The following is a 288,358-nucleotide window of genomic DNA, read 5'->3' as shown; positions in this document are numbered from 1 at the left end:
GAATTCTATCATCTCTACCCACACCTGGCATGTAGCAGACTCTTAACAAATATCTGTGGAATGAATATACACTATATGCCAGGAACCAATCAGCTGGCTCCAGTCTTCCCCAAGAACAGTATCAAAATCAAAAACCATAGTGATCAGGAGATGCTGGAAGAAATGGTGTGGGGGTTAATGATCACTCCCTAAGAGCATCACAGGGAGGGCAAATCAGCCACCTTGCATTCCACTCCGCTTCCTGCTCCTGCCATGTGTGTCCTCCAGAAGCTGATGGGGTAGTGAACACACAGCATGTAGTCATTGCTGGTGCTGTGTGGAGACGCAGAGCTGGGTACATAGAATTATCAACAGAAATCTAAATGGTGATAGAGCATCTCCATTTTTACAGAGGAAATATCTGTCTCAGAGATACAAGGGACTTCTCCAAGGCCACACAGCATTACTGATGAAGGTGAGATTCAAACCCAAGTCTTTGGGCTTCAGATCAGAGCTTAGTCCACTACCGCACTTGTGGCTTTTGTACGTGGGCCAGCGGCAAGGGAACCCTGAGCCCCACCCTATTTTAAGCCAGGAAGAATGGGGAGGGCACGAATTACACGGGAGGGGGAGGCAGGGTTTACCCCTGTCATTGTAAGACACCATTCACAGCATCGTCTATGGAAATCCATGGTGTCCCCCAGAGGTGTGCAACCCAGGAAAAGGCAGTAAGTATCTGAAAAACTCAACAAGCAGGATGACAGCTAGAACAAGAGATCTGCATTTGGAGGTGATAACTTTTGGCTCCATCACTCACTTGTCTTGTGTTTCCTCTTCAGCCTCAGGTTCCTCATCCATGAAACAGGAATCACATCTACCTTAATTGTTGAAAAGTTTTTGAGAGGATAAAATGAAGGGACATAAAAGGATTTTGTAAATATGTAAAGCGTCAAAAAATCTTAGGCATTGTCATTCCCTCCATATCAAATGATAACTCTGTGACCCTCCTAAATTGGACGCACTCCATCATTAAGATCTTTCTTGGACTTTCCTAGTGGTACAGTCGACAAGGATCCGCCTGCCAATGCAGGGGACATGGGTTTGATACTGGTCTGGGAAGATGCCACTTGTGGAGCAACTAAGCCCGTGACCCACAGCTACTGAGCCCACGTGCTGCATGCTGAGCCCGCATGCCCCAGAGCTCGTGCTCCTCAGCAAGAGAAATCTCCGCGATGGGAAGCCCAAGTGCTGCAACGAAGAGTGGCCCTGGCTTGCAACTCGAGAAAGCCTGCAGGCTGCAACAAAGATCCAGTGCAACCCAAAATCCCATTAATTAACTTTATTTTATTTTATTTTTAAACTTTACAATATTATATTGGTTTTGCCAAATATCAAAATGAATCCGCCACAGGTATACATGTGTTCCCCATCCTGAACCCTCCTCCCTCCTCCCTCCTCATACCATCCCTCTGGGCCGTCCCAGTGCACCAGCCCCAAGCATCCAGTATCGTGCATCGAACCTGGACTGGTGACTCGTTTCATATATGATATGATACGTATTTCAATGCCATTCTCCCAAATCATCCCACCCTCTCTCTCTCCCACAGAGTCCAAATTAACTTTTTAAAAAGAGCTTTCTCTAACAACAAATACGCATCACATAGCCTCTCTGTGCCCAACTGTCTCCTACCTGATGTAGAGAGACTTAAGGAGAAGCACTTGGCACAATACGGGAACCCTATCTCATACTTGCTGACTCATAAACTTGATTTTGGCCTTACAACACTTGCTATACAATGAGAACTGGAGCTAGATTTGTCATTTTCAAGCTCAAGTTTAAAGAGGTTCTGAAAATACTGTATTGCATTTCATTATTAAGAGTGGACTTTAAATGGAAAATACACACACTCAACTGTATCACATATTGAAAATTAGCACATTAGATACCTTTGATGCTTTAACTCAAGAGCTTGTTGATTTTAGAACATGAGAATGTTATAACTTTGAACTTAAGAGATTTATTTAAATAATTTATTGCTGTTATGTCTTACATTTTGGGGTCCCACAAAAACTTTTTTCTGAAAAGGAAATATACTGATAAAAAGAAGTTTGAGAATCACTGATCTCAATGGCCTTCAGTTCAGTTCAGTTCAGTCACTCAGTTGTGTCTGACTCTTTGTGACCCCATGAATAGCAGCACACCAGGCCTCCCTGTCCATCACCAACTCCCGGAGTTCACTCAGACTCATGTCCATTGAGTCAATGATGCCATCCAGCCATCTCATCTTCTGTCATCCCCTTCTCCTCCTGCCCCCAACCCCTCCCAGCACCCGAGTCTTTTCCAATGAGTCAACTCTTCGCATCAGGTGGCCAAAGTACTGGAGTTTCAGTTTTAGCATCATTCCTTCCAAAGAAATCCCAGGGCTGATCTCCTTCAGAATGGACTGGTTGGATCTCCTTGCAGTCCAAGGGACTCTCAAGAGTCTTATCCAACACCACAATTCAAAAGCATCAATTCTTCGGCTCTCAGCCTTCTTCATAGTCCAACTCTCACATCCGTACATGACCACTGGAAAAACCATAGCCTTCACTAGACGGACCTTTTTTGGCAAAGTAATGTCTCTGCTTTTGAATATGCTATCTAGGTTGGACATAACTTTCCTTCCAAGGAGTAAGTGTTTTTTAATTTCATGGCTACAGTCACCATTTGCATTGATTTTGGAGCCCAGAAAAATAAAGTCTGACACTGTTTCCACTGTTTCCCCATCAATTTGCCATGAAGTGATGGGACCAGATGCCATGATCTTCGTTTTCTGAATGTTGAGCTTTAAGCCAACTTTTTCACTCTGCTCTTTCACTTTCATCAAGAGGCTTTTTAGTTCCTCTTCACTTTCTGCCATAAAGGTGGTGTCATCTGCATATCTGAGGTTATTGATATTTCTCCCAGCAATCTTGATTCCAGCTTGTGCTTCTTCCAGCCCAGCGTTTCTCATGATGTACTCTGCATGTAAGTTAAATAAGCAGGGTGACAATATACAGCCTTGATATACTCTTTTTCCTATTTGGAACCAGTCTGTTGTTCCATGTCCAGTTCTAACTGTTGCTTCCTGACCTGCATACAGACTTCTCAGGAGGCAGGTCAGGTGGTCTGGTATTCCCATTTCTTTCAGAATTTTCCACAGTTTATTGTGATCCACACAGTCAGAGGCTTTGGCATAATCAATAAAGCAGAAATAGATGTTTTTCTGGAACTCTCTTGCTTTTTCCATGATCCAGCGGATGTTGGCAATTTGACCTCTGGTTCTTCTGCCTTTTCTAAAACCAGCTTGAACATCTGGAAGTTCACGGTTCATGTACTATGGAAGCCTGGCTTGGAGAATTTTGAGCATTACTTTACTAGCATGTGAGATGAGTGCAATTGTGCAGTAGTTTGAGCATTCTTTGGCATTGCCTTTCTTTGGGATTGGAATGAAAACTGACCTTTTCCAGTGCTGTGGCCACTGCTGAGTTTTCCAAATTTGCTGGCATATTGAGTGCAGCTCTTTCACAGCATCATCTTTCAGGATCTGAAATAGCTCAACTGGAATTCCATCACCTCCACTAGCTTTGTTCGTAGTGATGCTTTCTAAGGCCCACTTGACTTCACATTCCAAGATGTCTGGCTCTAGGTCAGTGATCACACCATCGTGATTATCTGGGTTGTGAAGATCTTTTTTGTACAGTTCTTCTGTGTATTCTTGCCACCTCTTCTTGATATCTTCTGCTTCTGTTAGGTCCATACCATTTCTGTCCTTTATCGAGCCCATCTTTGCATGAAATGTTCCTTTGGTATCTCTGATTTTCTTGAAGAGATCTCTAGTCTTTCCCATTCTGTTGTTTTCCTCTATTTCTTTGCATTGATCGCTGAGGAAGGCTTTCTTATCTCTTCTTGCTATTCTTTGGAACTCTGCATTCAGATGTTTATATCTTTCCTTTTCTCCTTTGCTTTTCACTTCTCTTCTTTTCACAGCTATTTGTAAGGCCTCCCCAGACAGCCATTTTGCTTTTTTGCATTTCTTTTCCATGGGGATGGTCTTGATCCCTGTCTCCTGTACAATGTCGTGAATCTCTGTCCATAGTTCATCAGGCACTGTATCTATCAGATCTAGGCCCTTAAATCTATTTCTCACTTCCACTGTATAATCATAAGGGAATTGATTTAGGTCATACCTGAATGGTCTAGCGGTTTTCCCTACTTTCTTCAATTTAAGTCTGAATTTGGTAATAAGGAGTTCATGATCTGAGCCACAGTCAGTTCCTGGTCTTGTTTTTGTTGACTGTATAGAGCTTCTCCATCTTTGGCTGCAAAGAATATAATCAATCTGATTTTGGTATTGACCATCTGGTGATGTCCATGTGTAGAGTCTTCTCTTGTGTTGTTGGAAGAGGGTGTTTGCTATGACCAGTGCATTTTCTTGGCAAAACTCTATTAGTCTTTGCCCTGCTTCATTCCGTATTCCAAGGCAAATTTGCCTGTTACTTCCTACTTTTGCATTCCAGTCCCCTATAATGAAAAAGACATCTTTTTTGGGTGCTAGTTCTAAAAGGTCTTGTAGGTCTTCATAGAACCGTTCAACTTCAGCTTCTTCAGTGTTACTGGTTGGGGCATAGATTTGGATTACTGTGATATTGAATGGTTTGCCTTGGAAATGAACAGAGATCATTCTGTCATTTTTGAGATTGCATCCAAGTACAGCATTTAGGACTCTTTTGTTGACCATGATGGCTACTCCATTTCTTCTGAGAGATTCCTGCCCGCAGTAGTAGATCTAATGGTCATCTGAGTTAAATTCACCCATTCCAGTCTATTTTAGTTCGCTGATTCCTAGAATGTCGACATTCACTCTTGCCATCTCTTGTTTGACCACTTCCAATTTGCCTTGATTCATGGACCTGACGTTCCAGGTTCCTATGCAATATTGCTCTTTACAGCATCGGATCTTGCTTCTATCACCAGTCACATCCACAGCTGGGTATTCTTTTTGCTTTGGCTCCATCCCTTCATTCTTTCTGGAGTTATTTCTCCACTGATCTCCAGTAGCATATTGGGCACCTACTGACCTCTTTCAGTATCCTATCATTTTGCCTTTTCATACTGTTTATGGGGTTCTCAATGGGCTTCCCTGGTGGCTCAGACGGTAAAAGCATCTGCCTGCAATGTGGGAGACCCAGGTTCGATTCCTGGGTCGGGAAGATCCCCTGGAGAAGGAAAAGGCAATCCACTCCAGCACTCTTGCCTGGAAAATCCCATGGATGGAAGAGCCTGATAGGCTACAGTCCACGGGGTCGCAAAGAGTCGGACACAACTGAGTGACTTCACTATGGGGTTCTCAAGGCAAGAATACTGAAGTGGTTTGCCATTCCCTTCTCCAGTGGACCACATTCTGTCAGATCTCTCTACCATGACCCGCCCGTCTTGGGTTGCCCCACAGGCATGGCTTAGTTTCATTGAGTTAGACAAGGCTGTGGTCCTAGTGTGATTAGATTGACTAGTGTATCTGCCCTCTGATGCCCTCTTGCAATACCTACCATCTTACTTGGGTTTCTCTTACCTTGGACAAGGGGTATCTCCTCACCGCCACCCTTCCTGACCTTCAACATGCTGAAATAGCTCTTTGATTCTGTGGGTGTATATAGCACAGAATTCTTGCCTTTAAAGAGAATGTCATCTTCTTGAGAAGATAAAAAGAAAAATAAGACAAAACACACCGTGAAGCAGTTGCACAGGCTGCCTTCTTCCCACCCTTTTCCCACAGCACTATCTGTATACACGCTTGCCCAGAATAAAACCCACACTTCTGAGTCTGCTTTGCGTCTTGGTGTGGTCATAGGACCAAGTCCTAGAAAGGGGTGGAAATTGTAAGCTTGTGCATAACACAAAATTCTCAGCAAATGTACTTAAAAAGAAGTCTGTCTTTCTTCTGACCTTTTCTTCTGCTGGCTAGACTATGGACTTCATGGTTGGACCTATAGCAGCCATTTTGGATCATGAGTCAGAAGTCGCATGTGGAGGATAGCAGAACAATAAAATAGAAGGAACCTGACCCCTGACCATGATGGACCACCTACCTGGACTTTCACATGGGTGAGAAATCAATATCCACCTGATTTCAACCACTGTTATTTAGGGGATTTCTGCCACTCACAGCCAAAACTAATCCTAATACAACAACCTATCATTATGTACTTAACTTCCCCTCAGCAGCAATAAGCTGTCTGCCATACCATCCTCTTGAGGCCATGAAATGTGATCCTTATTTGTGCTTTTTATAGAAGCCATCACTAGTTCTTATGAGTAAAAATGACTATCAGAGCTGGTTCTTCATTCTGTTCTTCTCTGAGCCTCAGTTCCTGCATGTGCAAAATGGGACAGTAATTCCTAACCCTGTTGTCGCAGGGAGGGGTGTGGTGGGGAAGTCATTTGATCCAAGACTCAGCTTCACAGAGGGTTTCAGGAGTAGCTTTTTCATATCATCTCCAGGTGAGATACCACTTCCATCACGGCAATACACAATAGGATTGGCAGAAGACAGCCGTCGAACACCTTTGGACAAGCATCCTGTCACCATCTGTGTGTGTGTGTGTGTGTGTGTACCCTGTATATATATTTTGATCAAGAGCAAATTTATCATAGAGTTAATGACCATAAGGTTCCAGGCCCCACCCTCACACAGATCACTCTCGAAGGCCACAGGAGCGTTCCTTGAAATGTATTCTGATCCTCACGTGTTTTTATAAATTTTGCAAAAGTAGCGTATTTTAGCCAGAGTGTTGAGGGTTCTCCCTCATTCCAGTCACCCTGGTTCTAACTTCCCCTCCGGTGGTAAAGGAATGGGTGCAGGCATCTCGGGATTCAGTGCAGGGAAAGCTGAGGTGGTGATACATTTAGGTTTGGGTTTTTTGGGATAAGTTTGTGTGGTTTGCAATCCCTTGTATATTTACTGCTAGAGGTCCTAGTGTAGGAATGTCTCCCAGGATACACCTAATAGCATCAATTCATAGAGTATTTTAGAACAGTATATAAGAAAAACTTAATGGAGGTGTTTCCCAATTTGGTGACATTTGAAGCCATCTGTGTGACCTCAGGGAAGTTAGTCAACCTCTCTCTGTCTCAGTTTCCTCATCCATAAAATGAGAACTAAAGCATCTACCTCATGGGGTGGTTGTACAGATCAAAGGCATTAATTCATATGAAGCACTTTAAACAGGGGCCTGACCTCAGTAAATGCTATTTTTATTATGGTCCTAAAAATTGAAGGAGTCTTCCGTCTGCTTCCTCTTTGGAGCCTAAGAGGTCCCAAGCCTGATATTGAAGTTTTCCAGTGTGTCACCATTAAAAGGCCAGTCCTTTGCAGACATAGGGAACAGACTTGTGAACACAGCCGGGGAAGGAGAGGGCGAGATGAATTGAGAGAATAGTACTGAGACATGCATATTACCATATGTAAATTAGATAGCTAGTGGGAAGTTGCTGTATGACGCAGGGAGCTCAACCCGGAGTTCTGTGACAACATAGCGGGTGGGCGATGGGGTAGAGGCTGGAGGGAGGTTCAGGAGGGAGGGGACATATGTATACTTATGGCTGATTTTGCATTGTTGTATGGCAGAAACCAACACAATATCGTAAAGAAATTATCCTCCAATTAAAAATCTAAAAATTAGGTAACAAAAAAACCCAGTCCTTGCTGCCAAAATGAAACATGAAACATCACAGAAATATCAGATGAGAGTTCAGGAACATTGCTACAGCTTTACCTTTCATGAAGCTGCAGAAAATCAAGCACCCAAAACAAACACACACCCCAGATCTCACCCCAAGCATCTCACAAGACAATTCAACACAGCTATTCAACACAGATCAGTTTAAGTCCCCTGTGAATATGGAGATAACAGGCGTGGATATTTTTTGCTGAACATGAGACAATCACCACATGGGTAAGCAAGTCTTATATCCTTTACACAGATGACACATCAGGCTTTTCCCTTAATTTATAACATCCACTCCACTTAATTCAGTGTTTCAGTATTAGAAAATATAGCTCTCCATGTAATGAAAGAAATACCAGGAACTGTGATCACAAATACAACAACAAGAAATATGCAGAATCAGTTGGTAGACCCCTCTCCCAAGTCTCTTGTACAGCCTCAAGGGTCTACACACATTCATAGGGAGAAATGCTGTAATGGCTATTTCTCTTTAAATAACTACAGGCCTAAGGGGAGGCCTACATTCCACCTCTGACTGTGGAATGGAAAGAAAAAAAAGAAGTTTGGGATGTGGAATCACTAAGACTTTCCCACTGATTGGTTGTGGGTGATGGCTTTAAGATCAGGAAGAAATCCAGTTAGAACTGTTAGTCGCTGACTTCTAGCCCCTGCACTTTCAGCTCTGCCTCTTGTCTGCTTGGAGCTCTGAGCTCCTTTTCCAACCAAGAAAGGTAATAATACCTCTTCCACCTAATCCATGGAGTGGTGCAAAATCCAGTGTCTTTTTTGTCACTTGTTACTTGTTTTTGTCACTTCCCTGGTGGCTCAGTAAAGAATCTGCCTGCAATGCAGGAGACCCAGGTTCATTCCCTGGGTCAGGTAGATCCCCTGGAGGAAGGAATGGCAACCCAGTCCATATTCTTGCCTGGCGAATTCCATGGACAGAGGAGCCTGGTAGGCTATAGTCCATGGGGTTGCAAAGAGTCGGACACGACTGAGTGACGAACACATTATGTCAGGTGTGACACCAGATCCATTCCCCAGTGGCATGAAAGCATGGTGTCTAAGGAGCACGCGGTCCTGCCACCCCATCTGAGGTCAGCCCTCTGGACAGGAGTGTGGCCTGGTCAGGACAGAGAGAAGACACCCTCTCTACACGGAGAGGAACTCGCAGCTCCGCTGGGCCGCCCATAGCCACCCGCAGAGGAGCCGACTAAATGGCGTCTAAGGAAACAGTTTACCTGCCTCCAGGATCTGGCCCACACAGAATCCACTAATGAGGCTCTTCCTATAGGCCTTTCTCAGGCCAAATTCCCAGGGACGGCTGGCCGTCCTGGTGCCAGAGATCTATTAGGGTCCCCATCGGAGCAGCATATGTCTTCTGTGGCATTTCTTCTACTTTGCATATACAGGCAAGCGTGGTCTCCACTGCCATCTGACTGGAGTGCTGAATTGATGGATCTTTTTTTTTTCCTATTTAAAAAGGACCATGTATTGATTGAGAAAACAGATAAACATAGTGGAAAAGCCACCACAAAAAAAAAGACCATGAACTATCACACTTAAGAAGATATCTCCAGGAAGGTCCAATGCTTAATAAATTTAATTTAGCCAGTGTTCAGTGAGAGCCAACTATGTGTGAGGTGCTGTGCACTGCTCCATGAAAATGGCATATTATGAAAGCATTGTGGACATTTTAACTGAATTTACTACATTTCAGTTGATTGACTCTGCCATGACAACAACACCTAAGCGGTGCATTTGAAACATTGAAATGGTCTATTATGCAACCTGGGATACATGTATGGAAAAAAATTTTTTTCCAATATAGGATTTTTCCACTGTCTTTTTTTTTTTTTTTAAATCTTGTGATGCCCTGATAGCTACCAAAATAACCAATGCCTGCAACATCTGGGAGACCAAACAGACACAGGAAAAATACAGCCGAGGGGGAAGATCCATGAAAACAGGAAATATGGAGAGGAGAGTCAAAGATGTCAAAACAAAGGCAGGCTGGGCGGGCAGCAAGGGAGGAGGCCAGGAGAGAGGCTGGGAGTTCATCGGCCGACGCGAGTTCCTCGGGAGTCTGCAGGGAATTGCAGGGTGACGTCGGCCCTGCCACACAAAAGAACCGCAGCCTTTCACCTCTGTTTTACACAAAAGACACGGCCTCCTTCAAAGCCAAATAATAGCAGCGCCACCAACCTCCCTGCCCAGGGACACAACCATGCCTGTCCTAGCCTCCCACCCCACAGAGGTTAACAGAGGTGGAGCAGCAGCAAAGCCCGGGGGTCCCCAGGCAGGGGGGCAGGGACCTTGTTCCAGCATTGCCAGCCTCATCACACAGGCCCTCCGCCTGCCCTCACTTGTCTCCTTCACCCCCCTATTTCTGCATGGGCACTGGGCCTGGCCCATAATAGATATTAATGTTGCTTAATTAATACTTGACCAGAAGGTACTGGGAGTGGCTTTGACCACACCACCCAACACACTTACCACATCACTCCCATCTCCTGGTCTGTGTTTTCAGTTCCAACTAGAGCCAATTCCTCCCACGGCTGAGAGGAGCAGTCCCCTCTTGCCCAGAGTGGGCATGCAAGGGACAAGTCCAACTTTACAAGTTTGATGTGAAGTGAAAGTCACTCAGTCATGTCTGACTATTTGTGACCCCCCTGGACAGTGTAGTCCATGAATTCTCCAGGCCAGAATACTGGAGTGGGTAGCCATTCCCTTCTCCAGGGGATCTTCCCAACCCAGGGATCAAACCTAGGTCTTCCACATTGCAGGTGGATTCTTTACCAGCTGAACCACAAGGAAAGCCCAAGAATACTAGAATGGGTATCCTTTCCCTTCTCCAGAGGATCTTCCCAACCCAGGAATCAAACCAGGGTCTCCTGCAATGCAGGTGGAATCTTTACCAGCTGAGCTACCAGGGAGACCAAGAATTCATCAAGTCCCACCTTCTGCTCAGGCCTGAATCCTCAATCCATCATTAAAAGAGACACATGATTTCATAAGTCTCCCATATCAGGACATCAGTACCCAGCAAGGGACACTTGTCCACTTCCTACTATGAACAAAGCAATGGCTAAATGCTCATTTCTCTTTATTTTTTCTCCAAATCACAAAAAAAAAAAAAAACCTATCACCACCTCCTTCTCTCTTCCTTCTTCCATATGCCAAGAAAAAATTAAAAAACCGTTGCTTTCTGATTCTACTTTTCCAGTAGTTTTCTTTGTGAACTCTTAGGAGAGATCTGATCTCCTCTTGCTTTAGCAATTAGCTCTTCTCAAAGTAGCTGCTGATGCCTTGAAAAGTTCTTCTCCCAGGAGAAAAGGAAGATATTGCAACCCAACAGCAGGATACTTAAACCACGGAGTGCTCACTGTCCACCCTCTCAAGACAAAGCAAGACAGGGCAGAGGGAAATAGATAATACCCTGTTGCCTGACCTCTTGGCAATTTCTTTCTCTACTCTCCAAACTGGTCACCACCCTGTATGAGTGAAATGAGAAGAGATTCAGGCTGGTTCTATGATCTCCCAGTAGTCATGCCACCTGGGTCTTACCATCAAGTTCCCTACCCCTGAGACCATGGAGCATGAAGCCATCAGTCATCAGGATCAACGAGACTTTCATGACCCCAACTGCACACAGACCAGGTCCAGGAGCTGCTCTCTGGGAACTCCTGGCCCTTGTCACACTGCCCTGTAGGTTCATTGCTACATGTTTCTCCTCGCTTGTTGTGGTTTAGTAGAGCGAGTTGACACTTTCGTCTCTCTTGCCTGCTGGACTTCTCTCTTGCCTCTTGGACTCCAACAGGAAGGTGATTTAATAAACTGGTTGCCAGTGTCCGGCTATAAATGTTTATTAACCTGAGACATGAAGAGAGAGGCCAGCTGGGTATGGCATTCCCAAAGAGAAGGTCAGTGAACTAACTTGGTGTTTAGGGAAAATGAGGCATCTTGAGACTAAATTCCCAAATCAAGAGCAGACACACTGAGGGGTGGGGGGTGAGGTGTTAGGTGTCTCCTATATCCCATGGGAATCTTTTTCTTTGGCCTGTTTAAAGTTAAAGCAGTGGCTGAAGGAGCCAGGCTGGACACAATGCCCAGTGTGAATGGGTTTCCATCTCTCTGGTGCCCCCATGGGAGGCCCTCAGACAGACTGGTGGAGAGGTCCGTGCCGGGAGCTTTTCCACACAAAGCGACCTCCCTCTTGAACCCTTCTCACTTCAGGTCCCTTTGAGAGGGTGCCAAGGTTTTACTCACTGGCACAGAGACCAGCTTCTTCCCTCAGACACGGTGTGTGAAAGGGAGGCAGGAGGAGCTTTTGTCGTCTGCGTGACGGGAGGGGCCAGGGGTCCGACGGTGAGACCCCAATAGAGGAAGGACCTCAGACAGCTGTCTGCCAAGGCACAGAAGAATGTCTTTCTCACTTTCAGAGAAAGAAAACAAACAAACAAACAAAAAGATCTAAGGAAAAGGGAAAGAAAGGTAACCATGGAGCTTTTTTCAAGGAGCCTAAGACAGCTATCTCTGCCAGCCGGAGAGTGGGAAAAATTCAGCTTTGTTCTGATGAAGGGATATGAGGCTTATTTCAACAAGAAAAAAAAAAACCATCCACTGAATAATCAGATGCCTCTGGACTGGCTACAGAAGGCTGTATCTGGTGGTGTCCATTCTGCCTGCTGGCTTCCTACGGAGATGAGAGCTTGCCCCCAAGAAGACTGCCATTCTCCCAAAGTGGAGTTCTTGGCACGGAGTTGGGGCCCTTGAGATAAGGGATTAAAAGGTCTAGGGCTTGCTCTGGCCTTCTCCCTGCCAACCCCACATGAAATTAAAATGCCTCCTCAGACATACCTCCCACTCAACTCACCACTCCCACTGAATCTGTGACCCCCTGGGTTCCCTGAAGATGGAGACAAGATCAAGGCTATTGAGAGATGCCTCACTGAGGTTCCTGGGGAGGAATCATTCCATCTGTAAGACAGAAAAAGGAAAACAAGTCCCAAGATGAATTTCACCTCCATACCTATCAGTCCTGGCAAGTTCCAGAAAAAGAACTTGCTTCACTTTTGTTTTGTTTGTAATGGTACTGTAAAACAGGAAAAAAAAAAAAAAAAAGGTGAGGAGGACTTCTCTTTCACATAGCTCCAACTAACACCTAAGCTAAGTCACTTCAGTCGTGTCCGACTCTGTGCAACCCCATAGACGGCAGCCCACCAGGCTCCCCCATCACTGGGATTCTCCAGGCAAGAACATTGGAGTGGGTTGCCATTTCCTTCTCCAATGCATGAAAGTGAAAAGTGAAAGCCAAGTTGCTCAGTCGTGTCCGACTCTTCTCGACCCCATGGACTGCAGCCTACCAGGCTCCTCTGTCCATGGAATTTTCCGGGCAAGAGTACTGGAGTGGGGTGCCATTGCCTTCTCCGAACTAACACCTAGCCAGCCCTGATAACAGGCTCAGGATTGGGAGAGGGAACTCTTAGTGATTGGAATCTTGGTCTGTGTAATAGGAATTTTTAAAGGGTGTGATCAAATCAGAGGAGGAAATGCCTTCTCTCGTGACTCTATCAGCTTATTCAGCTCCTGGAAAAAGTGCTGTTAGCCTGTGTCCACGCACTAGCAGAGATCAACCAACTTAGAGTTTCACCCAGCCTTTCAGCCATGTGGGTCCATTCGCAGTGTCTCTAAACTTGCAATGTCAAGACCAGAGGGGCTTCCTCCCTCCTTGTCGTGGATCTTTCCCTTCTCATCTCTCCTTCTCTCCCCTCCCCAACTCCATCCTCACCTCCTCTCAGTGGTCCTCCCACACCCAGAGGTCCAAGCAGAACTGCAGAGATGGCTGACTCCCAGCTCACATTGAGCGGATACAACACAGACCATGAATTCAGGAAAAGAAATGTCTTTGCTTTCCAAGAAGTCACTACTTTCCTTACCCATCAAATGAGCACCCCTTTAAAAAGGGGATTTGGCAAAATGCCTTTTATAACTAAAGGAGCTCAGTGATCCACATTTTTGTCTCCAGCAAATTCTATGATGGTGTCACAGTTCCAGAAAATAGTGTGAGTAACCTCTGGTGGCTCAGGTGGTAAAGAATCTGCCTGCAATGCAAGAGGCCTAGGTTCGATCCTTGGGTTGGGAAGATCCCTTGGAGAAGGGAATGGATACCCATTCCAGTATTCTTCCCTGAAGAATTCCATGGACAGAGGAGACTGGAAGGCTACAGTCCATGATGTCTCAAAGACGCAGACATGACTGAGTGACTAACTTTCACCTTTCAACCTCTTAGAGTTGATGGTTAATATGAGCTGACCCCTAGGCCGCATACATTTTCAGAAATCATTTGTTTACAGAACAAGTATGTCTCAAACACCCTCTGAAGATGTGGACATTGTGGAAACAGGATTAAAACAAATAATATTGCCCTCAGAAAACCCACTGTCTAGTAGAGACAACAGATAATAGACACACAAGTAAAGTTCAATAAATAAGTAAACAACTTTTATACCAAAAAATTTCAGACAGTAGTAAAACTATCTGGCCTCCCTCATAGCTCAGTCAGTAAAGAATCTGCCTGCAATTCAGGAGACCTGGGTTTGATCCTTGGGTTGGGAATATCCCCTGGAGAAGGAAATGGCAACCCACTCCAGTATTCTTGCTTGGGAAATCCCATGGACAGAGGAGCCTGGCAGGCTACAGTCCATGGGGTTGCAAGAGTCAGACACGACTTAACGACTAAACCATCACAGTAAAACCATCAGTATAAAGCAAATACAAACGTGGTAATGAGCTAGAGATGTGGGTGGAAGGGTGACCACTAACTGATCTTTGGAGGACAGAACCAGTCTCTTTGAGGACAAGGGATTGGTGCGAAACCTACATAAGGAGATGACCCAGGCTTGGAAAGATCAGAAGAAGGGATTGTCAAGCAGAGGGAAACAGCAAGAGCAAAGGGAGATTGGGGAAGAAGTGTCAGAACCAACCTGGGTAAATCAGTCTCGCCAATTAATTTTTCAGCAATACCAGAAAAGTCCCCTCACTTTCTGAATGCTTTTTCCTCCCAATAGAAATCAATTATAATTATTTCCCCCCAATTTCTGAGCTGCCAGGGCCTCTTAGCTTGTATCAGCCCCTTCCTCCAACACCCTCCTTGCCACAGACACACATGTACACACAGAGATACACAGCTGCTAGCAACGCAGGAGCTGCCCAGAGAAAAAGAAGTTCCTTCTTCAAAACCAGAAGACCACCCACGAGTCATCCATGTGACCAGGAACCTGAGTGGGATTCCTGGGAAGAGGCCCCCAGGGCTGGAGGCACAGGCCAGGCTGTCGAGGGAAGCAAGGAAGCATCAGTGAGGCTTTTCACAGGGTTTTATTTCATCTCCCTTGGTTTCTATCAACAACACTGATTAATAGTGTTGTGGGGGTTTTTTTATTTTTGTTTTTAGCAGATTAAGAGCTAGTCTGAAGCAAAAAAGTGGCTGCAAAATTGAATGACTTCTTTCTTTGCCCCATTTGAGCAATGCCTCCCTCCTCCTCAGGCTCCCATGTCTGCACCCCAGGTCCCTGCAATCTTCCCATTTCCTGCATTTTCGTGCAAAGGAGCATTCAGGAGACCAGCAACAAGGGTTTTATTCAACTTGATCATCTCCTCAAAAAAAAAAAAAAGAAAGAAAGAGAAAAAAAGATGAAGAACAAAAGTTGGGAGAGGCCAGACTAAGTGGATATGATCTGAATGCATATTTGTGTTACAACTCATACAACCAGCATCAGAGAGGGACCAAGATCAAATAAATGGTAAAACCTGACAAAGAGAAGAATAGATGGTATGTGGAGCCATCTGTTTTGGAGGACACCCAAATCTGTCTGAATCTGCGAGGCCAAACTACCAGCTATTCTAAGACGCCCCATTCCAAGAGTGGCCTAATGCGTATCTACACAATCAGTTTCTCTCACCATCACTTTGGCTGCAACTTTTTTGTGCAATTAAGTAATTTATTCCTTTCTTCAGCCTCCTGATTCTAATGAATCCGAGCCACAAACAAGCCTCAGTTGCTCCTATTCAAGGAGTCTGATTGCATCTGGCAGTGATTGCTGAAAATCCTGAAGAGGAAACAGGGAAGGGAAGCATATTGTTTGGGGGGGTAATAGGTGAAGACCTGCCTCTCTTGACCTATAATACATTAGTGTCAGTGAACATTTGGCAGCCTTCAGATGATTAGCAATGAAGATGAATCAAGCAAAAAAGAGGTAGAAACCTGCCTCATCTGAATCACCAGAACTGCATACATTTGCATGCTGATTAGCTGTTCTTTTGTCTGTGTTCCTAATTATTATGACACATTATGTCTTCATCAGGCAAGATTCTGATCTGTCTTGTTCAAAATGCATGTAGAAAAAAGTGCTGTTTATTGATTCAACATGTAACTTTTATTTTTATGTTTGCTTTAATTAAATACATATTTGATTGCCTTTGACTGCTGTCCTTTTTTTTTTTTTTTTTTTTTTATTTATTTATTTCATCTTGTTGACAAACACACAGGTAACCTTCCTTTATCATTCTCAGATCATTTGGTGCCCACTGTCTCTTCCCTCTCTGGCTCCCTCTCTCTCTTTCTAAGGTGCTCACTTTCATTTTCTCGAAGAGGCAAAACAAAGGAGGAAAAGAAAACAAAACAGCATCTCTAGTAAAGAGAGAGGAGCCGAGGGCAGGAGGGCACACAGGCGATGCCCAGAGGACGGAGGGAACACGACTCGGGCCTTAGTAGAAGAGAAACGTTCCTGACTTCGAAGAAGGGTTTTCCCGAGGACCGTGGGCAGGAGAAGGAGGGTAGAAATAACACGATCCTGAGAAAGAAGGAGACCCTCTGTCATTCCCAGTTGTCTTCACATGTTACTGACTGTGATGATTTGAGAAGAGAGTGTGAAAATGCCTGTCCCATGGGTCAAGCCTCCCTTTTTCCCACCTGGCCAATGACTTTGATGGATATCTAGAAAAGGAGGGAATATCTATCCCCAATGGCACTCCTTAGGCCAACTCATGCCCTCTTTCTCGGAAGCGAAAGTAGTGAGGGAAATTCAACATCTATCTGAGCCACACCCCACAGAAAGCAGCCAGAAAACCAAGTCCCCAGGGGCCAGGGCACTAGTCAGAGAACTTTGCACCAAAGGGCCTCCAGCCTTCTCCTAAAAAGAGGCAGCGTGTACGACTGTTGTACCCCACCGCTTGCTGGGCTTAGTCTCTCTGAACAGGGAGAAGTGTGGGCAGAAAGGAAAAGGACAAGGTATTTGTTTCCTGCTGCTTACAGCCACCCCAAGCTCTGATGTCCTTATCATCCTCCACCCAGGGATATGCTAAACAGCTGTAGTTAGCACCAAGCTATTTGGTGAATCCAATCAAGACACTTAGAAAGCAAAAGAGCATCACAGAGGAAGAGCCGGATGCAGGAGTAATTGAGTGTGCTGAGGGTCCGTGGATGCTCAGAAAGAAAGCAGGGCCCAACCAAATGCAAATGGCTCCTCACTGAAGAGGCATAATACCCACCGCTCTTTCCTGCTAATGGGCAATGATTGGCTGGAAATGTAATCAACAGCTCTGCCCCCAACATCTATCCCTAGTGAGGGATGATGGAAATCCATATTCATGAGAAAGCAAACCGGCAATGTTTACTGGGTGCAGAAGGGGGCAGGGCTGGCCTGGGTGAGACTGAGGTCCCTGGAGAGGGATAATGAGACTGGAATCGGGGAAACTGGTGTCGTTAGAGCCCCCGTCTCACCCCGACACTCCCCTCACATTTCTGCCTCTCCCCCCTCCCAAAATGTACACATATTGGCTGAACTTGAGACTAAGAAGAACTCCAGTGTGGCAAATCCATAATTTCCCTAAGCAAAACTTCTCCAGTGACAGTGGCCTCCTATCCTATCTGGATGCCTGCATCTCGCAACATCTTGTATAAAAGTTCTTACATCCTTTCCCGCCAACCCACCCTCTCAGTGCAGCATATCTGTTCCATAGGTAGGAAGGGACACAGAGCCAATGATGGCAAAATTACACATATGCCAGTGGCATCCTGAAATCTATTTCGAGATCCCTCCATCATACAGCAGTTTCTCTAAGCTAAACCTAAAGGATACCAGTCCTTGCACTGGGCTGAATATTGTCTATATTATTTCTTGGGCTGCCATAACAAAATACGACAGATAAGGTGACCTAAACAACAAAAATTAATTTTCTCATAGTTCTGGAGGCAAGAAGTCCAAGATCTAGGCCTTTCTCATTGGCTTGTAAACAGCCCTCCCGTTACATGTTCACGTGGTCTTTCCTCTCTGTGTGCATACTCCTACCATCTGTAATCTCCTCTTCTTATAAGGACACCCATCATATTGCACTGGGGCCCACCCACAAGACTTCATTTTAACTTTACCTTTAAAGGCTTTATCGCCAAAGTCATACTTAGAGGTACTGGGGGTTAAGGTTTCAACAGGTGAGTTTTGATGGAATGCAATTCAGCTTATAACAGTGTGTCCCCAAAATTCACATCCACGGGAAACTCAGAATGTGACCTCAATTGAATATATGGTCTTTGCAGATGTAATTAAAGTGAGATGTTACTAGATTAGAGTGAATCTTTAACTCAATGACTGATGTTCTTAAAAGAAGAGGGAACGAATGCTGGGTTGGCCAAAAAGTTTGTTTGGGGTTTCTGTAAGATATGGAAAACCTGGCCAAAAAGTTTGTTTGCTTTTTCTGTAAGATATGGAAAACCCAAACAAACTTTTTGGGCAAGGATACTTGCTCCTTGGAAGAAAAACCATGACCAACCTAGACAGCATATTAAAAAGCAGAGACATTACTTTGCCAACAAAGGTCCATCTAGCCAAAGCTATGGTTTTTCCAGTAATCATATATGGATATGAGAGTTGGACCATAAAGAAAGCTGAGTGCCAAAGAACTGATGCTTTTGAACTGTGGTGTTGCAGAAGACTCTTGAGAGTCTCTTGGACTGCAAGGTGATCCAACCAGTCAATCCTAAAGGAAATTAGTCCTGAATATTCATTGGAAGGATTGATGCTGAAGCTGAAGTGCCAATACTTTGGCCACCTGATGCAAAGAACTGACTCATTGGAAAAAACTCTGATGTTGGAAAAGATTGAAGGCAGGAGGAGAAAGGGATGAGAGAAGATGAGATGGTTGGATGGCATCATCGACTCAATGGACATGAGTTTCAGCAAGCTGAGGGAGTGGGTGGTGGACAGGGAAGACTGGTGTGCTGCAGTCCATGGGGTCACAAAGAGTCAGACACAACTGAGCAACTGAACTGAATACAAATACAGACCCACAGGGAGAATGCCAATTGACAACAGAGGCAGAGATTGGAGGGATGCAGCTGGAAGCCAAGGATTGTCAGCAAATCACCAAAAGTTAGGAAGAGGCAAGGAAGGCTATCGTAGAGCCTTCAAGGGGAACATGGACCTGCTGACACCTTCATATCAGAATCCAGCCTCCAGAACTGCAAGAGAGTAAGTCTGTGTTACTTTAAGCCACCTTGTCTGTGGTCATTTGTTATAGCAGCCCCAGGGAACTAAGAGAAGTATGATGACTGAAAGCCATAGAGGATCCCCAGATCTCAGTGCAAAATTAGATTATCATTGGAGCCAACCACTTGCTCACCACAAGATGACCACAACACAAACAAGTCTGCATTTCTCTTCCTTCCTCTGCCTCCCAAGCCTCCCTCTGGTGGTGGAGCCAGTGAGCAGTGACAAGGATTGAGAAGATCCACAACCAAGACAGTGGATCCTAGACATCTGGTCACCCACTTTCTGAAGTCAGAGCCCAAAGAAATACAGGAGAATAATTGTACCCAGTAAAGTCAGAAGTCCAAACCACAAGCAACCAAACAGCCTTTTGTCTCTAGACTGAGGTTTAGAGTCCTGTGCCAATCCACAATGACCCTCATTGAAAGAAGAAACATAAAAACAAAGCACTGAATTTGTGTAAAACTAACTACGTTTAATTCAATGGACTCTCCATTTATTCTGAGAGCATGTCCTTTTTATATCTTGGATGTCCTACCTACTATGAAATGATAGCAATATGAGAGGGAAAATTTTTTTCTAATGTCCATTTTTAGCCAAGTTAAAATATGGCAATTCTCTGACTGGTCCTCACTTAAAAAATAAAAATCCATCACCTGTTACTCTTTCCAAGAAGCTTCTCCACATTCCTCCATTCTTTGGCACTGATGCATAAATCTTGTGTTGCATTTTTTACTCATTTATATTTAGTTCTATAATTATTTCCTAGTGAAGTGAAGTGAAAGTCACTCAGTCATGTCTGACTCTTTGCTACCCTATGGACTATACAGTCCATGAAATTCTCCCACCCAGAACACTGGAGTGGATAGCCTTTCCCTTCTCCAGGGGATCTTCCGAACCCAGGAATTGAACCCAGGTCTCCACCATTGCGTGTGGATTCTTTACCAGCTGAGCCACAAAGGAAGCCCAAGAATACTGGAGTGGGTAGCCTATCCCTTCTCCAGTGGATCTTCCTGACCCAGGAATCACATGGGGGTCTCCTGCATTGCAGATGGATACTTTACCAACTGAGCTATCAAGAATCATTCCCTGATTCCTTCCAAATAGACTGCAAACAGATCCTTATCACCCAAGGATAAGGACCATGACTCTTACATCTTCTATTTTTACTTTCACAGAGTGCAGAGCAGTATACAGTCAACAGATGTCCAGAAAATGCTGATGAGTGAATAAAAGAATAATCAGATAAAGTGGTTAAAAAAAAAAGTCCAAGATGTCTTCACTGGGTCCAGGACAAAGCACTAATTTATAAATTGATAATGGGATTTGATAGCTTCTTAAGTCCCTTCCCACCACAATCATCCATAGTTCCTGTCTCTGGACAAACTATTGGGATGAGGAATACACCCCAAGTCAATTGAAATGATAATGAGAAAGGGGGTACCCATGCCATAGGCTTAGAGAATTATGGACATTTCCATGCTGAAACCGAGGCAGCCTGATACATCCCCACAATCCAAATGCTTCTCACTGCTGCTGCTGCTAAGTCGCTTCAGTCGTGTCCAACTCTGTGCGACCCCAGAGATGGCAGCCCACCAGGCTCCCCTGTCCCTGGGATTCTCCAGGCAAGAACACTGGAGTGGGTTGCCATTTCTTTCTCCAATGCATGAAAGTGAAAAGTGAAAGTGAAGTCGCTCAGTTGTGTCCAACTCTTAGCAACCCCATGGACTGTAGCCTACCAGGCTCCTCCGTCCATGGGATTTTCCAGGCAAGAGCACTGGAGTGGGGTGCCATCGCCTTCTCCAAATGCTTGTCACTACCTTTGCCCAAACCATCTTCATCCTTCACTGTAATGCATTCACCTCTAAGGTAGTTAGAATACTGGCCTTCCAAAAGATGAACACGTCCTAATCCCCAAAACTTGTAAATATGCAACTGTACGTGGAAAAAAGGACTTTACAGATGTTGAGGCAGGGAGATTATCCTGGATTGTGTAGGTAGGCCTAATATAATCACCAGGGGCCTTATACAGGAAAGAGGAGGGTCAGAGCCAGAGAAGGAAATGCGACAGTGGAAGCAGCTGTCAGAGGAAGAGAGATACTGGAAGATGCTGTGAGAGAGAAGACGCTGAAGACTTTAAAGATGGAGGAAGAAGCCAAGAGCCGAGAGATGCAGGTGCTTTTCAGAAGCTGGAAAGGTCAAGGAAGTAAACTTTCCTCTTGCACCTCCAGTAGGAGCACAGTCCTGCTCATACCTTGGTATTAGGACTCGGACCTCCATCACAGTAAAATAATATACATATGTTGTTTTAAGCCACTGAATTTGCGATAATGTGTGACAACAGCAGTAAGAAATGAATACACCCTCCTTTCTGGCCTTTCTGTTTCTGCCCTTGTCCTTCTACAGTCTATTTCTAAACACAAAAGCAAGGGCAATCCTTTTAAAATCTCAGTCATTCGTCTGCTCAGTATCTCCCCGTGCTGCCCTATCCCAGAGCGAAGCACAAAGTTCCTAGACGCCCGCACAGTCCTGCCCGACCCAGCCACACCACCTTCTGAGGCTTCCTCCCCTGCCATAGCCTCGCTCTCATTCCATTGCAGCCTTACTGGTCTCCTTGGGGTTCCCAGCACCCCCTTGTGTGAGAGTCTTCACATTTGCTCTGCCTGCTGTTTAGAAATCTCCTTCCCAGACATCAAGAACTAGATCCAACTTCCTTCACATCTTTGCTCAAACGGCAGCTTCTCAGAGAGGCCTTCCTTGAGGGCCCAATTTAAAGATGAAACCTCAAAATTAAAACTCCCTTCCACTCCCAGGCCTCCCTCCAGTTTCTAAGGAAACAAAAAGGCAGTCCCCAGCCTTTTTGGCACCAGGGACGGATTTCATGGAAGACAGTTCTCCCTGGAAGGGGTGGTGGGGGTGGGGGGTGGTTTACTGTGCACTTTATTTCCATTACTGTTAATGGGTGCTTCCCTGGTGCCTCAGACAGTAAAAGGTCTGCCTGCAGTGACAGAGACCCGGGTTCAATCCCTGGGTTGGGAAGATCCCCTGGAGAAGGAAATGGCAACCCACTCCAGTATTCTTGTCTGGAGAATCCCATGGATGGAGGAGACTGGCAGGCTATGAAGTCCATGGGGTCACAAAGAGTTGGACTTGACTGAGTGACATCACTTATATTGTGGTATATAATGAAATAACTATACAACTCACCATAATGCAGAATCAGTGGGAGCCCCGAGCTTGTTTTCCTGAAACTAGATGGTCCCACCTAGGGGTGATGGGAAGTGTATTGTGCTCCTATGAGAATCTAATGACGCCACAGATCTCACAGGAGGCAGAGCTCAGGCAGTAACATCAGTGACAGGGAGCAGCTGTAAATACAGATGAAGCTTCACTCACTCCCCAGTCACTTGTCTCCTGCCGAGAGGCCTGGTTTCTAACAGGTCACAGACCAAAATCAGTCCATGGCCCAGGGGTTGGGACTCTGGCTCTGGAGAAGGAAATGGCAACCCACTCCAGTATTCTTGCCTGGAACATTCCATGGACGAAGGAGCCTGGTAGGCTACAGTCCATGGGGTCGCAAAGAGTTGGACCCTTGCTCTAAAGGCACTTAAATCCTCTGAGGTGGCTGGAGTGAATAAAACAACATAACCAGTGCCGATACCAACAATCTTGCTACTCGAAGCTAAGTCCTTGGGTATTTACCAAGCCAGGCATTGCGGCCAGCGCTTTACATGTGTTAACTCAGTTAAGCAAATCACAGTGGGTCTTCACATTAGGGCCCCTCCAGAGAACTCAAGGAGCCACAAGATTCAAAATGTAGGGTGGGAATAGCTGACTTCCCACTAAGGTCGCAACTGATTCAGGACAAAAAGAGGAAACTGTTTACTGGACAAAACTGATGTCATCACAGGAGTCCATAAAACAGAGTCTGACTCAATAACCCTCCAGCTCTGGAAAGTGTCTGAACCGTTGTCAGAAATAGTCAGAATCTGCTAATTTGAGTGTTTTTTTCTTTTTTTTAACCAAAAACCTAATGTCACCTGCCAATATGGAAAGAGAAGGCTTTTATCTCAACAGAGTTGAGATACATGGAAAAACTCAGAAAAATAGGAGATTTTGGTTCAACAAGCCACACTTCTGAAAATCCTCCAAATTCCATCCATCTTCTCATGTCACAGGCCCACAGTGCGGGGGTTGGTAGGTAAGAGTATAGATGAGAAGTAGACCAGAGAAAGGGGACGGCAATGAGATGAGACGGGGGCTCCATAAAGGGGCCTGTGTGTGTTCAGTTGCTCAGTCGTGTCTGACTCTGCAACCCCATGGACTGTAGCCCACCAGGCTCCTCTGTCCGTGGGATTTCCCAGGCAAAAATAGTGGAGCGGGTTGCCATTTCCTTTTCCAGGGGATCTTCCTGACCCAGGGATCGAACCTGTGTCTCCTGAGTCTTTTGAATTGCAGGCAAATTCTTTACCCGCTGAGTCCCTGGGGAAGCCTGTAAGAGCTCTTATTCCCCAAGGATTCACAGACGGGGAAGTGTGACCCACACTGCCATGTGAGTGAGTCTGTGGTCAGGTGACGGAGGGAGGCTGGATAGGATGTCTAGGAGGTGTGTCTTCTTTCTGGCTCTTCCCTTCCCCATTTCCCACCACGGGTCTCCTCTGGGAACATGTTTCGGAAGCAACAGAAACTCATCTACAACCCATGCGACTCAGCTTACAAGCCTCAGCATCCCTGAGGGAGAAGAAAAAGAAATCCCCCCTTGAGGCCACATTAAGGGTGGGGATTTTCCTTTGTTTGCAATTGTAATCCCAGTAGTCACTCTAGTCAATAAACAAACAAGTGAAAAGACTCAGCGAGGTGTAAAAATAGATTTGCACAGGGCAGACAACTGCGCATTCCATTTATTTACCTCTTCTAACAAACCGATACCTGGGGTGACATTTATTAATAAACGGCATTACCAGGTGCCTGCTATGTGGCTCACAGAAATTAATTACCCAGCCCATGGTAAAACCATAACAAGCCTGCAGCGCTGTAACATTTGTGCTAATTGAAAATGAGATAAGTGCTGTGGGTGCAATTTGCATTCAATGCAGTGTATTAATTATCTTCAGTTCTCTTCATGATAAATATACCTGACTGAATCGCTCTCCTAATTTACCGGGTAATAGAGTCATAAGTGGATTCCCTTAGGTAACCCAGGGAAGGCATCGAGTTGTGGGCAAGAGGAGGCCCTCCACTTTTCCAGGTACTTCCCCAAGCTTAGCTCCAGTACTTCACCACCTTGCACCATTCCTCTGAGTACAGCGAAACCCACTTGTTAGACTCACCAGAACTCCCAGCCTCGGGCACCTCAGGCCCTAATCCTTCCCTCTTCTTCACCAGGCAGACCAACTGTTCTAGAAGCTCAGAGAGTGCTCAGACACATGAGTTAGAGATATATTTCAATCTATTGAAGGACTCTTCTGAATACTGAGTGTTACCTGTCAAGGAAGGGCCCTCTGGGGCAATTAATTCATTCATCATCTTATCATCTCAAATCACTCAGTCGTGTCCGACTCTTTGCGACCCCGTGGACTGCAGCCCACCAGGCTTCTCCGTCCATGGGATTCTCCAGGCAAGAATACTGGAGTGGGTTACCATTTCCTTCTCCAGGGGATCTTCCTGACCCAGGGATCGAACCCGGGTCTCCCGCATTGGAGGCACCTCCGTATTAATTCAGTATTTAATTGCATTCAGTTAAAAATAGACAAGAATTGAAACTTGTACCACTGGGTTGGCCAAAAATGTTTGCTAGGGTTTTGCTGTAAACTGTTAAGGAAAACTCCAAATGAACTTTTGGCCCACCAAATATAACAACCAGGAAAATACATATCGAAAGATACTGGGCAGTCGCAGTAGACTGATGCTTGAGGGTGATGGTTTGCAGAAAGGGCTCCAATGACAAACCCAAGCTGAGATGTCCAGCAAAGCTGCTTAGTACCAGCCAACAAGGAAGGCCTGCCTTTCAAGATGGAAAAAGGGAAAAGACATCCTCAATGATTAGGAACCTGAGCTCCCAACCTTCCGGTGCTGGCACGCCTGCAAAGCCATCACCACTTCTTCGAATTTGGTGAGGTTTTCCTGTTGCCTTCATGCACTGAGCAGCATATAATGGGGGCAAGGAGACAGTTAATAACAATAGCAGTTCCCATGAATTGAGGGCTTACCAGGTGTCAGGCAACAAGCTAAGGACATAACTCACATTATCTAAATTAATACTCTTTTATAAGCCTTCTTTTATTTTTTTAAATTTTTTTAACTTTATTTTATATTGAGGGATAGTTGATTAATAATGTTGTGATAGTTTCAGGTGAACTGTGAAGGAACTCAGCCATACATATACATGTATCCAGTCTCCTCCAAACTCCCTTCCCAGCCAGGCTGCCACATAACACTGAGCAGAGTCCCCTGTGCCATGCAGTAGGACCTTGTTGGTTATCCATTTTAAATATAGCAGTGTGTACATGTCCATTCCAAACTCCATAACTATCCCTTCTCCCCATTCTGAAGTGAAAAGAAAGTGTTAGTCGCTCATTCGTGTCCGACTGTTTGTGATCCCATGGACCATAGCCCGCCCGGTTCCTCTGTCCGTGTAATTTTCCAGGCAAGGATACTGGAGTGGGTTCCTATTCTCCTACAGGGGATCTTCCCGACCCAGGAATCAAATCTGGGTCTGTCTCGTGCATTGCAGTTGGATTCTTTACCATCTGAGCCACTAGGGAAGCCCTTACCCCCATTCTAGAAGTAACCTCCAGGAAGAAAGCAAGGTGCTGTCTTGAAAAGTTATTGTGTGTGGTGTGTTAGGTACTCAATGGCATCGGACCTTTTGTGACCCCATAGACTTGCAGCAGAGCAGGCTCTTCGGTCCATGGAATTCTCCAGGCAAGAATACTGGAGTGGGTTGCCTTTCCCTCCTCCAACTGTGTGTGGGGTGGGCTCCTTTTAGAAAGCCCGCTTTCTCTGTCTAAATCACCTCCTTGTGCCCCACCCGACCCCTCCCTGCACACAGTAACTTTTCAAGACAGCACCTGGCCTGCTTCCAGGAGGGCGCTGTTCCAGTCTGTCATCGCCTGATTCCTTTACTGCCTCCTCCTAATTAGCATACAAGCTTCTGAAGGTAAGAGCCCTAGCCTGTCTTCTTCACTCCTACTATGTGACCAGCACACAGGATACTTAACAAATATATATGGAATGAAGGAAAACTTATAATAATCTGAAGTAAGCAGACCAAAACTCATTGTATGACTCAGACTGAGTAATGCATAAAACCCATTCCCAAATTAACAACTTTATTAGATGTCCCACCCCACATGTAGCACTCAGAGAGACCAGGAATCCCATGGGAGAAGAGCCAGTGGCACGTGGAGGCCTACTGTGAAATCCCACATACCCGCTAGAGGGGAGACTGCAGCCCGATGCTGATCCTTCTCATGAGAGGAGGAAAGTATAGTGGTCAGTGCCTATAACGCAAAGCCAACCAGGAGCCCGAGGGAAGCACAACCATTTCTGATCCTCCCCCGGAGGGAAACTTCTCCTGAGGACAGAGAAGATATTGTTCAATGTCCAGTCACACCCATGCAGTAAGGAGACTGCTGTCAGCCCACAGGTACTTCTGCATGAATGAGCAAAGGGCACACTCTCCAGGCCAGCGTGGCCACGAGGGCACAGGGCTTGGCAAGAGGAGTCCGGCTGCGTCTCAGCCCTTGCTCCCCCGCTTCAGCGGGAGCCCGTGCACAGCCCGGGGGCAGCCCTGATGAGGATCTGCAGGAACTGTCTCCTCCGAAAGCGTCTCATGTTATAGTGCAGTCTGGCAGAAAGCATGCCCTCGGAGGCCCCTGGGCTGCGGTCCTGGTCCCCCGGTAGATGTTGCCACCACATCTAGAGCAACTCTACTAAGTTACACCTCAGTATGAAAAATGATGGCAACTGCTGTGTTTCTCCTAAGAGAGGGGTGACAGATTTTATTTTAGTTAAATAAGCATACTCTCCATTCTGTTTTCTTTAAAAAAAAAAAAAAAACTGAACTCTTAATATGTCACTTCCTTCCTGTTATGGACTGAGTCTTTGGGTTCCCCCCAAATTCATATTTTAAAGCCCCGCTCTCAATGAGACAGTATTTGGAGACAGAGCTGTCTTAGAGGCCATTAAGGTTAAATGAGACTCTAAGGGTGGGACCCTGATCTGATACTATTTGTGTCCTTATTAGAAAAAAGCTTATCTGTCTCCCTACATGTGAGGACTTAGCAAAAATCTACAAGCTAAGAGAGGGGGCCTCAGAATGAAACCCACCTGGCCAGCACCTTCATCTTGGACTGTCAACCTCTAGAAAGAATTGTGAGAAATAAAAATGTATTTCTCTTAAAGCCACCTAATACCGTGGTATTTTGTTCTGACGGCCTAAGCTAAGACACTGCCATGTGGGAAATGGGCATCTTTGTATAAGAGAATAATGCATAGCAGGATGCTGAAGACTACACTTAGGAAAAAAAGAAAGACAGGGGACAGGAAATTATTTGTTCTTTTTTATATCCCCAGTAATTTCAATAGTGCCTGGCACATAATAGACACTCATAAGTATTTCTTAAACAATGAAAATTATACATTATTATAAGATAGCAGATAATAAAACAGCTCCATGTATTGAGCAATGAGCTAATCTTTGTACATACATCATACATATATACAGTTGGCCTTAAACTGAACTCTTTACACACCAGGAACACAGCTTTAAGTACATCATCTAATTTAGTCCCTACCACAGCCATCTGACACAGGTGCTGTTATTCCTGTCTTATAGATTAAAAAAAACTGAAGCTCTCAGAGTGAGTCACCTACACAAACTCACAAAAGTAGTAAGGAGTGAATTCGGTTAGGATTTAAACAGAATTCTGTCTGACTCCAAAGTCCATGCTCTTAAACACTCTATGAATCTGATACAATCCAAAAAGTGGTGTGGAAATCAGATATCTGTAAAATAAATCTTAACTGAAATACACCAGGAGTATTTACTATTTAAAGGGAACTTGTAATCAATTCCAAGTTGTATATTTTAAAAAACAAACAATACTTCTTTTGAAAGAGACCTCTCATGTATTTATTTGTGATAAATATGCCAGTTTTATCTTAATCCGGGACACATTCATGATCCCAAAGTAATTTTCATTTGACTCTGCAATATAACGTGTGACATTTCCACCAGGAGACTGACCTTCCTAATTAGATTTTGCCCAGGCTAGTATCAAAATGGATTTTTACTCCACCCCCACACAACACACCATTTGGCAGATCCAAGATACAACCATCAAAAGTTTGCTCAAAAGCCCACCTGATTACTTTTTCAAAAAAGATGTGTGAAAGAACTCACATGGTATTGAGAGTGTCAAAAGAGGACTTTTGAAAATTATTGTTGGGAAATGATCATCATTATGTTCCTTTAAATATAAGCAGAAAATCAAGTTTTCCTCAGGCAGCTCACCATTCCATCACATCATTTAAAATCATTGTGATTGAAAGCATAGAATAGCATAGGGACTCACTGACTTCATTGATTTTCCTGGCTGAATTACTGGGCTCGGGTAGTAATTACGCACTGTACATTTTTTAAGGCCTATGTTTGTCCCCATTTCAAATGCAGAAAGACACTATGCAGGGGTCAGGTGAGTGGACTGAGCCCTATGCAGCGGGATTCACAGACTTTCTGTCCAACTCTTAACTGAATTTGAGTATCACTCAGAATTGAGTCTTTTAAAATCGCTCCTATTCTTTAGTGCCCATTTGATATTATATAAAACATTACTCAACTGAATGCCATAATATCCTACTTAACTTCATTTGGGGCAATTCATATGGTAGAAAAAACATTCAAAGGGCCTTTATTCCCCTAAAGTAGTTCCCATTGCTGTTAATGGAAGAAACCTGGAGGGGAAAAAAAATCCCTGTGGTCAAAAAGCTGGTGTAAATAAATTTTACTTGAGCAAGTGTCTCTATAGCAAGATTTCTCAGCTCCTTTAATAGGCTCACAGGCATCTTAGCCCCAAGGTCAGGGTGTCTTGCTATCATGTACCTCTAACATGTTTGACAACAGAACATTCTTTAATCAAGAACCTAAGGATTCCTGTTCCGTAGCCAAGGTTTTAGGAAAGACTGCTTCAGGGAGTACATCAAATACTCTAAGCTTTAAGAAGGTTACAATTTACTTGAAGGGTGCTACAAGTTGAATCATGCCCCCCCAAAAGAAATGTTTAAATCCAAACCCCTGTTATCTGTGAAAGTGACCTTATTTAGAAACAAGATCTTTACAAATGGAATCACGTTCAGATGAGGTTATTAGGGTGGGCTCCTAATTCAATATGACTAGTGTCCTTATGAAAAAGAAGGTCATGTAAAAAGGCAGAGACAGGCAGACAGAACACACATGAAGACAGAGGCAGAGGCTGGAATTGTGCCACCAAAAAACTGGGAAACCTGGAAGCGGCACGGAAGGGTCCTCTTCTAGAGACCTCAGAGGGATCAAGGCCCTGCCGACTCCCTAGATTCAGATTTCTAGCCTCCAGAATAAATCTCTGTTGTCTTAAGCCACCTGCTTAGTGTTACTTTGTTATGGTAGCCAAGGGATCTGATGCAGGAAGATGAGACGTATGAATGACCAACTACAAAATGGAGATTAACACAGTAAGAGGAGAGGATGGAAGGAGGCGGTGTAGACGGGTGTCCGAAATGGATTACAGACAACAAAGATGCAGGGCTTGAAAGGAAAGAGTTCTCTGGTGACTGGGGTGATCAGAGATGGCTTCCAGGAGGTGGGAGAGGAAGGGAGGAGTAAACACAATCTGGATTATCAGAGGAGCTAGCGCGAGACACACACACACACACACACACACACACACACAGTCCTTGATGGAGTCACTAGAATAGACTGACATCCTGGCCTTCTGAGAGACTTCTTCTCTGGGCAGCTTATTGGTCATCCCTCTAACCTGAAGGCACCATGTAAAACCTAGTCATCTCTCTCGTGTGTTCTGTTATGTGCTTAGCTGCTCAGTTGTATTCAAGTCTTTGCAACCCCTCAGATTGTAGCTCACCAGGCTTCTCTGTCCATGGGATTTTTCAGGCAAGGATACTGGAGTGGGTTGCCATTTCCTCCTCCAGGGGATCTTCCTGACCCAGGGATAGAACCTGTGTCTCCTGCATCTCCAGCATTGTAGGCAGATTCTTCACCCACTGAGCCATGATTGCTCTCTCATAGACTTACCAAAGGAGTTTCAGAAAACACACACACATTTCCCATTTTTGTGCATTTTCAGGTTTTGCTTGCATATGATGAAAAGAACAGCTAAAACAATCATTCTAGATCAAACCAGTTACACAACCATCTCGTTTCAATAGGAAGACCTAGAATAAAATATTGCTGAAAATTTGGAGCAAAAAATTTCCACTGAATAAAATAGCAGTGGAGATTTGCCTGGGAGAAGGGAAAGAAATCATCAGAACCTTAACTTTTAGCATGAAATGCATCTGTTAAATAGACCTACTAATGGTGTTATTGTAGCTAAAAACAGCGACTTGAAAATGTTGTGTACATTATTACTGTCATTATCCACCAACTGTAAGAATGCTATGTTAAAACTAACTCAAAACACCTCGAGAAAGGTAATTGCTACTAATGGATCTGAAGTGTGCAAAATTGGACATCATTACCCTGTCCTCACGTTGTGGGGCTGGAGAAGCTGCTCGAGATGGCGGTTAGTAGGCTCCCTCATCTTTCCATCAGGATGGAGATTTGAAGAGAGGGCCAGCTCCCTTTCATTCGAAAGCGCAGGGAAATTCCACACTGCAGAGCGCTACAGGCAAGGGTTTATGGGGCAAAGCCAAGGGCAGGAGGTGGAGTCTTAGCACCATTCTCCAAACTTTCCCAAGCTGATTCTGTGCTTGGGAAATACCACAGATGCTTCTTTGCTGAAAATCTCCCATGCGCCAATTTGTCAGATCAATTGCCACCAGAGTTAGGTATTGCTGACCCTGAAATTTCATGGAATAACCCAGCATCCAGGGTTATAAAAGCTAAATGGTCACCTTGAGTCACCTTCTGCTCCCAGACACCCTCATGCTTGAGAAGAGAGTGACCCAACTGTTCCAAGTGAAGGTGACACCCCGCTTCCCTCCACCCCCGCCGACACCTGCCTCTCTTGGGGCTTTTTCCTGACATCTGGCCTAACCTCCTTCAGCTGAGCTGAGTTCCCCATCTCCTCACCTCACACATTGCCTCCTTTATCCCACGCTAATTGATAATTAAAGACAGAAAATTCTCAGTCCTTAAATGTTTTCCAAACTTTCAAAATGAATGCCCCCAAACTGGACACGCATCTGAACATGTAAGCTTCCCTCCTCTGCCCAACTATGCAGTCCACCACCAACCCCATGCCCACCAAGAAAAAAGAAAAGAAATCCAGGGAAGCTGATTTGGAACAGGAATTTCAACCTCTCTTCTCACTAGAAGTCTGACAACTTAGGGGAAGAGCCCTTCTTCCTTCTGGCAAAATACAAGAGGGAAAAAAAGGGCCAAAACCTAGAAACTACATAGGTAATCTCTGACCTAAAGAGCTGCCGATATTCTAAATTAAAAAAATATATATATATTTTAAATCCTAGTTTGGGATTAACATACACACACTACTATATATGAAAGAAACAACAAGGACATGCTGCACACCACAGGGAACTACACCATTTATCTTGTAATAACCTATAATGGAAAAGAATCTGAAGAAGTGTTTGTATATACATATGTGTGTGTATGCATACATATATATACAACTGAATCACTTTGCTGTACACTTGAAACTAACACAACATGGTAAATTAACTACACTTCAATTTTTTAAAAAGTTCTTCAGCCCTGTGAGTACAGTAAATTCTTCCCAGCCCCAACGGCTCTGGGTGAGCAGGAGTCCCAGTGCCCTTGCAAGTCTGTGATCTTGAAGCTCTGAATGAGTGATTTTGCCCTTATTTCTTCACCCGAAGATTGAAAAGCAGGTACCTAATGATTCTTCAGTTCCCAGGGTGAACAAACAGCACAGGGACAGATAAGTGCACCTCAAGATGAAATGCTCTTGGGGGAAGAAATCTGGCAAGCAGTCTGACTTTTAAAACAATTTTCCTGTATGTAACCTCAGTATAGATAATATAACTTACTTCCCCATTCAGGTTATTCTTTTGTTTATTCGAGGATTACTTATTTAGCATCTCCCAGCAGCTTTCGTGCTCTAACAGTATCTGCAAACAAAGGAGACACAGGTACCTGGTGCATAGATCTGAAACCTACAATGAATACAGAACTTCAGTTCTGATATGCGAAGGCAGATAATAGACATATCAGTGTCCATGTCAGGCCTTGATCATCTTTCTAATGAAGAAAACTTTCATAGAAAAGGATGACAATGTGAAGTGCTCTTCTACTTACTTATTTTTAAATCATTGTATTCATGTATTTGTTTTTGGCTGTGCCGGGTCTTCGCTGCTGCGCACAGGCTTTTCTCTAGATGCGGCCACCGCCCGCCCACCCTTGGCTGCAGCGCTCATGCGTCTCAGCGCAGCAGCACCTCCTTCCGTGGAGCTCCGGCTCTGGAGCACAGGCGCAGCAGTTGTGGCACATGGGCTCGGTTGTTCCACAGCATGTGGCACTTTCCGAGATCAGGGACCAGACCGGTGTCTCCAGCACTGGCAGTGGATTCTTTACCACTGAGCCACCAGGGAAGCCCTGAAGTGCTCTTTTATAATGGGTGCTCAGACTCCCGATCTAGCCCTCCCCCTCCTTCCCCCACTGCCCTGGTAACCGTAAGTTTTCTCTGTAGGAACAAACCATAAGTCTGGGAGTTTTGGAGTTTGGGGGTTTGGGATGGACATGTGCACACTGCTGTATTTGAAATAGATAACCAACAAGGACCTACTGTATCACACGGGAACTCTACTCAATATTCTGTAATAATCTAAATGGGAAAAATAATTTGAAAAAATAGATATATGTATATGTGTATATGTACATAAATGTATATGTAGCCATTCCCTTCTCCAGTGGATCTTCCCAACCCAGGGATCGAACCTGGGTCTCCCGCATTGCAGGTGGATTCTTTACTATCTGAGTTACCCAGGAAGTCTGAGATATACGTGGATGAATAAGTGAACCACTCTTCTGCACACCTGAAACTAACACAACATTGTTACTCAATCATACTCCTAACTATACTCCTAAAAACTATACTCTTTATATAAAATAAAAATTAAAAAATAAACAGCCCCCCTCCCCTGTCAAAAAATGAAATGGGTGCTCAAGACATGCAAAAAGAACTGAAAAGAAGTGAGATCTCTAGGGAACATCCATCCTTCTGGGGAGAGGAAGAGGAGTGGAAAGGTCTTGGGCAGGGAGGGAGCCTGGGGAGCTGAGGAAGGACAAAAACCCTGGGGGCATGGAGCACCGGCCAGGAGGAGAGTGAAACGGGGACTCAGGCAACAAGACTGACTGACTGGGCTTTAGGGTTAGGACCTCGGGAGGACCTGGCATTTTATTCTGAGGGAGATGAGAAGCTGCTGGAAGGTCAGAGGTCAAGAGAGATAAGGTCTGACCTATTGTTTTCTTCTTTTTATCTTTTTTATTTAAAAAAAAAGTTTATTGGAGTCTAGTTGATTGATAATGTTGTGTTAGTTTCAGGCGCACAGCACGGTGATCCAGTTGTACATATACATGTATTCATTCTTTTGTTAGATTCCTCTCTCATGTAGGTTATTACCTGTTTTAAAAGGATCATGATGCCTGCTGTGTGGAGAGGAGACATCACAGGGACAAGGAAGGCACTGGGAGGCCAGTGAGAAAGCCACAGCAGCCATCTAGGGGAGAGACTCAGGGGTGGGAAGTGGTCAGACTCCAGGGGTGTTTTGAACAAGAGGCCAACAGGTACTGCTTGTGAGTGGGAGGTGGGGGGTGAGAAGGAGGCGGACTGACTGGCTGGAGTGCCTGGAAGAACCGGCAAGGTCAGCAATCCAGTCCTGCTCCATCACCACGGGCATGACTTTGAACAACCTCTCAGGGTCTTCATCTCAAAAGTCAGATGGCAAGACTAAAAATTTCTAAATTTCCTGGGGACTCCGACATTTTTCACTTCACTTTTACCATGAGGTAAGAATATAAAGCAGATCCTGTTTAAACACTCAGTTACGGCGTCTGTGTTCTTATGGCACAAAGAATTCTCTTTTCAAATACCTATACCGTCATCATCCCTTTCAGTTGTCTCTTCTTCCATTTTCAATTAATCCAGCTCTACCAATTCTCCATTATCAAAGGCTTTGCTCCATGTCGCCATCAACAACTTGGTAAAAATCTTGATCCCCTGCAAGATTTGCAACTTCACTTTGCAGTCTATATTTTGTTTGCATTAGGGTTGTCAGATGTTTCCAATACCCTGAAATTAGCTGAGATGAACTGAGAGCCAAAAATGTTAAAGATATTGACCCAATGGGCAAGGTTAAAACTCCAGTGTTAAACACGGAGGATGGTTTGAGTGAAGACTGATTTTATAAGTGGTCACATTATTACTAAGAATTTCCTTGTTAAAATGGCTTTTCCTTCCAGATGCAACTGTGGACTCAGATAATGAATACTCAGAGAACAAAAGGATCCTTACCCCAATAAAAAACAGCTTTAAAAAGTTTCCCATAATGGGTCTGAAATATCATTTAGCAGATAGGCGTGGTGTTTTAACACCTAGCTCCATCGTGGCTCAGAAAGTAAAGAATCTGCCTGCAATGCAGGAGACCATGGTTCAACTCCTAGGTCGGGAAGATCCCCTGGTGAGGGAAATGGCAACCCACTCCAATATTCTTGCCTGGAGAATCCCATGGGCAGAAGAGGCTTGCAGGCTACAATCCATGGGGTCTCAAAGAGTCGGACACAACTGAGTGACCAACACTGCAAATCTTTATGTGTGTGTATTATAATTATGAGTACTAAATATTCATGCAAGGACTTCCCTGTTTGTCCAGTGGTTAAGAATCTGCCTTGCAATGTGGGAGACACGGGTTAGATCCCTGGTTAGGGAACTAAGATTCCACATGCTCTTAAGCCTGTATGCCACAACTAAGACCCAAAATATTCCATGGCCCCAATTGAGAAAAGATTTTGGAAAATCTGTCCCTAGACTTATCATATTTATTATATAGACATAGATAATAAGGATGAAGAAAAATGTGGCACAATGCACTTACTATTTTCCCTTGTAAATAAATTCTTTTTTTTTTTTTTAAATTTTGGCACTAGCCCATGGTCATTATACAGCCCTTTACTACTCAGAGCTGGCACAGTATTGACTTGCTGGCCACAGCAACATGAGAAGGTCCCAAGAAAGTCCTGTGCTCTCTGGAATGAGAGAGGCTGGGGGCCAGCCAGAGGAACACTGATGGGAGAGAGAGACAGGAACTGGTAAATAGACCATGGAGGTCCTGCTGGGGCTCTCTTGTCCCATTTACCATTTCACTTGAGTCTCCTAGTACAGATTCTATGGGGAACCCATCCCAGAGTCCTGGCCAAGAAAGAGCCCCTTTGGAGATCCTGCAGGTCTTAACACCACTTTCCCTAAAGCAATTGATGAGGAAAGGTGGTATCCATCCTGGATGAATTAAAAAAAAAAAAAAAAACTTAGAGCAAGCAGAGGAGGGACATTTGTATCATTCCCATTTGCTAGTTTAGGTATTTTAAGACAAGAGAGAATTCTGTGTAAGGCAATGGAATCTGGGACCTAATAAGAATAAAGTTTTACTTGGCATCCAGAAGAGTAAGCTAGGGAAAGAGAAACATAAAAGGAGATGATGCTCCATTAACACCTTTATTTTCCTTGAAAACACATGTCACAGGGAGGAAGCATATGGTTAGTTCTTTGGGACTCGTCATGATCAGGGGAAAGCACTTCAAAACCTACATCCTTCTTATGGGAGTGCATGTGAGAGAGAGCCGATTAGCAATTACTTCTATTGCTTGAATTAATGTGGCACTGACAGTCACATTAGCTCAGAGATGGAAGAATGAAGACAATAATGTGCCTCCACTTCCCTGACCCACAATACACACACACACACACACACACGCACGTGTGTGCACGCAGGCATCCCATGACAGGCACCATGCGACTTCCATGTGAGCTGCAGGCATCAGCACTCGGAGGAGAGCTTGCTCAGCAGTGCTTTGTAAAATTCTGTTGAATGCATGGATTCCTGCCCTCTTCTTCCCTGAGCCTAGAGGCTGACTTAGAGTCCTGCTCAGTGCAGCGGTTGAGTTCTAAGAAGTTTTCCAATCAAATAGCCATGGCACACAGATTAAAACCTTCCTTGGTCCCTTCACAATTAGCTAAATCATAATGCTCTCCCTTTAAATGTTGCAATTTGTATAGAAAATATAGGTAGATTCCTGGGTTACTTTGAGCTCCATAATGACATCCAAGTTAATTTTATCTTGTTGTTTTCACTGTGGGGCATGCAGCTTCACATATATTTGTACACAACAAATTCTATTTGAAATATAAAGCCTATATAATAGGTGCTCTCATAAGTCACTATTTATCGGTGCTGCTTACACATATTTAATAATTATGTTTTTCTCTAATTACTGTGTTTGGACTATATCTTAAGATCTCTCTCTCTCTCTCTCTTTTGGTAATTCAGATAGACATCATGATGCTCAACCATATTTCCAGTTCTCTTTCCTCTCTGAACATACAATCACATTTTCCTAACCCCAGGTAATCAGGTGAGGTCACGTGCTTGATTTTGACCCAAAAGCTATCACTGTATGTCACTTTCAGGTTGAAGCACTTAGATGATGCTAAATTTTCTGTGTACTCATCACTTGCCTTGGTCATCCTGAAATCACGTTTTAATATCAAGGTGCCATAAAATCCAAGCAGGCTGGACTGTTGGGTCATACTCCATTGAACGACAGCCACCTGAGTGAGAAAGAAACCTGATTATGTAAAAGCACTAAGCTTTTGCTGCTACTGGTTGCTATAGCATTACCTGCTGCTGCTGCTAAGTCACTTCAGTTGCGTCCGACTCTGTGTGACCCCATAGACGGCAGCCCACCAGGCCCCCTGTCCCTGGGATTCTCCAGACAAGAACACTGGAGTGGGTTGCCATTTCCTTCTCCAATGCATGAAAGTGAAAAGTGAAAGGGAAGTCGCTCAGTCGTGTCTGACTCTTCGCGACCCCATGGACTGCAGCCTACCAGGCTCCTCTGTCCATGGGATTTTCCAGGCAAGAGTGCTGCAGTGGGGTGCCATTGCCTTCTCCATAGCATTACCTAGCTTATCCTAAAACAGTAATGATGAGGTCTGTCACTTGTGATGGAATACCTGTCCCCTAATCTCACTCCAGTGCGATTTAAGAGCAGCAACCTGATTCTCAAAAGTTACAGGTCAAAACAGTTGACGAGAGACCTCCCTGGGTAGTTCAGTGACTAAGACTCTGTGCTCCCGATCAAGGGGGCTTGGGTTCAATCCCTGGTCAGGGAACTAGGTCCCATATGACACAAAGAAAATTGAAGATCCCATGTGCTGTAACTAAGACCTGGAGCAGCCAAACAAGTATATAATTTTTTTTTTATTAGTTGATGAAAGAGCAAAGCAAAACAGAGATGAAGGTAGAAAGGGCTGGGGACTCTGAAGAGGGGAGCTGGCAGGGACAAAGAAAGATAGCCAGAAGAATCCGTTACCAGGAAATTTGTGGTAATGCACTTGGCAATGGGATTTGTCCTTACCCAAGACATCAGAAACACTGATGCCATCTAAGTGAACCCCCATCTGTCACTCCTAGCTTCTCCTACTCTCTGTTTGATGCCTCCCTCAAGCTTAGCTATGGGCACAGTTTCCCATTCGCTGAGTCAAACTGAGCTAAGCAGAACTCTCAACTGATTGAAGCTGGGGTTTTGGACTCTGCACTTTTTAACCAACTAGTTGCATAAAGCCAGAGCAACTTTCTCCAGGAGTAAGTTTCTGGAGCCTTACTCTAGAAATTGGTTTCGCAAGTATATTGCAAAGTGTATCTTAAATCCTAACGATCTAGTAATAAAGAGTTTGCATGATTTCAGACTGTTCCCAAAGACAGGCTCCAGGAAAGAAGACCCATAGCATTATTAGTAGCAGCAAAAGTTGGAAATAGTCTAAGTAATCAGCAAAAGAAGAGTCATCAAGAAAACAGCAACAAGAACAAAAACAGAGAATAACCATGTAAGAGAATATCATGGATAATGCAAAATGATGTTTTCAAAGAATGTCTCAAAGGATGTGAAAATAGCTTATAATGTTAGATAAACAAAAAGATGCAAAACTTTCTAAACAGAATCATCTCAATTTTACATAACAACACATTATATGCATAAAAAGACTAGAAGAAAATATATTAAAAAGGTTACCACTGAGTATCTCTGAGTAATGAGTTCTTTTTATTTCTTCTTTGAAAGTGTCTACATTTTCACATTCTTATTAATGAATATATGTGATTTTAAATTAGAGGAAAACTTTTATTTTAAACAAACTGAATTTGTATCAGGACTTCAGCGATTTTAATTATTCCAGGGTATGTTCTAGGGTGAGGAAAGCTTTGGCTCAACCTTTTATACCATCTAAATACAATTCTAAACAATTGCCTTTATTGAACAACATGATGGCTCTGTCAAAGGGGTGTTTTATTTTTATACTTTTCAGTTGATATACTAATTAAATAAAATACAAAACACTATTCAGAGCCTTGTTGTTAAATTTTTTTACAAAACCTTTGGTTTATATAAGACTATCCTCAAGTTAGCTGTTCTGAAATCCAGGGGTTCGTAAAATAATTCAGCGTGGCTGGGAGGAAGGTGCTGGATTCTCTAGGCCTTTGGCCCATCCTACACTAACCTTTGTCTCCACACAGCCCTGTGTGGAGAAGAGGCAGCCCCACCCTAGGGCGGCACCACAGGCCGGGACCCAGGCAGCCAAGCAGGTATGAAATCTGCCCTAATGTCCAAGACCCCTCAGAGCTGGAAGGAGTCTGGGGTGGCACTGAGATTCCAGAAGTGCTTTAGGAACGGGAAGAATCTCAAAGGTCAGTTTCAGTCTGGAAACTTTTGAGATGAATCGCATAAGGAACACTGGATGTTGTTCCTGGGGCTTCCAAACAGGTTCGAGTTCCCAGGCACCAAGCAAAGACTTTTCCTTACCTTCTCCTCTCCCTCCCATCTTGGAGTTCATCAGGAGCTCATGGCATGGAGACCCCTCTGCTCACGCTGCTGCCTGGCCTGCTGAGGACCAGCCAGTTGACCAGAACTTACTGGACAGCCAGCACCCGCCAAGCACTGCGCCACACTTGAGGTAGACAAAGCAGAAAAGCTGCATCGTGTAGTGCTTCTCAGACTTCCTAAGTATGCCTGCACATCACCAGGGGACCTTATTAAAACTACAAACTCTGTCCCAGGTTAGGGCCTGGGAGTCTCACAAGCTTCCTGGTGACCTTGTTGTTTCTAGGACGTGGGTAGTATTTCAAGTGTCCAAGATCTAGTGGGAGGGGAAAATATATACGGAAATATACATATATAAATATATATTAAAAATATAAAGATTTAGTGGGAGGGGAAACTATACAAAAAAACATAAGTGGTTGTTGTCATTCAGTTGCTGAGTCATGTCCAGCTCTTAGTGACCCCATGGACTACAGCATGCCAGGCTCCTTTATCCTCCACTGTCTCCCAGAGTTTACTCAAATTCATGTCCACTGAATCAGACATATATACAAAAAGAAATAAGCTACCATTATTAAATACCTCAGTTCAGTCAGTTCAGTCACTCAGTCATGAACCGCAGCATGCCAGGCTTCCCTGTCCATCACCAACTCCCAGAGCTTGCTCAAATTCATGTCCATTACATCAGTGATGCCATCCAACCATCTCATCCTCTGCCGTTCCCTTCTCCTCCTGCCCTCAATCTTTCCCAGCATCAGGGTCTTTTCCAATGATTCAGTTCTTTCTATCAGGTGGACAAAGTATTGGAGTTTCAGCTGCAACATCAGTCCTTCCAATGAACACTCAGGACTGATCTCCTTTAGGATGGACTAGTTGGATCTCCTTGCAATCCAAGGGACTCTGAAAAGTCTTCTCCAACACCACAGTTCAAAAGCATCAATTCTTTGGCACTCAGCTTTCTTTATAGTCCAACTCTCACATCCATACATGACTACTAGAAAAATATGCTGCCTAGGTTGGTTATAACTTTTCTTCCAGGTTTCATGGCTTCAGTCACCATCTGCAGTGATTTTGGAGCCCCAAAAAATAGTCTCTCACTTTTTCCATTGTTTCCCCATCAATTTGCCATGAAGTGATGGGACCAGATGCCATGATCTTCGTTTTCTGAATGTTGAGTTTTAAGCCAACTTTTTCACTCTCCTCTTTCACTTTCATCAAGAGGCTCTTTAAATCTTCTTCATTTTCTGCCATAAGGGTGGTGTCATCTGCATATCTGAGGTTAATGGTAATTCTCCTGGCAGTCTTGATTCTAGCTTGTGCTTCACCCAGTCCAGCATTTCTCGTGATGTACTCTGCATATAAGTTAAATAAACAGGGTGACAATATACAGCCTTGACGTACTCCTTTCCCAATTTGGAACCAGTCTGTTGTTCCATGTCCACTTCTAACTATTGTTTCTTGACCTGCATACAGATTTCTCAGGAGGCAGGTCAGGTGGTCTGGTATTCCCATCTCTTGAAGTATTTTCCACAGCTTGTTGTGATCCACATAGTCAAAGGCTTGGGCATAGTCAATAAAGCAGAAGTAGATACTTTTCTGGAACTCTCTCAGTTTATCAATGATCCAGAGGATGTTGGCAATTTGATCTCTGGGTCCTCTGCCTTTTCTAAATCTAGCTTGAACATCTGGAAGTTCACGGTTCATGTACTATGGAAGCCTGGCTTGGAGAATTTTGAGCATTACTTTGCTAGTGTGTGAGATGAGTGCAATTGTGCGGTAGTTTGAGCATTCTTTGGCATTGCCTTTCTTTGGGATTGGAATGAAAACTGACCTTTTCCAGTCCTGTGGCCACTGCTGAGTGTTCCAAATTTGCTGGCATATTGAGTGCAGCTCTTTCACAGCATCATCTTTCAGGATTTGAAATAGCTCAACTGGAATTCCATCACCTCCACTAGCTTTGTTTGTAGTGATGCTTCCTAAGGCCCACTTGACTTCACATTCCAGAATGTCTGGCTCTAGGTGACTGATCACACCATCATGATTATCTGGGTCATGAAGATCTTTTTTGTACAGTTCTTCTGTGTATTCTTGCCACCTCCTCTTAATATCTTCTGCTTCTGTTAGGTCCATACCATTTCTGTCCTTTATTGTACCCATCTTTGCATGAAATGTTCCCTTGGTATCTCTAATTTTCTTAAGAGATCTCTAGTCTTTCCCATTCTGTTGTTTTCCTCTATTTCTTTGCACTGATCACTGAGGAAGGCTTTCTTTTCTCTCCTTGCTATTCTTTGGAACTCTGTATTCAAATGGGTATATCTTTCCTTTTCTCTTTTGCCTTTTGCTTCTCTTTTTTTCTCAGCTGTTTGTAAGAGCTTTTCAGACAACAATTTTGCTTTTTGCATTTCTTTTTTGGGGGGATGGTCTTGATCACTGCCTTCTGTACAATGTCATGAACCTCCGTCCATAGTTCTTCAGGCACTCTGTCTATCAGATCTAACCCCTTGAATCTATTTGTCACTTCCTGTGTAATTGTAAGGGATTTGATTTAGGTCATACCTGAGTGGTCTAGTGTTTTTCCCTGCTATCTTCAATTTAAGTCTGAATTTGGCAATAAGGAGTTCATGATCTGAGCCACAGTCAGCTCCCAGTCTTGCTTTTGCTGACTGTATAGTGCTTCTCTATCTTTGGCTGCGAAGAATATAATCAATCTGATTTCAGTATTGACCATCTGGTGATGTCCATGTGGAGTCTTCTCTTGTGTTGTTGGAAGAGGGTGTTTGCTATGACAAGTGTGTTCTCTTGGCAGAACTCTATTAGCCTTTGCCCTTCTTCATTCTGTACTCCAAGGCCAAATTTGTCTGTTGCTGCTGCTGCTAAGTCGCTTCAGTCGTGTCCGACTCAGTGCGACCCCATAGACGGCAGCCCACCAGGCTCCCCTGTCCCTGGGATTCTCCAGGCAAGAGCACTGGAGTGGGTTGCCATTGCCTTCTCCAATGCATGAAAGTGAAAAGTGAAAGCGAAGTCGCTCTGTCGTGCCTGACTCTTAGCGACCCCATGGACTGCAGCCCACCAGGTTTCTCCATCCATGGGATTTTCCAGGCAAGAGTACTGGAGTGGGGTGCCATTGCCTTCTCCGAATTTGCCTGTTACTCTGGGTATTTGTTGACTTCCTGCTTTTGCATTCCAGTCCCCTATAATGAAAAGGACAACTTTTTTGGGTGTTAGTTCTAGAAGGTCTTGTAGGTCTTCATAGAACCGTTCAACTTCAGCTTCTTCAGCATTACTGGTCAGGGCATAGACTTGGATTACTGTGATATTGAATGGTTTGCCTTGGAAACGAACAGAGATCACTCTGTCGTTTTTGAGATTGTACCCAAATACTGCTTTTCAGACTCTTTTGTTGACTATGATGGCTACTCCATTTCCTCTAAGGAATTCTAGCCCACAATAGTAGATATAATGGTCATCTGAGTTTAATTCACCTTTCACTTTTCACTTTCATGCATCGGAGAAGGAAATGGCAACCCACTCCAGTGTTCTTGCCTGGAGAATCCCAGGGACGAGGAAGCCTGGTGGGCTGCCGTCTATGGGGTCGCACAGAGTCGGACACGACTGAAGCGACTTAGCAGCAGCAGCAGCAGTCCATTTTAGTTCGCCGATTCCTAAAATGTTGACGTTCACTTTTGCCATCTCCTGTTTGACCACTTTCAAGTGAATACCTACAGTGTGCAAACGCACAGTGTGAGAAGAGTATTACGAGAGCTCTGACCCTGGGTTTCTCCAGCCTGAATCCTAGTCACAGGTGTCTGGAGGGACTCTAACACCCCCTGGGACAGAGAGGAGCTGCCTGTGGTCAAAGCTGTGCCCTGTGCAGATGAGCCACAGTTAGAGCAGTTGGCGTGTTAGCACACCCAGCACACCTCAACACTTCCATCAGGTGCTCACTATGAAGACATGATCCAATCATCTCGGCAGCTGAGGCTTAACTCGTAAGGAAGCCCTAACAGGAATATAAGCACTACAAACAGGTCTTTAGATCACTTCTTAAGTCCTTGCCAGTCCTAGGGCCCTGTGACTATAACAGACCTAGAAATGCATAAATGGCCATTAGCCAACTTCCGGCCAAGCAGAGACACTGTAAAAGCATAAATGAGCAGAGCATATTACTCCTGAACAAAGTTCATAATGAAAGCAAACATCCTGCATGCTAGAGACTTTCTTCTAATGTCCGTTCACATCGAGAATGAAGTGCTCAGAAGCTGACTGGAAGCTCTGTGTGGGTGGACGGGCTTATCTATTGGGAAAATCTCAGGCCCTACCCTAGATCTACTGAAACAGAATTTGCATTTTTAACAAACCCCCAGGCGATGTGCCTACACAAAAATGTGAGAAGCACTGAACCCCGTGCCTTTTCGGCCCTGTTTGCCCCTGCACTCCGAGGGCCATGACAATGTTTAGCATCCACTAGCTGCCCAGTGAATACGTCTTGACTGGCCATTATATGGACCATAATTTATAGTGAAATCTCATCCTAAATTTTAATTTTAAAAGCAGCAAAGTTTTTCTTTTTAACTTTTTCTTTTATATTGGGGGGTATGGTCAGTTGGAGAAGGCAATGGCACCCCACTCCAGTACTCTTGTCTGGAAAATCCCATGGATGGAGAAACCTGATGGGCTGCAGTCCATGGGGTCGCTAAGAGTCGGACACGACAGAGCGACTTCGCTTTCACTTTTCACTTTCATGCATTGGAGAAGGCAATGGCAACCCACTCCAGTCCTCTTGCCTGGAGAATCCCAGGGACAGGGGAGCCTGGTGGGCTGCCATCTATGGGGGTTGCATAGAGTCAGACACGACTGAAGCGACTTAACAGCATAGTCAATTAACAAACAATGTTGTGATAGTTTCAGGTGAACAGCAAAGGGACTAAATCATAACATATACACGTATCCATTCTACCCACAAACTCCCCTCTTATTCAGGCTGCCACATACCTTTCAGCAGAGTTCCATGTGCTATACAGCAAGTCCATGTTGGTTATCCATTTTAAATACAGCAGTGTGCACACGTCCATCCCAAACTCACTCACTATCCCTTCCCTCCATTCATCTCCCCCCTGGCAGCCATCAGTTTGTTCTCTAAGTCTTTGAGTCTGTTTCAAAAGTAGCACAACTGTTGAACCCAACCCCTAAAAGTTCTGAGGAACCAAACAGCCTCACATTCTTTCTGGTGGCATTGTCATATATATGAGCAGGACGCTGGAGCTCTGCTTCTTTAAATGGATCTCCACTTTCCTCCTATACTGTGCTAAAATAATGTGCAAAGGAACGAAGGACAAAGAAAACAGGAGAGAAGATAGTCACAACAAATATTTCCAAACATTTGCGGATGGAAGGTTAGATGCACGAGTGATAACTGGTTCAGTGGAGTGGAAAAATACGACACCTAAGAGCCTGTAGAGAGGAGGCCCCAAAATGGGGTTGCTTCACAGTAGAGGCTCAGGGAGGCTCAGGGGCCTTCCTCAGGAGGAGGGCCAGGGTGGAGTAAGGAGGGGAGAATTGGCTGCTCCCCAGCCCTACCTGTGGCAACCTAGAGATCACTCCTCCCCAATTCCGCGAATTTGGGAGATTTATTTTTCACATTATTAGATCAGAGTGGCTCTCATGAAGACCCAGGCACTACAGAGGAAGAGGTGAGATGCTCTACTGACGCAATGGCATTAGGTGAGCACTGACAGCATCCCGGCCTCCTCCACTGCCTCCAACACTGACAGCCAGGCTCATACACGCTAAGGAGACTGATTCTTCTCTGAAGAACCCGAACTAAGAAGGACAATCAAAGATGCTGATCTGGGACACATCCCCAGTAAGATGACCTGCTCCTGTCAATCACCCTTCAGTGAAGTCTACCAACAGATAAGTCTGGCCCCACACACAGACCTTACAACCAAACTCTAAGGGCTTTGGTTTTAGTAAACAGGTATTAGAGAAAGTCTTCACCATGAAACATGGAGAATAAACCAAGGGAACTTGGAGCAGATCACCACAATATTTCTGTTCTCACATTTAAAAAAAAAAATTTTGCTCCTTCTTTCATTGAGAGGTGGGATTTATATTTTCTTTCCTTGAATCTGGGTGGAACTCCAACCAACAGAGCCACCTTCGAGCCAATGGCCACGAGGCATATGTGGCTATCAAGCTCTTGAAATGTGGCTATTGCAACCAAAGAACTGAAATAATCATTTTATTCAATTCTACATCATTTAAATTAAAAAACTGAAGCCATAGAAAATATTTTACCAATAACTTGATTGTTTGGATAGGACTGTGCTTCCCATCAACTATTGAAAATTTTGCATCTGAAAAGAAAAATTTAGTATTTGGATTGAGATGTGTTATAAGTCTAAAATCTAAACTGGGGACTTCCCTGGTGGTTCAGAGGTTGGGAATCTGCCTGCCAATGCAGGGGACATGGGTTCCATCTCTGGGCCAGGAAGATTCCACATGCCACAGAGCAACTAAGCTTGTGTGTCACATCTACGGAAGCCTGCATGCCTAGAGCCCATGCTGTGAGACAAGGAAAAAGCCACCACTTTGAGAAGCCTGAGCATCACAGCAAAGAGGAGCCCCCACTCGCCACAGCTAGAGAAAGCCAACAACACAGCAACGAAGACTCAGAGCAGCCGAAGATAAATAGATGAATGTTTTTTTAAATAAATAAAATCTAAACTGAATTTTGAAGACAGTATGAGAAGAAAGACTGTAAAATATCTCATTAGCAGTTTTATATTAATTATGTATTACAGTATTTTGTATATATTAAATTAAATATTAGAATTCTGATAGCAGTCCTCACTAATGGGTCTGAGACTGCAATTTGACAGGAGTTGGATAATTTGAGGGAACAAGTCAGAATCTGATCAAACGATAAGACTTATCCTCCCTGTTGACAAAGAAGAAGAATCCTAAGAGACTCTAAGTAACTAAAAATTTCCTGCAGGGCCCTCAGATGTCATAGCCCTGTAGCTGTTGGTCCCCAATTCTTGATAAAACCCGAATTTCCCATCCAATGCCTGTTAAACCACAGATCTATTCCTTTTCATTCCTCTACTTCCTCCCATCTTACTGATGCTCTGGTCAATCTCCTTCTATACCTGCTGACTGGTTTTACTGTCTGACCACTTTGTCCTCTCGTGGACAAAGAATGCAAGGGGATAATGAACAATTGAAAACCATTGTTGTGTTAGGGTAGTGAGACTATTAAGACTTTTTTTCTAAGGCAATTATATTATCTTAGCAGTAATTACATCTCCTAATGGAAAAGGGTAGGCATGTATTACTCTGTTCCTACCTCCCTGGTGGCTCAGATTGTAAAGAATCTACCTGCAATGTGGGAGACCCAGGTTCAATCCCAAAGAAGGGAATGGCTACCCACTCCAGGATTCTTGCCTGGAGAATTCCATGGACAGAGGAGCCTGGTGGGTTACAGTCCATGGGGTTACCAAGAGTCAGACATGACTGAGCGACTAACACACTCAGAATTATAACCACTCTAAGAAAAGATTTCCAAGAACAATGTAAGAATTCTGTTTTCCCCAAAATTACTCAAGGTAAGTCTTGAGTCATCTAGAATATTGATTTTTTTTTAACTTTTTCTTTACTTAAAAAAAAAATAGCCTGTTTCTTCAGTGGAAACATGAATATTTGGTTTAGAAATGACCAATGTCTCAAAAAGCTTTGATTTCTTGCCACCTACTCTTCTCCAAAATGCCAAATTAATGGCATCTGATCCTAACCAAGTAAGGCATCCACAGCTAAAAACGTCTTTATAATGGGGGTAGGGAGAGTGGGGGGAAAAAGCAAGGGTAATTTTTTTCCCAATATGTTTGTCATTATTATAGGTTATATATACAGAAGGAAAGTTAATTAAGCTTTAAAAAAAAATCCATCACACATCAATGGCTGCATTTTAATGAGTACAAAAAGTTGAGGTGTTTACTACCAATTAAAGTGGTTTTTAAATAAGCATTAATTAACACAGAAATTCAGAAGAAAGTTATACCTTGTCAAAGAAAGGCCAGTGCAGGCTATGCCCACTTGTGCTCCCATTCATATTCAGATAGTAATTACCACCAACCCTATATTTTCCATAATAATGAGGAGATGCTGTCATGTCTATCAAACAACAACACACACAAAAGTGGGAGAATTAGAAATTCTCAACCTGAAGTAAACTTTTCAAATTTTTTCCTTCTGGGTTTTTCCCTCATCTGTGTCAAAGTTATTCAAAGAGGAGGTTGGCCTGATTTTAATGGTGAGGTTTCTGTCTTTTTCCCTCTTTTGCAAAGAACACTATATAAGGAGTACTCATTGCTCAGTCTACATCAGCAAATCCAAACAATTACCCAATCATGATTTAAGAGGGCCTGCAGTTCTTCCTTCAGAGAAGGCAATGGCACCCGACTCCAGTACTCTTGCCTGGAAAATACCATGGGCGGAGGAGCCTGGTGAGCTGCAGTCCATGGGGTCGCTAAGAGTCAGACATGACTGAGCAACTTCACTTTCACTTTTCACTTTCATGCATTGGAGAAGGCAATGGCAACCCACTCCAGTGTTCTTGCCTGGAGAGTCCCAGGGACAGCGGAGCCTGGTGGGCTGCACAGAGTCTATGGGGTCGCACAGAGTCAGACACGACTGAGGCGACGCAGCAGCAGCAGCAGCAGCAGCAGTTCTTCATTTGTTTCTTCATGATAATGTTAATTTGCATACTACTACTGACTGACTACTCCACTTCCTTTTAGAAAATTATTGTCTATCTTAAGGTGGTAAGGAGGAGAAAGACATAAAACCTGTAAAGCCCACAACCTAACTAGCACAAACTTTGATGGACAGTCTCCTCCTTGAGTGAAAAGTAATGGGGAGCATATTGGAGTCTGGGCAGCACCTAGGAAGATGCCACAGGGTGGTCGCAGGAAAAGGGTTCTCAGGCACCTCAGGCAACATGTTCCAGAGATGGATCCCCACCTCACAAATCAGGTTTTCTTACAGATGAACGTATTCTTACCAAATTCACGTAAAATTAGCCAATAAATCAGTGTATTAATGTACTAATCTTTAATAGAGGATTTAAGAAACTCTCTTTCTAGAGCTGGAATTCTCATGTTTCCTCTCCCTTCCTAATATCAATGTATTTAGGAAAGAATGCTGAGTTACTAATCAGAAGGCTCCTTGGTGAATTCAAAATCAGATCAGGAAAGCAAATGGTGTGGGAGGGTTCTGCCCAATGGAATTTCCCCTTCACATAACAGGGAACCTCTTTCTTGTAGTCAAAATACTGTGATCCTTTGAAAAGAAGTGCCTCTCACTTATTCAGTGTAAACAGGTTGACTTTGGTCTCTCTGGACTCCAATTTTCAGTGAAGATTCTTCCTCTATTTCACTGGTACATATCTTGCTTTATCTACCAGTAAAGTTCTTCTCTTTGCAGTAATTTAAGTAGTCAAATTCTCACCATGGGAGAAGCTCCTCCCAGCCAGTCTTTAGTGATCCAAGAATAGAACACCCAACAAGAAAGGCCAATTCCAGGAGTCTGCATTGAACATGTTTTCAATCAAGTTGGCTAAGTTGCTATAGACTCGATTCTTGAAGCTAAAGGGTGAGAGGGAACAGTGGAAGAAATTCCATCAGCTCCCAGAGAGGGGTGGTTTCTCCCCAGTGTGCAAAAGTTAACACCATGTTTCCGAAAGTTTGCACAAAAAAGTGGGAGGGAATCTACTGGTCTTCTTGAGCCCTGAATTGCGCATGAATAAAGAGATGGATGAAGAGATGGTTTGATTATGCAGCCCTTTAGTTGCCAGAGTGTATTTTCAGTGCACACCCAGTGTAGCTTCAGAATTTCTATTTATAAAATAGGTTTAGGGAGCAATCCAGTTGGAAGGGGCTTAGAGAACTTGTCTGGAAGCCACATTTGCAAAGCAAACATGCCATTTTTACCTAGATTGAATGTTTCTTGGAGTGGCCTGGGGGTGTTGATGAACACTGAGGGAGGAAATGAGGACTCTGCCCGTTGCTATGGGATTACTGAGGGCGGGAGCCAGGTCTAATTTATCTTTGAATCATGTAAATGCCTAGCAGGATGAGTAGTACAAGTGTTCAAAATGTTTATTAAATGATTGATGAGTGAGTTTTTAGTTCCATGTTAAAGATGGTAAGTTTATGCCTGGGTTTGATGCTTTATAAGCCCACTGGCTTGCCTCTAGTTTTATGACTAGTGATTAGGCTCTTAACTTGTACCAACCAACTGGTATACCTGCCCTTGTCACAACCAGGCCCAGGAAGAGGCTGATAATGGACCAGCAAAAAGCTACAGAGAAAAAAAAATCTACAAAACCCAGAAATTTAGTTGGAAAGAGAACAGGCTGAATTGACATACAAGATAAGGAGGGGCTGGTAATCAATGAGGAGTAGGAAGCAGACTGTGGCCCATGCCTCACTGATGAACCACAGAGCACAGATATGCTGCCATTCAAGTTGCAAGTGCTCTCCATCATACTTTTTTTTAAACTGTTCACAGCTGATGTTCACCTCTGTCTTATCTGATCCCTTTGTACAGGAATAAACAGTCTCTGAAGAACACTGAGGTACCAATGTGCTTCTTAGGAGAGGATAGTAATAGGCTGGCAATGCCTCAAATTCCAGAAGTATGAAAATCTCCTACCTTGACTGCCACTTTGGTCTTTGCTTTTTCTCATTCTTTTCACTGTTCTTGCCTTTATAGGAAAATGCTAGTTTGGGGGCACTGTTTAAACATGCAGTCAATTGTACTTCTTTTTGGCAAAGTGTGCAGTTTTCCCCCATAGCATAGAGAAGGGTAACATACCTCCTTGGTCAAGTTTGGAAAAAGGAAATGTCTCTTTTTCTGCAGCTCTTCATTTATGTTACCTTTATCTGGCCTTATTAAAATGGAAAGAACTTCCCCTATGTGTGTCCCATTCTTCTATTTATCAGACTTGGGATAGATTTTGCCTTTCCACTCAATTTGGACAATGAACTGAGTTTCATTTTTATTTATGGGCTTCATAAATCCGTTTCACTTGCTGCTTTTCATGCCCCAGTTCCATGCTGTTGTGTTGGGATTTCCCACCCTGCCAGGCAATTAAACAAAAAACTCATGGAAAAGAAATTTCTTTACAAAACTCTTTTAAATTCAAAATACACACAATCATCTCCATTTCAGATCCAATATATTTAATGGATGGGGCTTTTAAGTCTTTTTTTTTTAAGCATCCAACTCTCCAAATTAATTATTTCACTGTCATAGCCAACTCCTCATTTGAGTTCTAAAGATTAGTTCAAAATTCCAAGACAGAAAGCACACTTAACTTTAAACCCTCTATTTGCAGACCAGGTGGCAGGCATGTGAGAAGATACTACAGTGGCCACGTGGCTGATGAGTTTGAAGAACAGGAGGGGGCTGCACATCATGGTCACCTGAGCTCAGAGCAGGATAAGCCCAGAAACCTAGGGCAGCACCAATAGTTACTTGTCCTAGGCTGGATTAAAAAAAACAACAACAACAAACAAGAGCAGCCAAACTTAACCACACAGACCTACACTATTAAAGGAAGCACGGAGAGATGTAGTCCCCTTTCTCAGTGCTGTGTCACCCTCAGAGGAAATTACTGCTATTTCTTTAAATACATGACCAGACAGCAAGTTTCTGCCTGACAGGGCTGCCTCCAATAGGACCCGATAAATCAGAATCCCATCTAAGAAAATTTACAGATTGGGTTCAAGCATAGTTCAGTCCAAGAAAAGAAATCCAATAAAATTTTATTTAGACAGAGACCCAGTAATCTGAGTCTCGCATTGCTCAGACACAGGCCAAACTACAGTTTACTTTGATGCTTTCTCTGATTTCCATCTCTCTCTCACACACACATACTATAGACAGATGATAGACAGACAGAGATATGCCAAGTAGAAGTGGGCAAAGAATGCTAAATCTGGTCCTTCCAGGCTGTAAGCTACTTAAGACCAGGAACCGCTGCTGGTTGCCCCCTGTGTCTAGTCCATGGAAGGTGCTCCAAGGCCGTTAGATTCATTTACCTGAAATTCTTTAAGTGTGAAGTGAGCAGGCTGCTCCAGCTGTCGTGTCACCAGTCACTAGGGTTGACCCAGATGTTCTGACTGTGAAGGTGTTTCCTTTCTCCCTCTGTGTGGAGCCGAGGAAAAGATACACTAGAAAGCAAGAATTCGTAAGTGTGTACACTGCGCGATGTTGACACGGTTGACACAGTGTTTTGGTCCAGCTGGCGGGTATCTCCCTGGAGTAGACGGGGGTGGACCAGAGTGTGATGGGAATGTCACCAACCATTAGGATCATCCACTTCACTTTGTGAACCACATAACTTCCTGGCTTCAAACGTACTTACCTAGTAGGGAGAAAATAGAGATAAGGTGAGTACCTTCATTCATTTAGCAGTTACTATTATAATAGGAAATTAATCAACTGACATTCAAATTTATATCACGATCTTTTGAACCTTTGCTACTGTGGATCTATCCCCCTGAACCTGATGAATTATGATGAATCAAGTTCTGGACCTGGCCAAGATGGGGTCTAGAGCTCACCTTTGTGCTAACCAGAGCAGGGGTACAATACCATCGAATTTCCTGCCTCTGCAGCCATTCAGCTCTCTTAAACCTTTCTAACACTGAAATACTAGCTAGAACAGCACTTTGTCTATCCCACTGGATTGCTAAATTGCACTGAGGTAAAATCCCTCAAAAACCAAAAAGATGTTTGCCAAAAAAAAAAAAAAAAAAAAACTTTCTGTAACAACACTGAACAGAAACGAACCTGAAACAATGTAGAGATTCGAGGCCATTTCATAATGTTGAGCAGGTTGTGCACCATACAAAACCACCATCAAAGAGGCACTTTTCATTCATAGTCATTATTATATATTTTTGTATTTACTGGCCAATAGCAGCAAATGCCCAAGGAAGCGCTGACTTTTTCTAATGTGATAAAGACTAGCAGAAGCTCTGGAGAAACTTCGATCTAGTAAGAGTACAAGGTAGCCAGTACCCTCTATTTCTATTTATACATTTATAGGAAAATACAGAAATAGAAATAGCAATTTTATGTTTATTTATGTATTATATTTGTGTGTATATATTATGCATATATATACATATTATCCATGGAGAAGGGATAGGCTACCCACTTCAGTATTCTCCTGCCCGGAGAATCTTAAACATGGACAGAGGAGCCTGGTGGGCTACAGTCCATGAGGTTACAAAGAGTTGGACACAACTGAGCTACTAAGCGTGCACACACACACACACACACACATATATATGTAATATCCCCAAGAAGTCCCTCCGTGCACCCTACCCAATCATAATCCCTCCCTCCCCCCAAAGGAACAGTTATCCTGTTACAATTTTAACTTCTTTGCATTTAAAAAATCATTTTATCACCCAAACATGCATCTCTAGATAGTGCTGTTTAGATGTGCCCTTAAAAACTTCAGTAACGTTTCTTTTCATCTAGCATTTTCACATCTCCATTCATCTCCATCATTTTCATATCTTATAAAGATATTATCTGCTGAAGACTTCAGAACATTTGACATATAGTTCCCCGGTGTCTTGATGTTGCTGACTACATGCGTGTGCCTGTTCAGTCGCTTCAGTCATGTCCAGCTCTTAGTGACCCCATGGACTCTAGCCTGCCAGGCTCCTCTGTCCATGGAATTTGCCAGACAAGAATACTGGAGTGGGTTGCCATGCCCTCTTCCAGGGGATCTTCCCGACAAAGGAATAAAATCTGCATCTCCTGCATTGCAGGCAGATTCTTTACCCACTGAACCAACTGGGAAGCCCCTGCTGACGACATCCTTATGGAAAAGCCCACCTGCCTATGACTTCTGTGTTCCCAGCAAATGGCAGGCTCAGTCCAGTTAAGTATCAGGCCACTTTTGGATCCCTTCATGAAGACTACAGGTGGTGTCTGGCAACATTATTAAGAGTCACAAAAATGTCTGGTGGTCTTTCTTTTTATAATCTTAGCAGCCATTGATGTTTAATTCTTGTATCCATCCATTGAGGGTTACAAAATGGTGATAATCTAATTCTATTGCTTCTTTTTCATTCTGTAGCTAGAATGACTCTGTAAGAAACTCTGTCCCTCATTTAATATCTGGATACCCAGAGATATAGCTCATATAAAAATCAGTGTAAATGCTTGATTCTTTTCCTTTGTTTCCTTGTTTACAAGATAATGAATTAGTTCTCTATAATCTCTGAAGATAATTCTTTTTAATATCCTTATCAAGTCATGGATTAAACATACATGATGGGCTTCCATTTTTCTCAATATTGAAGGTCAAATTGTTCCATCTTTGGCCAGTGGGAGGCTCTGTGTCTTTTTGACATGATCCGAGAAGTCTTTTAGTATATGTGCTGCCGAAGCGAGCACCGAGAAGTCTTTTATAGTTTCCTTCTTATATAAGATGTTCCAGTTTCATTTCACAAACTTTCTACCTCAGACTTATTTCTCTAAGAAGCCCTAATTTATTTTATAGAAAAATGGTATTTCAGAACCAGAGTCTGAGTGCTAGAGATGTTCTTTGCTAAATTAGACATATTTTCTAGGACTTTTCAGTGGAATAAACTAGGAAATACTATCAATTCAAAGAAAAAAATCTCATAAATGCATGTTGACACCTATTCAAATTCAACACTACAGAGCTTTTACCTAACCACTTCTCTAAACATTGGAATCTTCTTTCGTCCATTCTGAGAATTCTGGTTCTTAAAAGCAAAAAGCACAATAGACTTAGAACATCTCCAAATGATCTGTTTATCCCATGTTACACAGCAGCAATATCAGAATGACAGCAGTGATGTTACCACAAATGTGATTGTCAAAAATATGTTTCAATTTTTGTATATGCTTTATTTCCCCAGTAAAAAATGGATCTGTTACATTTACACTGTCAGAAAATATTATCATTATGCACGATACACTTTCCCCCTTAGTCCTAATTCTACAAGCATCTGTTTATTTAATGTTTAGGCTTACATTGGTGTCTTTTTCATCACCTCAGTCATCTACAATATATTCTCTAGTAGATTTTTTAGGAAAAGCTCATGCAAACAATACTCTGTGAATACTCACATGTTGATCACTATTGTGCCCTTTATACTTAAAAATTAGCTTTGTTGGGTGTAAAATCCTTGGCACATTTTTTTTTTCCCTTATTTTAAATACAAAGGTTGAACAACACAAAGTTGGGGGCTTGACCCTCCACACAGTAGAAAATTCAGGTATAACTTATATTTGGTACTCCATATCCACAGTTCCTTCATATCCACAGTTTCACACCTGCAGATTCAAAGAACCACGGATGGTGTAGTACAGTAGTATTTAGTATTGAAAAACGCATATACGTGGACCCGCAGAGTTCAAATCCGCCTTGTTCGAGGGTCAACTCTATGTTGATTCATTTCTCCCCCGCAATAAGACGCTGCTGTTGAGAAGTGATTAATGATAAACTTGTCTCCTTTGTAAGTCACGTGCACTTTTTCTTCTAGAAGCTCAAAGGATTTTTTCCTTTTCTTGGTGTTAATCATACTGTTGCCATTCCCAGGTATGCAGTGTGCTATTTCTGTATTTAGCTTCAATTTCTTTTAACTTTCAAGAAAGTTTTCTTGAATTAGCTTTTACACTTCAATTGCCTTGCTTTGATTTTCTTTGTGATCTCCTACCAACTATATATTCTATTTCCTTTGCCCACTTCAATATTTGGGACATTTTCTTGAATGCTTTTTATCTCTTTCTCTCTTAAATTTTTTATTTTTAAAAATTTTCTGGCACTCAGTTTCCAGTTCCACAAATAAGGAGTTTAGAAGTCACCACTCTAGCCAGACCACCTGACCTGCCTCTTGAGAAACCTATATGCAGGTCAGGAAGCAACAGTTAGAACTGGACATGGGACAACAGACTGGTTCCAAATAGGAAAAGGAGTATGTCAAGGCTGTATATTGTCACCATGTTTATTTAACTTATACGCAGAGTACATCATGAGAAACTCTGGGCTGGAAGAGGCACAAGCTAGAATTAAGATTGCCAGGAGAAATATCAATGACCTCAGATATGCAGATGATACCACCCTTATGGCAGAAAGTGAAGAGGAATTAAAAAGCCTCTTGATGAAGGTAAAAGTGGAGAGTGAAAAAGTTGGCTTAAAACTCAACATTCAGAAAACGAAGATTATGGCATCTGGTCCCATCACTTCATGGGAAATAGATGGGGAAATAGTGGAAACAGTGTCAGACTTTATTTTTCTGGGCTCCAAAATCACTGCAGATGGTGACTGCACCCATGAAATTAAAAGACGCTTACTCCTTGGAAGGAAAGTTATGACCAACCTAGATAGCATATTGAAAAGCAGAGACATTACTTTGCCAACAAAGGTCCGTCTAGTCAAGGCTATGGTTTTTCCTGTGGTCATGTATGGATTTGAGAGTTGGACTGTGAAGAAGGCTGAGCGCCAAAGAATTGATGCTTTTGAACTGTGGTGTTGGAGAAGACTCTTGAGAGTCCCTTGGACTGCAAGGAGATCCAACCAGTCCATTCTGAAGGAGATCAGCCCTGCAATTTCTTTGGAAGGAATGATGCTAAAGCTGAAACTCCAGTACTTTGGCCACCTCATACGAAGAGTTGACTTATTGGAAAAGACTCTGATGCTGGGAGGGATTGGGGGCAGGAGGAGAAGGGGACGACAGAGGATGAGATAGCTGGATGGCATCACTGACTCGATGGATGTGAGTCTGAGTGAACTCCGGGAATTGGTGATGGACAGGGAGGCCTGGCGTGCTGCGATTCATGGGCTCGCAAAGAGTCGGACACGACTGAGTAACTGAACTGAACTGAACTGAACTCTAGCCTAACAGCATGTAAAATTCTATACAGAGTGAGAAACCAACAACTCTTAGATTTGTAAGAGAGGGGCAAGGACACAGGGAAACTGGTGTCCCTAAGACTGAAGAGACAGACAAGTGAATGAAGGGAGTTGTGGCTTACAGAGCAGAAATTCACATATGGAAGACTCACAGCTGGGAATCAAGGTTGCGGTAAGAAAATCTGAATCATAATTGACAAGGTGATAGAGGCTCAGTGTGGACAAGCTTGAGATTTAAAGTCTCCAGGGGACTCAGTTATCGGGGTCCCCACAATACCATGAGATTCACCTCCAAAAACTCAACCAGGTTTCCATAGCACACACCAGAGAAAAAGTCCCTTGTGTTTTCATGTTCCCAGCAAGGGAGCAAGAAAGGAACCATTTTGTAATATGTCAGGGCAGTCTGTTCTTCTTAACAAGACATTTCCTTGGGGGAAACTAGTTAACCCCAGCATAATCTGCTGGGATATTATCAGAGCCTAACTGATGTGGGGAAGGAAAATAACCAACTTCAGCCTCCTCTAGTCTTCCATGTGGGAGAATAGAAATACTAACTCCAGTCTAACCACCCTGTCCTACCTAAGGAGGTTGAAAAAAACTAAGAAACTCCATGAAATTCACAATCCAGAAGCATAGTTTCACTAAAAGAATGAGCCCTAATCACAAGACTATAGAGTGCTTCCTTTCTTTCCATACCTCACAACGACATTACTAAAGGCCTATTTACAGCAGGCATCATGTCTGGCTATTAAGAAAAATTACAAGGCACGCCAAAAGGCAAAAAAAAAAAAAACCACCCACCACCTGAAGTCACAGAGCAAGCAACAGAACAAAAATGTTGGCATTATCATATTGCAAATTTAAAACAAGCATGATTAATATAGTATGGATTCTAATGGGTAAGACAACATGCAAGAACAGATAGGCAGCGTAAGCAAGCACATGGAAATCCTAAGAAAGAAGCAAAAAGAAATGCTACAGATAAAAACAAAAACGCTAAAAGAAATGAAGAATATCTTTGATGGGCTTCTTAGTAGACTAGACGCAGCTGACAAATGAATCTCTGAGCTAAAGGATATAGCAAAAGAATCCTTGAAAACAGAAAAGCAAAGGAAACAAAGATTGGGGGAAAAAATAGAATATCCAAGGAGTAATTACAAAAGGTATAACACACGTGTAATGTTAATACCAGAAGGAGAAGAAGGAAATGAACAGAAGAAATATTTGAAACACTAATATCAGAATTTCTCCCAAATTAATGTCAGACATCAAACCACAGACCCAGGAAGTTACATCTAGAGGAACAAAGATACAACTCACATCTGACTTCTCCTTAGAAACCATGCAAACAAGAAGAGAGTAGAGTGAAATATTTAACATGTTGAGAGGGAAAAAAATCAGACTAGAAATTTGCATCCTGAGACACTAACATTCAAAAGTGAAAGATTAAAAAAGACCCTCAAACAAAAATTGAGGGAATAGATAATATTCAAAAATCAATTAACAGGGACTTCCCTGGTGTCCAGTGGTTAAGAATCCACCTGTCAATTCAGGGGACACAGGATCAATCCCTGATCCAGGAAGATCCCACATGTTGAGGAGCAACTAAGCCCATGTGCCACAACTACTGAGCCCACACTCCAGAGCCTGGGAGCCACAAATACTGAAGCCCCAATGCCTAGAGCCCACACTCCGCAATAAGAGAAGTCACCGCAGTAAGAAGCCCTGCACTGCAACCAGAGTAGCCCCCACTCTTAGCAACTAGAGAAAGTCTACGCATGGCAACAAAGACCCAGCACAGCCAAAAATAAAAATAAATAAATAGTTTTAAAAGAAATCGATAAATGGATCCATCATATCAATAGGCTGAAAAATAAAAATCACATGATCGCATCAGTTGATAAAGAAAAAACATTTGAGGGGTTCCCTGATGGCTCAGTGGTAAAGAATCTGCCTGCCAATGCGGGACACACGGGTTCAATCCCTGATCTGGGAGGATGCCACGTGCCATGGAGCAACTAAGCCGTGACGAGAGAAGCCACCACAATAAGAGGCCCACGCATTGCAACTAGAGAGGAGCCCTGCTCGCCGCAACTAGCGAAAGCCAGCATACAGCAGCGAAGACCCAGTGTAGTCGAAAATAAATAAATGAATCGTTTCAAAAATCTTAAAGATAAATGAATAAGAGTGTATCTTTAAAAAAAAATAAGAGCCATTTGACAAAATCTACCCCACATTCATACAGACTCTCAGAGAAGTAGGAATAGAAAGAAGCTTCCTCAGCTTGAAAAAGCGCATTTACAAAAATGTCTATAGTGAGGGGTAAACTAGGAGATTGGGATTAATATATACACTCTACAGTATATAAACTAGATAGCCAACACAAACCGACTGTATAGCCAGGGAACTATACTTAGTATTTTTAATAATCTATAAGGGAAAAGGATATAAACAAAAAAATATATATTATATATCATATATATGTAACTGAATCACTGTGGTATATACCTGAAACTAATACAACATCATAAATCAATTATACTTCCATTTTTTAAAAGTACAAAAAAAAGAGATGAAAGCAAATAAAGTATTCGTTATTAAAAAAATATCTACAGCTAACACACTTAACAGTGAGAAACTCAAAGCTTTCACAATAAGATCAGAGAAAAGAATGTCGCTTCTCAGTGCTCCTTTTCAAAGTCCTTCTGTAAGTTCTAAACTTATGCAATAATATAAGAAAAGGAAAGAATAGGTATGTAGATTGGAAAAGGAGAAATAAAACTGTATTTGTTCACAGATAACATGATTGTCTATGCAGAAAATCTGAAAGAATTGACCCCCTCAAAAAAAAATTTCCTGGAACTAATAAGCAATTATAGCAAGGTGGCAGGATACAATTTCCTATATACCAGCAGTGAAAATCTGAAATTTTAAATTAAAAAGCACAATACCATTTACATTAGCATCCTCCAAAAATGAGATACTTTAGTATACATTGAAAAAAAATAAAAAGACAAGATCTTTGTAGAAGGAAAACTATAACATTCTTTTGAACAAAATCAAAGAACTAAATAAATGGATAGTTTATGATATTTCATGGATAGGAAGACTAAATATTGTCAAGATGGCAGTTCTTTCCACTTTGATCTATAGGTTCAGTGCAATTCCAATCAGAATCTCACTCAGCAAACTGATTCTCAAGTTTACATGGAAAGGCAAAAGACTCAAAATAGCCAACACAATATTGAAGGACAAAGATACTGACACTACCCAATTCAAAGATTCACTATAAAGCTATAGTAATCAATTCGAAGATTCACTATAAAGCTATAGTAATCAAGAAAGTGTTGCGGTGGGGCTGGGGCGGGTGTGGAATGAAAGTGTGGTATTGGTTAAAGAATGGACAAATAGATTATTGAACAAAGTAGAGACCCCAGAAGTAGAACCACAGACAAAGCAATACGAAGAAATATTTTCAACGAATGGTGCTGGAACAAGCGAACATGCAAAAAAACGAATCTAAACATAGACCTTACATCCTTCACAAAAATTAACTCAAAATGGAATGACAGGCCAAAAGGTAAAATAAAAAACCATAAAATTCTTGACTATAACACAGAATAAAAACCTAGATGAATTTAGGTACGGCAGTGACTTTTTGATACCAGACCAAAAGCACGTTCTATGAAAGAAAGAATTATAAGCCTAAGACTTTGTTAAAATTTCAAATTTCTGCTCTGCAAAAGACAATGTCAAGAGAATAAGAAGGCAAGTCACAGATTAGGAGAAAATATTTGCAAAGTACATATCTGATAAAGGACTGTTCTTCAAAATATTCAAAGAACTCTTAAACTCAACAATAAGAAAATGAGAAACCCAAGTTTAAAAATGGGCCAAAAACCTTAACAGGCACCTCACTAGAGAAAATATACAGATGGCAAATAAGCATGTGAAAAAGATGCCCCACATCATGTGTCATTGGGGACATGCAAATTAAAACAATAAGATACTACCACACACGTATTAGAATGGCCAAAATCTGCAACACTGACAGTATCAAATGATGTCGAGGATATAAAGCAACAGAAACTTTCATTCATTGCTGGTGGCAGCACAAAATGGTACAGCCACTTTGGGAGACCATCTGACGGTTTTTTAACCAAATGAAACATACTTTTACCATACAATCCAGCAATCATTCTCATTAGTATTTATTTAAATAAGTTGAAACTTATGTCCACACAAAAATCTACATATGGATATTGATAGCAACTTTATTCATGATGGCCTAACCATCTTAGAAGCAATCAAGATGTCCTTCATCAGATGAATGTATAAATAAATTATAGTACATTCAGATAATGGAAAATTATTTAGCATCAAAAAGAAGTGTAAAGTGTTATTCACTCAGTCATGTCCGACTCTTTGCAACCCCATGGACTGTATGGACTGTAGCCCACCAGGCTCCTCTGTCCATGGCATTCTCCAGGCAAGAATACTGGAGTGGGTTATCATTTCCTTCTCCAGGGATTAAAAAGAAATTAGCTATCAAATCATGAAGACACGGAGGAAACTTAAAAGCATATTACTAAGTAAAAGAAGCCAATCTGAAGGTTGGCATCACGTATGATTCCATCTGTGACATTCTAGAAAAAGCAAAACTATGGAGACAGTAAAATCTTCAGTGGTTATCAGATGTCAGGAGTCGGAGGAGGTAAGGAGGGATAAATAGGCAGTTGACAGAGTATTTGGGGGGCGGTGAAAATACTGTTTATGCCATAATGATGAATACACATCATTATACATTTGTCAAAACCCATAGAAAGTGCAGCACCAAGCGTGAACCATAATGTTAATTTGGACTTTGAGTGGTAAGTGAAAAGAAAATGAAAGTGAAGTCGTTCAGTTGTGTCCAACTCTTTCCGACCCCATGGACTGTAGCCTACCAGGTTCCACCGTCCATGGGATTCTCCAGGCAAGAACACTGGAGTGGGTTGCCATATCCTTCTCCAGAGGATCTTCCCCACCCAGGAATCAAACCCAGGACTCTCGCATTGGAGGCAGATGCTTTAACCTCTGAGCTACCAAGCAAAGGACATGATGTGCCAAACCACCCTCATCAGTTGTAACAAACGTATCAGCCAGTCTAGTGGGCGGTGTTCACAGTGGTGGAGGCTATGAATGTGAGGGCAAAGGGCATTAGGGAATTTGTAACTTCCCCTCAATTTTGCTATGAACCTGAAAGTGCAGTAAAATGCTTTAATTTTTTAAATTAGTTTTTCATTTTCGTTTTATATTTCTCTTATTATCTATCATGTTTATGTTCATTTCTAAAATAGTTGTGTTTTTTTTTTTTTAACCTCTAAGTCTTTCCTGAGTTGTCACCTCATTTCTGAGTTTTCTACTTAACGATTTCTGTCATTCTTTCATGTCATATAATTTTCTTAATGTCTTTCCATTCATTTTGAAATTGTAAATTTTCATCTGTTTCGTGAGAATGTCTTTCCGGAATGCTCTCATTGTCTCTAAGGACTTTATTCTAGCCTGAATTCTCTTTTTTCTTATAATAACTTTGTATGGGACTTGATTATTTTCTGTTGTGTATTTTTATGTGAAATTAGTTTTCCTAAACTATGAGAATGAAGCAGGTTAAACTTTCAAAGGCTCTAACTCCACAGAGCTCCTTCTGTTGTTTTTGTTAAGGTTTTTTTATTTTCTTTTTAAAGTATGTCATCTTGCTTTCTGCAATTTCCTCGCTACTCTACCTTTCCTTTAAACTGGACCTTTCTTTTGTCCCTACTCTGCTCAGTTTTGATTCCATTCCCAGCGATTTCTCCTCATTGTAGGGTCCTGGACTAGAAGGCGGCTCCGGCAGGTCAATTTTGAAAGTTCCAGGAACCTGCCCCTTTAATCTCTTGTCTTGCAAGCTCTCTGCACTTACCCGGTGTTTAAGCAGGCGAAACACCTTCTCCTTCAGCTGCTGTTCTCAACTTGGTCCAGTGAGTACCAGCTGGCTAGCTAGCAATCTCCTGTTCTCTGGTCCCGTCAGAAGCTAGACTTTTGCTTCCTTTTGTTTCCCACACGAATTTGCTTATCACACGAGTCTTGTGGTTCTTGGTATTTTGTCCCCAGCTGCTTGCATTCTGGGGTACCAGGTACCTTGTTACCTAGTTTTATTGTGAATGTCACCCGTGAATTTTTGACCTCGCTAATCTAATTGCACCGTTACGTTTTTACATGGGATTATGAGAGCAGTGTGTTACTGCCATCATCACCACCAACTTGCCAGGATTTTCACCATCTTTTAATTCCAGCTAATTTTTGCTTTGTACTTCCTCTTGATTCCTTCCTTCAGCCTGTCACAGGAAGAACTTGGCTTCAGCTTGTATTAGAGTGTGTGTGCGTGTGTGTGTGTGTAGCTGAGCTGTATGAAGACAGGGTCATGAATGAGTTGAGGCTGCTGCTAACTGGGGGCACAATTGCAAAAAGTTAAAGACACAGTCCCTGCCCTTAGGTGTTTACAACCTAAGAATGCAACACACACTTGCTTAGTGAAGCAGAACTTTAGCTACCTGGTTTTCAATCACAGCTCTTATTAGCTTGCCATGCCAAATAGGGGAAGGCAACTCTTAGGGACTTCAGTTCCTCCCTTTTTAAAACACAGCGCATCTCACTGCCCTGTTCAGGTGTGTAGGTTGTGGGGGAAGAAATGAAATAACAGAAGCATATATGATCTGGTCATTCACAGCCTGCGTCCTGGGGGGTGGGGGCAGCGACTGTGCTGTTCTTCATCCTTGTCTCTGCCCTTCAGGGCCTCACAGAGTGCTTGACACATTCTGAGTACTCAGTGCTTGCATCTTGAAAAACAGTATTAACAGCCCTATTATGGGATTATTAATTTAAAGAGTTCCTTGGCCGCATCAGCAATAACAAAAGTTAATCAGCCCATGTTTGGGACTCGAGAGGGTAACCTCCAGAAGGACCCTTCACATGGAAGAAATGGCCTTCACTCCAAAAGTCAAGCGTCAGAAGACAGGGAAGAGCTGAATTTTTAAAATGCATGCTTTATTATTCAGCCTTCAGCAGAAATGTCACCTTTCTAAAGCAAGCTGTTATCATGCACTCACCGTGCCAAACAGGCGCCTCTGAGGAGCAGGATTTTATCTCAACATTTTGAGTGATTTGTGTTTCCCTTTCAAGGAGCTCCATGCCTTAAGGCAGCTGAAACACTAACAGCGCAAGAAGGTAAGGTTACGGGAGGAGCAGACTCCAACAACATGAAACAGGGATTTTTGCAAAACAGGTCTAGGATCGGCATCAAAGCTCTCGTCTGCAGCCGCCCTGCCCAATAATTCATGCCCTCGCCACGCAGCTCATTGTTTTCTGGTGGGCTCCTTGGTCGACACCATATTCTCAAAGAAACTCCGTTTTGTGACAGGGCCCCCATTAGCAAGCTCAGCCACATGACAGGCCTCGAAGCAGCCAGCACAACTGCCGGCGACGCTTGCCAATAAGCCAGATGCTGCCACATATTGGCATCTGGGTCCTGGAATCGCAACCATGTTCTCAGTCTGGCTAGGGATTCTGACCCCAGCTACGGAAGGAGACAAAGGAAGGAAAGAAAGAGATGGAACGCGGGGAGGGCGCGCAGGCTGTGGAAGAGTCTCTTGGTAATTTCCCTACCATGGATTTAGAGCCTCCACAACAAAAGACTCCTTGGAAAGCTGCTACCAATGCTGCCATGGGCGGGAGAGGTAGAGATGGGGAGCATTTTAAACCCAGCGAGCTGCTTTGGCACCTGGGGAGTGGGGGTGGCTGATTCAAAAGGAGACAGCTGCAGCAGGCAGCCACGTTCTCCGGGCTCCGGGCACTGAGAGAGCCCACAGTGGAGACCAGCCACCGGATGGGGCTTTGATCTGCAGCTGGGGGACTGGGGGCAACACCAGGACGGCTATCGCTTTCCATTTTCTGGGTGCCAAGACCGACCGGTGACGGCAAGGCCAAAGAAACGGCCAGGGCGAGATTCAGACCGGCTGTCTTCAGGGGATCCTTTCGATCCAGAAAGGTGTGATCGGGGTGGAGGGGGTGCCGGTTTGAGCAGACGAACGGGGTGCAGGCAAAAAGAAGCCCTTTGCCTTCAACTGATTTTTGATGCCACAGTGACACCAGCCCAAGTGAAGCTTCGGATCCTGCCAGAGTCCTATGAGGTGAAGGCATGGCCCAGGAGGGCTGGGCTGCATGAGGAAAGGATAGGGTCCGAAACGAGAGGTGAGAAGAAAAAGGAGGCAGAGGTTCTTCTTTCTTAAAAATCCCCAATTGTACCCAGCACCCCTTTTTTCCCCATCATGTCCATCAAGAGGTGTTCAGGGCCTTAGGCTTGAAATACAAGTGGGAGGAGCAAGAGAATCAGAGTCGACGTGGTGGAAAGAGCCCAGCTTCTACTGTCAGAAGACTGGGGAGACAGCCCCAGAGGACACCTGCCCACGGGAGGGCTGCTTCTCTTGGGGCACACTGGCTGTTTTCTGCTCATCAGATACTGTATCAGAACTAGAATCTCGTGGTGGTGCCTCTGCTCACAGTTTAGTGGTGAGGAGGAGGTGTTAGGGGGAACCTGTCTGTCAGGGCTTCCCTAGTGGCTCAGATGGTAAAGAATCTGCCTGCAATTCAGGTTCGATCCCTGGATCAGAAGATCCCCTGGAGTAGGAAATGGCAACCCACTCCAGTGTTCTTGCCTGGAGAAGCCCGTGGACAGAGGAGCCTGGTGGGCTACAGTCTGTGGGGTTGCAAAGAGTTGGGCGTGACTGAGTGACTAACGCTTTTCTATCTACCAGTGAAAAAAATTCTTCAAAGCATGTTCTACCAATGGTGGTTAAGCAACAGTGTTGCTTTTGAAAAAGGCTAGCACATTACTACTGAGACTGAGTCCCGCCATAGCAAGACCGTAGAGACACGTGAAGCAACTGCCAACACTGAAATCCCACCGCCTGGAAACATGAAATTATCTAAACATCTGGCAGATGCATACACATGGTCAGTATATATTTGGTCAAGATATATTTTATTATATATACTTTATTATCTCATCTAATAACCTTGATACCTTATAAACAAAAGGAGCTTCAAGTGAAAAACAGGAAAATAGTGGGTCACCCCCATCCCTTTCACGCCCCCTCCACCTACACACACACACACACACACACACACACAGCCTTCAGGGAACAGCTAATGTATTTCTCTCTACTCCTGTGAAGCTTGGTGCCCCTTTTCAAAAGGCAAAACCAAGTCTACAGAGAGAATGTGCTCAGCTGAGTCCCTCAGTTCTGGAGAACACTGAGCAGCAGCTCTGCAAGCCTCCCAAATTCGCCTGGAACTTTCTGGTGTCTTCCTCAATCTTGGTTTAGATTCTTTACACTGAGATTTTGAACAACACAGGGTCTAAATACTAAACTTCCACTGCGGCTCTGCTCAAGAATAAGCAAATAGTCCAACAACATACACCAAGTAATCAAAAGAATTGCAATGATAATGTTTATTCTGTTCAGTGGATGAGTTATTTGAATCCAGAGAACTGCGACAGAAGGGGCTGAGTCTCTGTGAGGGACCAGATCACAACCCACCACGTACGCCTCCTTCTGCCCCTGCCTCTGATGTCTTCTTCATCCAGTTGGCTCTTCCCCTTGACTTTTCCCTTCCCCCTTGTTGACTTCCTTATCTATCTTCTGCTGTCACCTGTTCCCACTGATGCAAAAACTCCTTGGGCCAGCCTCCTGGGAAATAAGCTAAGTGCTGGGAAATGTCTTCAAATTAAAAAACACACACCAGAAAAAAAACAAAAACCACACACCACACGGAAGGATGTTGGTGTTGATGCAAAGCACAGGCGATAAGCTGACAAGGAACTAAGCCAGTGGTTCTCAAACTTCATTGTGCATGAGAATCACCTTGAAGGGTTTGTTAAATAAAATCGATTGCTGAGATTTGGGATAGGGTCCAAGACTATGCATTTCTAACAAGTTCCCAGGTGATGCTAACATTGATGGGCTGGGGACCTCTTTTTTTTTTTTTTTTTTTCCATAAAAAACTTTCTTATTCGGGAGTAATTTCAAATTTAAACTCTCAAGAAGAGTAAAAATCTCGCTGTTCCCTTGACTCAGATTGGGATCCCTTTTTGAGGACCCCTAAGACTCTTGAGAGTCCCTTGGACTGCAAGGAAATCCAACCAGTCCATTCTAAAGGATATCAGCCCTGGGATTTCTTTGCAAGGAATAATGCTAAAGCTGAAACTCCAGTACTTTGGCCACCTCATGCGAAGAGTTGACTCATTGGAAAAGGCTCTGATGCTGGGAGGGATTGGGGGCAGGAGGAGAAGGGGACAACAGAGGATGAGATGGCTGGATGGCATCACTGACTTGATGGACGTGAGTCTGAGTGAACTCCGGGAGTTGGTGATGGACAGGGAGGCCTGGCGTGCTATGATTCATGGGGTCGCAAAGAGTCAGACATGACTGAGCGACTGAACTGAACTGAAGCTAAGCTATGTCTGAGGAGCAAACAATCCCCTGGCAGGACACACCGCCTTATAAGAACAGGAGCGGAGTGCTATCCACATAGAAAGCAGACCAACTCTTTAGAAGGTGGGACAAAGTGTCACAAAATGATGAGTGAAACTGAGAGGAGGTCCCGGGGGTTTTAAGCTCAGAACAGTGAACAGCATTGGCAACCAATGGGCGGAAGTATAGAAATTTCTGGTTTGTTTCTCTGGTGATTCCTTAGGGGTGATTTTCAGTTCAGTTCAGTTCAGTCGCTCAGTCGTGTCCAACTCTTTGCGACCCCATGAATCGCAGCACACCAGGCCTCCCTGTCCATCACCAACTTCCGGAGTTCACTCAAACTCACATCCCTCAAGTCGGTGATGTCATCCAGCCATCTCATCCTCTGTTGTCCCCTTCTCCTCTGCCCCCAATCCCTCCCAGCATCAGAGCCTTTTCCAATGAGTCAACTCTTCACATGAGGTGGCCAAAGTACTGGAGTTTCAGCTTTAGCATCATTCCTTCCAAAGAACACCCAGGACTGATCTCCTTTAGAATGGACTGATTGGATCTCCTTGCAGTCCAAGAGAGTCTCAAGAGTCTTCTCCAACACCACAGTTCAAAAGCATCAATTCTTCGGTGCTCAGCTTTCTTCACAGACCAACTCTCACATCCATACATGACTACTGGAAAAACCACAGCCTTGACTAGACGGACTTTTGTTGGCAAAGTAATGTCTCTGCTTTTGAATATGCTATCTAGGTTGGTCATAATTTTCATTCCAAGGAGTAAGTGTCTTTTAATTTCATGGCTGCAATCACCATCTGCAGTGATTTTTGAGCCCCCCAAAATAAAGTCAACCACTGTTTCCACTGTTTCCCCATTTATTTCCCATGAAGTGATGGGACCAGATGCCATGAGTTTTCTGAATGTTGAAACTACAGATCCGTATCTCCTAGGATAAACTGTCTTTGAAAAAAAACGAAAAGTAATTATTTGCTAGGGAAACTCTGTACCTGAGAGACACGGACGAGGCATGTACCCCTCTATTCTACTGCCTGAACTCAGGACTTTATCTCTTTCCTGGATGTCTGCAGTTAACTCCTAACTGATCTCTTGACCTCTTATCACCCTGTCTCCAATTTATCCTCCATTCTAACCCTGAAGTTACCTTTTTAACAGCAGGCTGCAATAATGTCATCTCTCTGAAGCCCCCTACCACTTAGAGAAGGAATTCCAAATGTCTCTAGGTGGCATTTAACCTGGCCCCAACCTACCTTTCAAAAGCATATGTCTACACACCAGCCTCAATAGAATAGGCACAGTTACACCTTTTCCTAGCTCCAGGCCTTTGTACACAACTGTTTTTTGTTCCCCTGGAGATTTTCCTTCTTCCCAAACAAAATCTTGAAAAAGAGAAGTCCTTATGTTTAAAAATACTATTCAAAGGTCAAGGTTCCATTCCAATATAGGCAGCCTTCCTGCAGTTGCTCTGATCTCGCCTTTGTAGGCTCACCATACTCTATTTGTACCTTCTAACACTAACACGTCCTGCCCTACTTATTATTTATGCTTTCTTCCCCGAGTTTCATAAGGTCCTTGAAGACAAGTACCGTGTCTTTTGTTCAATGACCAGAGAAGCCCACAGGAGGCATGGTGGGCAGATGAAGAAAAGATGAAGGGAGGAAGATGGAGAAGAATGAGAAAAGGCGAGCACAGGGAGGGGAGGTGTTCAGTTTTAGTTTTCTTAGGCTTTTAGAATGCTTTGCTGAAGACAGATCCTTCAAAAATCTAATACATTTTCCTTCCAGAACAACCAAGACTATAAAGTTGTACAGATTTTTGTTTTGCCAACACTTCACGTCTTTTTTTTTTCTTCCTTTCTATGCTGCTAGATCATGGAAAAAGCAAGAGAGTACCAGAAAAACATCTATTTCTGCTTTATTGACTATGCCAAAGCCTTTGACTGTGTGGATCACAATAAACTGTGGAAAATTCTGAAAGAGATGGGAATACCAGACCACCTGACCTGCCTCCTGAGAAACCTATATGCAGGTCAGGAAGCAACAGTTAGAACTGGACATGGAACAACAGACTGGTTCCAAACAGGAAAAGGAGTACGTCAAGGCTGTATATTGTCACCCTGTTTATTTAACTTATACGCAGAGTACATCATGAGAAACGCTGGACTGGAAGAAACACAAGCTGGAATCAAGATTGCCAGGAGAAATATCAATAACCTCAGATATGCAGATGACACCACCCTTATGGCAGACAGTGAAGAGGAACTCAAAAGCCTCTTGATGAAAGTGGAGAGTGAAAAAAGTTGGCTTAAAGCTCAACATTCAGAAAATGAAGATCATGGCATCTGGTCCCACCACTTCATGGGAAATAGATGGGGAAACAGTGGAAACAGTGTCAGACTTTATTTTTATGGGCTCCAAAATCACTGCAGAAGGTGACTGCAGCCATGAAATTAAAAGATGCTTACTCCTTGGGAGGAAAGTTACGACCAACCTAGATAGCGTGTTCAAAAGCAGAGACATTACTTTGCCAACAAAGGTCCGTCTAGTCAAGGCTATGGTTTTTCCTGTGGTCATGTATGGATTTGAGAGTTGGACTGTGAAGAAGGCTGAGCGCCAAAGAATTGATGCTTTTGAACTGTGGTGTTGGAGAAGACTCTTGAGAGTCCCTTGGACTGCAAGGAGATCCAACCAGTCCATTCTGAAGGAGATCAGCCCTGCAATTTCTTTGGAAGGAATGATGCTAAAGCTGAAACTCCAGTACTTTGGCCACCTCATGCGAAGAGTTGACTCATTGGAAAAGACTCTGATGCTGGGAGGGATTGGGGGCAGGAGGAGAAGGGGACGACAGAGGATGAGATGGCTGGATGGCATCACTGACTCGATGGATGTGAGTCTGAGTGAACTCCGGGAGTTGGTGATGGACAGGGAGGCCTGGCGTGCTGCGATTTATGGGGTCACAAAGAGTCAGAAACGACTGAGTGAATGATCTGATCTGATCTGATCTGATGTCACTATTGAGTCTGTCTATTCGATGTCACTATTTTATGTCTGTCTCACATGGGATAAGGGCAATATCACATTCCAATTGTTATTTTGGTTCCAATAACGAAACAGGTTGAAGTCTTTTTACATGTGTCAAATCCCCTTTGACATTTGCCTCTTTGGTGGGGCTGGTCAAACTCCTACCTTGTGGTTTAGCTTTAGAAGGAATTTGATCAACATGCCCAGAAGAGTTACCTTTTTGATATGAACACTTTTTTGAGATTTACAAAAGCAGGACGCCAACATCTCTAAGTGTGACCAGAAGTTGGTTTGCTGGCCATTCTTTCTTATTCACTGAGATGTTTTCTTGCCCAAAGAAGTCAAAGCAGCTCTTTGGAGACACTCCTGGCCTCTTCCTTGACTGCAGACATACCAGCTGTCCTCTGCAAAAAAGCAGAGCTAGAAGCAACTCTGGGTAAGTGAGTCATTTAATTCTTTCCAGAAGGCAGTTTAGCATCTCTTTTCCTGGAAGAAGAGGAACAGTTTCTGTTTCTGCCTAACTCTCGCTGGGGGAAGAACAAAGAATAGCACTTCAGCTCGAAAAAGCACACTCATTGTTCCAGAAACCTGGGCCAACACACCTCACCAGCCCTGCTCTCACTCTCGTAGAGTAACACTCAAGTCACTTTCTCTCCTGCACCTCCTCACGTTTTCTCTGTCGCTATTTCTCCCTGTGGTAGACCCCTGGATCAAGGGAAGGAGTCACACGGCAGGGACAAAAAAGGCGGGCTCTGCCATCTGACTACATATCACCACTATTATAAATCTTCCTAAAAAAGGAAGCTTGTCCTCTGGTTTCCTATTTACTGAGAGTAAGTGCTGCTGAATCATAAACGCCTGTAGTACTTTCCTTCCCGTTTCCCTGCTATGTTTACAATCTTACTGAGAAACGACTGACTTCACAGCTTTTGCCATTTAGTAACCCTTCAACATGGACTTAATATGAAATCCTTAAAATGAGCTGAGTAGACTCAAAAGTCCAAATTACCTAGATTGGTAGAGGTTAATGTTCTCCTGCATTAAATAGGAACAGAAGGTATCAGTTTTGTACTCCGATTGTGCCTGCCCAAGAAGTGAGTCAAATAAGCATATGAAACATGATAGATGAGGACAACAGGGGTAGGAAAACCACCCGAGTTGTGGAGAGAGGTCTGAGAAGTAAGCAAATGTAGGCGTGTCCTGCTCCTTTCACCTCCATGCACTTCTATCTAGACCTTCTACTCTCCTTTTCCAGCGCAGAGCTGACAGAGACACAGCCCTTTAATATTTCAATCTATTTTTAATTTTTATAGCCACATAACCACCAAGCACTGTGCTACTGAGCGAATGCATGGCAGCAACCCAAGTACCTGGGATTACTAAAAAAGCATTACAAGAAAACAGTTAAGTACCAATTTCAAAGATTTTCATTAACTTTGTATTTTTACAATGTTGGTTTACTCTGAAAAAATCCACCACATACTTGTGACGCTTAGAACTCAACTGCCTTTTCATTCTATAGGTAAGGGAACAGATCTAGAATATTGTTATTAAAGCTAAAAGGCTAGTCACAGAGGTGGGACCAGATACCACCCTAAGACTTTCTATTATATTTCACAATCCTTAAAGAACTTGAAATACCAGGTTTCATGACCCAGAGCATTTAGATATACCAGAGGTTAAATCCACTACTCTAAGAAAAAAGATGACCCATTTATGCCTTGGCCTCTGCTATAAAGTAATCCCTGTGTGTGCTAAGTTGCTTCAGTTAATGTCTGACTCTTTACGACCCCGTGGACGGTAGCCCACCAAGCTCCTCTGTCTAGGGGCTTCTCCAGGCAAGACTACTGGAGTGGGGAAGTGGGGATCCTCCAGGGGATCTTCCTGACCCAGGGATTGAAACCAAGTCGCTTACATCTTCCGCTTTGGTAGGTGGGTTCTTTTCCACTACTGCCACCTGGGAAGTAATCCCTAAGTGAGCCCAATAAAGAAGCTAGAAAAGGCTCCCTGGGAGGCAAAGAAATTCTCAGTGCTACAATTAGGTTATTTTTCTATCTAGAGTCATAAATTATGGGCAAGTGGAATTCAACTAAGGCATACATTATGTGCAGGGTCCTAATATAGTGTTACTGATCGTAGCATGAATATTATTTATAGATTTTATCTTTTTCATTACACACATTATACGAAAGCTAAACTTAATCTTGGTTCACAATATTCTGAAATAAGACAGGGTAGGAAAAGCCTGAGGGTCAAAACACAATAAGAATTATAGCTGTTTAGACAGGCTTAAAATACAGGTTTAAACATGTGAACAAGAGGTCAGTAATTATAACAAGTAAATTGAAGACATACATGTCTCCCAAAATCTTAACTCATACCATTGTTAAAACAAACTGTTAAAATCACAGCATTCTTTGTTACTTTTAGGGACCTTAACTTACCCCTTTTGTGAAACAGAAATGGTAGATATTCATAGCATATCTGAAGATAGGTGGCATTATGCCAAATTATTGGCAACCTGCAGGAAAAGCTCTTTTTAAAGAATGTAGTAAAATAACAGTCAATGGCATTGGTAATTTCATACAAAAATATAAAATCAAACGAGAGTAAGGACTCAAACGGTTATCTGTACATCAAGGTTCTTGAGGACACTGCTTACAACAGCCAGAAGGTAGAGATATCCAAATGTCCACCGACAGATGAATGGATAACCAAATGTGGTATATACATATAATGGAGTATTATTCAGCCTTAAAAAGGAACGGAACTCTGGTATGTGATACAGCATGGATGAACCTTGAAAACACTACATCAAGCAAAATAAGTCTGACAAAAAAGAACAGACATCGTATGATTCCACTTCTGTGAGAGACTTAGAAAATAAGATTCATACAGAAAGTAGAACAGTGGTTACTAGGGGGTGGAGGGAGGAGGAATGGAAAGTTCTTGTTTAATGGGTAAAGAGTTTCAGTTTTAGAGATGTAAAAATTTTGAAATGCAGTGGTAATGGTTGGGAAAAAATGTGAATATACTTAATGGCATTGAATTGTATACTTAAAAGTAGTTAAAATGGTAAATTTTATTATGTAAATTTTGATACAATAAAAAACTAATTGAGAAAAAAATTTTAAAAATCAAATGAGAAATGTAAGTGGTAAGTTCTCTGATTTTGATTTTTCTAATACATGTCATCAAGTAAAAACAGACTTGGGTCACCACCTCAAAGCCATTTGTCCTGTGTGTTTATTACTCTATAATTCATGTCCACCATGATTATGAATGATGTATTTACGTTAAGTACAAGTTCCAAACACAGAAATAGAGAAACTGAAGCAACGGATTTATGTCAACACAATTCCATCTGTTAACACTGTCCTTTGAACCCAGGGACGAAAGTCATGTGGTAGGGCTGGGAGCGTCACCTTAGCTGTGAAGTCCTACTTTATGTCATAGGGCACTTCTGGAAGGAAGCTCTGGAATGACCAACTCTAACTACTTGCAGATTTCCTACCAGTCCTACACAGGAAGGAATTCTTGTGTCTCACCTGCATGAGTTCCTGTTTTGAGACCTGGGGGCTGGCGAGTTGAAATCCAGTTCCAGGGAGTGATGTCATCTCAACTGAGCTATGATCCTGGTGACCTGCTCCCCATCCTGGTGTTGTTGCAGCCCTCCAGCTGGGGTTCAGGTTATAAGGGGACCAAAAAGGAAAATGGGGGAGAAGGATAACAGAACAAGGAAAATGCTTGCACATTTCCTTCGTTCCACTAAAGCTTTTTCTGCTTCCATTTAATGTGATGGGCGGGCCTGGCCAATGGCAGCTGGAAGCTGCACAGAGGCTCTTGGGGTGGGGATAGGCTCTCTCACAGATCTTGAAAATACAAAGAATTAAAACATACAGAAAACTTTCATTATGTTTGTGGCACCATTTGGAAATGGTGATTTATTCTTTCATCTTTGGATAAAGTTTAAAAAAAACATGCATTAACTTAAAAAGTTTGTATTCTGTTGTAAACACAGTATGACTACAGGAGCGATCTCAGCAACAGAAAGAAATAACAAACACAAATGTATAAATACTCATGTTCTTTCGACACAATGTCAAGTGGATGAGGAGGTCAAATCTCGAAATCCTGTCAATACATAATAAAATAGGATTGCCGTTCAATCCCACTGAGATGAGATCCTTTGGTTCTTAGGATACTCAGCCAAAAAGCTAAAACAAAGTCAAACACAGTAAGAAGCAGAAACTGCTAACCTTTCAAAATGAAAGGAAGAGAGGTCTTTGAATAGAAAAAAAATTGTAAGCAATTAAGAGAAAGAGAGACTTCAATCTTTAGTGCATTTATTTTACATCATGATTCTTTAATTCTTATTAAGTTGATACAGTTTGGGGAAATAAATACTCCTTTCCCTTTTTTGCTGCCTATGTATTAGTAGCGGTAGGAAGAACAGAATATGACAATAGGCAAAGGGTGTAGAAAGTGGAAAGATAAAGATAGAGAGAGAGAGCTGAGAGCTCATATGAACCCTACTGTTAGCAATACCAACCAAGAAAGTACAGAGTTGACAACAGGAAGTGTTTTTTTAAGTGGACTTCAGAAAGAATGAATATGGGACCACATTCGATATACATTAATTATATAGCATTGTGGTTGAGTTTCCTATCAGACATGATGTGTATCTTCCTTTTTTTCTCATTTTTTAAGCTTCATAGATGACACTACTTGTGAAGCACTTTTAGTATATATATCTTGGTTAGCGAAAAGCACAGTCAGCTGCCATGTAAAGGTCATCCTTTCAAGTAACACTTCATTCTACACTCGGAGCTTCATCTCAGAGGAAGTTCTTGAAGGTCGTTCCTCTTTTAGTTGGGTTTACAACTCACCTGCACCACTAAATGCAGATAAAATAAAGATCACACCTTGGTTTGTATGTAACAGCCCCTTGCAAAGGTAGCCAGTATCTTGTCCAGACAGTAACTGTAAAGGAATTGTTCTCTCTCAGGCCTTTTCTCTCCATTTCCTCTAAAGCTCTTCATCCCAATGCCTGGTGTCCCGTGAGTGAGTGTGAGGCTGAGCTGCCTCCGTGCTAGAGATGCCTGTCGCAGAGAAGGCCAGAATGTGTGCAGAGAACTCTGCGTTCTGTTCATCTCATCAGCTCTGCCCAATCCACAGGGGTAAAAAACGGATGAGATTTGATATCTTCAACACCAGCAACTCCAGCACCAAGCCGCTCCACAGGGTTGAACTGTAAGAGCTAAAAAGGAAGGATTTAAGTGAGTAGTGGGAATCTAACTAAAGAATCAAAGGAAAATAAAAACATAATGAAAGGAAACTACTTCTAAATTCAACCTCAGTAACAAATGGACTTGATGACAGCCAACTGACTGTATTTCCTTGAAAGAGGATTGTGTCTGTAACACCACCCTAGCTATGGGGTGCTGGGGAATATATCTGAGTTTATGGCTTTTCAAATGATATCACCTTGAGTAACTCACTTTGTTACTATATACTATATGCTGCTGCTGCTAAGTCGCTTCAGTCGTGTCCGACTCTGTGCGATCCCATAGACAGCAGCCCACCAGGCTCCCCGTCCCTGGGATTCTCCAGGCAAGAACATTGGAGTGGGTTGCCATTTCCTTCTCCAATGCATGAAAGTGAAAAGTGAAAGTGAAGTCGCTCAGTCGTGTCCGACTCCTAGCGACCCCATGGACTGCAGCCTACCAGGCCCCTCCGTCCATGGGACTTTCCAGACAAGAGTACTGGAGTGGGGTGCCATTGCCTTCTCTGATATACTATATAGCTATAGTGTATCTAGTATATCTATCTATACTATACTATATATCTATATACTATAGGGTAGTTCCACCTATCAATTTCCTACTCCAAAAGAATGATCATGACATTAATTAGATATTGCACCAAATTCTGAGAGATCCAGCTACTCCTTTCATGGTTAGAAAGTCTGAGAGGCACATTAAGTCTTTCAACCTCTAGTGAATTATATATGCCCTGGGACTAAATTTACCTAAGGTCTGAATGTGTGTGCTAGCTGCTTCAGTCATGTCCAGCTATTTGTGACCCTATGCGCTGGTGCCCATCAGGCTTCTCTGTCCATGGAATTTCCCAGGCAACAATGCCCTCCTCCAGGGGATCTTCCCAACCCAGGGATTGAACCTGTGTCTGTTGTGTCTCCTGCCTTGGTAGGTGAGTTCTTTATCACCAGTGCCACCTGGGAAGCCCAAGGTCTGAATAAGCAAATTCATATTCTAAAACTGCTTTCTTTTAAACAGCTGCCTCACATGGAACAATTTGATCCAATGAGTGAAATGTGTTTCAACTTCTTCACTAATAGCAATAAGGCTAAAATAAGTTAATAATGTTATTTGCAACACGATTTGTGTGGGAAAATAAAAGTAGTCATACACAGTAACAGATGACGCTGGTCATACTGAAAGAATGTGTTACTTAAGACATTCATGTATCCTCAAATTTTTGTTTTAACAACTTTACTGAGAGATAATTTATATAGCACGAAATTTATCTATTGCAAGCGTACAACCTAATGACTCTTGGCAAATTTGAAGAGCTCCCTAAAATGTTTCTTCATGTGGTTTGCAGTCAATCTACATTTCCATCCCCACCCCCAGGCAACCACTGATTTGCTTTCTATCTCTATAAACTTGCCCCTTCTGGACATTTCATATAAATGAGATCATAAAGCAGCTGCCTTCTTTCACTAAGCATAATGTTTCTGAGGTCCATCTGTGTTGTAGGTGTTGCAGAAGGTGTCAACAGTCTGTTCCTTTCGGTTTCTGAATAGCATTCCACTATTTGAATATGACTACTTGGGGTTCCCTGTAGCTCAGACGGTAAAGAATCTGCCTGCAATGCAGGAGACCCAGGTTTGATCTCCGGGTCAGGAAGGTCCGCTGGAGTAAGGGAATGGCAAGCCACTCCAGTATTCTTGCCTGGAGAATCCCATGGACAGAACAGCCTGGTGGGCTACAGTCCATGGGGCTGCAAAGAGTTGAACACGACTGAGCAGCTAACACTCCTGCTCGTCTTTGGATGGAACATATTCTGTGAACTTTGGATGGAACATATTCTGTGAGTCTGTTCACCAGTCGATGGACGTATGGGCTCCCCAGGTTGTGGCTACCATTAATTGTACTGCTTTTAACATTTACATATATGGCTTCCTGCAGACGTGTATTTTCATTTCTCTTAAGGACATCCCTAGGAGTGGGGACAGTCGGTTGTGTTAAGTTTATGTTTAGCTTTTTAAGAAACTACCAAACTTTTCTAAGGTATCTGTACCATTTTACATTCCTGTTAGCAACGTATGAGAGTTTCAGTTTCTCTATATCCGCATCAACACTTGATACTATCTTCTTTACTACAGTCCTTCTAGTGGGTATTAATTATATCTTATTTTGGTTTTAATTTATATTCCCTAATGACTAATAACACTGAGCATCTTTTCATATACTTACTAGCCATTTATACAGCCTCTCTGGTGAATCTTTGCCCATTTTTATACTGAGCTGTCTGCTTACTGAGTTAAAGGGTTTCTTTACACATTCTGAAAACATGTCAGTTACTTGATGTGAATGTATTTTCTCCCAGTATGTGGCTTGTCTTTTCAATTTTTCACTGTTATCTTTTGAAGTGCAAATGTTTTTAATTTTGATGAAGCCCACTTTATCATTTTTCTTTTATGGATCATATTTTGGTGTCACATATAATCATTCTTTTCCTAACGCAAGGTCATGAAGATTTTCTCCTATTTTTTCCCTATGATTTTATAGTTTCAGCTCCACATATAGATCTATGAGCTACTTTTGAGTTAATTTTTGCATATGATATGAATTAAGAGTCTTAGTTCATTTTGGTTTTAGCATGTGAATATTTTATTTTCCCAACACCATTTGTTGAAAAGACTATTTTTCACCAAATTATCTTGGCATTTTTATTGAAAAATCATAGGATGCAGAGGGACATGAGAGGGAGGTTCAGGATGAGGGTACACATGTGCACCCATGGCTGATTCATGTAGATGTATGGCAAAAACCACCACAATATTGCAAAGTAATCATCCTCCAATTAAAATAAATAAATAAAATTTTTAAAGAAGAATAAGAAAAAGAATATTAAAAAATGAGTACAGTTAATGCAGGAAGCCTAACATCCAACTAGTAGGTGTTCCAGGAAAAAGAAACACATGGAAGAGAAGAAACTGTCAAATAAATAATACTTTAAAAACTTCCCAGGACTGAAATAAACACGTTTACAGATCAAAAAAACAAAACAAAACAGTATACTACTCAGTTCCAGCCAAAGCCATGTATCATCATAACAGAACACCTTCTTGAAGTATGAGTATTTCAGTAAAAAATTATCATTATAAATTTTTATTAAGCATTTTAAGAGCTTTTAATTGACAGTATACAATTTATCATCTGCTATCAGCTGTTAGGTTATTTCTATAGTCTCTAGTCTGTACATACTCTGTACTAAATAAATACTCAATTCCAATTGAAAAAAAAAATTGTTTTGGATACTCTAGGTCCCTTGCCTTTTTTAAAAATTGATTTATTTAATTGGAAGCTAATTACTTTACAATATTGTAGTGGCTTTCCCCATACATCAACACAAATCAGCCACAGGTGTACAGGCGTCCCCCATCCTGAACCCCTCTCCCACCTCCCTCCCCATCCCATCCCTCAGGGTCATCCCAGTGCACCAGCCCTGAGCGCCCTGTCTCATGCATTGAATGTGGACTGGCGATCTATTTCACATATAGTAATATACATGTTTCAATGCTATTCTCTCAAATCATCTCACCCTCGCCTTCTCCCACAGAGCCCAAAAGTCTGTTCTTTATCTCTGTGTCTCTTTTGCTATCTCGCATATAGGGTCATTGTGACCATCTTTCTAAATTCCATACATATGCGTTAATATATTGTATTGGTGTTTTTCTTTCTGGCTTATTTCACTCTGTATAATAGGCTCCAGTTCATCCACCTCATTAGAACTGATTCAAATGCATTCTTTTTAATAGCTGAATAATATTCCATTGTGTATATGTACCACAACTTTCTTATCCATTCGTCTGTGGACAGACATCTAGGTTGCTTCTATGTCCTGGCTATTATAAACAGTGCTGCGATGAACATCGGGGTACACATGTCTCTTTCAGTTTTGCTTTCCTCGGTGTGAATGCCCAGCAGTGGGATTGCTGGGTCATATGGCAGCCCTTCCCTTACCTTTTTAAAATACTCATTTCTGAAGTCAGCTAAACATTTCCCAATTTTGCTAATCTTTTCAAAGAACCAACCTGAGATTTAATTTGTCTCTTATTTTTATCTTCTAGCCAATGAAGATTTTCTCTTCACTGATTTCTGCTTGTTTTGGATTTATTTTGCTTTTTACAAAATGCTTTTTATCTTTCTAGTTTCCTCAATTACAAGGTGAGATTTTCATTTGAGACCATTATTTTCCTATAGAGATTTCTAAAGCCATACATTTTTCTCAAGAACTGATGTACCTGCATCCTGTAAATTTTGATATACTGTGGATCTGTTTTCATTCCATTAAAAACATTTTATGGCTTTTCTTGGGATTTCTTCTTTGACTCAGGCTATTTAAGAAGTGTGTTGTTTAATTTCCAAACATCTGTTATGGACTCACCAGATCTCTTTCTGTTGATGATTTCTAACAAAAAATTGTTACGGTCAGTGTATGCTATGTGATTTCAAGTCTTTCAAATACTGAAACTTGTTTTATGACATAGCAAATGATCTATCACAGACAATATTCTGTGTGCATGTGATAAGAATGTATTCTACAATCATTGTTCTATACATGTCAGAGTTGTTTGATAGTGTTGTTCAAGTCTTCTCTATATCCTTGCTGATTTTCTATCAATTATCATGAATAGGGTATTGAAGCCTCCATTTATTATTGGAATATCTATTTTTCCTTCAAAAATAGGACTTAGCTTCATATGTTTTGAAGGTGTTATTAGAACATATACATTTATAATTGTTATATCTTTCTTTGTATTGATCCTCTCATCATAAAAAATCTTAGTCTCTGATAAGTCTCATCTTCACATCTATTTTATCTGATATTTAATAAAACCACTTCATCTCTCTTGTGGTCACTGTTTGCATCGTTTATCTTTTCCCACCCTTTTTCTTTCAACCTATTTGTGTTTATTAATTCAAGCATGCCTCTCATACACTGATAACTGGATCTTTTTTATCCAGTGAACAATCTTTGTCTTTCGCTTCACGTGCTTCGAGGTTCACACTGAATGACACGGTGAGTTCCCATTTGCCATTTCGCTATGCTTTCTCCAGTTACTGCCTTTTCTATTCCTCTTTACTGCCTTGTTTTGTGCCAAACACTTTCTACTGTACTGTTTCAGTTCCTCTATTAACTTACTATTTTTTGAGTGGTTGCTATCAAGATTATAATATGCTTCTTAATTTATCACAGTCTATTTCAGATTAATGGCAATCCACTCCAGTACTATTGCCTGGAAAATCCCATGGACAGAGGAGCCTGGTAGGCTATAGTCTATGGGGTCGCAAAGAGTCGGACACGACTGAGTGACTTCACTTTCACTTCACTTCAGATTAATACTTATTTACTTCTTCCAGTGAAACGAAGAAATTTTGCTCCACGATGGTTCTATTCCTTCTGCCTTCCTTTGTCTTAAGTACTGCATTGTTGTTGCTGTTTAGTCGCTAGTCACGTGTGACTCTTTGGTGACCCCAAGGAGTACAGTCCACCAGGCTCCCCTGTCCATGGGATTTTCCAGGCAAGAATATTAAAATGGGTTGCCATTTCCTTTTCCAGGGGATCTTGCCAACCCCAGGACTGAACCCAAGTCTCCTGCATTGGTAGGCAGATTCTTCACCACTGAGCCACCAGAGAAGCCCTAAATACTGTATATTATATCCATATGTCATTAAATACTACATAGTCATTAAATACTATATATTACATGTGTTATAAACCAACCAGCATAGTGTTATAAATATTGCTTTGTTCAACCTTATGTTTTTTAGAAGAAGTTGAGCAGAGAAATGAGAAAAAAAACATATTTAGTCTTCTCTATTAACTCATATTTATCTTTCTAACAGTCTTCATTTCTATGAATTCAAGTCACTATATGGTAACTTTCAGCCTAAGGACTTCCTGTGTTATTCCTCATAAGACAGGTTTGCTAGGAATGAATGCTCTGTCTTTACTTGGAAATTTATTTATTTCATTTTTATTTTTTGAAGGATAATTTTGCTGGATAAGGAATTCTTGGCTGAAAATTACTTCCTTTTAACACTTTAAATATGCCTTTCCACTAACTTGTCTTCCATTGTTTCTGATAAGAAGTTAGACATCAGTGTTCCTTTGAATACAAGTTGTTCTTGGCTGCTTTCAAAATTTTCAAATTGTTTTTGTCTTTCAACAATTGAAAGATGAAATATCCCTATGTGGATCTCTCTGTATTTTCCAACTTAATGTCCACTAAGCTTCTCGAATGCATTTTAATGTTCTTCATCAAATTTGTGACGCTTTTAGCTATTATGTCTTAAACATTTTTTGCTGCCCTTTTCTCTATGTTCTCTCTTTCTGGAACTCCCATTATATGTATTTTGGTGTATTTAATATCATCTTACAGGTCTCCATATCCCTGTTCATTTTTCTTCAAACATTTTTAATCTGTTTTCAAATTGAATAATTACTATCAATCCTGGTCTTCAAGTTCTTTGACTTTTCCTTTATCTATCTAAAATTTGCTGTTGAGATGCTCCAGGGAATTTTTTTCACCTATTTAAGTCTTCATTTCAATTATTGTACTTTTCAACTTGAGAATTTCTATTTGGCTCTTTTTTAAAAAAAATAAGATTTAAATATCATTGAGAATCTTTATTTATTGATTCATTATTGTCTTAATTTCCTTTAATTCTTTTTCAATTAATTATTTTTGGTTGTTCTGGGTCTTTGTTGCTGCATGCGGGCTCTCTAGCTGCAGCAAGCAGGGGCTACTCCCTTTGTCATGGTACACAAGCTTCTCACTGCGGTGACTTCTCTTGTGGAGCACAGGTTCTAGGCGCACGGGCTTCAGTAGCTGCAGCACACAGGCTCTACACTGCAAGCTCGGTAGCTGTGGTGCACAAGCTTAGCTGCTCCATGGCATGTGGAATCTTTCTGGAACAGGAATCGAATCTGTGTCCCCTGCATTGGTAGGCAGATTCCTATCCACTGTAACACCAGGGAAGTCCTCCTTTAAGTTATTTATACACAGATTCCTTTAGTTCTTTGAATATAACTATAATAACTGCTTTGAAGTCTTCACTATATCCAAAATCTCGGGACACCCAAGAGCAACTTCTATTGACTGCTTTTTTTCTCTGCCTATTCTGTTTCTGTGAATATCTTACAACATTTTGCTGAAAATGAGACATCTTAGACAATATATTTTAGTGACTCGAGTCATTTTTTCCATGAAGATGGTTATCATTGCTGTTTATTCTTTGTTTGGTAACTTTTTTTCAGCTAGATTTGTAAATCTGCTTTCCCCCACCCCCACCTCCAACTATAATAAGCAGAGGTTGACAGACTTGCTCATTTTTTTTTCTTTTCTTTTTTTTTAGTTTTTTAACTTATTTATTTTTCAATTGAATGATAATTGCTTTACAATATGTTTTTGTTTTCTGTCAAACATCAACATGAATCAGCCAAGTTTTATATTTTCATTTTTAAGCTTGGTTTCTAAGGGTCACCCCTGTGCCTGCATAGCTTAGGGGCCAACCAGTGATTGAAAAGGGCTGCCAAGTCTGTCCAACTTTATAATTTCCTTTTTTGAGAAGAGAACTTTCCAGCCTTCTCATATATGGCTAGTCATTCACATCTGAGAATATCCCTAAAGCATATAATTTTTTTCTTCAGAATTTAGTCAACTAGAATAAAATATCTGGATGATTACATTAATGGTTCCACAACTGTAGGAAACCCCAACACTCAAATTAAACCTACACATTTGTTTCTTCTTTTTCCTTTATTTCTATTTTTTTCTTTCATTCACTAATCATTAACTTAATTATTTATATAAAAATATCAATTGATTTCCTATTGGGTGCCAATCCAGTACTTTTCTAGGCCTTTTCAACATATATTACCAGCAGTAGCCTTACTCTTACACTGGCAACCCTATACTATAATTCAAATACATACTTCATCAAATTATAAATTACTACATGTCATGAGCTCTCAGTGCTGCTCTATCAATAATAATAATACAAAATATTTATGTGACACTTACTGTGTACTAGGCATTATTCTAATTGCCTTGTATAAATTAGTTCATTGAACTCACAACAACTGTATGAATAGTTACTATAATTATCTCTGTTTTATAGATGAGAAGATAGAAACTTGTTTAAGGTCATATTAGGCAGTAGACAGCAAGGATACGATCTGAATTCAGGTACTAAGTCTCCAGAAGCCATGCTGTTAACCACAGCATCACACTGCCTTATGAGTGTGTGATCTGCAAATGCCAAGAATCTATTACTTTACTTTGATATTACCAAATCCACAAGGGCAGTGAAGTATACACTTCAAAAGACTGTATTCTCAGTCTTTTCACTTGAAATTACTGTATCCAGCATTCAAAATGACTTTTTATTAAAGTGTATTGAGTACAAAGAATTTTTATATTAGAAGTTGCTAAGGTGTGTTAAGAGAAAAGCTGCTCTTATAAAACAAACATCTAAGAATATTCTAACATAGCAAATCCATTTTCAGAATCAGACAATTCATATCTACTGATTGAGATGTGGAAGGCATCAAACATTTGAATATAAAACTAAAATACCACACATTGGTAAGAATTAACTATAACTATAGCATGCTTTTTAATATTTTGGCAAATATGTAAACATGTAGGTTCTCTCTTTCTTGTTACAATTGGTTTTTCCACCCCCATTCTCTCCAAACCATGACCTCATTATGAAATTCCAATGAAAGTTCATATTTTGACTTTTATGAAAGTCAATTTACCTTAGTTCGTGAACTCTTCATAAACTTGTAAGTATAAATCCATAGGCAAAAATATAACTGTTTCACCCATGACTGTCTTGCTTATTCTGCCATTTAAAATATTAATACTATCCCAGATCTTCTGAGAGATTTCACAAAGATTGTTCTGCTAAGAGAATGTGTTGACCAGTGGCAAAACCAAGACAGTCTCTGCCAACCTCCTTTCTCTTAAAGAGCAGACAATAAAGCTGAGCAATGGAAGCACAGAAATTTGTTTCGCATATAATATCTTTCAACTGACAAAGCAATTGTGTCATAAAGAACTAAATGTACACTGCGAAGTACAAACATACATGCTCTGAGCACCTGTAAATTGTAAATATATATTTTGTAAATTGCACTCAAAATGTAACTTCGCTTACTTTAGCACCATTCACTTGGACTGGGATGACTAGACCATGGGTACAGGGAATTATGAACTCTAGAAGAAAGCAAGCAGCTAAAAAGACCAAAGAGAGGAAAATCTCCTCAAAGTGGACTAATTCTTTCCATATAAATTGTTTGATGATTTTTTAAAATAACCTCTATGAACTGTGAGGTAGTGGAAGAGGAAAGTCAAAATGACAGATTGCTAATCATGCCAAGAGACCGCTTTTCCCTTTCCTGACGATGTTTCCTTAACGTGAGTGGTAGTTTCCTTAGGCAGGCCAGGGACAGAATGCTGCTTTACTATATAAATATACTTATATAAGTATATTTTTATATACTTATATACTATAAGATATATATATATATGTACTTATATACTATATAAGTATACTATATAAGATATGTACACATCTGTATAGGGGAACTTAACATATCTTAAGCTCAGACTCCTTACAATATAAATTCTGATAGACAGGAGCAGCAGACGTTTATTAATTAATGTGGGGAATTCTATTCTCAGTATTTGTCATGATGACTACTTCTTTAAGAAAGAGAAACAAACAAAAGCAGTTGCTGCTGCTGCTGCTGCTAAGTCGCTTCAGTCGTGTCCGACTCTGTGTGACCCCATAGACGGCAGCCCATCAGGCTCCCCCGTCCCTGGGATTCTCCAGGCAAGAACACTGGAGTGGGTTGCCGCTAGCCCTCCTTAAATTAATAGACAAAAAAAATACTTTGAATTTACCTTGCTGTTCCACAACAAATAAGAGGAAAATAGAGGAGGAGCTGTCCTTTCTCTCCATTAGAATGAAATGCTTTATGAATCTTTACATTACCTCTTAATCCTTGTACAAAGTGCTCAGGGTACTCTCATCTCACTATTTTCAACCTAATTATGTTTCTTTGTATTTTACATACTCTGGACAAATGAATCTTCCTGAAGCACAACTCTGATCCTTTCACTCTTTGTGCACAAAAACTTCAAATCTCAATTTTTTACTGAATTAAATACTATCATTCTCTTTTGGTATTTATGATAAGAGAATCCCAGCTTCTCTTTCCACACTCATTTACTACTGTTACTCATCCCTATATTCTCCCTGTACTCTAGATAAACCAAACTTTTGATTTCCCAAATGAGTCTTTCTGACTCAGTCCTTGCCTTCATTCAAACTTTTCATCCCTCCTAGCTATTCCCCTACATCTAACCTTCCAATGCCAAAATTCTGGCTAAGGCTCCACAAAAATAACACTCACTACACAAAACCTTCCCCAATACCACCACTGCATCAGTTATAACATCTCTTTATCCTGACTTGCCAAAGTATTTTTTAAACCGCTCTGATAGCCTTTACCAAATCCATCTGTGATATAGCTATTTGTGAGTCTCAGGTTTGCAGCTTATGACACCATGCCTTTATATATATTTGCTGAATGGAACCAAAATCACTGCCTAAGAAAATACTAGGTAAATCTTTTCTTAATATATTATCCCCTCCTCTTTTTTTTTTTTTTTTTTACAAATTTTGCTTTCCCTGATTTAAAAATAATTTGTGTTTCATTAAACAAAAATTTTGGTTCTTGATCTTTTTCAAATAAGTTTTCCATTGATATTTTCCCAAAAGTGTAAGGGATCACAGTTCTGACAATTCTTGCTGATCTGTGGTGAGTCTGCCATAAAGCTAGACAAGCATTTTAAATGTAGGGAATCAATTTAAGGAGCTCACTAGAGTAAGCCTACCTCTGGTATACCAAACTTTAATTATCAATAGTCTCTTTTTTCAAAGCCACCAGAATACACTAACTGACAGCAATATTCAAGTTCCATGACTGGATCTAAAGTGATTTAACTTGGCAAGATTTTCTACCATTTCTCTCCCAACCAGCCAATTCTTAAGCTTATCAATATGAATTAAAGATTTAAAATAGCCATTTATGAAATGTCGAGACTAGCTCTAAGGAATAAACACTTCAATAACTTTAAAAAAAAAAAGGAAAAAAGGAGCCATTCATATATGGTTACAAAATATAAAGCAGCTATAGACAGGCTTAAAAGCAATACTTAAATCTCACGTCTACACAGATATATGTGAAGTGAAGTGAAGTAGCTCAGCCGTGTCCGACTCTTTGCAATCCTGTGGACTGTAGCTTACCAGGCTCTTCCTCCATGGGATTCTCCAGGCAAAAGTACTGGAGTGGGTTGCCATTTCCTTCTCCAGGGGATCTTCCCAACCCAGGGATTGAACCCGGGTTTAACCTCTGAGCCACCAGGGAAGCCCCCATACAGATATATGGAATTGACTAAACATTAGCCTGGATTTCAGAAATAAAAAAATAAATAAAATACAACTTTTAACTGTTCTGACATCACCAATACTTAGATTATAACAGAAGCCTAAAGATACACAGTACTAGTTCTGAACGTGTAATTACAATGGGTCCTTCTTGCCCAAAACTAATTTCTTTAAGGTTTTAGAGCTGTGGGCTCTGCCAATTTGCATGGTTGATATACTTGGCCAATAGGTCAATTAAATTACCTGTTGAATGAGTGAGCGAGCCTCTTCAGAGACACATTCTGGCATGTTCAAAGTGGTGTGAGTATTTATTCCTGCTGGATGGCACTCAACCAGAGTCTGAAACAATCAATCACATACACTGCTTATCCGAAATAACATCATATTCTGTTCCATCACAGGGTTTACAGACAGCAAATACAGACAGCTCAACAATCACCCTAGCCGCAGTGCCCTCTAAGCAGTCTAGGACAAAGGCTATGAGCCTAAAGAACTTCTAACTGGAAAAAAGGCAGTCATCATAATCACATCATAAGCTATGCCACTTGCCATTTTCCCTTAGATATAAAGAAAATGGTCCATAATAGAAAGATTCCATTACAGCCAAAACTTAAAACAGGACTCGGTATCTTGGAAATTTTTTAATGTTCTTAAAAACGTCCAAAGTCGAGAATTTGTTAATAATAATGTTTTATATATGTATAGCACCTTATGGCTCAAATGTATTAACATCTATAAGTGATCTGTATATTTCACAACAATGTTAGGAGCTCAGTATTAACTACATATTTAAGGTAGATGGCTGCTTACAAAGGTAGGATTGTTCATTTCTTCTATTTTAGTCCCAGGAGGCAATTTGCACAATACTCTATTAGAATCTATTAACCTCAAATATCTTACTTAAACATTATTGATCAGAAAGAGTATGAATTCTGTACTTAAGACAGAACAGAATGGAAAAATTAAGTGTTGAGAAAAAAAATCATGCTACCTTTAATATCTACATTAATTTTCTAAAGTGATAATTCCCTCCTGATTTCAGACAGGTGTTTAAAACACAGAATTCTAACAAATCCTTACACAACCCTTACAGGTTTAACTCTGTTAAAACTGAATCGCAGAAAAGGAAGAGAAAGAATGTCTAGTCTTCTATCTCGCTATGTACTGACACTGTGACATAACAGAATTTTACTATCAATTTATTCAATGTAATACAATTCTGCTTTTTAAAACCTCTGGAATCTTGATAAATTTGCATTTTTCTGGTATCCCATCCCTTTTGATATCAAGGTTTTCTTACTTAGTCCCCAACCTAAAAACTAAAGGCAAAGGCTAAATATTCTCAATTTGAAATCAAGGTAGCATCTGGATAAACTTATTAAACCTCCAGGTCACTGCTTACCTTGCCAGTGAGAAGTTCAAAGAGGACAGCACCCAAACTCCACCAATCACAGGCTTCAGTTTCTTCCGTGATTGCTCCAACCTCTAAACACACCAAAAAAGGTTGATATTAAAATTCCAAAGGTCAATTAAACTCTCAAAATTAACATGTATTAGCAAGGTGACCTTTTTAATGCTGAGAGAGCACATACTAAATACTACTGGGCTTTCAAAATTCCTGAAAGTTACTTATCCCTTTGGTCACCTACTGTGGTTGCATTTTTTTTTCCTATGCAGTCATATATTAAACTGAGACATTTGTTCTTTAGTTGATAGAGGGACACCTTCAAGATGCTATACTTAAAAGTTACATGAATCTACTAGATCAGCATTTTGCTTAATTTTTCAAATTTGAGAATATACAGTCAACTCTATCTCAGAGGTCATTTTTTGTTTTAGAAATAAAGACTCTAGGTTTCAGAAGGAACTTCGAAAATTATCTAAACCAGTATTAATTATCCTTTGAGTTACCGAAACCAGAAAGGTGAAATGTCTTGTCCAATGTCATACAGTAAATCAGCAGCAGAACTAAGACCCAGTTTATGGTATCACCCCTCTCCTATATAATCAACTGTTTTCAACTAAAGGAGCATGTGAAATGCAAACTTGTTATTCAGAAGTACAGACAGACACGGTGTCTTAAGCCACAACTGAAACTACTGGCTAAGGTAAAGGCTTTTGGAGTATCTCCAAATTACAGTTTATCTGTGTTATCCCTCTCTCTCACCAGCACAAGTTCCTGAAATGTAATCGTTTTCAGGCGTAATCTTTCAGGTTTCTCCGTAAATCAGCAGTAACTCCTCATTTCACCATTTTTGAGGTTTTTAGCTAACTCATGTTTTGATGTCTTCTTGTCCTTTCCTAATAAGATCCAACTAGTCCCTAAGCCTGAATATATCTGCCCTTTCATTTCCATTAGACTGATAAAACATGCTTGATTATTTGTCTGCAGGTAGCCCACAACTCACAATAATCATGTTGAAAAGGCTTTGTAAGTAGTTAGGTTGGAACTTGGACAATAATAATAAGTGGAAGAGGTGCTCAGGTGCCCAGTCTTTTAACGGATACTAAGTGAATCTACTATGTTGGAAAATCAAAAAGACTTGTAATACAGCTTGAGTTTTAAGTCTTAAAGGTCACAGGCATCAGAAAAAGAGCCATTTCTATGCAGAATACTGAAATTATTCCACTGCAGCAACCTTCTTCCGTATCCCTACCCCATTCTGGGTTGCTAAAGGCCCACGTTCAACTACGCCCTCCACACTAGCTCCCACGCAGTCTTTTCTCCCCCGGTGGTGCTACCCACCAAATGACAACCTCTATTCTCTAACTCAGCTGCTCTCAGCTAGGTGGTAAGAAGAAAACACAGATATTTAACCAACTCAAATTACTGTGTGAATGACCAAAAGTCTCCTAATCCCCTGAGAGCCCTTTGCATTCATGAAATAGCCAATTTGTTTGAAAAACTTAGAACTACCTTACTATCTGACAGCAAAGGGTCAGTTACACATATATTGGCACATCAATGGAACATTACTACGTAAGCATTTTAAATGATGTATTCACACAAGGTTGAAGTATGTAAGTAAATGTCTGGATATGTTAAATTTTAAAAAACAAGCTATAAAACAATAGAATCTTAATTTTAAAAATATTTTTTTTTTTTTAAGAGACTGGAGCGAAAATACAACAAAATGTTTTAGTTTTTGCCTCTGGGATGGTGAGATCTTTATTTTCATTCTATACTTACTAACCTACACGAATATCTAAGTGGTATGATTTTAAACATATAGTGAAATGACATGAAAACTTCATTCAGGCTTGTTGGAGCAGGAAAGATGAAGCTATTATAGGTCAGTCCTCCCTAAGAATCTGTCTGCCTACAGTTTGCTCTACAATGTTACACTTGAACTTAGCCAAAAGACTGAGAAGCTATCCTCTACTTTAACGTGTTATATTATTTGAGACAGTAGAGGACTAGGAATCAAGAGTCCTGGCCTAAGAACCTTGAGGAATTCACTTGATCTCATCCTAACATGAGGATTAGATCTGAGGGCCCCTAGGTTAAATTTAGCTGTATAATCTACAATTCTGACATGGATTTCCTGAAGGAGATTTTCTTGAGGGACCATTCCTTGGGGGCTCTCATTCAAAGTACTTACACTACCCCTCCCAGATTCAAATACACTACCCCCACCGCCATTCCCAACATCCACACAGAGAGCCACCACCACCTTCAGAAGAGTGCTCTAGAAACTTTGGAAAGGATGTGTGTTCTTAGAAACGTTTGGGAAGTAGAAGAAACTTACCACAGCCCTGTCATCATATATAACCTTTTGCACATTTCCCTCTAGCCTACGGCAGGCAATGGATTGTATCACTTACCTATTCAAAATTCTAAAATGGCTTCTCTTTCTCACTAAACATTCAGTAACATTCAAATGTCTTGCTTAACCAGGCATGTATACATTCAGGTCTCCATAATGAGGTCTCAATGTATTTGATTCATTCAAACCAACACTTACAAGCAGTACAAACTAGGTCCCCTGCTAGGCCCTATTGCTCTGCAGAACTCTATGTACTTACTATGTTGCTAAATGATGTGAAGCTAAAGTCAGTTTCCCCCCTGGCAGGGTTAATGGATTTCTTTTTAAATATCTTGCTCAAGAATATGTTATGTCATTTTCTTTAATCATATAGCAAGTACTATATACTCCTTACTTTTATAAAGGTGTTATATGCTCACAACTCAAGACCCCAAGTTAATGACTAGCCATGTGTTTTGAATGTGGCACCTCCAAGTCTAACTTTCTGTGTATGAATGTTGCTAGTGGGCATGTATTGCAATGATGATAGTTGCAACAATAAAACAGTAGCTAACATCTGCTGACTGCTTACTATATGTAAGGAACCGTGTTTAACATTTTACACGAATTGTTTAACATTTCCAAGCATCCTTATGGAGAAGTTCCTTGGGTAGAAAGACTTTGAAGGAGAAAGAATACTATATTTGTGTGTTCAGGGAAAGGGGGAACACCTGATCCCGTCAGCTCAGATTAAGTTGTGAAAATCAGACATGTGTTGTACGGGTCTAACAACATGCCCTGAGGAGCTCTAGACTAGAATCACACCCCAAGCCTCGCTCACAAAGGTTTCCTGTCACAACTGAGCGAAGGGTCACTGGGGTAAGTCTTGGCAAGGTAATCAATGGCTAATACAAGTTATAAAGGGACCTTTCAAATTCAGCTAAGGTCCAAAGTGCCATCACCCGCGCAGCCTAGACAATCAAACACTATGTGTTTGCCTGCTTCCCAGATCACTGCTAGGAAGGCGACTGGGGGTGAAACGTGTTACCACGTGTGTGTGGGGGGGGCAGGGGGGCTCCTTGATGCTACCATAAGCACAGTGCATCTTCCTGAGCATCAAAGATTTTTATGTGTGGGAGGGGGCAGGATGTTGTTTTATTATTAAAAGAAACACAGACCCATCATGGAACAGAATGTAATCCTTGCATGGATCTGCAAGATAAAAAGACTTCAAAGCAACATCAGGATCATATGACTAGTCTCAGAGGTCCCCATTTCATACCTCCTCTACAGTCAGAAATACTTGGACAAAAGTTTGAGAGGCACTTCCGGAGACAGACAAGGTGCTATGTCTCTATTGGTTTTCTGCAACCTCGCTAAACTAAGGCGTCTAAGAACAAGGTTCACTGGTTTTTATGCTGCTTTGAAATCTCTCACAATTTTCTGCCCGAGTCCTTAATAGGTAGGTAACAACCAACATAGTGCTTCAAAACGAGCCTCAGTCTGAACGTGAGACAACAGAGCCAGTAGCCAGAGACCCAGACAGGCCCTAAAGCCAACGCACTTCCCATCTTCAGTGGGCTCACTGTACAGTCCAGGGCGCGCTACACGGCGCCTCGTGGGGCCGCTGGCGACCCTCTAGCGCCATCAACCTTAGTCTACTTCATCTACTCCCCGTTTCTTCTTCCACCTTTCCTTGACCTTCCCCTCTTCCTTCTTCCACACACAGCCTGCTTCTTTTCCCCTCCCCTAACTCTCGCTTTCCTCCCCTCACCCCTTGGCACCACTGGTTAAGCGGGATTTCTAAAGCACTTGAGCCTAAAGGAACGACTGAACCCCATCTAAGAAACGTGCTCCTGAAAATCGGAGGCAGCTAGGCTGAATTTCATCTTGAATCTGACTGGACTAATAAATAAAGACAGCAACTTCGGAAAGTTAACTTTTTTTCTCATGGAAACCTGGAAAAAGACACTAAACAATTTTAAATCCATCCCCTTAACAATGCAGCTTGAACTACTTCAAAATGAGTTTATATTAAGCAGGGATTCATTAATTAACGTGAAACTGACATCATAACCAACTGTCCTTGATTTTAACAGATAACTCTGAACTACAACAATAAGATACAAAGAACTTCCCAACGGCTAAGAAAATGTAAATGTTAAGAGAGTTGTAAAATTTCTCCTTTAGGGTTTTAAAACAGAATCTCACTTTCTTTTAATAATCAGAATAAAATATTTTGGTTGTCTTTTTGAAATTCTTTAACATTCAATAATTCTTAAGATTAAAATGTTAAAGATACACTCTGAAATCTCATTGCCAAAAAGAAGACTGAGGTTGTGCAATTGTCAAAACTAATATTCTAAGACTGCTTATTTGTAAAGTCTATACAAAATTTCAAGCATTAAACAAGAGTGCCGATTCATATATAAAGCTACGTGATAGCTACTACAAACACAAGGTGAATAGGTATGTATATCTAAAGTCAAACACAGAGAATATAAAGAAATATCAAATAAATCTGTGAGGCTTCTTTTAAAAGCTCTTATACTCTTACACTCTTTTAAAGTATAATGTAGTTAAAGCTGAGAAATTCCTTTAAACTCCCACCTTGAATTTTTTAAATCTCTGGAGGGGGGGGTGGGCGGGAAGCAGAAAACAAAAAATTTAAAGGATAAATTCTACCACTGCTTTGTCAATTTTCAAAATATCTTCCCTATAAAACCCAATGTGTTGAGTTTCCACGTGGACCCCTCCCCCGACACTACATTCTGTATTTGCAGTTTCCAGGGTGGTTGAGCAGTCTCCCCAGTCTCCATAAGTACAGCAGGGCTACAGGCATTAACCAAAGTGATGGGGGTTGGGGTCGGGGGGGAGGAAGTACACTAATTCCTACGAAACAAACAAATTCTCAGGTTATTCCCACGAAAACTCAAAAAGAGATAGTGATATCAAAGGATGCTGGATTTTTGTCTTCCAATCAAAGAAATGCACCGATGGGTCTAGTTCTGCTGCTGTTTGAGCCCGGCTGGGTATTTCAGCTTCTCTGAAAATGAGGACAGCCAGACTTCTAACACTCTTTCTACCTGTAATTTTATGATGCTGAAAGTGTTTTCAAAAGCACTCATGAGCCTTTCTTATAACTTCTCTCTCCATTAACCTAAGACGCCCAAAGAGTGGGATTATGCTAAAAAGAGCCAGCATTCCACAGTCTTTCTTCTCCTTTTTCTCCACAGTGACTCTTCCCTTCCCCTGAGACCTGATGGTGAGCAAAATCAATCAGTGTCACTAAATCTAACCGCTATCATCATTTAACGTAATGGAGATACAAACTCAGCTCCAGATTAGATTTCAACTCATCCAAATTTTTGAAGGACAGCAAAACTCCTTAGTAAAATTCTAGAACTCCCACTTTAGCCCTATCAATCCTCATATCCTAACAAAATAAAATCTCACTGATTCACACTAATGATTCAAACTACCAAAATTCACAAGTAAAACAAGTTTAAATAAAACAATAAAGATATCACAACATAAAAATTGTTTACCTCTGTTTCACTCATGTTTAACTCACAGAACACTTCAACAAGCTAGGATATTTTTCAGAAAAATAACGCTGCTTTAGTAACCCATATTGTCAAAAGGCTTGCTAAAACATAGAATAAGAGTTTTATAGTCCTCATGACAGTCAGAGTTTACTGTCTCCTTCTTACAATCAAAAACAATAGTGTTAACCTGACCCCAAAACTGTGTTATAAGCAGCCTCACTCCAGAAAAGTAAAAAAAAGCAGAAACCCTGGACTCAGGAGACAAAAAAAATATCTCTATGTGTATCAGAAGAGAAGGGAAAGACGCAAAGTATACACTCTTAGACTACATGAAGTCTGAGACGCTGGAGAGGCCAGGTGATCCCAACATTACTGAAATCACACATGTACTGTCTACTGACCCAGGCCCTGCCTTTTGGGGCTACACAATTGAAGCCACGTGGATCTGTCAAAGATATGACTCAGAAATAACTGTAGATAATACTAAAACTAAGCGAGAAATTGTACAGAAAATTTTAAAAGCTAGAAAATGTGTCTCAAGCCCAGGCTTTAAAAATGAACACCAACCTTCCTATAAAGCTTTATGAAGAAGGAACTACCTTGCATTTAAACTGTGAATTCCCAGAGTTAGAATTTACTTTTCTTTAAGAGACATTGCTATGGTGCTTGATAAAGAAGGGAACCTGATACTCTGCATTTAGGCTTTGATGTATTTGTTACGGCACATTTTCAGACTGGTGACGTCACTTGATTCTGTTCCCTGGTTTTTCCACTAAGGGAGACCCACACATGTCATCGCATCCTTCTCCTTACCTCTACTGATAACAACAAATAGCTACTCACCCACATTCCAAAAATACTAAGAGACAATTCCTTGACCTCCCTCTGGCAGTATACTCTGTTGCTGCTCTCTTCCATTCAGGATATCATAGGAAATACAGTAAGTTCACATATAGAGAAATTCTATTGAAATTTAGAGTATTTAAATATCTCTCCCAAACTCTTTCCCTTAACGACACTTCTTTTTAATAAATAGAATCTTAGACGCTTCATTTCTCTTCACTCTCGAAGTTACAGTAATTGTGGAACTGTTACTAAGAGGTCATATAAAACTCAATAAAAAAAGCAACTATTATTGCAAATAAATATAATAGTCAAATTAAACCAATATTTAGATGCTAAAAGAATTAGTCACATAAATGATGGAGCACTTGATCCAAATATCAAAATGATGGAACAATTTTAAAAGTATACACCTACAGAATACATTAAAATGATAATCAATAGTAAGTATACTTTGAGGGGAGGTGGGGGGGGAGGGTAAATGCAGTTCTCTAATGTCACAGGATTTTCTTCCCAAAACAATTCTTTAAATTTTGAAGTTAATTATATGACTCAAGGATTCCAAGTCTCTCTTTTGGGGAAAAAAAGGTAAGAAAAATATATAAGCTTTTAGAATAAGAGAGAGATCTTTGGTGAATAGGACAATATAAAACTTAAGCCACATTCTTACGAACCTTAAAATTAAGCACCACATATACTTTTACAGTATCAAAAAAAAAAAAAAAAAAAAAAAAAGTGGTATTTGAATTTTCCATAAATTCTGTAAGTGTTCAGTAAAATTTAAAACAAATAGTTCGTTATCTTTCTTCCAGAAGAGTCAGACTTCATTAATGGCCTCAGAAATTTCTATTTTAACGTGATCTATCATTAGTGATACATGTGAACCAAGGAAAAGAGCATCTTTCTTCTGCAATGAGCATTCCATGTCAGCTAGAGCACGGAAACATTAGTCCTGTGTTTCTACACAGTCTTTCCCTGCAGCATCTGTTGCTAATTGAAAGGAACTAGAATTACAAAATTCTAGTCAATTTCTCTCACCAGCTCTTGCTGTGTATAAAGATTTTCTATGCAGGGGCTGAGCATTAGTCTTCCACCACAGATAATGACTAAAGAGCTAAGAGAAACACGGAAGAAAACATTTCTTTTCTCTTTATATATCCAACAGTATATGGAACTAAGCTGTGAGAAGAAGGATAGCTAAGCATATCTTCTGTTAGCTTGGTAAACTACAATTCTGGAAACATAACTATTCACCTATAAAGTGTATCCGTGCCCCAGTTAACTGTGTATGTCTACGGTTTGGGCTGTCTCTTCACACAAATCTTCAAAAGTAAATGTCAGTATCAACCAAATCTGCCTTATCTCCGGCTCTGGGGCACAGCGCCCGGCACGTGGGCAGCACGTTAACAGGCGTGTGCAGAACCACCATCTCCACCTCGTGTTTCGCAGCACGATGCACTAAAGACCTGCAAAGGCTGCACTGCACGCGTTTTCTTGAAGTCTCATTGAGCAGAGATCTACAGCAAGTCTTTCGGCATTTTTCATGTGGTAGGCCAGAAAGTTTTAAATGTTATCTAAAGCATCGCTCTGGCTGCTAGATGAAACCCCGATTAGAACAAGGTAGAAATGCAGGTCACTGAGCTAAGGACTGCAACAGTCCAGGGAAGAGATGACGGTGGCTTAAAGAGGGGTGGTCAAGTGGACACCTTCCAGGGCTCCCCTCTGCAGAGTGTGACTGCTACAGTCTGTCCCAGCATGGATAGCATGTGGTAAGGAAAAGGGACTGGAAAGCCCTGGGAGTAGGGAGAAGAGAGAACTGGGAAGTAAACTGAGCTTTCCTCTGCCCGCGTTCAATGGAAGGAATCTAGACACAATTACATGAAATGTGCTGCAAATGGGTAAGCTGGAGATAACCCCTAACTAGAGCCTGGAAGCTGCATTTCCTAGCCCGTCCTTTCAAATGGGCATTTTGCTCCTTTGTTATTTAATAAAGTTTTATCTGTATTTCAGAAAATGTAAGCTCCCCAGTTATCTGGCTCCATACGCCATAAAGTCCTTCAACATTGTACTCAACCAATTATTCAAATACCTTATTGTCAAGTAGAGCATATGAACCGCTTAAAAGTTGCTGCTGTTGCATCACTCGGACTCATTAGAGTGTCACCAGAGAAGACCGATGACAGGGGCTCGCACTTTCCAGAGGGGAGAGTTTGCAGCGGCCGGGCTCTATACTTCTCCTCATGCCTCAGGTGACGGGAGGGAGGCGGGGCTCCTGCCCTCTCTCGGCGCATCCCAGTCTCTAGCCTTGCTTCCTGCCACCACAAGACTAATTCGGGTGGTTTCCAGGTAATCTCATGATATGAAACCCTGGGCCCTGGGTTGTATTGTGGAGACTTGAACATAAGTAACACACCACACTAAGACAATTCAGGGGAGGTCTGACAGACTTCTGCTTCTCTCACCACCCATATTTTAATTCCTTGTTGTCGTGGTGACCTGGCAACCATGTTCTGAGCTTTTACACAATTATCTGCACAACTTGGGTCAGGACTCCTTGATTTAACTAGATGCAGCATTCCAGAGCCAAAAATCACTTGTTCAAGGAAGTTTATAGGTACCGTTACTATATAGTTTTCTTGTGAGATAAAGTAAGAAACAGGTAACTACCAGATGACTTCTGGTTGACTGACTGATTATAATTCTGAGCTCTGTACAGTCCTGCTTACTTAACTCTCACCCTGCATTTCTGGTAGGAAAAAAACCAATAGCATGCTCCACTTTCCATTGATCATATCACAACAACTCCATTCTGAATAGCCATCGGGTGTCACAGTGTTACCCAACCAAAGCCATTACGGTTGACTGATGAGAAAAAGGCTAACTGAAAACTGTGAATATGACAGGCACGGCTTTCCCTCTCCCTGCTGCTCTGTTGCTGTGTCAGGCAGGCCAAGCTACATGCACTGCTATGAAGGGAGCTTCAGGAATTCTATTTGCTTTATCATCAATTTTTTTAAAATCTTAGGATTTTTAAACATTTATTTGAAGGAAGTATTTATGAACAACTGTTTAGAAGGCATCAGACCTGGTTACTTCCTGGCGATTCAAACTGACAAGATTTTACAAGGTATAAAAATTGAGGATTTGGTCAGAGTAGCTTGGCAAGAGCTCTGGTATGTAATGTTGAACTCAGCTTTCATCTTCGGGTTAAGTATCAGGAGTGAAAGATAGTTCCCTGTCTTCTTCAGAATAATATGGTGGTAAGGTCAATTAACTGAACAATTACCAAAAATACATTTGGTCTTCAGAAGCATTAAGTGTTCTTAAGCGTTAGTCGCTCAGTTGTGCCCGACTCTTTGCGACCCCATGGACTGCAGCTCACCAGGCTCCTCTGTCCATGAGATTTTCCAGACAATGATACTGGAGTGGGTTGCCATTTCCTTTTCCAGGGGATCTCCCCACCCAGGGATCGAACCTAGGTCTCCTGCACTGCATGCAGATTCTTTACCAAGTGAGCTACAAGGGAAGCCCGATGCAGCTATTACTTAAAACTATTTAAGTATCTAATCTCATGTTCCTCTTCTAAAAAAGAAATTTGTCTAAGATCATAAAGAGAAAGATTAGGAGGAAATAAGAGATGAAAATTAACTTTCTTTTAATAATCTAAAGCTTGAAGTAAACCCCTTATTTCCCCAATATCAGGTAGTACTAGGAAATGGACAGACATTGTTTTCACACAGAAGAGGTGAAATACAGTATCAATTTGTTTACCCTTATCAATTCTCTAGTTCTAATAGCTAAAAAATTTCTTCTCTTGAGAGGGACTAATATAGTCTTTACTCAAGTGCCAAATAACAAAGACTAAACACTCTATTACTCTATCTCATTTTTACCACTAGATCCAAATCACATTCTGATCTGATAAGAAGTATGGTTTCAAAATGGGTCTATTTCAGTACCGAGTGACCTTAATGCAGAAGTGAAGGTGACTGGCCCATTATTAAGGGATTCATGAAGGTTTCAGAATACACCCTGCCTAGGGATCGATCCCAAGGTTCCAGACCCTCAAACATACGTAAGTGAAAGCAAAAGTCGCTCAATCGTTTCTGACTCTTTGTGACCCCATGGACTATATACAGTCCATGGAATTCTCCAGGCCAGAATACGGGAGTGGGTAGCTGTTCCTTTCTCCCAGGGATCTTCCCAATCCAGGGATCAAACCCAGTTCTCCTGCATTGCAGGTGGATTCTTTACCTGCTGAGCCACAAGGGAAGCCCAAGAATACTGGAGTGGGTAGCCTATCCATTTCCCAGCGGATCTTCCCAACCCAGGAATCGAGCCACTGCCAGCGGATTCTTTACCAACTGAGCTATCTAGGAAGCCCAACATACATAAAGTAACCCTTTAATCTTCTTTCCATCAGAAAGCTCTTGCCCTCCTGGACACGGTTAATTAAGACTTAAGTTGACTTGAACCTCTTTTTGCTTAACCTAATATTACTCAGGGCACAAGCTTCATAGTACACAGTGGTACTGATGGGGGTTGAGTGCACTGACGGAGGGAATTTTCCTCACGTAAAATTTCCACTATTCTACGGCAAACTTGAAAAGATACTGCTTCTCTCAAAGAAGATATAGATTTAGTTTTATAACATTAGGAACTAAAGGCAAAAGATTAAAAGTACTTGCTAATCATTCAAGGAAAACATTAAAACATTTACTATGTACAAGAGAGCTACTGTTGAAGTTTTGCTTAAGGGTAAATCAAACAAAAGAGCTTCTGTTTGAAACATAACGTTTAAATATTAACCACAGATATTTCACTCTTTTAAAATTACTTCTATGGTTCCCTCTTGCCTTTTTCTTCCTTTTCCTATGGGGTGGAAGACTAGACCAGCAATACAGCCATACTTCCTGGTTATAACATTATTATTTCAAAATATACATCTATATTCGTCTGCTTTCTCTATCAACTTCGCATGCTTAAAATTAGATTCCTCAGTCATGGTGAAGTTACCTAGGACCCAGAAATTCTGAGATCTAAATGATTCTTCTTTTAGACAACTTTGTTAAAAATCTTGGCATTTAAATTTCACACTATTCAAGAGCTGTCTTGGCTCTTTTCCTCCAAATGAAAATATTTTCCATAAACTCATTTCCATATTGCATATCATTTATGCACAAATGATACATGAGTAAAAACAGAATACTTAGAAAGTCCTCCAAGTGAAATAATTTTTTAACTTACTGATGTTAGACAAGAAATCAGTATTTATTCCTCAGGGGAAAAGTTCTTGCCTTAATAAGATGGTCTCCAATTTTGACTAAACTTTGTATAAGAAGGCTATTAGATCATCTGACATCTGGCATCTTTTCAATATTCATGAAATCTACTTCGGGTAGATATATGATAAAGCAAATATTAATATTATAGGATGTTAACTGCAGAATCTAGGTGACAGATAAATATGGGTGTACAATTCTTCCAACTTTTCTGTATGTTTGAAATTTTTTCAAAATAAAATGTTAAAAAGTTTTTAAAAATCTATTTCACTACTGATAAATTAAGGCCTAAAAAGTCGTCTTAAATAATTTGCCTATGTCATGCAATGAGTTAATGGCTGATTTCAGAATATTGAGTTTTGATAATTCTCAATTCCATCATAATATTCTAAATCTTAAACCTATGATGCCCTCATGGTATTTTTAAACCATCCACAGTCCGAGTCTCAGATCTAATTATCAAATACATAACTGTCACACGGAACACCATGCTTAAAAGGCAACTAATCGTGTATAAAGCACGCTTATGGAGAAAGGCAGGAGAGACTATGCCCCAAAAATATATTCATGGGTTATTTGACAAAATCAGGCAAGAAGAGCAAAGAGTGGTAGTAAATAAATGTCATGCTCTAAAACTGAATTTTGCAGATAGTTTTCAGCATGGTTTTTCTGTTTCGCTTTTCACTGTCAGCTGTGAGCTGTTCCCAAGTGTGAAATCGCCTAAGAGAGGAAGCAAAGCTGTCATTTGACATCTGGGAGCGTGGAGATTGGGCTGCGGTAAAAAGCACTTCGGACTTCTTCAATTTACACACACATTCACCTATAAATTCTCAAGTGTGAAAAGTGTTCAATGAGAAATATCAATGTAAATCTCAAGCATTTATAAAGGCTCATAATAGGCTGGAAAATAAAGGTGAAGAACACACTGACAGGATACCATATCAAGTTGCTAACACTGGAGTGGGAGACTTAAGTGACCATGTTAGCAGAAAAACGACATAGAAACAAATTTTACTCACTTGTCTTAATTGCATATTAAACTTTCAAATCCAGTCTTTTGTGTTTTTATATGCTTAGTATTCTAAGGACTATTTTCTAGCTGCCTTTTTATGATAAAAGACCAGACCACTAAGAAAAAAATACTGGTAAAAGAAAAAAATACTTTTTTGACATTGTATTTTTCCTCTATATTTAAAATAGTGTAACAAAAATTTTATTCTATATTATGATAAGCTAATAGCTCCAGTAATAAAGCACATAAAATCTTTTACATAAATCTGTGTTTGTAGGTGTGTATATACAAACAGAAATAAAATGAGTAACTAAAAGGAAGCCCTCTGGAGAAGAGTAACTAGTTAACTCCAGTTTTTCTATAATACTCCAGATTATCCTAAAATCTCTAGTAACAAAAAACAGGAGACTGATGTATGGCAGAAACCAACACAATACTGTAAAGCAATCATCCTTCAATTAAAAATAAATAAGTTTAAAAAAATAGGAGAATCTGTCTAGACATCTCTTAATATCTAAAACTCTCCTCAGATGGGCACTAGATAGTGCTATACTTATACTGTCATGTTATAAAATCTATTCCCACTTTGGGGACTATTTCTTCACTCTTTCTTTTCCTGAACTCTGTTCTGTGTTTCTATGGTATGAAAGGAACCCATTTGCCATGAATGATGTTTATTTAAAATAAAACCTTTCTAGAGAATCATCCTAGATAATCTAAGGATACAAGTGAACATAAAAGGAATGGCTTCTACTTTGAAAACAGGGCTGAGTTTGATCAGTGAATTCGTATTCTCAAGACCCTCTTGATGGGCCTGCAGCTGCAGCCATTTATTTGCTGGCTTTTTCACAGATGTAGACAGAGAAAGCTCCATGGTTTTTGTCTTTTTGTTGTTGGATTTATTTTCTTTAATATAAAAAAGTGACAACTTTTTAAGTTCTTCGTTTCACTATAGAAACTTGTGAACATCAGACATCCCCGGTAGTATATATATTGCTGAAATAACTGACTTTTTAAAATCTAAGATCTCAAAGTTGGCAGAAACTATACTTAAATAACAGAAGGTGATCATTTGCATTTCAAAATTTATCTATCTTGCTTTTCCCCTCAATTAGACCAAAACATGTTGATTCACAGGTTTCTCTGTGTGTGTTTTCTTTTTTAAACTTATTTATAGAGCAGAATAATGGCCCCCCTGCTAGTCTGGCATTTGCTCAAGTTTCTGTCGAATCTGTTACTGGAAAATTTTCTCAAAATATAAAGGCACATCATCCACAAGATAAAAAGATACACTGCTGATATTATAGAGTACAGGGCAGGTGGACAATGTTTTTAGGACAAATGTGTGATAAGGATTCCCAGGAGAGACGAGTGGTGAGGGAGAGGCTACACGCTGTTTAAACAGAAGTGAGTCGTTCTCATCACAATCTTCCGACAACTTTACTTTCTAAGCAAACATCAGCTGCTTAACCTGCTTCAGAGTTACTTGGGCAATAGTACTAAGGTCAGAGCTGGGAAACAGGAGGGAAAGGGGGACATGGGAGAAGTACTTCAACCCTTACTACTACAAGGAGTAGATCAAAAGATAATTTAGTACTCTATGTCCCCATGTGCTCACTGATTGTGATTTTAACCACTGAAACGTCAGCTTCTTATCACTGCTTCCACCCCTCTGAGAAGAGGAGCAAAGTCTACTTGTATTTTTATCAGCAGCACTGCTATTCAGTTTTGAAAGAAACAGTAAATCACAAATTTTTGCTCCTTACAAATGCAATTCCCCTTCATCATAAGCAATGGGCAGGAGTACACAAACTTAACTTTGAGTTCTGCAACTCTAGGCTTCAAATCATCTGAACTAGAATACCAGCATTACTTTTCAATTAAGGCCATTACTGATCTGAGTTTTATCCTATTGATAAATTAATAGGTCCAAGGAATGAAGAGACTTCTCACATTGTTCAATATATGCCTCAATACTATAACACTTTTGTAACTCATAAAGCCTGCAGTTCTTTTATATAAATAATTAAAACAAAGCCCTTCTTCAGACGACAGCTTTTTTCAAATGTTAGTGAAGGACAACCTAGACCATGACAGCAAAAATCCATTAATGGTAGACTGCCACCTGCTGGTGAACTTTGGGAACTGCTATTTCTGGGAAAAGGCTTAAAAATTAGAACTTGGAAACTGATCTGAATTAAATTCAGTACACAAAACTGTATTCAGCTGCATACAGAGCCCAAAGTATGTATGTGCTGATGAACGTCATATGGTTTTGTTCCACATGTATTAGAATTCTCAGGGGGTCAACATGCTATGGATGTTAAACATGTCTGTAGTTTGAAGAAAAATAATCTGCTAGAAAGCCAAAGTACAACCCTTCAGATAGTTTTCAACAAGAAAGTGAGAAGAAAAATAGGAAATAAAGAGTCAGTTATAAACATTAAACTACTTTACAAACATCTGCTTTTGATGTGAGATTTATACTACACTTAAGGACTTAACAGGTTTTACTTAAAAAAGAAAAACAACTCCCAGATTTAATGTTGACCCTAAATCCTTGAATCTGAGCAAACTCCAGGAGATAGTGAAGGACAGAGAAGCCTGACATACTGCAGTCCATAAGGTCACAAAGAGTCAGACACAGCTTAGCTACTGAACAACAATAAAACCTTGAAATTCATCATATTAACATACATATTTATATACATTGGTGCCTAAAATATTGTTTATTATCAAATTAGAAAGGAGGAAAGTCTGTCAAAAAATAAAGCAGATAACCATAATAAAGTCATTTCACTATGAAATTTTTTTTGTTATCCCATTAACTAAATCATACTAATAAGATCAAAAGCCAGCGTAATATTATCTATCTGTGAGAAACAAAAAAATGTAGGCATGTTCTATGCTTTATAGCCCCTAGGAAGAAACAAAATCAAACAATCCTAATTTGGGGACAAAAGAGAAAAGAAAAGAGTATAACACTAAGAAGAAAATCTAAATCATTGTTTTCAGGAAATAGTTTGAGGATATCTGCTTGGCATATTGAAAAACTTTTCTATTCCCCAATAAAGAAATAATTCTTAACAATGAAAATTACAACTAAAAACCATATAGCTCTTTCAATCCTTGTAATTATTTCCCATTATGCAGGGAAACAATGTTAACATCAACAAAACGCTGGTTTGCTAGTAAGCATTAAACACTGTATTAATCAACAACTAAGCTGATCATGTCAATACAATCCAGAGCGGTGACGAGTAAAGCAACTTTGGCCATCCAAAGGGGCTGAAAGTGAAAGTCGCTCAGTTGTGTTTGACTCTTTGCAACCCCATGGACTATACAGTCCTTGGAATTCTCTAGGCCAGAAAACTGGAGTGGGGAGCCTTTCCCTTCTCCAGGGGATCTTCCCAACCCAGGAATCGAACCCAGGTCTCCCTCACTGCAGGCGGATTCTTTACCAGCTGAGCCACAAGAGAAGCCCAAGAATACTGGAGTGGGTAGCCTATCCCTTCTCCAGCAGATCTTCCCAATCCAGGAATCGAACTGGGGTCTCCTGCACTGCAGGCGGATTCTTTACCAACTGAGCTATGAGGCAAGCCCATACTAGGCAAAAGGTGAACAAACTGGATTCAAACACAGCCCCATCTGCACTGATGACAGAGAAAGTAACTCAAACCCAATTCATATGCTTAAGAGACCTGTAATTATCAGCAAAGGACCTAACAACCCCAGAGAGTCTCTAATAAGTCTCTAATTTTAGAAAACAAAGATAATACAGTAAAAGAAACGTGTTGGGTCAGATATTTGGTTATTTCAAAACAAGAAGAATATGCTTCCTAAAATTTCTCAAATATGGAAAGAATTCTTTAAAATCTGTTCTAAAATGTCAGGATGGCTCATCACTGAAGTCACAACATTGTTGTTTTTTTTTTTAATTTCAAATTTTATCCATTTATAGCCTTAGGAATTTTATTGTTTTAGTCATCTACCTCTCACATCATAAAAATGATCCATTTGAAGAGGTTCAGGAGGACTTTCCTGGTGGTCCAGTGGTTAATAATCTGCCTTGCAATGCAGGGGACAGAGGTTCAATCCCTGGTAGGGGAACTAAGATTCCATTGGCCATGGAAAAAACTAAGCCTGCCTGCAGCAACTAAGACCCAATACAGTCAAATAAATGATTTTCTTTTCAAAGAGATTCAGGATACTTAAAGGTCTTTTTAAACACTAAGAAGTTAAGACATTTCTACAAATTCATTGCCAGTTCTAAGAGAAGTATAAACCCATTTAACAGCATACACTAACAAATATACATTACACATATGCTATGGACCATATAATGATTTTATCCCCCAAATAATCTTTTTTAAAGGGTTAAAGAGATAACCAGATCCAATATCTTGTCAATGGCTAGTGAAAATACAACTTGGATAAAGAAATGAGAGCTGCGGAACTACTTTTGCAAGTGAGACATTTAGGAGACGGCTCTAACCTGGGGCACAGTACATTCTCTCTATGGCATCGCTGTCACAGGAATCTTCAACCTCACTCCACCTGCTAAAATACGTTAGCTGAATGTGTCCTAAAAACAAAACGACAGGAGAAATCAAAACATTTTTCTCTTCCATTTTCTGCAGAAGTGAACTGTAATTACTCCTTTTGTAGCTAAAAACAGTATCATTAAGAATAATGGCATCATTAAGTACTAGAAGCTATTACTGGGGGTGAATTTGCTGCACTGATAATGAAGCTCTAGACAGGAAATGAAGATACTAATTACAAGATAAAACGCCTACTCAGTTAATTGGAAGCAACAGCGAATAAAAAGAAATGCATTTGCAAAAGTTCCTGACCTCTATCATTCAATAAGATGTTGTTTGGGTTCAAATCGCGGCACACAATCCCCTCTCTATGTAAAGCATCAAGGGCTACCACCATTTCAGCTGCCCATCTTTGAATGCAGCCTTCTGGGATGTAAAACCTGGAGTTCAGTGCTAATTTTTTATCAAGGTCCTCAAAAATCTGGTGTATTTCCTTGTCTCCTTCTTGTGCTAGCCCACTCTCTTGCTTAGGCTCCAAGTCTCTCTGAAATATAGCGGGTTCCTCTTTAGCCAAATCATCAGCCTGATCTGTAAACAGCAAGACTTCTTCAGTTTTTAGAGTGTCTGTATTTACGTTATATTCATTAGCACCTGAGAGCGGGTCAGAAATGTGGAATAATCTTTCTTCCGTGTTGTTTGCAGTTCCTGGTGACTCAACCGCGCTAAGTCCTTGGAACTGAGACTCTGAACTGTCTAACAAAGACATGTCTCCCGTATTACTATGATCAACAGCTGGTAAAAATAACATCCCAAGATCCCCCTGTACGTAGTGTTTCTCTGTTATACTGTGGGCTTCAGGCCCACAGGGATCACTCAGTTCCTCTGTGCCTTTTTCTTCCTGTGCTTGGCACTGTTCAGTACTAAGCCTGAGGCATAAAACATCAGGGGTTTCCAACAGTTTACTCTCTATTATGCCTATATTAGTCTGTGTGAACTTAGTAGGTCCCACTGCCACGCCATCTTTCATTGGCTCCAGTTCACCAGGCAGATTTACAAGAAGATCAGGCCTTCCTTCATCAGTACCACTGACATCATCAAAAGCAGCATCTTTAAAAGAAATAACGGGGACTGAGTCATCTGAGCCCCTGCTAATCGTGTCCTGAGCTACACACTCTACCTTGCTTTCACTCGTCCTAACGCTCCTGGGAGTGCTTTCTCCGTCTGACAGAGTGAAGAACGGTTTCAAAGGTTCTGACTTTAGACTATACAATTTTTCTCCAAAATCAAGTCCTAGGAGTTCACTAGTGCTGTCCTTACTATCTATCCTAAAGAATTCCATGGGGATGTTTTTAGATCTACTGAGGGAATCTGATGTTCTTGGAGAACTAGCGGCTTCAAGGCCATCATCTCCAGGGAAGAACTTCAGCTGTCTGCTGGGGCTGTCGCCGTCAGTAGCAAGCTGTCCTGGGAACTTTTCTATAGCTTTGGTATCAACATCATTCCTTTCAGCCTTCATGAAAGGTTCCTCACTCAAAGACCCTGGTTCAATCTTCTCTTGCCCGTACTCATTGCATAATGTTAAGTAGCTAGTAGTGCACTCTTCCTCGGAACTGGAGCCGGAGTCTGGCCATTGTGGAGAGCTGTCTTGCCCACCATCATCTTGGTTGCTATCATCCTGAGAGCTTGGAGTAAGACTAGTCTTCAAAGGCAGAACTTGGAGCGTGGCTCCACCATCACTTCCTCCAGATTCAAAGCTGGTGCTGTCCTGGGGACTACAAGCTGGCTGCTGCAGGTGAACTTTAGCAACTGAAGACTTTTTCACTTCTTCGATGTCAAAGCTTTCTTCAGGACTTCTGTTGAGAAACTTACTGATATATGACCAGAGTTTGCCACCTGTGAACAAGTACAACCAAAAAAATAAAATTAAGAACCCCAAATTAATAGTTACATATTGAAGCCATTAGAAAAACCTAAAAAGTATTCTAATAATCAAAAGCAAGTCAATGATACCCATTAATGTCAAGTACGCTGTAAGAAGCATTTTAATAAAAATGCCTTCTTGAAGAACAGTTGCTCATGGATTTGGGATTCATGACAACAAAGAGTTTAAATAGAATTTCTGCAATGAAAAAAGAAACTAAATAAAATAGTTTATAAATGGTGAGTACAGTTTCAAGCATATCTCCTAATATCAATTATTTTATAAATATCAACCTATTTCTCCCTTTGAAGAACTGGTTATAACAAAAACTAAATATGAAATTTCACAGCTAAAATTCTACTTACAAATAATTAACTCTATAAATATCTATGTTCTACTTTGTTAATAATTTTTTCAAGCATGGCCACCGAAGCTCTACTGACAAGAAAACAGTATTACAAAAAGAATAAGTCTGATCCATAAATCTTAAAAACAGTAATTATGGGAACATACTTTGTGAAGATACAACTATTTCTTCCAAAATAGGAAATAATGCACTAAAAATGAAACCCTGTACTAATAAGAAGAAGGCAATTTTTTCAGTACATTTTTAAATGTTGCTATTAAACATCATGTAACAAAGGTAACTAAATCTTAGGGGAAATAATCATTGACAGTCAATTATATCTGTAAAAAGTCAATGGAAGCATCTAAAAACTCTTTCTCTCCTTGGCATCTCACTTCATTTAAAGGAACTCAGTAAATAACATAAATATCCAACATGGTGCCTAGCACAGAGTAAATGCTATGAAGGGTAGTTGTCATAATATTATTCCTAGGATACCCAGACATCTTCTACCAGTGATTTAGTTTATAGACTTATCCCATTTTTTTAATTCAAACATTGTGGCTTTTAACTTTTCCCTGTGGCTTTTTCTTAGCTAATCTTCTGTCATCACTAGATTATATGCAAGAGTCTCATTTCCCCATATTCAAACTACTTTAAGGATTCATATATGGCTTTCAAATTCACTCACTCACACACAAAATAAGCTATGCATTGATTCCATCTTTTTTCATTTCTTTGACAACAACGATGCCATTCCTCTGATCACAAATACCTTCACCAGCACACTGATAATAACGCCAACCGTGGGACTCTCCTGGTGTTCCAGTGGTTAAGAGCCCACCTGACCAATGCAAGGGACATGGCTTTCATTCCTGGTCTGGGGAGATCCCACATGCCACAGAGCAACTAAGCCAACGAGTCACAACTACAGAGCCCCTGTGCTGCAATTACTGAAGCCTGAGGGTCCAGAGCCCATGCTCTGCAACAAGACAAGCCACTGCAATGAGAAGGCTGCGCATCACAATGAATGAATGCGAGCTCACCCCACTCGCCAAAACCAGGGAAAGCTCGGGGGCAGCAACAGAGACACAGTGCAAGCAAATAAATAAGCAATGCCTACCCTGAAGCTGGGATTCTTGTGTGAAATCCAAAAAATCACGTTATCTACTGTTTTCAGTGCTCTTAGATTATAACCACCATAAGGACAGGACCAAGTCTTTTTCATCTTTCTATACCTACTGCCTGGAGAAGGTGATGGCACCCAACTCCAGTACTCTTGCCTGGAAAATCCCATGGACAGAGGAACCTGGTAGGCTGCAGTCCATGGGGTCACCAAGAGTCGGACACGACTAAGTGACTTCACTTTCACTTTTCACTTTCATGTGTTGGAGAAGGAAAGGGCAACCCACTCCAGTGTTCTTGCCTGAAGAATCCCAGGGATGGGGGAGCCGTCTATGGGGTCACACAGAGTCGGACACGACTGAAGTGACTTAGCAGCAGCAGCAGCAGCAGCAGCAGCAGCAGCATACCTACTGCTGATACGGTGTGCAGGAAATGACAGGCATCACTCAATGCTTGTTAACTCAAATGGTTACTCATTTGTGATGAGATACGCCATCACAAAGTGGCCACTATCTGTAGCTGTAACGTTCCAGTAATCAGCAAGGAACCTAATAAAGTTCTAAGACAAGTTGCATTTATTTTTAGGCTAATTGGGCTTCCCTAGTAGCTCAGACAGTGTAATAAAAAAAAAAAAAAAGCATCCACCTGCAATGCAGAAGACCCAGGGTTGATCCCTGGATCAGGAAGATCTCCTGGAGAAGGAAATGGCAACCCACACTAGTATTCTTGCCTGGAGAATTCCATGGACAGAGGAGCCTGGTAGGCTATAGTCCATGGGGTCGCAAAGAGTCGGACATGACTGAGCAACTAACACACACACACACACACACACACACACACACACACACACACACACACCCTGGATGAGCTGCTCAAATCTAAAACTGATTGTGCTTAAATTCTTTATTTTTGCTCCCCAGATCACTTCCTCTTTCTGACTTCAGAGCTACTGAGGCACAAAAGCTTTGGACCATCTTGGACACTTTCTCTCCCTGTTCTTCCTACATCTGACAGGTTTCAAAGCCCTATAAGATCTACACATGCTTCCCACAGTCCTCCACTTCTAATTCCTCCGATCACTCTGTGCTTCCTGGAATAACGTTACAGCTACAACTAGACCTCTACTGTCAGTCCTTCTTGTGGCGCCCTGCCATACTAATTGCTACCCAAGTAAGCTTTTCACTTTAGCACAGATCTTATCATGTCATTTCTCCAAAATCCCAAATCCCCCTGCTGCCTACCTACTGAATAATGTACATCCTCAGTCATTTCAGTCATGTCCGACTTTTTCTGACTCCATGGACTGTAGTCTGCCAGGCTCCTCTGTCCATGGGATTCTCCAGGCAAGAATACTGGAGTGGGTTGCCATTTCTTCCTGACCCAGGGATTGAACCCGCATCTCCTGCATCTCCTGCATTGGCAGGTGGATTCTTTACCACTGTGCCACCTGGGAAGCCTCACTGAATGATGTACCAACACCATATGGGCATTTAAACCCCTACTAATGCAGTATCAATCCATGATTTGGTTCTCTCCCTCAAATTACTATGGCATTTTACCTGAACAGAATTTCTCCACATATAACCCATGCTGGGTTTTTGCTCAAATGAAAGCTGAGTGCCAAAGAATTGATGCTTTTGAACTGTGGTGCTGGAGAAGACTCTTCAGAGTCCCTTGGACTGCAAGGAGATCCAACCAGTCTATCCTAAAGGAAATCAGTCCTGAATATTCATTGGAAGGACTGATGCTGAAGCTGAAACTCCAATACTTTGGCCACCTGATGCAAAGAACTGACTCATTTGAAAAGACCCTGATGCCAGGAAAGATTGAAGGCAGAAGGAGAAGGGGATGACAGAAGATGAGATGGTTGGATGACATCACCGACTCAATGGACATAAGTTTGAGTAAACTCTGGGAGTTGGTGATGGACAGGGAGGCCTGGCGTGCTGCAGTCCATGGGGTTGCAAAGAGTCATACACGACTGAGCGACTGAACTGAACTGAATTGATATTTATACCACTTAGAATTTTCTTCCCTTTTAGTTTCCCCAATATCTGCTTGTCAAAATCCTATCCATTCTTGAAGGTCTTTCAGAATTTGTTTTCTTTTATCAATTTTTTTACATGTCCTCACTGGATACAATTCCTATCTTCTTAGAATCCTCTGTATCACTTCATCCCTCTTATTACATTTACAACATCCTATTTCCTACTAATATTACTTTTATGCTTTCATCAGCTCCTTTACCAGACTGCAGGGTCTTCATAACTACAAAGAGAGGATTCTGTGTAGTAAGTAAAATAATAGGAATTAAATATTTATTAAATAGAGTTTTAAAACAATGATATTTTTAAAAATTTTTGAAAATCTTTCAAGGAAAAGCTTATGCACACTAAAAATGTCATTATTTTGGTCATATTTTCTTCTTATTCTAAAACTGATACATATAATAGTTTTACTATGAAAATAAATTTAAATACAGAAAAGGACAAGGAGAACAGCAGAAAATTCAGAATACATAATTCAACCACAAACAGTATTAACCATTAGTATATTTTTTTCAGACTTTTCATAACTAACATCTTATCATAAGCATTTTCTCATTTCATGAGAATACAAACCTGAATGGCTACAGAGCATATCCATGAGATAGACAGATAAGGTGTTTAAATGTTCCTCTACTGTTGAACATTTGCTTCCAGTCTTTTAAATTAGAATTTAAATACTGTATATTCATAGTTTAATTTACAAATACTTAACACCTCTGACTATTTCATCAGGACAGAATACCAGAAATGAAAGTGGCAGGTCAGGAAGTATGAATATATTTAATGCTCCTGATATGTGTCATTAAACTGCTTTACAGAAAGGCTATGCCAGAATCCACTCCTATTACAACGTGTACCAGAGCCATCTTCATAGCATCTTACCTAGACTGAACATTAGCAAGTTTACCAATTTGATTAATCAACTATGGCATCTTATTTAATTTCCATTCTTTTCATTATCAGATAAAATTTTAATATAATTGTCGGCATTTTCTTTATGAAATTTGTTACTAGCCTAAATGAGTACCCTAACACAAAATATAAAAACTGCATTTTCCAGAGAGAAGAAAACTGTTTCAGCTCATCTCCATTCTATTTGGGGGCCCCAGTTAGATTTAATGCTCAATATAGAGCTACAGAAACAAAAATTTGGTCCTATGACATACTTTTTTTCAATTACAAAATCATGAAGACACATAACTTACAAAAAACATATTATTCCACAAAGTTCCTGATCCACAGAAGCTGAATGGGTTTTACTTACTACAGAGTTAAGATCAGGCCTAATACACAAGCTTACACAAACATTAACATTATTATTGTAACATTAATGACATTAACCTAGAAAATCCCATTATTGCTAAATCACAAATATAAATAGAAAATATCTAAAAAATGTATAATTTTTAATACTCTAATATAAATGACACTTTTCTAAGCCCTGTTGAAGCATATAAAATTGTAGATATTAGCTATTTTAAGCTACAAAAATAGCAATCCATAAAGTTTAATAAGAATTCTCTCTCATTAAGATTTTCATCTATTGGTTTTCTACAAGATTGCAAAGAAAATCTGTTCAATTTACTTATCAGAATTCAAATTGTTTTAATACATATGATAAAATATTTCTGAACAAATGATCAAAAATCATCTTTTGACCCAGCAGTTCTACTTCACGAAAATTTGTTCCATAAATAAACAATAATTTATTATTACTTAATTAATTCAATTTTAAATAAATATTTATACACTTAGGTTATTTCATTTAATTCTAATAAATTATTGGTTATTTAAATAATTTATTGTAATAAATAATAATTAGAATAAACTATTATTTAAATAACTCTCAAAACAAAAATGTACAAAGATGTATAGGGACAAGTACTAGAAACAATTTAAACAACAATTGACAGAGGACTACTTAAATCAACTACAGTAAATCAGCACAGCGAAATAAATACCCTGCATCTACTCAAAAATAAATAAAACAACAATACTGCAAACATGTACTAGGCACTATTTTGAGTATTTTACATATATCAACTACTTAATCCTTACATCAACCCTATGTAATTATTATAGTTAATTATATAACTATTACATAATTCTTATTATCCCCATTTTACACATAAGGAAACAGAGGCATCAGTTCAGTTCAGTCGCTCAGTTGTGTCCGACTCTGCGACCCCATGAATCGCAGCACGCCAGGCCTCCCTGTCCATCACCAACTCCCAGAGTTCACTGAGACTCACATCCATCAAGTCAGTGATGCCATCCAGCCATCTCATCCTCTGTCGTCCCCTTCTCCTCCTGCCCCCAATCCCTCCCAGCATCAGAGTCTTTTCCAATAACTCAGCTCTTCGCATGAGGTGGCCAAAGTACTGGAGTTTCAGCTTTAGCATCATTCCTTCCAAAGAAATTGCAGGGCTGATCTCCTTCAGAATGGACTGGTTGGATCTCCTTGCAGTCCAAGGGACTTGTGCAAGGTCACCACTAGTAAATTACGAACCAACCTTCAAGCTAATGTGGTCTGGCTCTAAGATGCTTGTTTTCAATGACTATACTATACTGCCTCTCTGGATATAGACAACTATACAAGGCACTGATAGGAAAGATGATCAAAGTACACTATTAGGACAGGGGGAAAGCAAGCTATAGAACAATATGTGAAATCCATTTGTTTTTAAATATCAGAAAGATGAAGAGGGAGTTCAGTTCAGTTCAGTTCAGTCATGTCTGACTCTTTGTGATCCCATGGACTACAGCACACCAGGCCTCCCTGTCCATCACCGACTCCCAGAGTTTACTCAAACTCATATCCATTGAGTCAGTGATGCCATCCAACCATCTCATCCTCTGTCGTCGCCTTCTCCTCCTGCCTTCAATCTTTCCCAGCATCAGGGTCTCTTCAAATGAGTCAGTTCTTCGCATCAGGTGGCCAAAGTATTGGAGTTTCAGCTTCAACATCAGTCCTTCCAAAGAACACCCAGGACTGATCTCCTTTAGGATGGACTCGTTAGATCTCCTTGCAGTCCAAGGGACTCTGAAGACTCTTCTCCAACACCACAGTTCAAAAGCATCAACTCTTCGGCGCTCAGCTTTCTTTATGGTCCAACTCTCACATCCATACATGACTACTGGAAAAACCATAGCTTTGACTAGAGGGACCTTTGTCGGCAAAGCAATGTCTCTGCTTTTCAATATGCTATCTGGGTTGGTCGTAACTTTCCTTCCAAGGAGTAAGCGTCTTTTAATTTAATGGCTGCAGTCACCATCTGCAGTGATTTTGGAGCCCAGAAAAATAAAGTCTGACACTCTTTCCACTGTTTCCCCATCTATTTCCCATGAAGTGATGGGACCGGATGCCATAATCTTCGTTTTCTGAATGTTGAGCTTTAAGCCAACTTTTTCACTCTCCACTTTCATCAAGAGGCTTTTGAGTTCCTCTTCACTGTCTGCCATAAGGGTGGTGTCATCTGCATATCTGAGGTTATTGATATTTCTCCCGGCAATCTTGATTCCAGCTTCTGCTCTACTAGCCCAGCGTTTCTCATGATGTACTCTGCATATAAGTTTAAGCAGGGTGACAATATACAGCCTTGATGTACTCCTTTCCCGATTTGGAACCAGTCTGTTGTTCCATGGCCAGTTCTAACTGTTGCTTCCTGACCTGCAAACAGATTTCTCAAGAGACAGGTCAGGTGGTGTGGTATTCCCATCTGTTGAAGAATTTTCCAGTTTGTGGTGATCCACACAGTCAAAGGCTTTGGCATAGTCAATAAAGCAGAAATAGATGTTTTTCTGGAACTCTCTTGCTTTTTTGATGATCCCACGGATGTTGGGAATTTGATCTCTGGTTCCTCTGCCTTTTCTAAAACCAGCTTGAAGATCTGAAGAACTATGGACAGAGGTTGGTGACATTCTACAGGAGACAGGGATCAAGACCATCTCCAAGAAAAAGAAATGCAAAAAAGCAAAATGGCTGTCTGAGGAGGCCTTACAAATAGTTGTGAAAAGAAGAGAAGCAAAGAGCCAAGAGAGAAAAGCAAAAGATATACCCATTTGAATGCAGAGTTCCAAAGAACAGCAAGGAGAGGTAAGAAAGCCTTCCTCAGCGATCAGTGCAAAGAAATAGAGGAAAACAACAGAATGGGAAAGACTAGAGAATTCTTCAAGAAAATTAGAGATACCAACGGAACATTTCATGCAAAGATGGGCACAATAAAGGACAGAAATGGTAGGGACCTAACAGAAGCAGAAGATATTAAGAAGAGGTGGTAAGAATACACAGAAGAACTGTACAAAATATATCTTCACGATCCAGATAATCACGATGGTGTGATCATCCACCTAGAGCCAGACATCCTGGAATGTGAAGTCAAGTGGCCTTAGGAAGCATCACTACGAACAAAGCTACTGGACATGATGGAATTTCAGTTGAACTATTTCAAATCCTAAAAGATGATGCTGTGAAAGGGCTGCATTCAATATGGCAGCAAATTTGAAAAACTCAGCAGTGGCCACAGGACTGGAAAAGGTCAGTTTTCATTCCAATCCCAAAGAAAGGCAATGCCAAAGAATGCTCAAAGAACACACAGTTGCACTCATCTCACACGCTAGCAAAGTAATGCTCAGAATTCTCCAAGCCAGGCTTCAACAGTAAGTGAACTGTGAACTTCCAGATGTTCAAGCTGGTTTTCGAAAAGGCAAGAAGAGGGAGGAGTGTATGTTTATATACAAAGGAAGTTTCTGACAATATTCCCATTTCTTGGGCATCAAAGTGAAAAAGGAAGAATTTCCATTTCTATTTTATAGACTTCCATCTAGCGTAAATTTCTTTCTATATTCATTTTATAATATTTTTTAGAAACTAGCTAATAAGAATAATTTTATCCCTTGGGTCCCCAGGTATCTTAAGGAGAAACTCTTTCCTATCCCCCACCTAATTGGTATGTTCATGCTCAGATGCTTTTCCACTTTCTTATAACCTAATCATTCATCTTTTCTTACTCAATATTGAACAGTTATACACTGAGCACCTTCTGTGTGCCAAGCATTCCTGTAAGTGCAGGTATCTGTCAACACAATGAATCATAATCTCTAATCTTAGGAACCTAAAGTTTTTAATGACACACATAGCCTTGACTGAATATATTTGTTTCTCCCACCTTTTCTTCTTCAAACAGAATTAAGAGATCCATTCATAGGAACAATACCTGTTTTAACCCCCTCTCCTAAAATCCTGTCTGGCATTTCCAACTGCCTACTCAACACCACCTAGAAATTTAATTTAATAAGCATCTCAAACTCAAAAGGGGCTTCCCAGGTAGCTCAAATGGTAAAGAATCTGCCTGCAATGTGGGAGATCTGGGTTCGATCCCTGCATTGGGAAGATCTCCAGAGAAGGGAATGGCAACCCACTCCACTATTCTTGCCAGAAGAACTCCATGGACAGAGGAGCCTGGTGGGCTACAGTCCAAGGGGTTGCCAAGAGTCAGACAGACACGTTCACTTTCACACTCAAATGTCCAACACCGAATCTCATTTTTCTCTCTAAATTTACTCTTCCCAGAGCTTTCTTTATCTTAGTAAATGGAAACCATTCTTTCGGTTATTTGAGCCCAAATCCATGGAGTCATACAAGGCAGAACCATGCCAGTTCTGTCTTCAAAATACATTCACAATCTAATAACCATTTCTCACCACCTCCACCTCTATGTCCACACCAGCGCTGACTTCTCCTGGATTACTTCAACAACCTCCAAAGTGGTCTCCCTCTTAAATTCTATTTTTCCTCCTAGATTCTGTTTTTCACCAAGCAACCAGAGTGATCCCTACCTTGTCACTTCTCTGCTCAATATGCCCCAGTAACTTCTTCTCCATTCAGAATAAAACTATGTTCTGAAAGTGTCTGAGGAGGCTCTGTCCACATGTGTCCCCACCTCCACGAGACCATTTCCTGTCACTCTTCACATTCTGCTGCAGCCACCGCTGACCTTGCTGTTTCTTGTACAGCAAATACACTCTTGCCTCCAGGCCTATGAGCTTGTTCTCTTTGCCAAAATACTCTTCCCTCCCACGTCCACATCTGCTCCCTCTCTCACTTCCCTCAGGTCATCTGCCAAATGTTCCCTTCTTAATAAGATCGACCACTCTATGTAAAATAGAAACCCTCAACTCACCCTTCTGGCATTCCCTCATATATTTACCAATGTATTTGCTTATTGTCTGCTCTGCCTCTATACTATTAACTCCATGAGGACATATTCTTCGTTTTGCTCATTACCATGTTAGAACTGGGGCTTCTCTGGTGGCTCAAATGGTAAAGAATCTGCCTGCAATGCAGGAGACCTGGGTTGGGAAGATCCCCTGGAGTAGGGCATGCATGACAAGCCACTCCAGTACTCTTGCCTGGAGAACCCCATGGATAGAGGAGCCTGGCACCCTGCAGTCCATGAGGCTGCAAAACGTCGGACACAACTGAGTGAGTGAGCACAGCACATGTTAGAACTAGGGCTTCCCAGGTGGCGCTAGTGGTAAAGAACCTGCCTGCCAATCCAGAAGGCATAAGAGACGTGGGTTCAATCTCTGGGTTGGGAAGATCCCAGGGCATGACAACCCACCCCAGTGTCCTTGCCTGGAGAATACCATGGACAGAAGAGCCTGGTGGGCTACAGTCCATAGGGTCACAAAAGAGTCAGACACACGCTAAGAAGCGACTTAGCGTGCATGCACGCATGTTAAAACTAAGAGCCCAGAGCGTGCCCAAAATATTTCTAATTGAATGAATTAAAATGTTAAGAAAATTAGTCCAAGAGACTTGTGTGGAAAATGAATAGTTCTGTAAGCAAAGGGAAGTTAAAGCCCAAACCATAAATATTCAAACATTTATATTATGGAGAAAACAATTCTTCAATGTTTACTTTTTCATTAATAGCCACTCATGCATATGAAAGTGATATTTTTATGATAAATGCACAACCTCCTATTTCACAGGTAACAAAGTACCAGCGACACATAAAAGGTAACACACTGTCCCCCATCCAGTTCACCTGACTGCTCATGCCAAATCCAGGAAAGCATCCTAAATTCTCCTCCCCCTAACTTTAAATCCATCATAGGTCCCACTGAAAGTGAAAAGTGAAAGTGAAAGTTGCTCAGTCGTGTCCGACTCTTTGGATCCCATGGACTGTGAATTCTCTAGGCCAGAATACTGGAGTAGGTAGCCTTTCCTTTCTCCAAAGGATCTTCCTGGTTGAGGAACTGAACCAGGGTCTCCTGCATTGCTGGTAGATTCTTTACCAATTGAGCTATCAGGGAAGCCCACATAGGGTCCCATTAATTACCCTCAAAGCAACTCCATAGTATCCCAGAAGGCCATACCATCATCATCTCTTGCCCAGGCGATTTTACTAGCCCGCTCACTGCGTCTCCTCTTGACTTTCTATAATCCATTCCACATATAACAGTCAGAGGGATTTTCTTGAATGTGAACCAGATCGTGTCACTGCTTAAAATGTCCAATCACTTCCCAATGCCCTTGAATGAAAGCCAAAGTCTCTACCTTGCTCCTGCCTGCTTCTTCCGTAGCTTCATGTAACACCAAAGCCATCGATTGCTAGATCCAACTGAATGGTCTCCATTCTTGTTCATCAAACCAACCAAGTTTACTTCTGCCTTCGATTTTTCACACTGATCCCTATTAGAACGGGCTTCCGCCTTACATTCAAAGGGTTATTTCTTTTGTCATTCAGAACTCCTCTAAATGTCACTTTTTTAGAGTAGCCTTCCTTGAATAACTAAAATTGTCACCCAGTCACTTTCTATTAGATCTCTGTTAAAAATGAGTATGAATGAGCGCTAAGTCGCTTCAGTCGTGTTCAATATTTTGTGACCCTATGGACCACAGCCAGCCAGGCTACTCTGTCCACGGTATTCTCCAGGCAGGAATACTGGAGTGGGTTGCCATTCCCTCCTCCAAGGAATCTTCCCGATCCAGGGATTGAACCCTTGTCTCTGGCATCTCCAGCACTGGCAGGCCAGTACTTTATCACTAGCACCACCTGGGAAACCCCAGAAATGAGTAGAGTCCCCATTATTAGCTGATATTATCACTCTTTCATTTTCTGTCTGACTTTCCACAAGAAGAATCTAAGTTTATTTTCCTGTCTTGTTCATTGAAAAAAAAAGTCTAATAGACAGTACATACTCAATAAATTTGCTGAATATTAAATGAATCCAGAGTCCCTATTTCTACTATAATCTATTTGTATTATAAAATCTTTTAAAAATTAAACAATAAACACCTGAAATAAACTGTCAACAGCAATTTCTCTCCTCTCCCCACCCCCATCCCCCCACCTTCCCCCCATTTAAATAATCCAGGACAAATTCCATTCCATATGATCATTCAAAGTCAGGCATGGTCAACAGCAAAGGAAAAGAAATTTGGTGAAGACAATCTAAAACACTGAAAAATTTGAAAGCCACATGTCTATGGCTTTAAAGCAGATTATAAACATCGTCTATAGTAACAAGGTAAAATCAGTTGAAATATGAGCTTTAAGAAGTATAAGAAATGATAAGATGGCATAAGAAAAAATTAAGTATTTGGAGAAGGAAAAGGAAAAACAGGAAGAGGAAGCTCAAATAGCAGAGGTAAACCAGGATTGGAAATTTACCACAGATTATCTCCAACATGAATAATCCACACTGGGTAATAGAATATTGACTATAATTACATTCATCCTACTGACCTTGTTCTAAATTATTATGGATTATTACTACGCAAGTTATTTTGTTCCACACCAGAGGTGGCTGTATTTCGCTATCAGATGACATGACCTCTAATTCAATAATGTCTGTAATGCACTGGTATCCTCAGATAAAAGCTGTCTATAATGTCTGAACAAAGGTGAATTAGTTATCCAATTCACACACGCAATTAACTCTCTTAATACCTGAGAGACCATGGAGCCCCTTCTGAATTTCCTATTAAATACTACATATGGAGGTCTTCCCTCCATCTGTAGTTATCTTGTGCTGTACTTCATAATAAACAATATTAATAGTTTATTGCCCCTGTCAAAAATCTTACATTAGTTACCATAAGAGACCTCATTCCACAAAGCAATGACTCATTTTCCTAGCAAAATGCATTCAATTCAAATGTTATGCCTATTACTAAAGCACAACAGTTCTTTATTCTCAGTGACGTAAAAATAATAACAACACCTTCTTGAAACATGGTAATTTTCTTTACCACTTAAAAAAATCTCTCAAAATCCAAAAGGCAATTGTTTATCTTGTGCATTTATATTTATATGCTATGTTCATTTTAATAGAAGACTAATTATTTAAACTCAGGTGTTAAAGGGCAAAAACAAACCAAAACGTAGTATTTTTTTTGCCACCTGTTCCCTTTACTAAGAGCTGAAATCTCATAAAGAGTCTGAAGGCAGAGCACTGCGCCTCTGCTTTGTACCCATATGTGATGCCAATGGCTGTATTCATAAAAACCCAGATCAGAATAACTAGTTAATGTCAAACGTTAAGCAAATACCTACGCCTTCTAAAAAAGGAGGTAATTAATTAATTCTTCAGGGGATGCTTTTCATTTTGTCATCTAACATTAATGTATCTTTTTCAGCAAAGAACAAGAGAAATTCCTAAAATAAAACCTAGTCCTCTTAGCACACGGCCGCATTAAAGTTCTCGTCATACTGGACCCATCCTCAGAGTAAGGAAGCAGTTAAGCATATCTAAGAATGTTCCTACGGTTCAAATGAAATCTGCTGCTCGCCTGGGCTTTCATTGTCCCTCGCAACTCAAAGTGGGCGGGGGTGGGGGGGCAGGTGGCGAGCAGAGGAATAGGAAACAGTTTCTCACATGTGTTTCGTATGTTTTATCCACTCAAGTAATGACAGAAGGAAGAAGGACATTATAGAAACTAAAAAGCTAAGAAGGGTGCTCGGCTTCAGTGCATAAACAATTTAAGCTACAAACCAACCTTCTGCGTGCTGCAGCACAAGAAATACTGACTCCTCAGAAACGATGTACTTGTGCAGGCACACCATGTTGGGCACACAGCGGGGGACGATGGTCTTTCTGTTCCTGCTGTATTCACTGCTTTTCCTTAGACCCTGACAGAGAACAAAAAGGTCAGTTGTACCCTCAGTTGCCTTTGGAGCCTGCTGTGCTCTGTGTTTATCAACCAAACTAATCTATCCGAGTTACTCTGGGCTTCAGAGAAACCACTCATCTGCTGCTCTATGCCCCTCGGTCCCTGGAGGCTCTGCTGATGGCATCTGGCGTGAGTCCAGAGCACTGAAGATGCCACAAAGCTGCCATTAAAATCAATTACGTGGGTCAGTGTTTTTATTAGAGATGCTCTCAAACTAAGTCATCAGGATGACACACAGTTATTTCTCTATGACCTTTTCTTAAGTTTTATTTTACTTATGTGTATCTTCAAAGCAGCAGACATCGTGAGATCAATTCAAATTCCTGAGACACAAAAGGTATTCCGAGATTAAACAGGCAGTTTTGAAATTCTATTCCAAAAAAAATACGAAGATCATTTTAAGTTTTCTCCAAAGGAACAAGGTATGTGGAGTTCCTCACGTCACACCCTGGTTTAAAAACCTGAGGAAATAGCAGCAGTAAAGTACACGCAGAGAGAAAATTTTATTTCAGTGTATGTCAATGTGACCTACTGCCATGCTGATAAGTAAAAGGAAAAATATCAGAAAAACATAACACTAATTTGAAATTCATTAATTCTGGATGCTGAGGAAATGCTTAAAATTAGGATACTTTTAGAATATTGCACTATCAAAATCCACTTCAAATATGATTTTGAAATTACAAAATTTGGGGGGGGTTCTTCCCTTATTCACTTAATTACAAATTGAATAATACAGAGAATCAAAATTGAATTTAGGTAAAAGACACGGCCAGGGACGTAGATAACACTTTTCCAAATACCTTTAACAAAGACTTTAAGGTAAAATTTCAGCTCTTAAGAACTGTAATCATAATCAAATGTATGATTGCATGTGGTCTTCATAAATTATGCAAAATATATTAGAGATGTACTTAAATTATACACTATACATTTAAACAGCATAAAAGGAGCCTTCAACTTATCCAAATTATTTCCTCCACTCTTTTTAAATGTATGCTACAGAGTATTTATCAACTGTGATGGAAGGACACAGAATAAAGTGAATCCAGATGACTGTAAACACACAAAAAAAACATTCAAACACCCAGAAAAAAAATACTTTCTTTCAGAAGCATAATTTGAAAACATATTTCTAAACTCATTAAACAGAAAAATTCTTACTTTTAAAATAAATGTCTGTTCTGTCCTTGTGTCCATTACAAGTAAAACCTACAAAAAAAGACATGAGTAATAAATTATTTACAATATAATGAAATACGAACTCATAACTTTTTGAAACCATACTAAAGGTTTGGGGAGAAAGTGCTGAAACTGACTCAGCCAAAACCGCTAATTTGTGAATAGGCTTTTTTTTAAAGTCACCAAATCACACAGTGAAAACTCTTATCCAAAGGCTATTTCCTTTCTAAAAATGCCATATTTTAGAAACTCTACCATGTTTTCCTAGATTTATTTTAAAATATAATTCTTAAAAGGAAAAATTATTTTAGAAAAAGAACTTTTCCTTATGAAACATTAAGTGGCTAAGTAAAAAATGAATAAATAAATAACTGTTTTACAGAAATTGAAGTCTCAATTTTCTTCCCAAAACCTCACACGTAGCCACTTGCTACAATGTGATCTCAATAACTCAGGCTCAACCCAAGGCACCCTCTGGTGCTACTTCTCCATCCTGGACTCATCCTTAAATCCTCTTTTCCCATCAGCAAATCCTGCCAGCTCTCTCTTCAAACTGGATCCAGAATCTGAACTCACCTCACCCCTTCCACAGGTATTACCCTGAATAAAACAAAGATTTACCCGGATTATAACAATGGCCTCCCAACAGATTTCTCTGCTTCCATCTTTGCTGTCCTATGCTCTATTCTCAAAATAGTAGGCAGGTTTTCTTTTTAAAACATTATGTTATATCATGTCACTTTTCTTATTCAGAGAAAAAGCATACATCCAAAAAATGACTTCAAGATCCCTCATAATTTCACACATCACCCCCTCAAACCACCTACTCCCCCTACCCATCTTGATGAAAAGAGTGAACAGAGATAGGGAATTATCCTCCCATATTTACATTTATAGTTTATAAATATATTCGATATTTACATATTTTATATCATGTTGATCTTATCATTTTGGAGACATTACAGCAGAGGTTGGCAAACTATTCCTGGAGAGATACAGACAGTAAGTATCTTAGGCTTTGCACCCCATGTCGTCTCTAGTGTAGAGAGAAGCACATGAAGCAGCAGAGTCTGAAATGGGCCGTGGCGGGAGAACTTGCACACAGAAATCTGTAAACACCCAGCAATCTGTCAGCACTGTATACACGGCCTTCTTTCCTGCCCTCTTCAGTGATGGGAGCCAAGGGTAAAAGAAGGTATCAAGCTTGGGGAAATAAAAGAATGCTGAGAACAAACAGGCGAGTTAAAATGAGGAACCTGTTTAAGACCTGATGAATCTGAAGTCATAGCAACAACTTCATCTTTGACCCCTCTTCTGAGTGCTTCATCGATCCTATTCTACTCCATCTAATCTCAAACAAATACTCCCACGGATACCTCCTTAACTCCTATCCTCTTCCCAAAGCCCTCTTCTCACTAAAAACAAAACCCAGTTTCACCTCTTAACAGTATTAAATAATATTATCACCCATGAAACCCCCTAAATCAAAAAGCTCCTTAAGTCCTGTGAGTTCTCCCGTCCCCACCTTCATGACCAGTGACCTAGAAGTCTAGTCAATTCTACCCCCTAAGTATTTCTCTTTTCCACCTCCACTCTCCTTCACCTACCATGATTTCAGTGTTTACTATGTGCTATGCTTTAGTCACGTGGAATCATTGTTAATTCTTTCAATTACCCAGTAAGATAGTTTTACCATTCCCACTCCATATGTGAAGATATTACAGCTTCATCTGTAGAAGATACAATGGTGAAGTGAAGTGAAAGTCGCTTAGTCATGTCCGACTCTTTGCGACCACACAGACTGTCTGTAGAATTTTCCAGGCCAGAATACTGGAGTGGGTAGCCTTTCCCTTCTCCAGGGGATCTTCCCAACCCAGGGATTGAACCCAGGTATCTCGCACTGCAGGTAGATTCTTTTACCAGCTGAGCCACAAGGGAAGCCCATAATGGTAGATAATAATAGTATCTACCATTTGTGAGAATTTCAGTGAGATAATCTTTAAAAGTACTTGGTACAGCCACTTGGTACTATTACTGCTGTTACTATTATAGCTTCTTCTCCCTGAAATGTTCACCCAGCCCCTTATCAAACAAGCACTCATATTTCCATATTCAGCTCAAATGTCACTGATGCTTGTCTTCCTATGTTTTCCTGCTGTATACGATACCAGCCTCTTCAATATGGTTTTATTTGGTCACTTTGATCTATATCCCAACCAGACTTCAAGCTTTTCATCAGCATGTTGTAAGCAGAAAAACAGTTGCCAATGATGCTCATACCTTAATCTCCATAACTTGTGAATATGTTATGTTATTGGCCAAAAGGACTCTGCAGATGCAATTAGGATACAGACCTTAAAACAGATTACCTTGGATTATCTCAGTGGGCTCAATCAAATCATATGAACCCTTAGAGAACTGTCTCGGTCCAGAACTGTAATGATGCACAAAACTGATATGCCAGAAGGGGAAATCAGAGGGATTCATAGTATGAGAGAGAGGTGCTACTGCTGGCTCCAAGACACAGAGGTCCACATGTAAACACTGGACATACCTCTAGGAACTCACAGTAAGCATGGGAAGGAACAGGCAGCTTTTAGGCACAAAGACCAACCCTTGGCTGAGAGCTAGCAACCACAGTCCTACAACTCCGAAGAAAGGAATACAGCCAACAACCTGAATGAGCTTGAAAGTGGGTTTTCCCCAGAGTCTCCAGGAAAGAAAGCAGCCCTGCCGGCACCTTGATTTCAGCCCAATGCAACTCATGTCAGACCTCTGATCCAGAGAACTCTGACATAATAAAGTGAGTTGTTTTAAGCTGTAGAGTTTGTGGTAATTTGTAATGCAGCAACAGAAAATTAATACAGGGCAGAAACTGTATTTCCTGCAACACATAACCTATCCACCTCCCAAAGTAACTGTTCACTAAACATATGTGAATGAATTTAAGCATAAAAGTTTGGAAGGTAGATAGCAATGTGGGAATGGAGTTTAGAAAATAAGTCAGGACTACAGATGTATATGAATAGCTAAGAATTCTCCATTAAAAATAATAGCTAAAGACAGGAGAAATTATCCTACTAGAATGCTTCAAGCAGGCACTGTGACGGGGTTTAAAGAATCAAATCACATAATTCATTCAACAATCTAATAAGGAAAGTATACTTTTTCCTTTTTTCTTTGATCACACCATGCAGCATATGGGATCTTCGTTCCCCAACTAGGGATCAAACCCACACGTGTGAAACTTTCAATACTGCACTATGCGGTGACCTGGGGACAGAAGCGAACTGCTCTGAGTTAGTAATGGGGGGTAAGAAAATGGAGGAAACATATACGTATCTTTCCACAGAGAAGTATATCAGAAGAAGGAAAAACACTAAAATGAAACAGTTAGTAGGATTATCAGGTTTGAACCTTTTTCAGATAGGGTAAAACTGCTCTCCCTTGGAACTTGTATTCACCACCAATCTTGAACCTCCAAGTCAAGGAAATATATTCAAAGAACCTGAACCTTGACAATCAAATTAATATCATGAGTGCAAAAGGAGGCACATCTCTGTAAAGGAGAGCTCAATAAACATCTACTGAGCCTGTAAAGACATTCAGTGTCCCTTAAATCTCATTTGTTTTCATATCTGTTTGTGACTCTTTTAAAGTCACTCACCAGATTCCAATCCAAAACATTTCACCAGGGAAAAGGTATGGAAGCCGTACAAAGGAAATAACTTTTTCCCTACCAGAAGCTTCTTAACCGACTGGACAATATGTACCTGTATAAATCAGCAGTGATACCTCTTTGCTGGTCTCACTTAGCCATGAAGCATGAAGTCAATAGATAAAAAGGCCAAATTAAGATCGATGAACATGGCTGAGAAGGGCTTCTTTGCTTACATTTACTTTCTCCTCCTACCAAGTTTGTTTGTGACCAGACAATGTTCACATTGAGGCAATAAACACAAGAACATATGTGATTTTTTTTAAATGTGCCCTTTGACTGTCAATTTCTCCCAAACAGGTGTTGGCTAAATGATTATAAATTGGCCTCTGGATACACCTCTTCAACTGAGCCGTACAGGGCTGGTGATAATATAATTAGACCTAAAAACATCAGGCTGGTGAATGCTTTCCATCTGTTTGGCAATAATGTTTAGTTAACAATAGTCTTTAAAAGAAGCACCTTCAACTTCAGTTCTTAAAGTTATTTATAGAGCCATTCTTAACACACCAGCACTCCTGCTAACAAGAGCTTTAGCCACTTGGAAATTATTAGCCATACGGCTGTATACAAAGAGAAACGACTGCATTTAACATCTGTATCTTTCCAAATTTACACGCTTCAACCTCATTTAGAGTCATTTCTTAATGAACAGTGCTATGGCACTGCATTAATATTATAGTTGCATGCACAAAGATCATAAGGAGCCAAACATTTTTTTAATGCCAACAGTAGGCCAATCTGTAATGAAGCTGTCAGCATAAAGGACAAAATAATAGCTTCTTTAACCCTCAAACAGAATTTGTTCATTTGTGGACTAGAACACATCAATTTAAAAACTGCTCATGGGTTTGCTCACCTTTATAAAGACAAAAATCTAATCTAGTACTAATTTGATACAATTGTCTTTCCAATAAAAGGCTCCTAAAACCAGCTTTTATTTCATGATAAAACAAGTTCTATAACTCAAACTGTCATGAAATAATTATCTTGGATGGCATACCTTATTGAGAGAATACAATTAATGTATTTTTCCCTTTCATTTTTCACACTCACTTATCAGCACTATATTAGCATATGGTCTAACAGGAGAGATTACTCCATCTTTGCCCATGGTAATATATAGAATCACTGCTCCTAACTGGAAAAAAAAAAAGCAAACAACTTATCCCTCTAGGATTAGCCTCATCTGTTCTTCAATTCCACCAGCACAATGAGACTTGCCTACTTTCCTTTCACAACAGTAGCAAGAAAAGTTCCAGTTGATTATCAGTAAATTTTGTTAACTAGAATGGGGAAGACTTGACATTTAACTAGGTTTAACTAGGTACTACCTCTGGAAAGAGGGGAGGTGGGAGAGCATATCAAAAGTATCAAATGACAATTAATTTTTAGGCATATGAAAAATAAATTTGGAGAAAAGAAAAGAGACAAACAGCAATAAAGACATGATGAATGTGGTGAGGAAGTGCAGAAAGTTCCCTTCGGTGAAGATTATATGTCATCTATTTTTGAATTTTTTTAGATACTTAATTTAAATGCTGACATTCAAAGTCTGTAAGCCTCTAGAGTTAACTCCAGCTCCAATTCCTTTAAGAAGAAAGATTACCTGGGTAATCCAAGGGAACATCTCTCACTACTTTGGTGTCACTTATTTCACAGAACTCCAAAACAATTAATAAAAGTTTTTTTGTTTTTTCTTTTTTTAATGTTTAAGAAAGGCCTACAGAGATAGCCATACTGGCACAAACTGCCTTTCCTCTAACGGTTGTCACGGTATTATTCGTGTTGTCTGGATGTCATCTAAATGGACTTCAGTTGTGCAAGTGATACCACTTAGAATTCACATATAAATATACCAGAGAACAAGGGGATCAACATAAGAAAGAAGCCAGAGAAAATAGAGAAGCCCAATCACACAAGTTAGCTAGTTTTTCTCAACATAGTTCTCAACACTTGACCATGAGTAGATTCATTAAATTCACCTTGGCAGCATTATAGGTACTGGTAATGTTATTCTTCTGTAGAAACAGTCACAAACCTAAAGTACTAAACCCTTGCTTTCCCTGTCAATACTACATGATGATAATAAAATGTTACTTACACTTATTGCTAAAACTCATCTCATTTCATAGGCTGAGAATATTCAAAATGTATTTTGACTGTTAACTGTGAATTCCATACCTTATTCTTAAGAGAGATATCTTATAAAAATTCAACAACCAGAAAACAAGGAGTACTTGGTGAACTTTAATACGAACAACTCTTCCAATTCTTCCCACCGGGGTCTAACTTTCTCTTTCTTGGACATCAGAAACTAGCAGTGTTCCCTGTACCACCGCCCAGCAACTAAAAAGCAAAGGATACTCAGCCTACCACTTCTGTCCATGAGAAACTGCAGCACCAGGAGTGTCAGCATGAACAGACAGTGGAGAGGCACTTCTTGCCCTTATGCCATGAAACCAGTCTGTTCTGGATGGTCCTGTGCTTATTCAGTTTCACTGATAAGAACTGAAGTATGAAGAGCAACATTTGACACGGATACTTACAACTCTATCCTAAAAGATGGAGAGTTCAAGGATCTGTTTTCAGTAAAGCATAAAAATTACCCTTGTGACTGACGGGAAACAGAAAAAAAATTCTTTGGCATCTTATCAGTGTTTTATTCTTGCTAGAATTTCCAAAATAACACAACATCGTGAAGTAAGTGAACAAACAATCCAAAAGGATATTGCTCTGTGGATTGATGGCAAAGCCAAAAACATCACCACGCAACTTACAGCAAGGTGAAATATCATTTTGAAGTGGGCTGAGTTCTCTAGGCATCTATATAGCCTAGAAATATCTTCAAATGCAGGAAACAACAGAACTGATCTACTAGGATTATATGCAATGAGCATGCAAGATCCACATTGTTTTCTAGTTATTAAATTCTAAATTATCGTAAATAAAAATATAGTTTAAATGTTTATCCAAACACATTTAATTCCCCACAACATCCCATTTCAGTTTACCTAATTTTCTTATCTGCCTTAACTATAAACAAATTGGGGCAGAACAAGGGGGAAAGAATGACATTAGGACAAGCAAGCAACACAAAACTAAGCTGGTAAATAACTAATTTCTCTAGGAGAAAACAACTGATCTTAGACTTCTTTAAATGCCCACACATTTGCAAAGGTTTGAGTATGCTAATTTTTTAATTAAAAGATATTTCAGCAGTGAAAGCTCTTTCATATGCACTACTGATTCTTCATCAAACGTTAACTTTCCAACTTAACACCAGTATAGCCGGTGGCAGCCTGAAGGTTCACCATCTGCTGCTACCCAAAGTCACTGTGGCCACCTTCAGAACATATGCATCAAAGCCTGGAGATAAGAGACTGAAGGAATACTGCCTAAGTCAGCATAAGGGCGATGACAAACCCAGAGGCAGGCAACAGGCAAGCTACCAGAAAATTTAGAACATCACGAACCATCAGTCACCTCTTCGAATACATACCCAAGGTCACAAGGGATTCTAGTGGCTGAACAAACAGCCAAGAGAAATACTACCACTAATGGCATTTACTTAAGTAAATAAGTGTGATGATTTTTTCCTTAAAAGAGAGGGGATAGTTATTTTTTAAATCTCCTGTAATTTTATTCAAAGCAAGCATATGGTAAATGAAATATAAAATTGAAGTTATATTAATCTATGAATAATAATAAAGGTATAAGTATATATTTTAGGCAGTCATAAAATAAGGTACTTTGCTTTGAAAGATTTATTTTCTGTGTACCATCATACCCACCATTCAAATATTATCAAAGTACTTTGAGATGAGATTTTATAAAATTCACAAAACAGCAATTAAAAACCCTGATTTCTGGCTACTGAAAAATGTCATTTATTTAAGGTAATGATCATATTCACCACAATACTGCATAGAGAAACATAATATTGTGGTGTCTTTTAAAATATTAAAGAGAGAAACTCAAAAACCTGGCTATATTCAATTAGAATACTGAATAATTGACATATTCATCTTAAAAGAAATTAACTAATATGAAATTTTCTTATACATCATCTTTGATTTCTAGGTTGGTTATTTTGGTTTCTTAAATGTAGTTAGAAAAAAGCAATATAGAAAATATGTTTTAGAGAATATAAAGCATCTTTCAATTCTTAATTTTAAAATGGCAACAGATATATTTAGTTAGAATTCATTCTAATCTTAATCCAGATATTTAAAAATTCTTCCAAACTTCCACAGCAAATTAGTTATAAATTAATTTAAATCTAGGGCATTATTAAGCATTCATATACCATAAGAACTGTCATGATGAAGCCCATTTGTCCTGCCCTCTATTTAAATTGAACACAACCTGTTGAGCACAACTATCTACAGTTTCTACAACCGAATACAGTAGTGTAGTGTATGTATGCGTGTCCCAGGAGAACACAGTTAATACCTCTGTACACTTGTAATTTCAATAATAATCATGATTTCTTAAAGGGTCATAGTTTGTCATTGTGAGAGCTAAAAATAGAGTTCAGTTCACTTCACTTCACTTCAGTCGCTCAGTCATGTCCGACTCTTTGAGACCCCATGAACCGCAGCACGCCAGGCCTCCCTGTCCATCACCAACTCCCGGAGTCCACCCAAACCCATGTCCATTGAGTCAGTGATGCCATCCAACCATCTCATCCTCTGTCGTCCCCTCCTCCTGCCCTCAATCTTTCCCAGCATCATGGTCTTTTCAAATGAGTCAGCTCTTCGCGTCAGGTGGCCAAAGTATTGGAGTTTCAGCTTCAACATCAGTCCTTCCAATGAACACCCAGGACTGATCTCCTTTAGGATGGACTGGTTGGATCTCCTTGCTGTCCAAGGGACTCTCAAGAGTCTTCTCCAACACCACAGTTCAAAAGCATCAATTCTTTGGCACTCAGCTTTTTTACAGTCCAACTCTCACATCCATACATGACTACTGGAAAAACCACAGCCTTGACTACACGGACCTTTGTTGACAAAGTAATGTCTCTACTTTTCAATATGCTGTCTAGGTTGGTCATAACTTTCCTTCCAAGGAGTAAGTGTCTTTTAATTTCATGGCTGCAATCACCATCTGCAGTGATTTTGGAGCCCCAAAAAATAAAGTCAGCCACTATTTCCACTGTTTCCCCATCTATTTGCCATGAAGCGAAGGGACCGGATGCCATGATCTTCGTTTTCTGAATGTTGAGCTTTAAGCCAACTTTTTCACTCTCCTCTTTCACTCTCATCAAGAGGCTCTTTAGTTCTTCACTTTCTGCCACAAGGGTGGTGTCATCTGCATATCTGAGGTTATTGATATTTCTCCCGGCAATCTTGATTCCAGCTTGTGCTTCCTGCAGCCCAGCGTTTCTCATGATGTACTCTGCATGTAAGTTAAATAAGTAGGGAGACAATATACCGCCTTGATGTACTCCTTTTCCTATTTGGAACTAGTCTGTTGTTCCCTGTCCAGTTCTAACTGTTGCTTCCTGACCTGCATACAGATTTCTCAAGAGGCAGGACAGGTAAACATTATCAAAATAACTTTATCTTCCAAGAAATGTTATGAATATATTATGAATCATAACATTAAAAAAAAGAAAGTAAGCATATTTTGGTGGTGCTAAAAGAATTTGCAAATACAAGTAATGTACTCAAAATTCAAAAACCAGTCATTCTCACACTATTTCATTCCTCCAAAGGGCACTGAAATATGGCTGGCAAAGTTTGTTTTCTTTGACAGACTAATATCAGGATCAGAAAAGATAAAAAGGATTTTAAGGATGTTTCTCTACTTCCCATCTAAAAGTCATTTGGCCAACACCTGGATTATTCATCCTTAGGCAAATAGCTAAATCTAGTCCTGCCCTACAGCAATACAAAACACATGTGATTCTCTGGAAAATAACTCAGGGAGTAATTATTTCAACCACAAATATGAATTTTAAATCTCTTATATTCCTATTAGCCGAATGTCAATGAATGTGAGCCATTCCTCAGTGATATCTCATATTAGGATGTGAAGTGAATGATTCAGTGAACAGTAACCTATACAGAAATGTCTTATATATACACACACACACACACAAAAACATAAATACATAAAAAAACTTTTACTTTGTATAATTTTTAAAATCCTAGGCCTATACATCTATTACTTCATAAAACATGCTTCTAAAGGACATGGTGTGTCTTTGTAAGAAAACAGGATATAAATACAGCAGAAGGCAGAATATAAAAGACAGAGAAATCAGGTTTAAAACAGAAAGGCTGAAGAGCTAGGAAAAACATCCACTTAGGAGGCTCTTCTCAGATCCAAATGCTTTAAAAGCTAGATCTCTACACCTTTGTCATTCTCATTTTGATTGTCTGTTTTCTGTTTTTGTGAAGCAACTTGCCCAAGGCCACAAAGAGATTACGCTAAAGAGAGGTTAAAACTCTGAAGTTCTGGGTTTATAGGCCCAAGTTGAGCTTATGTCATTCAATTCCATAATGAAACCATTTATTTTATTTTTTTGGTTTGAATTCTGAAGTTCACTTGGGATAATGATTTGACACTGTTAACTTTAGATGAAAATTAACTCAAAAGTATGATCTGTTATACTTAGCTTTAGATACATTTTTTTTTTTTTTGCGTTTGCCAGAAACACCTAATACTCTAGAGCTGATAAAAAATATCCATGAAATTAAAAGACACTTACTCCTTGGAAGAAAAGTTATGACCAACCTAGACACCATATTAAAAAGCAGAGACATTACTTTGCCAACAAAGGTCCATCCAGTCAAGGCTATAGTTTTTCCAGTGGTCATGTATGGATGTGAGAGCTGGACTACAAAGAAAGCTTAGCACTGAAGAATTGATGCTTTTGAACTGTGGTGTTGGAGAAGACTCTTGAGAGTCCCTTGGACTGCAAGGAGATCCAACTAGTCCATCCTAAAGAAAATCAATCCTGAATATTCATTGGAAGGACTAATGCTGAAGCTGAAACTCTAATACTTTGGCCACCTGACGCAAAGAACTGACTCCCTGGAAAAGACCCTGATGCTGGTAAAGATTGAAGGTGGGAGGAGAAGGGGACAACAGAGGATGAGATGGTTGGACGGCATCACCAACTCAATGGTCATGAGCTTGAGTAAACTCCGGGAGTTGGTGATGGACAGGTAAGCCTGGCGTGCTGCAGTCCATTGGGTCTCAAAGAGTCACACAACTGAGTGACTGAACTGAACTCAACTGAACTCTGTCTTCATCTCTCTGATTTTTAAAAACAAATGGATTTCACATATTGTTCAGTAGCTTGCTTTTGCCCCCATCCTAATAGTGTACTTTGATCATGTTTCCTTATCAGTGCCTCATATAGGTGTCTATATTCAGAGAGGCAGTATAGTATAGTGATGAAAACAAGGAGCAAAGAGTCGGACACGACTGAGTGACTGAACTGAGACTGAGACTGATTCATACTCTGCCTTAGTATTTTCATTCGGTTGCTAAATGTGCTGTCAATACACTCGCATAAATTTATAGGTTCTGGAAACTGAAATAAGTTCCTAAAAATTAGCAAATATATGCACATAGTTTGTATATCGTGTTCAAAATTGGAGTAGTATGTACTCAGCAAATGCTACCTTTCAAAGGTAAGAGGCTGACACAGAGCCTACATCTTCAAGTCAATCATGTGTATCCAACTAAGTTGCCAATGTCAGAGACAGCCTGATTCCAATGCAGAAGAAAATGCTTCAAGGGCAAAAAAGCTTTAGATGCTATTATTTTTAAGTGTTTTAAATGAGTTTTGCACTTTTGTAGCAGATGGAGTTGAAATTTTGGTACTGATTAAAATTTAACAGTGTTTTAAATATGACCTAGAACATTTATTTAGTTTAAAAATCCAAGTGCTGATGTTCTTTAAAACATTCCAAAGTATTTCAAAGCACATATGAAACACAAAGACACAACACTCACTCTCAAACTGACAATTTCATTGACTGCAACTATTTCCCTGCCAACAATCTTCACGTGTATTCCGTGAGATGGTGAAAAAGGGAGAGGGATGAATGCTTGGACAGTTTTCAAAACCCCTCTCTTGCTCTGATCCTGAACATGTGGTATAGTTTGAGGTGCAGCCTCACAGAGTATGTGAAACCTTAAAATACATGTATTATTTCTTTTTGTCCCCTTTATAACTATTCAGCAAGCATTTATTAAATCCTTACTGGATAGACAGCAATATGTTTAATTAGGAATTATCAAAGAAAGAAAGAGAGGTAAATAAGGTATACTTTCTGCCCTCTAAGACAGGTTAACAATATATTTAAGGCAACTAAAGTGAAAATAAGACACAAACGAACGCTAAGTTTAATTCAAAGAAAGGAAAGATGAATATTACAGTTGAGGAGGTAAGCTTTCAACTATGTCGTGAAGACTGGACTGTATATAGGCAGGCAGGAAGGAAAAGAGAAGAAAAAATTCACAGTTGAAGAAGCTAGAAAGAAAGCATGCTCTGAGTCTCGCATACCTCTGAATACGGCATTCCTTTAGCCTTCGATGAGTAACCCTACTCATTTCTCATGTCTTTACTTTACTTTCTTTAACCTCTGGAGAGCCCCAAGTTAGGTACCCCTCTTACATGTTCTCATAATTCTCTAGTGTACTTCCCTCACTGAAAACAGTTTCACATTGTACTGTAACTGCTATTTCCCACTAAATTATAAACTCTGAGAGGGTACAGATCAGGTGTTTTATTCACCATTATATCTCCAGTGGCTATTATCACATTTGACATATAGCAGGAGCTCAACAAAATCACTGCAAATGGTGACTGCAGCCATGAAATTAAAAGATGCTTACTCCTTGGAAGGAAGCATATGAAAAAGCAGAGACATTACTCTGCCAACAAAGGTCCATCTAGTCAAGGCTATGGTTTTTCCAGTGGTCATGTATGGATGTGAGAGTTGGACTATAAAGAAAGCTGAGCGCCGAAGAACTGACGCTTTGGAACTGTGGTGCTGGAGAAGACTCTTGAGAGTCCCTTGGACTTCAAGGAGATCCAACCAGTCCATCCTAAAGGAGATCAGTCCTGGGTGTTCACTGGAAGGACTGATGTTGAAGCTGAAACTCCAATACTTTGGCCTCCTGAAGTGAAGAGCTGAGTCACTGGAAAAGACCCTGAGGCTGGGAAAGATTGAAGGCAGGAGAAGGGGACGACAGAGGATGAGATGGTTGGATGGCATCACTGACTCAATGGACATGAGTTTGGGTAAATTTTGGGAGTTGGTGATGCACATGGAGGCCCGGCAGGCTGTGGTCCATGGGGTCACAAAGAGTTGGATACGACTGAGTGACTGAACTGAACTGAACTGAGGAGCTCAACAAATATTTTCTGAATTAATGAATGAATGAAAAAATAGAAATAGAAAAGACCTGGAGAGAAATGGTGAGGAGGTAGGTCAATTAAAATAAATGGTCCCTACCTGTTTTTAAGATAATGTGAGTAGAGAGGTATCATTCATTCATTTATTCATTTTTTTCAACACATATTTATTGAGTATCTGCTGTTTCTAAGTCACTATGCTAAATGTCAACTATGCTAACTGTCAGAAACACAAAATTAAATAAGATATAGTCACCAAGCTGGTATTTGACATCTTATAGAGGCTTCCTCTTCAAAGACACATTATCTTCTGCCCAAGATTTAGACTATCTTTCCTGTCTAAAATTAATAGATGTCTATGATACTGTATCAAAATACACAAAAATGTTAATTTTCAGGAAAAAGAAGAAAAATACTTGGTATTTGAGGCATGTGAAGGCTTGTTGAAGGAGGCATAGAAATAGTATCAAAAACTACCATACAGGGATTTCCCTGGTGGTCCAGTGGCTAAGACTCTGCACTCCCAATGCAGAGGGCCTAGGTTCGATCCCTGGTCAGGGAACTGGATCCCACATGCCACAACTAAGAGCTCACATGCCACAGCTAAAGAACCCACACACCACAACAAAGATCGAGGATCCTGCATGCTGCAGTTAAGACCCGGAGCAGCCACATAAATAAATATTTAAAAAGTAAACCTACCGTATAATATGCATGAAATCTACGGCAGAAAGGTTCAAGGCATTAAAAAGACACAGCAAAAGATATTTAAAAACATAATAATTCTTTCAAAAAAAAAATAGTAATTCAGAATGAGACAAAATTAAGTGAGGAAGGGAAAAAAAAAAGTCACTCCAGGTAGAGGGGTACATCCTGTGTAAAACATGATACCCTGTGTACCTTACAAGTTCCACAGGGCTATACCCAAGGAAGCATGCTGAGGTGGTCTGGGAACAGTCTTTGTGGCTTAGATAAGAAGTGCAAACATTACCCTAAAAATCTATGTGATGGTATTAAAGGCTTATAAGCAAGAGAGTTACTAGCTTTGGAAAAATCACTTTTCTAAAGCACCCATTTTATGAATTATTCTGATAGCAGTGTCAACAATGAACTGGAGGAAAATCAGATTAGAGGCAAGTATAGTATATATTAAAAGGGGGATAAAGGGAATAGTGTATGCCTTTAAACTTACAAGTAACTTGGGATGCCTAAGTTTTGATTTGAAACAATTGAAGGTTAGTTGTAACTAGCAGTGCCCAGAAGGTACTGGGTCAACTTGAAATAATTATTCTAGCTATACGTCATCTACAGGATTCTTTGTCCTATTTTGGTGAAAAAAAAAATTGTTAACTTGAAAAAGGTCAACAAAGACATGTTGATCAAAATCATGGACACCACAAAGCTGAGAGGTCCACACAAAGTGTTAAATTTAACATTCTCTGAAACACAGATCACTATCCCCTGTAGAAACTGGTGATGGACATGGACGCCTGGCATGCTGCAGTCCGTGGGGTCGCTTAGTCAGACATGACTGAGCGGCTGAACTGAACTGAAAGAAATTTTTAAAGCTATATAATAATGACTACAAAGAAAACAAGAGAGGAGATGAGAAAAGATGGAAGACAGACAACAGAATGAATCGGATACTACAGACAGCTAAAGCAGGGACTGAAGAGTGGCAGTGAAAACAGGGCTTATATGAAGACCTACACACCAAATGGATGAGGACAGTGGTCCTCCTTCAACCACTGGGCTCCCAGAATCTTGGTTGGTCTAATACTACATCCCTCAGTAAGAGACCGGAAAGTTCTTTTCTAAGAAAACCAAGTAGCCTAAAAGATAAGGCATATAGATACTGAAACTATTAGGTCTCCTAATAAAACATCTGTATCATTATCCAAATTGAAGCTCACCAAATGCCCAACTCAACAAATGAAAATAAAATAAAATAAAATCCCACCAAAACAAATCACTGTGAAATTCTGAAAGAGTAGGGTCAGAAAGAAGAGCCTATAGGCCTCCAGCAAGCAGAAAGAAGGTGGGGGTGGGGGAAAGGTCAGGAACTGGAATTCAATATAGAAGACTGATGAAAGGAATTCCCAGGAAAACAAGTGAAAGTGTGATGAGGGTATCTATGCAGAAGACCAAGAGAACAAACCAACCCAGACTTGAGAAGAGCAAAGAAGGAATCCAAGAGAGAAGACTACAAGAAAACCACTGATCCAAAGTACTGTCTGAGGCACCTGATGGTACTGAGACATTTTAAAGTTTTATTAAATGGTTTAGTAATAAATGTAAAAAATAAGAAGGACAGGGACATAGGAAAAAATAAGAGGAGTGCGATGGGGAGAGAAGGAAGCAATATATTAACCCTACGGAAAAAAACAAAAAGTGTGTACAAGGAAAGTCTGAAGATATTTCAACAGATTGAAATTTTGGTCAAATTTAAGCAAAATAAAACTAGAAGAAACAAACAGAAAACCAATACCAACTGGAAAGACAACACACTGTCTTGAAATAACTAAAAAAAATGGTTATTGGAGAAGGGCAGTACTAAGGACTAAAGCAGCAGTACTTGGCTCAAGAGAAAAAAAAAAGACTTTTTAAGAGTTTCAATTGTGTAAAATGGAATGACTGACTGAGACATTAAGTAGCTCAGTCTTTACTCACACTTCTTTATACTCCCTTCCATGTTGTTTTAGAATTTACATCAGACCAGATCAGATCAGTCACTCAGTCGTGTCCGACTCTTTGCAACCCCATGAATCGCAGCACGCCAGGCCTCCCTGTCCATCGCCAACTCCCGGAGTTCACGCAGACTCATGTCCATTGAGTCAGTGATGCCATCCAGCCATCTCATCCTCTGTCGTCCCCTTCTCCTCCTGCCCCCAATCCCTCCCAGCATCAGAGTCTTTTCTAATGAGTCAGCTCTTCGCATGAGGTGGCCAAAGTACTGGAGTTTCAGCTTTAGCATCATTCCTTCCAAAGAAATCCCAGGGCTGATCTCCTTCAGAATGGACTGGTTGGATCTCCTTGCAGTCCAAGGGACTCTCAAGAGTCTTCTCCAATACCACAGTTCAAAAGCATCAATTCTTCAGCGCTCAGCCTTCTTCACAGTCCAACTCTCACATCCATACCTGACCACAGGAAAAACCGTAGCCTTGACTAGATGAACCTTTGTTGCCAAAGCAATGTCTCTGCTTTTCAATATGCTATCTAGGTTAGTCATAACTTTCCTTCCAAGGAGTAAACGTCTTTTAATTTCATGGCTGCAGTCACCATCTGTAGTGATTTTGGAGCCCAGAAAAATAAAGTCTGACACTGTTTCCACTGTTTCCCCATCTATTTCCCATGAAGTGGTGGGACCGGATGCCATGATCTTCGTTTTCTGAATGTTGAGCTTTAAGTCAACTTTTTCACTCTCCACTTTCACTTTCATCAAGAGGCTTTTGAGTTCCTCTTCACTTTCTGCCATAAGGGTGGTGTCATCTGCATATCTGAGGTTATTGATATTTCTCCCGGCAATCTTGATTCCAGCTTGTGTTTCTTCCAGTCCAGCGTTTCTCATGATGTACTCTGCATATAAGTTAAATAAACAGGGTGACAATATACAGCCTTGACGTACTCCTTTTCCTATTTGGAACCAGTCTGTTGTTCCATGTCCAGTTCTAACTGTTGTTTCCTGACCTGCATACAAATTTCTCAAGAGGCAGATCAGGTGGTCTGGTATTCCCATCTCTTTCAGAATTTTCCACAGTTTATTGTGCTCCACACAGTCAAAGGCTTTGGCATAGTCAATAAAGCAGAAATAGATGTTTTTCTGGAACTCTCTTGCTTTTTCCATGATCCAGCGGATGTTGGCAATTTGATCTCTGGTTCCTCTGCCTTTTCTAAAACCAGTTTGAACATCAGGAAGTTCACGGTTCACATACTGCTGAAGCCTGGCTTGGAGAATTTTGAGCATTACTTTACTAACATGTGAGATGAGTGCAATTGTGCAGTAGTTTGAGCATTCTTTGGCATTGCCTTTCTCTGGGATTGGAATGAAAATGGACCTTTTCCAGTCCTGTGGCCACTGCTGAGTTTTCCAAATTTGCTGGCATATTGAGTGCAGCACTTTCACAGCATCATCTTTCAGGATTTGGAATAGCTCAACTGGAATTCTATCACCTCCACTAGCTTTGTTAGTAGTGATGCTTTCTAACGCCCACTTACATACTGACCTGTATCTCTCCACTAGACTAAAAAGAAGAAACAAGTCCTATACAGCACCCAGCAGTGGCTGTCACATGTTGGCATTCAAAAGAAGCTTGTTAAATTAACAAATAAAAAAGCCTAAAGCTGAGCAGCCATTCAGTGGGGCACTACAGATGGGCCAGAAGATCTGTAATTCACTGGGTCAGATGACCTTAAAGTCCTTTCTAACCCTGAGCTTCTTTATGCCAAGCCATTAGGAGGTAAAATGAAACTAGCTCCTTGATTCCAAAATTACTTAGGTTATCACATTATAAAACTGCCCATACAAATCTATCCCTAAAAATATATTAGATAATCATACTTTAAATACAAAAAGAATGAGTCCTTTAGAACAAAAAAATACTCTATTAATCTATTAACATTAATATCACAGGTAAAGAGTTTTGCAAGTATAGAATCCATTTTTATATATTCAATTATAGTTAAGATGTATGTTTCCAAGAGACAGAATAAGATATTAAAGTACTGAACATAATGAAACAACCCAAATGCATGTGTGTGTGTTTATCAAACATGTACAGGTATATTAGATGCCATTCTTTAAAGACAATATTACTAGCTATAATCAAAGTCTATTTTGATTTCATGTATAAAAACTGTGGCTAAACTACATGTCCTTCAACAATATGCATAAATTAGCTTGTGGTTATTAATGTTATCAGCACAATCCAACTCTTTTGTTAACTGTTCCTTAGCTTCTTGAAGCAGTTTTAGGTTCACAACAAAACTGAACAGAAAGTACAAAGCTTCCATACATCCCTCCTGCCCCCAAACAGCCTACAAGCTCCACCACTGTGAACATCTTGCAGCAGTGATACATTTGTTGAAACTGATGAACCTACGGTGACACATTATTATCACCCAGAGATCACAATTTAGAGTTCACTCTTGGTATTTCAGTGGTTTTTGAGAAATGTACAACATGTATCCACCATTATATCAAGTGGAATAGTTTCACTGCCCCCCAAAATTCTCTACCTGTTCATCCTTCCCTCCTCCTCCTGATTCCTTGTAATCACTGATCATTTCACTGTCTCCCTGACTTTGTGCCCTTTCCAGAATGTCATACACTTATAATCGTACAACACGTACCCTTTTCAGGTTTGTATCTTTTCCTTGTTTGGGATTCCCAGGTGGCACTAGTGGTAAAGAACCCACCTGCCAACGCAGGAGGAATCAGAGATGCAGGTTCAGTCCCTGGTTAAGAAGATCCTCTGGAGAAGGAAATGAAAACCCACTCCAGTATATTTGCCTGGCATCCCATGGACAGAAGAACCTAGAGGGCTACAGTCCACGGGGTTGCAAAGAGTCTGATGCAGGCAGCATGCACATCTTTCACTGAGAGAGATGCATTTAAAGTTCCTCCATGTCTTCACAGTTTGATAGCCCATTTCTTTTAAGCGCTGAATAATTTTCCATTGTCTAGATGTACCACAGTTTATTCATCCCATGAAAGGCATCTGGTTGCTTCCAACTTTTGGCAATTATGAATAAAGCTCTTATAAACATACACATGTAGACTTTTGTGTGGATGTTAACTTTTCGACTCATTTGAGTAAATAACTAATAAGCACAATTGCTGAATTATATAGTAAAAGTATGTTTAGTTTGGTAAAAATCTGTCAAATGTCTTCCAAAGTGGCTGCACCGTTTTGTAATCCCAGCCAGCAATGAATGAGAGTCCCTGTTGTTTCACATCATCGCCCGCATTTGGTGTTGTCAGCGTTTCAGATTTTGGCCATTCTAATGGCTTCCCTGGTGGCTCAGCAGTAAAGAATCTGCCTGTAATCCAGGAGACTTGTAGGAGACACAGGTTTGATCACTGGGTCGGGTCAGGAAGATCCCCTAGAGAAGAAAATGGCAGCCCACTCCAGTATTCTTGCCTTGGAAATCCCAGGGACAGAGCAACCTGGCAGGCTACACTCCACAGGGTCACAAAGAGTCCCACATGACTGGGCAACTCAACAACAAGTATCTAGAGATATTTCATACATCATTCCCTGGTGATGTATGATGTGCAATATCTTTTCATATGCTTACTTGCCATCTGTATACTTCCTTTGGTGAGGTTCCTATTAAGGTCTTCAGCCCATTTTTAATTGGTTTGTTCATTTTCTTATTGTTAGGTTTTAAAAGTTCTTTGTATATTCTGGATAACATTCCTTATCATATATGCTTTTACAAATATTTTTTCCCAGTCTATAACTTGTCTTCATTATCTTGACAGTGTCTTTCATAGAGGAGAAGTTTTTAATTTTGATGATGTCCAGCTTATCAAATATTTCACGGATCACGTCTTTGGTGTTATATCTAAAAAGTCACTGCCATACCCAAGGTTATCTAGATTTTCTCCTATGTTGTATTCTAAGGCTTTTATACCTTTGTGTTTTTCTCTAGGTCTATGATCCACTTTGAGTTAATTTTTTTCAATGTGTCTGTGTCTAGGGCCCCTTTAAGGCCTGTGTCTCGGCCCCTTTAAGGTCTGTGTCTAGGGCCCCTTTAAGGTCTGTGTCTCGGGCCCCTTTAAGGCCTGTGTCTCGGCCCCTTTAAGGTCTGTGTATAGGGCCCCTTTAAGGTCTGTGCCTCGGGTCCCTTTAAGGTCTGTGTCTAGGGCCCCTTTAAGGTCTGTGCCTCGGGTCCCTTTAAGGTCTGTGTCTAGGGCCCCTTTAAGGCCTGTGTCTTGGGCCCCTTTAAGGTCTGTGCCTCGGGCCCCTTTAAGGTCTGTGTCTAGGGCCCCTCTAAGGCCTGTGCCTCGGGCCCCTTTAAGGTCTGTGTCTCGGGTCCCTAGGCCTTAGCCTGTGTCTCAGGCCCCTTTAAGGCCTATGTCTCGGGCCCCTTTCTTCACGTGAATGTCCACTGGCTTTGGTGCTTCAGTACCATCTGCTGATGCAACTATCTTTTCTCCATGGTACTGCCTTTACTCCTTTATCAAAGACCACTAGACTATATTCATGTAGATCTATTTCCAAACTCTATTCTGTTCCATTTATCTGTCTATTCTTTCACCAATCCCACCCCACTGTCTTGATTTCGATAGCTTTACAGAAAGTCTTAAACTCAGGTAGAATTACTTCTCTGAATTTGTTCTTTTCCTTCAATATTATATTTTCTGGAACTTCTGTCCCTTTATAAAAACTTTAGAATCGTTCTCTCAATATCCACAAAATAATTTGCTGTGATTTTGACTGAGACTGTACTAAATGTATAAATTAAGCAGGGAAGAACTGACATCTTGACGATAACGAACCACCCTACATATGAACATGGAATATCTCGCCACTTATTTAGCTCTTCCTTAATTTTTTTCATTAGAGTTTTATAGTTTTCCTCATATACAGTTGTATATATTTTGTTAGATTTATGTCTAAGTATTTCATTTTTTTGGAAGTGCTGATATACGTGATATTGAGTTTTTAAATTCCCCTTGTTCACTGCTGGTATATAAGAAAGTGATGGACTTTTATACATTAACCATGTATCATGCAGCCTTCCTATAATAGTTTATTTTTTGGTGCATTTTTCATATAGACAATCATGTCACCTTCAAATGAAGTTTTCTTTCTTCCTTTCCAGTTTTTGTATCTTTATTTCCTTTTCTTACCTTACTGCAATCGTGAGAACTTTCAGTAGGATGCTGAAAAGGAGGGATGAGAAAGGACATCCTTGCCTTGATCACGATCTTAGAGGGAAACTTGAAGATTCTCAGCATTAAAGATGATGCAAACTATAGGAGCTCTGTAAAAGCGCATTATCAAGTTGAGACATTTTCCCTCGATTCCTAATTTGCTGAGAGTTTTTATCATGAATGGGTACTGGATTATGCCATATGCTTTTTCATAGTCAATTGAGAGGATGATGTGATTTTTCTTCTTTAGCTTGTAGGTATGCTGGATAACATTAATTGACTTAGAAATATCAAACCAGCCTTGCACACATGGGATAAATACCATTTGGTCACAGGACATAGCTCTTTCTATACATTATTAGATTCAAAATTCCGAATATTTTTGTTAGGCTTTTTATACTATGTTTATGAGAGATACTGGTCTATAACTTTCATTTCTAGTAATATCTTTACTTCTGTTGTTAAGCTAACACTGGCCTCAGTGATTGAGTTAGAAAGTATGACCACTGCTTCGATCTTCTGGAAGAAATTATAGAATTGGTTCAATCTCTTCCCTAAATGTTGGTGGGATTCACCAGTGAATCCATCTAGGCCTGATACTTTCGACTTTAGAAGCTTATTAATTATTGGTTCAATTTTTTTTTAATAGATATAGACCTACTCAGATTGAATATTTCTTGTGTGAGTTTCAGCAGACTATGTCTTTCAAGGAACCGGTCCATTTCATCTAGATTATTAACTTTGTGTGCACAGCATTTTTCACAGTATTCCCTTAATACTTTTTTAAGGTTTATGCCTAAAGTGAGGTTCTCTCTTACGTCTCTGATCTTAAAAATTTGTATCTTTTCTCTTTTTTTATTAGTTAACCTAGATAAAAGCTTCTTGACTTTTTAACAGAACCAGGTTTGGGTTTTGTTGATTTTCTTTTTTGATTTCCTGTTTTCAATTCTTATGATTTCTGCCTTAATTTTTATTATTTCTTTTCTTCTGCCTGTGCATGCCTGCTAAGTCGCTTCAGTCGTGTCTGACTGTTTGCAATCCCATGGACTGTAGTCCACCAGGCTCTTCTGCCCTGGAATTCTCCAGGCAAGAATACTGGAGTGGGTTGCCATGCATTCCTCCAGGGAATCTTCCTGACCTGGGGATAGAACTCATGTCTCTTACATCTCCTGCACTGGCAAGAGGGTTCTTTACCACTAGTGCTACCTGGGAAGACCCAGTGTTAGTCACTCAGTCATGTCCAACTCTTTGCAATCCCATGGACTATAATCCGCCAAGCTGCTCTGTCCACGGAATTCTCCGAGCAAGAATAATGGAGCAGGTAGCCATTCCCTTCTCCAGGGGATCTTCCCAACCCAGGGATCGAACTTGGGTCTCTTGCATTGCATGTGGATTCCTGAATCCATGCCTGGTGGACCACAGTTCATGGGGTTGCAAAGAGTTGGACATGATTGGGCGACTCCCTATTTATTTTGCTCTTCTTTTTCTCATTTCCTAGGATGGAAACTTAGATAATTGACTTTAGATCTTTCTTCAATTTTAATATATGCATTCAATGCTGTCAATTTCCTTCTAAGCACCACTTTCACTACATCTCACAAATGTGAATTGTTTATTTCTCCTTTCAGCTTTATCAGTTTTCTGAATGTGCACATCAGTATACTACTACTAATATACCAAACTTATATACGGTGAATGCATGTCTAGGGGCGCTACATGTTCTTAGTGGATTAACCCTTTTATCATTATATAATTTTCCTGTCTCCGGTTAATTTTCTTTGCTCTGAAGCCAATTTTTACATTTTCTGTTTGTTCTCTTTGTTTTTTCTATTCTCTTTTTCTTGCCTTCCTGTGGGTTACTTGAATGCTTTTCAGAATTGCATTGGGTTTATCTAGAGTGTTTTTTAGTGTATCTCTCTCTACTCTAGCCATCAGATACAAATTACATCGCTGCCTACTGGTGGCATCATTTTACCATTTCAAATGAAGTGCAGAAACCTTACATTCCTTTATACGCCTTCATTTATAATTATCTTAACTATTTTCTCTTCACACTTTTAGAACTACATCAGGCCCTCATGAAGCAGGCCACCCAGGGCTGGTGCTCTGTGACAAGCTGGAGGGAGGGGGCAGGGCGGAGTGGGAGGACGGGGGGACACAGGTATACCTGTGGCCCATTCATGCTGATGTATGGCAAAAGCCATCACAATACTGTAAAGTAATTATCCTCCAATTAAAATAAATAAATGATTTTTTTTTAAAAGAACTACATCAGACAGGATACTTTCTGTTCAACCATAAAACAACTTAGAATACTCCAGAGGGAAAGGAAAACATCCACTCGTATTTCAGTCTTTTGTTCTTTCTTCCTTCTTAATATTTTAGAATTCCTGCTTTTATTATTTCCTTTCTGTTCAGAGAACTTACTTAAGCTATTCTCTCACAGCAGATTATCAAGTGGCAAATTCCCTTAGTGTTGCTTCATCCTTTTCTTCTTGAACGCTGTTTTTCAGGACACAGAAACAGGGCTGGCGGTTCTTCAGCACTCCAGTGCTGCGCCACGTCCGCACGGCCTTGGTGGTTTCTGGTGAGAAATCCACTGCCATTTGAACTGTTTCTCCTCGAGAAGCAAAGTGCTGCTTTCCTTGCACCGCGTTAAAATGAAAGACTTTCCCATCCCAGTTAAAGAACAGAAAGTCACTTACTCCTCTTTGAACTCTAGACCAAGACACAACGACGTAATTACTGTCCCTCTGGGTAAGGACATCTGAGCGTCTTGAACCACGATACTAGATGGCAGTCTCACGTTATACCAGTAGGTGTCACTCTACATATGATGCATTAAAAGTCACCTAAGTCTCAATTGCATCCCTTCAACAAATATTGACCAAGTGTCCATTATGTGCCAGGCATGATTCTGGATGCTGATATTATAAAGGTGAACAAGAAATGACCTTATTTCCATGAAGCTCACAGTCTAGATATTAATGAACAAATCTGCTTTACTTGTTTTCATTATAAAAGTCTGTCAAATTCTATTCCAAAGGAAATTTTATTTTCCTAAGTTATTAGAGAATAACATTTAAAATAGCTCTTAAAGAACATATAATAATTAAACAGAATTAGAGAATCTATGTTCAGTACAGGTGAGATTGGGGCTTCCCTGGTGGCTCAGTGGTAAAAAATCCACCTGCCAATGCAGAAGACACGGGTTCGAGCTCTGGGTCAGGAAGAGACCCTGGAGGAGGAAATGGTAACCCACTCCAGTATTCTTGCCTGGGAAATCCCATGCACAGAGGAGCCTAGTGGGCTACAGTCCATGGGGCTGCAGAAGAGTTGGACACAACTTAGCAACTAAACAACAGGTGAGATTAATGTATCCAGTTTATTTTCTAGAATTGACACAACACTTCTCTCCCAAACTTTTAAGTTTCTAAAACCCAAATATTAGGTACCCTTCATTACAATGGAGAATTAATCTTAAAAAAAATTCAAAGTTTTTTAAAATCCACCTATTCATGTTTTTACAAGAGACTATTACAAATTTTTAAAGATTATTTGCAAAGTTTATTAATTCCAAAGTACAGATTTCTTTATTTCTACTTAGAAAAGTTAAAACGTCCACTTCTAAACACCAACATACTCCCCCAGTTAAGAGAACAAAGATAATAGTGAATTATCGTTCTCAGCATAGAACTTAGGGATTCCTCCACTGTCAACACCCTTATTTGGATAAACATGTGAGACTCATAGCTATTACCAGGACTTAAAGGTGACCTGCTCATGGTTAAGAGTCGAGCAATGAAAGGTCATATTTGTCAAAATAAACAGATCTAAGACAGGGAGCAGACACGGTACCTCAAAAAAGTATATTTGCCTGCACAGAAATCCAAGAACTTTTAATTAATCCAAGAAATATTTAACTGCTATTTTACTTCTCTGAATTCTCAAACAGAATTTTCTCTAATCTGGGAAGGCTAGAAAAAAATACGGTTAAGGAAATATTTCAGGATCAAAAGTTCTATTGCTTAGAATTCTTTAACTTGAAAATTTAGTCAAATAAATTTCTCTGAGACAAACTGATGCTGATAAGAATTTTAAAAGACCAAAACATCTTCATGTAATATCTAACCTAATATTCCTTTTGAAATACCTCAAACTCTTAGTTAGTATTCAAATTACCTGAAATATATTCCACATTATTCAACTTTAGCTTAGAATCACACACATACTTTAGAACACAAGAAGCAGTCAATGAATGCGAAGTTATAAATAAACACTAAGGTGCTTCATAAAGGATTGACTGACATTAAAAAGATTAAATTAATTTATATCTAATATTAAGGCATTTTCTTTCACTTTTAAAGGTATTAAAATAGTGGTGGTTGACCAAAAATATTTAAAACTGGCTTAGTGGGTATGATTTTACAATTACTCAAAAGCTTTCTGACGCCCCAGCACTGTTGTCTGGCATATCTGAGATATCTGATGCTATCGCAGTACTTGGATTTCAAATATAAAAATATGAGTGTGTAAAAGGTGATTTAGTGTACAGGGAAAAAAACACAGCTCTTGGTGTTACAATGATCCTGGTTTGAATTCCAGTACTACCTCAAATAGTTCTATGTGACTCTGAGGGCAAGTTATTTAAACTGTTCTAAACATCACTTTTCCACCAAGATGCAAATAACAGGGCTGAAAAAGGATTATGCTGTTTATACTGTAAACATACATAAAACATTGTATTATGTTGTTTATATTACATAAAATGCCTAATACACAGTCTGATACATAGTAGGTACTCAAGAAACAGTATTTATTAGGAGAGCACCATTCTTTTTAACCACTAGACTGACTATACCAGTTAATGCTGAACAACTACTGACTCACTAGTTTTTGTAACTAACACACAGTATCTTTACTGCTATAACAGGTTTATAAAATCAAACTCTTTACTAGACTGAATGCCAACAAATAAGCACCTTCTCCTTTAACATAACATATTTTGCATGACCTTACACGAATTGCTTAGATAAAAGCTTTTTCTTTTCTGCTTTTGTTATTTTAAAGTGCAGATGCATTTGAGTCATTTTCTCCTTTTGTTTCATATCCTTAAGATCCAAAGCTTCAAAGACATAATGTCAGCATGCAGTCGATTTATTACTGAACTCTTGAAGAGACACTGAAGAATTACCTTGTCAATCACCCCAAGGACTCTGAAGGCCTTCAGCTCCTCGGCAGGGCTCCTTAGGTTCCAAGGGGGCCTTGAACTTAGTGATCCTGGAGGCTAATGGAAGATATCAAAGATTACACATCAATCAGGGAGGTACTTGAAGGAAGACTGCCTGCTGAAGCAAATGCCAGGCCAAAGGAACTAAATTTATCATAAATCAGAGAATGGAAAGATGAAACGAGGAAGTTTCTGTTTGTCTGTAATATAAAGTAAAAAATAAAATAAAAAATGAAAGAAATCAAAAAGAAAAAGCAAGAAAAAAGTCCCAAGTAAATAAATCATGATAACACTGGAAACAAGATTTTAAAAAGAAAAATTAATGAGCTGATACAGTTTCCAGAGCAACAATTCAATTCAGAACTGTACAGCTATAATGCAACTTTGTAACAAATGGATAACTGAACCAACAATCAATCACAGCCTTATATTTGCCCCAGAAGGCTCAAGAGCAATTTAGAAGAAAAAGACTAAAAAACAATAGATAAACTTGGGGAGAGAGGGAACATAAGTCATTTTCTCTCATCATAAAACTACAGTTCTTTAATGCTACTTTTTAAATATATACTATGTATGTTAAGAGAGACTGGCAAATTTAAGGTCAACCAGAATTGCTAATAATGGTGAAGAATTAAGAAACTCTATCCCATAACCAATAATTATTAGAACTGAGATTGGTTAAGCCTAGAAAAGAGATGATTTACAGAAGAAAATGTCTTTTAAATATTTGAACACCTGTGATGTGGAAAACTTCATCTGTTCACCATAATAAAAAGTGCAAAAAAGATCAATGAATACAGAAGGGATATTTCAGTACCACTTACAATAAAAGAATAATCCTAACTTCCCATCCACTGGTCTTAGTTTTTCACTACCAGTCATATAAAACATTAGGCTAGATAAATTCCAAAGACCTTTCCATTGGCATTCACAATCAGAAAGCAATCCTTTATTAACCTTTATATTAAAATGGTGATGTGATGACAGGACACACAAAGCCTTATTATATCTTCAAAACAGACCCTTCTGTTGTCAACAATCTGTTAGAATACAGAGGAAACATTTATCGCCCCACTGAGTAGCTACTGATAAATCACCTGGCTAACCAAATGTTATAATTACTGGAGTTACTGAGCTACCATTTTCGATACTTCAAGTCCTCGTGCAGCCCAACATCACTAGACAAGAAGCTCCTTGGGAACAGGAAGTAGGCCTTATTCACCTGTATGTTCACAGCAGCTAGCATGCTGGTTGGAAGCAAAGAGGAGGAGCAGAAAAGAAAGGAAGGAGGAAGAGAGGAGAGTGACAACTGAGGGAGGTCACATAGACTAATTAGGTGTCTTTAATAGCTACGAAAACTATCACTGTGCAATTAGCTTTCAAAATTTTTTTTGTTTGTTCTTAGGTTTAGCAAGCAAACACTAACTATAATATGCCTAAAGAGGTGATTTTTTTAAAAAAGATAACTCTTTACTTTTTAAAGAAACTTGAGAATGTTGGTGATAATGGCAACTCAACAGGGTAATAACAATCTTTTCAGTTCAGTTCAGTTCAGTTCAGTTGCTCAGTCGTGTCCGACTCTTTGCGACCCCATGAATCACAGCACGCCAGGCCTCCCTGTCCATCACCAACTCCCAGAGTTCACTTAGACTCACATCCATCGAGTCGGTGATGCCATCCAGCCATCTCATCCTCTGTCGTCCCCTTCTCCTCCTGCCCCCAATCCCTCCCAGCATCAGAGTCTTTTCTAATGAGTCAACTCTTCACATGAAGTAGGTGGCCAAAGTACTGGAGTTTCAGCTTTAGCATCATTCATTTCTACTTCTAGGATATGTTTCCAAAAAATTATATTTTTAATATCTCACTTATATTACGTGCTGAGCTAGATGACATAAAACACAGATACATCTCTGTCTCCCTAAAGCTTAAAATCCAAGGGGGAATTTTTAAGGCTAGAAAAACACTTAGCAGGGCATTTTAATAGAAATGAAACAGAAATACAGACTCTTCTCTCTTAATCTATGTTATATTATTTCATCTTCATATCTCACCCTGGTCTGAGTGTAGTACTTACAAGAAGTTATCATTATAATCCCATTTTACAGATAAATAAAAGGAAGTTCAGAATGGTTGGGAGTTTACAGTCAGAAAGAGTAGTGAAAGATCCCAGACTAGATCCTAACTCCTTACATGAAATTGCAGTCCTTCTGTTACACAACACATTCTGATGATTAAAAATTCAGCTCTCCCTACTCTATTATCAAGGAAGCATAAGAACCGCTTGTGATTTTTGTAAAAGGAATGGCTAGAAAACGTCATAAGAGGAAAAAGAATAATATGGCCAAACATGTCCAATATCCCTATCTCCTACTTATCCCTCTTATTCACTGATGTCATAGGATCTTTCAGTTTCCAAGGAAAGTTATCAGTTCACTTTATCAATCTCAACAGCAGACAGAAAACCACAAGCTCTCTACTGTGTCTTTCAATAAATGACCATGCCCACCATGTGCATGATAATTTAAAGGGATAAAAATCATCAAAAGACACAGTCCCTAGTTTCAAGACATTTACAATTTACTTGAAGAGATAAGCTAAACACATGAAAAGTTAAATAACAGTAAAACATTTTTTAAAAATAGAGATAAGTCACTAGTCAATGTATGATAAACTGTGGTCTCAGAAAGAAGTGAAATCAAAGGGGATTTTAAATGTTACGTAGAAATTAGGTTAGGAAAGGATATTATACATAGGACTGGGGGAAAAAACTGGCTTGGTAGGGGGGAAAATGTTGAAATTGTAGAACAGAGGAAAATAAAATTACACATTTAAGGTTGGTTGGTCTTACTGCCTTTAACAGGCCTTGAATGCCAAGAAGAAAAGTCTGGACTATGTTCTCCAGAATCTAGAAAACAAGTTTTTGTATGAGAAGCAACTCAACGAAACAGTATTTAGTAAGGTTACTTTTGCAAAGACAGGAATGGTGAAATTGTAATGGGGAAAGACCAAAGGCAAAGTGATCATTCAAGTTCTCTTTCTACTTTAACCATCTATAAAAGTCTAAGATCAGAGAAACGAACAAAGAAAGATCATGAAATAAAATCATCAATAAAAAATCCTGTATTTCTGATATGCAGTGTTTAAATTGGGCAGAATCCCTATAGATCTATTCCTTTTTTTAGATGGCAAAAGGAAACATAAATCCACAGAATTTTAAGAACAGAAGAGGCAGAGATCAAGTCCAACACTCTTTTTTTTTTTTTTTCAGATGAGAAAACTGAAAAGCAGCAAGGTTTAGCAATCTGGCTAAGATGACAAAACTAAATAATAGATAAGGGGGGATTAGATCTTATTTATATAATTACATAACACTGTTTAAGGAAACTTCAGCAGATACTGTTGGGGCAGGGTAAATGAAAATATTTCCAGGCAATATGGCTCATTTCCTTAAGGAAGAAAATAAAAATTTTACTTCTTTGTATCGGCTACAATATCAGAAGATGCCTAGAGAAACAAAAAGTTCAAAACTAAATACAGGAGGTGTGGAAGCAGGGGGGAAACACAAGATGTGATAATCCACCAACTTTCAGAAGCAAAGATGGCAAGTATGTATCACTCAACTGCTCCAGCCTATGGGAGACCCTGTTAGTCCACACTCTGTCTTGCAATGCAGGGCTCTTGGGGGTCACCATCAGTGGATCAGAGTTACCAGCACCTAGTGAGACCTGTTTACTATCACTGTCTGACACTGTCTACATGGCGGAAGTGAAGCTTGCCTTTGTTTTCATTTGGGTTCTTTTTAAGTTGTTACTTATCCAGCCCAGAGTGTTTTTACTTGATATTATTCCCTTTTCTCAATGAGATCTAGCTCAATTCTTAACTATCTGTTAGTGAGGTACTTTTCAAACTTTTAACATGCATGCGCATCACCTGAGGACTTGGTGAAAGTGGAGATTCAGACCCAGTCAGTTCGTGGTAGAGCCCACGAATCTGCATTTCCCAGAAGCTACCAGGTGATGCTGAGCTGCTGGTCCACCAACTGTATGAGGAACAGGGTTAGCTGCTCGTCCTTAAATACCCTGAGAGTTAAGTCAGCATTATCTGGGCGGGAACAAGCAGTCAAAGGCACAAGAAAAGTTCTACCAGGAACATATCAAGAATCCACACTCTGAACCGTGACAGCTAACTGCACTAGTTTCTGAACTTGGCTTCATCTGTAGATTTTTGGCTTTGCCGAGACTTTCCCTGGCAACCTATTAACCCCCAATACTCAACCTCCTAAACAAGTCTCTCTTAGGTCACATTTCAAGCATGACTCCTAACTGCCGTCCTATTACTGATCTGGAGTGCACCTGCCTGCCATCTTTGCTTTGCCCACGTCTCATTAAGGGTGACACGACACTCATTCTAAAGTATTTGCTGAAGAAGAATTGAGACATACCAGTGATACTAGTAAACAAAATGCACAACAGTGAAATACTTTCAATATTATAGCAACTATACTCAGAATCTATGAAATACTCAGGAAATGCATACATTCTACACACAACTGTCCCTGGAACCAATACACAGGAGACTGATTCCAGGATCCCCATGAATACTAAAATGCACAGATGCTCAAGTCCCTTATATAAAATGGTGTAGTAGTTATATAACCTACGCACATCCACCCATATATATTTTAAATCATCTCTAACTACTTATAACACCTAACGCAATTCAAATGTTATGTCAGTAGTTGCTGGCACGCAGCAAATTCAAGTTTTGTTTTTTAGAACTTTCTAGCATTTTGTCTCCCCAACTATTTTCAGTGTGTAGTTGGTTTAATCCACAAATGTGGGGCCCATGTGTACAGAAGGCCCACTGGGTTTCCATTCATACCTTATAACTGCAAGTAAAAACTGCATTCATACTTTAGAAACTACACAATCTTTTATGTCCTAAATTTAGACCATTTACTTTTTCTAAATTTCATTGATCTTGAGTTTTAAATTCCTAGAGCTAAAAATAGCAAATGAGCTATTCCATGTCTTTTACAGGGAAATCTCCTCTAAAACTAGTAACTCTTAAATCATTCAAAGTCATCTACAGTTCAAAAAAAGGAAAAAGAAATCCATCTCCTTTAGTTAAAACTGCAACTTTAAGTGAAAGTTTTAGTCATTCAGTCGTATCCAGCTCTTTGCAACTCCATGGACTGTAGCCCACCAGGTTCCTCTATCCATGGAATTCTCAGGACAAGAATACTAGAGTGGTTTGCCATTTCCTTCTCCAGGGGATCTTCCTAACTCAGGGATCGAACCCAGGTCTCATAAACTGCAGGTGAATTCTTTATCATCTGAGCCACTGTATCTTTAGTTTATGCAAAGCTCATTTCTTTTTTTTTTTTTTTTTTTTTGAGATTTGGTCTTTAAATTTCCTCGGAGCTTTTTAGTAATGAAGAAAAGAAAGAGTAGGATAGTGCTTTTGTTTCTTTCTGTCCTCTTTTTGAAAAAGATATTATCAACAACAACTGGAAAAATTTGGAACTTTTTTATTTACTGCATGAGAGTCTCAAATAAATTCAATAAAGCAAAAGCTTGAACCATCACAGAAAACTCAGTAAGTAAAGTAAGTCATGACCTAGACTGCCCCAAAGGAAAAACAGTGATCAACAAAAAAATTCAAAACTGAAAAGGAAGATTCTTTTATTTTCTTAATAACCAGGCTAGAAACAAATGTTTGTGTGTTCAAAAAAGAAAAATATCTGCTCTGCAGAGAATTAAAGACTTGCCAAAAATCATTTAAATCAATTCACTTGTTGTATTGGTTGACACTATAGTCCAAATATGGTTAAAGAAGAGAAATAAATTCATCAAGCTAATCAAGAACCTCCAAAAGACATTTTACATTAAATTTCAGACAAGAAATAACCAAGCATGTCTCTAACCTAAATAAAGGCCAGGTTTAATAGAGTAAGGGCTTCCCAGGCGGCACAGTGACAGAACCTGCCTGCCAAAGCAGGAGACGTAGGAGATGTGGGTTCAATCCCTGGGTCCAGAAGATTCCCCTGGGGAAGGAAATTGTAACCCATTTCAGTATTGTTGCCTGGAAAATTCTATGAATGGAGGAACCTGGAGGTCCATGGGGGTCACAAAGAGTTTCAGACACGATTGAGCCACAGGTATGTGTGTGTGTGCGTGTGCGTGCGCGCACACACACACACACACACATACATATTAATACAGTAAAATACAAAAGTGAAAATAAAAAGTAAATGCTTACTCTAAAAGAAAAACACCTTGCTGTTAATTGCCTAAGAATTGAGGGAAAAAATCCTAACATATCAAATCTAATTCACTAGGTACCCCTTTTTAACCCCTGCCGATACAAGTTTTATTATTCTACATGGCTCTTACAATTCTAACGCTTGTTACCTCAATGATGCACATATACTGGCTCCTCAATTGTGCTTTGGGGCAGTGGTCCCAAACCTCTTTGGCACCAGGGACTGGCTTCATGGAAGACAATTCTTCCATCGGCCAGGCTGGAAGGGGGACGGTTTGGGGACGATTCACGCACATTCCATTCACTGTGCACTTTGTTTCTCGTATTATTACATTAACTCCATCTCAGATCATCAGGCCTTAGATCCAGAGGCTGGGAAACCCTGCTTTAGGTGTGCAAGAGCAGAGACTGTGTGGATGCAACTCCAACGCACACCTAGTTTGATACTGTACACACAGAGTCTTAGATGCTAGTGAATTTATATAATCTAATATAATCAGCTTCCCTATACTAAATCTCTTTTGATTTATTTTCATTTAAAGCTATGCCTGAAAGAAAATTCTGACTGATACACATCATGGTTCCTTTCTCAAAGTCAAAAGTTACACGGCAGGCTTTATATACTTATTCGCTTAATAAGTTATTCCCTTATAAAAGTGATTATGGGGAACTGTAACAGAGAATGTATAAATAGGGAGCTTGAATGAGTAAGGATGAGTAGAAATGCCAGGCTGGATGACTCACAAGCTGGAATCAAGACTGCTGGGAGAAATACCAACAACCTCAGATATGAAGATGATACCACTCTAATGACAGAAAATGAAGAGGAATTAACGAGCCTCTTGATGAAAGTCAAAGAGGAGAGTGAAAAAGCTGGCTTGAAACTCAACATTAAAAAAACTAAGATCACAGCATTCAGCCCCATCACTTCGTGGCAAATAGCTGGGGAATAAAATGGAAACACAGTGACAGATTTTATTTTCTTGGGCTCTAAAATCATTGTGGATGGTGACTGCAGCCACAAAATTAAGAGACGCTTGTTCCTTGGAAGAAAAGCTACAACCAATCTAGAGAGCATATTAAAAAGCAAAGACATCACTTTGCCAATAAAGGTCCATACAGTCGACTAAAGCTATGTTTTTTCCCGTAGTCATGTATGGATGTGAGAATTGGACCATAAAGAAGGCTTAGCACCAGAGAATTCATGCTTTCAAATAGTGGTGCTGGAGAAGACTCTTGAAAGACCCTTAGACTGCAGTCTATCCTAAAAGGAATCAACCCTGAATAGTCATTGGAAGGACTGATGCTGAAGCTCCAACACTTTGCCACCTGATGCGAAGTGATGACGCACTGGAAAAGATTCTGATGCTGGGAAAGATTGAAGAGGACGGCAGAGGATGAGATGGTTGGATGGCATCACCAGTTCAATGGACATGAATCTGAGCAAACTCTAGGACACAGTGGAATATGGAAGACCTGGTGAGCTACAGTCCATGGGGTCACAAAGAGTCAGACCCAACTCAGCAACTGAACAACAGATCCTGCAGTACTACTGCTAAAAAAAATTCACATGTAAGTAGACCCGCACCGTCCAAGCCCATGTTGTTCAAGATCAACTGTATTTATATACAAGATGGATTCAGTTAAACAAAAAAAAACTAAGTTCATAGAGGCCCATCCTATTTAATATGTTTATCAATGTCCCCCCAAAATAGATGGAGAATATACACACTGGACTGCACGTAGGGCCAGCTGCCAACTCCACAGAAAACAAGAACTGAATTCAAAGCAACCTTCAGATAAACAGTCCACTTAAAAATGTTTAAATGCAACCCTGTCATTTGCAACAACATGCATGGACTTAGAGGATATTAGGCTAAGTACACTAAATCAGACAGGAAAGACAAACAGCATATGATTTCACTTATATACAGAATCTAAAAAACAAATGTATAAACATAACAAAATAGAAACAGACACAGATCCAAACTGGTGGTTGCCAGAGGGGAGGTGGGAGAGTTGAGTGAAATAGGTAAGGGAGATTAAGAGGTAAAAACTTTCAGTTAAAAGTAAATAAGTCAGCACAAGGAATACTGTTAATAGTACTGTAATAACTTCATATGGTGATAGATGATAACTAGACTTACTATGATGCATGTTTTGCAATATATAAATATATTGAATCACTATGCTGTACACCTAAAACTAATACAATATCGTTGAGTCAATTATACTTCATTAAAAATGCTTTTTAATTTTAAAATTAGAAAGACTAATTCAATAGTAAAGAAATAATATAATTGAAACAACAATGACAGAAAACAGGAAAAGATTAGCAAACAGAACAGAGTTATAACCATTAACAATCTGGAAATGGCTCAGCAGGTAACTTTACTTAAACACATTTATTATGTTAGAAGAAGTAACAAAAGTGTATATACTTTGTCCTAAAAAGAATGGTCAACTGCCTAACAACAGAAATTCTTACACTAAGAAGTACAGTTCTGATAACTGTACGTTTTAAAAGGTCATACAGAAAATGAAAAGGACTCAGAAAAGCAGCAGAAAAATTTCTAGTGGTCTGATGCACCAAGATTACAGTCTGTTTCTAAACTAGAAACTGAAACCTTTTACAATTTTCAAAAAGTATAAAAAGCATTTATAAATGTCCAAAAAATATATATAAAGCAAATATATGAGGGGAGATGGAAAATAGGTTAATGTTTATTAAGCTAAGTCACTTCAGTCGTGTCCGACTCTGTGCGACCCCATAGACCCATAGCCCACCAGGCTCCCCTTCCTGGAATTCTCAAGCAACAACACTAGAGTGGGTTGCCATTTCCTTCTAGTCTTAAAAGCTTGGCTTATTAGCCAGTCTTTTTACAAGGTAGGCGCTTGATTGTTTACATGGGAGTATGTGCATGCATCCACATACGTGAGCGATTTTTTTTTAACCTATTTAATCCTAACAACAACCTAGCAGGGAATTACTATTATCCTCACTATTCACATGTAGAAACTGAAGTGAAGAGGTGGAGTTAAGTATCTTGTCCAATCTTCCACAGCTTCAAGGGACAGATCTGAGACGTAGACAAGCCTGCCTTAGATTAATTAAGAAACATTTTTGCCCTAGAAGATGTAACTCTTAAATTGCATCATAAAAATAAAACCTTGGTTTAATTAAAAAAGAAAATATCTTCCAGAAATATGCCACATCCAGATAGACGTAACATAAAAAAAATAACGATAAACCACAATGTTTCTAACATTTTAAGCATTCACCTGCTTTCTTAATGAGACTAGGGGTAGCCCCAAACACCCTAAATATCCCTGTTAGAATTATGCCTTTCTAATTCCAGGTGATCGTTAGCTGCCACCTGTAGGACTTACGCTTAAATTAGTTTTAGCATGAATCAATAAAACTGTATGTGAATGCTATAAGAATCATAATTTAAAATTTCAAATGAAATAAAGTATAAATTACTGTCATTCTACACATGGCAATATTATAGATATTAGGGATGGAATTCCTGCCTGGAGAATCCCCATAGACAGAGGAGCCTAGCGGGCTACAGCCCATGGGGTCGCAGAGAGTCAGACACAAATGACAACTGTTCAGCACAGCACAGAACAAAGAGCAAAGGGCCAAGAAAAAGAAGGAGAAGGTGAGTCATTTTATTTCATCTTTGATGATTTGCTTTAATGCTTTTCTTCCCATCAATCAGATCAGATCAGATCAGTCGCTCAGTCGGGTCTGACTCTTTACGACCCCATGAATCGCAGCACGCCAGGCCTCCCTGTCCATCACCAACTCCCAGAGTTCACTCAGACTCACGTCATCGAGTCAGTGATGCCATCCAACCATCTCATCCTCTGTCGTCCCCTTCTCCTCCTGCCCTCAATCCCTCCCAGCATCAGGGTCTTTTCCAATGAGTCAACTCTTCGCGTGAGGTGGCCAAAGTACTGGAGTTTCAGCTTTAGCATCATTCCTTCCAAAGAAATCCCAGGGCTGATCTCCTTCAGAATGGACTGGTTGGATCTCCTTGCAGTCCAAAGGACTCTCAAGAGTCTTCTCCAACACCACAGTTCAAAAGCATCAATTCTTCGGCGCTCAGCCTTCTTCACAGTCCAACTCTCACATCGCATAGCTGACCACAGGAAAAACCATAGCCTTGACTAGACGAACCTTTGCTGGCAAAGTAATGTCTCTGTTTTGAATATGGTCATAACTTTTCTTCCAAGGAGTAAGCGTCTTTTAATTTCATGGCTGCAGTCACCATCTACAGTGATTTTGGAGCCCAGAAAAATAAAGTCTGACACTGTTTCCCCATTTATTTCCCATGAAGTGGTGGGACCGGATGCCATGATCTTCGTTTTCTGAATGTTGAGCTTTAAGCCAACTTTTTCACTCTTCACTTTCACTTTCATCAAGAGGCTTTTGAGTTCCTCTTCACTTTCTGCCATAAGGGTGGTGTCATCTGCATATCTGAGGTTATTGAATTTCTCCCGGCAATCTTGATTCCAGCTTGTGTTTCTTCCAGTCCAGCGTTTTTCATGATGTACTCTGCATATAGGTTAAATAACCAGGGTGACAATATACAGCCTTGACGTACTCCTTTTCCTATTTGGAACCGGTCTGTTGTTCCGTGTCCAGTTCTAACTGTTGTTTCCTGACCTGCATACAAATTTCTCAAGAGGCAGATCAGGTGGTCTGGTATTTCCATCTCTTACAGAATTTTCTACAGTTTCTTGTGATCCACACAGTCAAAGGCTTGGCATAGTCAATAAAGAAGAAATAGATGTTTTTCTGGAACTCTCTTGCTTTTTCCATGATCCAGTGGATGTTGGCAATTTGATCGCTGGTTCCTCTGCCTTTTCTAAAACCAGCTTGAACATCAGGAAGTTCACGGTTCACATACTGCTGAAGCCTGGCTTGGAGAATTTTGAGCATTACTTTACTAGCGTGTGAGATGAGTGCAATTGTGCGGTAGTTTGAGCATTCTTTGGCATTGCCTTTCTTTGGGATTGGAATGAAAACGGACCTTTTCCAGTGCTGTGGCCACTGCTGAGTTTTCCAAATTTGCTGGCATATTGAGTGCAGCACTTTCACAGCATCATCCTTCAGGATTTGGAATAGCTCAACTGGAATTCCATCACCTCCACTAGCTTTGTTCGTAGTGATGCTTTCTAAGGCCCACTTGACTTCACATTCCAGGATGTCTGGCTCTAGGTCAGTGATCACACCATCGTGATTATCTGGGTCATGAAGATCTTTTTTGTATAGTTCTTCTGTGTATTCTTGCCACCTCTTCTTAATATCTTCTGCTTCTGTTAGGTCCATACCATTTCTGTCCTTTATCGAGCCCATCTTGCATGAAATGTTCCTTTGGTATCTCTGATTTTCTTGAAGAGATCTCTAGCCTTTCCCATTCTGTTGTTTTCCTCTATTTGCATTGATCGCTGAGGAAGGCTTTCTTATCTCTTCTTGCTATTCTTTGGAACTCTGCATTCAGATGTTTGTATCTTTCCTTTTCTCCTTTGCTTTTTGCTTCTCTTCTTTTCACAGCTATTTGTAAGGCCTCCCCAGACAGCCATTTTGCTTTTTTGCATTTCTTTTCCATGGGGATGGTCTTGATCCCTGTCTCCTGTACAATGTCATGAACCTCAGTCCATAGTTCATCAGGCACTCTATCAGATCTAGGCCCTTAAATCTATTTCTCACTTCCACTGTATAATCATAAGGGACTTGATTTAGGTCATACCTGAATGGTCTAGTGGTTTTCCCTACTTTCTTCAATTTAAGTCTGAATTTGGCAATAAGGAGTTCATGGTCTGAAAATCATTGATGGAAAAGGAAATGGTAATCCACTCCAGTATTCTTATCTGGGAAATCCCATGGACAGCGGAGACTAGCAGGCTCAATGGGGTCACAAAAGATTCAGACATGACTTAGTGAGTAAACAACAATAGCAAAATAAAATCATGAACAATCAAAATGACAAAATTGACAAAGAGGAATAGTTGTTATATATACCTTGTTTAGACTCATTTCCTTCTTTGGATCCCACGTCTATGCTAATTACCTTCTAACATTGTGCAGGCCAAAATGAGCAATCAGAGCTCCTTTAAGCACTTTTAAGAACTTTTTGTTTAACAAAAAAGTTTTCTTGACACTCACAGAGTAAGCTGCTTAAAAGGGACTGATTCAATATTGTCAGTACCAGTGTGAGTGAAGAGAAACTGAACTCCTGGCCAAGAGATGTTAACTTAGAAGGCAGGAAGTTGTTGTCTAAGTACAAATAATTTTGCACTGCATGAGAGAGATATATACGATTTGATTTACATTCCATTTTATAGATTGCCGGGAGAAATATCAATAACCTCAGATATGCAGATGACACCACCCTTATGGCAGAAAGTGAAGAAGAACTAAAGAGCCTCTTGATGAAAGGGAAACAGGAGAGTGAAAAGGTTGGCTTAAACCTCAACATTCAGAAAACTAAAATCATGGCATCCGGTCCCATCACTTCATGGCAAATAGATGGGAAACCGTGGAAACAGTGACAGACTTTATTCTGGAGGGCTCCAAAATCACTGCAGATGGTGGCTGCAGCCATGAAATTAAAAGACGCTTTTAATTTATGAAAGTTATGACTAACCTAGACAGCATATTAAAAAGCAGAGACATTACTTTGCCAACAAAGGTCCATCTAGTCAAGGCTATGGTTCTTCCAGTCATGTATGGATGTGAGAGTTGAACTATAAAGAAAGCTGAGCCCCGAAGAATTGATGCTTTTGAACTGTGGTGTTGGAGAAGACTCTTGAGAGACCCTTGGACTACAAGAAGATCCAACCAGTCCATCCTAAAGGAGTTAAGTCCTGAGTGTTCATTGGAAGGACTGATATTGAAGCTGAAACTCCAATACTTTGGCCACCTGATGTGAAGAGCTGACTCATTTGAAAAGACTCTGATGCTGGGAGGGATTGGGGGCAGGAGGAGAAGGGGACGACAGAGGATGAGATGGCTGGACGGCATCACTGACTCAATGGACATGAGTTTGAGTGAACTCCGGGAGTTGGTGATGGACAGGGAGGCCTGGCGTGCTGCAGTCCATGGGGTTGCAAAGAGTTGGACACAACTGAGTGACTGAACTGAACTGAACATTTTACAGACACCTCTTCAAAAGGAAGAAATAGATTTCCTAATTAGTATTAGTTTATGCTTAAACTTAATATTTTACCCTGAACTCTTGAATTTTTCCATGCCTTTGCAAATTCAATATGTGTAATTTTGATCAGGGTGGAAAAAAGAATGTCTCATGTATCCTACTGTCCCTCAATTCAGCACAAATTTACACTTCCAGGCTCAGTAAGTGTTTGGTTAACCAGTGAGTAAATATTGTAGACAGCAGTGGATATACAAGTAAAGTAAAACCAGTAATTTACTGTTTATTACAGAAGACATCTCATCTTTTCTATGGCATTTTTCCATAAATAAGTGATTTTATGATCACTTGACCTTTTTTTTCTCAAGTAACCTTGTAAGCTGCTCCTTCATTTTAATATAGGAATAGTGGGAATATAGAGACGTTTTCCATTTTGCATGCTGGGTTGGACAGGAAATTGGTAGAATTGGGACTGTGGAACGTGGGTCACTTAAATTTTTATATCTTGTATAGCCAAATTTTTCATATAGGAAATTACCATATTCCTATTATCCAGTACTCTAAGGGCCTGTGTATAACATTCTATTTCATTTACCCCAGGTATATTTTCATCCAAAACTCTTTCAAAGGTATATCTTGAAGGTGCTTCTATAAAAGCAGCACTACATGTATTCATTAAGTGATCTAATATTCCTAGAATAGTTTTCATCTTCTCTTTTTCCCCTCTAAATAATAAATTTTCATAGAGCTTCTCTTTATTTCTTTGGGTTTTACTTATTTGCCATCTCTTTTCATTGCTGCTGCCAATGTAAAACTTCTCTTTTGCTGGCAGAATGAAAAAGCTTTATTTTGAATTTTAAGTATCATGTATCATACATCAATTAGGCTCAATAAAGCTGCCATTTTGAACTAGAGGTATCCTGTCAAGAGCTTGCCAAGGAGTCTCATTGCTTCCTCTAAGAGCAGCAAATTCAGTGATATATCTGCCCAAGTGATATTTTGCCCGAATGTTTGTGAGTCTGATCAAGAAACACAATGGGTCTTCTGTGTCAGAAATACTGTGAATGAAAAACTGCCAAATCCTTTCTTGTATATTTTAAACACCCCTACAACATTTTACCTATCTGTCTTTAATGGTTTCTAAACATATGGCCAAGTTTGATCTGGGTTTGATTTCTTTAGTGAAGAGGATGCCATCAAAACAATTCTAAAACGTCTGAATACACGGCTAGGTTGAAGTGTCAAAGACTATGTTTTAATGTTGGTTTGAATACACTAGAGTGAGCAATTATGATTTGCCTAAGAACAACACAACAAGCTCATATTTTGCTTTTTTCTAACTGAAGACATTCACGGATATATTTTAACCTCAAACGTACTTTTAAAAAATAATAAATGAGTGTGTCAGAATTCTTCCAATAAAATTTCTGCTAAAAAAAAAAGAAAACAAAAAAAAAAAAAGAAAATCACTGATAAAATTCCAAAGACCAAAATTCTCAACCATCCTAGTTCGAAATAAAATCAAGAGAAAAAAAAAAACAGCAAAGATGGCTAAAAGGAAATGCACAATGAAACATAAGACATACCTGAGACACATCATCAAGCTGAGGTTTCGCACAAAGGCTAGAGAGACTCTCTGCTCGCATGAGATATTCTGCAGTTCTTCTCTTCACAGCTTCTCGCCGGGTGGGGCTTGACTCTCCTAAAAGGAGAAAACAAAAGTCCAGACATGTGAAAAGTAAACTTTCACTCCTGCAAACTGAAGATTAACTTCCTTCTACCCAATTTACCACCTGTCACATTTCTAATTGAAAAGACGAGAGAGATCAAAATCGGAACAGACATCAAAGTTACTAATATCAGCAAGGTCTACATATTACCCAGATAAATTGCATTTATCTAAATTCTGAAATTCCCATATTGTATAAAAGGAATCAACATATAAAGAATGTGATATAAAAAGCTCTGTGGACAAAAGATTAGGCTAGTCCAACTCAACAAATAGCACCAAATGGAAGAGATGTTTAGTAAGAGGTGAGACATGGATGTGAGATGCTGTAAAAGTACCACCAAACCAGATAAAAGTATTCAGGGAAACTTTAATATTTCCAAGTGTCATGGTTTATTCATGAATAACAAATTGTCACCCACCTTACAACTGAACACAAGAATGTGACTTTAATTCTTTTAACATATAATTATCTGAAACTGAAATAGGGTCACTACCCTGTCTGGCTCCCAGTTTCCCTAACGGAAGGGTATTCAAAGCGGCCTTTAATGAACTCAGGATCTCAAAAAGGAGGCGGTCTACTCCTGGATCTCTCCTCTCCAGAGCAGGATGATCCGATGCTTTTATCCATTTTACGTACTCGACTATAACATTTCATTTGAAGAAAAGATTCTAGGGCTGAAAGTCAAAAAGTTTGACACCACTGTACTATACGATGTCTATGGTTCCGTTTATAAATACTATTCAATACTGTGCATGACTCATTTTTATCAAAGCACTTCATAATACACAGTACTGTTTTTATAATTCACCCTAGGCACCTTCTGAATGAAGCTGTTTTAAGTATCACACAGTGGAAAGTACCCTGGATTACATCCCAGAAACCCTGGTTATCTGAATTCTGGCCCTGCCTCTCATTAGTCATGTGTCCAATGATAAGCCATTTCAACTCTGAACCTCTTCCTCATTCTCTAAAATGGAAATACATACCTCAAATGACTACAGAGATTAAAGGAGACAAAATACATAAAAGGTACTACAACAGATCCAGTAGTAAAGAAAGCAATAAATTATTAAAGTTTTCAATCTTGGTTTTCCTTTCAAAACCAAATCCTATGCAATAATGTCACCTAGTTTGCTGAATTAGAAGTGAACTGAATTACAATAAAGCAGATATTTTCCCCCAAAAGACTTTCTGCCTGAAATAACATCTACTTCTTCTGGGAAATGTCCTTTTCTCCTCCCCTTCAGACCCCTCCATCTCCTGCCAACCACTACCAACTCTTAGTTCAGTTCAGTCGCTCAGTCATGTCCAACTCTTCGCAACGCCTTGGACCACAGCACACCAGCCCTCGCTGTCCATCACCAACTCCCGGAGTCTACTCAAACTCATGTCCATTGAGTCAGTGATGCCATCCAACCATCTGAACCTCTGTCATCCCTCTCTCCTTCTGCCTTCAATCTTTCCCAGTATCAAGGTCTTTTCAAATGATTCAGTTCTTTGCATCAGGTGGCCAAAGTAATGGAGTTTCAGCTTCAGCATCAGTCCTTCCAATGAATATTCAGGACTGATATCCTTTAGGATGGACTAGTTGGCTCTCCTTGCAGTCCAAGGGACTCTCAAGTCTTCTCCAACACCACAGTTCAAAAGCACCATTTCTTTGGCGCTCAGCTTTCTTTATAGTCCAACTCTCACATCCATGCATGACTACTAGCTTTAACTAGAGGGACCTTTGTTGGCAAAGTAATGTCTCTGCTTTTTAATATACTGTCTAGGTTAGTCATAACTTTCCTTCCAAGGAGTAAGCATCTTTTAATTTCATGGCTGCAGCCACCATCTGCAGTGATTTTGGAGCCCCCCAAAATAAATTCTGTCACTGTTTCCACTGTTTCCCCATCTATTTGTCATGAAGTGATGGGACCAGATGCCATGATCTTCATTTTCTGAATGTTGAGCTTTAAGCCAACTTCTTCACTCTCCTCTTTCCCTTTCATCAAGAGGCTCTTTAGTTCTTCACTTTCTGCCATAAGGGTGGTGTCATCTGCATATCTGAGATTATTGATACTTCTCCTGGCAATCTTGATTCCATCTTGTGTTCATTCAACCCTTAACATGGTTTGAAAGAAAGCTTCTACCTTTTTTCAGATCTCAGCCCCTCCAATCACTACTTGTTAGCCAAGGGTGAGCCTCCCTGTTACAGCAGAGCCAATCAGAACCCCACCCTCCTGGCCACAGCTGGAGAAGGGAGAATTTGACCCAACACAAACTGGACCAATCCTCTGTGTAACTGATGCTGGAAATAAGATGAGTGGGACTGCCAACAGCCATCGTTTCTGTCAAAGAAAAAAAAAAAAAAAACCTACAAGAAGGAACTTGACAGATGCAAATATGAGAGACAAAAAAAGAAACTCTAATGTGACTGGGGCCCCTGATTTTAGCTGGACTTACAATCCTAAGGAAGTGGACTGTATCACATGTAAACCAAAGAACCCTAACTGAATACAGACCTCAAAGAAAAACTGCAACAAAGCCTGGATTGCAATTTTGCTTGAATATCTTTCCTTTCACAGCTCTTACCTTACAATTCCATCTCTTCTCTCCTTTATGGTTGTCATTGTTCGGTCACTCAATCATGCCCAACTCTTTGTGACCCCATGGACTTTGGCCCACCAGGCTCCCCTGTCCATGGGATTTCCCAGGCAAGAATACTGGAGTGGGTTGCTATTTCCTCCTCCAGGGAAATCTTCCCGACTGGGGATTGAACCTCTTGTGTCTGTCTCTTGCATTCACAGGCAGATTCTTTAGCACTGTGCCACCTGGGAAACCTTCAGTGTAATTAACCTCTAATAAAACTTCAAAATATTCTTTTTTTCAAAAGAAAAAAAAATTAACTTTCTCACAAAGTAACCTGAAATTCAAAAATGTCAAGACTATAAAACACCTATTTAAAGCTAGAGCTAAAACTCTATTTTGTAATCAAATTGCTGCTTTTTAAACTTTTGGTATTTCTGTCGCTTTCTAGGCAGTCACCATAGTAACAGAGAAAAAAGAACCGGAAACTAGCAGTTGAAATGGACTCCTGCTGATGATAGTGGTTCCGCTTCCATGGAAACAACAATGAAGTGATGGAAATACTGGAAGCCTTTTTAAATGTAACCTTAAATATACATACTAGGACTCCTTCCTTATCAGCCCCTTAAAAGTAGGTCACAAGCACTGCCGATCAACAGCAGCCGCCCAGGATGAAAACCACCTCTTGCAGACTGTGGCTGCAGGATCCTTGCTGAGGTCTGTGAGTCCCATAAAGAAAAGATCAATCTATCGATTTCCAGAATAAGTCCAACTAATCACATTATTTATAAATGTGACTTTAAACGGATTTTACTTGATCAAAACTTTTGAATCTAACCTTAATTTCTTAATCTTCCTTTTAAGACACACACAAAGCTTATGATTATTTTTCAGGGCAACCAGGCTACCTGGAATTTAACTGCTAACCCCACACTAGGTCATGCGACTATTATTTCTTCAGTAATCTATCTATAAATGCTTTTAAAAATGGATCCATATTTAACATGCTACCTAGAAATAAACCAATACCTTCAGTAAGTTCTCTACATTTCTGTTGATCATTCAGAATTTCCACTGTGCTTTGGCAGTCAAGACAGAAAAGCTGCTTCTGTTATTTCTTTAACAACCGTTAGGTCAAAAAGTTCTGGTGTCCAGTAAAAGACGTTTTGTATATATTCAGTCAACTCATATTTCTTTACCTCAAATCAAGAGAGAGGATAGAATCAGGGTGATTACAGAACGTGTGAAAGAAGAAAGTGTAGCTCAGTAGAAATGAGCAGAAATTTTGTAGTTGTTATTGAGGGACTTCCCTGGTGGTTCAGTAGATAAGACTCCAAACTCCCATTACAGGGGGCCCAGGTTCGATCCTTGGTCGGGGAACTAGATCCCAAATACCACAACAAAGAATGTGCATGCTGCAATGAAAAAGATCCCACATGCCACAGGGAATTCAGATCAAAGCCCCTGTGGGCTGCAACCAAGACCCTGTTCAGCCAAATAAGTATTTTTTTTAAGTTGTCATTGACAATTTTAGAAGCACTGGCCTGCCTAGCCTATCCCAGAGCACCAACTCTCACTCAGCTTCCTCAGAGAAGTTTTTATAGAAGGTACCATCTACAGATAATAGAATTGTGAAATTCTTATTTACCCAAGAGGCTATCACCATCTGGCCACTCCTTGATCACAACAGTAAATTCATCTACTGTATTACCTTCTTTTTTTAACAAAGGAAATGGAGGCTTGGAGATGGGAAATGCCTTTCTCCATCACAAAGTTAATTTAAGAACCTAAATCTAAACCAGGTCGTATGCTACCACGCTTCACATAATTGAATCTGAATTAGATCATTGAGTAGAACAAGAAGAATACAGAGCACAGGGCAAGCACAATACAAGTGAGTAAGGGAACAAAGATGAGGAGAAAATAAATGTAAGGAGTTGAGGCAGGAGCCTGAGTCAGAGAGAAGCAAAGAGACTGAAGGAATCAGACAGCACACGGTAAAATCACAGCCATGAAGAGGCATATAAATTTCACACCATGTAAAAGAGAATGGGCCTCTAGGAGAAAAACTGGGCTCTCAAACATTCTTCTTACCCAAGGATTTCTTTGGAAAACAAAAGCGAAAGCGAAGTCGCTCAGTCGTGCCCGACTCTTAGCGACCCCATGGACTGGAGCCTACGAGGCTCCTCCGTCCATGGGATTTTCCAGGCAAGAGTACTGGAGTGGGGTGCCATTGCCTTCTCTGATTAAAGGCCACTCATTTATCCGTTTTTAAAAAAGGGCATTTTTACTCACAGAAATAATGAAAATCAGTTTCAAGAACTAGAAAAGTGAATTCTTCCAGTTCTGTTATTCTACCCTTAGACACTAAAAAAGAATATAGCTAATGCCTCATCACTGATTCAACAGAAGAAAAGCAATGCTGAAGGAAGAACTGACCATGTTGAACTTTTTACAATAATTTTATGTATTCATTTTTGGCTGTGCCGGATCCTCACTGCCGCACGGGCTCTTCTCTAATTGCAGGGAGCAGGGGCCACTCCCCAGTTGTACTGCATGGGCTTCTCTTTGGGGTGGTTTCCCCCGTTGAGGAGCACAGGCTCAGGGGCATAGGCTCGGTAGATGTGGTGACAGGCGGGGCAGCTCCGCAGCATGTGGGATCAAACCTGCGTCTCCTGCGTTGGCAGGCGGACTCCCCACCACTGAGCCACCCGGGAAGCCCCATGTTGGACTTCTTGAAAGCCAGTGTGTCTACATTTGTACTTTATGGGAAATTTTAGGGGATTTTTAAGAGCATTTTGATCATACTTGATCGTCTCCACATGCTCAGAATTTAATTCCCATATAAGACTGTACTTAATCACATCTTATATTCTGATCTCTACTCCTCTACTCCACACTGTCCACCAGGCTCTATGCCACATTACTCTTGGTCAAGGGTGCCTGGTTTGCATTCAAATTTATCACTTTAGAAAGAACATCCAAATCAACCTGGGTTTGCTGCAGTAAGTTTTTGTTCGTTAGTGATTCTCTTTTAAACAACTTCAGTCACATAAAAGAATACGCCTATTTGAGATGGCCTTGGTGGTGAGAATTTGTTGTTGTTTTTTTTTAAGTGCTGATTTATTATATTTAATGGGTTTTTTGTTCTTTTCAGGGAAAGCCTACCATTTCTGACTTATGCTAAGTGTTCTGACAACAAAAGGCAACCTTGAGAAGAACTGTAATGTATGGTTCTATACAAAATCCACAAACATGGAGCCAGCAGCCTTTCCATGAATAACACAAACCTGGTTGAGAAAGGGAATCTGCTTCCCATTTGCATTTAACCAATCTTCTATTAATGTTTTTTCTAAACTCAGTGTCATGTGAACCCTAGAAGTTCAAAGAGTCACCAAAGAATAGTAAAAGCAATAGTCACAATAACATTCACACCCAGGCACTGCCTCGATTATAATTGCTTTCAATGTTGTTTTGCCGTTTTTTGGTCCTTAAAGAAACAAGCAGCCCAAAATGGAGCCACCTGAGCTAAGCCCATGTCACCAAACCAAGACTTAACACCTAACCTAACTGTAGTTTCAAACTTCCCCAGGACTGGAATCTTAACCAGTCAGTCTGCAATTTCCTGGTCAGCACCAGGGAGGTAACTGGCCAATAAGTATTTTTGTCTCCCAAAGGAGGGTGCCTCGCTCAAATAGTTCTTTTCTGTTTACAACTTCCTTGTCCCAGCCCCTCTCTGGCTTTAACAACCTTTCCCTTTCTGGAGTTCCCTGGAGCTCCTTTCTACTTGCTGGATGGGAGGCTGCCTGGTTCATGAATCAACTAAAAAAGCCAACTAGATCTTCAAACTTACTAGGCTGGATCCTTTTAATAGATAGGGTGTCAGAGCTGGGATCCAAAGTGAACAAACTTCTGATGGCATTCTGACACACAGGTTTGGAACCTGTGGAGCCCTTTTTGCGGTTGCTGTCTTTCTTGCTATTTTCAAGGACCAGGGGTAAGTTTCTGTAAACACCAAGCTCCTTTCTCTCTGCATCAAGCTCCACGTCTGATTGGCTTTCCTTTACAGAGCAAGACACCTTAAGCTGATGGGCACTTCTGCCTGGAACTCAAATCCCTCGCTTTATTATGTGGATTGTAGTTCCCAGGTTTTTGAGCAGAACCCTCAACCCTTAACTCTGTCCCAGGATCCACTTAGGAACTGTTCGCGGTAATGTGCAGTTCCCTATTTATGTGGGGCCCCCCGTCCACCGCCCTCATTTATTGAGATCTGCTGGTTTAATCCTTTCTCCAGTCTAAGGTCCCACACTGGGGCATTGGTGTGGTACACACAAGGCCTCTTCTTGGCTGGAACTTAGTTACCTGAAGGTACATGGTGGGGGCGGGGGTCTTATTTTATGTAGATAAAGGCTAAATGCTAATAATATCCCAGAATTCAAAACAGCCTCAACATTTATGGTTAAGGATTAAGGATTTAAGATCTGTTAGCGCAACTACCACCTAACTCAAAAACTCCCAAATTAGGATAAGCTGGTCACAGAATGGGATATTGACAGTCATCTTCTAACCTTAAGAAAATTTCCACACACAGAGGTAGACGGTAAAACACTACATAATCCCCAATACAGTGACTCACCCCTCTTAGGTATCAGTTTGATTCCAAGAGACCAAAAGGCTTAACTAAAATAATAAAAATAATAACGGAATTTTTAAAATCCAGAGTTAAGCAAACCTATGTCTAACAACTATAATCCTGGAAATCTACAAAAGTGGCAAAAATCTAACTAAAAACAACCTAGAATTATGATGGCCATTATGGGGAACTTTGCAACTAGACAAGATCATTCACTTGAGATGCACACTTAAGAGTGCCCCAATTAAATTACAAACAGAAGGGGATACATATTTTAATTGGTATGCAGAGCTTCCAAAGGCTTCAAAATGCCAAAAAGAACTTTAAAGTTTCATTACAAAAAACTAATAAAAAAGTAAAGACACAAGAGGTATCTAAAACAAAGGATTGTAAGACAGACACCACTCCTACTGCCCCCTATCTACCTTTATCTAGTACTCACTCTAGTAGTCCTCTGTTTGAACTGTCTTTCTACTCTGAAGAGACTACAGGGCCATAAACAAAAGTCTATGAGGTTAATGGCCTTAAAGGTACCCCCATATAGCTCTGAAAGAAGGACCCTGTAAAGACCCCTCTCAGACATAATGAGACTGAGGATTTTCTGCTAAGCTGCTACATCATTCCCTTAAACAACCAAGGGGAAGCTAAAATCAAAAATTAATTTTAAAACCTTGACAAATTCTGGTAAACATCAGAGATACATTCTTTCCACTTAAACCCCACTTAGAACCTGCAGCCAGGATCTTGGAAATAAACTGGCAGAAGTTAGCTAAGGGTAAGAATTATTATAATTCTTCTGGATCTCTGTCTGTAGTACCCAATAAAGAGAAAAATGTGTTTTTAATCCCATTACAGGATGCCTCTTAAGTCCAAAGGGTTGTTCAACACTGTCAGCAATATTTACTGTTTATTCAAGCTGAAAACTGGTAAGATTGTATTTTTAAAATTTTAAGCAGTTCTGTGGTCAAAAGTTGGCCAACTTGGAAGCTGATATACAGAGCCTGGTAAGAACTTTTTAAGGCCTTCTCCCCTAAACTAAAATAATATACCCAGCAGCAAAGAAAAACCTTCTAAAGCCCTTGAAAGGACTTACGGGTGGATCAACCTATGATGTCATTTAAGTAACCACCCAATTCCTTGAGTAATTGAGAGCAACTGTCCTTAACCTATAAATCTTTGCAAGACTAGAAATGCAGCTCAAGGCAATCCAAAATTCACCTATTCCTTCTTCTAGTCATATAACCTCCCTTATTTACTTAAAAGTCTTATAACTTGCATTTTTTTCTTATGTCTTTGGGATGTAAATATTAACATACAAACTTCAGAGAGGTAATTCTTATTAGTAAAAAAAACACAGGAAAGAGGAGCTGGGGGTAGGTCATTTGGAACTTGAGCTACTGAGAAATCTTAAGTGTAGAGAAGCTATGCAGTCCCAGTTCGTGCCTGCCTATACATTCCCATGTGCCTATACCTGAGTTACAGATATATTTTCTACTCTGGATTGTACAGCCAAAATGCATTTATAGAAGAGCTCTATTTAATTGGCTTACAAAAAATTAAACACTTCATGTATTCATAAAATTCTTTAAAAAATAAGAAAAATTAACCCCAATGCTTTTGAGGTTCACATGATCTGAGATAACATTGAGTAAATAAGCTTGTTTTAAGTTTGTTGATTTCATTAAAACAGACAGACACATCTTTAAAGTTATTGATATTAAAAATAATGAAAGTATACACCTTTCATTCAACCCAGGCTCACTAAAGATCACATAAGTTCAATTTATCTATTACAAATTTTGTCAGCAAGAAAAATGGCTTAGAATGAACACTGACATTGTCTAATGTTTCATGAAGCTTTTGTGGGCAGTCTAAGCATAATTGTTAAAAACAAGTAAATAAAATAGATGTAAGGAGGATAAAAAGTTTGTAGGTGAACCATCTAATAGTGTCTCCAAGTCTTTACAGTAACCTGAAATTCCACTAAGTTAAAAGATAGGCATTAAATATCTAGATCATTTCCAAACAAGGTGGAGCACTGAAATATTAATTACTGAACACAAGTTTATTTAATTTTTGTTTTCTTTCATAGAGGAATTAAAGGCATTTTGTTCTCTTAATAAGCTTGTTTTTGCCACACTGAGAAACTATAAGAAAACACATTTCTAGAAATTTTAAAAATATTTAAGAATCTGCCAATCCACAGAATGCTAATGTGAAAGATAGTTCATAATTGCTCACTTCCCAGTTTTCACTAGAAACAAGTTTTCTAAACAAGTTTAAAAACAAGGTTTATAAGGGTTAAGAATTCTCATATTAATCATTAAAACTACTAGAAATAATAAGGAAAAGGAATTTTATGTGTTATCAGGACTGGCTAAGATGGGAATGAGTCTGATTAAGTGAGTTTTAACATCAAAAGTAAGCTGGTATAAAATTAGAATTTGACTTTCTCCCTGTTGAAAGGGACAAAGCTTTCTTAGACTGTTGGTCTGCTTTTGACAATCAGAGATTATAAAAGGTTTTTCTTTACCTTTTGAAAAATCTGCCAGGGAGGAGGTGGGGGACACAAAGATCTTTGCTTTGTCAAAATAAGCACCTATGTTCCTGCCGTCTATATCAGACCTTTGATCTCTTAAACCTAGTCCTGTCAATATTAAAAGAGCTAATTTTCACTCAGAACTATGCAATCTATATTTGCCTGTAAAGTCTTTGCCACTTTAGTTAAATACATAAGTACTGTTTCGCGGTTTCCTATGACCCTATGTGACCAAGTATTTTTAAACCTTTTAATATTTTTGACAAACTTCCCAAAAATCAAATTCTAAAAGAAGTCTTTCTGACCTCAAACTAACTTTGGGATGTTTTTTAGAGGGCCCCAAGCATATTGCAAAAGATTTCGTTCTCTCTTCTCATAAAAAGATAGATGTTAAATTAACTACACTTATTTGATATGTTAAATTACATGTGAAGAAGCATTGAGAAATAAAAATACTAAGTTTATGTTGTATTTATATAGGATGTAAGTACTTTTAAAAATATATGAAGTTCCTAGAAATCTGATATATGTTAGTATCTGGTAATGTTGTGATAAAACATTATAATACACAGTGATATTTTATTTATAATAGTAATACAATAATAACTCTGATAATGTTATCAGTCATAATTCTAGTTACTGTCTTAGAGTGTTATGTACCATAGAAATAACCAAATTTCCCTGTCAACTACACTGTAATGAACTCTAATCAGATCTTTAACCATGGCATTTTAAGTCTTTTGACATTTACAGACAGTTATTGCTTTACTCCGAGGTTTTTCCTAAAGCGTTCCTAAAAAGTGTTCTTTCTTCAAAGAAATTTCTAAAAAGCATTCTGACAGGTACTCTAGGATACAAGTTTATGTTAACTTTCAGATCATAATAACAACTGGGTAAGAATTTATGGAACTCTAAGGAAAAACCAGATTCATAAAACTGCTAACAAAAGATGAAGATCAAAAACTGCATAGGACTGAATGAACTGATAAAGATTCGTATAATTTTTTATGATTTTTTTGTTTAAAACATTGCTGGTTCTTTCTTTTGTGTTTTGTTTTTCTAGGCTTAAGGAAATCCTCTTTTCTCTTAAAAGCTTTTAGCAATTTGGTAATAAACATTTGTGAACTAAAGTGAAACATTCTCCTTACCTGATCTCACCAAAATTCAGAAACTCTTGAGTATTCTTTCCATTGCAATAAATTTCATTATTTGCATAAGTGCAATAAGAACGTTCTCTTTACACCAGAACACAATTAGAAACACTGGCTATATCACAAAGGCTTTAAACAGAATGTCATATTTGAGAGAAATGTGTATAGACCCAGATATGACCAGACAACTTGGAAAAACTGGCCTCGTGTCTTACTTAACACGTTTACCATCAATCTTACCAGATGAGTATGGAAGGTTCCACCTCCTGGCAGACCCAGCAACCTTGAAGAGAGTTCACTCAGACTATAGGTACTACAAGGAAAATCTAGTGATGATTCTTAGAATGGCTTCCTAGTCTCAAAGGATTTTAAGAGTTCAGTCTGAGACCCCTTATGAAAATTTCCACCAAAGCAGTCTTAAAAAGAACTTACACACACACACACACAAAAAGAACTTACACACACACACACACAAAAAGAACTTACACACACACACACAAAAAGAACTTACACACACACACACACAAAAGAACTTACACAATCAATCACTATTCTTGCTGCATTTGTGTAATCAAGCCAGTCTAATGCAAACTAATTAGTTTTACTGTAATTATCCTTAAAAAAGAGAAGTGGAGATAATTGTATGGAGAAAAATTATGCCTAGACTTTTGTCTATTTTAGAGTCTAAACTCTATCGACTGTTTTTGAGGTTTTGTGATACACCTAGCAACTGAACTAGATCCTAAATTCTTCTAGTTTCCTCAAATATCTGGCTACAACTTTCCAAACTAACATTTCTAATTTTCTCTGACCCTTCTAATTTAAAATTACCAAAAACAAAGACTGCCCTTGAATCTTCTTGGAAGGGACTATAATAACCAGGTCCTCTTCCCTGCCCAGATGGCAGTCAGACTTCAGGCACTTGAGCCATGGATATGTGTCTCACAACTGAAGATGGCTCCACCTGACATCTGGTCCTGGACAGGCACGAAGGACCTTTGAATCAAACGCTCAAGGGAGAGCAGTAGCTGATATCAGGGTAGATTGCTTCTGCCCATGATGTGTTATGGGCAGATGGGCCCAGATGGGCCCATATGATGGGCAGATCAAGACAAAACATGAAATCCTTTATTCTTCTCTTTCTTTCCTTTACTCTGGAATTGGAAAGACATTTACATATCTCTCAGTCCAGTACTAAGTAGGGTAACATCTCAGCCTGCTGGGTTTGTCTCTAAAGATTCTGATATACCCAACACTAGAGGTCTCCTGGAGAAGGCAATAGCACCCCACTCCAGTACTCTTGCCTGGAAAATCCCATGGATGGAGGAGCCTGGTAGGCTGCAGTCCATGGGGTCGAGAAGAGTCGGACACGACTGAGCGACTTCACTTTCACTTTTCACTTTCCTGCATTGGAGAAGGAAATGGCAACCCACTCCAGTGTTCTTGCCTGGAGAATCCCAGGAATGCGGGAGCCTGGTGGCTGCCATCTATGGGGTCACACAGAGTCGGACACAACTGAAGTGACTTAGCAGCAGCAGCAGAGGTCTCCTGGGAGAAGGCGATGGCACCCTACTCCAGTACTCTTGCCTGGCAAATCCCATGGATGGAGGAGCCTGGTGGGCTGCAGTCCATGGGGTCGCTGAAGAGTCAGACACGACTGAGCGACTTCACTTTCACTTTTCACTTTCATGCATTGGAGAAGATGGCAACCCACTCCAGTGTTCTTGCCTGGAGAATCCCAGGGATGGGGGAGCCTGGTGGGCTGCCGTCTATGGGGTCACACAGAGTCCGACACGACTGAAGTGACTTAGCAGCAGCAGCAGAGGTCTCCTGGTCCTCCCTGTGACCAGTTTCTCTTCTATCCCGATGCCAATGGGAACTATGATCAACACCACCCCCTCAACCTAGAAATCTCTTACCAACTTCAACTCTTGAGGTCAGAATATCAAATACTGTTTTTATCTTTCTCCAATTATAATACTTACCCAGTTAGACACAATCACCCACATAATTTTAGGTCATTTGCACCCCCACATTCCCATGATTATCTACATGAATCTGCCCCCACTCACTAGGAAATCTCACTAGCAGCACCCATCTTTGCAAGGTGGGTGCCTCTTTATTTCAGACTGAAAGATTTTCTTTCCATATGCACTGAAATCCTAATTGACTCCTGGCTTGAACACTAAAAACAGCAATCCCTGTGAATGATCCATTAGCAGCATCACTTTAACAGGAATGGTTTGTGCCCCAACAGGGTTTGTCTTTGTTTGTGGTGGCTATAATTCTCCTTGGGCCCATGAATGCCTAGATGGCTGGCATACAACTATGTGATGCCTCTTAGGTTATCTAACAGTACCCCTAAGTTTCCACGAATGAACTAGTCACCTCATTGGTTAACTCCCATAGATTTACACCAGAAAGTTCGAAAAGACCTACCAGGAGGTGTTCGTGACTCAGAATTCACTTCCTTTGGCAACGTCATGCCTTCCTGGTGAGGAGCAAATGTAACTGAGAATGTGATTTTAAAATTCTCCTTAGTTCTTGAAGATATTCAAGAATCCCCTGCTAAAACAACAGCTGTCCCCAAAAAACTCTTCAGACTCTTCAGCCAGAATTGTTCCTCAAAATAGAATAGCGCTTAATTATCTTTTAGCTGAGCAGGGAGGTGCTGCGGCCAACACAACCTGCTGTGCCTAGATTAACACTTCGGGGGAAGCCGAAACAATTACATAAGATCACTGAGCAAGCCCCTTGGTTAAAAAGGTGACTCCTTCAGGAGGGTTGTTCTTTGATTTATTTGGTCTCGATTAATTTGGATCCTGGGGACCATGGTTCCAATATTCACTCCAAATACTGGGAATTATCCTGCTTTTGATTATTATAATTATAATAATCTCCCTGGTACATTATATTGAACCTTAAACTTTGATCACATTTCTCAGTTAAGCTAAGGGTTTGATCAAAAGGGGAGAATTGTTTAGAAAAAAGAAAAAGAAACAACAGGTCCAGAATGGAGTCACTTGTGCTAAACCCATATCACCAAACCAAGACTTAATACCAAATCTAACTGTAATTTAGATTTCAACTTTCCCAAGGATTGGAATCTTAACCAACAGATCTGGAATCTCCCAGTTAGGACCAGTGAGATAATATGCATAATAAACCCTTTTGGGACTTCCCTGGTGGTCCAGTGGCTAAGAATCTGCCTTCCAATGCAGGGGACACGAGTTCAATCCCTGGTCGGGGAACTAAGATCCCCACATGCCAGGTGGCAACTCAGCCCATGCACCACAACAAAAAACTAGCAGAGCCAAAGAACAAAAGTAAAAAAACAACCTTTGACCCCAAAGGAAAGAGACCTCACTCAAAATAATCCTTATTTTTATTTTAAAGATGAAAATTCAAAAGACAAATCATTCAATTCCTTCAAAAGAATATTACCTGGACATTCTCTTTCTGACAATAAACTCTTCTAAGTAAGAAAGTAAGTAAATAAACAACCCCCTAAATGTTCCAGATGACGATAATCCCCTAAGGATTATGTTCTAATTAAATGACTTCTAAAAGATTAAGATAAAACAATTAAAAGAAGCTATAGATACATTGAAGGAAAAGGGAATAAAGAATTAAAACCAAGGAGTTAAAACTTTCTCTTAAAAGATGGAATAAAATAAGATAGAAGAAAATTCGGAAATCAAACTCCACATACACTTAGGAGTTTTTTTATCTGCCACACAGATAAATATGCAAAGTCCCCCAAGCCATACAAAAGCTTTTACTCATTTTTTCACTGCCTATAGGAGACATCTTAAAAGAAGTAGCAAATCTATGAAGATTCAGTTCAACAACTGTTTTCTTGATGTCATGATATGGAATCACATTTTTTCCCCTTAGATGATATAAAATGATAAACAGAAATATTGACTATAATCTGTAAATTCTTCTCAATTCTAGAAGCTTCACAGACTCTTTTAATGCATCCCCCTGGTGGCTCAGGAGGTAAAGAATCTGCATGCAATGCAGGAGACCCAGGTTCTATCCCTAAGTCAGGAAGATCCCATGGAGAAGGGAATGGCAACCCACTCCAGTATTCTTGCCTAGAGAATCCCATGGACAGAGGTACCTGGAGGGCTGCAGTCCTTGCTGTCATAAACAGTTGGACATGACACACTTTCACTTTAACCTTAAAAATTCGATTGACTTGGTGCATACTAGAATTAGAACAGATGCTATCCCATCTTTCTTCAGACTGATCTAAGGTAAAGATATACATATCGCCACATTCAAACAGTTCAAAATATGTATAAAGCAATACTCCGAGAATATATCACATGTAAAGCCCATTTCAAGAGAACAATGAAAATCCTCCTAGCAACTGGCTTTCTTTAAGTAAGCCATCAAAGTGAAAAAGTTCTCCATATCACTTATTCCTGCTCCTCCTACCCCTTTCAGAAGGAAAGATATCTACTAGTCACTAACCATATATTATGTTCCAGAAAGTCATCTCAATGTTTATAGTCATTTCAGTGTTATCATTGAACATTACATATAGAAGACTATCAATAAAAATTTTTTAAACAAATGAATGGAAAAGTAAGTAAATGATTTTGCACCAATAGTTCACAGTCTGATAACAATACCTTCCCACCTAGAGATGATCCAATTATAACTTAGTGCCTTTCATAATAGTCACATAAAATGCATTTCAGACATGCGTATAATTATCATCTTTATCATCTGTGTATATAAAAGGAATACAAAGGAATATAGCATAGAAGGGGCATGGCTGAACTAAAGAGAGAATCTGTATTTGGTCTAATTTTACATTATAACTATCAGTGAGGAAAATATAACACAGATATTCTAAGTAATTATAAATCACTGTGAAGTCTATGAACTCTTTATTGTTTGACAATTTTGGAAAATGTGTTTCTAACAGTTTATAAAAGTATGATATGTCTGCACAGTGATCTGGTTATTTTTCAAATAAACACACTTTGAGACCACAAACAGAAACACAGTGTAATCTTCTGAGAAAAAGCAGAGTTACATTTTTAATACTCCCTAAAAGGGAATAAATAGGCTGAACTTCCATGCAATTTATTAACAGCTCAATGTTTAAGATACAGCTGAAGCTCTAAGTTATATAAAAGTACGCAACTCAAATAATAACAAAATAATGATTAACTCCTTGCCCAAGTGCCTAACAACCTGCCAGAATTAAAATAGTAGTAGTAGTTTTTCCACCTAGGGTATTCTAGTTCTGTTTGGTTTATTTTAAAATACTCATGGATATCTACAATTCTTCTGATCAGAATCAAGGTTCTTTCCTTTTTTTCCCCCCTAATAATCACAGGGATTAAACCAACCCTCTCATTTTAATGTTTTAAATTGTGTTGCTAAAGATATAAAAATGTGGTGATACTGATGACAGAGACCATCTAATAGAATAAAAAAGCCCTTCGAGAATCCTCATCTATCTCACTGCTTTTGCTGTAGAGCAGCTGTGCCTCACAGATTCACATGAATGAAAATATTTAGACGAGAAACCACCCACTTAGTTTATTTTCCATATGACTTTCCTGTAATTATTTTGTAAACTGTTCACACAACAATACATAAAAACATCTGCAAAAACAGGTAATTAATGTGTCAAGCCAAACTAATGCATTTTTTATGGTGTCCATGCTTCGTCAACTGTAATTATAACTCTTTTTTAAGCAAATGATGATGTGTTTGTTGCAATGTGCAAGTGGTTATTTTAGATGCTCTGTTTACTCTTCATACAATCTGAATATAAAACTCCTCAGCTACTTTACCCCACATCGATGCTTTACCTAGCTTTTTGCAGAAGCAGGAAAGTGGCTCTCTTTTCCAAGCTATAATTTCCAGTAAACATTTTTGTCATTAAAACATGAAATTCTAAACATAAAAGTCATTACCAAAATAGCCAACAATTCAAGAAATAATATGCCCACAGATGATTCAACAGGACTTTCTTCCTTCAGTTGTAACCGCCTGAGAATGCAGCACTTTTTGCCGATCGACTACAGTATGCTAAGCCTTCTGAACATCAGACTTAGAGGTGCATTGCTTTCTGAATGTGCAATAGTCATTCCATCTAGACCACCAAATATACATATCTTCAACATGAGACCAACAAATGAAGAATCAAATCCTGCCCAAAGTATACTGCTTCATAATCAATTCATCCTGCTTGAGTTCTAACTATATGAAAGATCATCTTAATTATCATTACTATTACTATACATTAACAATATTATTCATAATAATCCTTAAATGGACGTTCTTCTAGGCCCAAGGTATGTGATCTGTTAAATTCTGTTTCCAGAGGAAACAAAACCTAAAATTAATGAAGAAGCACAACAATATAAGATTTTCTGGGGTTCCTTCTCTTCTTATAAAAGGTAGTTTGGGGGATTTCCCTGTGATCCAGTGTCTGGGAATCCACCTGCTAATGCAGTGAACATGCGTTCAATTCCTAACATGCCACCGAACAACTAAGCCCGTACACCGTAACTATTGAACCTGCTCTCTAGAGTCCACGAGCTGCAACTACTGAGGGCCACACACCTAGAGCCCATACTCTGCAACGAGAAGCCACCTCGGTGAGGGGCCCTGCAGCAAAGAGCAGCTCCTGCTTGTCCAACTAGAGAAAGCCACACATAGCAATCAAGACCCAGCACAGCCATACATAAATACATAAATATTTTTTTAAATAAGAAATGTAATTTTTAAAACTTCTATGATTAAAACCCACAGTATTAAAAAAAATGTGGTAATAAAGAACTCTTAGTACACAAGGTTTTTCTGCTTATTTTCACAATGAAAATTCTGAGAGATAATATAAGAATTAGCCCTTCTGGGTCCAAACTTATATAACTCTTAATTTTAATACAAATATATCTAAACCGAATTATCCCATTCTTCCCCTGACTATTAGCTACCGTGACAGGCTACAAGTGTCTTCTGGAACAGAGTACAGGTGTTTGTCTATCCCTACCTTGTTCTCAAAAAGAACATGAGGAAAATATTAGAGTAAATCAAATGACAGTTTCCCAGCCGCCAAGCATGTGTTTTAGGTCAAATGCTAATTCTGGACAAATTAGTGAAAGTAAAAGTCACTCAGTCGTGTCCAACTTTTTGTGACCCCCCTGGACTGTAGTCCGTGGAATTCCCTAGGCCAGAATACTGGAGAGGGTAGCCTTTCCTTTCTCCAGGAGATCTTCCCAACCCAGGGATTGAAGCCAGGTCTCCCACATTGCAGGTGAGTTCTTTACCAGCTGAGCCACAAGGGAAGCCCAAGAATTCTGGAGTGGGTAACCTATCCCTTCTCCAGAGGATCTTCCCAGCCCAGGAATAGAACTGGGGTCCCTGCATGGCAGGCAGATTCTTTACAAACAATTTAGGGTTGAGTCTAATTAAAACAGAACAGAGTCCTAGTTCCAAGGATGCTGGGATAGGAAACACAAGACCAAGACCTGGAAAGGTACCAAGACAGAAGTATATTTGTTGAAGCTAGAAATCAAACTTAGGATCAGATTAGCAGAAATTCTCAATACTGAGTTCTCACTATTTATGTAGCAACAAACATAAATGTAATAATGCATATAATTAACGTCATTTCAAATGGCTGCATTCTACACATTGTCAACCTTTCGGGATAAATACACTAATGTCTGTGTGGAGTACTGACAGGACAGGCAGAGGTCATTTTAAACCTACCTGACACTTTCACAAGCTACCTTGATGCATACTGGCTATTCATCATACATACTTTAAGACTTCACTTAACTATCACCTCTTCCAGAAGCCTTTCCTATAAGCCTTCTTCTTCCCCTTGGTCAAGTGCCCACTTATATGTATCTACAGAAGCACTCTCATTCAAAAATATTTATAGGGAATTTTCTATGGAAAAGCCACTATGCTAGAAGATACAATAGTGAATAAGAAAATTCCTTGCATTCAAGGACATCTACAAGTAAACAAAGAGACATTAATTCAACAAATAACTAGATAAATAATTATTTCATTGTAAATAAATACACTTGAAACAAAACAGTGTACAATGACCACAAGGTTCAAGGAATCTATTCTGGTCTAAACAAAGGTAAGGAAAGGCTTCCTTGAGGAACTGTCATTGAAACTGAGACCTGATGAAGAAGGAGGTATCCACTGAGGAAGCACAGGAAGGCGCTCAAACACAGCACAGCTCACATGAAGGCATTAACACGGAAAAGACCTTGGTGCCTGCCGGGAGGTAAAGAAGGCCACTGTGTCTAAAGAAGGCGAAGTGAAGAGGAGTGGTTCAAGATGAGCTTGGAGAGGCAGGCAGAAGCCACATCACTCACAGCCTCGGAGGCCATATCTTTGGATTTTGTCCTCAAAGTAATGAATTTAATGCAAGAAAGTGACATGATTAGACCATTTTTAAAAGATCACTCAGGCTACTGGTATAGAAAGAATAAATTAGAATCAAGCAAGAGCAGAGCAGGCGGGGAAGAAATTATAAAGTTGTTAGAAAAGCAATGATGGAAGGTGGGACTTCCAGATTATGAGAGAGAGGAACTGGAGAAAACATCTTCCCAGGCAAAACCGGTCAAAATTATCAAAAAATCACAACTCTGGAAACTGACTACAGAGAAACAGAAAATTAAGAAATACGTATGTAAGAAAAAGTACTGAACTGCGACAGAGAAGCAAGGGTGTTTCAACACGTAGCTACTCCTACCCGTCCCTAGCCAAATGCTGATAAGGGATGTGGGGATCAACAGTCTTCCTGATGCTGGAGGGGGCTAGTCTGACATCTACTGGAAAAAGCTCCAGGCTATTAAAATCAACAGCAAACAGTGACAAAAGGCAAGACAAAAATTTAACAGAGAAATCTGAGAAACTAGGTAAGTCATAGTGTGCTCTGATAAGCTCCCATATATTCACAGGGATCTTCAAAGTTATACACATTCACAGAAGAGATCGCAGAGGGTCACAATCACCCACTCACTCTTGGTGAACAGGAGACCCTGCAAAAACAGAAAGTAAAACCAGGGAAGACTTATAAACCACCTGAATTTTTAAAGCCCCAGCCCACACAACAGTCTCAGCAAATGGCAGAAGCCTCACTAACTGAGGCAGTTTAAGAATCATCTCTACATAATCACTGACTGACCACAAACAACAACAAACAACCCTAGGTAAATGGAAGGGAGGAGGCAGAATCTTAAGAGTTGCTCTGTTATCTAAAATGTCAACTTTTCAACAAAAAAGTACGAGACACGCAAAGAAACAAGAAAGGTATGGCCCATAATCAGAATAGAAGCAGTCAGTAAAAACTATCTCTGAAGGGCATGCAGGCATGCTAAATCACTTCAGTCGTGTTTGACTCCTTGTGCCTCTCTGGACTGCAGCCCACCAGGCTCCCCTGGTCGTGCTATTCTCCAGGCAAGAATACTGGAGTTGCCATGCCCTTCTCCAGGGGATCTTCCCGACCCAGGGATTGAACCAACGTCTCTTATGTCTAACCTGCACTGGCAGGCGGATTCTTCACCGCTAGCGCCACTTGGGAAACCCATCTCTGAAGGGACTCGTATCTAAGAAGATCAACAAATATCATGGATACAACAAATACCAACAAGGATAAACTTAAGAGTCTCACACCCAAATACATAATAGCCAAACTGTCAAAAGCCAAAACAGAAAATCTTAAAAAAGTAGCAAAAGATAAACATTACTTATCACCTACTAGGGGATCTCAACAAAATTTAACAACTGACTTATTATCAGAAAAATGAAAACCAAAAGGCAGTGACATAGCATATTCAACATGCTGCAAAAGGGCATAAAAACCTGTCACACAAGAATCCAATATCTAGGGAAACCATCTTTCAACAATAAAGACAAAATAGAGACCTCCCTGGTGGTCCGGTGGTTGGGAGTCCACGTTCCAGGGTGGGACACGTGCGTTCAATCCCTGGGCAGGGAACTAGGATCCCACGTGCCGTGGGGCAACTGAGCCCACACGCTGCAACTAGAGAACCCACACACCGCAGCTAGAGAAGCCTGCACACCCCAACTACTGAATCCAAGTGCTCTGGAGCCCTGCGCCGGGCAGGAGGCCCACATCCTGCAACGAGAAAACCCGCTACGTGCCACAACTGGACAAACTCTGTGTGCCGTGAGGACCAGCAGAGCCAAAACCAAAAAATAAAAAAAGACAAAATAAACATTCCTACAGAAACACTGAGAGGATTTGTTGCTAATAGACTTGCCTTGGGAAAAATTTTTAAAAGATAGCGTAAGTATATTTCTTCTCATTTCTTCTCCAAAGTGGTTTCAAAGACAAGCAAATTTAATCAATAACTGTAAAACTGTACTGTAGGGCTTATATAAAGACAATACATATGAAAATACTAGCAAAAGGAAGGGAAGGAAGCTCTACTGAAGCAAAGTTTCTCTATATCACTAGAATTAAGGTAGTTTTCTCCAATGGCACCCCACTCCAGTACTCTTGCCTAGAAAATCCCATGGACGGAGGAGCCTGGTGGGGTGCAGTCCATGGAGTCGCTAGGAGTCGGACACGACTGAGTGACTTCACTTTCACTTTTCACTTTCATGCACTGGAAAAGGAAATGGCAACCCACTCCAGTGTTCTTGCCTGGAGAATCCCAGGGACGGGGGAGACTGGTGGGCTGCTGTCCCTGGGGTCACACAGAGTCAGACACGACTGAAGCGACTTAGCAGAAGCAGCAGCAGAAATGTTTTAAGTTAAAAGGCTTATTACTTTAATCTTCAGAAAAACCATTATGGGGGGAAGAAGGAGAGGGTGGGATGTATGGAGAGAGTAACGTGGAAACTTCCATTACCATACGTAAAATATATAGCCAACGGGAATTTGCTGTGTGACTCAGGGAACTCAACAAGGGCTCTGCAACAACCTAGAGGGGTAGAATGGGGAGGGAGATGGGAGGGAGGGTCAAGAATGAGGGGACATATGTATAGATTCATGTTGATGTTTAGCAGAAACCAACAAAATTCTGTAAAGCAATTATCCTTCAATTAAATAATTTAAAAAAAAAAACTGTTATGGAAAATCAGTCAGATCAAAGTCAAAATGATATAGTCTAGGGGAAAAAAAAAGATAATAAAGATAGCCTAGAAATACATCTAGTCACAGAGTAGGCAGTAAAAACAGAAAGAAATGACACATATAGAAAACAAATAGTAAGACAGCAGACATAAATCCGATATTATTAAATACATTAAATGAATATGGATTAAACATGCCAATCAAAAAGTAGAGGTTATAAGACCAATTTTTTTTAAAAAATCTAACTACATTCCATCTACAGGAGAAACACTTTTATTCAGACAAATATAGGTTGAAAGAAAAAGAATGGAAAAATGTATCATACAAAAACTAATCATAAGAGAGGTAGATAACTATACTAACATCTATTGAAATAGATTCCAAGAAAAAAAAATTTACTAGAGACAAAAACAATGTTAAAGTTAAATCTAGGTTTATTCATGATAACTATTTTATACCAAGATTGTACTTTAATCATGAACTTTTCACCCACAGCCAATAAAAGCAGGTATGCTTTCATTAATCAGAGAACAACTTAACGACACCTCATATAGTTCAAAAATCAATTTAATTATAAGTTCCTATGACTAGTCCATAATGACTGATTATCAAAAATTACAGAGACTACTAAAATGTGGGAAATGTCCTACAAACATAAATATGATAGCTATGTTATAGAAAGTGTCATGAAACCTTCAAATAACATAATGTATCAAGCATCCCCATTTCAAGTCCCTGTGTTAAAATGATTAAATAGTATGACCTGGCCATAAAGAAAGTCTCAACAATTTTCAAAAAGTTAAAATCATTCAGACAAAGTCCCTTGGACACCATGGAATTAAGCTAGAAATCGGAAGCAAAAAGATAATCAGAAAAAATCTCAACTGCTAGGATATTAAATAGTACACTTGGTCTTCCCAACCCAGAGACTGAACCCAGGTCTCCTGCACTACAGGCAGATCTTTACCATCTGAGCCACCAGGGAAGCCCTAGAAACATATTACTTAGAAGTAATTCACAAGTACAGGAGGTAGACTAATGGACTCCTAAGATGTCTGTGCCCTAACAAAGAAACCTGTGAATATACTACTTTACTTGGCTAAACAACTTTACAAAATGCGATTAAGGTTACAAATTTTGAGACTGAGCAATTTTCCTGAATTATCAAGGTGGGCCCAACCAAATCACCTGGGTTCTTAAAGTCAGGCAACATTTCCTTGCTAAGAATCAGAGTGAGATATAACTATGGGAAAATGACCAGGCAGATACAAAACTGCTGGCTTTCCGGGTAGAAGACATGCAGGTGGCCTCTAGAAGCTGGAAAAGGCAAGGAAACACGAGAGTCTCTGGAAGGGAATACAGTCCTGCCCAAACTTTGATTTCAGCCTGTAAGATTCATGGCAGATTTCTAACCTACAGAACCATAAAATAATAAATTTGTGTTGTAAATCTGTAGTAATTCTATATAACAGAATCTAACTCTCTTTCTTGACAAAACTAGAAACAAATGGGAACTTCTTCAACATTACCAAAGGCACCTATGAAAAACCAATAACTAACATCATAGTCAATGGTTAATGACAAAGCTCTCCCCCTGTGATCTGGAACAGGACAAGGATGCCTCCTTTCCCAATGCTACTGAACACTATACTAGAAGTTCTAGCCAGAGCATCAGCTAAGAAACAAAAGGCAACCAAACTGCAAAAGAATACATAAAACTACATCTATTCATGGATAAAATAACCCTATATACCGAAATCCCAAGGAATTTACAAACACCTACCTAGAGCTAACAGATGAATTCAGCAAGTTGTCAGATACAAGATAGACACACAAAATCAGTTGTGTTTTAACACACTAGAAATCAACAATCTGCCAAGAAAATTAATGAAACAATTCCATTTATGATAGCATTGAAAAATATAAATATCTAGGAACCTATTTAACCAAGGAGGCAAGATTCATATGCTGAAAATCACAAAATATTGCTGAAAGAAAGAAGATCTAAATAAATAAGACATCTATGTTCACAGATTGAAAGACTTAATATTGTTAAGATGGCAATATTGCCCAAATTTATTTAGATTTAATTCAATGCCCAGTAAAACTTCAATAGCTTTTTTTTGGCGGAAATAGAAAACATGATTTCTAAAATAATAAAAACTTTGAAAATAAAATATGTCAATTATACCTCAGTTTTTTAAGGTGATTTTCAAATTCATATAGTTATAAGGAGACCCCACAGTAGAAACAACATTGACAAAGGGAAAAATTCTCAAAGAAGATCATAAATCAAAAAAGCTAGGAGCCAATGTATTAGATGGCTAGACAATCACGCCACTATTGCTGATAAAAATAAAAGTTTGGGGATTTCCTTGGTGGTCCAGTGGCTAAGAATCCACCTTACAATGCAGGGGACTCAGGTTCAATCCCTGGTCAAGGACCTAACGTTCCCACATGCTGCAGAGAACTAAACCTGTGTGCCACAGCTACTGAAGCCCCCATCCTGGAGCCTGCGCACTGCAACTAAAGAAGCTGTGAACCACGAGGAAAATACCTGCATGCCTCAACTAAGACTTGACAAAGCCAAATAAATAAATAAATATTTTTCTTAAAATACAGGTTTTTGTCTTGTTAGCCTTATAAATATGCTTTGTACTGAACTGGGCAACCCCTTAGAGAAAAAGTGGGCTGAATAATATTTTCGTAAGATCATCAGAGTTAACACCGTAAACAGCCAAACAAAGTTTAAAGCTACATATTTTCACTTCTGGAATTCAGCAATAAGAAATCTTGTGACTTGCTTCTCTTCATCAAACATATACTTACTACTACCTTTCTCATATATCCATCCATTCTAAAGCAAACAAAGTTATCCTTTGAGCTTCCTCATATTTGAGTAACTCATTCAAAGGAATAAATCTATGGTCAAAACTGTTTTATAAAGCATGTGAAATATATATCATTATGACTGCATAGAGACTAGCCACATCCCTGGTGGCTGAGAGATTAAAGCTTCTGCCTGCAATGTGGGAGACCTGGGTTCGATCCCTGGGTCGGGAAGATCCCCTGGAGAAGGAAATGGCAACCCACTCCAGTATTCTTGCCTGGAGAATCCCAAGGATGGAGGAGTTTGGTGGGCTACAGTCCACGGGGTCACAAAGAGTTGGACACGACTGAGCGACTTCACTTTCACACACGTCCTAGAACCAACCCTGTAATTCTGAGCTAGTCCAAGTGACTGAAAGGAAACCTAGACATATATGTAGATTGATGATTTCTCCAGAAATTCTATTCCTCACTGCAGGAAGGGGAAGAAAAACAATCAAGACCCAGTAAGAGACCCAGAATGATGTAGTACTTCTACACAAGTTCAGCTTTTGAAATATATCTGGACATCCCTGAGAGCCTAGCACACATAAATGCAGGGGATGGGTAAACCATGAAAAATGGTTTGGTACCGCTTATTATACCATTTACCAGGAGGAAAACTGCAGAAGACTGTTTGCATCTTTCAGCTGAGTAATAGCATCACAAGTAGTCTCATATGTTAAAAATATCAGTAAGTTTGACCAAAAAAAAAAAAAAAACACCAACAACATCAAGAAACTCTCTTCATCAGTTCATTCACTCAGTCATGTCTGACTCTTTGCCCCCCATGGACTACAGCACACCAGGCCTCCCTGACCATTACCAACTCCCAGAGTTTATTCAAACTCATGTCCACTGAGTCAGTGATGCCATCCAACCATCTCATCCTCTGCTGTCCCCTTCTCCTCCTGCCTTCAATCTTTCCCAGCATCAGGGCCTTTTCAAATGAGTCAGTTCTTCGCATCAGGTGGCCAAAGTATTGGAGTTTCCACTTCAGCATCAGTCCTTCCAATGAATATTCAGGACTGAGTTCCTTTAGGATGGACTGGTTGGATCTCCTTGCAGTCCAAGGGACTCTCAAGAGTCTTCTCCAACACCACAGTTCAAAAGCATCAATTTTTTGGCACTCTGCCTTCTTTATAGTCCAACTCTCACATCCATACATGACCACTGGAAAAACCATAGCTTTGCCTAGATGGACCTTTGTTGGCAAAGTAATGTCTCTGCTTTTTAATATGCTGTCTTTTAATATGCTGTCATAACTTTTCTTCCAAGGACTCTTTTCATAGTGATATTCATAATGCATGCAGGAGACTTAAAAAGAAACAGAAAAGAGAGGGGAGAGAAGAAGAGAAGAAAAGAAAGGAAAAAAAGGAATGGAGAGAAAGTAGAGGAGGTCTCATTTTGAAAGGCCATCATTCAATTTTATATTTTTATAAGAGAACACTATATAGTCACTATCACAATACCTGGTACATACAAGAAGTAAAAGCTTGTTGAACGGTCAACTGAATGAATAGATGGCTGAATGAGCAAAGAAATAAATGGGCAGAATGAAAAAGAAAAAATACTTGAAGTTTAAAAATATTTGATTGTGAAGAAGATATATGTCTCCATGTTAAAAAGTTAATCTAATAGGAGAGAGATGTGAGAAGTAGCATGGCAGAGTGGAAAGAAGGCAAGATTTGAATTCAAAAGGACCTAGATATAAATCCTGGATGAAACTTTTACTGGTCTGTGCTGCTAATATTTTATATAAGCCTTAGTTTTGACTGGTTCAGGAGTGAGAAATGAGTACAACAGGGCTGTATATTGTCACCCTGTTTCTTTAACTTATACGCAGAGCACATCATGCGAAATGCTAGCTGGATGAGTTACAAGCTGGAATCAAGACTGCCAGGAGCAACATCAACAACCTCAGATATGCAGATGATACCATTCTAATGGCTGAAAGAGAAGAGGAACCAAAGAGGCTCTTGATGCGGGTGAAGGAGGAGACTGAAAAAGCCAACTTAAAACTCAATATTGAAAAAATTAACAAGATCATGGTATCCAGTCCCATCACTTCACAGCAAATAGAAGGGTAAAAGGTGGAAGCAGGAACAGAATTCCACCTGGGCTCTAAAATCACTGCAGATGGTGACTGCGGCCATGAAGGTAGAAGACAACTGCTTCTTGGCAGGAAAGCTATGACAAACCTAGACAGTGTGTTAAAAAGCAAAGATGTCACTTTGCCGATAAAGGTCCATCTAGTCAAAGCTATGGCTTTTCCAGTAGTCATGTATGGATGTGAGAGCTCGACAGTAAAGAAGGCAGAGTGCCGAACAATTGATGCTTTTGAACCACGGTGCTAGAGAAGACTCTTGAGAGTCCCTTGGAAACCAGGGAGATCAAACCAGTCAATCTTGAAGGAAATCAACCCAGAATACTTTTCGGAAGGATTGATGCTGAAGCTGAAGCTCCAGTTCTTTGGCTACCCTATGCAAAAAGCTGACTCACTGGAAAAGACTCTGATGCTGGGAAAGACTGAAGGCAGAAGGAGAAGAGGGCAACAGAGGATGAGATGGTTGGATGGCATCAGCAATTCAACGGACATGAAATTGGGCAAGCTCTGGGAGATGACAAGGGACAGGGAAGCCTGGCGTCCTGCAGTCCATGGGGTCATGAAGAGTTGGACGCGACTTGGCGACTGAACTAGTTTTCTCCATCTGTAAAATGGGGATTCCAGTAACCACCTTACAAATACAATAAACCAGCAATGTTGGCACCTAGAACAAACTGAACAAAACCAGCTCTCAAATCAATTCTGTAATTCATAATGTAGCCCACAGATGGGTGTTACTAACAATGCTCGCCATCTGGTAGCTTCCTCTTTTAAATAATTATTCTTGCTAACTAGGTGCCAAGCTTTTAGAATCATTATAGTGAATGTTTGCACCCTCTAAATTTTGGTGTCCTTAGAAAAAGCCCAGTGTGACTAGCCATAGCTCATAGTATATAGGTTTGCTAAAAATAACATTAAGAAAAACCCGTTGTACAGTGACAGACATGTAATCAATAATAAATTATTGTTATTTAAATATTTCATGAATACCTTTATATCATCCATTTGCCACTCCACATTATCTCAATTATTCCAATAAGCCCACACTAAGAATACAGATTAATCATATCAGTCACTTGCAGAAAAACATAAATAAGGCAGAAATGAAAGGTTATAGAGACAGAAATGAGAAATTCTGAAAAATTCTCTTCAAAGAATCAATTTGATTCCTTCAATCTTGACTTTTTGCATTTTCTCTCTTAAATCCAGAAAAACCTGAGGACTTAGAAGTGTAGAGGGACCCTAATTTCAAGAGCCATTTCCAGACGAAGGAAATAACTGTTGGATTCAAAAGGAGAGTTCAAAGTTACCACTCAGTGTATGCTTTTTCTTTGCTGGATGGGCAAGAGAACTGCTGCTATTGTGTTCTGTATCTAGTCTCAGCTGTGCAAACACCAGTTAAGTAAGAAAAACATCAAGCCATCTTTATAAGATCTACAAACAACCTAGACAAATTCCTTTAGAAAGCATAGTTAGTTAAGCTGAATAGTTAGTATGCAAAATAACAAAATTTGTCAACTCATAAGAACCCCTGTATAAAGTACTCTTACTTAGCTCTGAAAGATTATTTCTCTGGATTATCAGATATCCAGAAATAGTTATTTTATTTTAAAGCATGCCAATCCAATCCAAGGTCACAGATAACAATTCTCACAGCAAGAGTTAAACTAAAATGACTCATTGGTATAACTAGTTATAATGATGCCACAATAACAGTTTTTCTCCACGAAAACATCTCTTCTGCTCCTAAATGTTAAGTTAGTTCACAAGCGAGAGCCTCCAGTTTCCCCACAAACAAAAGAACAAAGTCTTTATACTCAACTTCAATCAACAGTAATAAGTTGAAAGGTTTTCCTCTAAGATCAGGAACAAAACAAGGGTGCCTACTTTTGCCACTTTATTCAACACAGTACTGGAAGTCCTAGCCAGAGTAATCAGGCAAGGGAAAAAGGGGGGTGGGGGAAGGACAGCATCCAAATCAAAAGGAAGAAGTAAGACTGTGTCTTTATACAGACGACATGATGATAGATACATAAAATCCTAGATTCCCCCCCAAACTGTTAAACTAATAAATTCAGTAAAAGTGCAAGATACAAAATCAGTACACAAAAATCAGTGTGTTTCTACATACTAGCAACAAAGTATTAGAAAGATAAATTAGGAGAGCAACCCCACTTAAAACTACACTAAAAAAAAAAAAAAAAAAACCCTAGGAATAAATTTAACTGGGGAGGTGAAACATAAGTATACTAAAACCAACAAACAACTGATGAAAGAAACTGAAGAGAATGATGAAAGATATTCCAAGCTCATGAACTGGGAGAATTAATAATGTTAAAATGTCCATACTCCTCAAAGTGACCCATGATTTAAAGCAATCTCTATCAAAATTTCAAAAAGCAGAAAAAACAATTCTAAAATTTATACAGAACCTCAGAAGACTAAACAGGCATAGTAATCTTAAGAAAGAGGAAAAAAGCTGGAGGTCTCACATTTCTTAATTTCAAACTATATTATAAAGCTATAGTAATCAAATAGTACGGTATTCACATTAAAAAGACATAAACGTCAATGGAACCAAATAGATAGTCCAGAAATAAAACCATACATGCATGGTTAACTAATTTTCAACAAAGGAGCTAAGAATATTCAATAGGAAAAGAATATGCACAATAAATGGTGCTGGGAAAGCTGGGCAGTCACTTTTAACAAAGTAAAACTGGACCCCTATCTCACACCATACACAAAAATAAACGCAAAATGGATTATAACCTTGAATGTAAGACTTGAGACCGTGAAATTCCTAGAAGAAAACATGGAGGGTAAATTCCACGACATGTGTCTTGTTAATAGTTTTTGGACTTGAAACCAAAAGAAATGGCAACAAAACCAAAAATAAACAAGTGGGACTACCTCAAACTAAAAACCTTCTTCTGCAGAGCAAAGGAACCCATCAACAAAATCAAAAGAGAAACCAGAAGGGGAAGGACAGTTGGGTTTGGGATTGACGTGTGTATACTGCTTTATTTTAAATGGATAATTAACAAGGACCTACTGTGTAGCACATGGAACTCTGCTCAATGTTATTTATGTGGCAGCCTGGATGGGACATGAGTTTGGGGGCAAATGGATACATACTCAGAATGGCTGAGTCCTTTTGCTGATCGCCTGAAACTATCATAACATTGTTAATCAGCTATACCCAATACAAAATAAAAAGTTTAAAGCATTTTAGGATCAAATGGCTTCACAAGAGAACTCTATTAAACATTTAGAGAAGAGCTAATGCCTATCCTTCTAAAACTCTTCCCAAAAATTGCAGAGAGAAGAACACTTCCAAACATTCTACAAGGTCGCCACCACCCTGCTACCAAAAACAGACAAAGACAACACAAAAACAGAAAACTACAGGCCAATATCACTGATGAACATAGATGCAAAAATCGTCAACAAAATTTTAGCAAACAGCATTCAGCAACATATCAAAAAGCTCATACACCATGATCAAGTTGGGTTTTTTCCAGGGATGCAAAGATTCTTCAATATACACAAATCAATCAATATGATACACCATATCAACAAATTGAAAGATAAAAACCATATGATAATCTCAATAGATGCAGAGAAAGCCTTTGACAAAATTCACACCCATTTATGATTAAAATGTTACAAAAAATGGGCACAGAGGGAACCTATCTCAACATAGTAAAGGCCATATATGATAAGCCTACAGCAAACATTATGCTCAATGGTGAAAAACTGAAAGCACTCCTCTGAAAATCAGGAAGAAGACAACGGTCACCACTTTTACCACTATTATTCAACACAGTTTTGGCAGTCCTAGTTACAGCAATCAGAGAAGAAAAAGAAATAAAAAGAATCCAGATCAGAAAAGAAGAAGTAAAGCTCTCACTGTTTGCAGATGACATGATACTGTACATAGAAAATCCTAAAGATAATAAAAGAAAATTACTAGAGCTAATTAGTGAATATAGCAAAGTCACAGGATACAAACTCAATACACAGAAATCACTTGCATTTCTATAGACTACCAGTGAAAAATCAGAAAGAGAAATTAAGGAATCAATCCCATTCACCATTGCAACAAAAAGAATAAAATATCTAGGAATAAACTTACCTAAGGAGACAAAAGAACTGTACACAGAAAATTATAAGACACTGATGAAAGAAATCAAAGATGGCATAAACAGATGGAGAGATATTCCATGTTCTTGGGTAGGAAGAATCAATATTGTAAAAATGACTATATTACCAAATACAGTCTACAGATTGAATGCAATCCTTATCAAATTACCAATGGCATTTTTCACAGAACTAGAACAAAAAATTTCACAACTCAAATGGAAACACAAAAGACTCCAAATAGCCAAAGGAGTCTTGAGAAAGAAGAATGGAGCTGCAGGAATCAACCTTCCTGACTTCAGACTATACCACAAAGCTACAGTCATCAAGACAGTATGGTACTGGCACAAAAACAGAAATATAGACCACTGGAACAAGATAGAAAAGCCTAGAAATAAACCCATGCACCTATGGGTACCTTATTTTTGACAAAGGAGGCAAGAATATACAATGGGGCAAAGTCAGTCTCTTCAATAAATGGTGATGGGAAAACTGGACAGCTCCATGTAAAAGAATGCAATTAGAACACTTCCTAACACCATACACAAAGATAAACTCAAAATGGATTAAAGACCTAAATGTAAGACCAGAAACTACAGAACTCTTAGAGGAAAACAGGCAGAACACTCGATGACATAAATCAAAGCAAGATCTTCTATTATCCACCTCTTAAAGTAAGGAAAATAAAAAAAAAGTAAACAAGTGGGACCTGATTAAACGTAAAAGCTTTTGCACAGCAAAGCAAACTATAAGCAAGGTGAAAAGACAACCCTCAGAACGGGAGAAAATAATAGCAAATGAAACAATGGACAAAGGATTAATTTCCAAAATATACAAGCAGCTCATAGAACTCAATACCAGAAAAACAAACAACCCAATCCAAAAGTGGGGAAAAGATCTAAACAGACATTTTCCAAAGAAGACATACAGATGGCTAACAAACACATGAAAAGATGCTCAACATCACTCATTATTAGAGAAATACAAATCAAAACTACAATGAGATATCACCTCACTGGTCAGAATGGCCATCACCAAAAAGTCTACAAACAATAAATGCTGGAGAGAGTGTGGAGAAAAGGGAACGCTCTTGCAGTGTTGGTGGGAATATAAATTGATACAGCCACTATGAAAGACAGTATGGAGATTCCTTAAAAAACTAGGAATAAAACCACCATATGACCCAGCAATCCTACTCCTAGGCATCTACCCTGAGGAAACCAAAACTGAAAAAGACACATGTATCCCATTGTTCACTGCAGCACTATTTACAATAGCTAGAACACGGAAGCAATCCAGATGTCCATCAACAGATGAATGGATAAAGAAATTGTGGCACACATACACAATGGAGTATTACTCGGCCATAAAAAATGAATGCATTTGAGTCAGTTCTAATGAGGTGGATGAACCTAGAACCTATTATACAGAGTAAAGTAAGTCAGAAAGAGAAATATCATATACTAACGCATGTACACAGAACCTAGAAAAATGGTACTGAAGAATTTATTTGCAGGCAGCAATGGAGAAACAGACATAGAGAACAGACTTATGGACATGGGGAGAGGGGAAGAGAGGGTAAGATGTATGTTGAGAGTAACATGGAAAGTTATATTACCATATGTAAAATAAATAGCCAACAGGAATTTGCTGTATGTCTCAGGAAACTCAAACAGGGGCTCTATATCAACCTAGAGAGGTGGGATGGGGAGGGAGATGGAAAGGAGGTTCACAAGGGAGGGGATATAGGTATACCTATGGCTGATTCATGTTGAGGTTTGACAGAAAACAACAAAATTCTGTAAAACAATTATCCTTCAATTAAAAAAAAAATTTTAAAAAGTCAAAAGGCAATATACCAATGGGAGAAATATTTGCAAATTATATACCTGATAAGAAGATAATATCCAGGGGCTTCCCTGGTCGTCCCATGGTTAAGAATCTGCCTGACAATGCAGGGCACATGGGTTTGACCCCTGGCCAGAAAGATCCCATACGCCACAGGTCAACAAAGCCCATGCACCTCAACTACTGAGCCATGCTCGAGAGCCTGCAAGCTGCAACTACTGAAGCCCATGCTCTGCCACAAAAGAAGCCACTGCAGCGAGAAGCCCAGGCACCACAAGGAGGGAGAAGTCCCCACTCGCCACAACCACAGAAAGCCCAGGCACAGCAATGAAGCTGTAGTGTCGCTATAAAATGTTTTTAAAGTTAATATCCAAAATACATATAGAATTGTCATAACTCAAAAGGAAAAAAATCAACCAGATTAAAAAATGGGCAGAGGAAGTGAACAGACATTTTCCCAAAGTAGACATACAAATGCTTAAAAGATATATGAAAAGGTACTTAACATCAGTCATCATAAGGGAAACCCAAATCAAAACCACAATGAGGTATCACCTCACACCTGTCAGAATGGCTATGCTATCATCAGAAAGACAATACATAACAAATGTTGACAGGGATGTGAAAAAAAGGGAATCCTCATACACTGTTGGTAGGAATGTAAATTGGTGCAGCCCCTACAAAAACTGGTATGGAGGAAAAATTAAAAATAGAACTACCATATGATTGAGCAATTCCATTTTCAGTATATATTCAAAAGAAACAAATCATTATCTCAAAGATATATTTACATGTCCATGTTCACTGCAGAATTATTCACAACAGCCAAGACATGAATCAACCCGTGTCCATCAACAGATGAATTGATAGTGTGGTGGAATATTATACAACCATAAAAAATATATTTTATGATAGATAGTGAATAATATACAGCAGAATATCATTCAACCATAAAAAATAAATTCTTCAGGGCACTATGCTAAGTGAAATTAAGTCAGAGAAAGACAACTACCATATGATCTCACTTATATGTGGAATCTAAACGGAACCAAACAAAGAAATAGAACAGACTGGTGGTTGCCAGAGGCAAGTGGTGAAGGTGGTCAAAAAATGCAAACTTTCACTTATAAGATTAATAAATTTGGGGGATAAAACATACAACATGGGCTTCCTAGGTGGGTCAGTGGTTAAAAAAAAAAAACCCGCCTGCCAATGTCAGAGACTCCAGTTCAATCCCTGGGTCAAGAAGATTCCCTGGAGAAGGGAACGGCAACCCACTCCAGTATTCTTGCCTGGGAAGTCCCACGGACAGAGGAGCCTGGAGGGCTACAGTCGATGGGGTCACAAAAAGTCGGACACGACTTAGCAACTGAACAACGACAACATACAATATGGTGACTACAGTTAACGTTACTATATTGTATATTTGAAAGCTGCTAAAAGAATAACTTTAAAGTTCTTATTACTAGAAAAAAATATATAACTATGTAAAGTGATGTGTGTTAACTAAACTTACTGCAGTAATCATTTCACAATATATGCATATATCAAATCATTATGATGTCATATGTCAATTATACCTCCGTAAAACTGGGGAAAACAGTTTTCAAAAATAATGTCCATGTGTGGTGACTGGTATATTTCTAAACAGAATCTACAGACTAGAAACACTGCCCTAATGTTACATTTAAACATGTATAACATTTAAACATATAACATGTTAAATGTATAACCATGTGCCTGAAACAGACATTATTATACATTTTGGTTAAAAGTTAGAATTGTGACTATGGTCACCACGGTTTGTATGAATTAAATTGATCACATTATGGATAAACAATAGAAGGCTAAAAAAAATTAGTTGACTATAACTTTTTAGACTTGATGGCATATTAACCACAAAAACTAATCCAGGCAGAAATAGAGATTGCAGTTTCAGAAATGTGGTAAGCTAAATAGAAAAAGTATGTTTAAATTGTAACATTCCTTAAGACAGAGGTCTAGTAGGTTTACAACTAGCCAATCTGATCACATGGACCACAGCCTTGTCTAACTCAATGAAACTAAGCCATGCCCTGTGGGGCCACCCAAGACGGACGGGTCATGGTGGAGAGGTCTGACAGAATGTGGTCCACTGGAGAAGGGAACAGCAAACCACTTCAGTATTCTTGCCTTGAGAACACCATAAACAGTATAAAAAGGCAAAAAGACAGGACACTGAAAGAGGAACTCCCCAGGTCGGTAGGTGTCCAATATGCTACTGGAGATCAGTGGACGACAGAGGATGAGATGGTTGGATGGCATCATTGACTCGATGGACATGGGTTTGAGTGGACTCCGGGAGTTGGTGATGGACAGGGAGGCCTGGCGTGCTGCGGTTCATGGGGTCGCAAGAGTCAGACACGACTGAGCGACTGAACTGAACTGAACTAGTAGGTTTGGTATCAAGTTGCAGTGGAGAAATAACTCACCACCATAATCACAAATAACAACATTATTATTATGAAATAATGAAACAAATGAAACAATATTATTTTTTGGTATTTGCTGATATGTATCCACAATTCTCATTTTGAAGAAAAGATTTTTATTTTTCTGGTGCCATCAAGTGGTAACATTATGAAGTGTTCTAAGGTTTAAATACTAATAACTTTAAAACAGAAAAGTAACACACTGATACGTTTTATATATGTCAATTTTGTGTTTTAGCAGAAAATTACATAGAAAAAAAAGGGGGTAACATTAAATCTAACTGTTTGCAACTCATCCCCATTTTCAAACTCCAAATGAGAATTAAGACAAAGAAGAAAAATGAGTAAGTCATTAAGATTGGAATGTTCCACTAGCAGACAAAAAACCCAAAAGACAATGAAACTACCTGAAAAACAAAATTTATATCAAAATGATATATCAATCAAATCATAAGAGATGCTCCCTCCTGAAGTTCCATTAATGTGGCGGTAAAAGAAATTATTTTTAAGGCAAAACCCTTCAAGAACAAAAAGAAAGAAAACAGCAGCAACAAAATTGTAGAAGTTAAAAAGTAGATGAATGAGTGGTTACTGTTTGATCAACTCAAGGAAGCTGCCTTACTAACAGAGCAATGTAAATCTCTCCAAAATTTCAGGGACTGGTGGTCTTAGATAGCTGTGGGAGTGTGAAAGCTAAAACCAAGAAAATTCACCAAAATCCTAGTTAAGAAGTTGTTAGGATGCCACTACACACACTCCTTCTTCCACTCCTTATGGCCAAGTACCCATTTTTACATCACTCATACTGGAAGACGGAAAGTTTACACTGGAGCAAGAGTAAAGAGAGGCTTCTGACCACAGTACACCAAGCATAGTGGCGGCAGAAGTACTGCAGTTAAAAAACAAAAACTGTTAGTAATCCAGGAGACTGTGATAATCTAAACAGTACTGACAAGTCAAAGACCACAGAATAACAACAACAACGATGATTTTCCTGAAAGAAAACCACTGGAAGAAGGTCCTATTAACCTTTGACCATTGTGTCCGGGACGTCAGATTACGAATCGCAGTATGCTTCAATCTGCTTCCCTAAGAGAAAGGCAAATGATGAAAAACTGATGCTTAAAAATAAATAACAGGCTAAATTCTACTTACAGACATTTAGCAGCATTCAGCTCTCCATGTCCTGTATCACCCCCATTAATTGGCTGAGAATTTATCACAACTAACACAAACAGAATAGTAAGCAAATCCAAGAACCCTTTACGTTCTCAGTTTAAAAGCCCATTTCATCTCGCCTCTTCAGGCCATCAAGAGTGAATGTACTGAAGAATCTCTGGGAATACTCCTGACAGAATCAGGTGAACATGGCAGGAAAAAATATATATACATATTATTCAAACAAGGGACTTAGAAGCTTGATTTTTAAAAATTCTGTTTGTGTTGATTAATTGATCAAAGCAGAGACTTAAGTATACTGTCTTCCACCACGTAATTAAAAGTTAAATTACCATATTTAGGTAATTTAATCTCTAGTAATTTCTTTTTTTCAGTCTTGTTTTTACACAAGATTATACATAAGAAATTGCTATATATATAAGTATGTATGTGTGTGTGTGTGTGTATTTTCCCCCAAATATCAACAAAAGAACATGCCAAAATATAATAATACAGATAAAATTGTACCTTGAACACCTTCCAGGAGCAAATCAACTCCCTTCCTATAAAAATCAGAAGCAGCTTCATAGTCATCTTCTTCTTCCTTTTTTAAAGCCAGCTTTATTAATTCTCCTGCTTTCTCCAAATAATCTCTCTTGCCAAGCTTGGATTTTAAACTGCTGGGAAAAAGGCTACGACTTTCCCGTTCTTCTTCTGTTTTGTTCTGTTCACTGTCAGAAAAAACAGTCCCTAGCACTGAAGAATCCGAAGAAAGATTGGGACCAAAAGTCCTGATGGGAGAATTCTGATTGGAAGCCATTCCATCATCCAACTCAGCAAGAGAATCCACATCAACAGTAAGAGATACCAGGTCACTGTCGCTGGAGAAACCTAGAAATATGATCACAATAGTGAACAGATATTAAACTGAGAATCGGCCAAAAGAATACAAATCACACTGACTAAACATTTTTTCATATTACCCATGTCAATCAGGAAGATTGCAATTTACTGATGGAAGTCAGTGTCTAGCAATTTGTTTCAGCTTAGTTCATTCATTTTTGTACTATCTCCCCACAGTTCTGGAAGACAATCTCCTGCCTTAACCATCAAACTAAAACTGAAGACAAGTCTTTATCTAGCCCTGTTGTTACAAGCCTTTACCACAGGATCTTGTATTTACAGAAGGTTGATGCTTATATACACAGCTTCTGTGAACAACAGAATTATGATAAAAGGAAAAGAATAAGCGCTTTAGAATAGAAAAGAGAAGTGCCTGAATCCCAGCTCTTAAAACTTACTGTGTGACCAACCACAAGTTACTTAATAATAAAACTTATTATGCAGGGCTTTAAATGAGAAAAAGAGCTAATGCACATAATAGGCTAAGATTAAATTATAACTTTTATAGCAATTACATAATAATAATTTTACTATACATAATATAATGTATCCTCAGAGATGTGCTTTTAAGTAACCATCCATATCTGGAAAATGTATGCCATGCAGCACTTTTTTAACCGAATTTTTTGAAATTCATGTTTCAGCCTCTTCCACAAGCTTTTGGCAAAAGCTTTGGTCAGTATTTGCATCTTAGTTTTCTGACAGAAAATGAATAGAGAATGCTACTGAACATTTACTCAGTGAAAATCACTTCTTCCATTTCATATAACTGACTTCATGATACACAATCTTGAACTACAATAACCGTTACTAAACCTGCTCTACTTGTACATTCTTTTTTTTTTTTTTTTTTTAAATTTTGCCTGGCCGCTGGGCTTCCTGCTCTGGTCTCCTTCCTCCACCCCTTCCCAGACCTCCCTGTCCCAGCGGGCAGCCAATCCACTACTTGTACATTCTTAAAAATGATTAAGGACCTCAAAGAGCTTTTGTTTATATGGATTACATCTGTAAATATTTACTGATCTTGGTATTTTAAAAATAGACTGAATTTTTAAACACTTAAAGTCCATTATATGTTAACATAATTTTTATAAAAATAATTAAGAAGTACCATTGTTTTACATATTTGCAAATCTTGTTAACAGAAGATGGCCATATTCTCATGTCTAATTCTGCACTCAATCTGTTGGATGTCGTTTTGGTTAAAAGAGTTGAAGAAAATGTCACATTGGTAAGTAACTGAAAATGGGGTGAGTATTTTAACAGCCTTTTCAAATAACTATAGCTATCGTTTTTTTTGATACTACAACAAAACTTAACAAGTAGTAGTTTCTTAAAGGTTAGTTTACATGTGGAATATAAATTTCTATCAGTGTAATTTCTGTTTCTGTTACATTCAAATCTATGGGTCTGTCTCACACACTGAATGGATCTTTTATCATGTATGAGTCTATAACATCACACTCTGGTCATTTTGAAAATATTAGTTTCCTGAGTTACATGGAGCCTCCAAATGGTGATAAATTTCATCATTACAATATCTCCAAGAAAATCATATTTGCTATCACCACCAACCTCGTCAGAAAATTGTTTACATATTGTAAAACTGTTAGGCTCAAAGTGGCTGATACAGGTTCTCCAAAATTCTGTTTTGGTGTTGAGAACTAGAATATCATCACTATCTGGCAACACATACTGTTAACTGTTTTCCTTGAAGTACAAGCTTCCTTTTTCATTTAAAATGAACAATGAGTTGTCTGTCAATCATTCTTTCAAGCAAAAATGGGGTCCCAGGAAAAGAGTGGCTAGTTTACAGTTCAAATAACTGCAAAGGTGCCTTTTTCCAAGACAACCAGGGCAGTTCATTATGTAATGTGTTCTTCATTTTCATTTCATCTCACATAATAGCATATAAAAGACATATATCCAAGGGTTGAGATTCAGTAAAATTAACTGTTTTTACTGCTTTATCAAGGACCTCCTAGGTGAAGTAAGCATTGGTATTACTGTAAGGATGTGCAACGAATACTGTCACAGTCTCATAGCACTGTCCTGATTCATGCTCAAGTACAGCAGTTTTACCCACCTCTGCTTTTGGATCATCAGTACAAACGTCAGCAAAGTAGAAACAGAAAATAACTTCCTAGATTATTATAAAAAATAGTTTCTGCCTTGGAGAGTCCCTGAAAAGATCTCAGCAATGAATACCCAGAGATCTGAAAACTATACTTTAAACGCCACTGACTTGTATCATTAAATAAGATTCACAACAGGGTTAGGCAAAACTTAGGTTTTGGAACAACTATGTGATCTGCATCATCACTGAATACATACTGACTGCCACGTTTCTCAGGAAGGAAAATACTGGGTTGGCCAAAAAGTTCATTCAGGTTTTTCCATAACTCGAACAAACTTTCTGGCCAACGTAATACATAAAGAAGAAAATGATCTCCCCAGCATCACACACTAAGTCAAAATCAAAGGTGGATCTGAGTGAACAGTTCCAGATCAGGGGTCAGCAAACTGTTTTTCTGAGGGCCACAGGGTGAATATCTTAGGCTTTCTCGGCCACACAATCCCAGTCACAACTAGTCAACGCTGCTGCTGTCACAGGGAAGCAGCTACAGACAACACCCACACGTCCAAGTGCGCCTGTGTCCCTCAAAGCTGCTCAGATGGGGGCTGAGCTCTGAATGCCGAACAATGTTCACATGCCACACAACAACAACAAAAAAAAGTAATATTAACCCAGAAATACCACAGCTGAAAAAAACAAAAAAAGGCTTTTCTGAAATTCAAAATAAAATGCTAAGTGTAAAAATGTAAAAACCATTCTTAGCTTATAGGGCGGGTCATATAAAAACAGGTGGAAGGACAGACTTGGCCCATGGGCCACAGTCTGTCAACCCCTATTATAGACTCAAATTGCTTCAGTTCAGTTCAGTCGCTCAGTCGTGTCTGACTCTTCGCAACCCCATGGACTACAGTACGCCAGGCCTCCCTGTCCATCACCAACTCCTGGAGTTTACTTAAACTCATGTCCATTGAGTCGGTGATGCCATCCAACCATCTCATCAAATTGCTTACTTCATACCGAATAAAGTAAGTTGGGATAAAAACATTTACTGGCAGCTAAGCTCTAATTTCAAATCAACTTTAGACACTATTTTGGCACTCTGTCAATATATCCTGTTTTCAGGGTTTGGCACTTTTTTCCCCCACAAATCCTTGGAATGCCCATGAAATACTAATTTTGTTCCCTGAAAGCAAGAGACTTCATTAAAGCCAGGATATCAGATGAAATTCACTGGATCTAGTGGAAATCTCTTCAATTCACCACATTTCAACTGCATAGACAGCACTTAAAATCAAAATCTCTTTATAGCCACCTACAAATTTATGCACTGCTCTGAGAAATACATAAACTTTCGAAGATTTTTAAAAAATAATTTTAACTATTTTCTATATTCAATACAAATTTACTTCTTCAAATGGTTATCAATGTATAACCTGGTCATCCGAAATTAATAAACAGACAAAGAAAAGAATGCTGTGGTTTATACAGCTAATCACAAATGAAAGGAAATGTTGTTACAGATCTTTTGTCTGCTCTCTGATGTCTTGTCACTATAACCTCTACATCATCTATCACATCATACTGCTTCATGCTTTGCTTGATTTTCCTTTCTAACAAGAACAATAATACCAAAGGGCAAGAGGGTACAGTTATGTGTACTCAGTTTCTTGGCTTCTGACCATAAAAATCTAGTCACATAGTCATATTTCCTCTCACTCTTCCAACCTTATTTTATTAGCAAAGAATCATGATTACATGAAACTAGATCAGAAAAGTAAGATCATAAAAACACCTAGGGAAAAGTCAGAGAGTAAAATAAAGTAATAAATAAAAGCTCTATACAAATTGTTCCCTCTTCAAATCCTACCTAATTCTAAATGAGAAATGTTTCAAAATAAGCAAACAAATAAGAACTAGCCGGTTAGGAAGAGAAACTTTTTAGCCTAAGCAAGAGAAGCAAAGGAAACAACACTACTTCTTCTGGTGTATGGAGGGCAATTTTAAAATATACGTCAGATGCAAAAACACTTATATCTTTAATCCAGAAATTTAGCAATATATACCAGAAACAATCAGAAATGTAGGGAAAAAAAGACTGACACGCAAGAATATTCATCACAAAAACTAGTGCAATTGAAATAACAAATTCCTAACAATTGGAGAATATGGTATATCCTATGAGGAGGCCTTACAAATAGCTGTGAAAAGAAGAGAAGCAAAAAGCAAAGGACAATAGGAAAGATACAAGCATCTGAATGCAGAGTTCCAAGAATAGCAAGAAGAGATGAGAAAGCCTTCCTCAGGTATCAATGCAAAGAAATCGAAGAAAACAACAGAATGGGAAAGACCAGAGATCTCCTCAAGAAAATTAGAGATACCAAGGGAGCATTTCATGCAAAGATGGGCTCGAAAAAGGACAGAAATGGCATGGACCTAACAGAAGCAGAAGATATTAAGAAGAGGTGGCAAGAATACACAGAAGAACTGTACAAAAAAGAGCTTCACGACCCAGATAATCACGATGGTGTGATCACTGACCTAGAGCCAAACATCCTGGAATGTGAAGTCAAGTGGGCCTTAGAAAGCATCACTACGAACAAAACTAGTGGAGGTGATGGAATTCCAGTTGAGCTATTTCAAATCCTGAAAGATGATGCTGTGAAAGGGCTGCTACACTCAATATGCCAGCAAATTTGGAAAACTCAGCAGTGGCCACAGGACTGGAAAAGGTCAGTTTTCATTCCAATCCCAAAGAAAGGCAATGCCAAAGAATGCTCAAACTACTGCACAATTACACTCATCTCACACGCTAGTAAAGTAATGCTCAAAATTCTCCAAGCCAGGCTTCAGCAATACATGAACCGTGAACTTCCAGATGTTCAAGCTGGTTTTAGAAAAGGCAGAGGAACCAGAGATCAAATTGCTAACATCCACTGGATCATGGAAAAAGCAAGAGAGTTCCAGAAAAACATCTATTTCTGCTTTATTGACTATGCCAAAGCCTTTGACTGTGTGGATCACAATCAACTGTGGAAAATTCTGAAAGAGATGGGAATACCAGACCACCTGACCTGCCTCCTGAGAAACCTATATGCAGGTCAGGAAGCAACAGTTAGAACTGGACATGGAACAACAGACTGGTTCCAAATAGGAAAAGGAGTACGTCAAGGCTGTATATTGTCACCCTGCTTATTTAACTTACATGCAGAGTACATCATGAGAAACACTGGGCTGGAAGAAGCACAAGCTAGAATCAAGATTGCTGGGAGAAATATCAAAAACCTCAGATATGCAGATGACACCACCCTTATGGCAGAATGTGAAGGGGAACTCAAAAGCCTCTTGATGAAAGTGAAAGTGGAGAGTGAAAAAGTTGGCTTAAAGCTCAACATTCAGAAAACGAAGATCATGGCATCCGGTCCCATCACTTCATGGCAAATAGATGGGGAAACAGTGGAAACAGTGTCAGACTTTATTTTTCTGGGCTCCAAAATCACTGCAGATGGTGACTGCAGTCATGAAATTAAAAGACGCTTACTCCTTGGAAGGAAGGTTATGACCAACCTAGATAGCATATTAAAAAGCAGAGACATTACTTTGCCAACAAAGATTCGTCTAGTCAAGGCTATGGTTTTTCCAGTGGTCATGTATGGATGTGAGAGTTGGACTGTGAAGAAGGCTGAGTGCCGAAGAATTGATGCTTTTGAACTGTGGTGTTGGAGAAGACTCTTGAGAGCCCCTTGGACTGCAAGGAGATCCAACCAGTCCATCCTAAAGGAGATCAGTCCTGGGTATTCATTGGAGGGACTGATGCTGAAGCTGAAACTCCAATAATTTGGCCACCTCATGTGAAGAGTTGACTCACTGGAAAAGACCCTGATGCTGGGAGGGATTGGGGGCAGAAGGAGAAGGGAACGACAGAGGATGAGATGGCTGGATGGCATCACCGACTCGATGGACATGAGTTTGGGTTAACTCCGGGAGTTGGTGATGGACAGGGAGGCCTGGCGTGCTGCGATTCATGGGGTCGCAAAGAGTCGGACATGACTGAGTGACTGAACTGAACTGATGATAAAAATATTATAGAGTTATTAAAAACTTTTATCAGTTCAGTTCAGTCATTCATTCATGTCTGACTCTTTGGGACCCCAAGGACTGCAGCACCCAGGTCTCCCTGTCCATCACCAACTCCCTCAGCTTGCTCAAACTCATGTCCATCGAGTCGGTGATGCCATCCAACCATCTCATCCTCTGTCATCCCCTTCTCCTCCCACCTTCGATCTTTCCCAGCATCAGAGTCTTTTTAAATGAGTCAGTTCTTCGCATCAGGTGGCCAAAGTATTGGAGTTTCAGCTTCAGCATCAGTCCTTCCAATGCATATTCAGGACTGATTTCCTTTAGGATGGACTGGTTGGATTTCCTTGCAGTCCAAGGGGCTCTCAAGAGTCTTCTCCAACACCGCAATTCAAAAGCATCAATTCTTCAGCGCTCAGCTTTCTCTACAGTCCAACTCTCACATCCATACATGACTACTGGAAAAATCACAGCTTTGCCTAGATGGACCTTTGTTGACAAACAAATGTCTCTGCTTTTTAATATGCTGTCTAGGTTGCTCATAGCTTTTCTTCCAAGGAATAAAGAGCCTTTTAATTTCATGGCTGCAGTCACCATCTGCAGTGATTTTGGAGCCCCCCAAAATAAAGTCTGTCACTGTTTCCATCGTCTCCCCATCTATTCACCTTGAAGTGATGGGACCAGATGCCATGATCTTAGTTTTCTGAATGTTGAATTTTAAGCCAACTTTTTCACTCTTCTCTTTCACTTTAATTCAACAGGCTCTTTAGTTCTTCTTTGCTTTCTGCCATAAGGGTGGTGTCATCTGCGTATCTGAGGTTATTGATATTTCTCCCAGCAATCTTGATTCCAGCTTGTGCCTCATCCAGCCTGGCATTTTGCATGGACATTTCGCAGACTGGGTCCAAATAAGAAAAGGAGTACATCAAGGTTGTATATTGTCAGCCTGCTTATTTAACTTATATGCAGAGTATATCATGCGAAATGCCAGGCTGGATGAAGCACAAAAATTGTTATAAGAGACTATTTAATGCTAAAGTATTCATGCTTTATTAATCAAAAACAACAAACTGCAAAGCAGTATATACACTATAATTCTAGTTTAAAAAAACAAACACACACCAATGTTCATAGCAGCACTATTTACAGTAGCTAGGACGTGGAAGAAACCTAGCTGTTCATTGACAGATGAATCTATAAACAAGTTGTGGCACATATATACAATGGAATATTAATCACCCATAATAAGGAACGAATTTGAGTCAGTTGTAGTGAGGTGTATGAACCTAGAGCCTGTCATACATTGTGAAGTAAGTGAGAAGGAGAAAAACGAATGTCATATATTAATGCCTATATATATGGAATCTAGAAAAATAATACTGATGAACCTATTTGCAGGGCAGGAATAGAGATACAGATGTAGAGAATGGACTTGTAGACACAGTGGGGTAAAGAGAAGAAGAGACAAATTGAGAGAATAGCATTGACATATATATACACCACAATGTGTAAAATAGCCAGCCTCGTGGGAAGCAGGTGTATAGCACAGGGAACTCAGCTCGGTGCTTTATGATGACCTAGAGGGGTGGGAGGGAGGCTCAAGAGGGAGGGGATATATGTATACTTATAGCTGATTCACACTGTTTTACAGCAGAAACCAACACAACACTATAAAGCAATTATCCTCCAATTAAAAATACATAAAAAATAAAATTAAAAAACACAAACAGGAAAAAAGGTTAGAAAAGTACACGAAACATTAACAGCACTTTTCTCTGTATGCTGGAAGTACAGGTGACTCATCATATTTGCTGAATGTGTGTGACAAGTCCTTAAGGCTATGTATGTGAAGGATATCAAAGAAGATGCAGCAAGAGCTGAAACTGGCGATTTGTTTGTAAATCAAGATATGTTATACAGACATAATTTATAAAACATAGACCTATGTGAATCATCCAGCAGCCAGTGCCAAGAAACTTCTAACTTGAGAGAAGACAGAGATGATTATAAAAACAGATCTGTACAAAGCAGACTAACCCCTGACACTCCTTTCTTACTTATGTTCTTCCTTTCATTGTCCTCTTAAGATGTACCCTAATGTACCTGGAAAGCCTAGCACTAGCACATTTCCTCAACTATACACTGCAACTAACCTAGTATTATCTGATGTTTCTCTTCCATACTGAAGCAACTGCTAACTCCCCTTCTTTTCACTGAAGAACTCCCCAACCAGCTCAAGAAGAACATTCCCCATCACTACCTCAACAATGAGTACAAAGATAGAGAGAGAGGAATGCAAATACTCAGTACCTATTTTATTCATCTTATATCTTTAATATATCTACTTAATACAGTGCTTGCTCAACTCCTTGAAACCACCGGTCTTGTCATTCAGTCTGTTTTTTATAAAGCTTCACATAATGGACACTAGCTCCCTGAAACCCAGAAAGTTAACAAGTAAGATAAAAAGAGCTGCAAGCAAGAAAGAGGTTCTCAGTTAAAGTGAGTAAGAAGAACATTGTGGATAATGCAGGGCAACAACTGACAATACAGAGGCTATTTGTCAAAAGTCAAACCAACCTGAAGTCAATCCATGTTTAAAGGGGCCCTCTGGGCCATCAGAAGAGTAAAAGGTGCATCCTTTACCAACACCATCAAGTCAAAAACCTAAGCCTTTTTTGGAAAGGATGGGGGTGGGGGGGAGTCAAAGGTTCTGTGAAAGTGTTCAGCCTCCAGGTTCATATCACAGAGATTCAAGTCTCAGGGCTATTAGAGGACCCCAGGTGACTGGTTAAAAAGCAGCTACAGACATGAGGGGTTTGTACAGCGTCCCAGTTCACCTACCTACCCTCACCTTCTGTGCTTTGAACTGCTCAGAGTAGGGCAGTGTAGTGTAATCCGTCTAGGACACCATCTCTGAAAGACAGGCACCAGGGGAAAAGGTTGAGTTGCCATAGAATAAATCTTTATACTATAAGCTATCAGAAATCTGTATTTGAAGACCTTCTGCAAAAAGAGATCAGTTTCCTTTAGAACAACAGGTGGTCTCTCATGGCCGACTATGCCTAAAATACATGGCCTCATTATTATTAGCTGATAGCTTTCACTGAGCCCTGAGGTTCAAATATTGCCATAGTCAATGAAAGGGAATTTCTACCTTTCCTAGTAGCGATGACTCAAGCTTCACACACAAAGCAAGGTATCTAGCTAGCAGAACAAAGGTCACCCTGAGGTAGAAGACATAGTATCAATCTCCATTAAGAAACAAGCCTTTATAAATATGATTTTAAGTGACTACCTAAACCTAAAAGATGATGTTAGTTAAGATTCCTCTATTTGATTGCCAACTCATCACTCAATAATAGCTACTGTTACTAAAAAGAGCCATTCCTCTGACATTTCACATTTTTATAATGTTCCTGATACATGTCTTGCTTCACCCTTGAAATTTTATAAAAAGAACATCGGAATATTTACTGCATATTTGGTTTAAGAAAAAAGAATAAGCACAGGAAACAACACATCAATCACAATTACAACCCTAGTACTGTTACCTTATCATGAACAACAAAGATCTATGAGTTGGCTTCCATTTTTACTTAATGAACTTTTTATGCTGCTCCATAATCTACTCTGCAAATCAAATCTGTGACCAGCACACAAGCAGTTCATACTGAGCTTTCTATACCAAATTAAACCTCATTTCAGAATACAGGTCTGGGATTGCTGTTAAATATCTGGAGGGCTTTGACTGCCTTAGGCATCTGTCTTAACTTTTCTGAAATTCCAATTTTTAATTATAAAGTAAGGTATTTATCTATATCATTCCCACTGTTCCTTCTACTCTAAAATATCTATTCCCACAACATCGTGAAATTTTTATTTGCCCCATCAGACTCCTAAACTCTTAATATACAATGTTATCCTCAATAGTCACAGAATTGTTAAGGGTCAATTTTTGTAATTTTGTGTCAACTGTTTTATATGCACACATACACACAAGGACACATTCTCATTTCTGCTTATCTTAAATAATAATAACTTATTCTTTTTCTATTTATTTTAAACTTCCCCACAAAGAAAATTCAACTAATAATGGACAGTGAATAAAAGTGAATAAAAGCACTCAGGAGAAAAAGGAACTTCAAACTGAATAAATACACTCTGAAGTAGTACAGGAGCACCCAGAATTAGCCCAGTAACAAGATTTAGCGTTCTTGTGGTGCCACCTGGTGGACATTTGCTATAAATTCTACTTTAAATTTAAAATCTTAATTTTGTCATCTTTGTGCTTTTCTATATAATGAAAAGAATTATTACCCTGACACCAAATAAATACACAAATTTTGAACTGAAAGTGATTTTGAAAAGGTCCTTTACACGGACCAGCAATAGATTCTATTCTCAAAATGTACATCTCATTTACTTTAAAATAGCTAATTCAAGACAGCTTACTTAATAGACCCTTTCTTGTGTCTACAATTGCTACAGTGAGCACTTAGAGAGTTCTCACTCCACAATTTACAGGCAAAAAGAAAAAGAAAAAAAAAAGTAAATTTGACTAGGAAACATTTAAGAATATTTACTCTTAAGATATGCTACATATAAGAAGCTGATCTCTCAATTTCTATCTGTGGTTATGATCACCTAATTACTTTTTCTTACTTGCTGCATACACCTGGAAAATGTCCCTCCCAAAACTGCAAAAGAAGTCAAGTAATGTATTGCGAAGAGGAAATGACACAGTTTACCAGATGAGCTTACACAAACATCAAAGGCTCCGATATTAAGGCCAGCATGCAGTAAAGCAACCTATATCCTTCCAAAAGGCCAACAGATGAGAGAAACATGCCAAGAAGTTCAATTCCCATCCACCACTCTGGCCAGGTCCCCACAAATGCCACAGGAACTTTATGGCTAAGTTTAAGTCAACAAAAAGATGGAATTTTAAAAAGGAAGTAAGATGTTAACAATGAATTAAATCTTCTTTCATCTTTGAGAAAATATATAGTTTAATTTCACTGAACAAGAGAGATGAAGAGCAAACCAGCACTTCGTTTTAAAAATATAAAACAACGTTAATGTTTCATCCAAAAACCTACTGGAAAAATTTTATAATTTTTAATTTCATTAGATAAAAATACATTAAGCAATTAATCACCAAATTGTTGGGCTTTCTAAAACCTTAAAGGGGTTTCCTCTATCACAGTATACTATATAAACCACTGAAAGTTTTTAAAAATCCTCTAATCCAACTCTTTATGCTTTCCTTAGAAAACTTTCTTTCAAGGTAAAGACTTGTTGATTGCATTTTATGGTACTAATAAAAATAATGATCACTTAGCCTCTGCATCTGTTCTCTGAGAGGTGATGTACTTGCCATGTGTCATTCTGACTCTAACTGAAGGGCCTTGGCACAGCAGACTATACATATTAAGATTCGCCCCGCTGGCTCATTCCACTGGCAAACTAAATGACAAGGATGAAAAATGAATCCACCTTCAAAACACCATTTAAAACACTACACTCAGAGGAGCTGTTACGCAGTGGATCACCTCCTCGCGCTCCGGCTCTAAACCCGCCTCGCCAGCATGCGCCTCCACAGCCCCTTGACAACCTTCCCTGCCCTCCACACCTGCGGGGCTCGGTGGGCTGCGAGCTGCCCTGCCCCTTCCTACGAGAGGCCCTCTCTCCTGGTTGTCTCTGGGACTGGCAGACTTTTGGAGTGAAAGTAACTCTTGCACTTACCCAGGATGCCAGGCAATCTCATGATATTTAAAAGTCATTTTTCCTCTCAAATACCAGCGAATTTGTACGATGTCTGATACTCAAACCTGTACTTGTCAACAAGGTGTCTTTGGGCAGGATCAATGAGCCAGGTAGAGAGGTTTTTAAAGGGAGGGGGTGAAAAACATAAGCATTAACAGCTTTTCCAGTTCCCTGGTTTTCATTCTTCATGGATCCCAGGGTGTTTCAGAGGTGGTAATGTAGTTAGAAAACTAAATTATGCACTGAAAGGATAAAATTTCAGTCTTATTCTTAAGTATCGTTAAGTCTTTTTCTGTGTTTTTAACAGAAATGTTGCCCCCAGTTTCCCCCATAAAAGCATATTCCTAAAATGATAATTGCTTCCAAGGAAAACTCACCGTTTTGAAATGTTAAAGATAAACTCTGAAACAAATACACCCTACCTATACTGTAGGTAGAGAGAGCAGTCATCCGGAGAGCAGTCCTGGTCTTAGTGAACAATAAGTACAACAGCATCTTCTTTAATTCTCAGAAGTGTCTCAGTTGGGACAATAAATTATAAACTCACCCTATAAGTTTAAGGCTACAACCCACCTTAGGTTATATCTCCTTTAACATGAATACCTTTTTATTCTGAACAGCCTTCCACATTTTAAAACACCACCCCAAGAAAAGTCATCCTAATAACAACTCTTCCCCCTTCTCTTCTAAACTTAAGCAAAGGGCAAAAGACCTCTGCACCCCTTCTATCCTTGATTACCTTCTACTAAAATAGGCTCCTGAGACACCCTTCTCTCATCATGGCTGACACCTACCTAGGTAATAAAGACTTATCAAGGATATAAAATAGAGTCATCCTCAAGTCACATACCCTTCAATTTCTGACCCAAAAATCAAAGAGAGAAAAAAAAAGATTCCGTAATTTTCAGGAACTGTACTCCTCACTGAACACTCTCCCACAAATCTTTCTAAGTCGACTTCCTGCTTGTCCTCTCTTGGACATCACCAAATCTGCCAATTTTACAAGCAGAAAATGTCATTTCCCTCTTTCTCAAAAGTACAAGGGTATCTCTGAGGCAACAGCCAGATCAGGTTATCCCAAAAGAGTCATCCTCCAAGGAAACTTTTTCTAAAAATAGTCACCTTGGGATCCCAAGAAGTGGTTAGATTTTTCCAAAGCCTAGCAAGAATCTCAGATCAAAACAAGTCATGGAGAATAGATGTATTTTTCCCAAAAACATCTGATGGACTGTAAAGTAAAATGACTATCAATATTGTTTTTCTATGATCTTAGCTGATTCAGGATGGAGTTGAAGATACCGAGGACCCAAAGGAGACCCCAGCCTAAGATCCCCCATACATTACACAGAACACTGGATGGAAGTTAATGAACTGTGCTTTTAAGTCAATGGGAGCTACCAAGAAAAATAAGAAATTTTAATTACTTCTCAGTGTGGATTTTCTTCACCAAAAGAAAAATAAATTTTAAGTGCATCAACCCACAAAATGGATGGGAACTCGTTGCTCCTACAAAAACATGATGAGAACCTATTGCAACAGACCTATATTAGCATGTCAACGTGTGACATCAGTACACATTCCAACCAAACCAGCACTACAGTGAGATCACAACCACCTCTCATGTCAGTCATAAACCATTCTCCTCTACCATAGATTCTTACTCATGAAACAGATCAAGAAATATTCTCTGGTGTATGATTTTTCTTTTATACAAACCAAACCTAAGCGACTTCAAGCAAATCTAATTTACCTATTTTTAAAGACTCTCCCCAGCCCTGTCCCCAAATATATCTCTCTTTTAAATCTAAAATGTTTTCTGGAAGAAAACTAGCTAAGGAAATTTTTTAAATCTTCATTAAAAATTCAAGAATGGCTTAATAGAGGAACAAAAACAAGAGATTAAGCATTATTGAATTAAAGTAATTAATAGTACAAAAAATGCTTTGGTTAAGACTCATGTTATTATAAACAATATCAAAAATACTAAAACTGCCTTAGATTTATTCTTTCTGGTACATGACTAAACTTTCAAAGCCCCTTTTGAAATTAATTGTCTGAAAGTCAGATCCTGCTAAATAAACTTCAGAAAGGCACTCTTATACTAAACAATACCAATTCTGAGCACTTACTATACCACATTTCAACAAACCTAAGAAGCCGTTAATTGTAGGACAAATCATTATTTTATGTATCACTAAGAAAGAAAAAAGCTGTCAATTAATGTATCATCAACCCAATACTATGTACTCAATAGCAATGATGTGAAAATGTGAAGAAAAAAGTACCTTAGAATTAGTGCAATACTCTCAAACTCCTACATCCATCTGATTTGGGCAATGTAGATATGATTTACAGTCTGCAGCAATCAAAACCACTGAAATGAAAAAAATAAAAATCTCTTACCTTCTGTGCTGCACTCAGGAAAGCTATCAGTGAGGGAATCCGGATAAGCTTCAACGGGACCGATCAATTCAGAGCCATCATTGATTATCCCACCCTAAAAAGATTAGAATAACTGTGTTTCATGGTCAATATGACTATTTTAAAATACCAGTAATGAATGAATGATAGTTATCGCAACTATTTTATAAGAATTACAAAAATGTCCATCTATTAAACTAGATTACGAATGCTTTTTAAAAAATCAACAGGAATAGCCATATTGGTTTATCAAAAGTAAAAAATGTACCACACCAAGGCAAGATGCTAACAACAAGGAAAACTGTGAGGGAGAAAGGTGAATATATGGGAAAACTCTATACTTTCTGCATAATTCTTCTGTAAACCTATACTGTTCTAAAACTTTTTTAATTCAACAGGAATTTTATACTGTTTCTAATAATGTGTGGCTTTTTACAAAAGCATGTTATTTGAAATACATCAAAAGTGCTCATCTTTTTAAAATGCAGAAAAAGAAAAAGCCCACCAGCTAAAGTGGGGGATGTTATTCAGTTTCTTTAGAGTCCCTAGTCTTTCTAATTAGTGATAAATGATGAACTCCATTAGGGAGTCACTTAATTTTACCAAATTAAAAACTACCACATACTACACAGTACCTCAAGTGATCCAAAAACTATATTTGAGAATCATTTGAATACAATGCACACAAAATGAAATAAATTTGTTTATTAAGGAACCTTTTCTTTAATATTTATTTGGCTGTATCAGGTCTTAGATGCAACACGTGGGATCTAGTTCCCTGACCAGGGATCGAACCCAGGCACCCTGCTCAGGGTCTTAGCCACTGGACCATAGGGGAAATCCCTACGGAAACATTTTTAATAAACATAAAACTGATTTATCCGTGTGACCATCATTGTAATTAAATATTTAAGTTTCCAAATTCATGCCTAAAAAGATTCTCTTACTTTGTATATAACTAGAGACTGCTCTGTCAGGCAAGTGGTGTAGTGTGATTTTGTGCTGTGGCTTTATGGACTGAATGCTCTAAAGGCTTATAACCCTTAAAGAACTAAATTAATGGGCTTCCCTGGTGGCTCAGTGGTAAGAATCTGCCTGCAATGCAGCAGATCCGGGTTTGATCTCTGGATGGCGAAGATCCCCTCCAGAAGGAAATGGCAACCCTCATCAGTATTCTTGCCTGGGAAACACCATGGACAGAAGAGCCTGGAGGACTATGGTCCATGGGGTCGCAAAAGAGTCGGTCAGACACAACTTAGCAACTAACCAACCAACAATGAAAATAACAGCTCTTCTGCTCTTTAACCGTCCACCAACCATTCTATACCCACAACACTATTACCAGAGTAGCAAAGCCGAAGAGAAATACAAACCCCCTATTTCCTCTCTGGTTCGGCACTCAGAACTCAACAAGTATCCTTCCCCCAACTCTCAAAAATATCTTTACCTCATCAAGTCTCCCTGCCAGTTAAAGGAAGAGAAATGTGAAATGGTCCCTCTCAAATTATCAAATTTTACTTCCTTGAGTTTTAAGTGAACTGAAACACTGAAAATGTTTGAATTTTTATCACTTTATTGTATGTACTCAAATATTCAAATCACAGATTACAACTGACTGTTTCTCCAAAAAGTAGAGTATCCATTCTACACTAAACAACATCCACACCAAATCCTAAGAAAATCTAAAAGTATTTTGAGCATTTTAATAGACAAAGTTGATTTGACCTACAATCTCACGTAACAGAAGGTGCCTTTCAACTGTTAACTACCTCTTCCACTGCCAGGTATGTGACTTTAAGTTACCCACCTATAAAACGGAAATAACACGCATATAACTAACTCAAGGATTTCTCAGGACTAAAAGATTTCACGCATATAAAGTGTTTAAGACAATGTAAGTACTCAGGAAATGATTATTTGTTATTATTACTAGCTGATATAAAATCTGCTTATAAAAAAATAAAAATACTAAAGAATACAAAAAATGTTTTAGCCCATAATCCTAGGGAAATTTTACTTACCTAATTTAATAAACAATTTAGTAAAAAATATAGATAATAAAGAATATATCTTTAATGAAATAATAATAATAAAAACTGTTCTAGAGGAACTTAAGTAGTAGGAAAATATGCCACAATTCTATTTTAAATCTTCACTTCAAAAATATTAACCTTTTAGTGTTTCTGAATATGTAGTAAAAAGAATCTCTTATTATACAGCATCTCAAAGGTTTTGATTAATGAAGAGTCTATTTGGAGGCAGGGGAAGGGGAGTTCAGATGTGCTGCTGCTGCTGCTGCTAAGTCACTTCAGTCGTGTCCGACTCTGTGCAACCCCATAGACGGCAGCCCACCAGGCTCCCCCGTCCCTGGGATTCTCCAGGCAAGTAACACTGGAGTGGGTTGCCATTTCCTTCTCCAATACATGAAAGTGAAAAGTGAAAGGGAAGTCACTCAGTCGTGTCCAACTCTTCGCAACCCCACGAACTGCAGCCTACCAGGCTCCTCTGCCCATGGGATTTTCCAGGCAAGAGTACTGGAGTGGGGTGCCATCAGATGTGCTAGAATATCCAAATATGGTGGGAAGTTAGCAAATGCTCTCCCCTCAGAAGGCAATATCAAAGCTAGAGAAAAATGTCAAAGAAACCATTCCAGAGCTCTGGAAACTGACAAAAAACACAGAGCAAATGAGTAAGTGGCTACTCATGAAAAGCTACAGAACCAAAGGTAAGAACTGTGGGAGTCTGTGGCATTCTTGCCTGGGGTTGTTTCCATCTTCCATCCCATCTGGGTTGCCATGGTAATCATACAAGGGAAGACAAACCTTAAAAACTAGCAGATTCACTTGCAGATGAGGCTGGCATGATTCAGATTCAAGCAGAGAAAGAGGTCCACTCCAGTGTCATCAACAACAGTAGTGATCTCAGTGCCAAACATGGCAAGAACATAGACTCAGTAGCAGCACAAAGTTGCAGTCAGCAAAAGACCAGACATTTAGCAGGAAGATCCAGAAAATGGCAGAGCTATTAAGGGTTCTTAATAAGCTCTCCACCTATCCATGAACGAAAAACCAGAGAGGGATCAAGCTATCTGCAAATCCCTGGCAAACCATGAGAGGGTGCACATGCACAGAGGAAATCCAAGAGATCCCAGAGGAAAACAAAAGCCAGAGCAAACTTAAAACATGCCTGAACTTTCAAAACACACAAAGAACCATCACATTAAGGGAGAAATAGAATGAAACAAAGTGTACAAGCAAAGAACAATCACTGGCTGACCCAAGCTATGCTTACACAGGGCTAGCCAATACCAAACTAGGTTTAAAAATACAATAAAGATATTATGTTGAGCAGAAATATTAGCAGTCACACACTGTACATCAAACAGACTCCACAGATTTAGTACAGACATGTTAGTAAACACACTGATAAAACTACAGCAAGAACCCTCAGGGGAAACAAATCAACACAGATTCGCTATATTACCCAAACTTTTCGGTTTTCAACAACAAAATTACAAGACATACAAAGAAACAGACAAGTGTGATGAAGAGTAAATACACAAAATGTGATATATCCATATCCACTTCACAGAATATTATTCAACCATAAAATGGATTTAAGTACTGTTATATGCTACAATACAGATGAACCTTGAAAGCATTAAGCTATGTGAAACAAGTCAGATGCAAAAGACGATATATTAGATGATTCCATTCATGTCCAGAATAGGCAAATTCATCAAGACAGAAAGCAGATTAGTGTTTTCTACAGGTTGGGGCAAATGGTGTAGGAAGGGTGAACGCTAATGGATATAAAGTTTCTTTGTGTATTCAGTCGCTCAGTCCTGTCCCACTCTTTGTTTCCCATGGGCTGTAGCCCATCAGGCTCCTCTATCCACGGGATGTTCCAGGCAAGAATACTGGAGTGGGTTGCCATTTCCTCTTCCAGGGGATCTTCCTGACGCAGGGATCAAATCCGCATCTCCTGCATAGGCAGGCAGATCCTTTACCACTGAGTCACCTGGGAAGCCTCTAAGGTTTCTTTATGGGTGATAAAAATGTTCTCAATTAGGTAGTAATAACGGTTGCCTAACCATGTGAATATACTAAAAAAGAAAAACACTGAACTGTACGCCTTAAATGGTAAATTTTACATTATGTGACTTGGTCTCAATTTTTTAAAAAAGTACCAGATGAAAATCCTGGAGTTGAAAAGTTTAATAACAAAATTTTAAATTTACTTAGAGAAGTTCAACAATAGATCTCTGAAAGACAAATAATCAATGAGCTTGAAGATCAATATAAACTATCCAATATGAAAATCATAGGGAAAAAAGGAACAATAATAAACAGAATCAGGGAGAGCTGCCAGACAATATCAAACATACCAACTAATAGTACCAGAGAGGAGAGCGGGAAAAGGGCTAAAAAATATTTGAGAAGATGAGGGCAAAAAACTTCCCAAATTTGATTTTAAAAAATTAATCTACTATATAAGAAGATAAACCCAAAATAAAATAAACAGAAAGAGATCAACACCTAGTCACACAATTGAAAGACAAAGGCTAAATTCTGGAAGAAGTAATAGAAAAAGACGTATACAGTGGAGCCATAGTATAATTAACAGCTGACTTCACATAAAAAAACAATAAAGGACAAAAGGCAGAGGAATGATAAGTTCAAAGTGCTAAAAGAAACACCGTGGGACCTCCCTGGTGGCACAGTGGATGAGAACCTTAAATCTCACATAAACATCTCACAAACCCAGGGCACATGGGTCCGATCCCTGATCCAGGAAGACTGCACGTGCCGCGGAGCAACGAAGCCTGTATGCCACAACCACTGAGCCAGCGCTCTAGAGCCCTCGAGCGCAACCACTGAGCCCACGTACCGCAACTACCGAACCTGTGCACACCCAGCCTGTGGTCCGCAACAAGAGAAGCCACGGCTGTGAGAAGCCCACAAACCACGGTGAGAAGAGGCCCCTGCTCACGGCAACTAGGGAAGCCCACGCAAAGCAACGAAGACCCAGCACAGTCAAAAATAAAGTAAATGAATTTTTTAAAAAAGAAACATGTCAATCGAGAATTCTCTATGTCCAGTAAAAAAGAAAGAGAGAAAGATAGTGCTATGTCGTGTCCTCCTCTTGCAATCCCATGAACTGTAGCCTGCCAGACTATTCTAGGCTAAACTTTACTGTGGGTAAAGGCACACCCTGGCAAGGGACAGTGCCGTGAGTATGACGTCCAGCACACAAGTTGAATGGACTTCAGCACTGACCACTGCTGCTGGGACAGCTGCAACTGGTTATCTAGCTTACAAAAGACTTTAAAGATCATCACAACAAATCTAGGGTAAACCCTCTCATCCAGAAAGACAACATCAAGGTAGTACATGCTTTTGACATGGAAGATTTGGCAGATAAAGCTGTGTACTGACGACGCTGCTGAAGGTCCCAAATAGTTCCCATTCTGTGATGGATCTGACACAAAACACAATGAAGAAACTGGAGACAATATGGGGCCTCTGATCATTAAGAAAAAAGACACTTAAATGGATGCTTCTGATGCTGTAGACCAACTTGTCCGGGTGTTTCCTGACTCTTTAACTAGAACAACTACCGCTTCTGTCTAATTCAGCTCCTCTGAGTTCTAGATGTGGTATATTGCAAACTACAACTCTCGTATTCACCACATCCACCTTGTATGCTGAACCACTGTGGTGCACAATTGTTGAAACCAAAAAAAAGGAAAAAGGAAAAACCAATCTCATGGCCCAGGGGTTACTTTGGTCCTATAAGGATCTGTTTCTTTACATTTAATACTGAGATTATTATATAGTTGTATGTCAAAGCTAATGTATTATTCTTAAAATTTTTTAAAAGATGGGGAAATAAAAACATTTCCCGATAAGGACTAGAGACTCTATTACTAGCAAATCTGCCTTACACACACAAAAGAAAACTACAGTCCTCCAAGGTGAAAGAAAAGAATAACATATGGTAATTCCAATCCACCTAGACAAATAAATAACACCAAAAAAAAAAAAAGAGAGAGAGAGAGAGAGAAACAGGGCAAGTACAAAGACTACATATGTATGTGGTCTTATTTTTTCCTCCCTGAACTTTTTAAAAAGACACTGTAACACGGTATTGTTCTGTTTATATATGAGGTATCAGTTCAGTCCAGTCACTCAGTCTGACTCTTAGCGACCCCAAGGGCTGCAGTACGCCAGGCTTCCCTGTCTATCACCAACTCCCAAAGCTTGCTCAAACTCATGTCCATTGAGCCGGTGATGCCATCCAACCGTCTTATCCACTGCCGTCCCTTCTCCCACCTTCAATTTTTCCCAGCATTGGAGTCTTTTCCAATGAGTCAGTTCTTTGCATCAGGTGGCCAAAGTATTGGCTTCAGCATCAGTCCTTCGAATGAATATTCAGGACTGATTTCCTTTAGGAAGGACTGGTTGGATCTCCCTGCAGTCCAAGGGACTCTTTAAAAGTCTTCTCCAACACAACAGTTCAAAAGCATCAATTCTTCAGCGCTCAGCTTTCTTTATAGTCCAACTCCCACATCCATACATGACTACTGGAAAAACCATAGCTTTGACTAGATGGACCTTTGTTGGCAAAGCAATGTCTCCGCTTTTTAATATGCTGTCTATGATGATAATAATAAAAAATAAGGAGTAAATAGAGCAAGTCTGCACCATAAAGCTCTACTTTACTAGAATTTAGCATTCTTCTCAAGTAAATTGTCATAAATTAAAATGCATACATTAATCCCTAGAGCAAACAGTAAGAATATAACTTTTAAAAGCACATACATAAGGGACTTCACTGGTGGCCAGTGGTTAAGAACCTGCCCTGCAACACAGGGGACCTGGGTTCAAAACCTGGTGGGGGAGCTAAGACCCCACAGGTGGCAGAGCAACTAGGCCCAGGCCGGAACTACTGAGCCTGTGCGCCACAACTAAGACGTGGTGCAGCCAAACAAGTAAGTGTTTTTAAATAAAAGCACACACAGAAAAAAAAGAATTTAAGTAGTACAATAAACAATACCTATTCAATACAAACGGTGGCATAAAGTAGAAACGAAAAAACAAAAAATATGTATGACATACAACAAATAGCAAATGACAGACAAAAATTCAGTCTTATCAATAATTGAATACAAAAAGACTAAATACCACATCAACAACAGCAGTTCTCAGACTACATTAAAAAAATAGGGTCAAACTATATATAGTGCATGTAAGAGTACTCTTTAGATTCAGTTATACAAACAGATTGAAAGCAAAATTTAAAAGAAAAGTACATGCAGATTGTAAGAAACCTAGACTGCCTGTATCAAAATCATACAAAACAGACTTTAAGACAATAAACATTACTAGAAGAGGGACATTTCGTAAGATTAAGTAAATCATTTCATCAGGAAGATAGAAAAATTCTAAACATACATGCACACGCCAAAAAAGGCCCAAAATAAAGTAAAAATCAACATAACTGAAAAGAAAAATAGAAAATTCAACAGTAATTAGAGACCTCAATACTTCAATCTCAATAATTGCTAGAACAACTAGACAGAAAGTCAGCAAGGATAATGAAGACAATACTATCAACTAACTTGAATTAATATTTACTCCACCTGAATTAATAAATGTAGCTCCGCCTGATAACAGAATATGTCAACATGTAACATCCTCCAGGGTAGAGCACATGCTAGGAAATAAATCATGTCCCAATACATTTAAAAGGTTTGAAATCATACAATGTATATTTTCTGATCACAACCACAAGAAAACAAAATTAGAATTCAGTAACAGATGAAACTTTAAGAAATCCACAAGCATTTGGAAATTGAACACATCTCCAAATAACCAATGGGTCAACAGAAAAATCATAAAAGGAATCAGAAAATACTTTAAACTGAATAAAAGTGAAAATAAAACAAAAACTTATGAGGCTCAAATAGTGCTAAGAGGGAAATTTATAGCTGTAAATGCCTATGTCAGACAAGAAAAACCATCTCAAATCAGTAACTAAAGCTTTCAATTTAAGGAATTAAAGAATCAGATAAAGAGCAAAGTAAATCCAAAGCATGCAAAAGGAAGGAAATATAGTCTAGAACAGAGATCAGTGAAACAAAATAGAAAAATACAGGGAAAAAAAAAATCAGTGAAACCAAGTCGATCCTTTGAAAAGATCAACAAAAATACCAAACTGTTAGCTAAATGGGTCAAGAAAAAATAGACACAAATTACCAAAATTATGAATGAAAGAGGGGATATCACTACCATTCCTATAGGAGTTAGAAACATTGTAAGTGAACAGTATGAACAAATTACAGAATTCAAATGAAAACTCTTAGTAAAACACAAGTTACCAAGCTGTATCAAGTATCAAGCAAAAAGAGAGAAAGGCAATGCCAAAGAATGCTCAAACTACCGCACAATTGCACTCATCTCACACGCTAGTAAAGTAATATTCAAAATTCTCCAAGCCAGGCTTCAGCAATATGTGAACCGTGAACTTCCTGATGTTCAAGCTGGTTTTAGAAAAGGCAGAGGAACCAGAGATCAAACTGCCAACATCCGCTGGATCATGGAAAAAGCAAGAGAGTTCCAGAAAAACATCTATTTCTGCTTTATTGACTATGCCAAAGTCTTTCACTATGTGGATCACAATAAACTGTGGAAAATTCTGAAAGAGATGGGAATACCAGAACACCTGATCTGCCTCTTGAGAAATCTGTATGCAGGTCAGGAAGCAACAGTTAGAACTGGACGTGGAACAACAGACTGGTTCCAAATAGGAAAAGGAGTACATCAAGGCTGTATATTGTCACCCTGTTTATTTAACATAAATGCAGAGTACATCATGAGAAACGCTGGACTGGAAGAAACACAAGCCGGAATCAAGATTGCCGGGAGAAATATTAATAACCTCAGATATGCAGATGACACCACCCTTATGGCAGAAAGTGAAGAGGAACTCAAAAGCCTCTTGATGAAAGTGAAAGTGGAGAGTGAAAAAGTTGGCTTAAAGCTCAACATTCAGAAAATGAAGATCATGGCATCCGGTCCCACCACTTCATGGCAAATAGATGGGGAAACAGTGGAAACAGTGTCAGACTTTATTTTTCTGGGCTCCAAAATCACTACAGACGGTGACTGCAGCCATGAAATTAAAAGACACTTACTCCTTGGAAGGAAAGTTATGACCAACCTAGATAGCATATTCAAAAGCAGAGACATTACTTTGCCAACAAAGGTTTGTCTAGTCAAGGCTATGGTTTTTCCTGTGGTCAGGTATGGATGTGAGAGTTGGACTGTGAAGAAGGCTGAGCGCCGAAGAATTGATGCTTTTGAACTGTGGTGTTGGAGAAGACTCTTGAGAATCCTTTGGACCGCAAGGAGATCCAACCAGTCCATTCTGAAGGACATCAGCCCTGGGATTTCTTTGGAAGGAATGATGCTAAAGCTGAAACTCCAGTACTTTGGCCACCTCATGCGAAGAGTTGACTCATTGGAAAAGACTCTGATGGTGGGAGGGATTGGGGGCAGGAGGAGAAGGAGATGACAGAGGATGAGATGGCTGGATGGCATCACTGACTCGATGGATTTGAGTCTGGGTGAACTCCGGGAGTTGGTGATGGACAGGGAGGCCTGGCGTGCTGCAATTCATGGAGTGGCAAAGAGTCAGACACGACTGAGCGACTGATCTGATCTGATACAAGAAAATAAACTGAATTAGAATTTAAAATCTTCCACATCAATTCCATTCCTAAGTATATACCTAAGAGAAACAAAAAATGTCCACATAAAAACTTATATGCCAATATTCCTAACAGCCATCATTCATAGTAGTCAAAGAAGACAACAACCCATATGGGCATCAACTTGATGAACAGATAAACAAAATGTGGTATATCTATGGATCCACACAGGGAAAATTATAATTAGTATTTAAAAATAAATTAAGGAATTAATGGATACTGGCTATAACATGGATAAACCTTTAAAGCACAAGGCTAAATGAAAGAACAATTCCATTCATAATAGCATCATAAGAATAAAATATTTTATATTAAATTTGTATAAGGTACAAAAAAAGTACCTTATACAGGAAAATCACAAACAGTGCTGAGATAAATTAAAGAATACCTAAATAAATGGTGAGTTATTTCATGTTCACAGATTATATTAAGATAACAATTCTCCCCAAATTGAACTATATACTTAATATAATTCCAATCAAAATTTCATCAGAATTTTGTGCTCACATGGACAAACTGATGTTAAAACATTTTATGAAAATTCAAAAGAATCAAAACTGCTGTAATAACTCAGAAAAAATACAAATAAAGTGGGATAACTTACACTTTTTCATTTCAAAACTTATTATAAAGCTACAATAATCAAGACAGTATGGTATTAGAAAAGAACAGGCACACAGATCAACAGAAGTTTATGTTTTTAAGAAACTGTTTTCCAAAGTGATTTTTACCATTTTACATTCCCCAATAATGAGATTTTGCCATCTGCAACAACAATGCATGGACTCAGAGGGTGTCATATTTGGTGAAAAAAGTCAGTCAGAGAAAGACAAATACTGTTTGATATCACTTATATGTGGAATGTAAAAAACAAACTAATGAATAAAACAAAAAAAGGAAACAGACTCAAAGAGAAACTAGTGGTTACAACTGGGAAGAGAGAAAAGCTGAAGAGCAAAATAGGAGTAGGGGACTAAGAGGTACCAGGATATACTGTACAGCACAGGGAATATAGCCAGTATTTTACAGTAACTATTAATAGGGTACAATCTTTAAAATTGTGAACCACTATACTGTATACCTGAAACTTACATAATCTTGTAAATCAACTATAATTTTAAAATATGTACATATATGAAAAAAAAAAACTTTGTTGTGTGAGACAAACAAGATAACATGGTGAGTTTTGCTTTGTTGCTTACTTGGGAGTCAAATAACCTTCTAAGACCATATTTACTCATCTCTACATTAAGAAACTAAGCATCACTGTTAGGATATTAAATCAGTATACTTCTCCCACCAAACACACTGCTTAGGATATTTCCAAGATATTCTCCAAGACTAGCTTGACCTTTCTTAAACTGCCCAATTTTTTCTTCCTCTTCTTTTGTTTCTCATTTCACATAACCCAAAAATAAGTATCTTTCAGCAACAGTTACAATGAGGAATTCCCAGATCCAAAAGAAACAGAATGAACAGCTTTTATTTTATTTAAGTTATTCAAAATCTACAATCTGATCTCTATATTCTTTTTTTAGCTCTTAGTATAGGAGAAGGCAATGGCACCCCACTCCAATACTCTTGTCTGGACAATCCCATGGATGGAGGAGCCTGGTAGGCTGCAGTCCATGGGGTCGCTAAGAGTCGGACACGACTGAGCGACTTCACTTTCACTTTTCACTTTCATGCATTGGAGAAGGAAATGGCAACCCACTCCAGTGTTCTTGCCTGGAGAATCCCAGGGACGGGGGAGCCTGGTGGGCTGCCGTCTATGGGGTCGCACAGAATCGGACACAAATGAAGCGACTTAGCAGCAGCAGCAGCATGTGTTAATTTGCAAGATTGCCTTTCATAATTTCTATAAAGCAATATTCTTCTTGCTTAATAATGCTGTCTTTTTCTATAAGCACAGATTCCCTGCCATACAGAAACAGCTGTATTTAGCAAACAGCTAATACTGTATCAATCTGATTTAGTCTTTTATCCTAAATATATGCATTAGGTCATAAGCAGAAGCCAATTCATCATCTCAGCCCAGTTTGCAGAGTGATGAAAAAATTAAGCAACAAAGTCAATCAGCAAGAATCTTATTACCACAAACTTTTCTACTATTATTTCTAAATCACAAGTTTGTAATGTCTTTCAAAAGATCCACTTCCTTCAGCAAACTAAAATAGACCATAAAAAATAAATTCCTTTTGTAGATAATATTCTTTTGTAAGATCCTCATATACCTTGCTGGCTGCATGTTCTAAGAAATTACATTTATACAACTGAGTAGATTTTTAGTTAAAGAAAGGAACAAATAATTATGGCACAATCATATAGCTTTAGTCTAGAAAGCTAAATGTAACAGAAAAATTAAGACATTAATATTGAATAAAGACATTGATATTAACCGACAACTAGCAAAAATTCAATACATAATAAACTAGAATATTATTAGTAAAAATGATAATGAACTCAGAATGAAGGCATCTCATGTCAAGAAACTTAAAACACTAATATCCAAAGATCTCTGGTAATACAGTTTGAACTAGACTACCTCTTTAAGTTGTACACGAACTATTTTTGTTCTATCTTTATACAAATTAGTCTAATTAGAACAAATTTAATATGGACTTACAGTGGTTTCTGTCCCCAAAAGAAGTCTCTTACTGAAAGAAACCTCTAAAAGTGAAGATAACTACTGGAGTTTCATGGTATTTAAATGTTTTAATTTTTTCAATTATGATGAATTAGATAAGCTCTAAGCCCTCTGCAACAATTTTCTTAAATTGGTGAATCACAAACTGTACACATTTCCACAAGAGAAATAGAAGACATGCCAGACACTGTTATTTACTATTAACTTCTAGTTATTTTACTGAATAACGAAATTTAAAAGTAAATGACATTTTGTTTGGGGGAGAAAAAAAAAAACTTAAATCTTGCTTTACTACAAATCAGAAAATAAAGACATTTAATAAGATACAAAATATTTAAAACAAAAAAAGATACAAAATATTCCAGAAAGAACACCAAACCTTGAAAAAATCTTCAAGCTGTTTACTGTTATAAAGGGCAGGAATGTTGGCAGAAAACTGCAGCAGATCTTCAGCACACTGCCTCCTCTCTTCAATAACAGTTTCATCAAATCGTCCTGGAATTAAATAAGAGTCAACACTGAAGGAAAGAAAGATCAAAGCTGGTTTGCAACAGTTGAGCTTCACAATGAGAAAGCTGTCTGCTGTGGTCATCATGCAGTCTTCTGAAGTCAAATCTAGTCTCCATACCTGGACTCACTTGTGCTCCCAGCACGGAAGAGTAACGTTTCTGATAACACGGGAGGCAGAGGTGTCAACTAGCCAATAAACAGTGCTGTCATAATCTAAAGACTGTCAATACAAAAAACTTACCATTTAAGAAGCTGGCAATTTGAAACTCAAGTTGAAGAGAGAATTATAAAGAACTCAGTTTTCTACAGTAATTTAATACTGCAATTACTCATATCATTTTCCCTTTCCCACTCCTTTTTGATTTATAAAAGGAGTCGAAGAGAGGAAATTATGAGAACATCTGTATGGCAGTGGGGTCAAACACCTCAGCTTGAAGCAAAAAGCTTTCAAGCCAATTTCCATGTGCGATGCTGTCAGTGTACATAAAGCATGCTTGCGAGAAAACAGAGAACCCGCATGGCACAGTCAGCTCTGGTTTACAAGGTGATTGAAAGGTGGTTTTCATAGAAATTTTTTTAATGATATATACAATTTGAATGCTGATAAGACATTTTCAAATATGAGCATTTTGTACTACTCTCGGATAAGATTACCAGTTGGCATTTGTCACACGCCATGCATCATACTGATTGCGATTTAGGTTTAAAAAACTACAAAATCAAAAGAGTAACACATCCCATACTTGACTGGCTTTGAAAAATGTTAATGAAAACAGAGGCATAAAGAGATTCTTAGTTATAGGCACCACAACTTACTGGAAATAAATCAACTTCTTTGCAATTATCACAGAGCCGCAAATGAATGAAAGGGAAGAAAGAAACTGAAGGATTAGAACAGAGCCCTCAGTTGCTTTAGTCAAAGGATTAAACACTGTACATCCGAGAGTACAGAGAGGAAAGAGGTCACTTTTACACTGCCACACTTTTTCCAGTAGCTTACTAAGTACTTAATATAACGATAAAGTAAGGAAATCTATTTTTTAGCAACTTTTTAAAATATCACATATGTTTTCCACTCACTCAGAAACACAATTAATGATTAAATTTTGGTATGTTAACTAAATTTGTGCCAAATCTCTACTCTCCCTATTGTTTATAGGGAAATTTGTTTCAAAATGCTCAACTCTATTGTGAGAGCACAGAATTACAAAAAAAAAAAAAAAATGTTCTAACCTAGGAAACATCACACACATCTAATCCAACATACTTTAAAACCAGCACTTACATGTAAGATTATACTATCTCCCAGCTGACAAACTTAACAACCAGACTTTGTGGAAAATAACTGAGGTTCAAGCTTGTTGATTTTAATCATGACATCACCTTAAAATGGTTAACAACAGAAAGTGAACAGGTTTTTAAACAGAAATAGAATAGAAATGGTTATATATATATAACAACAGAAATGGGTGTATGTGTGTATATATATATATATATATATAACAACAGAAATGGTTATATATATATAAAACAATAGAAATAGTTATATAGAAAATGAACAGGTTTTTACAAGTCTATGAAGTGTAAATAAGCAAGGTAGTATGATCACAAAAACGCTGCTGCTGCTGCTAAGTCACTTCAGTCGTGTCCGACTCTGTGTGACCCCATAGACGGCAGCCCACCAGGCTCCGCTGTCCCTGGGATTCTCCAGGCACGAACACTGGAGTGGGTTGCCATTTCCTTCTCCAATGCATGAAAGTGAAAAGTGAAAGTGAAATCGCTCAGTTGTGTCCGACTCTTCTCGACCCCATGGGCTGCAGCCTACCAGGCTCCTCCGTCCATGGGATTTTCCAGGCAAGAGTATTGGAGTGGGTTGCAATTGCCTTCTCCAACAAAAACACGAGTCAACCTTAAAAAAAAGAAAGACTCCTAGTTATACTACCCAAGGCAAGAATTTGAAACTGAACAATTAAATGCCTCAGCTCAATGTGACTCAAGTCTAATGAAACATCTACTTAATGACAACCGAAAGAAACGGTTTGAGAGACAGACCTGGGTTCAAACTACTTGCTCTCTCATTTGGTAGTTATAAAATTTAGGCTGATGACGTCCTAATTTACAAAATGAATAAAATGAACAATGTACTCAAAATGAATAGTCCATATCAAGCACATGCATGCATGCACAGTCACTTCAGTCGTGTCCAACTCTGTGACCCCATGGACTGTAGCTGCCAGCTTCCTCTGTCCATGGGTTTCTCTAGGCAAGAACACTGAAGTGGGTTGCCATGCCCTCCTCATCAAGTACATAGTAAGCTCTTAATAAACCAATCATGGTTTCTTTAAACCTTCAAGTACCATCATAGTATCCAGTATATAGAACAGGCTAAAATATTTTTGTTGACTGTATGAGTAAATAATAAAAACTTAAAAACATTGTCCACGGAATTTTCCAGACAAGAATACTAGAGTGGGTTGCCATTTCCTTCTCCAGGGGATCCTCCCAACATAGGGATTAAACCCACATCTCCTACGTCTCCAGCACTGGTAGGCCCATTCTTGACCACCCCCCTGGTGGCTCAGATGGTAAAGCATCTGCGTACAATGCAGGAGACCCAGGTTCGATCCCTGGGTCGGGAAGACCCTCTGGAGAAGAAATGGCAACCCACTCCAGTACTCTTGCCTGGAAAATCCCACGGACGGAGGAGTGTGGTAGGCTCCAGTCCATGGGATCACTAAGAGTCGGACTCGACTGAGTGACTTCACTGTCATTGTTCTTGACCACTGAGCTATCTGAGAAGCTGTGGGCGGGCGGGGGGTGGTGTGGAGGGGTGGAAATAGACGGTAATTTCCAGCTTGCCTTGAGGTTACCTGTGGAATAAATGCTGGCCAATAATATAAATGAAATTTATTTTGCAGCTTACCAGAAATCTCTTTAAGAGATAACTGCTATACACCCTCCTTCTCCCACTTCTCCTCTTCATTCTATCTCCTTTTCCCCTTCCAGGAAGGACTAGGATGTAGGAGGTTAAAAACAAGACAGAACAAGGCAGGAAGGAGCTTGGATTCCTGATCGCTCTGGAGCCACGTTGCCTGAGGCTACATCCAGAGCATTAGCCATGAGAAACCAAAACTAATATTACCTATTATGCTAAATCTACTAGTTTCCAGTTCACACTCAACAACTACATTACATTCTTCCAATGACAAAAACACGCCTAAAGTGACACTGCTAGCTTACCTATCAACAATATTAGCTGAAAACAAGCTTCTGAGAGCTATAACATGTAGCACAAATTCTCTGGCCTGAAAACAACCTAAGATATTTATCCTGGGGGAAAAAAAACATTGGCCAAATAGGTGAAAATGACAGCTAAAAATGTCCATTATCCCTTCTTTTGCCTAAATAAGAATTTGAGTATTCATCGGTGCTTATGATTATTGTCCAGCATATTTATCCTTTAAACAAAAAAGCAAACTGCAGTACCTATAAATATAGTAGTAGTAATTGTGTGAGCATCCGTAATCTTAGAACAGAAATCCAGAAAATGCACACATTATATTATGTTTCAACCCACAAAACCACCCAATATTATCTTTAAATGAACTAATAATTTGTTGTGGCAGAAAGTAAAGAGGAACTAAAAAGCCTCTTGATGAAAGTGAAAGTGGAGAGTGAAAAAGTTGGCTTAAAGCTCAACATTCAGAAAACTAAGATCATGGCATCCGGTCCCACCACTTCATGGGAAATAGACAGGGAAACAGTGGAAACAGTGTCAGACTTTATATTTCTGGGCTCCAAAATCACTGCAGATGGTGACTGCAGCCATGAAATTAAAAGACACTTACTCCTTGGAAGGAAAGTTATGACCAACCTAGATAGCATATTCAAAAGCAGAGACATTACTTTGCCAACAAAGGTTTGTCTAGTCAAGGCTATGGTTTTTCCTGTGGTCAGGTATGATTGTGAGAGTTGGACTGTGAAGAAGGCTGAGCACCGAAGAACTGATGCTTTTGAACTGTGGTGTTGGAGAAGACTCTTGAGAGTCCCTTGGATTGCAAGGAGATCCAACCAGTCCATTCTGAAGGACATCAGCCCTGGGATTTCTTTGGAAGGAATGATGCTGAAGCTGAAACTCCAGTACTTTGGCCACCTCATGCGAAGAGTTGACTTACTGGAAAAGACTCTGATGCTGGGAGGGATTGGGGGCAAGAGGAGAAGGGGACGACAGAGGATGAGATGGCTGGATGGCATCACTGACTCAGTGGACATGAGTCTGGGTGTACTCCGGGAGTTGGTGATGGACAGGGAGGCCTGGCGTGCTGCGATTCATGGGGTCACAAAGAGTCGGACACGACTGAGTGACTGACTGAACTGAACTGATAAATGAAAAACTTCCCCACATTTGATGACATCCTAAAAAAATGCTAGTTTACTAGTTGAAACAAATACATAAAAATTTGGCTGCTTTAATCCTAGTGTGATCAATGAATCACCTCACTTCCCTATTAAACTAGATTTAAATGCTTAAGTTGTGAGTATATCAACTTCTAAGTAGAATAAACATGTCAAAAGTGCATTTTTGTTCTATTTCTATTGATCTATGCATTTCTATTCCACTAAACTTGGACAAGCAGAGATGAATTAGAACATTTTTCAGAGTACAACCAAAATTAAAGGCTAATGCATTAAAAGGTTCAATTATACTAAATCCTCGCATCAGAACAAATATGATAAAAGAACATGTTCACTTCTTTGTTCCTAAGATATTTCAGAATAACAAAAATAAAAAACAGTATTGGTAGCACAGACAAAGAGAAGCAGATAAATTTTAATGCAATGACTACTGGCTCTAATACATGTCACAAAGCCACCTAATTTGACAATTGAATTTAAAAGCAGCAAGATTCAACAGTAATTCTAATGGGAGACAACACCCTAGGGGCTACTCTCAAACTGTTCATCTTTTAATATCATCATAACCTCCTTTGAAAGTCAACAACAATGAGAAATTATGAACACGTGCTTCTCTTACAGCCTTTAAATTTCCATTTACAGGAATGGAAATTTTATTTTCTTGTGAAGAGTAGAAAAATTATAGGTAATTTATGATAGAAAATGTAAAACAATCTTTCCTGAAGTTTATTATGCAGTATTACACATTATGTACTATATTATTTGTGTATGAGTGTGTATATATTATCTTTAAGTCACTCTACCACCTCCAAATTACTCCACAATGGTTTGCTATTAAAAGTGGCAGAAGGAAAATTAAACCAAAACCTTCTCACAAAGCTGGTAAAGCACTGAAAATACAGTCTCTCTCTTTGATTTCTAAGCTGTCTTTGAAATCTTCTCCAATTTTTTTTAAATTATGAAGAACAACTCATGAAAGCAGGATTTACAGCTTTTTAAAAATGCAACTGTCAGTAACCAAAAACCAGTTAAACAAAACTAAAGGTTATCCTTTACCAGTAAGAAACTAGCCAGAGAAGCTTGGTGCTAATTCCTAACTGTATTAAAAACTCATTCACAAGGCAAAAAGGAGAGGCCGAGTTCTTAGGTGTGAATTTCCTCTAGTCAACAGCACCAAGAACATACCTCTAGTTAAAGAAGTTAGGTTTAAGACTCCTTATGAGTAAGGAGAATGTATAGATCTTTTCAAGATCTTTCTGTGTTGTTGGGTGTTGTCATTATAGACATGCCTGAACCAGCTAAGTCTGCTCCTGCCCCTAAAAAGGGCTCTAAAAAAGCTGTGACCAAGGCCCAGAAGAAGACGGCAAGAAGCCCAAGCGCAGCCGCAAGGAGAGCTACTCCATGTACGTGTACAAGGTGCTGAAGCAAGTCCATCCGGGACACCGGCATCTCGTCCAAGGCCATGGGCATCATGAACTCCTTTGTCAACAACATTTTCGAGCGCATCGCTGGCGAGGCGTGGCACCTGGCGCATTACAACAAGCGCTCAACTCTCACATCCAGGGAGATCCAGACCGCCGTGCGCTTGCTGCTACCTGGGGAGCTGGCCAAGCACGCCATGTCCGAGGGCACTAAGGCTGTCACCAAGTATACCAGCTCCAAGTAAATATAATATGCCTAGCCGCTGTTAATGGAGAAGGCAATGGCACCCCACTCCAGTACTCTTGCCTGGAAAATCCCATGGATGGAGGGCCTGGTGGGCTGTAGTCCATGGGGTCGCTAAGAGCTGGACACGACTGAGCAACTTCACTTTCACGACTAAGGAGAATGTATACTCTAGGGAACCCTGGGGCGTTTCACTCAGAGGGTGTTAGAAAGGACTTACAGAATTTGAGTTTCTGTTGGCTGCTGGGGGAAAGACGCAAAGAAGTGGGGCTTTGTTTGCTCTGTCAGGAAGTGGGAGCCATTCTAAGATTCTGTTAATTCTATATAATTCTTCGATTCTATGGTTTTAATAAATTTTATTATGAGGCAAGAAGAATGAAGAGAGGCTAAGGCTGTGATTTATAAAAAAAATCTGTAGTCATCATGGTAGCCAGGATGAAGCGAAGCTTGATCATTTTTGTGACTTGACAATGTTCATGTTTTTGTCTGTGTTCAGACATGATTACAGCATGGTCTTGTTTTAGTCTTGATCCAAAGACAAAGAGCACCCTTGTCTAATGTTCCTATTCTGTGAAACTGCTTATATTCAACAGGAGAACACCACGACCTAGCTGTGAATGCCAGGCCAACTCTAGTAAGAAACACCAAGGTCGAACACATAGGGAGTGTCGGGCCAGTTCTTCCTTATATCTGTCAGGAGCTACTTTTCCCATTCTCACAGGAAATCACAGTGTGAGGAGAGATGTAACAAAACAAACAAAAAACAGTTTTTTATGATCTTAAAAAAGATCAAGATTGTGAAACCTACAAACTAATACTCTAAAAATGTCAGAACAAAGACCCAGCACAGCCAATAAATAAAGTTATTTTTTAAAACAAAAGCAAAATAATATTTTTTTTTAAATGTCAAAGTCAAAAAAATAAAATAAAATCAAATAAAAATGTCAAAGTCATGAACAGACAAAAAAAAAATGCATAAGGAATAGTCTAAATAAACAAACCTACAGATATGATCCTGGATGCAAAAAAAAAAAAAATTTAGAATAACTAGAGAAAACTGAATATTAACTACATATTTGACAACAGTATTATATCAGCATTAAATTTCTTGAGTAATAGGGGAAATATGGAAGTAGGGATGAAATGTCACAAAATCTGCAATGTATTCTCAAGTGGTTCAGGAAAAAAATGATACACGGAGACACAGGAAAATGTGGCAAAATGTTTTTCAGTGAACTTGAGCCAAAGGTATAAACTGTTCACTATATTATTCTTTAGGCTTTTCTGTAAATTTTGCAAGTTAAAAAAATTGGAGAAAAATAAAATGAGTTAAGTGCCAGACTGGTGAGATGTACAGCCCGGAGAGGGAAACAACCATCTCAACTATCCCCAAAGAAAACAGAGAACTTCCTAGAAGAAGAGACAACTAGAGCCCTGAAAGGCTAACCAGAAGCTTCTACATGGACAGTGTGGTGCGTTAGGGGAAGGGCAGACCGAGCAACAGATGAGAGCTAAAGGAGCTGATACGCGTAAAGCACCGAGCTACACACGCTACCAGATCGATCCTCAGGAACGGATGTAATTCCTAACTCCTCAATAACAAGCTCAGATGTTAATTTGTACAAGATCACACCACTAGTGAACAGCAGGAGAGAAGATTTGGGCCTAAATCTGATTCCAAAAGGCATGTTCTTTTCCCTGAAACACTCAAATAGTAACCACAGATCTGATGGTTCTGTAAATCACAAACAGGACTCTTTTGCAGCTGAGGCTCATGTACTAAAAATGTGAGACTAGCTAAAAAGATAGATGATCAACTAAAACTTCCCTTCACACAACCACAGCTGCTGCCTGCAGGGTTCACTGCAACTATAAGTATTACAAATGGACTGCACCAGTTACTGAAAGAGATAAATTGCTTACTTACTAAGATTAATATGAAACTTTCACTCTTTAATGTATAAGGATGTGGAGAAAAGTTGGAAATAACCCACTAGCAACAGACAATAATAGTTAAGAATCTCAACCAATCCAGAAGCCATTCCCTTGCACCCAGTGATAAGCTTATCGTTTAATTTGCACAAGCTCACAAGCTACTTGAGCACAGTTGAACTCCACAGCACAGAAGGCGTAAGGTAGAAAGCAAAAATATCCCTCCACCCACACCACCACAGGCTGCACACATTAGGTACGGCTTCACACAAACATGTATGTCTATTTAAATACAGATGGGATCTGACTAAACATACTGCTATGCAACATTTGTTTCTTTATCTTAAAAATAAATCTTGGACATGTTTTCATATCAGTGTATCACAAATAGCTGCAGAATCCTATAATTGTCTAAATTTGTATGGCACATCCATACAATCATATAGTGAGAAACTCAGTTTCAGTTTTCTTGTACTGAAGGAGAGGGAGGCAGGAATTGAGAGAGCAGCACTGACGTATCTACACTACCATGAGTAAACAGCCAGCCAGCAGGGGAGCTGCTGAGCAGCGCGGGGAGCTCAGCCCAGTGCCCCGTGATGACCCGGGGGCAGAGGGGCGGGGAGGGAGACTCAAGGAGGGGGCATATGGATACAAATGGCTGACTCACATTGTTGTACAGCAGAAACTAACCAAACTAAAGCAATTATACTCCAATAAGTAAAGGGAAAAAAATGCTGCAAGGACAGTCATCTGTATACACATATATGTGTTCAGACATGTGTTATGTGTTCTCAAAGTGTAGTCCGCAGACTGCTGGGGGTCCCCCAAGGGCATTCAAAGAATCAATAAGGTCAAAACCATTTTCATAATAATACCAAGACAGCAGCTGCATTTTCACCACATGGACATCTGCACTGATAATCTAAAAGCAATGGCAGTAAAACTGCTGACCTCTTGGCATGAACCAAGACAATGGTACCAAACTATACTTATTAGTAATAGTCATATTCCTTACTGCCACTCACATTAAATTTTTTTAATGCCAGTTTTACATAAGAATGTCCGTGATGAAGCATAAAAATTAACTTTATTAAACCTCAATACTTACTTGAGACCATTTCTTTTTAAAAGTCTGTGTGTAAAAAAAATATAAACTACTATGACTTGGATATCTGACAGCTATTTTCTCAAAAATAAACAAAGTGAGCCTAACACTTCAAAGAAAACAACCAGGAGCATCATTTTCAGTGATGAAATTCAAGCTGTCAATTCACTATAAGCTTGACAGCTTCCTAATACTTTAAAAAATTTCCTTTAGAGATCTGCGGTGATAGTTAACATTTTTGGATACTATTTAATGAAAATGGCCAACATTTGCAAAATCTGCATAACTCAGGGAACCAAAACTTGTCAAATGATCAGTGTGTGTCACAAGCTCACACATAAGTAAAAGATACATTCAAATCTAAGACAGATGAATGGATTTTAATATAACAAAGGACCAGAGGTTCATTGAGTGTCAGATTCCATAATGTAACTAAGCCTTTACGAAATGACTGCTGTCTACCCAGCCATAGAAAAGAATAGAATTTTCCCATATGTAACAACATAGATGGACCTCCTGGAAGGTATCGTGCTTACTGAAATTAGTCAAGACAGAGGAAGACAAATATTGTGTATTTTCACTTATTTGTAGAATCTAAAAAATAAACAAATGAGTATAACAAAACAGAAACAGATTCACAGATACAAACTAGAGGTTACCAACACAGAAAGGGTAAGAGGAGGGGCAATATAGTGGGAGAGGATTAAAAGGTACCAACTACTAGGCAGGAAATAAATATGATACCAGGATGCAAGGCACAGCACAAAAAATAGAGCCAACATTTTATAATAACTTCAACTACAGTATAATCTATAAAAATATCAAATCACTATGTTGTATACCTAAAACTAATATAATACAGTAATACAGTATATTACAGTAATATAACACAGTAATACTAATATAATACAGTAATAAAAATCAGCTATACTTAAATAACAAAAAAAGAAGGAATTTACCACTACCAAGCTTCAGTGTATCGAAGAAGAGTATCTTCAACCATCTGAAAAGCTGTTAAAATACTCCTCCCTTTTCCAACAACATCATCTGTGTGACCCTAATTTTTCTTCATATGCTGCTGCTGCTAAGTTGCTTCAGTCGTGTCCGACTCTGTGCAACCCCATGCAACCTCATGTGCAACGGCAGGCCACCAGGCTCCCTCGTCCCTGGGATTCTCCAGGCAAGAATACTGGAGTGGGTTGCCATTTCCTTCTCCAATGCATGAAAGTGAAAAGTGAAAGTGAAGTCGCTCAGTCGTGTCCGACTCTTAGCGACCCCATGGACTGCAGCCTACCAGGCTCCTCTGTCCATGGGATTTTCCAGGCAAGAGTACTGGAGTGGGGTGCCATTGCCTTCTCCATATACTTCATCACATTTCACCACAGACTGGATCCAGCAGCAGATATGAGAATTAGGTATTTTTCTTTTAATCCAGGCATTGAAGATTCATATAAGTAAACTAATACTACTCTAATTTTTCATAAAAATACTCACATGTTACATTTTTAACTAAGTACAAAAATATTTTTAAACTTCTAGTGTGATAAATATTAATAGCTACAACCACATAAACAATAGTTTTTCAAGCTTCAGTAATTTTTAAGAGTGTAAAGGAGAATTCTGAAGCCAAATATCTAATAATAATTATCTCCCTGTAGACAAGAGAATAGATGTGCAGTAAAATTTACTAAAAAACAGGAAAAGGTATATTCCAAATTGTCCTCCCCAAACTATGCAAATTTCTACTCTTCCTATATCCATTTCCCTGTACTGCTGCTAAGTCACTTCAGTCGTGTCCGATTCTGTGCGACCCCATAGACGGCAGCCCACCAGGCTCCCCCATCTCTGGGATTCTTCAGGCAGGAACACTGGAGTGGGTTGCCATTTCCTTCTCCAATGCATGAAAGTGAAAAGTGAAAGTGAAGCCGCTCAGTCATGTCCAACTCTTAGCGACCCCATGGACTGCAGCCTAAGAAGCTCCTCCCACGGGGTTTTCCAGGCAAGAGTACTGGAGTGGGTTGCCATTGCCTTCTCCCTTCCCCATACTAGTTATAATCAAACTTTTAAATTTCTGCCATGAGACTGATTTTTAATGGTAACACTGTCTTGTCACTAGTCCAGCTCTTAAACCTTAACTCATTATTTCTGTATTTTTCAAGTATATATATGGTTAGGCATGGTGCTACATGCTGAAGATACATCTGTAAATAAGAACAAAGCAGTCTCTAAACAACACAGCTCAGGAAAGGCGGAGGAAAAGGTAGGTACAATACAAGAGAAGTTTCTTTCCTTTTAGAATACAAAAACAAAAAACTGTTGGTGTGGCTTTAGAAGTATGATTATTAAAACTCCTCAGAATAGTCAATTTTTTACATTACTTGCACCTTAATAATAAAAGTAGAGAATCACAAGACTTAAAAACTTGACTGGATGAAAGCCACATCCAGCACTTCTGGATCATGACGCTTGCTTCAACTATGAGACTCTAAATTTCTGAGAAGGCAGAAGCTGAGTCACTGTATACAACAGTGCCCATTTCTAAAATGTTTCTTGAATTAAATGTGCTCATAAAACCCCCAGATAATTAAGGGTTAAGCTGAAATTAATCAGAGAAGACTCCAGTAGTAGAGTCTTACATTTACGGCATGTAACCAGCTACAACTTGACAACTTAAACGGGACAGGTGTCATGAAAAAAAGGAAGGAACCATAGAGTTTGGATAGTAACTGTGAACAGAAAGCAAGAGAAATGTGGAGAACCGATGGGATGTCTAGACTCAAAGACCAAAAGCAAGCAGTCAGAGGTTAACAGCCTACAATAACAAGAGTTCGTGGATCCCCTAACGCTGAGTACAAGAATGTAATGAATGGATGGAACCATCAGAACTAATGGTTCTACGGCTAGTGACCAGCTGCCCACTTCCCTCAATTGTTTTTTTATCTTTCTAATTATGCATCCAAGATACTTCTTGCTATTACTTATATTTTGAAATGTCAGCATATATCATAAATTGTTAATATTTAGCATTTATTAAATTTAAAGAATTGTAGCAAGAAGCTTTCAATGACCCGTTTATTCTGGCATGAATGTCACTGTTGTTGCTATACTATATAAGATTCTCTGCATCTTGCGCCCAAATCTCAAGGAGCTGTGAAAACCTGCTGCACATCCTGAGGAAGCAAGTGTGAAGCTCAGGAGTACCGTGATCCTGCAATCAAATTAGAAAGAAGAAATCCCTGTGCCACAAGAACTCTGAGCTAACGGAGACAGGATAACGTTAGACTACCCAGAATTCTTCTAAAATCAAAGACAGACAGCAGGGTCCAGTCAAGAGATCAAAATCACACAGCAACTGGAACAGGAAAAATTTAATATAAAGAATTATTAAACATGGCAATAGAAAAATAGAAACTCTAAAGTGAAAAGAGAATCCTAATGAATATCCCAGGGTACCCAAGGAAGAAAAAACTTGGAAGGGGGAAGCCCTCCCCACGGTTTGATCTCAGATCCTCTTGGAAAAGGTATGGTTACAGCCATTGGATTGGGAGACATTTGCTGGGCTCCCCGGACTGGTCCACAGTCACTAGAAAAGACCCCCTCCATACTTCAGAAGGGACAGGGCAGGCAGGTGGGCAACGAGAGAGTCACAGTGCTGGGAGCCCACGCATAAACCAAGGTCATGCAAGGCCTGGGGAACACGCTGGAGGTAAGGAAGGCCACAGGAAATGACTTTCTGAGGTAAGGAAGGCAGGCCGCAGCTGTCAGACTGGCATGCAGAAGGGGGAGCATCAAGAATCTGCTCGCCTGCAGGGCAACGAGGCCGGAGGTCTAGTGTCCTGTCGGAGGGGTACAGGGTGCTAGCGGGCTGCAGCTGAGGGGCAAATACACAGACAGAGAGTGTGTGAAGCCCACTCTCCAACAGGCCTGGAGACCGTGCAGTGCTTAGCTAGACGGCCACAGACTAACTGTGGCTACAAGCTCATCAGGAGCCTGGGCTCCAGGTGTGTGGCTGAGGCAGATGCTTCTGACAACAGTGCAGCAAAAGCAAAAGCAAAACAGTCCACAGCAGACTGCAAAGAGGGAGAAGAGACCTGACCCTCCCAGAGCGCCCTCCAGTGTCCCCTACACTTAAGCATATGTCTAAGTGAAGCTTAACTGCAATGCTCACTGTAAAGGGAAACGCTTAAGGAGTCCAGCCTATTAATGTGGAACAGGAAATGAAAGAAGGACCTGACGGGAATTCCCTGGAGGTCCAGTGGAACTAAAATGGGGGAACTAAATCCCACAAACCGCACAGTGAGGCCAATTAAAAAAAAAGGAATGGACCTGAAGCTAAGAGGCAATAAATGGATAATGGATAACTGGCATGGCTTCTGAGAACCAAGAAGAACCAATGTAAGAGCCCCAAGTATTCCAAGATGACCTTGCAAGGCAGCATTTCCCCAATGCTGATGAGAAATATAGCTAGCATCAGACCATACTCTATAAAGCCATTATACAAAAATCAACATGGTATAGAAACAAGAATTAATGTAAGAATAGACAAATAAATGCCACAAAAGAAAAAACCCTTAATTAATGGCAATGCATATGAAAAGTATAACAAAGATTTCCTTAGGAAAAATACAAATTATTGAATAAGTGATGTGACAACAGATATCTAACCATCTGAAAGAAAACTAAAATGGAGCATCATGTGACATCCCATTCAAATATAAATTCCACACAGATATTAAAAAGAATTTTTTAAGCTATAAAAATCATCTTATAAGCAAATGTAGGTATGGGACGACGTTTCTCATCAGGACCAAAACCATAAAAGCTTGGCAAGGAGGTTAGTGGAGGAGCATTCAGGAATAAAACTGAACATATAAAACTTTGTTTGGCAAAAGCTATCATAAACAACTCTGAAATAAGCACATGTAGGTGTATATATATATACATATATGTACAGATTTGTACATGAATGGAAGTATGTACAATGCATGCATTGTAATATGTATGTATATAAATGCACTGATTCCCAACTACAGCAGCTGAAAGAGCCTTGAAACAGGCCACAATGAGCCTGTCTACCACCCAGATAGTGAGCTTATCTACTGCCCAGATAGAGGACCCTGCGGCAGCCAGAGTCCAGCCAAAAAGTGGAATCCACACGGCAGTTTGAAGAGGGAAAGTCTTATAAAGAATTATTAACTACTTACACAGGATTAACTACTGCTGCTGCTGCTGCTGCTAAGTCACTTCAGTCATGTCCGACTCTGTGCGACCCCAAAGACGGCAGCCCACTAGGCTCCCCCGTCCCTGGGATTCTCCAGGCAAGAACACTGGAGTGGGTTGCCATTTCCTTCTCCAATGCGTGAAAGTGAAAAGTGAAAGTGAAGTCGCTCAGTGGTATCTGACCCTCAGCGACCCCATGGACTGCAGCCTTCCAGGCTCCTCCGTCCATGGGATTTTCCAGGCAGGAGTACTGGAGTGGGGTGCCATTGCCTTCTCCGGGATTAACTACTAAGAAGGAATAAAAGAGAAGTGTAAGGAATATCCTAGGATGGAGGGGAAGAACCGAAGGCAGTCCTAGCAAGGGGGCCTGCTCCCCAAGGCTGGATTCGGGGCTCCCGGAGACAGGGCAGCTGCAGCAGGCTGGCTGAGAGAGTCAGCTGGGCTGCCCCAGCCACTTGCTCCACAGCAGGAGGGCCAAAGGCACTGGGCACGGAACTGCAGGCTGGACTGCCAAACAGGAAACTCTCTGTGGTGTCAGCAGGCCGCAGGTGGAAGGAGGGGAGCCCTAGACAGGAGCGAGCAACAAAACTTGCTAGAAGGTGAGGACCGCTGGGAAGCCCACAAACGTCCGCGCCACTGGCAACACAGAGCACGCAGGAACAGAAGTCCATCTCCCACAGAGTCCCTCAACACCTCGACAGATTAAGTTTATACAAGCCAGTTGGAAAAGTAGGTCCAATAAGGGGAAAAAAAAAAGGTGGAATTGGAGCTAATTTTATGCAAAAAAAATGATAACTAACAGTTTCCAAAAACATTTCCCACAAAAAGCAACCAGGGCTCTGTGAAGAGATGGCCGATTCCAAGGCTGGAGCTTATGAGCTCACAGATGAGCACTGAACGTCTTGTTATGCTTAAAAGTAGTAAGTGCTTTAAAAAAACAACAACCACAAAAACATGTGATGGTGAAAAGTTTCAAGGACAGAGAAGCCCAAAGTAAAAGGGGCCCTACTAGTCAAATCTAGAACAATTTGGGCATCTAGTACCCTGAAAGAAAGTGTGAACGAGAAAGTCACTCAGTCATGTCCGATTCTCTGTGACCCCATGGACTGTAGCCTTCCAGGTTCCTCTGTCCATGGGATTTTCCAGGCAAGAATACTGGAGCATTCCCTTCTCCAGGGGATCTTCCCGACCCAGGGATAGAACCCAGATCACCTGCATTGCAGACAGATTCTTTACCATCTGAGCTACCAGGGAGGCCTAATGAATTCCAAATTCTAAACTATTGGGAGGGGAAAATTAGGTATATGAGTCCAAATAAATAATGGATAGATGGAAAAATACACAAATAGACACAATACACAAACATGCAGCCATACAGATAGATAACAGAGATTCAGGTAAAAAGAAGAACAGTTACAAAGACACACAAACAAAGAGATAGGGAGGATAATCACTAAGGTGGAAGCGGTGCTAGAACTGGAAACTCATTATTATGAAGCCATGATGGGAGCTGGTGATGGACAGGGAGGCCGGGCACACTCCAGTCCATGGAGTCGCAGAGTCAGACACAACTGAGTGACTGAACTGAACTGAAGCCATGATGTAAACACTGGTTTGTGCAAGAATCTATGGATGCTAAACATAAGGGGCAATTTTGTAAAAGAGCAGAATATATTCATGATCTTAAAAGTTTTGAAAGAAAGGAAGAGAGGGATGGAGAGAGGAAAGGAGGAACTCAAATATATGTGATAGTCTCAAGATGGCCCCAAAGTTTCTAGGTCCTAATTCCTGCAACTTGTAAATGATACTTTATTCAAAGAGTGTGTGCAGATGTGATTAAGGACCTTGAGAGGCAGAGATTACCCTGGATTATCAGGAATGGGCACTAATGCCATCACAGATGTCTTGTAAGAGAGGGGCAGAGAGAGATTTCACACAGAGAAGGCAGTGGAGTATTGAAGTAGACAGAGAATTGAAGATGAGGGCCTTGAAGACTGAAGTGATGCTGGCATAAGTCAAGGAATACACCCAGTCACCAAAAACTGAAAGAGGCAAGGAATGTATTCCTCCCTAGAAGCTCTAGGCTCTGCTAACACCTTGATTTCTGCCCAGTGATACTCATTTCAGACTTCAGGCCTCCAAAACTATAAAAAAAAAAAATAAAGCTCTATTGTTTTAAGCCACCACAAAAACAAACCTTCCTCTAATTTCTCTCTCACGTTTTACTAAAAGAAGCAAGAAGAAACCACACCGAACTTACTAAACACTCTGGTTGGACATCTCCCAGCAGCATACCCTCTTCCGCTGGTACCTTTCCTACTTCCCACACCTCTGTACGCAACCACATTGCTAAACTTTCTACAACGATGTAAGAAGGACCCGCTCCCTTCCTCTAATTTCCAGTAACATTTACCTCGTTTTCCTGCAAACCCTCACCTGCAGTCTTATCAAAGACCACGAGGCTTCTATAAACAGCTTCCTCAAGACAGTGTAGGCCCTCATACTCTCCTCAAAGCCCATGGCTCATTCCAAAGCCACTCTCCACATTTTTGGGTTTTGTCATAACAGCACTCAAACTTCCAGGTTAAAAAAAAAAATTAAGTACTGATTGCGATGTAAAAAATTATCCCCAAACTTGGTAGCCTACAATAACAAACATTACTATCTCACAAAGCCTCTGATAGTCAGGAATCCTAAGAGGCTAGGCAGGATGTTTCCAGCTCAGTGTCTCTCATGAGGCTGCAGTCAAACTGTCAGCCAGCGCTGCAGTCATCTCAAAGGTCTACTGAACCGGAGAAATCAGCACCTAAACTCATCCACATGATTGTACCAGGTTTCAGATGACTGCGGGGTGTTGATGTTGGCCTCTGTTTCTTTCAGCGTGGGCCTCATCATGGGCTGTGTGTGTCCTCACAGTATGAAAGCTGGTAACCCTCAGAGCAAGTAATGAGAGAGGCAGACAACATCCCCAAGAGACAAGCCACAGCTTTTATAACCTAACCTCAGAAATGACACACTGCCACTTTTTTTACGCTACTGGTCACACAGGCCAATCGATTCCTGGGAAGGGAATACACAAATGTGTAACTAACAGGAGACAAGGATTACATACGGCCATCTTGGAGATTGTCTATCACAAAAGGTATGGTCCAAATATTTAGCAAACCAGCACGCAGCATGAATTTGATTTACTGGTAGTATAAGGAAAAAAGATTCCAATAAAACTACATTGTCGTAACATGTGTATGTATGGCTGAGCCCCCCTGCTATTTACCTGAAACTACTACAAGGTTGTTAACTGATTAAACTACAATAGAAAATAAAAAGTTTTAAAAAACCTACATTGTCACAGTAGTCATCACAATTAAACTTAACAAAAGATAATTGTTACCTGTTTAATGAACAATATTTACAGTCATGATACAAATATTACCTGATATAATAAACAATATTTCTAGACATAATGATACTAATATTACAGATGAAGTTGATTAAAATTCCGGATTTGAAAATCATTCTACAGATTAAGTATGGAATCTTAATTATGATTATTGAAAAGAATATAAGTATTACCACCTTTGAGAAATGTTAAAATAAGCATACAAGTTTCAAAAGCTGAGTGGTAAAAGGAGCTAATGAGGTAAAAGAGAGGACAAATACACTCCTAGATTCATCTTACAGAATGGTATTGTCCATAGTTATGGGACAAAGAAATAGAGACGTGGTCAACAGAAGAACTAAAAATATTATGTAATAATACACGGGAACAGGTAAGTCAAAATCTTACCTATCAGAGTAAAAAGTAAATAGACACGTCATAAGCTGTTACACCAAAGAAAAAAAAAACTGTATAAATTTACTATTATAGATACAGAATACACATTCAAAAAATGAAAAGTAAAAAAGATAAAAGCCAGTTTTCTCTAGAAGCAAAACTGGGAAGAAGATGCACAGAGCAGAAAATTACAGTACTTTTTTGTTTGAGGTTTATAACCATTTGCACATTGGTTTACAACAGCAAGTTTCTCATGTGTAACATTTTAATTCTACTTTCGTACACACCACAGCATGCTCACCACCCAAGTCCAGCTTCCATCCATCCCTGTGCACTTGACCGCCTTTAACCATTGTGCCCTATCCCCACTACTCTTCCCCCTGGTAACTACCAATCTGTATCCACATGTTTGTTTTTGCTCCATTTCATTTCAATTAGATTACACATGAGTGAAATCATACGGTATTTGTCTTTTTCCATTTGATTTATTTCACTTAACATAATACCCTCTAGGTCCATTCATGTTGTTGTAGATGGCAAGATTTCATTGTTTCTTATGGCTGAGTAGTATTTGATTGCATATATGTACACAGAAACATCTTCTTTATTCATCCGTCAGTGGTATTTAGGTTGTTTCCTTATCTTGGAAATTATAAATAAGGTTGCAATATACATAGGTCTGCATCAGTTCAGTTCAGTTCAGTCGCTCAGTCATGTCCAACTCTTTGCGACCCCATGAATCGCAGCATGCCAGGCCTCCCTGTCCATCACCAACTCCAGGAGTTTACTCAGACTCACGTCCATCGAGTCAGTGATGCCACCCAGCCATCTCATCCTCTGTCATCCCCTTCTCCTCCTGCCCCCAATCCCTCCCAGCATCAGAGTCTTTTCCAATGAGTCAACTCTTCGCATGAGGTGGCCAAAGTACTGGAGTTTCAGCTTTAGCATCATTCCTCCCAAAGAAATCTCAAGGCTGATCTCCAGAATGGACTGGTTGGATCTCTCTGCAGTCCAAGGGACTCTCAAGAGTCTTCTCCAACACCACAGTTCAAAAGCATCAATTCTTCGGCACTCAGCCTTCTTCACAGTCCAACTCTCACATCCATACATGACCACTAGAAAAACCATAGCCTTGACTAGACGGATCTTTGTTGGCAAAGTAATGTCTCTGCTTTTGATTATGCTATCTAGGTTGGTCATAACTTTTCTTCCAAGGAGTAACTCTCTTTTAATTTCATGGCTGCAGTTACCATCTACAGTGATTTTGGAGCCCAAGAATATAAAGTCTGTTTCCACTGTTTCCACTGTTTCCCCATCTATTTCCCATGAAGTGATGGGACCAGATGCCATGATCTTCATTTTCTGAATGCTGAGTTTTAAGCAACTTTTTCACTCTCCACTTTCACCTTCATCAAGAGGTTTTTTAGTTCCTCTTCACTTTCTGCCATAAGGGTGGTGTCATCTGCATATCTGAGGTTATTGATATTTCTCCCGGCAATCTTGATTCCAGCTTGTGCTTCCTCCAGCCCAGCGTTTCTCATGATGTACTCTGCATATAAGTTAAATAAACAGGGTGACAATATACAGCCTTGACGTACTCCTTTTCCTATTTGGAACCAGTCTGTTGTTCCATGTCCAGTTCTAACTGTTGCTTCTTGACCTGCATACAGGTTTCTCAAGAGGCAGGTCAGGTGGTCTGGTATTCCCATCTCTTTCAGAATTTTCCACAGTTTACTGTGATCCACACAGTGAAAGGCTTTGGCATGGTCAATAAAGCAGAAATAGATGTTTTTCTGAAACTCTCTTGCTTTTTCCATGATCCAGTGGATGTTGACAATTTGGTCTCTGGTTCCTCTGTGTTTTCTAAAACCAGCTTGAACATCTGGAAGTTCACAGTTCATGTATTGCTGAAGCCTGGCTTGGAGAATTTTGAGCATTACTTTACTAGCATGTGACATGAGTGCAATTGTCGGTGTAGTTTGAGCATTCTTTGGCATTGCCTTTCTTTGGGACTGGAGTGAAAACTGACCTTTTCCAGTGCTGTGGCCACTGCTGAGTTTTCCAAATTTGCTGGCATATTGAGTGCAGCACTTTCACAGCATCATCTTTTAGGATCTGAAATAGCTCAACTGGAATTCCATCACCTCCACTAGCTTTGTTCATAGTGATGCTTTCTAAGGCCCACTTGACTTCACATTCCAGGATGTCTGGCTCTAGGTCAGTGATCACACCATCGTGATTATCTGGGTCGTGAAGATCTTTTTTGTACACCTCTCCTATGTATTCTTGCCACCTCCTCTTAATATCTTCTGCTTCTGTTAGGTCCATACCATTTCTGTCCTTTATCGAGCCCATCTTTGCATGAAATGTTCCTTGGTATCTCTAAGTTTCTTGAAGAGATCTCTAGTCTTTCCCATTCTGTTGTTTTCCTTTATTTCTTTGCATTGATCGCTGAAGAAGGCTTTCTTATCTCTTCTTGCTATTCTTTGGAACTCTGCATTCAGATTGCTTATATCTTTCCTTTTCTCCTTTGTTTTTCGCTTCTCTTCTTTTCACAGCTATTTGTAAGGCCTCCCCGACAACCATTTTGCTTTTTTGCATTTCTTTTCCATGGGAATGGTCTTGATCCCTGTCTCCTGTACAATGTCACGAACCTCAGTCCATAGTTCATCAGGCACTCTATCTATCAGATCTAGGCCCTTAAATCTATTTCTCACTTCCACTGTATAATCATAAGGGATTTGATTTAGGTCATACCTGAATGGTCTAATGGTTTTCCCTACTTTCTTCAATTTAAGTCTGAATTTGGCAATAAGCATAGATCTTTTCAAATTACTGTTTTCATATTCTTCAGAATACCCAGAAGTAAAATAGATGGATCATATGGCCATTTTGATTAATTTTCTGAGGAATCTCCATGCTGTACTCCCAGTGTAAGAGGGTTCCTTTCTCTTCGCATCCTCTCCAACAACTTTTGATAATCAGCATTCTAATGAGCATGAGGGGATATCTAACTGTGACTCTGATTTGCATTTCCCTAATAGTGATGTTGAATATTTTTTATGTGCTTGTTGAACATCTATATCCTCTTTGGGAAAAGATTTATTCAGATTCTCTGCCCATTTTTTAATCAGGTTGTTTGGCTTTTTTGTTGTTGAATTAGAGGAGTTCTTCATATATTTCAAATATTAGCCCTTAACAGGTATACAATTTGCAAGTACCTTCTCCCACTCAGTAAGCTGTCTTTTCATTTTGTTAATGGTTTCATTTGCTGTGCCGACGCTTTTTAGTTTGAAGTCATCCCATTTATCTCTGCTTTTATTTCCTTTGCCTGAGGAGACATATCCAAAAAAATTACCGCTAAGACTAATAGCAAAGAGCGTACAGCCTGTTTTCTTCTAGGGATTCATGCTTTTGGATGTGACGTTCGTGTCTTTTGCACGTTTTAAGGTACTTTTCGTGTGTGGTATAAGACAGTGCTCCAGTTTATTCTTTTGCACACAGTTGTTCACTTTTGCCAACACTAATGGAGAGACTTTCCTTTCTCCATGGTATGTTCTCAGTTATCCATATGTATGTGTGCATTTATTTCTGGGCTCTCAATTCTGCTCCATTGATCTGTGTGTCTGTTTTCTGCCAACAACATGCTATTTTGATTAGTACAGATTTGTGCATGCATGCTAAGTCGCTTCAGTTGTGTCCGACTGTGAACCCACGGACTGGAGCCCACCAGGCTCCTCCATGGGCTTCTCCAGGCAAGAATCCTGGAGTGGGCTGGCGTTTCCTCCTCTGGGGAGCTTCGCAGTGTAATTTGAAATCAGAGAGTGTGAAACCTCCAGGTTTGGTCATTTTCCTCAGGATTACTTCAGCTATTCCAGATCTTTTGCGATTCCATAAAAATTTTATGATTTTTTGTTCAATTTCTATGAAATCTGTTGTTGGGATTTTTGACAAGGATTGAATCTGTGGATAGTTTTAGGTAATATAGGCATTTTAACAATGTTAATTCTTCCAATCCATGAACATGGGCTATCTTTCCATTACTTTGTGTTTTCTTTAATTTTCTTCAACAATGCTTTACAGTTTTCAGTGTACAAGTCTCCACCTCCATGGTTAAGTTTATTCCAGAGTATCTTATTCTTTTTGCTGTGATTGTAAATGGGATTGTTTTAATTTCTCTTTCTGCTACTTCTTATTAGAGTATAAAAATGCAACAGTTTTATATTTTGATTTCCTATCCTGCAACTTTTCTACATTCATTTATTATTTCCAACAGATTTTTGGTGAGATGTTTATAGGAGTTTCTATATATAAAATCATGTCACCTGCAAACAGTGACAGTCTTCCTTCTTCCTTTCCAATTTAGAGGTCTTTTCTTTTTCTTGCCTAAATGCTCTAGCTAGGACTTCCAATACTACGTTGAATAAGAGTAGGCATCCTGATCTCACTGATAAAAGGACAGCTCTCAGTTTTTCATCATTCAGTATGATGTTAACTATCAATTTGTCATATATGGCCTTTATCATGTTTAGGTACATTCCTTCTATAATAATTTTATTTTATTCAAAGTTTATCACAAATGATCGTTAAAATCTGTCAAATGTTTTTTCTACATCTATTGAAATGATCGTATGATTTTTATCTTCCATTTTATTAATGTGGTGTAGAATATTAATAGATTTGCAGATACGGAGCCATCCTCGTACCCCTGCAATGAACGCCACTTCATCATTATGATCCTTTTAGTGTACTGTATTCGATTTGCTTAATATTTTGTTGAAGATTTTTGCATCTACGTTCATCAGAGATATTGGCCTGTAATTTTCTTTTCTGTATGTTATCTTTACCTGATTTTGGTATCAAGGTAATGATGGCCTCGTAAAACGTGTTAAGAAGCACTCCAGTCTCAATTTTTTGGAAGGGCTTCAGAAAAACAGGTATTAAATCTTTGAAAGATTCAGAGAATTCACTGCTGAAGCCATGTGGTCCTGGACTTATGTTTTGGGGTGGTTGCTTTTTTTTTTTTAGTTTCAATCTCTTTACCAGTGATCAGTCTATTCAGATTTTATACTTCATGTTTCAGACCTGAAAGGTCGAATGATTCTTAAATTTATCCAGTTCTTCTAGACAGTCCAAGTTGGTGGCATATTTATTCATAGTAGTCTCTTATAATCCTTTGTATTTCTGTAGCATTCATTGTAACTTCACTTCTTTACGTTTCTGATTTTATTTGAACCTTCTCTTTTTTCTTAGTGAGGCTAGCATAAGGTTTGTCAATTTTGTTTACCTTTTCAAAGAACCAGCTCTTAATTTCACTGATCTTTTTCTATTGTCTTTTAAATCTTTATTTCATTTACTTCCACTGTAACTTTTCTTATGTCCTTCCTTCAACTGACTATATACTTCATTTGTTCTTTTCTTCTAGTTTCTTTAGTTTAACGTTAGATTACTAGAGATTTTCTAGTTACTTAGAGAAGGCCTGCTGCTGCTGCTGCTGCTGCTGCTAAGTCGCTTCAGTCGTGTCCGACTCTGTGTGACCCCATAGACGGCAGCCAGGAGACTCCTCCGTCCCTGGGATTCTCCAGGCAAGAGTACTGGAGTGGGTTGCCATTTCCCTCCCCAATGTATGAAAATGAAAAGTGAAAGTGAAGTCGCTCAGTCGTGTCCAACTCTTAGCGACCCCATGGACTGCAGCCCACCAGGCTCCTCCGTCCATGGGATTTTCCAGGCAAGAGTACTGGAGTGGGGTTCCAAGGCCTACACTGCTATAAACTTCTGTCTTAGAATTGTGTCTTTGCTGCATCCCATAGATTCTGATATGTCATATTTCCATTTTCATTTGTCTTCATGCATTTTTTATTTCTCTTTTGATTTCTTCATTGACCAATAGTTGTTCAGTCTCCACATACTTAGGATATTTTCCAGCTTTCTTCTTATAGTTTGATCTTCTTTAAAAACCTATTTATTTGGCTGTATCGGGTCTTAGTTGCAGCATGTGGGATCTTTTCACTGCAGTGCAGTAGTTGCGACATGCAGGCTCTCGACTTGTGGTGCCGGGGTTAGTTGTCCCACAGCACGTGGGCTCTTAGTTCACCAACCAGGGACTGAACTCACAGCCGCTGCATTAGAAAGCGGATTCTTAACCACTGGACCACCAGGGAAGTCCCTAGCCAATTTTCTTAAAGAGACTGAACTTGTGTCCCAACATACAGTCTATCCTTGAAAGCAATTCATGTACACTTGAGAAAAATGTGTATTTGTTGCTTTTGAATGAAATATTCTGTATATATCTGTAAGAATGGTCTAATATTTCATTTAAGGTCAATGTTTCCTTGTTGACTTTCTGTCTAGATCTATCCATTGATGTAAGTGGGATGTTCAAGTCCCCTACTATTATTGTGTTGCTGTCAATCTCTCCCTTTAGGACTGTTAATAATTGTTTTATATATTTTGGTGCTATGTCAGATGTATATATTCTTATTAATGAGTCATGTCTTCTTAATGGACTGTCCCCTTTATCATTATATAACATCCATTTTTGTCTCTTGTAATTTTTTTGGCTTTAAGCCTATTTTTCTGCAGATGGTGACTATAGCCATGAAATTAAAAGACACTTACTCCTTGGAAGGAAAGTTATGACCAACCTAGACAGCATATTAAAAAGCAGAGACATTACTTTGTCAACAAAGGTCCATCTAGTCAAAGCTATGGTTTTCCCAGTAGTCATATATGGATGTGAGAGTTGGACTGTAAAGAAAGCTGAGCGCAGAAGAATTGATGCTTTTGAACTGTGGTGTTGGAGAAGACTTTTGAGCGTCCCTTGGACTGCAAGGAGATCCAACCGGTCCATCCTAAAAGAGATCAGTCCTGGGTGTTCATTGGAATGACTGATGTTGAAGCTGATGCTCCCATACTTTGGCCACCTGATGCGAAGAGCTGACTCATTGGAAAAGACCCTGATGCTGGGAAAGACTGAGGGCAGGAGGAGAAGGGGACGACAGAGGATGAGTTGGTTGGATGGCATCACCGACTCAATGGACGTGGGTTTGGGTGGACTCCGGGAGTTGGTGATGACAGGGAGGCCTGGCGTGCTGCGGTTCATGGGGTCGCAAAGAGTCGGACACGACTGAGCGACTGAACTGAACTGAACACATGCTTTCTTCCGGCTGACATCTGCTTGGAGTATCATCTTCCATCCCTTCCCATCCCTTCCATCCCATTGAGCCTTTATTTGTCTCTAGAGCTGAGCTGAGTATCCTAGAGGCAACAAACAGTTTTTAATCCCTCTGGTCACTCTGTTTCTTTTGAGTGAATTCAATCCATTTACATCTGGGGGATTTCTGACATTTGAAGACTTAGTATTGCCATTTGTTTATCATTTTCTGGTTGCTCCATATTTTTTTTTTCTTGTTTCTACCATTTTAGTTTGGTGGTTTTTGTGATGTTTTTCTCAGTTTCCTCTTTATTATGTTTCATGTTTCTGTTCTAGATTTTACCATACTGTTTTTGTTTTATGTTTTGGTCTTTTGGCTGCAAGGCATGTGGGATGCCAGCTTCCCAACCAGGGATCAAACCTGTAACCTGCACTGGAACGCAGTATTAACCCTGGACCGCCAGTGAAGCCCAATACAGCAGCAGTATTTTTAACAGCCAAAAGGTAAAAGCAATCCAAGGGTTCACTGATGGATGAAAAAATAAACAAAACGGTGGACACACACCTGATGGACTACATTCAGAAATAAGAAGGAAATTCTGATACATGCTACCACGTGGATAAATCTTGAGAAATGATGCTAAGTGAAATAAGCCAGCCACAAAAGAACAAATACTGTATGATTTTACTTATATGAGGTGCTGATCCACAGTTGGTTGAATCCATAGATGAGGAACCTGCAGATACCGAAGGTCGACTGCACTACACCAGACAAAGGACGTGAGCATCCACAGACTCTGGTACCCAAAGGGGGTCCTGGACCTAGTGCCCCATAGACACTGAGGGACAGCTATGCAAGAATAAGTCAATGTCACCTTATGTTCCTACAGGGTTTTTCTATTTGCTTAATTGGTTAGAGTTTGAGTTGTTGTTCTGGTGCTGTTTTTTTCATGAAAGGGAAGAGTAAATGCACTCTGAGTTAACAAAACCACAGCAAGAACATGAAAAAACAAGTGGCCCAAAAGGACTGACGTCTGTCCTGCCGTGTTCCTCTCTGTGGAATTTGAGCCCGCAAAGCTAGCCTCACCACCCAGAGGGGAAGATGTATAAGGAATCTGCATAAGACAGCTGTGCAAAATGGAGCTGGAGGAGCCTTATTTGTGCACAGAGATACTCTTGAGTATAACCCAGACACTCCATTTGACTTCATACCGGAAAATTCTAAGAGGACAGAAGCAACTAAAAAAAAAAAAAAACTAGCAGCAGCACATAAGGCCATAGCTGTGCTTCCACTCCTGGATTTAGCCCAGACGGAATACATGGCTGCCCCTCTCTACATGAAAAAGGTTACAGGAAGTTCTGCAATTATCTTCAATGAAAGTATATGTACCATCCAAAGCCAGTTGTTAAGTATCATATCCAAGCCTATACTACTGTGCCTTGCATGCTTTGAAACCTGGACAGCACACTGGAGGCCATTCAGGAAGAAAGCCTGGAATAAAGGCTGGGGAGGCTACACCTGATAGAAGTAGAATGTTTAGAAGGCTGTGTAAACGCACCAATGGTTCAAGTAAATGACAGCTACTACGAGAATCTGACGCCTAAGGATACTGAAGAAATTACTGAGGAACTCGATGCTGGCAAAATCCCAAAACCGGGGCCAAGGAGTGGCTGCTTCTCACGTGCATCAGTCAGCGGCCTCACCTCTTTGACTGAAGCACCTAAGACACTTGGCTTTGGTGTGCAAGGAGGCCTTTAATTTATGTTCAACTGTAAATATATCACTGAGGAAATAAAATATGAATCTCCTATCTTAAAAAAAAAAGCCATGAGAAAACAACTTCAAGAGCTTGCGGCATAATAGCAATCATAAAGGGGCTTCTGACCTCATGGTACAGTGTTTTAGTGTTCAGTGTATATACATAATTAGCTAGTCATCACTTTTCAAAATCACAATTACAAAATAATCACTTACCAAACACGATTCCTTTAGCAAACGGAGGAAACAATTCTGAATGTCGAAATAAGTTTTTGTGAATTTGCCATAGTTCTTTGTGCAGTTTCTTAAAGTCACTATATCTCTTCCATACGATTATCTAAAGAGAGAAGAAAATTAAATGTGTATCTCACAGTCAAACCATTTCGGTTCATATATCTGAACAAGAAAAAAATTTTTCATTCAAGTGCTCAAAACTGTCATGCAAAGGCAAACAAAAGTGTTCTAACCAATGCAGTTACCTGTCTGAAATCAACTAATAATATTTACTTTAAAAACATAAAGCAGCAAGTCTCCCTCCAACTGTTTTGGTTTTTAAATTTCATTTTAAGCAAGCACTGTTTTCTTCATATTAGAAAAATATCCAACCTAGTACAAAAAAGGTCTGCACTACACAAAATGTCACTTAACCTCTTCAAACGTTAATTACAATTGCCCTGGAAATGAGTTAGATGTCAAAATATATGTTCATCTCAAAAACAGCATGTTTACAAACACAAAATAATTTAAACAAATTTAAACATAAAGAACATACTCAGCATTTGCTTTAAAGGATAAATAATCTGAAAAATACTGAAGAAGAAATAGCTTTGTAGCAAGTAATTAACCTAAACTTTTGCATTTCATAAAATCTCAGTTAAGATAGTAATAAGATTTCTGGAGGCAAGGTAAATCCTGATCAGAATACCACTAAAATTAGGATATTTCAAAAAACAAAATAACAATCATTTAGATTATATAACACATAAAAGTAAGCTACGTTCATTAGTTTAAATTATTGTCTAAACTTATTTAGATTAAATCAAAAGGGAAAAAAAAACACTTAATAAAAAGAATTTAAAACATGGTCTTAACACTGATCCAGACCTCAGTCTCTATAGGGTAAAACTGAGTTTTAAATTCCATTATCTAGTACATTGGGCCCTTTACTTCTGAAAAATCTAATTACCTAACTTCTAACAAACTCAATAGTGTAATACTAATAAGCAAACATTAGGCCAAACAGGTAACCAAGTGTGATTTAAGAGACCTGTCAAAAAATCCACTCACTGTATATAAGAAATTCTTTGCAAAATTCTGTCATGCTATCAAAAATTTTATTATGATTACTATATGTCATATAAGAAATTCTTTGCAAAATTCTGTCATGCTATCAGAACTTCCATTATGATTACTAAATGTGATATAAGAAATTCTTCGCAAAATTCTGTCATGCTATCAAAAATTCTATTATGATTACTAAATGTGCTGCTTTTCATATAAGAGACTTGCTTTTAATCCTAGGAGACTAGTCAGACAATATGAATTAATTTAAACAAACTGCTTACTCCTGATCTTTTCTTTTATTCATTTGCATGTGTGTGTGCTCAGTCACTCAGTTGTGTCCAGCTCTTTGTGACCCCATGGACTGTAGCCTGCCAGGCTCCTCGGCCCATGGAGTTTTTCAGGCAATAATACTGGAGTGGATTACCATTTCCTCCTCCAGGGGATCTTCCCGACCCAGGGATCAAACCCACATCTCCTGCGTCTCCTGCACTGGCAGGCAGATCCTTTACCACTGAGCCACCTGGGAAGCCCTTTTTATTCATTTACTCAACAACAAAAATAGTCAACAAAGCAAATATTTTCATGAGCATACTTTATGCTAGGCACTGTGTTGGCACAAAGGACGAAGAAATAAAAACACAGTCCCTCCTTTAAAGAGTTCTCTGTCAAATTAAGAAGAATAAGCCAACACAGTAACTGTATCACAAGACGGCATGATAAATGCTGAAAGGGGCAGCCCGAGGGTGTTGTGGAAGGAGCACCTACACAGTGTCGACTTAGGTGAGCACACCGAGGAAGTAATGGCCAGAAAAAACAAAAGAGAGGGAGACAGAAGTGATCAGGAATGAAGTACTTTAAAAGGAGAGGGAAAGGCCAAATATAACTACTAAAATTTTGGCTTTTACAACTGGATAAATGGTGGTGCTATATTCCCAAAGGTCAAGAGCCAAGGAGAAAAAAGCTGTGATGAGATAAGAATGAAGCTCAATTTTAGATATATTTTATTTAGGTGCATGTGAGGCTAAGTCTAACTGAAGATATCCAATAGACAGGTCGGGAATTCAAGAGCAAGAACCAAACAAGATGTAGTAGCTGGGGAGTCATGAGAAGAGAGGTGGAAATAACTCAGAAAAGATTTCTCAGCACTTGTTACAAGATGAGGAGTCCAGACGGCTGAATGTTGGGGGTCAGCCAGAAGTAAAAGAAGAGGAAACCAAGGACAAAGTCAGTATTGAAGCAGCTCAGCTGTGCCAGGAGACAGGACACCTGGAAGAACAGGTTTCATATGAAATGGAAACGAACAAGACAAATGCAGAGAGTAGAGCATCCACAGTTCCAGCAGAAGAGAGAGTAAATGGAACTGAGAGAGTCAAACCAACACTTGAAAAGTAAAAGGCCTCAGGACACTGAGATTACGTGATTTTTTTATTTTCATATTTTGCTTCCCTGCATTTTCTAATCTTGATACATCAACATAATTCTGGTCATGGGAACACAGTGCTATTTCATATTTTTTAAATTGATCAAATTATGGTGGTACCACATCTGCCAACGGCTTAAGGGCAAAACGAGTGGTGGGCTTCTGACAATAATCTTACCTAAGGGAAGCACAATCCTTAAAGCTATTATAAATTAGACATGAGAGCTTTTCAAAAGACCACAGCTCATGGAAACAAATCTGTAGATAAAATTTGTATTCCAGTTAGGGTCATTGTCAAATAAAGTCAGGGTAACTTAAGGGCCAAAAGTTAATAATTTAATCACAATAATGATAATAATACCATGGCATATAAACCAGCAGATAGTCTTTCAGAGCAAAAATTAGGAAACCTGTGTTTCTTCATTATGTCCTAATTTATTCATTCACATATTCACTCACATATTCTCAACACTATAGAAGTGAAATGCCCAAGAGCAAATAAAAACCCTCAAAAAATGCAGGAAACCAAAGCATCTCCAAATGTCACAAGCCACTGCCTCCTTTTCTTCTCACTCCTTTTAAGCTTGGACATTTCTAAAGATCTTCAAAATGGAAAAGTGAACAAAAGCACACCTCCACTGTATCAGCGAGTATCGACGTCTATAACTGGACTATACAAAGCAGCCAAATTGCAAACAAAATATTTCCTCTAATAATCAATTGTTTCCTATTAGGAAAAAAAATTATAATAACACTTTTTACTCTACTGAATCAACTCTGTAGAAATATCCTATTCATTTAAGTTACCTCCGCATAAAATTTCTCAATTAAATATTCCTCGATTAAAAATTCAGTGACAACCATAACAGACTACAAAGAAAAGCTTAATTTTCATTAAAAACATTTCCTTAGATTTTTTTTACATAAAATGAATGCTTTCTATACAGATAATTTCTCTTAACAATACCAAAAAAACTTTAGATCTTTTACAAAACCACTCAATTAACTTTCTCCTTTTTACTCTCAAATAATATTTAAAACTTGCTGGATCAAATTTTCCTACAATGTCACCATCATACTACCTGCTTATGAATTTTCTTTCCTCCCCCTTTAAAGAGCCTTTTCTTTCCCGACACATTTCTGAATGTGCTCAAATAGTTTTTCTAAAACTGTTTTATTTATGAAATGACTTAACAGTGAGAGACTTCTGATACACAGAAAGTTCTATTTTGGTTCTCCTTTCCCAGATTTCCCCAGTGAAATAGACAGACACAGAGCTACAGGTTACTTCTTTACATCCTACAAGTGTGTGTGCTCTAGAGAACCTACTGGACAAAAGGTCACATTAACTGTTGCTGTCCCCCCTCCAGAGTGACCCGTGCTGCTCTCACTAAATGAAAATTTAGAGGGAATGTTTAAAGATAAAAAGGAAAACCATCCTGGATAATTTTAAATTATTGACTCTATGCAAGTATTCTGGCCTACTTAGAAAGAAAACATAACTATCTGGTAGCATGTGCCAAGGTGTGTGTGTGTGAGTGAGAAAAAGAGCTAAATCTCCCCAATCTTCTAAGCATAGCTTATTATTAGTCTTATATTTGATTAGACAAATAGTACATCTACTGATCTTCAACAGCTCTGGTGAAACATAAGTAAATTCTAAGTGAATCAGTTAACAGAGAAAGAAAGTGAGAAGAAAAGAAACGGAAACAAATTCTACGTAGTAAATTCCTTTCCTAAGTAAGAATTTCAATGTTTAAATGAAATAACACATGGGAAGCTAAAAAATGTTGTTATAACTTCAAGGTTATTCTATCCTTCAAGAAATCAGCTAGACAGAAGACATTCTTTTTAAGATTTTATATCATTTTTAACAAAGGACCATGCAATCATCTAACTAAAGCACACTTACAAGAGTTTCTGATGAATGGTTCACCAACAGTTGTTATTATAAAAGAGTTTTCCCCCAAAAAGGATTAAGGAAATGGCAGAGAGTATGTTCATGGATAGGTTGGCTCAGGATTCTCCCTGGAAAAGGGGAACATCAAGCTACAAACTACAGCACAGCAATCAGACAATGTATTCAAAGGAAACAACCCATTTTCAATTCTAACAGATGTAAGTTTTCAGAAGCAGAAAAGCCTGGTATTGACTTTTCTTTTTTTTGGTATTGACTATTAATTCAACAGAATTAACAGAATTCTAAGGAATAGTTCATACTAATGAACTGACACTTAAATAGGAAGAGTACTCTCTTAATCAAAGGTACAAGTTATTCTCAATGCCATTTTGAAAGGATATAGATATATATAAATATAGTCTTCCAAAATAACAATATTTTCTTCCTGGCTATCAGGGGGGCAGGGAGTGAGGTTAAAACTCCTAAGGAAAACAGTATGGAATCTTTTTAAAATGTGTCTTTTATCAAACTTTTTTTTTTACTCTTTTTAACAACAGGACAAAAACAAGTACCAGATTAGATATAGCAAGAAGCAGTAATACATAAAAGTTAAAATATTATCGAAACATGTTCAAACCAACCAGAACCAATCAATTTAAATCTATGAATCAAGACAGGTATGTTTGGTAAGGAGTAAGTGGGGCTTGTGGTTAAATAGATAATACATAGCCCACCCGAAGACATTAAAATGCAATTAGGAAAAAAAGTCTTGCAGAATAAAGACTTAACAAATTACAACATCTGTTTTAAACACTTTAATAGGAAGAAAAAATATATAGACTATACATATCCTTCTAGTCCTACTATAAACAAGCACCAAAATGAAAGTAAACTTAAAAATGTTAAAAGACGTTAAGTCCTCAGTTAGGATTCCTAAAGGTATATAACAAGGACAAAGTAATTACAAATAGAGAAGTCTACAGTTCTAAGCAAAACTATAACAAGCTGGTATCATTTTAAAAAGAGGGAATTAGTCTGCAAAAGAACTACATACAAAATTCTAAAAAGAAGCAATTTTCCAGGATGTCAACACGCCAAGTCAATATAAAAATGGAAGTAGAGAAGGAGGTTCGGGAGGGAAGGGATGTATGTACACGAACAGCTGATGCACTCTGCTGTACAGCAGAGACTAACACAACACTGTAAAGCAATTCTATGCCAATAAAAAACTGGAAGCACAGAGAAACCCATAATTTATTACGCTCTTTAAAATTAATACAAGTTACCAAATAGTCTCTTTTTTATTTTTTTTTTCTTTACCACACAGGCATCATAATTTTCAAATCAACAGGGGCCCTTAACTAGTACTGAAATCTTATGAGTGGCAATTATCAGAAAAGTTATCACATTATTAAATAGCACTACAATTCCTGAAATTTTTATTTATATACCTTAATACCTACTGAAACTTAACATTTACTTAATAGGTCTGAAATGAGATACTTCAGTTACTGTTCAGTGAATTGAAGACAATTTCCAAACATACAAAGACTGACATACAAATAACTGCTTCCTCAATGAAGCATTTAATTAAATTTTTGTCAAAATGCATAAAATAAAATTTTCATATGGATAAACATGTTACCTCCTGGACATCCTCTGGATTTCTTCGTGAAACAACCTAAAACAAAGAGAACACAGAAATATCTAATCATTATCAAATCTACTTTACACTTGCATGATTACTTTCAACAGTATTTGTATGAAAAATTCAATTTGCTGAAAGAAATCATTTGAAACACATACTAAAAAATGAAAACAAAAAGGCAACTAAAATAAAGTCCACATGCTAATGTTCATGTACTATTACACTCACAAGAGAATGCCTCATCCTTTTATTCTTACTCGACAATTCTAACAGCTCATCTATCTCCCTTCCCAGGCTACATATAAATCAGAAGCATAAAAAGGCAGCTGCACCTCAGCAAAGTAAACAAAGGGACAGCTCTGTATTATTTCTTCTTTTTTATTTTTCTTTTTCTCTGTATTATTTCTTACACCCATATATAAATCTACAATTAGCTTAATAAAGAAACAAAAGTAACCTGTTAAAAAAAAAATGTATACACATCACTCACGGACAAATAACCCTATCATTATTGCCTGAGCCTGGAGGGTGGGGTTGAATTCTTTCAGACTTCTCTAATGACAAAAGCCAAAAAGTCTACCACCACGTACAAAGAATTCCTCACAAAGGGTACAAAAAGCAGGCTGGGTGCTTAAATCATCAAATGCATTGCAGAGTGATGCAGGGAAAATCTCATATTAGATACATAATATCCTCTGCTGCTGCTGCTAAGTCGCATCAGTTGTGTCCAACTCTGTGTGACCCCATAGATGGAAGCCCACCAGGCTCCGCAGTCCCTGGGATTCTCCAGGCAAAAGCACTGGAGTGGGTTGCCATTTCCTTCTCCAATGCATGAAAGTGAAAAGTGAAAGTGAAGTCGCTCAGTCGTGTCCGACTCTTCGCGACCCCATGGACTGCAGCCCACCAGGCTCCTCCATCCATGGGATTTTCCAGGCAAGAGTACTGGAGTGGGGTGCCATACCCTCTATGCAAATATAAAAGTCATAAACTTGATGCTACAATATGTATTCTGAAGAAACAAAAAAATAGATCAAACATATTAAAACGGCGCCTGCAGATGAGAGGAAGAAAAGTCTTTGATGACAGGTGACAATACTATAACTGCAGATTATGATCAATTCAACACCACACTACTCCTAAGGTCCAAAACAAGAAGTATGCTGAAGTCACAGAAACCTGGGTTCAAATTGCAGTTCCTCCACTCACGGGCTTGAGGGGCTCTATGGAAGGAGGGTAATACTCTCTGGCCGGCTGTAGTAGACAGCGAATATGGAGACACAAAAACTCCATGATTTAAAAGTTATCTTTCTCTTACTAGGGAATTTAAGTACCTTGAACGATCCCACACGACAATTCCGAAAGAAAAGGTTTCCAATTTCTTGCCACTCTACTCTCCAACTCTCAGGATATAAAATTTGGTGAAATCTCTTAGCCATTTTCATTAATTGAGAATAATGCTCTCCAACAGTACTTTCTCTGATGATGGAAGGAAATATCCCCTATTGCCACTGTTCAACACAGTAGCCCCTGGCCACATGCACATGTGGCTCCTAAGCGCTGGAAATATGGCTACGGCAACTGAAGAACGGTAATTTTATTTCATTTAAATTAATTTAAATTAAAATAAAAGTAGCCACATATGACTAATGGCTACCATATTAAACAACACAGATCTACAGTAAGAGGTTAGAACAGGTAACTAACAACAACATATTATTCAAAAACTGGAGTTTAACTATTACTTTCAAATTCCACCCCCTAAAAAATGTCCACCTTTCCAAAAGCATGGTGTTTCACATAACTAAATGATTTAACTTTACCTCCTATAAATATAAATTTGCTTCCTAAAAATATAAGAACATATTTTTATAAAATGTGCTAAAGAGAAGTTAGATAATCAATCCACTAATATCGACCCACCAAAAGTAAATCAACATATGATCACTGGCAATAAGATTTATGTACCTTACTATTCTAAACAATACTTTAACACATGCAGATGATCTTTCTGGGACAAAAGAAATTATTTTCCTGCTTGGTGTATGTAGTAGAAATATCACATTTTAGATTCTCCTCAGGTAAGCTGTTCCTGGAAATCAAATATATGTGTACTGCATCATCAAAAATATATTAGCCATTCCCTAACAACAACCACAATTTAAAAACAGTTTCGTCAGAAATAACCAATCTGGGGCTTCCCTGGTGGCTCAGTGGTGAAGAATCCGCCTGCCAATGCCGGAGACACGGGTTCAGTCCCTGATCCGAGAAGGTCCCACATGCCACAGAGCAGCTAAGCCCATGCGCCACAACCACGGAGCCCGCACTCTAGACCCCACGCTCCACAGGAGAAGCTGCCGCAGTGAGAAGCCTGTGCACCGCGCCTGGACAGCAGACCCTACTCTCTACAACTAGAGAAAAGCCCACGCAGCAACGAGGACCCAGCACAGCCAAAAATAAGTTTTTTGTAAAGTTGGTTTAAAAAAGGAAAGAAATGATCAATCTGGGACTTCCCTTGTGGCCCAGTGGCTATGACTCCTCACACCCAATGCAAGGGGCCAAGTTTAATCCCTGATCAAGGGAACTAGATCCCACATGCCGCAACTAAAAGACCCACATGTCTCAACCAAGACCTGGGGCAGCCAAATAAATAAATAAAAATTTAAAAAAAAGAAAGAAAGAACCAACCTGATTATGACTCCTCATCCACACCCTTTGTTGGCTCATGGATTTCTGCTATGTGGCTATGATAGCAAGCAAAAGAAAGTCCCTGCCTTCACACCTCCCAAAGCTTACAGTCTGGTGGCAGACGGTAGTTGCTAAGCAACAAGTTAAGAATGGCTGCATCTCCAATGTTTTCATGGCAAGTCATTCATAGTTATTATAGAAAAGCAAAACTTAAATACTCAAACTAAGTGGAGATCTTTAATTTTAAGCTCTCAAAAAGAACTTCTCCTCATCCTCACATACTTCTCATATGAAGAGGCAAGAGTTGAGAAAATTAGGTCAAAAGTTACTTCCTGAGCATTCTATCCTCTTCCCAAACAGCATAAAAAAGCTTAGTGAAAAGCATGTCTGGCAAGTAGAGGGCTATACTTGCTTGATTCTTTTTCCTTGCTGGTTCTTTTGCTTCTCTTTTGTAGGTCTTCCTTCCTCCTTCTACCTTCAACTTTTCAGTATTAAGAGAGAAAGTCTGAATCTGTGTTAATACTGTTCAAGGCACTGACTGTACTAGGCAAGTGGGAGGGGAAAAAAAAACCTTGACTTCATACATTTACATTTGCACAGCATTTTATATCAATCTTTCATTTTATTCCCTCAACAACCTGTGAATTATGCAGAAGTGGTTATTATGAGTCCCCCTTTTACCCCACAAGGAAACAAGGTCCAGAAACTTGTATAAGGTCACATGGCTTTTCACCTTCAGATATGGAATTAGAACTCGGATTTTCTGATTCTTGATTCAGTACTCTTTCCACCGTAGTCTATTGCAAAGGTCCCCAACCTTTTTGGCACCAAGGACCGGTTTTGTTAAAGACAATTTTTCTACAGATGGGGGTGGGGGGGTGGGCTTGGGGATGACTCAAAAGCATTACACTTACTGTGCACTTTATTTCTATTATTATTACATCAGCTCCACCCTCTGATCATCAGGCATTAGATCCTGCTCTACTGTATCCTTCAATTTACCTGCAGTATTTTCTGCAATAACTTTACTTAACTCCAGAACATCCTTCACCATTAGGTTTTATTTACTCTTATTCATTCAACAAATATCAGTGCCTACTCTGTTAATAGGTAGAGTAGCATAACAGTGAATACACTGGGTCTGATTCTTAATAACATTAGAAAAATATAATCACTTGCTAAATACATTACCAAGTTCAACCACTTGGTACCCCACTATAAGGATTCAGTATTCCCATGTGTGCAAACTCACTTAAATGAGTTAATAATCTGTCCTCTGAAATGAAAACCAAAAACCACAATGGGTTGGAATGACATGGTGGTGGTGGTTTAGTCGCTCAGTCGTCTCCGACTCTTGAGACCCCATGGACTGTAGCCTGCCAGTCTCCAGTCTTCTCTGTCCGTGGGATTCTCCAGGTGAGAATACTGGAGTGGGTTCACGTTCCCTTCTCCAGAGAATCTTCCCAACCCAGAAATCGAACCCAGGTCTCCTGCACTGCAGGAAGATTCTTAATTGGCTGAGCTATCAGGGAAACCCCCTCATGGAATAGCATGAATTGAGCCCAAATGTCCTTTAAGGGTAACTCTTTCTAACTATGTAATTCTCTTCAGCAGGACTACAAAACTGACAAAAATAAATAAATAAAAATATCAGAAATCTGAGGGAAAAAATATGATCATACTGAAAATGAACAAAATTGAACCCTCAAATCCAGAAGATTTCTATAACTTTTAACATTGTGTTAACAATTATCTTAATAAGTAGTCAATTCCAAAACAAAAATACTGTAAATTCAGGGACTTCCCTGATGGTACAGCGGTAAGAATCGCGTGCCAATGCCAGGGACATGGGTTCAATCCCTGATCCCAGAAGATTCCACATACCAGGGAGCAACTAAGCCCACGCACCACAATACTGAGCCGAGTGCTCTAGAGCCCAAGAGCCTCAACTACTGAGCTGGCATGCTGCAACTACTGAAGCCCTCATGCCTAGAGCCTGTGCTCAAAAAAAAGAGAAGCCGTTGCAACAAGAAACCTGTGCACTGCAACAGAGTAGCCCCCACTCACCACAGCTAGAAAAAGCCTGCTCACAGCAACAAAGACCCAGCATGGCCAAAAATAAATAACTAAATTATATTTTTAAAAATACTGTAAATTCACCCTGATGTAGGCTGCTAGCATTCAGTAATTTTTTTTTCTGGGTGAATTTCAATATTTTGTTATACAATTCCAGAAAAGTTAGAATTTAAAGCAGTGATTCTTTTCATTTAAAGTTCATAAATTTCCATGGCAAGCATAGACTATCACCAGCTCAGTAAGTACTATAGATATCATGAAGACCCTTTTGCTATAGAGAATTCTATCACCAAGTCATCTTGAAAATTATTATCTAAAGCAGTGCTTGATAAACTGTGCTGCATGGAATACAAATATTCTTTAAATCACCTATTTTAAAGGGCTTAATGATCAATTCAGTTTACTTTCGTTTAAAAAAAAAATTTTTTTTTACAGCAGAATTTCTCAAGGCCTCAAGGCCTCTCAACATTATTATACCTGGTAAATTTCCGAAGGAAAAACAAATAGTATTTCCCAAGGTCATTTCTTCACCCAACTATTTATGCAACACCTATTACTGATAAAATTTGGAACACAACTGGGAAATGCTACTGCAACATTTGTAGTCCATTTGCCTCAATTAATGCCAACAGCAAGTTCTGAATTTAGGGAAACAGGGACTCACAGTAAAGGTTAACTATCTCTTACTATGCTAAGAAATTAAATATTTTATTACATTTAATCAACACAACAATCTTGCCTGCTAAGATGAGATAACCAAGGCCCAGGGGAACATATTAGCACTAATCAGATTCATCAGTAATACACAGGACCAGGTCTCACAACCCTCTGGTTCTAAACAAAGTGCTCTTTCCAGGACATAACTAAATTGACCCTCCTAGAGATTAAAATTCCAAGTAACAGCCCTAATGCCAGTCCAACTCTTTGCAACCCCATGAATTGCAGCACGCCAGACATCCCTGTCCGTCACCAACTCCTGGAGTTCACTCAAAGTCATGTCCATCAAGTCGGTGATGCCATCCAGCCATCTCATCCTCTGTCGTCCCCTTCTCCTCCTGCCCTCAATCCCTCCCAGCATCAGAGTCTTTTCCAGTGAGTCAACTCTTCGCATGAGGTGGCCAAAGTATTGGAGTTTCAGCTTTAGCATCAGTCCTTCCAATGAACACCCAGGACTGATCGCCCTTAGGATGGACTGGTTGGATCTCCTTGCAGTCCAAGGGTCTCTCAAGAGTCTTCTCCAACACCACAGTTCAAAAGCATCAATTCTTTGGCGCTCAGCTTTCTTCACAGTCCAACTCTCACATCCATACATGACCACAGGAAAAACCATAGCCTTAACTAGACGGACCTTTGTTGGCAAAGTAATGTCTCTGCTTTTTAATATGCTATCTAGGTTGGTCATAACTTTCCTTCCAAGGAGTAAGCGTCTTTTAATTTCATGGCTGCAATCACCATCTGCAGTGACCCTGGAGCCCAAAAAAATAAAGTCTGACACTATTTCCACTGTTTCCCCATCTATTTCCCATGAAGTGATGGGACCGGATGCCATGATCTTCATTTTCTGAATGTCGAGCTTTAAGCCAACTTTTTCACTCTCCTCTTTCACTTTCATCAGGAGACTTTTTAGTTCCTCTTCACTTTCTGCCATAAGGGTGGTGTCATCTGCATATCTGAGGTTATTGATATTTCTCCCGGCAATCTTGATTCCAGCTTGTGCTTCCTCCAGCCCAGCGTTTCTCATGATGTACTCTGCATTTAGGTCCTCTAAATTCTTCCCAGTGCTAACTTCTTTTATCTACTTCTTACCAAGTTATTACCTAGTTTCCTTAAGGAGCCTTCCCGGGAGCTCAGCTGGTAAAGAATCTGCATGAAGTGAAGAAGACCCCGGTTCTATTCCTGGGTTGGGAAGATTCCCTGGAGAAGGAAATGGCAACCTACTCCAGTATTCTTGTCTGGAAAATCCTAGGGCCAGAGGAGCCTTTCAGGCTACAGTCCATGGGTCACAAGAGTCGGACACGACTTAGTGACTAGTTTCCTCAACAGTCAAAGTCAAAAGCACTCTTATCTAATTATCATGATAATGATTTAAAATCAATCTCTTAACTTGAATACACAAAAGAATTGTCATCTTCATAAGATTAAGAGATAGCTACTGGAAAACAAAACTACAAAATTTATTCAATCTAACCGTTATAGTTCCTACCAAAAATGATCACAAAATAAGTCCCTTTGGAAACAAACAGAATCATAATATGATTTATAGTCATATAATCATAATTTATACCACAAATTTAAACAGGAATTTTAAAAAGCTACTTTTATGAGCAATTTATAATAATCAGGTCTCCTGACGGCCACTTCACTATCAGTATTCAGCTGCTAGTTCAGGGCAGAAACAGAGGTAAGAGGATAAAATATTAACAAAAGTAACATATTGTTTAAAAAACTGTCATGACACAAATAATCAAACTCAATGAAAAACAGAGACATGCCCCACACATTTTATTTCTCAAAGATATGACTTTCCAAATGTAGAAGAGAAAAAATAAGGTATACAGAAATGTAAGGCTACACTATACTGAACATTTCCCATTATGGTGATTAGGCAAACCAAACGGAACATCCATCTGTGTAATGCACGCAATCCTGACTTTCAGACATTTGACTTTCACAAAATCCACCTTCATGGAAACATACTGACATCTTTAAACTGCATTTCATACACACACACACACACACACACACACACACACACTCTCTGGCAAGAGGAACAGCGACCTCAAAGCGCCCAGCTCACACAGGCAAGCATCCCCTACCAAACTCAACCCCCCTCCCCCTCCCCCTCCATCACCTGCATCTCAGCTCCTCCCCCTCTTTTCCCTGCAGAGCTGCAGGTGTCACTGGTTGGCAAGGATACCTGGGTTGGTTAATCACTTGCCAGCCAGGTAGTCAGGACCCAAGAGACAGCACCTGCACAAACCATAATTGGATATTTTACAATATTTTTTTTTAGTACTCTGAAAAGAGAGAAGTCCCATTAAGATAGATAAGTCAATGGGGAAAATTTTAGACATTCAACTTTCTAGTAATTTCTTATGATAGTAATATGTTGAAAGTAAGAAATATTTTCTACATTATTAAAATCCCAAAATCTATAGGAGAATAAAGAAACTAACAACAAGTTACTTTTGTATACTCAATAAACACTTGCTAAAGTTACTTTTCTCACTTCAAATTCTCTCAATTATTATAGCACTACTCTAAGGTAAACTACTTTCCAATCAAAGTTCAAGGAAAATAAAAATCCGTAATGTTAGTTAACATAGGGACTTCCTTGGCAGTCCAGTGGTTAAGACTTTGCCTTCCAATGCAGCGAATGAGAGTGTGATATCTGGTCCTGGGAGCTAAGATACCACATGCTTCACAGACAAAACACCAAAACATAAAACAGAAGCAAAAATGTAACAAAGTCAATAAACACTAAAAATTGGTCCACATCCAAAAAGAAAAGTCTTTGCGGCAAAAATAAAAGTTATAGCGGCAAGTTACCTTGGTATACTCAATAAATGTTTTGCTAAAGTTGCTTTTCTCACTTCAAATTCTACCAATTATTATAATACTATTGCTGTTTTTTAGTTGTGAAGGTGTACCCAACTCTTTTGCCATCCCATGGACTATAGTCCACCAGGCTCCTCTGTCCGAGGGATTTCCCAGACAAGAATATTGGAGTGAGTTGCCATTATCTTCTACAGGGGATCTTCCCAACCCAGGGACAGAACCTGGGTTCGATCTCCTGCATTGGCAGGTGGATTCTTTACCACTGAGACAGCAGGGAAACAACTATTTTCCAATCAAAATTCAAAGAAAGTAAAAATTCTTAATGTTAAAGTTAATGTACTGAGTTCCTGGAAGTCTAGTGGCTAGGACTCCACATTTTGAACACAGGGGGTGCAGGTTCAATCCCTAGTCAGGGAACTAATATCTGCAAACCCTGGGGTGAGGCCAAAAAAAGAGTTAATGTAAAAATCTTTAATATTAAAATGTTAATATCTGAGCATATAAGTCGTCAATAAACAAGATGAAAACAGGAATGGTTTATATTTTTTAAAACCTGGTGTCAACAAAGAGATTTTATTAGATACAGCACTAAAAGCCCATTTTTCCTCCATAAAAGAAAAATATGATAACTTAGACTTCACCAAAATTAAAAATTTTTACTTTGTGAAAGACATTGTTAAAGAGAATGAAAAGATATGCTACATACTGGGAGGAAACACTTGCAAACTACATATCTGACAAAAAACTTACATTCAAAAAAGAACTATCAAAAGTCAACAATAAAACAAACCCACTGAAAAAACTAGACAAAAGAGGATGATTCTCTTTATAAAATGCCCTCAAAAGGACAGAAGTATAGAAGAAGAGAGCAGAACAGTAGCTGCTACGGACTAAGAGGTGGGAGAAGAGTGTAAAACAAGGAAAGCAGAGGGAGATTTTGAGGCTGATGGGAACTGTTCTGCTTCCTGATCATGACAAAGGATATGTGAATCCATTCATGTGTAAAGATTCATAAAATTACACAACAAAATATCAATTATACTGTATGTTAATTTAAAAGATAACAGAAAGGAAAACACTGCCTCTTTACAGCCTTCTCTAAAGTCCCTACTATATCCAGGCTGTGTTAGGCACTAAAAATAGGTTAGAAAGACAGTTTGCCCTCACTCAGAGGAAGCAAACAAGTACAATAAGGTAAAGGCTTTAACGGAAGGATATATTAGGTTGGTGAAAAAGTACTTGTAGTTTCTGATGGTGAACCTTAAATCATTGTAACCAAGCTCAAACACATCTTTGTTAATTAAAATAGGAACCATTGCAATCAACAAATTTCTGCCAGTGAGAAATAAGTTTATTTCCTTAGCATAAAAATCTGTGCTTCGAGATTCAATGAACTCTTGGAAAGCATTTTCTGCCTCCTACTGGTTGTGAAAGCGTTTTCCCTGTAAAAAGTTGTCAAGATGTTTGAAGTGGTAGTTGTTTGGCAAGAGGTCAGGTGAATGTGGAGGATGAAGCAAACCTTCGTAGTCCAAATCATTCAACTTTTGAAGTGTTGGTTTGTGACATGCAGTTGGTCACTGTCGTGGAGAAGAATTGGGCCCATCCTGTTGACTAATGCTGGTTGCCGGCGCTGCAGTTTTTGGTACATCTCATCGATCTGCTGAGCATACTTCTCAGACGTAATGGTTTGGCAGGGATTCAGAAAGCTGTAGTGGATCAGAGTGGCAGCAGACCACAAATCAGTGACTATGACCCTTTTTCTGGTGCAAATTTGGCTTGAGAAGTGCTTTGGAGCTTCTCCCCAGTACAACCACTGAGCTGGTCACTACCAGCTGTCGTATAAAATACACTTTTCATTGCACGTCACAATCCAATTGAGAAATGGTTCATTGTTATTCCACAGAATAAGCAAAGACAACACTTCAAAATGACTATTTTTTTTAATTTTTGGTCAGCTCTTCAGGTACCCACTTATTGAGTTTTTTCACCTTTGCAATTTGCTTAAAATGCCAAACAATCATAGAATGGTCAACGTTGAGTTCTTCAGCAACTTCTCGTGTAGTCGTAGAGGATCAGCTTCGATGATTGCGGTCAATTAGTCATTGTCAACTTCTGATGGCTGGGCACTATGCTCCTCATCTCCAAAGCTCTCATCTCCTTTGCAAAATTTCTTGAATCACCACTGCACTGTATGTTCATTAACAGTTCCTAGGCCAAATGTGTTGTTGATGTTGTGAGTTGTCTCCGCTGCTTTATTACCGACTTTGAACTCAAATGAGAAAATTATTAGAATGCGCTTTTTGTCTAACATCATTTCCCTAGTCTAAAATAAATATAAAATAAACAGCTAGCTCAGACAGTAGAGAATCTGCCTGCAATGCAGAAGACCTGGGTTGGATCCCTGGGTCAGAAAGATCCCCTGGAGAAAGGAATGGCAATCCACTCCAGTAATCTTGCCTGGAAAATCTCATGGACAGAGGAGCCTGGTGGTCTATAGACCGTGGGGTCACAAAGAACTAAACACGACTGAGCGACTAACTTCACTTTCACTAAGTCATTAACAAGAAAACATAAAGCAAGAAAGGTCATTCAAATGATGTATCACATAACCACATTTATCTAAGAATGTATTCCAATATCAAACAGCAAAGTTCAACAACGCAAACCATAAATACTTTTGCACCAACCTAATACAATACACAGAGTTCTCCATTTAAGAAAGGCTTTCTCTAGAACACAGGGCAGGAGAGGTCACTTGAGACTAGCAGCAATTGCCAGGGAAAAATGGAATCGCATTCCAGACTGAGAAGGCCACATCTAACAGAGAGGCAAGGAAGCATGCTTCCCAGTGGTAAAGAATTCGCCTGCCAATGCAGGAGACACAGGAGACGCAGATGCGTGTTCAATCCCTGGGTTTGGAAGATCTGGAGGAGGAAATGGCAATCCACTCCAATATTCTTGCCTGGAAAATCCCATGGACAGAGGAGCCTGGTTGGCTATAGCCCATAGGATCGCAAAGAGTCAGATACAGCAGAGCACACACACATGTGCACACACACACAAGAAAAACTCAGTGTACCAGCACACTTAGGAAACTACAGATAATTATCTTTCCAAGCACAAGCAGCCCATACAACAATGTGGTCAGGAACTGAAAACAGGTTTCCTCCAAGCAATATAAACCATGCTTGAATTTGAAGCTTTGGAAGAGGCAATTTTCAGATTCAAGTCAAGCTGAGTACTTCTATTCATATTTGCATCTATCACTTTAGTAAACTACAGTATACCCACAGCCTCTAATAAAGTGTGCTTAGGAACTCAGCATCGCACTGGGATTAAAAGCACTCTGACAGACTACCAGGGTTCAAATCTAAACTCTACCACTTGTTTGTTGCGTGAGCCTCGGCAAGTTATTTAACATTTAGGTGCTTCAATTTCCTCACGTGAGAATGTGAGAATAATAATGGCACCTACTCACTGCACTGCTATAAAAAATGTGCTAATTTATATAACGTGCTCAGAACAGAGCTTGACTCACACTAAGCACCGCAGAAGTGTGTGCTATTAATACTCAACAAATGTTAGCTATGTAAAATAGACTTATGTATTCTGATAGTTTGAAAACAAACCCAAATTATGTGCAAGACCTGCACACTAAAAACTGGAAAATATTGCTCAAATAAAAGAGCTAAATAAATGGAAAATTTGTGCTCATGGATTAGAAGATTCAATATTATTTAAAGACATCAATTCTAAAACTGATCTACAATCAATGTGCGTGCACGCGTGCTCAATCGCTTCAGTTGTGTCCAACTCTTTGGGACCTTACGGACTGTAGCCCTCCAGGCTCCTTGGTCCAAGGGATTCTCCAGGCAAGAATACTGGAGTTGGTTGCTAAGCCCTCCTCCAGGGGCTCTTACTGACCCAGGGATCAAACCTGTATAGCCTTTGGCTCTTGCATTGCAAATGATTTCTTTACAACTGAGCCGCCAGCCACGAGGAAAGCCCCACATTCTCAATGTAACTCCAATCAAAATCTGAGTAGGCATGTTTGCAGTTTAATAAGCTGATTCCAAAGTTTTTCTAAAAATGCAAACAATCTAGAATAGCCAAAACAATTTTGAGAAAGAAAGAGGACTAAGACTATCGGATTTCAGCTTAGTATAAAGGTATAATAAGGCCGTGTGCTATCAAGAGAAATAAAAGCCCACATTCATTGAGACTTGTATATAAATGTTCACAGTAGCTGTATTTAAAAGAGCCAAAAACTGGAAACAACTCAAATGTCCATCAACCCAAATGCGGATGGATTAACTGTAGTATAACCATACAAGGGGATGTGCGTGCATGCTCAATCGCTTCAGTCAGGTCCAACTCTTTGGATCCTATGTACGGACTATAGACCGCCAGGCTCCTCTGTCCATGGGATTCTCCAGGCAAGAACACCGGAATGAGTTGTCATGCCCTCCTCTAAAGAATCTTCCCAACCCAGGGATCAAATCCACGTCTCCTGCTCTCCTGCATTGCAGCTGAATTCTCTACCACTGACCCAACAGAGAAGCCCACAAGGGAATACTGGCCAGCAATAAAGGAGAATAAAAATACACAATATAGATGAATCTCAAATAAGCCTGCTGAGTTAAAGAAGCCAGATCCCTCCTCCACAAAAAAGCACAGTACAACAGAAAGCTGACCGGCGGCTGCCCAGGGACAGGGGGTGGGGAGAGGGAACTGACTGCAAAGGAGCATGAGGGAACTCCTGCAGTGATGACCGTGGTGGTGGTGGTTACACAACTACAGACACGTGTCAAAACTCGCCAAACTGTACACTTAAAATTGGTGAATCTTACTGTATATAAATTATGCCTCAAAAGAAAGAAAGTCATAAGGCAGTATTGTCTTTTAAAAATAGAAACAAGATATTCTTTTCATATTCATGAAAGAATACAGGCAAGAATTACTATTTACTTAATACTGTTAAGAAATCTATATTACCTTATACAAATTTTGTAAACTTTAGCATGATGAAACAACCAAAAATACTATGTGAATGATTCTTTTACACCTGTGTCTCCTTTAACTAAACAATCAATGGAAATCTACAAAAGAACTTTCTAATGCTTAACAGAAGTACTTATTCCAGATGAAAATTAACGAGCAACATAGGATTTAACTAGGAAATCCGTTAGCAAGCTTGTAACTGGTCATAAGGTTATCTAAGCCTGCCAGCTTCCAGAGAACTGGGGGAAAAAAAAGTATAAAGGAGATTTAAGAACATGAAACAGCTCTTATGCCAACCAAAACTTAACAGTGGTAATTCCAATGATTCTATTCTTACATAAAGAACCTTGCAAGAATCAAGAACATAGAGATTGTTCCCTAAAAATATGTCAGTCAGTAATAGGAAACATAAAGGGACATTTTTATCTCACAAAGTTCTGTCAGGGGAGCACTACTTACCTGATTAATTCTCCTGAGGTAAGATGTTTTTCTCTTTAAGTCTCAAAAAATAACAAATAATTTACTTATATTTTATACTATGAAGCTTTTTAAAGTATATCTCTTTATTAATCCTCAATCTTTAAAATTAGAAAACAATATCTGTACCATAAGCAATAAATGAGGACACAAATATTTACAAGGAGAAAAAAAGACAAGTGTAAGCAATTTCCAGTTAAATAACCACAGCAATAACTAATATGCATATTACATGGATCTGGTTAGACCGGCAATGTGCTACTTTATCTTCTAATTGATGTTGTCATATGTTAGTTTACCACTTTAAAAAAGATATTTAAGATCTCAACTAGATTAACCATCCCTTTTGTAAAGTAAGACTACAAGTAATGATCATATTCAGTTTCTTATTCAAGTTCTACACACATTCACATATTCCTTCTACCTGCAGTGCCCTTTCCACTTCTCCCACCCATCTAGATTCTTCCCATCTCTCACCACCTATCTTAATTGGTACATGTTCCCTGATCCCTTGAGCCAGAAACTCTGTATTGTGAAACCCCATAGCTCTTTCCTATAGCCTTTTATAGCATTTAACACTTTCTACCTTGCACTATACTTCAAGTACAGTAAACCATCTTCTACTGGGAGTATCGTTGAAAAGAAGGTCCACACTTTATGCTGCCTGGTAACCCTCAGAGCTCATAGTACCTGAAACTAAACATTCAGTAAATGCGCTACCTAAAACACAGAGGAAAACAGTAATTTTAGGCACTCTGTGCCCCACAATGCCTTGGGAGATACAAACGGAAATAAACATCAATGATAGTGACCTGCTCTGAATCTGAGAGACACAGACAAGCAAACACATTAATACAATATATTATAACTGTGATAAGTGTTACAATAGGAGATGAACAGGGTGCTCTGAGGGGAACATTAGAGTTAGGGCATTAAGTATGTTGAAAATTGTTCTAATTTCACAAACTATATTAGGAAACCAAGTCTAGGTTTCTGAAGGGCCAAGAGAAGCTTTCAAGGGGGCTATAGTAAGAGCACCCATAATCTTGAAATTTTTTCTTAAGCTGAAACTAACACTCCACCTATATAACAACCTTACTTGCAAACACAGAGTAACAATTTTCTCTGTATTCTTGGTACAACCCTCTGCAATAACCAGGCCTGGTCTTACTACAATTTACACAAATTTGCCCATCCTATCCTCTTACACTTGTCTGAACTGTGCACCAACTCCAAAAAGCACATGCCAATCCCATGCCCCAAACTCTGCGGATCTAAATCTATTTAACCTCTAAGGTTCTTTTCAAGGCCCACTTCCTGATCTATCACCCAAGAGTACTACATCCCCCAAACGTATACTGTAATATTACTATCTGTACCTCTCTTTTTTTAACAATTAATGATGAAATTAATTCTTAAACATTTTTTTTTTACAACTTAAACAGAATTGACCTCATACCCCAGATATGCTACTTCCTTGCAACGTGAAGCTGGGCCAGCTACGACACTTTCTTGAACCATAGTTTCCTCTTCATTAAAATTAGGATTTAACTGGGTGACGTGTACATATGCCTAACACACACATACATTCATACTACATATAATACGTCACATAAATATGTAAATTTAATACTAATTTGTATTTAATATTAATATTTAATTTTATTACTCTTATTTCAAGGAGGAAGATGCAAACTCTAAAACTCGAGCAATCAAACATGAACAAAGTGGGTCCTAAAAACTGTATCAATTAGTCAATGTAAAGGAGCCTCACAACTTTCAAATGTGCCCTCAAGACAACTCACACAAGACACCCTCAGCAGAATTTCTCATGTCTCCTACGGAAAGCCACGAAAAATTCAGAGGCGAAAAGACACAACCAGTTACAGAGGTCCTAGGATGGTGGCCCTACCACTGACATACTTCCCAAGGGTTTATCTGCCTCTGTGCAACCCAGAAGGAAGGGAAGAAATATCCTCTATTATATAAGTCAAATAGTACATCAATTTAACATTTTTTTAAAAACCTGCATTATCCCTAGGAGACAAGCAAAACCACTTCTGCATATTTCAGCCTCGGAAGAGAAAGTCCAAGCGGGATGGGGCTGAGTCATCTATTAAAGATCATCAACGCCTGCCCCACCCTGGAATGGGGACACTGTTGAGACCATTTCCAGCGCGATCCGGGACTTGGTACGCTCTGCCCCTACCGCATCCTTTTTAAAGTCCCCACCTCGGGCGCCTGTCCCAGCACTAGGCGCAACCTGGCATCCGGCATCCCCACACCAGGGTCCACGCCTGTCTCTCGTCCCTGGTCAGACTCCGACCCCCGTCCGGCAACTGCACTCACCCGGGCGGTGACCTTATACACCGTGTAGCCCCTCGGGTGTCGCTGGGGCTCGGTGACAGTGTAGAATCGGGCCAGATCGGCACCCCGCTCGCGGGGAGAGGTCATCCTCCCGCCGCCTCTGCCGCCGCCGCCTGCCGGGGATCATCAGTGCAACCCGGCGCCGCCGCGGTTCTCTGAAGCAGCGGCCAGGCGGCGAGGGGGCGGTGGCTCATCGGCGGCGCCTCCGCCGCTGGGCTCTGCTTCCGGGGTCGCGGAAAAGCTTCCGGGTCAGACCCGGGCTCCAGTCCTGGGAGGGAGACTCCACTTGAGACCCGGACCCGCATCGCCGGCCTGAGCCTGGCAAGTGAACGAGAATCAGGCAATGGCACCGCCCGCCACGAGACGGAGGGATACCCCAGCCTAGTATCTTCTTTCCTTCCCTATTGGCCGCCCATTGGTTTAAATACCCACAACCCCTGAACTCTTCTTTTAAGACAAACCCGGTCCATCTGTGCACCTGTGTTTATACCACCACAAAGTGAAAGTGAAGTGGCTCAGTCGTGTCCGCCTCTACGCGACCCCATGGACTGTAACCTACCAGGTTCCTCTGTCCATGGGACTTTCCAGGCAAGAGCACCGGAGTGGATAGCCATTTCCTTCTCCAGGTGATCTTCCCAAGCCAGGGATTGAGCCCTGGTCTCCCGCATTGCATGAAGTGAAAGTCGCTCAGTGTCCTGATCCTGCGACCTCAAGGACTGTACAGTCCATGAATTCTCCATGCCAGAATACTGCAGTGGGTAGCCTTTCCTTTCGCCAGGGGACCTTCCCAACCCAGGGATCGAACCCAGATCTCCTACATTGCAGGCAGATTCATTACCAGCTGAGCCACAGCAAGCCCCCCAAGTTAAAAAAAAAAAATCGTTGCCTGTGTTAAGAGTTTCATACGGATTAAGCTTCAACCCACTGCAGTGCACTCACTACAGTACACCCTGAGGGGAATTCACACTAGGGGAAATTAACACGCATTCCCTGCTTTGAGTATACTAACCCTTAGGTAGTTAAGTTGCGTATCTCAGGGAAAATTTCATAGATGTCGTGGTCCAGGCGTGGGTTGGAAAGGAGTTTCCAGGCATGAGACAGAGTGAGAGGGAAAGTAAAGTTTATTAGAGTAGGAGATGCTGTCAGAATACCGGGCCTGCTCAAGGGAGAACCGACTTGAATGGGGGTCCTTAGTCCACTTTTATACCCAGGGTACAAGTAGTGGGATAGGGGTCTTGCAGTCATTTGCTGATTGGATGAGGCACGTATACTGGGTGGGGAAAGAGTAGAGCAAATACCTTCTCTCTATGGGATAGGAGGGAGACAGGTTATACTATTCCATTAATACTGTATATATAATATACACAAAGTGAAGTCGCTCAGTCTTGTCCAACTCTTTGCGACCCCATGGACTATAGCCCACCAGGTTCCTCCTTCCATGGGATTTCCCAGGCAAGAATACTGGAGTGGGTTGCCATTTCCTTCCCCAGGGGATTTTCCTGACCCAGGGATCGAATCCAGGTCTCCAGCATTGTGGGCAGGCGCTTTACCGTCTGAGCCACCAGGGAATAGTATATAACACATACTGTTCCATGGGGGAGGGAAGGACAATAAGGGTATGGTTTTTCTGTTCTGCATTCCAAGACCCTCCTGGGTTTTATCTGCTCTTTCGTCCTTGGGTCACCACATTCCTCCCTCTATTTTTAGGGCCAATTCTTTGGACTCTTGATACCCAGTTCATTTCTACCTACCTACCTATTTCACTTCTTAGGCACTTGGGAACCCAGTCTCAAAGGAAAAGAGGCCATGACCGCTCTGGCTTCTTCAGGCTGTACAGGGGTGTAGTGGAGCTCTGGGTTCCCTTTGCCTGCTCCCTGTCGGGGTGCATTTACAGAGAGAGATGAAAGTCCATGGAGTGATAAGGCAGCTTGTTTCAGCATCGTCTGGGTGTTGGCCAGGGAACATTCTTGTCATACTACCACTTGGAGATTTGTTGTAGTCTAGAGGGAAATGGCAACCCACTCCAGTATTCTTGCCTGGAGAATCCCAGGGACAGAGGGGCCTAGTGGGCTGCCGTCTATGGGGTCGCACAGAGTCAGACACGACTGAAGTGACTTAGCAGTAGCAGCAGCAGCAGAAGAAGAAACAAACAACAAGAAAGTTAAAGGTACTTGGCCCAAAGATTAATAGAAGTAGAAAAGCTGCTGAGGAGCTAGTCAGGAGAATCAGGACTAGACATTGGTTTGTGACATTAGTGTTTCTCTAGGTATGAGAAGATGCAAGAATTTGTCCTCATAAAATCTTTACCTGAAAACATCTGACCATCTGAAGGCCGGTTCTTGTGGGTTTTTCCCAAGCACAGAGTACCTTATTTCTGGTCTCCACCCTGAACTCCTTTCAGGGGATATTGAAGGTCAGCAGCTTGTAGTGGTCACAATGTAATCCTTGCAGAGGCAGCTGGCAAGTGCCAATTTCCAGTCAGCAGGGTCCCTTCATAGCCACATATTTGACCTTGCTTTGGGGGCATTTCACGGCCATTGTGTCCCGCGGTGCTGGGAAGGTTCATTCCCAGGTCTAATGAAGATTCCATTGACAGGCCATTCAGTGTGCTGTTATTGGACCAGGCCTTGCGAGGAGCAAAAGTCTCTGGACCATGCCTGTCTTACTAGCCTCTTGGTCCAGGAAAATATTCCCTCTTGTTGCTTCTTCCCATATCTAGAGTTACATTATTACAATCACTGATCTCATATGGAACTGCATATCAGCATTTTATCACAGGCTCAGTCACACATTTGGTGATATAAGAAACAATCTTATGAAACAAGTGACATAGAAAATAATATACTGATCCCTAGCAGTTATTAGTAAGGTCATAAGTCAGTCAGATAGGATCATGTAAGTCACTGTGAAATAATATATTCACTTAGCAAAAGTAACAAAGAAGATTTCAAAGTTAAACATAGGGGGAGGAGCCAAGATGGCGGAGGAGTAGGATGGGGAGAACACTTTCTTCCCCACAAATTCATCAAAAGAGCATTTAAACGTCGAGTAAATTCCACAAAACAACTTCTGAATGCCGGCAGAGGACATCAGGCACCCAGAAAAGCAACCCAACTCTTCGAAAGGAGGTAGGAAAAAATATAAAAGGCAAAAAAAGAGACAAAAGAGGGAGGGACGGAGTTCCGTCCCGGGAAGGGAGTCTCAAAGTTAAACATAGAACAGATCACTTCAGAGGTAAAGAAACTTAAAATCCATTATCAAAGGCAGTTCAAGAAACCAAGAAAATTTGTATTTATGCACAAAACTCTTCCCTTGGAATACACTTTCCATCAAACCTTCTTAACACTTTCTGTACCCATTACTTTGTTCTCCCATCCTGAAACAGCCACCTGTAAGTCAGACTTACTTCCTTTTCCCTTCATAAAATGTAATTTCATTCCTCATACCTTCTTTACTGAAAACACACATCGTAATTTCCTTAAGCAACCAATAACTGACCTTTATATTAGCATTCTACAGATTGGTGAACATAAATACCAGTGACAATTTCTAAAAAAATTCTAGAGAACATCTCAGGATGGCATCAAACATTATTCATTAACAGTCCAAAATCTCTAGTTTCTCTGTAAGAGGAAGTTAGTGTTCAGTAATGAATGTTTCAGAATCTTATTTTATTTGGAAATGATCTAGCTATTCAATACATCGGTCACTTAGTTTAGCACAACCCTAGAAATTCAGGGTTACCAAAATCTAAAGGGACTGTTTTAGAGAAACATTTCTAAAGTATAATGATTCTTAATAGTTTATCTAAAAGCTCCTATCTCATTTACTTTTTTTTTTTTTGAAGTTTCTTCACTTGATGTACTTTCCTTACTGACAAACTTGTAACAGATATAACAATATAACAATATTTAACTTATAATAAACCTAGACACAATGAAAATATGCTTAATGTTAATGACTCTTAGACATGTCTATATTAGATTAGCAAACAAACATTAATACTAGGTATTTAATATTGATTATTTCCCAGTTCATGTGAATCTGAAATTCATTTAGGTTAATTTCTCTTGTATTTAGAACTGTCTGATTTGTAAGTGCTTACTTTTCTTTCAGTTCAGTTCAGTTCAGTCACTCAGTCGTGTCTGACTCTTTGCGACCCCATGAATTGCAGCACGCCAGGCCTCCCTGTCCATCACCAACTCCTGGAGTTCACTCAAACTCATGTCCATTGAGTCGGTGATGCCATCCAGCCATCTCATCCTCTGTCGTCCCCTTCTCCTCCTGCCCCCAATCCCTCCCAGCATCAGGGTCTTTTCCAATGAGTCAACTCTTCGCATGAGGTGGCCAAAGTACTGGAGTTTCAGCTTTAGCATCATTCCTTCCAAAGAAATCCCAGGGCTGATCGCCCTTGGGATGGACTGGTTGGATCTCCTTGCAGTCCAAGGGACTCTCAAGAGTCTTCTCCAACCCCACAGTTCAAAAGCATCAACTCTTCGGCGCCAGCTTTCTTCACAGTCCAACTCTCACATCCATACATGACCACTGGAAAAACCATAGCCGTGACTAGATGGACCTTTGTTGGCAAAATAATGTCTCTGCTTTTGAATATGCTATCTAGGTTGATCATAACTTTCCTTTTAAATTAGAACTCATTTACAGCTTCAGCAATATTAAAAAAAAAAAAAAGACACACACTGAGACATACATAAATCCAGACAAACAGAGATCTCATAGTTTGCTTCTTGAGATTTTAAATGTCTCTTTGACCCTCCCCCCTTTTTTTCTTTGCTTGAAGTTCCAATTTGCCCAAGGCTGAGGTCTCAGGCAAAGTGGGCTGTGTATTTCAAGAACTTGAAAGGATTAACCTCAAGCTTTTCCCTAGGCAGGGCTTTTAATAAGCTAGTTGTTTTTAACTGCGTATGCAAAAAGAACTGGTTTTGCAGTTTCCAAGAAAAAAAAATTCATTTTAACCAGTCTTCTCCAGAGTCTAAAGAAAATCATGGCCATCCTGTGTCAAAAAGTCATCGTTCCTTTCTGTGGTCATAGTTTTATAGCTAAAATATAGACCAACTAGTGCTCAAATTGACTCTGATATCAGAGGCAGATGAGCTGATGAAAATCTTGGATTGTACCTTTGGTGGGAAGTGAGGTCTTTGTCCCATCAGAACAATCTGAAGGGCTAAGGGAATTTGCAGGAGTGGGGAAGTGTGGTCCTTCCCCACCCTGAGAAACAGGAGTAGTTAAAAGAGAATTCTTTAGGATGTTCAGGAGTGGGGGAAATTTGGTTCCCTCTCCACCTGAGAGAGGAGAAGGCAATGGCAACCCACTCCAGTACTCTTGCCTGGAAAACCCCATGGACTGAGGAGCCTGGTAGGCTGCAGTCCATGGGGTCACTAAGAGTCAGACGCGGCTGAGCGACTTTACTTTCACTTTTTACTTTCATGCTTTGGAGAAGGAAATGGCAACCCACTCCAGTGTTCTTGGAGCCTGGTGGGCTGCCGTCTATGGGGTCACACAGAGTCAGACACAACTGAAGCGACTTAGCAGCAGCCACCTGAGAGATAAGCGTAGTTAGAAGGGGATTCTTTAGAATGTTAGGAGAGTTTTTGATTCTTCAGGCTTTTGAATATAGGAGAAAGACCCGACAAAAGGGAACCTCAGAATCCTTTCCTAGAGGTCATGTGGATATGAAAGGTCGAGTAGGGGTTGTCTAGGAAACCTGATGGAGAGAGACAGAGGGGGCAGGAGATAGGGAGACAACAGAAAGACACATGCAGCCTGAGTCCCTCAAGTCTGGATTCTGACTGAGGGCCATGAAAGCAACATCTAGGCTCCTGTAAGTCAATCCGGACCAAAAGGGAAAGAAGTGACAGGGAAGAAGGCTGAGGAATCCGCCTTACAATCCTATCGGAGAGGCGGTGGCCAGGGCACGATGGTCTCTGTTTTGCTTCAACCACGATGTGCCTGACTTGGTGCATGGAAGTTGTCTTGCTGGGGGTGGAATGCCCTTGTGGCCCAATCTGTTCTGTGTCCCCCTTATCAATGTGGCAGGAGCCCTAATGGTTTTTAAGTGCCTGACCTGTGCCCAGACAATATCTGTTGGCCTAGTCCTCAGTTGGAAAGAAGACAAAGAAGAGACCCTCACCCATTCGGGCGGCAGCTACTGGGGTGCAGTGAGCAGTGGGGCCTTTGGAACACACGAGAGGGTAACCCTGGCCAGAGTGCCTCAGTTGCTTCCACAGCACTTGCCTGTTCGCACAGGGCCCCTATGAAAAAGAAGAGGTGAGGAGGTGGAGGAAGAGACCCCAAGGTCCCCATACGAGCCACCAAAAATGTTGTGGTCCGGGCACAGGTTGGCAAAAGAATTTCCAGACATGGGACTGAGTGAGAGAGAAATAAAGTTTATTAGAGTGGGAGATGCTGTTAGAACAGCAGGCCTGCTCAAGGGAGAACTGATGTTGAATGGGGGTCCTTAGTCCTTTTTTATACCCAGGGTACAGGAGTGGGATAGGGGTCTTGTGGGTCATTTGCTGATTGGATTAGGCATATATACTGGGTGGGGAAACAATAGGGCAAATACCTTCTCCCTATGGGATAGGAGGTGGGGACAGGTTGTACTGTTCCACTAATAGTTACAACATGGGGGAGGGAAGGACGATACAGGCCTGGTTTTTTTGTTCCTGCATTCCAAAACCCTCTTTGGTTTTATCTGCTCTTTCATCCTTGGATCACCTCAATAGATTCTTATATCTCCCACAAATGGAAAAGCATTAAAATCATTAACTGTGATGCATTTTCTGTAACCAGCAGTAATGTTTCACTACTTCATGTTTTTCCCAGCAAAAAAAAAAAAAAACAAAAAAGAATCATATAAAACCTGTCTCCTCCCTTACCTCTCTGGAGCAGTTTCTCAGCTATCTGAGAGGCTATCTCTTGGGGTATTGTTCTCAAAGCAGCCCCTGAATAAAACTGAAACTTGTTCTCACACTATGCATGTTTTTTATTTGACACAACCTATTTCAATTTTAAAATTCATCCATTCATACTCTAAAGCTGGAAACTGTGTCTACTACGAAGATAGAGCTCCTATTTAAATTCGTCACTATCCATAGCTTGATTCCTCTACCTTCCTTCATCAAGATTTTCTCATTCCCCACAACATTCATTCCAAATGGTTGCAGCTCTCCTCAACACTCTATTCCTCTTCACCTTGCCTTCTTACCTGTTGGCCCCTCCTTCTTTACAGAGGGGGAAAAGTACTTAGCACCAGTCCCTTCATCTTCACATGTTTCTGTTTCAATCTGAGACCTACACATCTCCCTACCTCATTTTCCAGGACTAATCACTCTTCCTGTGCACTGATATCCATCCTCATTGGCAGACCTAAAGACCTTGTTCCATCAGTGACATCCCAACTCTACTTTCTGTACCTTTAATCTCTTCCTTGTCACTGGCTCCTTCTTCTCAGCCTATGTATGCAAGGTCTTCCCTGTAGTTCAAACGGTAAAGAATCTGCCTGCAACGCAGGAGACCTGGGTTCGATCCCTGGGTCAGGAAGATCCTCTGAAGAAGGGCATGGCAGTCCACTCCGGTATTCTTGCCTGGAGAATCCCATGGACAGAGGCGCCCGGCGGGCTACAGTCCGTGGGATCGCAAAGAGTTGGGCATGACTGAGCGACTGACACTATGTATTCCTAAACCTATCATTTGTTTATTCAACCTGAACTCACCACCTATTATATGCCAGTCATCATGCTAACTAGGCATTGGAGTTACAAAGTCCCTGATCTCAAGAACCATTTAGGAAGAAAAAGCAAAGACCATTTAAAGTATATTGTTATTAAAATAAATACTATCACAGGTGCATATATGGCATACTACAGAACACATCTAATTCTGTTTGGAAGATTAGCTAAAATTTTCTGATACTGGGGAAACTATGGTGAATTTTGAAAGAGAGACAGGAATTAGCCAGGAAGAGAAGAGAATAAAGGAAACCATGTTCTCATCTCTCCTGATTTTTTCTCCTGATACTGAGCAGTGGGTAGTGGAAAAGGCATGAAAACCAAGGGCACTGAAAATCAAGTTCACGAGGAAGCTATGTTCAAAGAGCTAAAAAAAAAAAACACACACACACACACACAACAAGCAAAAAATGTCCAAACTGCTTAACCAAAACTGGTTCAAGAAGAAAGAGGAAATCTTAATCAACCCATAATAAGTAAAAATACTGAATCAGTAATTTTAAAACTTGAACAAATAAAAAGCCCAGGATCAGATGGCTTCACTGGTGAATTCTACCAAATATTTAAAGAAAAATTAACATGAATCTTTTTCAAACTCTTCCCAAAAAAAAGGAAATGAGAAAACAATAATTCATTTTATGAAGCCTGTATTACCTGAATACCAAAGGCAGATGGAGCTGTCCCAAAAAAAGAAAATTGCAAATATCCCCTATGAATATATATTCAACTAGGGGACTTCTCTGGGGGTCCAGCAGTTAAGAATCTACCTGCCAATGCAGGGGAAGTGGGTTCAATTCCTGGTCTGGGAAGATCCCACATGCCATGGAGCAACTAAGCCCAAGTGCCACAGCTACGGAGGCCTGAGTGCCTAGACCCCGTGCTCTGCAACAAGAGAAGCCAGTGAAATGAGACGCACTCACACTGCAATGAAGAGTAGCCCTGGATTGCTGCAACCAGAGAAAGCCTACTCAGAGCAGCAAAGACCCATTGCAGCCAAAAATAAAAACAAACAACAACAACAAAAAATCTTCAACTAAATATTAGCAAATAGAATCCCAGAGTATATTTAAAAAGTTAAATAACATGACCACATGGGATTTATCCCCAAAATACAAGGTTGGTTCAACATTATGAAAATAAATCAGTGTAATATACCATATTAATGAAATAAAGGCAGAAAGTGAAGAGGAACTAAAAAACCTCTTGATGAAGGTGAAAGAGGAGAGTGAAAATGTTGGCTTAAAGCTCAACATTCAGAAAACGAAGATCATGGCATCTGGTCCCATCATTTCATGGGAAATAGACGGGGAAACGGTGTCAGACTTTATTTTTTTGGGCTCCAGGGTCACTGCAGATGGTGATTGCAGTCATGAAATTAAAAGATGCTTACTCCTTGGAAGGAAGGTTATGACCAACCTAGATAGCATATTCAAAAGCAGAGATATTACTTTGCCAACAAAGGTCCATCTAATCAAGGCTATGGTTTTTCTAGTGGTCATGTATAGATGTGAGAGTTGGACTGTGAAGAAAGCTGAGCACCAAAGAATTGATGCTTTTGAACTGTGGTCTTGGAGAAGACTATTGAGAGTCCCTTGGACTGCAAGGAATCCAACCAGTCCATTCTAAAGGAGATCAGTCCTGGGTGTTCATTGGAAGGACTGATGCTAAAGCTGAAACTCCAATACTTTGGCCACCTCATGCGAAGAGTTGACTCATTGGAAAAGACCCTGATGCTGGGAGGGATTGGGGGCAGGAGGAAAAGGGGACAACAGAGGATGAGATGGCTGGATGGCATCACCAACTCGATGGACATGAGTTTGAGTGAACTCCGGGAGTTGATGATGGACAGGGAGGCTTGGTGTGCTGCGATTCACGGGGTCGCAAAGAGTCGGACACGACTGAGCAACTGAACTGAACTGAACTGAATGAAATAAAGGGGGGAAACACTGGATAATATCAATAAATACCAAAAAAAAGCATTTGACAATATCAAACACCCTTTCATGGTAAACACAAAGCAAAGAAAGAATAAAAAGGAATCTCCTCAACCTGATAAAGGGCACTGAGGAAAAACTCACAATTAACATCATACTCATGGTGAAAGACTAAAAGTTTTCTCCCTGAAATTAGCAACAAGACAAAGATGTACACTCTTTCCACTTCTATTCAGCATTGTACAGAAGTACTAGACAAGGCAACTAGACAAGAAAAAGAAGTAAAAAGCATACAGAAGAGAAAGGCAGGAATAAAACTCTTCATTTGCGGGTGACATGATCTCATACATAGAAAATTCTAAACACACATACATGCAATAAAACCATTAGAACTAATAAACAATTTCCATTAAATGGTAAGAAT

At 39.8% G+C, this 288,358-nt stretch overlaps 1 protein-coding gene, 1 non-coding gene and 2 pseudogenes across 4 annotated transcripts; 3 read left to right on the top strand and 1 right to left on the bottom strand.

Annotated features, from left to right (window-relative positions):
* Window positions 1-74,438: 74,438 nt before the first annotated feature.
* Window positions 74,439-278,461, bottom strand: RPS6KC1 (ribosomal protein S6 kinase C1). Of its 3 annotated transcripts, XM_005888537.2 has the most exons (15): window positions 278,235-278,461; window positions 262,086-262,121; window positions 256,053-256,173; window positions 228,681-228,796; window positions 215,862-215,955; window positions 201,164-201,526; window positions 163,896-164,011; window positions 148,844-148,936; window positions 122,650-122,697; window positions 121,312-121,444; window positions 106,175-107,755; window positions 105,814-105,903; window positions 88,290-88,372; window positions 87,131-87,226; window positions 74,439-75,369 (listed from the first exon to the last, which is right to left on the bottom strand). In XM_005888537.2, exons 1-15 carry the CDS (start codon window positions 278,337-278,339, stop codon window positions 75,259-75,261), a joined length of 3,186 nt encoding a protein of 1,061 aa, XP_005888599.2. In that variant the 5' UTR covers window positions 278,340-278,461; the 3' UTR covers window positions 74,439-75,258. The 3 variants fall into 3 exon arrangements, with proteins under 3 accessions (XP_005888599.2, XP_070240868.1, XP_070240870.1); XM_070384767.1 differs by lacking the exon at window positions 105,814-105,903; XM_070384769.1 differs by lacking the exon at window positions 148,844-148,936.
* Window positions 136,257-136,329, top strand: TRNAG-CCC (transfer RNA glycine (anticodon CCC)). The gene has a single exon. It is a non-coding gene; the product is annotated as a tRNA-Gly (tRNA).
* On the top strand, window positions 217,156-221,816 carry LOC102267355 (CDGSH iron-sulfur domain-containing protein 1 pseudogene; annotated as a pseudogene).
* Window positions 252,955-255,836, top strand: LOC102267646 (NADH dehydrogenase [ubiquinone] flavoprotein 2, mitochondrial-like; annotated as a pseudogene).
* Window positions 278,462-288,358: the final 9,897 nt, after the last annotated feature.

This window comes from Bos mutus, chromosome 16, assembly GCF_027580195.1.
Source record: "Bos mutus isolate GX-2022 chromosome 16, NWIPB_WYAK_1.1, whole genome shotgun sequence".
Taxonomy (NCBI): Eukaryota; Metazoa; Chordata; class Mammalia; order Artiodactyla; family Bovidae; genus Bos; species Bos mutus.
Note: the sequence above shows the minus strand (reverse complement) of the source record. Positions and strands in the feature narration are given on the sequence as shown.

Bases quoted from the DNA above. Each gene is read 5' to 3' on its own strand.
- RPS6KC1 (XM_005888537.2), bottom strand. From the start codon at position 278,339: ATGACCTCTCCCCGCGAGCGGGGTGCCGATCTGGCCCGATTCTACACT. The intron at 105,904-106,174 runs GTCAGGAACTTT...TTTTGTTTTTAG, and splicing joins CATCTTATTGAATGATAGAG to GACACATTCAGCTAACGTAT. The intron at 88,373-105,813 runs GTTAGAGCCGTC...TGGTGTGTTTAG, and splicing joins GAGAATGTACTGTGCCCCAG to AGGTTGGAGCAATCACGGAA.